At 40.7% G+C, this 258,723-nt stretch overlaps 2 protein-coding genes and 1 long non-coding RNA gene across 3 annotated transcripts; 2 read left to right on the forward strand and 1 right to left on the reverse strand.

The window, feature by feature from the left end:
* Nucleotides 1–24,496: 24,496 nt before the first annotated feature.
* IRX6 (iroquois homeobox 6) lies at nucleotides 24,497–187,664 on the forward strand. The gene is made up of 7 exons (XM_057430643.1): nucleotides 24,497–24,636; nucleotides 25,645–25,890; nucleotides 26,087–26,196; nucleotides 26,456–26,760; nucleotides 26,882–27,726; nucleotides 27,887–28,159; nucleotides 187,654–187,664. The coding sequence occupies exons 1-5, from the start codon at nucleotides 24,592–24,594 to the stop codon at nucleotides 27,481–27,483; spliced, it is 1,308 nt and encodes a 435-aa protein (XP_057286626.1). The 5' UTR covers nucleotides 24,497–24,591; the 3' UTR covers nucleotides 27,484–27,726; nucleotides 27,887–28,159; nucleotides 187,654–187,664.
* On the reverse strand, nucleotides 83,399–172,690 carry LOC130610619 (uncharacterized). Its single transcript, XR_008975082.1, has 3 exons — nucleotides 172,551–172,690; nucleotides 88,496–88,580; nucleotides 83,399–83,465 (listed from the first exon to the last, which is right to left on the reverse strand). It is a non-coding gene; the product is annotated as an uncharacterized LOC130610619 (long non-coding RNA).
* A 9,357-nt stretch (nucleotides 187,665–197,021) lies between the features above and the next one.
* Nucleotides 197,022–234,133, forward strand: MMP2 (matrix metallopeptidase 2). Its single transcript, XM_057430639.1, has 13 exons — nucleotides 197,022–197,366; nucleotides 201,909–202,135; nucleotides 203,662–203,810; nucleotides 205,837–205,965; nucleotides 207,652–207,825; nucleotides 214,149–214,322; nucleotides 216,428–216,601; nucleotides 217,735–217,890; nucleotides 219,651–219,798; nucleotides 225,232–225,368; nucleotides 227,144–227,303; nucleotides 231,406–231,515; nucleotides 233,323–234,133. The coding sequence occupies exons 1-13, from the start codon at nucleotides 197,223–197,225 to the stop codon at nucleotides 233,424–233,426; spliced, it is 1,986 nt and encodes a 661-aa protein (XP_057286622.1). The 5' UTR covers nucleotides 197,022–197,222; the 3' UTR covers nucleotides 233,427–234,133.
* Nucleotides 234,134–258,723: the final 24,590 nt, after the last annotated feature.

The raw sequence follows: 258,723 nt of genomic DNA on the forward strand, positions 1-258,723 counted from the left end.
CCTTCAACAAATGCACAAGATGTTCACTTTGATAATAAATTCCAAACAAATTAATGGATTCCAATATGCATCGTCAAATTTATATTTCCTCCTCCACAGAGTCCTACCCCTGTAAGTAATCCTTAAAATTCGCCATGAAGCTTTCAAAACAATTTATGCAAACAAACATCAAGCAGAGCTATTTGTATTGGCAGCACATTTCACTTAACAACCTACAACAAGGAACAGATGGTCTGAGCTCTGGAAACAGCTACAAAGAAAACAGTAGGAGCAAGTCCATCAGAAGCACTTTTTTCCTCCAATTTTGTGAAGATTACAGACTTGTTCTTGTTTATTTCTTTGATTAGGCTGTTATTTCATGTACTCATGAATCCTTCCCCTGCATTTCATGGAACAAATCCACCAGAAGCACATTCCCCAACTGTGTATAGTTTATAGAAGCACTGCTTTATGAACTGAGCTATCTGTTCCTCACTGATCCAGCACTCTCTAAAGTGGCAGGGAAGGAAACGAAACAACATGCAGATGTTGTACAAGGGATTGACAAATTTAAAGCAAACCTCTTAACAACTCATAGTTCTCTTTATCCCTTTGCTCATCCCTCAGTCTCAAGTATGAAAACAAGCAAAAGCAGATGATTCACACAGTCACATCCATTACACATCACTTAGTGCTGTTACTGGTGGTGTAAGATGTGACAGTCTCCCTCTTCCCCTTTTCTAAGGGGACCTTCATCTTGTGAAGATGGATTACAAGAAGCTCAGCCCTAGCAGGATGCTATGGCACTAGCAAAGGAAAAACAGGATGGCAATAGCCACAGCACAACCAGCAGGGTCAGCACTAGCTGGAAAGAAGCCTGATCACATGGGAGCCTGGTTCACACCCACAGCAGCACCAGAGGACTCCAAGGAAAGAGAAGGTCACAACTACGTGGTACAGTGCAGAAAACAATCTAACAAGAAAATATAGGTAATAGATAGTATTCTGAAATGATTCAGAGAAGAATAACATGGAAATGAAGAGAAAAATACTCCAGTGACATTCTTCTAATGGAAATAATTTTTCCCTTTACAAAACAAGTAATAGCAAAAGCTTTAATAAAAATTAAAGCAATACTCATCTGTAAAGACCCTTTAAAGACAAGTCTATCCCTGATCACCAGTAATCACACATTTCTTGTTACTACCACCACCATTCAATTCACTATCAGTTCCACTAGAATCTGTGCTTTCTTCACAAAGATTCATATGAATTCATCTACATAAAGACCGTCACTCTACCCTGGATTTAATTTGAATAACATTACGGGACAGCTAACACACTGCATGGCTATCAGCCCACCAGCCACACACCCCTCTATTATCAGAATTCAAGCATATTAGCCACCTAGAATTACACAGGGATGAATACGGACCATGATGTTAAAAAAAAACCACAAAAAGATAATAAAGAAGGAATTCTGACCAGAGAGACAATCCTGACATCTTGAAATAACAAAAATCTTTCTGAAGGGCATTAACCTGGGTGGAGACAGAGGTCAGTTTGGAATGGTTTGGCTTTGAGAACCGAAACCATGTTAAATTTTGGCGGAGCAGCATCAAGGACAAAGCAGACCAAACTGACAGCTTAATAGAACCTTTGAGCACCACAGACGAATAAACTTTGATCCACACAACACTATGTAATTTCTGTTTTCATAGTCTTGTTAGTGGAACAGTTTCCTATCAGGATGACTACAAAGCTGTTTTCACTGGCTGTCTTGGCTACCCATGATTGCCAGTCCTTACATACCATACACATCTGCTGCTGGACCACTTACCAGCAAGATCACTAAAATACTACTGAGAAACAAAACCAAACATATCAGAATCACTTTCTGGTTTATGTAGCATCACAGATCCAAGGGGCTTTTTAGGGGGGGTGAAATACAACTAACTGCAGCAGTAATAGCCCAGGCAGCCAACATCTATACTTCCAATGCAGCTTTTGCCATTACTCATCTGGCTGCAGGAAGAGGAAAGCAAGCTCAAGCAGATGATAAAAGCTAAACTAACAGTGCTGCTGAGTGAAAGGGGTCTCAGGGAAAACAGCTGCAGAAGGGTATCTGGACAAGCACTGTCATGTCTTGTAGGCATTGCTCCTGGGTTTTATTTGTAAATAAAGATAATGTGAAAGTTGATTTTTCGGGACTTGAACTACTTGACTGCAGTTTAAACCAATTTGAGCGTAGGTACAACTCTGAGCTCACGATCTGACCCTGTAACATGATGCCCAAACTGAGCAAACAGTTTGAAGTTCACTTCAGATTTCTTCAGTCGGAGGATTACGATGAAGCATTTCCTGAGATATCATGCTTTAAAAAGCTAATGGCATGTGACAACCAAGTGCTTTTACATTTTACATTCTGAAGTTGCAAACACTTGGCCTCTCCCCCAAGCAGAGAAATCCCTAGCAGCCCAAAGAGCTTGACATTTGGGGCCCCTTCGGACTCTTTTACTTCAGTTAGCACTGGATGCAACCATGAGACTGCTCATTGCAAGTAGAAGAAGAACTGCTCAAAAGTACCTTCAGAGCAGGGTATCCAGGGCTGCAGAGGGACCGTGGCTCTGGAGAAGGCAGAGAGCAGTGACTGCCAGCAGTACCATCACATATGGAGCCTGCAACACCCCAGCCTCCCAAAACAAGCTGGTTTATGCCTTTTCCCAGTAACTTCTTTCATAAGGTGCATGTGGAGACATCAGGCAAGGAAGAGTTTCCCCCAGGTGTGTCTTAAGGCTTCTGGAGATGACCAAATGAAATTGCAACATCAGGCAAAAAGCTGCTGGTTCATACCGTGCCTGCCCAGGTTCCCCTGCACCACCACTGGCTGGAGCTCCATTGGGCCACTGAGTTCTACAGAAGACAAGCCTTTCCAAATCAGAGTCCTTTCTAGGCTGCAAGCTCAGGGGCATTAAGTGTATGTATGTATTATGCATACATACGAAACTAAAAATCAAACTTCACTGACAACCAGTAAAGTTTTTAGTTCTGTTCAATCTCTATTTTACTTGGCAAACTTGCCTTTGTACTTCTTTTTAAACCAACAGTATAATTTCTGAGCTACTCTAAGCCAAAGAACCACCCTTAATTGTTACATGATACTAAGCCTCCTGCTTAGTATCAACAACACATAGGAAGCACCAGGACCCAGCTCCTGAGCACCAGCACTAACCAATGCCCTGGCACTGCTTCTCGGTTTCGCTCTGAATACCAGTCAAAACTATTCTCAGTCATGCATAAAAAAAGTCAGGATGCTTGCCATTAAGCTTCAACTTTCCTTCTACTGGAGAAATGCAGTTTCAGCTGAATTTGGTGGAATGACAGGAGTTGATTATGTTAACCACTGACTGTGTTTCCTGGAGGGCATCTGAGACTATGCTCTGACACAAATTATTTAATCTTGATACAGATTTGAACCATTTAAGTTCCACATCTCTGGGAAACTAAAAAGGTAATACAAACATCAGAGCAGCTTTTAAAACGTGAAAGGTGGCAAGTGGCAGGGCACAAACACAGCTGCCCCCAGGCATGCAGGGCAGCATGAAACAAGGCCTTGCTGCTCTGGCTCCAAGTGGGAAACTTTGCAAAAGCAGATTGTGGATGGAGAGGGCAGGGGGTTGATGTCTGCTGGGCACAAGTTGGCCGTTCTGCAGAACATTGCAGTGACAGTCAGCCCTTTAGCTCTGGGACCTGAGTGAATTTTCTGGCCTAAAGAGAGATGAGGGGTGAGTGAGGTCCCAAGATATTTCCCAATGAAAGCATCTTTAAAAAGTATCCCTGTTACTTTTGTTTGGGATGTTGTCATACCAAAAGAAGTCAGCTCCAGTGTATCAATAATAATGAACTTACTAGCCTGGAAAAGGTAAAATATTGATCAACTTGTTCACACCTTTCAACAGCTTGCTTGGAATCAGGAGACGAAAACACTTCAACCTTTGCATGAAGGGGATTTTTAAATAGCACATAAAGCGTGCAAGAATATCCCAAAACCACACAGTGCAGCAGTGTGCAAAATTATGTACAGTACCTTGTAAGATCCTTGGTGAGATACTAGAAGCTGTATAGCTGTTAGCAGAGAACCCCATACAGGTAATTTAACCAGGGAAGAAGCAACATTCATGCAGGGCAAATGGCCCTACTTTGGCTGTAATCACATGTATGTCTTCCCAGAGATTTCAGATACTGTTCACACATTGTGCTACGTACCTGAAAAACTGAATCACTTAATTTATCTCAGGACTCAGCTCAGCACAGGACAGTTTAGCTAAGATATTTTACTACAAACCACATGAGAGAAGTCTAGTTGAAGCCTAATAGTGAGGATAGCATAAGCTTACGAGCACCACAATAAAAAAGGACTTTCAACGGGATGGTATGCTACATCCCTAACAATCTTTAGATGCATTTTCTCCTCCACTCTGGGATGGAGAAGTAACATTCACAACCTCTGGCTGCAGTCCATGAACAGTGCAAAGGTTCACCAGCAGCACCATCCCATTTTCCACCTCTCCTTCCCAGCAGGACAGCAAAGCACCCAAAACTGAGAACCTATGTACACCCGCTTCCGCTCTTGTGTGATTACAGCCTGCTTTTAATTTTACCTAGGGCAACACAGCATAAACCCTAAATACACTGAATCAATTTCAGTAAGGGACAGTAATGTTCAGTCTTTCCTCCACAGCCTATAATCTCAGCTGAGCGGTTCTGAAGCAACCATGTCCTGGTGAAGCAGCAAAGCCCTCTCCCATACACTCCTGACCTACAGATATGCTTAATATGTTAATTTTTGTTTTGGTTTCAGAACAAAACCTGCCTTTTAAAGAAAATTTTAACAGATTCTAAACCAGAAACACTGCACTCCCCTGAGGCATTGAAAAATGCAAACTGAAGACTTCCCATGTGTTGGGGTTATTACTTATTTCCTTCTAAAAACAGAAGAAGTGTTGCAACAGTTGTAATGCTCCAGCTCACTAGGCCAAGAATATGTTTTCTTTCTGCACACTCATTAACCATAGTGTGGAACTCAATAACTGTTCTAATTTCCTACCTTAAATGTTTTTCTTCCCCCCAGTTTTCATTTTATGCCTTACATTTACATAGGACTACACTCCACCACTTACCTTGAGAGTCTAGTAGCTGTCAAACACAATAAAAGGAAAGGAAAAGTGTCCGGAATCACAGAAGCTTTAGTGTTGAAAATTGTAATTTGAATTCTAGAAATGAATTTAAGCACTCAAAGCTTTCTTTGTCAGCCACAGATGAGAAACCGATAGGCTTTGAACGCAAGCAAATGTTTTTTTTTTCCAATCTCTCAAGTAAATATTTATGTTAGATATAATAAGAGATGTTATTTCACACCACAGATTAAATACCAGCTAGTTATTAAATCTGGTGCAATGCTATGAAACTCTCAGGTACTGTTGCCCACAATAGGTGCACTGTAATTAAGCTGGCTGAGCTCCAGGCAGGTTCCTGAGGCTCACCTTGACACCCAGAGCATTGGGCAAGCTGCTGCCATGGCCTCAGGAGTCATCACAGAATGATTTGGGTTGGAAGGGACCTTAAAGATAACGTGGTTCCAACTCCTTTCCATGGTAGGAACACCTTTCACTAGTCCTTGGTACCAAGCCTGGATCATGGACAGATTTGCCTTGCGGTACAAGAGAAAATCGCCTAACCATACCACACTTCTGCTGATTTTGTAAAATGCTTTGGTCTTCACATGCAAAACGCTAGTTCTTCTCTAGCTTGCAATGACACAGAGTCTGTGGAGTGATGAGAGGGCCCAGCCCAGGTAAGAGAGGGGAGAGGGCCCTCCATACTCCGGGCGGCCCAGCAGCCTCCACAGCTAGATGTTAGATTACCCCCTCTGTGGAGAGACACTGTCTGTGTGCGAACACACAGAGCCCAAACCCATTCTTTAAAGTCTTAAAGGTGCAAAACATGTATCACATAGAATTTAATTTCTAAGAATAAATATATCAATATTTCCATGGCCAACACATAATAGAGACAAACTTCATAGTGCAAAATCACCCCGAGTTCAGCCCTATCAAGGCATGCCAGTAGTGCAGACATGGCAGCATAAGGTTCCAAGTGCAGGGGTGTGCTCAGCAGGGCCTCCATCAGTGGAGGCAGCCCCTCTCCCACACCACCAGGCAAGGCCAGCTCTGCCCAGCATGGCACAGGTGCAGCACCCATTCCACCTGCATTCTGACACCCTACCAAGGTGACAGAGCACAGGCAGGTGTAAATGCTGCTTGGTTTTTCTTTAAACATCTTATTTGGCTAATTGCACAATCACAAGAAGGCTTCAAAGTGTGCCAGAGAGCAGGACAATGACACCTCATGGGTGAAAAGGCCATGCGTTCCTCCTTTTCCTCTAATAACCACTGATGATAGACCATTATCCTACCATGTTGCCCTGCCTTGTTGTGTCTCAATGCATATATTTAACAGGATGACTTATGAGTTTAGCACAGTGGATGTCTAATAAGGCAAGATCACTTCAAAGTCCTGCTTTATATCATTACGGCAATATTTTTGCCCACTGCCTTGGCAGAGCATGAAGGCTGTGAGTCAGCAGGGCTCGCCAGTGAGATTCCCTCACTCCATCTGGAGCTGCTTCACTGTGTATAGCTAGTTATGGCATGTATAAAGGCTGCTTAGATAGGGCACTCCTAAGCAACTCCAAAATATCAGAAAGGAAAGGGAAATGTTTCACCGCATAGCTGAAGGGGGAGAAGGAAGGGATGAAGCTAACACACTCGGGTATCATGCATAACCCTAGCATGATTCCAGTACCCATGGTGAATGGAACTGGGGTACATTTTCTAACTGGTGTGGTGGGACCCAGATGGCCAGCATGCCCTGAGACACAGACATCAACAGGGATCAGTCAGCACATAGGAACACCTTGGCCCAGGCCTGTAGTTTGGTGCCCATGAGCAACTCCACCAAACTCAAAGGTAACATCATGTGCTCAAAATTCGGCCAGCAGCTTTCAAGCACACAATTTAAAAAGACAGGATGACTACACACAGCAAGCAACACTGTGACATATAGTCACCCAGACAAGTTAGTTAGCTAAGAGAAGCTCACACAGTCTCCTCTCATTCCTGAAGCATCATCAAGCTGGGAGAACTTTTATGACGCAACTCCAAAAGCATATAGATTACAGAAGCACCAAGATTAAAAATAAGGCATGTTCTCACTACTGTGAGCCATCATATTTCCCTCTGTTCATCAGGATAATAAAACAGAGAGTAAAGCTCTGCAAACACAAAATTAAGCTAGAACTCTAGCAAAAAGGGGCTGGGAATGTCGCTGCATTTCACCATCTACCAGGGAAGAATACAAGCATACATTTTTGGAAGAAACGACACATCCACAGTATGCTAAATAAAATAAGTATTAATTAAATCATTTTTAGCAATCAAAATCTAATTCTGTCACTTTCTGGTATATTAACTAAAGACATATTTGCAATACTATTATAACAAGTTACAGTTCAAGCAATAGAGCTGCTTGCAATAATTCAGAAACATGTACACTTTCATATGAATATATCATGCCTAACTAATGAGATTGCTCATTTCATAACTTCAGTTCCATTTTTATTATTTCATAAAACGGGAAGTCCTTATCCATTTTATGAAAAACACCTTTGTGAAATTCATTAAATAAGCATAAAAAATTCATTAAATAAGTGAATTGCATTCATGGCTGCTTTGATGCAAATGCCCTTTAAGCAATGTAAAACTCCATATTGATTTAACCTTTCATGTTCTGATATTTCCATGTGGAGATATGTATATATAAAAATCTTTATTCAAGGAATAAAATTAAGTACTGATCCCTTGATCTCCAGCCAGGATGAGGTAGATTGGTCAATTTAAGTAGTCACTGATGATCAGTAAGCGGCTGAGTTTGTATTAAAACAGAGCACTGGTATTGCTGCACATCTTTGCTGGCAAATGCCCACATAATATCTTGGGCCAAATCAATATGATGTCTGAAGTTTCCTCTGTAGTAGGAAAGTCAACCAAATACTGCCCAAGTCCTGCAGGACCATTTATAACAACGAAATCTAGTGCAAGGAAAAGGTAAAATAACTGCTCCTGAGTACCTGGTGAGGTTCAGCTGCTTGTTACTATTGCCCTTCCTCCCACTAAAAGCTGCTGCAAACTGCAGCCAACAAGCTAGGCTGTCTGAACCTACCACCATATGCCACCTGCGCCAGGGAGCTGCCAAATTGAAGGATCAACTGTTTCCTTGGGGTTACTCTGCATCTACATCTGGAGCACTCTTCAGTGGCTCCAATATTCACTTGTCTCACATCCTACCTTTAGGGTCATCCTACCATGACCCTCTTCCAGCACTTATGGCAGCATGAAGAGTTAAAGATATCCCTAATCCCTAGTCCAGTAGAGTCACTCTCTTCTCTGTGTTCCCAATGCATTGTACTACAGAGGAGAAAATGTGGAAAAGATGCACCTGCAACAAATAAATGTGCCTGCTACCCAAGATGTACATATGATTAGACCTGGAATTGTCATGGAATAAAGTACTTGTACTCCCCCAGTCATCCAAAACCACCTGTTGATGAGAAGTAATCATTTCCTCAAAGGCTTATAATAGTCTACCTGCAGGAAGCTAAGAAAAAGACATCCAGTGTATTCCAAAACAACCATGCCCCCAGCTGGGGTTCATGCTGGATGTCAGTGATGTCAGGCACCAGCCACTCATCCCACCACAAACACCATTCTTGTGAGTATCAGTTTGGAGTGCACTGTACAAACCTGCCACTGAGCTTTAGTCCACTCCCAGGAGGTCAGTGGCTGCAAAGGGATTCCAAGACCCTCGTTGTTGAACCAGGCCCAAGGTGGGATGATGCAAGCTGAGCAGACCTACTCACTGCTGTACCATTTGTTTCTGCTGCGCTTCATATCCAGTAGTTCTAAGAAAGTGTAATCAAACAGTGCATACATGAAGGAGAGAGTGACACACCCACCTGAAAGCTTCCCAAGGTCCATGTTTCAATGATGTCATTCCTGGACCGCCTCCCCTACAGCCCTTCCATGCCTCATTTCCCTTCCCAGGTGCTTCTCCTGGACACCTCCTTCTCCCTCAGCTCATGTGGCTCCAGCAAACAGAGCCAGAAACAACTCTATTTCCATTTCTAACCATTTAAATTATAAACAATTATTTTTACGTACCAAAGCAGGTCTTTAATCCTCATATTTCCCTCAAAAATACACCCAGACATCTTTATGTTCAGTAAGTCCAGCCAAATAAAACAAGTAAGTTTCTAGGCCAAGCTTCCAGGAATTAAAAATAAGCCCAAAAGTATTAAAATAAATTTAAAACAGGAAAAAAAAAAAAGCCAACGTATTTACAGGATCATTTTCAAAACTCTCCCCAATTTTACTCAATGTCCCAGAAGATACTGATTCAAAAGGAAAGGTATCATGGCTTTTTTCCCTCCTCCAGAGAAACAGAGAAGGAATCACAGTGAAAATAAGCTTTACGATAAAGGAGTTTCAGTCTTCATCACAGATCTGCATAAGACAGAATAGCAGAAGGCTGCTCCCAGTTCTGTCATCACAACAGTAAACAAGAAGGATGAAAACATCATCACTTCCCACCTTCATGCCTCCTACCTCCCTACATTCACTGCTCCTCAGCTGGCTGAAAACTGTACCCCCACCGGGAAGGGCATCTGTGATTGATCTAGCTCTAAATACTACTTGAAGCCATTATTTAACTTAATAATCATTATTAGGTTTTAGTTGGGACCTCCCTTGATTTCACTGGCCAACAATAAGGCCTTCAGGTACCCTGCAGATCCTCAAGCATCAGCAGTGTTAGGAGAGCACACTTCCACCTAAGGCAAGATTTAAACCTGGCTTTGTAATAATTAAAAAAAAAAAGAGAGGATTAAAAACCTTGGGAGCTTTTTCATGATTACTAATTTAGCAGACAAACCATGTTTTATTGATAGTTCCAATAGTAAATTTGCCTTCCATACACACTGCTGCTGATGCCTAAAATAAGATGTGCAAGAAGAGATAATCTTGTGCCTAAGGCTTTTTTAGGATAATACACAAGGCAAGCTTGCAACAACTCAACCAAGAGATATTCAATAGAGCAGTGCTCAGCGAGGGCTGCTCCTGGCTTTTCTGCATCAGGAAAGGAGCTCAGCATTTCCATGGGCCTGCTGCTATCTGCCTTTCCACAAGGCAGCCAGAAACTCACACAAGTGCCAGTCCTGTAGGTTTATTCAGAAATTAGATCTTCATTTAAGAAAATCCTTGGTGTGACAGCACTGTAGCTTTTAAAATTTGACTGTCTAAAAGCTGTTGGAAGTGGAGGTACAGATTCCAGAGAACCTACAACACAAACACAACTCATTCATCTGGAGCAGTATTACTTGGCAGGGATATAACATTACTTTGGTATAATTTGAGGGGTGGGAAATATTATCCTTAAGTTTTGCATGCAAATGAGTAGGTCTGGAGTGCCTAAAGGTCTGGGATGATTCCAGATAAAAACCTGACCTGGCATCTTGCAAGAGCCCTGATTTGTGCCATCACCATGCTGTAACATCACACCTCAAACAGGGCCATTGCCACAGATGCCAGGAACTCTTCCCTCACCATGTACACAACTGCACTCACTTTCACCCTCCTTCTTTCTTTGCCCAAGTGCACACTCCCAGCGCAGCTGTTGGGGGGCAGTTATTGCAATGGCAAATAGCCAGGGTGCTGCTAACCTGCAAACACAGCTTCCTGCAGCCTTTTCTTTGCATCTAAATTGGTTTCACTTGAGAGAAAAAAAAAAACCAACACGTTTGTTTTAGCAAGGCTAACTAGTCAGTGATGTGTTTGGCTGGAAACCTGTTATGTTTTGCTACTTTATCATGTTGCTATTTCCATGTTCAAAGGCTAGTTAAATTATTTACGCTACACTTCATATATTGTGTACAACACCTGCTTTGACACAAACAGCAGCAACTTCAGAATAACAGTGCTGTGCTTTGCAGGAAACAGCCCACTCAAAGCCTCAGCTCTCATCCCTCCCAAAAATATCAAGAGCCATGCAGACATCAATCTGCTTTAGAGTTTCAGATAGCAATATTGACTCAGTTCTGGAGGATATGGGGTTGGATTAGATGACCTTTGACGGTCCCTTCCAACCCAAACTATTCTATAATTCTATATTACAAAAGAGCGTATAAAAGGAATAAGCTGAGCGAGAGCCTAGCTAATCTGAAATTCACTCTGAATGATAAATTACTTTCAGCCAATAACACCCAACACTATTTCAAAATGTATATTGAAGAACATGTACATCAAGAGACTCTGTGAATATTTTATTTAGACTGTGTAGTATAAATCACATTGTAGTTGCCCTGCCTTTTACAGTACAGTTTGATTTTGTCCCTGTCTTTTTATTAATTTAATCAGAACTCAGTTGAATTACCATTTCTTCCCTCATCAGCAAACAAATTGGGCATAAAAGTTAAGAAACCCCAAAAATTTTAGGAGTACTTCAGTGGCCATAAAAACAAACCTCCTCAGGTAGCTCACTAGTCTCAAACCCCATTCTAGTGACCATCACTCACCTAGGGAGTGCCCAAACCTCCAGTCTTGATGTTTTACAATAAGAAGAAACGTAAAGAAAATGTGATTTCTTTATGAAAGGCAGCACCAGGGCAGGATAGCTTTCCTACAGCAACACTGCTGCAAAAGCTAACAGCTGTTTTCCCCAAGATCCACTATGGACATTTCAGCACAGAGCAAGCCCTCTTACTGCTGCTTTTCCCTTGCCAAAGAGCACCAAGCACCCCTGAAAACTGGAGGATGTTTTTTCAGTGCTACCTCATTTTCCACTGCACTCCAGCTGGCTTTGGCATTCCCCCTCTAAAATCAAGGCCTCATACAGCAGCACAGGGAAGAAACTCAGCACAAACTCCTAGATGCTTCCAAGTGATGATAATCTACAGTGGACTGCACGATGCCTCCCTGGGATGGAGGGGAAAACAGCATGGTGCTGTACAGACACACGCTGCAACAGGGCTGCTGCCAAAGGAGTTTCCAACTTCATTTCCCTCTCTGTACATTGCAAACAATAACTTGTATATAAAGCAGAATGGGGGTCAAAGGCTCAGGAAGGAGATTATAAACAAAATCTTTTGGTATAAAATAATACTGCACTTTCTATACAGAGCAGTAAACCCAGGAGCTGATAATGTGCCTTCCTGAATATTATTATAAAATTCAGTTAAGAGGCAGTTTACTGAAACAGGTCAGAGCCTGAGTGTCCCCTCCAGTTCAAGCCTTGATATTGTACAGGTCTTGTGAACTGAGTCGTAGATATCAAGAAACGTTACAAGTCAAATCGATATTTTATAGCCTTTGCACAGACCGTAGTGTGAAACTCTATCAATCAGCACAGTGCTCTGAACAGAAGGATTTGCAGGAGCTAAAATAATTTACACTAATAAGGCAGTGACCCATGCAGTCCTTAGTGATCATTTATCTTTGGCAATGCATTTTACCGCTGTTGAGCTGCTTGGAGTTGTGGTTTTTTCCCCAGCAGAAAACTCCTACATCAGATTAAGGACATAAGCAGTAACCTAACCACAAGGCTCAGTTTTGTTCTGTGTAAATTCATTCCAATTATATAAACTGCTAAATTAAGAAATGAGGTATTTAAAACAAAAGGGTTATAACAGAGCCACAAATACACAAACAAACATCACAGAAGTTCTTAATTCCGTTTCTTGCCTTGTTTGCTTATTGAAGTGCCATATGTTGCTGCAAGTGCTATGAAAATATCATAAGACTGTAATTATAAGGTTTGTTGAATTATAAAGAAGCCACTTATTTACATTTAAATATGAACAGTGGTAATTGAAATGTCATATGCTTCTCTGTTCTTGACTCCAGAAAAATATTTATCTACCAGCAGCTCGATGTGATTTCAGCAATGGCCTGGATTCATGAAAGGAACTGTTACTCACATCACTCTCTGCTTTTATTTCTTTCTCCCTTCTGATTTATGAACTCAAACAGGGGCTTCTGAAGTGCTCAGGCACTGACGTAGTGATGAAGACACTGCAAACAGGGTTGTTACTAAGTCGGTGGTCAATAATTCTTTGACCTGTCAATATGGGAAGACCTGCAATAGCTTTAGGAAATCAATTTTAAATTGACCTCATTGAACTGATGCAAAACCCAACTCCAGATGCATTTAAACTGATTAGCTCTTGTTACAGTCTGAGAACAAGCAAACCCAAGCCAGGCTGATGTTGAGTACACAGAGAAAGGGTTTACAAGAGTTTAAAATTAAAATTGCATTAGTTGAACCAGGGTCCCTTTAAGGGGAAAAGACCTCTAGAAACAGCCCCAGTGAAGGCACTGCAGTCACAGTCAAGACTGTGCTGTGCCAAACTTGCTTGCAAATGAGACTTGAAGCTTTACCCTCCTTACAACACTACCAATGTCAGTAGAAAGCCTCCAAGAGGTTCAATTCCACCAAGTAAACTGAAAAGAACATCAAAAGCCCAAAACAGAGGAAAGCAACTCACTGTAAGCAGCACACAGCTCAGACCAGGTAGGCAGCAATAAGAGCTGGCCCCGGGAAGGCAGAAGCCAGCCTCCCTGTGTGCTCACCTCAGATATTTACCATCAGCTACCTGAGTAAAGGTTCTCTAGAAAAAAAACCCTAAACTAGCAAAACTTGAGCCTGTCTTGTCCAAAGAAGTTTTCTCACTGCAGGAGCTGGATACCCTTTGCTGCACTGTGGCATGCACCAAACCCAGTGTCTGTGGCTGTCATGACAGGCAGAAACCTGCAAGACTAAGGGGGGCATGAAATTAAAAAGAGCTCCCAGATCTTACTTTCTGGGTCTAAAAAAAATATTTTACATAATCTTAAGGTTATGTACCACACAAAGGTTGCTGTCAAGTATTTTTCTTTTTGTAAAATATTAATAATCATCATGTAAGGACTGAAGTTTGGGCCTTTCTTTGGTTGGTCTTTCTCCAAGAGAGCTATTCCACTACACTATACGAAAACCCAGGGGCATTTACCAGCTCTGTTTAATAGCTACACAGTCCACCACTAAGTTAATGGTAAAGCTTTCAATTAACATGAACAGTTTTTTGGCTAATGCTAAACCCACAAATCTCAGTCACCTTCTCTGCTTCCCTCTACCTTTCCCAAAACACTCCTTGTTTTCTGGTTTAATAATTAAATGTAGGATTATTTTTTTTTTTTAAGACTTGAAAAGAAACTAGGCTGGCTGGAGCCTGGTGAGAACTCCAGGTAACACTGGCTGCAAAACACTCAGGAGAGGAGAAAGAAAAATGTTTGGGGCAATGACAACTTGTATTGAGCACTAACTGAACTCCTCAAAGGCAGCACATCGGACACCAGCAGAGATGCGTCTGTGCTGGGCTGTGGGAGAGCACACACGCATCACAGCAGCAGCAGCAGCCGGTACCCAAGAGCGAGAGCAGCATCCCCAAAGCACCGGGTCAGTAAACAGCATAATGAAATGTGACAGTAACTTCATTTGTAAAATACACGCTAAAGCATTCAGGGCAAAAGTGTTAATAGCAAGGGCAGCATTTGCATAATTACACTGACTTTAAGGCTCTGGTTCTAAATTGACCTAACACTGTCTCTCACTGATGCAGACAGCAGTCGGCTCTGCTGCACTGGGACTCGGCTACTCACCACACCGGAGCACACAGCCTTCCACACAGCACAGATTTCCACTGCCAGGGCTTCAGAACACACTAGGGTAACACTGTGCATTAATGACCAAATCTGGCTTAGGAGGAATACTGGGGTTTATGTTTTCTGCCTTTGATCTCAAAGATCCACCAGATAGCCCTCACTGTTACCCCTCATTCTCTAAACTCCAGTAACACAGTGCTTCATCACTATACCTCACTGAGTAGACTGGAAGAACAAATAAAGGGCAAATTAACAGCACAAAAAGGAGTACAAGAGCAGACTAAACTGATGTTATCTTAAAAAAAAAAAAATCCCATTAACCCCATCCTTTCACACAGTAAGGACATTCTTCCCACACCAGTTTGAACCACTCCCAGTGGAGTTCACTGGCTATGTCTACAGACAGTATGTTTTTTACTAGCTTTGGATACTGCTTCTGCAGATATGTCTATTAATACTAAAGAGACTGATAGCATACAGTTTGTATGTGACATTTAGTAATTCATAAGAGAATTAATTTAATATTTATTAAATAAAACAATATTCTCATCATGGTACATGGTCAACTTTACTTGGTGCTGCCCAGGACATATTTGGCACACACCGTCAAACCAAATGCACAGAGGTGACAAATGAAGGCCACTGCGGCCATGGTGCTACCCTGCCCTGCGCCCCCAGACTAGTGAGTGACCTTGTTCCAGAGAGACACACACACACACCAGGCTAAAACTGATGGAAGGAGGTCAAGAAAATATTTAGGCTCAACATAACAGTATGGGTAAAACAATCAATGGGGCATCATTTTTGTGAGTGATTTTGCACAGCAAAACTACACAGAACATGACAAGGAGCACAAGCGAGATGGGCAAGGACCTTGCAGAAGGCTATTCCAGTGCTATGACTGCCCACTGCACATCTACTCAGTTTTTTTTCTAGCTCTGCATAATCGAAGAAGCACTGGGAGGTGATGCATGAGTAACAAACCGAGTAGAGGAATCAGCCTCTGCCCATCATTTAGGGTTTGGCCTTGTGGGAACCTGTGCTGTTATGTGCAGTTGAAACCTGGGAGAAGCAGCACCCCCCAGCATTGCCCCACCACAAGGCAGACCAACTGAAACAGTATCTGGTATAACTGACTCTTACACTCTCACCAATAGCCAGTGAAATATATACACGTATCCTCCACCACTACCACCAGTACAGATCTCTGGTGCTAAACCCATCCACCCAAAAAACTGCACGTATTTTACAGAGATGAGAAGACAAAAAGAAATACACAAAATATCCAGGCTAGTTCTAACACTTCCCTAGTAAGTATTAAAACATCAGACAACATCTTCATATTAAACTCTTCCCTGAAAATAATAAACGTTGGAGATCCTCGTTCCATCTTTGTTACATTTTAGTATTCTTTGCTTCATTGCCCATTTACAAATCATGAAGAATTCATAGATGAATAATGGACTGAGAATAATATCTGTGTGTATATATATAAAAACATAAAACCCAGAACAAGCTAAGGAGAGGATAAACTCTTCCTAAGCACAGTGAATTAATGACTAAAGTAATAAAATCAGAATTAAAAGAAATCAAACTGATACTGTTAAGTCTCTAAAATCCTTTCCAGGATCTCTGATGAGCAGTCATTACTCTGTTCCACAATAAAGCATGTCATTTAATTGCCCACAGAGCCTCCCCATGATATAGAAATGAATTACTTTCTGGAGGTTTCCCCACTGTCCCTAGGGAATTTACAACACATTAAATTTAGCTCCTGTACCTCCTCTAAGGCGATATGCCACTCCAGTTACAAGCCACTGTGTGCCTTGACCAAGAGGGAGGTAACTCCAATCTCTGCTACTGAGCTATTCTGCAGACTTGGGAAACCATCTCCCACCTTTGCAGTCCCTTTGCCTGCTCCTTTCCCTCACTACCCAGGAAGACCCCTGGCAAGCACTGCCTCTCCCAGGGCACCCCCAGACCCTGCATGAGTGCAGCTGGAAGACACCAGCACGTGTTTTACCCACCTTGCACAGTCCTTGTCCCACAGCCACATGGCTCATGGGAGGGAGACGGGCTGGCTCCTAGACCCACCTGTGGCTGTAATCACCCTTCTCACAGCTTCATTCTAAAATCCACATTGTTTATAAAATGTGATGAATCCTCCAAAGCACACATCTGAGGTTTTTACTCAGCCTCACTTGGGAGACCAGTTACTGACCCTCTTCCTTAGGGCCTCTCTTTTTCTTCTCCATCTGAAAGGTGGAGACCAAATCCCACTTCCAAAAGTAAAACAGGCCCCAGCATACAAATTCAATGTGTTTCCAGCAAATCTCATGCCCCTAAATCACCCACGGAATGAAGCCACCTCCATGACAGGCTTGCTGAAATATGTTATCCACAGGTGTTTGGGTTTTATTTAAAGTTCATTGCTGATTATTATTTCCTAGTAGAAATAATGGTGCCTACTCATTTTGAAAGTGAATCAGTGAAAACATATACCCTTTTATGAGTTAAACTGTTTGGAATAACTTTTAAACAATTACCCAACTCATCTGAAGTTTCTTTCGTGGGATTGAAGGGTTTTCCTGTATGAAATTATCTGGATTTCTCATGGATTGTGCATTTCTCAAAAACTCACTGTTTTCAGATTAAAGACAGGATAGAAAGGACACAATACAAAAAGAAAAAAAAGTAAAGAAAAATATTTTAAATATTAATGACTAAGGGGGAAATGGAAACACATTAAAGGCAAATGTGAGAGCTTTTAAATATGTTATTAAAATTGATTTATAAATGAGACTCTTCTTTAACCAAGTGCTTTAGCCTTCACTACTTATTTCCTTCTGCTGTCTCTCCAAGCATTGGTGTCACCACCCAAAACCTACGGTATTAAGAAAAAACATCCAGAAAATAACTAGGCTGACAATGGCTATGGGCTGTTCAAACAGGAAAACATCATTATATTAAGACTCTCAGTGAATGAGATGAGTGGTTGGCTATTTTCAATGGCTGCAAAACCCCAGGCACTTGCAGGGCATGTGTCCCAGGTCAGGCTGGAGGCTGATGGGGTTCATGGGCTGGGACACAGCCAGGGGCTATTCTGCTCACCCCACTGCGGCACAAAGCTGCAGTCAAGTCCACAAATGCAGGCACTTTTTATTTACAGGGGCAGAAAAAGACATTTGCATTTCTATCCTCCTCCTCCCTCTCCCTCCGCATGGAACTCACACTCACCAGCAGTTGGGCTCTGAGCACTGATCCACACACAAGGGAAACCAAAGCAGCACACCCACGGAGAGTGTCTGCAGGCTGATGGTGAAGGACTGGGGAAGCCCATTCTGTGCAGCCTGGATGTGAACACGTATGCAGTGTACAGTGTGCCACAATTCCCCTCTCTCCTTCTGCACCACATCTCAAGTTCAAACAAATTACCCCAGGAGCCTGCATTTTTGGGATGTATCTTTTAGATGTGCAACAGAGGGTATATGACAAAACCAGCCACAAGCAGCATGTGAGGCTGTAGGACTCCGAGGCCACATTTTATTAAAGGACAGAGTAGCAGATGTGTATTGCACAAACAGCCCAATTAACATACTCAAAATTGTGGACATTATCTTTGAAAGAAACAAATTTTGTGCATGAAACTGTGTAAATGGACAGAAAGTGCTAGTATATGTTTAATAAATTACCATTTATTTAATCTTAGTTTAGATATACAAAACGTTTTCTTTTAAAGCTGCTACCCATCATAAGCCACAACGTTATAGGTGAAAAAACCAAAGAGAAATATAAAAAGTCACTAAGAACTACAGATCTTGTATATTGGATTTTGTGGCAAGAATGGTCCACAAAACTCATTCTGAATGTCCTCATAAGATCCCTTTTATAGCAGGTTATGAATCATCACATGGTGTTTTTAAATGGATGATCAATACTGTATTTTCCCATAAAATGTCTGGTTTGAAATCTGATTTTAAGTGCATTAGAGTTCTTGTGCACTGAATGAGTGAGTGTCATAATAAATTGTCATCAAATATGAAAGAAATACAGCTCAGATTAATTGCCATATTTATTTATGAGTCTATAAAATACATTGTGAAAGCCCTGGCACATTTTTGGGATACCAGCTTGAACTTTCAAGAAAGTTAAAAGCATTAAACGAGACTGAAAGTAGATTTATTATTAGAATGTTTTTAATTGCAGTTTCAATCAGTTTCAACAGGTATTAGAATGGCTGTGTCCTTAATGGCCATGTCTCGTGTTTTTTCTTTAAAAATTATACACTTTCCATATTTTTATTGATTTTATAAGATTTATTATAGATTAGTGCTGCTTGTGTGTGAAAGCACAAGTGGTCTCAGCTTCCCCATACTGGCTACAGATGGCCCATTGCTGCAGCAGCTCCTCTGCAGTGCCCCTCTAGCATTGGCACTGCCTGAAGCACCAAGGCAAGACCAGAGAAAAACCCTAGTTACCTGAAGGACACCAGCAGAAGGGTCCTCACCGAGCTTGCCAGCAGGTCCTGTTCTGCTCTCATTTCTACAGATGCAAAAGGGAGTTAATTCAGTCAGGATTTGGAGGGGGAGTCAAGCTAAGCCCCTTTACTCAGACATTAACAAAGAGGCTCAAAGGACAACTGATTTGGTAGGCCTTGGAACTTAAGTATTTTCTGGGTTTGCAGTAAGGTATATGTTCTCTGTGCTTCTAATGTACAACAAACACAACTAGATTTTTGTAAATTACAAATGAAAGTAAATAAGGAAGCAGTTCTGATACCATTTAAATAAAACACATAAATTGTGATCATTCTTGGAAAATAAGGCACTATTGCCTTATTTGAAAGCACCAGGATATTTAAAAAATAGAACCTCGAAATTACGGCAACAGACTAGTTAATGGAATATAACTGTCACTCACTGCCACAGAACAGAAATGACAAACTATACCTAAGGTGATATTAAATTAAAACCCTTCAGCTTGGCAGCCAAATAATTCCTGCACACCAACTGCACATCTGCTGACATAAAGGTCATGGAAGCACAGCACTACTTAGTGGTTAACGGAACATGGTGAGCCCAGTATCCTCCTCAAGCTGTGGCAAACAGCAAGGCCTTGTTAAAAAAAAAAAAAAAGAAAAAAAAACACAGAAAAAACATTAAAAATTATTTCTATTGTTTTTACTAGAAACTGAATGCAGGGAGGAGTTAGCCTGGGACAGAACTGCGCTGCTGCCTCGGCTCCTCCCACTGTAAGTTCCCCATATCTCAGCAAAGCACAAACAACTCCTCAGGGGAGAAGCTCTCTCCCATTTTGTGTAAACCTATCTTCATCAGATGAACTCACACTTCACAGAATAATCTACAGAGAAACCTACAAAAGCTGGAACAGAAGTACTGGATTACCCTGACACTGAACACTCTTACAAAAGAAGTATCTCCTCATTAGCTAAGTACAGTTTCAGAAGCCAGGTTCAGTGATGGCCCCAGATCCAAGGGAAAACCCCAGCCAGGACCATGGGGAAGGTCCACATGCAGCTTCCACCCACTTGGCCACCTCCAGGCACAGAAGGGTCCAGACTGAAGCCCCAGGTCCAGCCGTACTCCAACTCCAGGAACACTCAAACCATTTTACAGCCATCTCCCAAAACTTAATCACAGCCAACACAGTGTTGATCTAAGATTCAGCAAATCCATAGGTCATTGTAACAGTGATGATGGGTACCAAACAGAGCTGCCAGTCCTCTGCTTGAGAAGCATGAAGGTTAGGCTACCACAGACTGTCAGGAAGAAGCAGCTCACTGTCAGGTGAAGGAGTCCATGCAGAAGTGGGGCTTAGGGATCCCCACAAATGGTATTATTACCCTCATGCATCTCTTGCTTAATTTTCTGACACAATTTTAAATGGCTCTTGTTTAACCATCCATTTAAACAAGAAGGTCTAGAGAAGCAATGGAAAAGGCCCACCCATGTATTTAACTTTGTACATACCAAAACCACAGCAAAAGTGTACTAACTCCTACATACATAACTCTCCAGAAATCCACTGACCTCTCTTTTGGAGGTCCTTCTCAGAAGACAAGTGTCCAAAGGCAATCACAGTTACTCCTGATGTATTCCAAAAGTGATCTAAAAATCAAATCTGTGTTCAGTTTAGCCTTCAGCTGAAAAGATATCACGTTATCTCAGCAATTATACCTCACCCCTAAATCAGGGTATGTCCCATGCTGCATTGGGCCAATTCTCCTGTCTGCCTCAAAGACAGTTCTATTTTCTGCTTGTATGTTAAGCAATTAAAATGCTTTATCTTCAAGAAGATATTAATCTTAATATTGTCCTAATTTGTTTCGTCTTTTTCTGCCTCTCATGCAAAAATAAGTCTTGACAATAGTCACTGATAAGGACAGTAACCAGCAAGCTCCATAATAAGCCATCATATACACTATTTTAGTTTGTCAAAACAATTAGTGTTCATTTCGGCTTTATTCAGTTAAATCTGTAGTGACTGATTAGTTTAAATTATGTATTAGGCTGCCCAGCTGTACTTGTTTATTCATGCATGGACTTGAAGAATTTTCATTTTCTCAGTACAAAAAGAAACAACCAAAATGTCCCCCGTACTCTAAAATATAAAGACACTTTCTTCTCAGCCCCATTTCTGCTCCATAGTTTTGAAGCCACTTTCTTCTTACGCTGCTTACTTCAATTAACCTATTACTGCATCCACAGTTATCGGCAGCCGCATTTGCCGCAGCAGGAAGCACGTACTATTACTTTTACCCCTTGCAATTAACTCCTGAGCAAAGCAGTATCGGAGCTAAACCAAATGATGTTGATTTTAAAAGGATCAAAAATTGCATTATAGGCTGCATTTAAACTCCTGCCTTGCTTGAAGAGGAACTGCTCGCAGGAGTGATTACAGTTAAGCCTCACACTCCTCTCTTTCAAGAACAAAAGTTTATGAATCAACAGAGCTGAGCTGGTTTCCCGTTTTTGCTCATGTTTATAAGCAGAATGCCCGGGAGAAGGCAATGCATGCCGGGGGGGGGGGGGGGGGGAATGATACACTTGTATGCAGGGAGAGAGATGACACAGATTTAGACAAAGCAAAGCAAAACCTGCGGTGGCCATGTACACCATCAGTTATGTTTCTCCACTACGCGGTGGATGAGCAGAATGGAAATCCGGCTGTCAAAGCTGTTTCCCGGTGATGAAAAAAAGAATGTGAATTGCACACTCCTTCCCCAGAGCTGCCTCCATCAGGCCAGGTTCAAGAACCTGGTAATGGAAGGTTTTGCCAATATTTACAAATCACAGAAAGATATTCTGGCCGCTCTGACATGGTGAGTGCAGTCATTCAGTGACAGACCGACAGGGTGAATGGTGGCAGGGCTCACAATAACATTAACAGCCAGAGTCTGAATCCTCCAGAAGAGCTGGGGAACAAGGCAGAACTTGTATTCAATTAGCTGGAATGTCAGTTAATATCTCAAGTTGTGGGAGCAACTAAAAGGGTTACCCACGTGGCTCTTGGGCATGTACAGCACGAAGTATGCTACAGAAACATCTTTGTAGGGCAGAGAGGTGTGAGTGGAGAGAGCTGGCTGGCAAAAGGCAATCTCTCAGACCCAGGCTCAAGTACAATGCACCTGACAGGTGCTTTCAAATTGGTTGCACTCAACAAAGATTGCACTGATCTGCATTAGGTCTGTTACAGAAGTGCTTTTGCAGTTTTGGTGGCTGCTGTGCTGGGCACATGGGTAAGGAGGGGGAGGGCCCCACATGCAACCTGCCCACACACATAGGGTGACAGCAACTGCTCCCATGGGCTCTGAGCACAGCAGGACAGGCACCCAGCTACTCTTGTTGCTCCCTTAATTCAGCAGATAACGTAATAAGTGTTCTGGTGAAAAGACTTGAATTTTGCTGAATTAAGTGCTTTAGAGCAAGTGGTTTTATTACTTTATAATTAGCATAATTTCCCTCATAGGGATTCTTTCAATTAAATAATTAGCAGTAATGTTACCCAAAGGTGTTTAATAAATTTCTTACGGTACTGCCCCCGTTAACGAAAGCTGAAAAGGCTCGGTTTCACGCCGCCCTAACGCTCCCTGCTCTCGGCAACCCACGGGATGAGGCTGTCGCCCTTTACGCCGGGCCAGGCCGCGCGCCCCGGCGGGGCGGGCACAGCGCGGCCACCTCGCTGCCACCTCGCTGCCCTGCTCACCCCGACGGCGCAGCTGAGGAGCAGCGGCGGGGGAGAAGCCCCGACAGTGCCCTGCTCCGCCAGGGGCCGCGCACCCCCGGGCCACCCCTCGCCAGCACCCGCGGAGGGAGCACCTCGGACCGGCACCGGCCGCCCCGCTGCCCCACGCACCGCTCGCGGCTCGCCAGCGCCACCCGTCGGGGAACGGGGCGGCGGCGGAGCGGGGCCGCTGCGGCGGGGAGGGGCACCGGCACTGCCGCGGGGCTGCCCGCAGTAGGGCTGGCCCCGGCGTGCCCGGGCAAAGAGCCGCCGGAACGGGGAAAGTTGTTGTTTTTTTATCTTTTCTTTTTTAATTGGCGCTGGCGAGACATAACGCGCGGCCGGGCCCGGGAGCCCCAGAGCCGGGGAGGAGGGGGGGAAAGGAAATCCCCATTTACCTCCCGGGGATCTCGCCTCAAAGGCAAATTTGCACTTTGTAAGTCGCTGGTTAAACAAGGGCGTTTCCATTTGTTAATTGATGTAATTACGCCGTAGCAATAATGGGCAGGCCGGGATGCAAGCAGGCATCCTTTCACCCATCACCTCAGCACCGACTCGCCGCGGCCCCTCCCGCCCCATCTTCCGGTGGACCGGTTCGGATCTAGGCGAGGAATGGACTCCTCGTTCCTCACTCGTTAGGGACGGAGGCTGCGGGCTGTCCCCGGCACGCTCCCGGCCACAGCCGCTGTCCGTGCAGCCAGCGCAAGCTGTGCGGGCCGAGGTCCGACCCCGCTCCCGCGGCCATGGGTGGTCGGGAAGAGCTGCAGGGAGGGGAGCACGGCCAGCCGGATCCACCGTAAAAGCAGAGCCCGGCCCAGCAGGTGTGAGCCGGAGCAGCGCCTGCCCGAGCGCTGAGCCCGGGGAGTGCCCCGCACGGCCGCGGCCTCCGCTACTCCTGCCTGCAGCAGAAGAGGCCACGGCGGGAGGACGAGGGGACGCGATCTCCCCCCTTCAGTATCATTTATTTCCTCTCAAACAAATGTGGATTGTGTTTAAAACAGAGAAGAGGCCCCCCCAGCCCCTGCCTGCGCCGTGCCCCGGAGCGCAGCGCCCCAACACCACGGAACAAGTGTTGCGGATGCTGCCCGCTTCTGCCCGGCGCTGCCTGCTCTGCCGGCACGGCCGTGACGTCACCCCGCTCCTCGCCCACCGAGGAACGCTAAAGACCTATAGAGCAGAAAATAATACAACAAGCAAGCTCCGTATCTTGCAAGTCCTACGTGATTCCCCCCCCCCCCCCCCCTTGGAAAAAGCCCCTTTGCGCTTAAACTCTCTATACATGTGGAGTGGCTTTTCAAAGTCCCTCTATACAAACGTATTTATTACGAGTGATGGGGAGCGGGGGGTAGCCTATTTTTTTAACCCAGGCACCCCCCTCCCTCGCAGATGTCTGGCAGCTCTTCTTAAGTGCAATCATCTGTAATTGAGGGGAGAAAAAAAAAAAAAAAAAGCCATACGTGGAAATGTGTGTGTGAGAAGGTGCATCCTGAAGCGGGGTTTAGTTACAATCGATCTTGGGGGGAAAATATTGCCTATGGTCCAAAAATAAGGAGCGACTATGTCCTTCTCCCAGTTCGGATACCCCTACAGCACCACTTCACAGGTAAGGCGAGTGAGCAGCACTCACTTTTGTTTAGATTCCGCTGCTGCTGTCCAGATGTCTTGTTCCTCCTCCCTTTTATCCTTCCCTTTCCCTTACTTAGAGTCTTTTTTTTAAAGGGCACATCTGGAGCCTTTTTAAAAAAAATGTGCGTGTGTGTTTATGTCTCGTTTGTGTTGTGTTAGGCTTAAAACAACTCGCCGTGTGCACAGCAAAGGGGTTTAGGAAACCTGTGTTTCCCCCTCCCCCTCCCTCCACCGTTCACTTTTAAGTGCAACAAACAAATAACATCAGTCCCAGCTGCTAGGGGCCGCGGAGGGTGCGCGGGCAGCAGGACCGCCGCTTCGCGGGGTCTGCCCGCCGGATCCGCTCTGTGCCGTCCCCTCTACCCTTCCTTCCCGACCGGTCCTTTCCCCGAGTTTTGTTGGGAGTTTTTTTTCTCCCCCGTACGATTTCCGAAGGATACCCCCTGCACATCCCCACCCAGGCCCCCTGCGTTAACCAAGTCGTCGCTATAGGTACCTCGAGTCACCATTTATTTGGGTAGAATTATTTATACACCGCAATCACTGCAAGATATGCCTACCGCGCTTGGGAAGTTAGCTGTCCCCTTGAACTTACTGAAATCAAATGTCTTCGATTGCGTTACCTGGCATTTACTGCTTTGTCTATTAAGTTAACTGTAATTGCAACGTCTTGGCTTTAAATCAACGGGAATGGACCGAGCGGGAAGTGCAAGAAGGAGCAGCACGAATCTTTTGCCATTCTCGAGAGCAGTTATTTCCTTCAAGTTTTGTCTGCTTTATTAATCGTGTCCCCTTCCAAGTGCTCCCGCTTCCCATTCCGTTTATTTCCCAGTTTCTATAATTAGTTGCCTCAGCTCTGATTTCCTACCCCCTATGTCACCCCCTCCGCACACACACACACACGCACACGCTCCTCGAGTCCCCGCTATGGGGCTGCCTCGACAGTCACTCGGCATCGTCCCACTCTCTGCTCTGCTTCCCGCAGTTCTTCGTGTCCGGCAACCCCACCATGACCTGCTGCGAAGCTGCGCCCCGCTCCGCGCCGGATGCCTCCCCGGCGCCGGCCTCCGCCTCCCTCTGCTGCGCCTCGTACGAGAGCCGGCTGATGCCGCCGGGCCGCGCCGAGCTCAGTGCGGCGCTGGGCATGTACGGTGCCCCTATCGCCGCCGGCCAGGGCTACGGCAGCTACCTGCCCTACGGCACCGAGCCCGCCGCGCTCTACTCCGCGCTGGTGAGTGCCCGCCCGCCGTAGATGGGGATGGGGATGAGAGCAAGAAGCGGCAAACTTCGCCGTCAGCAGTCGATGGAGGGCCGGGGGCGGCCGAAGGGCACGGGTTAAAGGGACTTGGCTGCCGCGGTGACTCGGGGAGACAGGGGGCCGGGGCTCCCCTCCTGCTCGACGCCGAACGCTGCCGCTTCCCTTGCAGAACCCCCAGTATGAAATCAAGGACGGCGCTGGCACGTTGCACTCGGGAATCGCGCAGTCCGCTGCCTACTACTCCTATGATCATTCCTTCGGGCAGTACCACTACGACAGGTAAAGCCCCTTTGATCAGCGCCCGACAGCGTTAGCATCCCCCTGCGAGGCACAGACCGACATCAAGCGGTACCGGAGGGGGAGGAGGGAACTCCGACCTGACAAACTCGAGGCGCTCCGGGAGCACCAGTCGATTAAAATCACACCTCGGAGCTGTGGCGGGAGGGCAGGGCCACACCGGCCTGCGGAGCGTACGGGCCGGGTCCAGGGGCTCATGGGGCGCTCTGCCGGCTTCCCCTTCCTAACCCTCTCCCTGCAGGTATGGGACAGTGGATTTCAGTGGCTCGGCCAGACGCAAAAACGCAACGCGGGAGACGACGAGCACCCTCAAGACCTGGCTGTACGAGCACCGGAAAAATCCCTACCCCACCAAAGGAGAGAAGATCATGCTGGCCATTATCACCAAAATGACCCTGACCCAAGTGTCCACTTGGTTTGCTAACGCCAGAAGGAGGCTCAAGAAAGAAAACAAAATGACCTGGTCTCCCAAGAACAAAGCGGGGGAAGAAAAGAAAGAACCAACCCCCCGGGAAGAGGAGTACAGCGCGGAGGACGAAGGCAGAGGTAGGGGGGAGAGGCCGGACGGGCGCCTCGAGGTACCTCGAAGTGGCGGCCCATCTCGAGGCCCCCCAGCTTCCCGCACTAACGCGATAGCGCGCCTCCTCCCCACTATGTGTCCGAGCAGAGCAGAACAACTGCAAAGAGGACAAGGAGCTGCAGTTCAGCGACCTGGAGGAGGCGGAGGAGGAGGAAGAGGAGGAGGCGGGGAAGCCGGAGAAGGGCCGGGCTAGCTCCCTGCAGGAAGCCCCCAGCATCGCTGCGGCTCTTCCCGAGGCTCTGCGGAGCGACTGCAGCCTGCCCGGCTCCTTCCGCGCCTTTCCCTGCGCAAAGGCCCCCTCCGCAGACTTCGCACCCCCCGCCCTGTCCAGTCCGCCACTGCCCTACGTGTCCGCGGAGAAGTCGCGCATCTGGTCGCTGGCGCGCACCGCCGGGGCCAGCGCTGCGCGCAGGGGCAGCCCCGAGGGCGGCGGCGCGGCGGGCGAGCAGCCCCTGCCCGCCAAGGCTTTCCGGAGCTCAGCTTTCAACCTGCAGCCGCTCCCGCAGAGCTGCGCGTCCCATCGCGGCCTGGGGGAGTCATGCCAGTACGCGGCGGCGGGCGAAGGTACCCGCGGCGGCGGGGACGGGCGGGACCGTGGGCCGGGCCGGGACACAGGGCGCGGCGTGAGCCCGCCTTCGGCTGACAATCTCCCTATAACCGCCTCGGGCCCGGAGTGGCCGCGGCGTTAAGCCGGGCCCAGGTGTCAGGCGGGCGCAGATCCGTGTTCCCCCGGCGGTGCAGACGCCAAGGCCTCGCCGCTGCAGGCGAGTAGGCAGGGGAGGGCGGCTGGGCCGGGCCAGGCACACCGCGAGCCGCTTGTGTCTGTGCAGGCTTCGGGCGGGGCGCCAAGGGCAGCCCGGGAGGCTCCGAGCTGGGCGTGCCGTGCCTGGACAGGCTCCGGACGGCGTTCCGGCCAGTGCTGCGGTGGTGAGGTAGGTGACGGGCCGGCTGCTGGGCTGACCCCGCACCAAGCGCCAGCTCGTCCGCAAAGCACTGGGGGCACCGTTCTGCCCTACTCCCGGAGCCCTTGATTCCGGGGAGGGCCGGCCGGACCGCCGGGGAAACGTTCATAACCGCTTCTCTCTCCCGCAGGGCCGCCTGCCCTTTCCTGAGCGGTGGTGACGGGGTTCTGGCTACAGCGAGACTCTCGGCTTGACACAACGAAAGCAAGCTCTCCCTGGCCCGGCGGCGACCTCTCCGGCCACAGGCCCGTTCCTCTGCCATCGCCGGGACAAGGACCCGCTGCTCACCAGGGGGCGAGGGGCGGCGGGCGGAGCGGTTCCCCGCGGGACCGGCCCCCCGCCGCCCGTTGGTTCAACACCCCCCAGAAACACCTCTGCCACAACAACAGCAACAAAAATCTTTGTTCCCCATGTCGTCGTTTGTTTCTCCTCCCTATTTCCCCGCTCAGGGTGCAGTTGTCGGCGGCCACTCCGCGCCATCCCGTGGAGGGAGGAGCGGCGCAGGTCACGCCGAGCGGTTTCTTTTCCCGTGGCTGTAATAGTGCTGGAAGTATTTTCAGAGTCCTCAATAAACACGGGTGAACTGACCGCCGTGAAGTCTCCTTGTGAACCCGGGAGCGCTTTAGCTAGGAGGGGCCCCGGGCACCGGAGCAGGACGTTGTTAGTGGGTCAGCGCTGTCGGTCAGTCAAAAGAGCAGTGATGCGCTTTACAGGACAGACGGGAAAGGAAAACGGTATCTCTGCATTATTTCTGTTTAATTAAAAGTGTCATCAAACACTTTGTGTTCAGACTAATAAACCAAGCAGGGATGAGGAAAGTGTTTCTTTGTACCTGTCTCTAGAAGCAGTGGCAATAATTAATCTGTGGTAATTGAGGTCATCTATATATCAACCCGATACCTGCTATTTCCGAGTTCACCAGGGTCAACATTTACATTAAGTCACTTGTGGTCAATAGAGTCCAATGAATTCTGCCTTAATAAATCAGGGAAATCAATCTTGAATATTGAGAAGACTTCTGTATGTTTACCAAAGGCTACCAAGACAAGTGGGGCTGGGCGTCCTCTCGGTTTGCGACCGGAGAAGCAGCAGGTCAACGTTGGGAGAGGTGGCAGAGGCCGCCCGGGGCTGTGGAGATGAACGGAGCAGCCACGGGCTAGGCGGATCTAAGGCGGCGAACTACGGGGTTTTGCAGGAGCCAGGGCAGGAAAAGGTCCCGCCGGGAGCAGGACAGGGGTAGGGAGCAGCACAGGTCCGGCCGGGATCAGGGCCGGGAGCGCCGCCATAGCCGCCGGCCTCGGGGCTTTCCCTCGGCCAAAACACACCTGGGCAACCGGCGGTTTAGGAGCCGCAGTGTTGCAGTGACCCGCAGCTTAGAGTAAGGAAAATTAGGCTAAGAAAACTATTTCAAGTCGGATTTGAAGGATTAAGACTTGTAATAAAGAGCATTAGGCCCTTTCGAAGGGTTCCTGCAAGGAGACCTCTTCGCCCCTCCTATACCACCGGAGGGGACGGGTATCATATGCCCTGGGAAGAACGCGCCGGTTTCCCATGCGTGTCCGCAGCGACAGGGCCGTGACCCGCTCCCCGCCGTGTCCCGGCTGCCTCTGCCCAGGCCGCGGGGGACCGAGCCGGGTCCCGCTGCCCCGCCGGCCAGGGACTTTGGAAGAGGCTCCCCCGAGAGGCAGCGCGGCAGCGGACCCTGCGCTGCTCACGGGACATGAAACCGTTCCGGCCCGGGGGCAGAAACTCCCCGAGCTGCCGGCCCTGCCCCGGCCCTGCCCGGCCGCTGCGACCCCAGGAGTGGTTAAGTAGCCGGGTGCGGGCTTTGGGGTCTTCTGAAGGCAGGCACGGAGGTAACCTCCGGGATTCTTAAGACTTCTTTTAGTCCCCTTTTATTAAAGGTCAAGCGAGAGAGATGGGAGATTATCCCGCCTGCCCAGGACTACCCTGCAATCTGTCACGCCAGCAAGATATGTATCGCAAATCTCTCCAAATATAATCTCCAGGAATCATATTCCGAATACTGTTTTGATTAAAACACAGAAGATTGATGGAGAAGTAATACCGGGAGCGGACCCTGTGAGCGCCCAGACACTAAACTAACGGGTTCGCCTGTGTCTGTGCAGGACAAATTCAGCGTCTCTAACGCCACGGTAAACATACTTTAACCATCTTCTGCCCGGGCTCTGCTGCGAGCTGGGCTTTCCAATGCCGATGAGCTCTGTGGGTTGAGCTCGGGCTGTCCGCCGGGCGCTGAGCCACCGTCTGGCGGAGAACTCGCGCCGGCTCTCGGGATGGCGCGGGGAAATATGCCCGGAGGGGGTGGGGAAGCGCCGGCGGCCAGAGCGAGCTCCCCGCAGACCTCGCCCTCAGCCCGCCCTTGGCGAGGCGCAAGGTGGCAGATCCTGGAGCTAGGAAACGGCCGGAGAGCAGCATTCACCTCACCGCCCCATTCCGTAATCAAGGGCTGGGGCTACCCCTTTCCAGCTTCCCCGCATCGCCCCCAATTAGCCCCGCAGCGGCGGGGTCCGGGGCGGCGATGGTGAGAAGTTTCTAAGCAGGAGCTGCCGTGCCCGTGGCCCGCTCCGGAGTGGCGGGGCCGCGCACACACACCCCACTGCGCCCGCTCAAAAGCAGCGCGGCCGCGGGGCCGCCGCCGCGCTCCCTAATGAACTTTTTTCAGAGGCAATTACGGACTCGGCGAGGGCAAGAGGCCGCGATGAAAAGGCGGCTTTGTGCGGCCGAGACGGCGCGGCTCCCAGGGCACCCGGCCCTTCCTGCGGCCCCGCGGTGACCCCCCGCGCGGCCCTGCTCCCCGCGGGGGCAGCGGCCCCAGCGCCCGGCCCCCGGTCAGCGTAGAGACGGGCTGGTGGTGGCAACGAGCGTCGTGGAGCCCGGTTTATCAGCCGGATTCACGAAGCGGCCCCGGCACCGGAAGGCAGAGGTAACAGGGATTTCCCCCCTCCCCCACCCTGCCGGAGGGGTTTCTGCCCCGCTTCCGTCCCCGGATGAGCTCCTGTGGCTGGGTCCTGCTTTACCGTTGATGCACTCAGTAAACGGACCACCGAGCTGGCTAAACCTGATTAAATACACGCCGGAGACACGTGAAATGGTGGGCTTCGGGTGCCTTCAGTAGCAGCTGGGCGGAGAGGAGGAGTGGAAGCGCTGGGCAATAACCATCTTTCAATTCCTGCTACACCATCTCGCCACCGGTTCTGTCCTCCTCCACCCCTGGTCCTCGGTCACCCGCTCCACCCTCCTCCACCCTCGGTCAGCACTTCTCTCCTTCCCAGTCCCCCGAGCGGCACAAAACACGCTGGTTTTCCCCTGGGGAGCGTGGGAACCGTTCGGACTCATGATGAGGTCTGGACAAGGAACCAACTAGATCGGTGCTTCCCACCCTTGTGGAGCACAACCCTCCTTTCAGGAGCACAGCAGAGCAGACACCTCACGTTATTCCCGCAGCAGCAGCACATGAGAAGAGTGGCCTGACTCTGAAAATGTCTAGGGCCCCATGTCCCTAGCTGGCTGCTCCTCTAGTGTCTTGCAAGCAAATGTTCTGGCCCCTACACACAGGTTTCCCATCCCACATTAAAGGGATGGTTTTTACCGGCTTTGCAGCAGTAACCCGCTTGGAGATCCTTCTTCAAAGGTGGCTACAGCAGAAACTTTAGCATTATGGGTCTATCGAGGTTATGGAGAAATGGATTGGAGCAAGTAATTCAAAATCATCTCAAAAACTGCCCAAGCAGCTGTCTGGCCAGGTGTCATTTCAGGATCAAAGCATCTGTTAGGGGAGAATAATTTTTGCCATTGTATTGCTTTTTTTTTTTTTTTTTTTACCTACTGTTCATCTGAAAATAAATTACAGGCTAGAGCAGGTGGATACCATTCTGGAATGATTTAATGATTTATTTAATCTGGATTCTGTTTCAATCTACTTAGCAGGATGAATACTTTTTTTTTAGCCTGAATCCAAAAGCTGTGCTTTTCATCTCAAGAAGAGAAAATACTCTAATACACTGCTCTGCTGCTGTCAAGGTGTTCTCACTGCTGTTAGTAACCCAGTGGTACTGCTTGCCCAGCTGAAGAGCCTGAGGAGGAAACCTCAAGAAAACAGAGCAGGGGATTTCCATTTTCTCTTCTTCCTTGCTGTCTTCCTAGTGCTTTAGATGTTCTCTGCTCTTCCTGGGACAGTGCCTGGGTAGTACAGTAACTGACTAGCATTCAGTCCCTACCCTTTAAATCTCGGTATGTGCAGGTTTAAGAACTCAGACCACTGCTCTCTGGCTTTCCCTCTTGTTAGGACAGCCTTATGTACCCCTGACTGGGAGAGCAAGCAGGGCCGTGGAACCTGAGCAGAGTCACAGACTTTGGCTGCAGACACCTCTGGATCTACTGACAAGAAATGAGGCCAGGAGCAATTCCAGGGACATTCACCAAGGCCAGCACCCCATTCCTCAGCGTGCACACCCTAACAGAAGACTGTCCTTCTTGAGCAGAGCAGACACAGTTTTGCTAAAGAGGAGTTATCAAAATCATTGGCCACTTACTCAGATGTGACTTTCTGAGGTTTGGTTTCAGCTGGAATGAGAGATTTTATGGGAGAGATACTCTCAGGACCTGTAACATGCTGCAGTTCATGAGACAACTCCCCACACAGCTGGGTTTGGTGTGCTGGTTACACTGGGTGGTACCACAGACACAGACAGAATGCTTTTAGACACGGAGGAAGGTTACAGCATATCAGAGGGGCTGTGGTTGCCACTGCCAGGATGTTTCCAACTCACATGCCTGTGTTTTTTAGCTTAATGGACTAAATTAAGGTAAACAGGCCTTAAACTTGCTTTACATCCATCAGACTCAGTATGTGAACAGCAGAACCAGACTTTTGAGGGGTTTGTTTTTTAACTCGTCACAGCTCTAAGCGTGAGTTTGTTACTGAACAAGACTTGAGTTTATGCCAAAGCACCACCTCATTCATGGAGAGGTACATGTGGAAGAATTCCTGCGTTACCAGACAAGGCATCCAGGTTGGTGAACCTGACATCCAGACTGCCTGGGTTGGCAAAGGAGGGACTCAGTGCCATCAGGCTGCTCAGGTTTCCTCTACACAGACCACATGAGGTAATGGGTTAGGTGCACAAGGACAATGGCCAGTCAGCAACCTGATTCATGCTTCCAAGTTAAATCTTGTTTGACCATGTGCTTCATAGCTCTGTATCACCAGCAGATTTATTCCGGGAAAGTCTGAAAACCTGCTCAACATGCTCAGCTGGTAAAAGAACAAGTGCTCCATGTACTGCAGGAGGATAACTCACTGCTAGCAGGGCTTAGACCTTCGTGATGACACCCTCTTGCAGTGTGCATCGTAGCAGACCTTTCCTGGAGCTCAGTACTGCGTGTAAAGCATGTGTCCCTGAGGCTGTGGCTGTGGAGCAGCTCCCCAGAAGGAAAAGTGGGTCATTTGTTCTACCCTCAGGACCACAGGACAAACAAAGCTCTTTTGAGAAGTATCACTGGCAGCAAAGCTGTGATTATATTAAGAATGGACACTTCTCCTGCAGCACTGTATCAGCAGCAACCCACCCTGCTAGCTCACGATCCAAAAGCCAGCAGCAGCTAAGGCGGGACAGCTGATATTCTCTTCAGTAATAAGTATCCAAGAGAAACAGAAGCAGAAATATCAGCTCCTGTGAGATGTGGTATCAGCCCTGGCCAGGTCCCACAGCCTGACCACTACATAACCACCACCACCACACTGCTTTGTATTTATGAGCTCTCTCCTTTCCGTGTAGAGGAAAAAAATTCTGAAATTGCCCAAAGCCACTGGGGAGTGAGGAGATGAATGAAGGAGTCTTTGTGAACCACTGAAGCAGGAAGAAAAGACATGAACAGCCCATACTGCTAAAAAACTCAGTGTTGAAATTCTCCTGGAGCAGCAACAGTTCTACTCTACAGCCATCCCAATGGCATTTATTTGCCTGTTCCCTCCCAAAGAAAGGCCATAAGCACAACAGAGTAACCCTGCTGTCAGAGGGGACAGTGGTACCACCGACTTTCAGCTCCTTTACACTGTCATTACTACTTTTACTTCAGCAACTTCAGTATCAGCAAAGTGTTTCTGTGATGTTACCATTTAAAAGAAGGAAACGGATGCAGCACCCACATCAGCAGGTTCCTATTAAGCAGGTGTTTCTGCACCAAACCCTGACACACCATAACCTAAGTGACCACAGGATGAGAAGCAGTGGCACACTGCAGCACACACATTGTCAGAAGAACGTAAACCAACAGTGTGAAAATCTCTCCACTAACTGGGCTATAAAAACAACCACCAGCACAACTGAAAGCAGAAGCTGTCTCATCTTCAGGATCAGTTCCTTTTGCTCCTTTCACTGCTTCCTCTTCCTCTGAGGCCACACCAGTGACCCCTCGTGCTTACTCCAGGACAGGAGCCTCAGTGAAGGGGGGCTGTTCGTTGCAGACAGAACTGCCTCCTCCTCAATCTTCCTGAGCTCTTTCTTCTAAGGGCTACGCAATCAGGGGCATCCCACAGACCTCTCTGCAAAGGTCTGTTGGCTCAAGAGCTCAGCAGCATTTACCACCAGTGCTGAGCATCAAGTATGATTTTTAAATCTCTAGTTGATATTGCACAGAGATACAGAAAGCTAAAGACTTTTACACAAACAGCGCAATTAGGGAAAGGTAGAAAACAATAGTAGGTAAAAGTTAACACCCTTCAGGACAACATAATGTCTATAGATAGAAATAATTTCTTAACAGGCATGTTAAATTACTGATTTTTCTACCAGATACTCCTGTATTAAATATTTCCACGAACCTCCAGCACTTAGAGTAATGTAGATAAGGGAGTAATAGCAACTTTAGCAGATTGAAAGGTACCTTCTACAGGCAGGACTTCCAATTTCCAGTTTCTCACTGCCTGTCAGAGCAGAGCTGATACACCTTCTGCTTCCATTTCATTGTACCCTTACTGACTGCAGCTCAGTGAGACGCTATATTCAGGGGCACATCTGCCCATCGAGGACTACAATTTACCTGTAGAAAAATCAATTGCCAGTAAAACCCTTCAAGTATCCTTCAGATTTCAGAAATGGAACATACATTACTCTTCTCCCTGAACTTTCCCATAAAATATTGGCTTACTCAGTATTCTGTGGGAGGAAATTAATAAAATTTGTCCTAGTTCCTCTCTATTACAGCAATAATATAACCTCATTTTCTCTTCATGCACATTTAAAACTCAGGCTACAAATATAATACATGGTACTCCATAAATGAAGCAGATGTAATTACAGTGTGAGCATCTCAGGGACAATTGTTCTTAAAGCACAGCTCCAAAAGAGAATAACGAAGATGATCTCTAGGTTGCTATCCTGAGGCTAGCTGGGGTCTCCACACCTCCAGCTCCTCTAAGCATGGCATTAAGATTGGTCTAACTCACAAAGGCTCATAAACATAATTTTATAAAGGCTGAGGACAACCAGGACTCAGCAGTGACCCACTGATCCCCACTTCTTGGTAGCTACATGCTCTCTTCCACCAGAGATGCCCAAGTCTCAAGCTGAAGGCTCTCTGGAGCGTGATGCCGTACTTGCTGCTTACTGCCCCCTTCATAGCTGCCAGGTCAGGCTGACATAGCCAGTATATCAAACCTCTAAGAGTGATTACAAAATTAGCCTTATTCAAATTCAATTCAAAATTGAATTATTAGTTATGCAATTCAGTGCACTATAGTTTTTTTGCACTGCAGTTTCCTAAGCTTCACTGACATGCAGTACTCATGCCTCCTGGAAAAACTAGTGGATTTGTCCTTGACTACTGTATGGATGTCACCAGAGCAGCAGTGCACATACCTAAATTTCAGGTCTGTGTTTTTGCTTATGGAAGTCCAAACAGCCTGGTTGTGAGTGCAGCAGTCTGTGAAGGGATCCTGAACGTAGTGTGTCGCATGGTGAGTTCCCACAGCCTCTCCCCAGGGAACAGCGTACACTATTTGGTTTCAGAACGCATTGAGTTTTGTTCTGCAGCATAAAACATTTGGCCTGATTTCTTATGGAAACAAAGCTCCTATAATCACTGTGGGGGAACACAAAACATCTGCCTACCATTGCATAGTTTCTTCGATTGACTGGCGTATCTCAGCCAGTCCCCAGCATGAGAAGGTGTGTGCTCTGACCTCCATATCAAATAAATGGAGGAAAAAGTTTCTCCCATCAACCAGAAGAGTTTTAGAGCTGTCCTCCTTGAACAGCCTGGAGCAGCCATGCTCATGAGTCAAGCAACACGCTGAAATGCCACAAGTCTAGAAGATTAATCCGGCCTCAGGGTTAAACTCATCCCCTGTGGTCACTTGAGCTGTTTAGGAGCAGCATGTTGGTTTCTTTTTACTCCTGCATGCAATTTCTATGACTGATCACACAAGTCACAGCAGTGATGGGCACTGGTGAAAACACAACCCAAAAGATATTTTTATACAAACCTGTGATGTGCAGTACAGGAGGTATATATACTTTAAAGGACTAAGATGATTTTTCAACAAGAATTAATTGAGATAGAAAGTAGGGGAAAGACAAAGGGGAGCAAGAAATGAAGCCCCCCCCCCCCCCCCCCCCCCCAACCCAGAAGGTATAATGAAATCTCCACGAGAGCTCACTCATTTTCTTTCAGCCTTTCAGCCAGGTACACTGACATGTCTATAAAGCTCTGCTAGTGATGGTTATTAGTCCAAAGCCTGGATCACAACTTTAGCTTATATAAAGTGGAGTGAAAATCTAGATATTTTCCTTCATAAGATGTCAAGAGAAGCTAGCATGACCTGACGAATTCCCTGCTGCAGCTCACAGCAGGTTAAATTGCATGCTGGCAGCTCTAAGCCCAGTTGCACTGTCTAAAGAAAGCAGCACTACACAGAGGTCCCGCTTGGTACACTGCAAAGGATATGAGTTGTTTGCTCTGAGGTATGGTTTCAAGAGAGTTGTTTGGGTTTAGGAGCAATATACAGGTTTATTATATTGATAAATTACTCAATTTTTCCTGCTTGAGTTGTTGGAGACTGAGTGACCTGACAGTAAAACTGACTCAATATTGCCACTTGACTCTTACTGATGTCTTTTCCCATTCACCTTCTATTTGCATAAATGAGAAACAGAACCCCCTATTCCTTAAGAGAATCACATGGGATTCCCTGGGGAAGGTTGATAGATGTTTCAAAAACACATCTCCCTAGGCTCAATTCAGGGACAAATTCTATCACAGACCCCTGCTCAGTGACGCTGTAGAGATGCCATTCTGGCAGGGTTGGCTCAGGCACAGGTTTGACACTTTTAACACATCGAGTTTATGGGGAGGAACAAGTGAGAGAACATTACATTTTAATTTTGGTAATTAACCTTTCAAAAACCATGAGACCTATAAATACCTAGTTATAAACCCAAATATATAACTATAAACCTAAATCTATACCTGCGCCTAAAAAGGGCATTTTTATAAATTCAAAGAACTATGAAGCTTTATTATGATGGAAGGGACAAGAACAATTATTTCTAAAAGGAAAACCAGAAAGACTGCAAGCACATATCACAGGGTTGCAGCTTGGGGGTTTGTATCACTGTTGTAATATTCCACGGCTGCGTTTCACTTTCCATATTTAAAATAAAATAATAGTTAAAGGCAAAAAAATCCTACCAACCAACCAACCAACCAACCAACCAAAACTGAGGACCATTTTTTTGTTGCTAAGTTTCACAAGGAAAAACCCCAGTGAATATATTAACATGAGCTTCACATAAGTGAGACTTTCACCAGGAGGTGAGTTTGCCAGGGTGAACCCAAAAACTTCAGAGACTCTTTCTTAGAAATCGGATCACCACCATAAAATTCTGGTAGTTGACCCTGATTTTTCCAAAATTTAAGACCTTCCAAATTGAGATACATGGTACTCACTCCCATCTTCTAGAAAAATCTTGTGCAATAAAATGGAGGATGAAGATAAGCGATTAATTCCTAGTAATCTTCAAGATTCATATTTTCCTGTTCTGTGCACTCTACAGTACTGTTATATATATACACTTCTGTTTAATTTTATCAGACAGTTCCAAAGTCATAAAAGAAATTATAAGTGCCTTTATAATTCATAGGATTTCTCCCCCATAAGATGTTTCTCTTCTTTTTGTTTATGTTATAGGAGGAAACATCAATAGTACAAAGAAATGGTGCCACACAAAAGAGCTTACCCCAAAAGAGCTGCCTCAGAACAACAAAAGAAATGACCAGAGGAGAAAGCTTGGCAAGGGGATCCCCAGTGGAAAGAAGTGAATGGAGTTTTACACACACATGGAGTCTTACATTTTTTGATAACCAGAAATCTGATCTTTTACTGCTTCTTTAAATTCAAGTTTTCTCATCTAGGAATCCTCTCTCCAGTTTATACCAGCATTTGGAGCAAACATATTGTTTTCCTTTGCTGGTCATAGGCATGGGATGCAGGGAAGGTAGGCTCTGCCAGCCCTGCAGTCCTTATGTTCAGAAGGTCACCTGGTTTAAAAAACAAACCAGGATTTTAAAAACAAACCCCAAAGCTGTGCATGTCTTCCCATGACATTAGCTTTGTCCTGATCCATTTCGCTGTGTGTGTACGTCACATACTTGTGGAACAGATGAGTTACAAGCATTGTGACCTATAAAACCAGCAGAAGACAGGAGGGAAATAACTTGCGTTTACTTTCAGATTTATAAAAAATTAGTGTTTCTGGATAAACCAGGAATGGAAGAGACTGGCCCAGTACAGAAGTTTTGGCTGTTTCTAACTCCTTGGAAAGTCTGCAATGAGATGAAAAAGATTCAGAAGACAAGACACAAACCATGTCAGGCACTGATACACTAAGGGGAATGAAACAAGTGGACCCTTTGATCGCCTTCACTTTTTTTGTCCTAAGAAATAAACCCAAGACCCCACAAACTATTGTTTGATGTGTAACATATTTCCTCCTCGACACAGGTGGTCTGACAAACACCTGAACAGTCACAAACTGCATATCCGTAGTGGACAGACCCCCTGGGCTCAGAGTTATCTCCAGGAATTCCTACCTGTGAGATAGTCTGTCCCACTGTACTGAGACCCAGGAGCTGTCTCCTCCACAGAAGCAGATTGTCCTGGCAGTCCAGCAGCTCTCAGTCTTTCCAGCCTTAAATCCCTCCTAATAAATCTCCAAGTGAGAAAAAGCAGCCACCTTACAGCAAAGCACCATGACAAGGATACCAACAGAATTCCAGGCTCCTATTTTGGAAGAAGTCTTGAAAGATTAAAGAGCACAAGCACCAACCCTCTCCATACAGCCTAAGCAAAAAAGAGATGGAGAATATGGCTCACTTCAGCCTTTACTCCAGCAAGGAGATAGGATTTTCTGTAGTTTGGCTTGGTAACACCAAAGAGATGTCGCAGCTGCAGAAGGGTTCAGCATTAACTATATAAGACCACCCATGATATGGCCAGCTTCATCCTGTAGCCATCCTTTTGCTGTTTACTAAGTGGACTGGGTTAAAGCCAACACAGATGTGCTGCACACCACTGAGTACTGCACGGACAGCTCCTTGAGGGGCTGGATCAGTTCAGCTGAACTGAAAAGGAGAATAGAAGTGACACAGTGCATCACAGCCGGGTACCAGAGCAAATCTTGACAGGCCAGAGGAAAAGCAGGAAAATGTGAACAATAAGGAACACATTTGAACAGAGGCGTAATTAAGCACTAGATCAGATGATCAGAGGAGATGGTAAATTCTCCATTTCTGGACACCTGCAAATCAAGACCAGGTGTCTTTATAGAGGACATATTCCAGCAGTTCCATCCAGCTGCCAGAACATCATCTGGCCCATGATGTATACCAGGAGCAGAAGCAGAGAATCTGCCTGTCCTTCCTTGCCTTGAAATACTCATAAAGGAGCATTATCAGCCCTCTTTGGGAAATCAACTTTCCTTAATCCCAGGGTATATACTTTTTAGAACTTTGGGGGGATTTAGGGTTATTTTTTACCTGTCATTCAGGGACCTGCATGCATATTATAAAAAAGCAGCACTCCACACTCGTATGAGTTAAGTAAGGATTACTCTAGAAGGCAAGTATTGCCAAGTAGTTTCCATTTCAACCTGTGTGTGCGGTTTGATGGACATTTTTGCGAGTATTGTAGCAAAAGCAAATAAATGGGAGGACTATCTGTGGAAACAATGGTGATAAAGCACATAATGAAAAACCTGAAGGAAAGCAGGTTTTGACAGTGTACTTTTGCCTATTGGCTCCGGAGTCATATTTAGCCATGCAGGGAAAGAAAAACACAAAGACCTAACTGGATTGTTTACTGCTCAGACATCAGCCTATTAAAATCCCCCTTGTTACTACAGCAATAGTACATATTTAGAGGGATTGTGGCTGATTTTGATCAGCCATACCAAGCCATGCCTCAACCCATTTCATACTGATTAGAGTCTGGTCGTATTTTAAGTGTCTACGAAACTATGCAAATGGAATCTGTACCAGAAAATCAGATTGCCAGATAATTGACCATTAATCTTTGATAAAAGTTTAAAAAAAATTAAAGCAATCAGAAATCAGCTTAGCATACAGTCTCTTGGGCCTTATTTTGGTCTAGTACGTCTGTACACTAAGCTGATTTCTGATTGCTTTAAGTTGTAAAAATTGCTTTTTAACCCACGGATATCAATGAGATTGCACCTGGTGTAAGTCGGGGCTGAATTTGATCTGCTGTGTGCTTTAATCACAGTATATTTTTGTTAAAACCCAGTATTTGTGTGGATCTGTGGATACTGATTTGTTCAAGCACACTGTAATCTCCCCTTAAGCCCGTCAGAATACAGCAGGTTAATAATGCTGTAAGTAGAATCCAATTTATTCATAAAACACCGGAACGCTTTAACCAAACTGTTCTTTTGTGGCGGGCCCCCTCCTGCCTGGTTGCAGCAGACAAAGGCTCCTGCTGCAGCCGGTAGGAAAGGGGCAGAATAACAATAGCAAGACGTCTGCCATGCTGTCCATCCGTCTGTCTGTCTATTGGGCAGGCAGTTACCTCTCCATCTACTGTTTCACAGAACCAAAGGCACCATTGTGCCCTGCCCTGCAGTTCATGGTACTTGCCTTGGGATCTAACTACGGCTCCATGTCCATAACTGTTATTTTGATAAGTGCTCCAACGTTCTGGTGGCAGCAGGAAAGCATAATCCTATGACAACGTTCCAGCCCATTAACATTATCTTTTAGTTAGCATATACAGCACTTGCTGGGTGTTTACTTGAATTCAGTGAGTAAAACTTCCTCTCCTCTGTGACCAAGTAAATACAAATCCCCCATGCTTTAGGGGGAGTTAGATTTGTTTTGCATGGACTTAAGAAAAGCAAAGCATTTTCTATTTAAAGCCTCCCTGTGCAAACTGCTACAGCCCATGAACTTTGGGAAACTCTCCACCTGCTTGTGATCCCTCCTCTACCAGCTACAGGAGCCCTTGCCAGGAATCAACAGCCATATCGTATTTGGTGTCACCTCAGTACAGGGCAGAGATGATCTTACAGCCAAGGACGCTATAGTCCAAGTAAGAAAAGGAAGACAGAATGGCGGAGACAGGCATCCACCTTAACAAGGAAAGAATGAAACCATACTGACCTAAATGACGGAACTACCAAAACCACCACAAAGCGTTTCCGGTCGAGGGGGACACCCAGGTTACCTCTAATTAAATTATCAAGAGGGGGTGGTTTATTATGGAACTTTGATTTTTCATTAAGCTGGATTTTAAGGCATTAACCAAACGTGTACAGTCCTGTGCTGCTCATTCATATGCAGGGGCAGAGAGCTGCTCACAGGCTCATCCCAATCTTGTGCACCCATCCTCCTTCCTTTTCTCGTGAGGTGGCTGAAAATGGCCACACAACAGAGAGTGTTGTTCACTTCTTCAGGCTATTTACTATTGCCAAGCCACAAGATAATTCTAGAGCTCCCCCCTGCAATCCTGCCCAAGGCTGGCAGTACCGCAGCCACCTGTGCCCGCACCCTCAAAGAGCAGGTACCAAATCTGCAGAGTTACCCTTGCAAACGCAGGAGCACACTGCTACCTATAGCCTTTCCATTGTCCCTGGGGATGGGAAAACCAACCAACCTGCAATGAAGGCTTCAGATTCATCCAAAATCAAAAGCTTTAGATAAAATGACTGGTTAAGATAATTAATAAATTGAACAGACTACTGTGAAGGAGGTCCATCATTCAGTGTGCTCTAGGATTCCTAGAAAATAAGCCACCCAGCATGCAGTGAAAATATATATCCAAAATCTATATCCTGCATTACAGAGGTGGCCAATCCAGATGCTCGTAACATTTTCTCCGAGGATAATGCAGTTACTTTGCTGATGTGATGAAATTTCTGCAAAACCCAGAAATCCAATCACCTTCAACCCTAGGGATGTTGCAGCAATTAATTTTGCCACAAGTTGATAGAGATCCAAATGTTATAATACTGTTGCTACGGCTATACCCAACCACACCGTCACCCATTCAGCATGGGTAAACACAGTACCCAGTGAGCAACAGAAACTCCATGAAGTGGTACTTGGGATGAACAATCCAGAATTTCTCTTGGGTTAAGACACTTGTGTAAATCATTTTTGCTAGTGTAGACCAGCAACAGCTTTGAGAAAGATATGTTTTTGTGTGTGCTTGAAAGTAAAAAGAGAACAGAGGCCCCAGTTACTTGTTATCACAACGCAGCTCAGTGATTCCTTGGGGTACCAGCCTCCCCAGTAAACACCACAGTGATGTGGGAGGAGCTGCTGGGAATGGTGTCTGGAGAGATACAGCCCATGGTGGGCTCCAGTGCTGGGCCTGAAGGAAAGTCCAAGTGCAGAACTATAGCACTGGCATTGTCCAGCGATGGACAGAAGGAGCCCTGATCATACCAGTGCTGCATATTGCAACAGTGACCGGTATGGTGCCATGCGACTCTATCAGTGAGTGCCACAGAATGGCACCAGTATCAAGAATGAGCTGAAAATATCAAAAGGTTCATTAGAGAGTATGTCTGGTTTCCAGAAATGCTACAAAATACAGACTTTGGAGGATAAGTGTGCAGCTCCAAAGTAGAAGAGTCCTTATCACCTAGGAGTTATCAGATTTCTGTCTATGTTTAAATCGATTTTTAAAAGAATTGTACCATTACAGGCATTTTCCAGAAGCATATTCCTGTGTGCACAACAAAGACTAACAGGGAAAACACTGTCAATACTCCTGTGACCTCAATGCCTCAGTGTGGCCACTGATTTCAAACCACTCTTTCCATTCCCATCAATATGACAATCATATCCCAATTCTGCTGAACTTCTCTTTTCACCGTCATAAAACTGTCTGCAATTTTATAATACTTGGTCTACGCACACCAATAGGAGGTGAATGTCCTGTTGATGATTTTGCAGTGCTTACATGGCTGAATAAACTATAAACTAGTGTAAATGAGATGATTCAGCGAGAAACAAGGCAATTCAAAACTGAGGAGAATGGACAATGTCCATCTAGTTCAGCACAGCTCACCTCAGTATAACATCACTTTCTGTAATGGCAACAACCTTGTTGCGCTTTACCTTCCTAGACTAGGGGTGGTACATTTGGGCAGGAGTAACCCATGGCATCTTTTTTATTTTTGCAGCAAAGCTTCTTTGTTTCATAAAAATTCAAAGGGACGAATCGTCTCCACCCTCTGGCATATGGCAAAGATCAAATGGGTAGTTTCTGCTGGCCACCTGAAAATTGGTTGTAGGAATTCACGAGCCTCCATGCACAGGGCATAGAAGTCCATCTCCAAGTGCTCAGACACAGCAAAAGTAACCCTCTCTATGTGGATGGAAATGTTACCACACCCACAGAGTCAAGGCTGTTTGTCCTCGAGTATTGATGAGCAATTCACAATTCTGCCCTTCCAGTATAAGGGCAAAAAACTTAAAAAATTACTCCCAACTGATGAAGGACTATAGAATCACTGCCGTGAAGCTTAAGAGGCTTCAGGATTGTCGGGGAAGCATTCCTGGATTAGCACTGCGATTTGACCCGAATGGTTCAAACTTTCAAAATTTTCACAAGGAAGTGAAAATTCCTACTTGGTTGATTGATGAAGATGAATATGCTGGCTCACCCCTTGCCTTTGCCAGTAACCCAGAGGTACATGGTGATACCGGGAAATAAAGGGTTAACATTGTGCCTGCTTGCTTAAGCAGTCGCTGTGCTTGGTGAAGCAGAACCGTAGGAGTCAAAGTTGCTAGAACGGTGAAGCAGAATTGTAGGAGTTACAGCTGCTAGGCAGAATTGTAGTAGATCAGATTCATAACTTAACATTTAAGACATTCTTGTTTAAATAGTATCTTTAGAAAGAAAAGGAACAAAAGATAGAGTAACAAAATTTGCAAACTTGACAAGTTTCTACTTTAAGATACATAAAACCGGCTTGTACCGAACCTGAAGTTTGGATAGGAGCCGAAGCCCTATTGAGTCTGCGTGAAAGCAAGAGGTTTCTCGCGGTGATGAAGAGGAACTACAGGCCTTCATCCTCACGACCCCCTAACGATCACCACCAGGAGGCACTGCGCAGGTGCAACCAATGGGACAAATGCCAGAAAACTAATTATAATACTAGACAGGAATAGGTTTTGCATATGTATTAGGCGTGAAGCAATCTCATGTTTAGGTAATCATTCTATGTAATATAAAAGAACTGAGTGCCAAAGGGGGGCGTGCATGCTTTTGGAGGAGCAATCCCCATGCGCCTCAGTACTGAATAAAGCATACCTACCTTACAACTCTAACGAGTTGTGGAATCTATCCACATATCAATGGGACTGGAACTTCTCCCCACCTGCTACTGCAAGACCATGGAAGTAGAACAACTATTGGCAGAAAGCTTTGTTAGAGAAGGGGGAAAACATGAGACTATAAAGTGAAATTTTACAATCACAGGAAAAGGTTGTCTGGATTTACATAGACCTCCTTGGCACTGAATACGTTGACAATTGACCATAACTGTTTGGAGAGAAACAAGCTGCTTGGATGCTGGCAGCAAAAATGCTGTTTTATCCAGCTCCTACTGTGCCAGGCTCCTCCACCCTCTCTCAGAGCAGCATTTAGACAAATGCCAACATTTTAAAATTAAGTGGGCCCATCATTATTAATTCATTTGGTATTCATTGTAACAACATTAATCATGGTAAACTGCAGCAGCTTTATTACACATGTAATGTGTACTTTCCTAGAATTCCCCTGTAAAATCTCTCACATTGCTAACAATGTAAAGACAATGACACATTACAACCAAGCAAAACAATAATAAACACGCAACTTAATAAATCATTATTCTGCCCACAAGTATGTTAAAAAATACATTTGCTTCAAAACTAGAGGGAAAACCAACATGCAATAAGTGACATCAGTGAGTTTGAGGCTTTTGGTTGCAACAAAGAAACAAAACAGCATGCTAATATGACATTTACAAATAATACCTAACCGCAGCCTAATTAACTTATTGTGTGCTTACTAAACTAGCATACATATTATATTAGAAGAGAAACACTTATTTGTTCTGTTGCTAAGAAACTTCAGACATTTGCATATTTAACAAATTGTTAGAGTGTTTTTAACCAGAACCCATCACTATTTATAAAAGACAAATTTAAAACATGAGATCAAAGACACAACATTAATTTTTCTTTTGTCAACTGTCTTTGTTCAGTGGCTCAAAGAAGCAGTTTTATAGCGGCTGATACATAATGAAACATCTGGTATTATTCTCAATTACAGCGGAACACACTAATAGTCAAGGGCTTTTCTTTAACTCTCATACACCAGTCAATGTACTGTAGGGACTGCTCCAGCAGCACATGAAGAACATGCCTTTGAAATCACTGCAGGGGTTTTCTGAGTCAGGAGTTCAGGATCCATCTCTAGAACAGGAATACCACTAACTTCTTTTCTTTTAAAGGCTCCAGGTGTCAGCCAACTTTAACTGATCACGTAAGTTGTGCAAGAGCATAAAATGAAAGCCCAGGGAGCGAAGCAGTGAATAAACCTGAGGGTTCTCCACTAACTAGGAGGTAACAGTGACAGCCAGTGATATGCCGCTGTTGCTTACTGCACCCGTGGATCCTATCTGCTGCAGGGCAATTCATGGCTCCTTAGACATGAATCCAGAGCAGCACTAGGTCACTATTTTACACACAGTGAGCAAGGTTGTTTGCCAGCTCACTGGGGATCAGCATAAAGATTAGCACACTTGAATCCCCTTCTCCTACCCAGTCTACAACAGACACTCACTAACACAGCAGGAGGCATGGGCCAGCACACCGTGTGTGTGATCCCTCAGGCACATCAAATCACTGAGTGCCAGACCCAGAAATGGTTTTGGGGTGCCTCTACCCTGCTCTGCCACTTCCAGCACAGACATATTCTAGGAAGAGCAAGACAAAGAAGGAAAGCAAAGAGACCCTGGAAGGAGATCTGAAAACTCAAGGAGCTGTAGAAAACCCAAGGTAATCTTACATTTGCTATCTCTGAGCTAAAATGGAAATTAATGTTTTATGTAGTTGAAGCTCTCTTCAGAAAACTACTAGAGGGACTGTCATCCTAGAGCTGCTTTTTCCATGTACCAAATGCAGAGGGTACTCAGTTTCTCCTTCCTCCCATAACCAGCCTGTTCTGCCTGTCTTGCTAAAATTTGGGGACCAAGATGTTCCCATGTCCTGCTACATTCTTCAGAACAAGCTAATGAAGCTTGTTCTGAATGCTTCCTTCTCAGTCAGCTAAATACTTAGATTTATCATTTGAAACAAAAAACTCCCAAAGAAAATGTGACAATCAAAATTACTATTCATGAGAGTAAACATAAAAAAATAATAATTCTGCTGAACTGTAGTCACCAACAGAGGTTTTGGGAGGATTTTAAAAAGTTCTGAGAGAAAATCTCCTTTCTGTCAGAGAAAACAGTTGAACAGCTTCAGTACTGATCACATACCAACTTTACTAACTAGAAGTAGCAGGTGAGCAGAGCATGGGCAGAATTTTGAGCTGTGCAAAGCTAAAGATGAGTCTTGTTGAGAAGAGCCACAGCACCAACACCAGGTTTGGATATGACCAACTGCAGCTCTTCCCTGTGCCCAGAGAGCTTTCACCTGCATTTTTGGCAAGACTCAGCTGGTCCCACAGCCATCTCCCTTGGGAGGAGCAGCTGACACCAACAGCTCCCCACCCCAGCTCTGCACTGCATCACACCAACTCCCTTGCAACAGGAAGCACATTTTCCAGTGGCCTCCTCCACAGGTATATGTTACTTCACACCAAGGAGTAGAGTTGAAAGAACATGTTCAAGAAGTATGTGCACATTTTTAAAGCTTTTGTGGTTTCAAGACATACACACACAGCCTAAGGCCTGTAGTGACATCCGACATCCGCCTGCTGAAATTTCAGGCAGAGGCTACTTGACATGACTTCACCTCTGACTCTGCTGGCTGGTTAAAAGCTCAGTTCTTCCATGAGAACATTCTCTGTGCCTCCAGCCCATCACCTATCTGTTAGTTAAGACAAGGTGAACTTAGGCCCAAAAAGCTTATGAGGCTAGAAGGTATCTTCATGGCACACTGACATCAAGCTGTAGTCCAGCTGGGCACACTCATGCTGGCTTTAATCTGCCCAAACAGCAGCCCATAGCTCCAGGTTTTCACTGCTAATAACTAATCTCCCCTTCATCTGTGTCACCACACTTCTGTGGCAGCAGTAGGTACCTTTCATCCATGCAGCCACCCCATGTTACAAGTACACCTAGATGTGTTGCACAGACATATGCTGAAGACTGCAATCGCCAGCAAGGCAGGAGAGTGCTGCCCACAGTCTTCTAATGACAAGTAAACAGCTGATGTTCAGCTGCACTATAGACTGAATATTGGGCATGAAATGGAAAGTGCCTTAATAGAAAGCAATGCCAACAGTCTCTGTGCTTAGAACACACGAACAGATACAAAGCTTTCACTAACAGCACCAACCACTGCAGTTTCTGTTTGGGGCAGAGGACTCCTGCTGTAGCCAAAACTATCTCTTATATTCTACTGGGATGCAAAAGGGGACTGATGGAGGAATGATCATCTAGGGGAAGTTCTTCTGAAAGTGGTAATAATAACAATAATAATCACAATAACAACAACAATAATAATGTTGGTATGTAAAGACACTCCCAAAAGACAGTCCGTAAACTGTCAAAGCTCTTTTGGTGAAAAGCACTAAGGATCTGCAGTCAGTTGCTACAGGATGGGCTGAGGCAAAATCTGGTTGAAATCCAAAAGGAAAGCATTTGCTGCTTCTCCCAGCTCTGCCTGGTCTCAGGTGTGGAGCTGCTTACTTCTGCAGGTCTCAATTGCTGTCTCTGGCAGTGCAGCCCAAGAGGCGCACAGGGAGTTTCAGGCAACAGCCAAATACCAGGCATGCACTGGACACGCAGCCAAATTCTACCAGCCATCCTTAATGGGAAAGCTACCTCCTTCAAAATTACTTAATCCAAATTTTATTTTACAAACATGAAATACCTCTCTGCTAGAGCACTGCAGCATTTCTAAGCCAGCTGCTTTCTTCTTCGCTTTCTTCAGAAGAATGAAGCGAGTCAAAGGTACACTTTGGGCTTGATGGATGGGCTGTCACTGGTAGTAGCATCACTGTCAGCATCACAGTAACCAGGATGGAACAGACCACTACGAGAAGCTCCAAGTGTTAATTTTGCATTTTCAGTACACAGTATTCAGCACTCAAACACGTCTTGAAAAAATAAAATAAACCAGGTCTATTTCAAGCACGTGGACACAGGAATAATCATCTCCCGGTCATTTGGTAGGGAAAGTAGGTTTCATTTTCCAAAGTGCTTGAATTCCTACCAACTCCTGAGCACTGTGATTTCAGGTAGAATTCTCCACCCACCAGTACCTTACATGAGGGGATAAATTTCTCCTTTTAAAACCTTGCTGGATCCTTATTAGTGCAAGAAAAACAAGTAACTACTGACTTGGAAGCACCTATGGCTCTACCTGTCAATATCCTCTTTATCAGACCTTGAATACAGAATATACATTTCACAGAGCTCAAAAATATACATTTCATAAAATGACCGTAATGTCACGTTTCTGATAGGCCACCATGGGTTGTGTTACCTGTTTTGTTAGGATTCCAAACTCCAGAGATTTTTATTTTTTTTTTTAAAACCTTTTTCTAAAACTCCCATCTGGACACAGAAATAAAGAAATAAAATAAATAAATAAATAAATAAATAAATAAAAGAGCTTTATAATATTTTTGGTTTTAACCCCCCTTAAAGAAGTGGTGATCCACCTTCATCTGCATAATGGATTTGCAGCTCTTTATGACAAACATGGTGTTGGGAGATACCAGCTGTTTAGTTTAAATAAGTTTTAAATAGAATGAGTGACTTACAGTTACAATACTGTGTGGTTTAGTTCACTGCTTGCTTAGCTTTACTTGCTTAGTAGCTACATTTGCTGAAGCCTTAGGCTGCAAAATGTGGACTTTTACTAGCTATACTTTGAGCAGCAATAGAAATAATTTTCATAGTAATTCCTATGTACTTGGTGCAGTGCTGTGTTTCATCTTTAGTCTGAGAAGAATGCTGATAACTGAATGCTAAATGCTAGTGTTTTAGGTGTTGCTAAGTAGTGTTTATCCTAGGTCTGGGACTTTTTTAGCTTCCTACGGTCTGCCTGCAAGCAGGTGCACAAGATGTGCAAACCAGAAGATAAGGAGGCCACAACCCTCAGCAGAAGCTGCAGCTCAACAAGATACGAGTAATGGCTTGCCTGTGTGGAGACGGAGAAAGAATCCAGTAATGTGTTAGAAGACCCTAGACCAAAACCACCATTGGACTAAAAAAACATGTGAAGAGCATAAATTGGAAGGGTATGGCTGCCCAGTGATTTCTTTGTTTGGGGCCTTCTCCAGAAGCATCCAGCTCAAGTTTCCCCTTCTGCTATACCAGCCAATTATTAGATTATTTCTCCTGGAACTGGACACCTGAGACTGCTATGGGAAACCTGGGATCATCCTGAAGGAGAAGGGAGCACTACTGGGAGTGAGCATGTGTGTGTGACCGAGGAGTTGGAAGGGCACTCACAGGTGTACTGGAGCTACCCACTGCAAAGAAACTAAGTCCAGCAATTACAGTCTTGATGGTGTCTGTACAACTCCTTGGGTCATGTGCGACTGCTTGGGCAGCAGCTTCCCCATATCACATGGTAAAACTTCATGTAACCTATGTGATTGCATGGCCTGGCTGGGGACAGACACAAAAGCCAGAGGTCTTGTCTGATACTGAAATTCCCCCTCCTGAACCGGTCAAGCCAGATCTCTCTTGCAAGCTCCTGATTATTATAGACTAATTGTTGTTATTAGTCTACAGGCTTCTAATTATTGTTAGACTTTCTTTTGGCGGTTGGGTAGGATGCTGCTACAGCAGTGGAAGAAGCTCTGACGTGTTGTCCTTGTGACAGCGGTGCAGTATACTGCTTCTCAAAAAAAGGGGGGGATGACAAGCTGCATTTAGCCAACTTTCAAAGAAAGCAAAAAAAAACAAACGTCTGTAAGATCAGTATCAAATACTTGGATCCTGACATCCTAGGGTAAGACAAGTGGAGAAAATCTCACAGAGTAAACAAGTAACTCAGGCAAATTCAGATGAGGATATTGAGATGACTTCTGTCAATTTAGTACTTGAGCAAGGAGCGGGCTGCAGCTGCGAAAGGTTTATGTGCAGGTCAGACAGGGGCTGTTGTCAGACTCTTCTGAGGGGCCTGTTCCTTCACTGACCTTTGCTTGAAGCATTGCAGAGAAGTCTTGCCATCACAAAAATTCATCAGTGCACCCACTGATGGGTAAAGAAGGGAAAGTTCACAAGAAAGCAACATGGGAAACTCTGCCACAGGATCCAGTTTGGATGGGTGGGACTGAGGCTCCACCAAAGTGCAAGTGACTGTGGGCACAAGGGTAGCATTATACACTCTCAACATGTACTCACCTCAGTAAAGCCCATCTCACCACCAGCTGGATACAACTCAAATGCACATCCTAAATCTGTGTGGGTGGTTTAATTTATCCTCTCTGAGCTCATGCATAATGCGTTTTTAATGGGGGCAGCACTGCAGGGCAGAGCAAAGTGGTGCTGCTGGGTTTTTCCTAGAACTCTCCCTCTTTCCTAGAACTCAGCCAGCTCCAGGGTAATGGCACTAAAGGCTGCACACAGTATTACCAGAAAAATCACAAAATGCTGTTTGAGCTTTCACATTTTGATGCCACACAAAACTGGGTCACTGAAGTCTTGCTTGCATGAGTCCATGCTCACAGTGGCAGAGACAGAGGTTTAAGGAGATGTGAACTCTTTTATATTGTGCACTTTATGTGCGTACTGGAGTAAATAAAAAATCCCTTGGGAGAGTGTGAAGAGAAGGAAAGGCAAAAAACATTTAACATCAAATCTGCTTGGTCATTGCAGGAAAATCGTTGGGCAGTTTTACAGAGGTTCCCTTTTCCCAGATTGCCAGCTCTGCCTGTGCACCTCCCCTAGATGACAACAACAACATTGCTGCTCCATCAGCATCGTGGTCTCAGCCAGTTCTCACTCATGCGCAATAGCCTGTCATTTAGACTGTAGGTATTTCACAGGGCCTTGTTTCCCTGAAATACAGATGAATCTTTTCCACACATGACCAGTTCCACAGATGAGTGTCAGGTTTCCTGGCAGAACATTTTGGCTTAAACCCCTTTATAACAGGTTTCCTGTGACTCTCCATCAACCCAAACATATACGAGGATCTGGCTAACATTAAAAATGGAGATGATATAACTTGCAGTCCATATGTGAGGCACACTGAGTGTTGCTGCTCATCAGCCACTATCAGATGCATACATTACAAGGTATTTTAATTGTGACTGGGAAAACTCCGTTACGGAGTGCATGAAGAGTTCAAGGGTTTTGTTTGCTTGTTTTCAATGAGGAATGGCTTCTAAACATGATTTACTCAAACTTCCTTTCTGTAACTGTTCCAATCAGGACATTTTTGATCACTTGGCTCTTAGTAAGCAATGGACAACTGGACATCAACAAGACAGAGACAAGCCAGTTAAATCTTCTTGACTGCTTGCAACCAAATGATCCCACTGATCATTTCTCTCTAATCTCCCTATACATTACTCCTCCATATTTTTATTTATACAGTTTATTATGTCATTCAGGTCTCCTGAAGCTTTGCAGTAAAACCGGAGTAAATATAACTATATATTAAATCAATGTATTCAGAGATTATTTGATCATTTCCTTTGGCAATATCACACGTGTTGAACCTAGGAGCTACAAGGAAGAGGATGGCACTTCTTGGTTGGAAATGAAGAGCCATGTTGACATCTAAAAAAATTCATAATGAAACCTTCATTATAGAGACATATATCTCACCATCCATCATCTCCAAACACACAGGCTTGGAAATGAAAACCTGCCTGTGTTTAATTTGATGGACTGAGCATACAGCATTCCCATCCTGCTGGGGGGAGAGGAGCGGCATGTTGTTTATCCACACACCTGAAAACAGACAGGTACATTTTGGACCGTCATCTCACCTCGAAATCCTGGAACCACTTATGTGAAACCAACCCGGAGCCACAAGTCCTTGTTTCCTGTCGCATCGAGGGCTCCATTGTTTGCTTCTGTCAGCGTGGTGGGGAGCTTCAGGCTGTGCTCCCCTCCCAAGCTGTGCAGCATCTGCTACAGGGGTGTTTCCTCTTTATTTATTATTTTCCCCGATTTTCTTTCTAATCTCTGTTTCTTTGTGGTTTCCTGGAGTCGTCTTGACAAAGCCACAGATTCTGTTCCTGTCCTTTATAGCACTGGAGGGCACTGCAGAACACATGAAATTTGTTTCTAATTTTGCCAAAAAGCATTCTTGGGTTACAAATACATGCCAGCAAAATCAGTAGGGCCTATCCTGCTAATGCTGCAAGACAAACAAAGCCAAAAGGAAAAAAAAAAAGACTAAAATACTGCACAAATATTTTTGCACTTCTTTTAGCTTGTGAAATCTTTCCTTTTCCCCCTCCTTTTCCGACATTTTACCCAAGTTAAGCTTTCTGGTATTACATATCTATTTATATTTAGGAAAAAAAAAACAATTACAATACAACTAAATGAGAAGGAACAATTAAGTTTTTGCTCTTCTGCAAGTCCCATATATAAGGAGAGGGGTAGAAATACCTTCAGCCAGAAGCATGTGGAGGATGACTTCCTCCCCAGTATGTCACTGAAACACTGAGTGCTCCAAGCAACTGACCAAAATCCTGATGCTCCAAAGTCAGTTTAAGTTCAAAGAGGGGTCTCAGCTGCATTGCTGCCATTTACATATGCAGTGTGTTTTACAGCAGCTATTTCTTCTCCTCATCACAATTTCCTAAATAATGTTTGCTAAATTATCGAAACTTTGTAACCATGGTAGAGCAAGTCATGGTAGTCTCTCAGGCAGGAAAAGCTGCATCCCAGGGGGTGCAAAGCTGCTGGAGCAGCAAAGCCCTTCAGTGGGGCCAGAAGGAGATGGGCAGCACCACAACTACTGCCCCCCTGATTTCTGCCCCAGGTTTGGAATTCAGGTTGTGCTTCACTGTGGTCTGTATCTGCTGCATCCAAGTGTCACCTACTCATAAGCAGAAACTCCCAGCCTGGCTCAGACTTCACAACTGTAAATGTCAACAGACCAAGGAACACAACTCCAGGTTTATTTTCATTAGTAAGAACACAGTGTCATGGTATTTCAATGCTCTGCAAGTGTTAATTAAAGATCTTCCTATAAGGAGCTTGAACGAACATTTCAGAGCTGGATCCAGCTCTGCAGCTCAGGTTTATCAGATTAAATGTAATAGCACAGATATTCCAGGACCTCCCACAAACCATGGAAGGGACTCTTGTGTTTTCACACTTGCAGAATTTTGGACTAGGTCAAAGTACGCAGCTCCTAATGGAGAACACTAGCTCTGGCCTGGCCTGGTGGTGGTACTGGCCACCAAATGCGCAGCATTGCAGTTAGGGAGCTGGGGCTGAACTAGAGGCGCGTCTCCTCTGGTAACTGGAGCAGCGAGATGGTTCCAGACAAGAGCCATAGCAGTTGTCTCCATCTCATCCACATCCCAAAGTTAAGACTCAATTTCTTACACTAAAACACGTTGGGGAAAATTCAGCCTGAACTACACAAAATTCATCAACTTGTGCAGGATTCCCATTCAAAACTTCACGCATTCGCACAAAATTTCCCTGGACACCAGTGTTCGTGATTCTCCATCTCCATTTAGGAGCAGATCTGAAGAGCGTGCTGCTTTTCAGATTATATTACAGAAATTTTATAGGGCTGAACTGCAAAACCATTTTTTTTCAGCTGTGTTTGGTCATTCATGTTCCAGCTTCCCCAGTGATCACTCTTGGTGAGAAACTTGCACTCTGCAGACTTGCTAGAGACTAATCTGACTGCTCCACACATGCACGGCAGATCTTGTGCTGTACAAATGTCTTTTCCAATATGGATTATGGGCTAATAAGCTGTATGGTTCTGCAAATCTTCCTGGCCTTTACTTTTTAGCTGTTATACGAGAATCATATTTCCTAAAAGGAGAAACATATGGATTGTATCTATCCAGCACTAGATGATCACAGTCTGCTGTAGAAATGCATTTGGAGAAAAATATAGCCATCTATAGGAGAACTGTGAGAAGAATTGATTTTTTTTTTTTTTTTGAGGTGTTTCTCCTGCTTGGAGTGGAAAATACTGAAAGTCAAAAATTAAAAAGGGTTTGTGTTGGAACAGCTGATGCTACACATTCACTCTTTGTGGCTTTATATCCTTTTAAATTTTTTTTCATTGAACTTGTATGATTTAGAAGTGAGAATGTTATTTCTAAATTCCTGTCTTGAAAACACTTCAGGCTTTTAGGAAAAGGAACTTTTTGCTTGAAACAGTTCAATACCTTTCACCCAAAGCATTTCTCTCTTCCCCTTCCCCTTCCCCTTCAGTCACTACTGCATTTTCAGTTATTTTACACATTGTTTACTGTAAATAATAGAGAAAAAAATCCCCAAGCAACCCACAGACAAGTCTAGTTCTAGTCTCCAAATGACAGATTTAAAAAAGATGTAAATAGAAAGACTTTATCTTACTTTTTTATCAGTAACTACCCATTATATGCAAAGCTTTGCTGGTTCAAACTTTTTATCCTAACTTTGACATAAATATATGCCTCTTCTGCTAACTACTCATCTCAGTTCTCTTATCTGTAACAGAGGGATAATAATACTGCCTATACTTGCCTCAGTGGAGGGAATTAGTTGGTATTTGCATGGATCCTGCCCATATAAAACAGAATGATTATTCCCTTAATGTTGGTATGTCTTCCACTAGCCTTGGGAAGTATCATATGCCTTCTGGCCTCAGAATTAACAAATAGCTTCAGTATGTAAAATGTTTCATTTTGCTATGTCAGAAAGACAATCTACAGTCAACTGGGAAGTTTGCAGAATGGCCAGTGCAGCAGCACGTAAAATCCTAAGGATGCGGTCACAAGATTATAAATCCAGACACACAAGTTGCTTCATGTTTGAAGTGATCAGTGCCAGACCACAAAACAGTAATTTTGCTGTGTTTCAGTGATACCACCATGTCCAGTCATGTTTGTTCAGAAAGAAAAAGTAATAAATAAAAACAGTAAAAAAAAAAATCCAGTATTTCCCTCCATACTTGCCTAATTGTCCTACTTACTGCATCTCTTCTCTAACAATTTGCTTACAAATGATATCTAATTGTTTTAAATAACATGCAGGTTATCACAATCTGTGTTTTAATATCTGCAAACGGAGTTTCAGCCTGAATTCTGGACACCAAGGTTTTTATCAGTTTATAGCAGGAATGAAATGAAAAATATATATTTTTCATTGATAAACATGATTTGTAAGATGAGTCAAATTAACAATCAATTACACGCTAATGGGCTCTAATCAATACATTAATTTACCTAAAAGGGGGGGAAGATGAGGAAAGATGGAAGAGTAATTTAAAATACTGTTCTGCTGGTACAAAAAAAAAAAAAAGGCGTATAAAATAAGACTGCACAGCACAGCCCTTTGTGGAAGAATGCAATATCCTCTCTCTTATTCTCTCCCCTTGTTTCTCTGTATGATGTGGCGTGTGTTTATTAAAGAATAAAAGAGCAATTATTACATTTCCAGCCGATTGCAGGGCCTCAGCCAGTGCGGTGGTACAGCAGTGTGAGCCTGCTCTCTAGTGTTCCTGGAGGTGTGCGGCATCCGGCACCCGCTTCCAGCTGCACCCGCTTAAAACACAGCCCAAACCCTGAAGAATTCCCTTGCTATCTTCTGGGTGGTAAGGAAATCTCAATTATGCACACAAGGGATGTGGTTAGGGGAAAAAAGCAGAAAGAATGTTTAAATTGTATACGTAAACTGTTTTGTTTTACAAGCTGGAGTAAATCAGCACATTTGTAGGCCATATTTATCTGATCCACTCAATAATAATCTCTCTCAATGAGCACTACTGATGTGGCGTTTATGCCACTGCAAAATATACCCAATCCCTTTAATTCAAATAAAGTCTTAGTGAAAAAATAAGAATTTTTGATTCTGGGATGTCACTCGTGCAGCAGGGCACAAATCTTTGCCACGTTGCTGGCAGGGACTGGGGTGAGAGAATATGCTGGGAATGGAGGTAAATGCAGAATCCCCCCTGCTCTCTCTTCCTTTTGAATTCAGTCCTCACTAGCAGCCCCATAACATTAGTATAGGTGCCGTGGTCTAAAAATAAACCACCCAGCTCTGCTCACAAAGGGATCAAGAAAGGAATCCAGTCCTTTCAGCACTAGTTTCCTAACAGGAGGTGCAATCCTGCAGGCTGATGCAAACGGGGTTTCGAAAAGACCCTGCTGAGAATTTGGGTATAAAGTGGGAGCACAAGCAGATAAGCAGCTCCATCACCTGGTTTTGCTTTGGATGACACAGCTCAAGCCTTGTATGTTCAGATCTTAGCAGCTGTAACACTGGGCCTTTGTGCTCTTAAGCCTTGTTGCACATAAAGAGAGTGAAAACGGAGATGGTGCCAATTCATGCCAAGTAATTCCAAGAAAATTCAAACAGAAGCAATGGAACTGTTAACAGCAGTGCACAAAGCTGCTCTCTCCTAGCAAAAACTCAGAAAAGGCAGCAAGTGCATGTTGCACACTATGATCTGGTTGAAAGAGCATTTTTGAGGTACAGCTAATCTGAGCTCAGTTATGCATGTGTAGATCAGGAGAAATGCAAGTGGAGGCACTCCAGTTTGCTGCCCCTGAAACCTGATGTCCAGGACTGCAGCACAATCCCAGTAACACAGCATGTTCTCTACAACCCTGCAGACCAGGAAATGAGACTGGATCTGAAGAGCCCTCATGGTCTCTGAAAATTATTTTACTGACTCAGTCTGAAATGTCTTCTTTGCAATATAGTAAATAGCAGCTTTAAAAAAATAAATAAATAAATAAAAGAAGTAATGTCAAGTCTCTAGAAAAAATATTCTAGCACCTTAGGCAAAGAGGTGGCTGTGGGTTTTAGTGAAGGCCAGCAAATCCCACTGAGCAAACTGGCAGAGGAGCCAGCTGCATGAGTGTTGTGCTCTGCTGCATTAGTGACTTCCCAGAAGCAAAAATTCTTATTTTTTCACTAAGACTTTATTTGAATTAAAGGGGTTGGGTATGTTTTTCAGTGGCATAAATGCCACCAACTAGGACTCTCTGATGGGAAACTCCTCTCAGCAGCAGCAGTCCAAGAGCCACAGGCACCTATGGCAGGTTATTGACACCAATGAGAACTATAGTTCCTGTATGGAAGATGGCACACCAAAACAGAAATGTCGGTGTAGTACATCCATAACCAGTGGTGCTTCTGTGAATAACATTTCTCAGCCCCTTCCCAAACACAGAGATTCTTGTCAGTTGGAAACCCAAAACAGAGATGCCCGAACACCAGTCTCCTCCTGGAGAGCTAAACTACCACATATGTACATGGTAGCTGGTATTGCAGATGAAAGAGCTACAACTGCATGGGTTTCATTAGATGTAATCAAATATTCAGTTAATATCCAATGTATACCTGCAATCAGCTCAGTCTTAGGAAGCTTTCCTTGATATGTGCACAGCTGCTGGAAATGGATGACTTCTTTCATTAATATTTGCTTCAGAAAATGTCTAATTCACTTTGGCTGTGTTTATGTGCCTTGTACAGCTACAGCAATAAATCAGTGGGCTGGGAAGACCATTTCACAGAAAAGGCACATCTTAGGTGGGTATTGAACAGCACTCATTTAGAATGAACTCTGAACTTGGGAAATGAAAATTTGAAGATTAGATGAAAAATCTACTAATCTAGATGATGAGAACAATATGATGTTGGAGCTACAGATATTGAAGATACTAGTTTTGATTAAACGCAGCCATGAACTATTCTCAGCAAAATATTCACAGCCGGTTTGCTAAGAACAGCCTACAATAATTTTGCTCTGTAGTAACAACTGTCCCGATACACAAACATGCCATTTTTACTAATGACTTCAACTGGTTGTTGACAACAACAATTCACAAATTAAATGTAGCAACTGGTGGTTTAATTTAAATTAACTTCTCTTGTTTGTTAGTTTAAATTATTACAAAGGGTACTGAAACCCACACAGCCTTACAACCGGGCAGGCAAACCAGTCTCTGCTGTCATTGTGTTTACAGGAGATGAACCCCAGCTGTGCTGGGTAATACCCTGCCTACTCCAGCTCTGCTCACTGGGCACATTTTACATAAGAGGTTTTCATAACTAAAAATATGAGGGTTTTATAAGCAGGGAGCAGGAGCCTCCTGTTTTGTATGCTTTACTGCTAGACCTCCAGGGCATTATTTTGATTTCTTTGACACTGTATAAACTTGATTGATGTCAGTGAACTCTGAATGTGTAGGTATAAGTATTTTCAAAATAATCTCTCTGTATGGAAAGTGAGACTACTTTGGATCAAGTGGAACACTATAGCATAAATGTGTCTGTTAAAAACCATCTCCAATTAGCAGGAGAAAACATTTATAATCTGCTGTTTGAAAACAATTTTCCAGTGTAGGTGTAAAGAGAATTAACTTTTTCTTCAATGCTATTTTATTTACCAACATACATGTACAGTTTTATTACTTTCATTCAGCTTTTATGAGTTTACATGAAAGCTCAGCCCTAGCCAGTAGTTCAAACTCCAGCAGCAGCCATGGTTTTCAGAAAGCCTCCCGCACAGTGCCTGACACTCCAGGTTTCATTTCAGGTAGGGAGGGCCAAAAGCAACCTTGTGTAGATACACTACTTCTATGGCAGTACTGGGAAGGTAAATCACCAAATGCAGCCGCTCCCTGCACACCTTAGCTAGGTACCTCGGATATGGTGGTTATTTTCCCCAATCAGTTAGTACTAACACCACTTATTAACATTTCTTTTTACCATTAAATCTTGCTAGCATCTGCCCTCTGGCTTGTATACATCTGACCATGCCTGTGCCCTGCAAGTGCTATCTCAAGCCCTCTACACCTTTTAAATCTCAGGAGTATCTTTGCCTGATCTTTATGATGAGGATATCTCTAGTTTTATTTTATTAAGCAGAGCAGAGCTAAGCTTGGGGCCAGCAGCAAAGGAGGGCTCCAGACCTCAGAGTAACAGATGCCATGTACAGGCTTCAGCTAAGGCAAAGCAGCTGCATTATTCTGTAGCTCCCTCTACTTGCTGCATCCCATCATGGCAGTGTGACAATTTGCCTCTGTAACCTCCCAATCACTCTTTCACAGGTCAGATCAGAAGATCAATCTAAACAAGAAAAAAAGAGACATGTAGTCTTGTAAGAAAAGCCAGGAAGTTCAAAGTTATAGCTGACAGTCTGGATTCAACTCTGACTGATCTGGGAAACAAAACAAAAGTAGAGTGGTGACGTGAATGAAGGATGAAGTGTCAGACTGTAAAACACTTGGTTTTTATCAATGTAAGTCAAGCCTTTACAACAATTAAATTCAAATTTCTCATATTACATAGAAAAAACAAATAAAGGGAAAACGATTTCATAAATATTTACACATGAGACAGCCCCACAGCTCTCAAATGAATACATTGGTTAGTATTTAGCCATTAAAAAAAATCAGAGCAGTGCATTATGTACAAGAAACATTTCTCCCAGTACATGATGATACCCAAACAGTATTGCTTACAGCGACAGACTAGTGCTTCCCTTCCAGGCCTGCAGGATTTGCCTGCATGGACAGCATACAGTGCACGTCCCAAGTATAAACGGACTAGAAAACAGCTAGTCAAGAAGCAAAGACCAAAAACTACATTGCACAACACAGCAGAGAAGAGCTAGAGCTTCAAATACCAAAATCAGCATCAGGGACAGTCTTAGTGGGTGCATACTGCTTTCCTTGATCCCTGCCACCAAAGCCAATGAACCCACCAGCAGGAAACACTTTACTTACTGTTGCTCTGAGAAAGGGGTAGGGAATCAGAAGCTTAGGATTGAACTACTGCACTAGGATGAGTGAATTACTGCACTGAATCAGGTCCCTTATTAACTGCCAGCACCAATGCAGCAGCTCTGCGCATGCAGCTGTTGAGCACAACCGCAGCACGCTGCTGTACCACCAGAGGTGAGGGAACTCACTGGACTTACTAGTTCCACCTCACCGTGTTCCAACACCACATCACCAAACTTTCTAAAAATGCAGCTACAGATACCTACAGCTGAATTTGTTACTTAGTTTTCCAGAGGTACCTTCTGGGCATTTCACAAATACTCATTACTTATCAAATAAACTGCTGTACTATATTGATGGGAAGAGATAAAAATCATACATGTTTTTATTGCAGCTGCCTCCATTTCACATGGTTAAAGCTATCTCCTGAAAGAGTCCATTGAGTTCCACAACTCAATGAATATTTATTTTGTTTTAAAGAAAAAGAAAAACGAGAGAGACTTGTTTTGCAATATTAAGCAACAAATGTCTTATATTTCAAATGAACTGCTAAGACTTAATCCTGCAATTTTTTTCTAATCCGAGCAGCCCTAAGGACTACCATGAGATCAAGGACTTCTGACAGGAGTGTGTTTGCAGGGTCAGGGCTTTCATCTGTGTAGAATGCATGCAGCCAGACACCAGGTGAGCTCATTTTCTGAATTTCCAATCTGCTTGAGTATTAGTTGGTTTAAATTCAGATAAAAATGAGATGATAATAACAACAACAATAACTTCACTGAATTTCCCTTCCATTTAGGCAATGAAATAGCAATGGACGAGATGAAAAACACGTTCAATGACAATGAGATGAATGATATACCAGGACCCAGAAATGGGTGTACTGCTTTTGAGAGTAAAGCAAATACAAATTGACTCTGTTACACATTTTCCTGTTGAACAGAACATATGTATCCATGTCCAGTCACACACACAAATGTGAAATACCACTGACCTACGCAGGAACTAACTGCCAGTAGGCTCCTTTTCTGCCATCATACCAATAATTCTTCTTCTCCTGCTGTTAGTGCAGCCTTTTCAGAAAAGGAGCAATTCAGTAGCGAAGGACAGAGCTGCTCTGCCCTACACTTGGGTTTTCATTGCAGTCAGTGGATTTTGGAGTCCTGAAACCCCAAATTCAGCTGCTGTCTTGAACTGCACTTCACAGGGTGCCACTCAGCGGTAGCAGGAAGTAACAGGCATTGGCTTTTCTCCTTAGCCACCTCTTAAGAAGCCAGCACTTAATTGCGAGCTGAAGGAGAACTGGGTGTTTCCTGGGTAGGCTAGGCTCATCTTGGCATGAGTAAAATGAAGACCCAGTGTAGCTGGAAAACATTTTTCCATTTGATTTTGCAGATGGGGGGGGGGGAATGCTCCTTTGGAACATCAAAGCCTTTCATGAATATATGTTATTTTGGTAAAGATCCTTCTGTAGTCTAAAAAGTTTAAGTCAATTTTGGGGATGCTTCATTTTATATTTACTTTTCTTCACAAGTGTTTTCTATAAAATAAGAATCCAAATCTTGACATGGAAATAAAACATAAGTTTTAATGATATGTATTCATAGGTCAAAAATAATTTCCCCCCATAATTCACTACACTTTTTTTAAACCCAAGGGATTTTCACTGTGAACCAGAAGTTCACAGAATTCTTTACCCTGCTGCTGAGCAGTGCAAAACCCAGTTTGCAGCTGGCAGCAGCAATGAGTTGCAATTCAACCTGTGTTGCCCTTTTTCAACATGGAGTGTGACACCTGTGTCTGCTTTTATTTAGTATTTGTGCTATCTCCATATCCACTTGAGGTGGTTCTCTTATTGTGGTTGCGTAAGGAACTCGTGTTGCAAGGGAAAACCTGTCTACTGAACAATGCCTTTGTCCTCACCCTGCTCCCACTAGCATGGCCTGAAATGCAGGTCCAGAGACCCAGCCTGATTTAGGCTGAGCCCTTTAAGGTTTGTTCCTCGCTGCAGTATTTGAGTGACTTCACTAGCCCAGTTAAAATGAGTGAGAAGCAGGGAGCGGAATCACTGCAGGGAGCAAGGGTGGCTGAGCTGCAGGGAAAGCCGGGCCCGGTGTGGGACTGCTTCTGGGGGATTTTCAAATTTTGTAGAAACAGACAATATCAGTCCCTTATTTATGTGATTTAAAATGACCACAATCAATACCAGGATGAAAAAAAAAAAAAAAAAGCCTTTTAAGTTTACCAAGAAGAGTTTTTTTTCCCCATCAGTTGCATTTCTTACAGCTTCCCAAAGGAAACAATCTTTCATAGGCAGAACTAGAACAGCCAGTCATGATCACTCATACCTAATGATGGATATTTATTGCTGTCACCAGAGACTTAAGGTCTAAAAATCCAATCATATAAAAATAAAAAAAAGTATGTAATGACTTCACTGATCTGTTGCTGCTAAATCTGAAGTACTTGGAGAATTTGGATTAATTCACACATTGAAATTGATAAAATATGTTGGACTGACCTCAGTGGCTGCAGGAATATTTGGCATACTGGTTGTATATACAAGCATGCACTTAATCATAACTTTTCTAACTCACTGTCAGTTTGCTTCAGCTTGTTTCTGCAAAACTGATGGTTCATAACTGGGTTAAATGGGAAGATCATTAGGCCAAACATCATGTATTTGAAAATCCTGCCCATGTACCACAAATACAGCCAGAGTTTTGGGGGCCTGAGTTATTCTGGGCTGGGAACTTGTGGGATTTTTTTTGAACATACACAATGGAAACTTTTTACTAGAAGTTACCTGGGCCCTACCTGCTTTAGGAGGGCACAAGCAGTAGCCCAACTCTGAGCAAAGGAAGCCCTTCCCAGGCCCATCAGCTGTGGCATTATCCCCACTTGAACTGCAGACACTGGATTCATCCCATCAAAGTGCATTAAAAATATTCATAGCAGTGATAGTAACTTTATGAAGATGTTCTTTTCTAAGTGGCAGATACAACTCTCTTAGCTGACAGCACCTTTCAGCTCTTGTTCTCACATTTTAGATATCGTGTGAAAATTTTATACTCATTATTCGTCTCTCTAAAGATGAATACTCAAGTATTTATCTTGAGCATTCAGAACAGTTTGGGCTAGTGAGTAACAAAAAGTGCATCTAGAAATACACATCTAAAAAATGAAATAACAGGAAAAGAAGTGGAAAGCAGGTATATAAACAACAAGGAACAAAATAAAACTAGATTACAGATAAGAGACAGTTCTGCTGCACATTATTTCTTCTTAATAGTAGTGACAACTCTCCTGAGACTCTTATTTCATTTGCTTTTGTCTCTGTTTTCTTTTACTTCATTAGCAATATTTTATTGATACTTTATTTGCCCAGTGGACAGCCAATGGGAAGCCTATATCCATTTTAAAAGCTTTAACTCCATTATACATATAGACATGCACCTAAAGACTAAGGTTTTTTATCCTTTGAATTTCAGGATGCACTAAAAGACTTTCTATACTCTTTCCCTTGGCTAGGGTTATCCACTAATTTGGAGGATTTTGATTCATGGAAGTCAAAGTGCTTTGGATCAGAGCAATCATTTACTTGACAACACAGTGACTTTGGGGGACTTGCTCTCAGTTTTCCATCAGTCCAGGGATGTCAGGCCCAGAAATACAGACACGGCTCTCAACTCCCTGACATCTCTTCAGGAACAGAGTGATGTGTAACTCTTTTCATCCTTTTACCATAGATGCCTTTTCCTTTTCTGTCTAGGAAAAAGAGTTTCCTGTTATTTTTAGCTCAACTCACAGCTTCAGTTTTTTTAAAAAGCCCAGAGTCTACACTGTTTCTTAGCAGTCCCCAAACTTAATTTCCTGGGCTGCAAAAGCAAGCTGAAAAAGGTGAAAACACTACTGACTTTTGATCTGGTTTAGTTAAGAGCATGCCAGACTTCCTGGATCCAGTCCATAGTCCTTTTTAAAGTACCTTAAGGTAAAGGATGCAAGTCACAGCTAAGTGAGAACATGCTTTGCTCACCTCTTCTCCCCCCCTCAAACCATTTCTGACCCCGCTTTGGGGGACAATATTGAAAACAGTGAAAATATAACCCTGCTAAAAACATGAATCAAAAAGTCACTGCTTGTGGACATGTTTTTAAAATTGCTTAGTTGCATGGAAGTCCCTTTAGTGCTTGAAGGACTTTAATAAAATTGATTTTCTGAGTATAGCCTTTTAGCAGCTACTGTATAAGCTTGAAATATGAACCCTTCATTGTTGAAAGTGTTTCATTTTTGCCCTGTAACTAATGATCAAGGGAAAGAATGTGTTCAGAATTCTCCATGGTTGCCATTTTCATAATTAAATCGTGCTAATAATAAAGCTTTGCAGACTTTAAACAAACTGGCACTGGAGTGGAATGTGGTTTGTAGCGTTTCATTTAGAGACCTCTGCAATTAGCCCTTAATGAATAAGCATACCACAGTGATAAGTAAGACATCTCTGTGAACCGGTTATTTACCAAAGCACAAAACCGTAGCACTTTCATTCAATGACTGAAAATTATTCTCCAGATTTCTTCTGAAGGCTCTTGAGTAATTTGGGAAGTTAAAGCCCATTAATTGTCTTTAATGCCTGATGCCTAATGCCAGCAATACTGCAGCAGTCTCTCCATTGTTTATCCTAAGTACAACTGCTCAAAAACAAACAGCTGAGTCAGTAAGACACATGTAGCTGAATAGGAGCTGCATACATTGCTGCTAGTGTGTATCTGGTGCTGGTAAGCTACACGGAACTTTAAAATACCAGAATCACTTTCATTGCAGAAACATAGCTGTAGGTTATACTCCCCCCCCCCCCCCCATATGCTTACTTAAACTAAGGCTCACATTAACAGACTTTTTTCTTATGTTTGTTCATTAATAAAATCTCCTTTTTTAAAACAAGCCAAGCTGTACACAGCTCACAACATTTTATAGCCCTGTAAAGCTGGGGACAATGCTGATGTACATCAGTGAGGAATAAGCCTTTTGTGACTGAATACACACAATTAGGAGATCTGGGTTAGTTCATAACTGTTTCTTACAGATGTAACATCCTGCCTATAGGAAGGGAATAATTTTCTGGCAAATAATTTATTTTCTGGCAAAACTCATTTCAGAATTTAATGAACCAGGCGTAGTGGACTCCAAACCCCATGCTTTGGCTCATAGAGCACAGCAGGGTACAGGACCCTGGGATTTTTTTCCATGGACTTCAGTGGGTATTGCATCCGGCCTTAGAAAGAGAAACATGGTGACTGCTGATAAAAGGGAGTTTTGAGAAGAACAGACAGACAACCTGACTGACTGTCAGCAGACTGTTCTCTCAGAGTTACCAGAAGGCAGTAGGAAGATAATGCACTATCTCCCGAAGTAACTGTGATTCAGCCCAGGTTATCAAACCTAAATTTTTCTAAGTTGCATTTTTCTGACAGGATCACAGCCACTACTGATCATCTAAGTGTGTTTCCTGTCTCTCAAAATACTTGGGTAGGCAACTTTATACTATCACATTTCAATTCTACTTGAGAACTGTTTTTTCCTCATTTGAAACAGTTATCTTTCTTTTCTTTTGTCAAAAGACAAGAGTAGCAGAAAACAAAAAAGTTGGTGTACATAAAAATATTAGAGCTTGTGATATGTTTTAGGCTCCCTCCCATAACAATCTGACACAAATCTTTTCCAAAAAGAAATACAAGATAAAGGCATGGGGGAATACAAAATATGGAAAAGATTTTGACATGCAATCTCCAGAACCACAAATAACAGGCAACAGTTTTATGCAGTTCACAGTAATTCTTGTGGCAATGCTTTGTACAGAAACACTGCAAATGCTAACTGCACCAGCACAGAGGGCTACCACAGCCCAAGACTTCCCCATAGCAGTGGTCAGCCCAAGCTGGTCAGCCTGCACAGGTAGCTACAGCTTATACTGACAAATACAGGTAGGGAATTACCTGTCCATATACTTTCTACTTGAAGAATGTGACACTACAAGATCTCTAGATTCACTGTAGCTTTTACAAAATGCCTTAAGGACCTGCTTTCAAAATCTGATCAGGCTTTATTATCCATGCAAGCAAAGGATGCTAGGATACATACACAATGGGAAAAACTGGGGAAAAAATGGTACTAAGGGACACAGTGCAACTCATGGTGCAGAGACACCTAAGTATAAATGAGCTTAGGTCCAGCAGGGCTTAATTAGCTCCAACTCACCACCAGCTGCAGGACAGAAATGGTCACGTCATCAGTGTCCAGCTCAGTTGGACACAATCTGGCTCTTCAGAAAGCCAGCTCAAATACCTCTGTGTCTGTAGTGCTGTTAATCTGAAACTCAGACAGTTAACTCAGGGATTACTAAATTAGGGCTGTACTTGGACTTTTTGATTCAACATTTCCTCTTACAGTTGCTGAACTTCATTCTTCAGATAGGCAGAAATTGTCTACTTTAAGCTTAAAACTACACCTGGCCATTTTATATCCATTTATTATCCTGCTGGAATTGCCCCATAAATAGTCTTCTACCTTTTCTCTGGTGTTTATGTTGCCAATATGTTTGAATACAGAAAAATGAAACCACATTTGTTAAATACAGACTCATGCTCTGAAGAACACATTCATGTTATCCACTGCATTAAAAAATAACAGTCTTTCCTATTAAAAGCCTGTCTATTGTTATTACTAAAAATGGTGTCTCACTCCCAATGTTGGGGCAACAAGCTCTCCAGGCTTCTTTTGGGAAGGTATGAAAACTCTCAGCTTAAAAGTACTCAGTGTTAGATTCTTACCTTGAAACACATAGAAGTGACATGCTACAGGCCACAAACCAACCAATGGGTCAGTTTTGAAAAGCTGACAACTTTGCAATGGATAAACTCACTTCATGCCAAGGTGTGTCCTACCCAGTGGTGACAGGGGCAGTGTCCTGGCTCTCTAAACATCTTTTTGAAGCATGAGGAGTTGGTGCATGGCTGTGATGACACATGATATCATACTAGGTAAGAAGCATGTTGTCAAAATGACACCAGAAGTCCCTTGTGAGCAGCCTTCTCTAAAAAGGCCAGGCAGCAGATGGATCAGAAGAGCTCTTTCATGGTCATCTTAATCCTACCATCTTGCTGATTCAACAGATTTTGGGTGTCACTAGGTCTGGGACGGACTGTCTTGGGAATGGTGCTTTTAACCACAATGCAGCTATTTCCAAGACTATTACCAGAAAATTGATTCAGTCATTACGCCTCCCCGTGCTGTCTTTTTAAAACTTTTTGTAAGAAAGGAATAGATTTTGGGAGGCAATGAAAACTTGGTAAGTAACATTCCCACTACAAAACTACTACAGCATAGACAGAAACTTTTACACACACCTCTTCCAGACTTGCCCAAATCCAGCCCCTATAGCCAGATGGTGACTTGTACAGCCTGCATGGGACTGCCTGCTGAGGCTGTACTGGTGTGAACTCAGAAGTGTTGCCTGGGTAAATCAGATATGCCTAAACTGGAACTCCAAAATGAGTGAAGTGTTCACGTTTTATTTATACCAAGGTTGCACCTTGGTACCAGGATAGCTGTTCTACTTATATTCATTTGTAGAGAAGCCCCATGAATGCCTAAAAAGGACTCCTGCAATCAGTTCTGTGACATCCTGTAAAGCAGCAAGAGGCAGAGCAAGAGAAGTACCTCCTTCTTCATCCGCAACATTCAAACTCTTTCCTATTTAAACTTTCTACATCATACAAAATATGTAGTGCCCAGAAATGGGACATGCAGAAGTGCTTTTCTTAAACAGAAACCTCATACAGTTATTCATAAAGCAAACCAATTGAGGCAGGCAAAGAGAATACACCTTAGATGGGTCCAGGTGAAAAAAGAAGTAATACACTGTGTTCATCAAAGTGATATCAAAATTAAATTTAATACAAAGTACCTGAGACAAAACCCCAAAACTATTAATCTCAAAGCTACTAACTATTCATTAGCCAAGTCAATTTTGTGTCCCATTATGATTTACAATGTGTAAATTCCCATTGAAATTGATTTAGTAAACCAGCTCTTTGATGGGCCTGAAATTAAAAGGGTAGAAGAAAAGATACAAGTCATTGAAGAACATAATTTGATGCTTGTACAGGGTGTGAAATTTACTGAGAGCAGACTGGAGCTTTAATTAAAGACAACAGCCAAATTCACACCTGGGATAACGATTGAGGGATTTTGCTGAGGTCAGAAGAACTGCTGCCACTTGCGGCAGGCCTGAACGCAGCTCCTGATAGTAGCCAGTTTTTAAAAGGGGCTAGGGAAAACAGCCTTTAAAGAGAAAGGGAGGGCAGGGGGAGGAGAGGGAGTAAAAGGAGAGAAGTATGTATTTTCCAGTCTGGAAGTTACCCTTACTAGGTTCGACCTTGCCCTGCATTGAGCAAGGAACAATTTCTTCCTGCTCACAGCAGCTGAGGGGGACAAAATATCATCTGAGGACACCCCTGCTTGGACTCCCAAATGAGGAGTGATGAGAAGAGCTGAAGATTCATGGGAGAACTGCCAGGAAAGGTCTCTGTCTTTTGCCTTGGGAGCAGAGAAATAAGACCGCAAGGTAAACCAAAGCCTTCTGAATGAGGCCTTTCCATTCACTTAACAAGGATGTTCAGGCTGTTTGAAACAACTGTTAACATCTGTTTTTTTCTTGTGAAATGAAGCATTTGAACACATAAAGTTTCACAATTACTTTGTGATTAATATTTCTTACAATATTCACACTTGGAAATCTGATAGGTTTCTCAATTTTACATCATTTGGATTTTGTTCCATGAAAGGCTTCACTTTTGTGAGTGAAAACAGCTGAAGAAAGCATGATGTTCTTCACTTTTTTGTAGAAGAGTATGCATTAGGACATGAAGGCATTTTACAGTATTTTCCAAGGAATCTCAGGATCATGGACAACATTCTAATTAGCAATTTTAGAATAAGAAGACCATGATTAAAAATTTTATTTGTTGTTTCCTTGCTAAGAAATAAAGGCTTAAGCCACATGCACTAATTTCAACGAGTAACTGCTTAAACTAGTCATTGTAGATATAGATGATGAAGTCTGAATATTTTTGTTATCTACAGATAGACTGTAAATAAGCCAAAATTATCTCTTAACTTGTTTATGATTTATAATTATTGAAATCACATACCAGCAGGAATCACTAATTATTAATCAGTGGTTGGTTGGCTTATGAATTCTCTGCATAGACATTGCTGTTCCCCAAAGTAATATGAACCTAAATATCCTCAGTGAATAAGTTTTGACCAGATGATTACTGGCAGCATCAAAAATGAGAATCTATGGATGACAAAGTCTTTAGTATAGTAGGGCAAAATAATTCTGTTTAAACCTAAAAGAAAAATTTAACACTTGCTATTTCTTGTGGCTCTTCAATATGAAGCTAGGGGTTATTAGGCTCACTTTTTGGTACTTCAATTGATTTAACACTGAGCTTTCTCTTGCTATAAGGTTGATTACATTGATCTGGGTCTGTCTTGCTCAGTAGACTGGAATGCTGTAGTACACATCTGTGGTATAATTCACTCAAGAAGAAGGTTCTTTTTTTTTTTGAATAATCATAAACAGAAGACTACACTACTTAGCCTTGAAATTTCAGGAATAGTCCATGTTTGAGATATTATCTGCAGCCATGTCACAGAGATTGCTGTGAAGAGGTTGAAGGGTACAAAGCAATGAGAGAAAAACATAATAGAAAGAATCTTTATCTACCATAAAAGCCATGTGAAGTTTAGATTCTTGGTGTCCAACATTCAGATATACTGGGATCACCCAGAAATACATTTTAAGCCCACCACTTCTTAACATTTACTACTCGGGAATGGTATGAGCTAATTTGGGTTTTTTTGCCCACATTATTTGAGCACTGATGACAGTTTGCAACAGGCATTAATCAGGCGTGCAACAAATAGCAATCTGCCACTCTACAAATATGCTCTTTAACTGCTCTGTAGGGCTTTAAAATACACAGCAAAGTCTAGACAAACAGGAGCTTCAAAGTTGGGAGTATCTGGAGCACAACTCACTAGCCACCAGTCTTTGTTGCCTAAATCTGTTGACATGGACGTGTTTCTACCTTTATCTGTCAGTGAGGACTTTCATCTCCACAGTGAAAGAAGGTATCCTTATCTGAAAAGTATCATCAAAGTTAGGAAGAGGCTGAAAGGCAGTCAGATCCAGTACTAAGCAATATCTTTCTGAGCTCCGTCAACAACACCCACATAAAGGCTGCTGTGCAGAAGCAAATAAGAAAAGTTGAATTCTTTGCCTAGTGTAATTCACTTCATTTATTGACTTTTTTCCCTTTCGTTTGTCAGTGGTTCTGAGATGCCTGGCATTCAGGATGATTTGTAATGTAAATTATATAATTGTACTTTCACATATTTTAACATCAAATGGAATGATTGACTACAGAATTTGAGCTGTCTACAGGTGGGGGTCAATTATCATCTGAATAATCACACTGTCACACAAGAATAGCATGGCCATGGAGTGTGACATATTTTTATCTCTATGCATTTCAATGAAGTCAGGCTGGTACATAAAAGGTTATCACCTAGGAAACATATTTTCCTAAGCACAAGTTAAACATGCAAGCAAGATCAGCATAGATATTCAATTTAGCCAGTCAACCCTAACCTATTAATATTTTAACAAAATCCAGTGAGGATAATTTTTTTTCTTTGATCCCATTTCATCTGAGCAGCCTGGAAAGGGAAGAAAAATTAAAAACAAAATAGTCAAGCATACAGAATGAGGTTATGTATTAAGTGGGCTATTTAATGTTTTTGGCATATTATAGCCCTAGGGAAAGTGTGAATGGATTTAACAATCAAGACCTGTGTTCCCTGGGCCCACAAAGTTCGAGAAACATAAAATAATCTATACTTCCGAGCTGACAAATCTTACCTGACACTCTGCTTCATCTCAGTGGGACTCTCTAGCTCAGCATTAATCATATGTTACAGGGAGTAAAAAGAAAAGTAAATCACACTAAGCTGGAAAGTGAGATGGAAGGTCTTCGGGCAAAGCTTTTAATCAATAATATGTGGGATAATAACCAGGAGCTATTGTTTGAATCTTCAGATATGAAAAGATAGCAATGCAAAACACAAAGCAACTACAAACTGCTGCCACTTCAGAGGAGTCTGATGAAAACACAACCAGCTAAGTGTGCCCTAAACCCCACCTTTCCCCCTGCGCCGTCCCAGTCCATTAGCAAAATTCTGCATTCATGGTTCACCAGTATTTTGATCTAACTCCAAAACTAACTGAAAGTGTCTATCTGATCCTAGAGATAGATTCAGAGAACACAGTGGTATCATGTGCATTAATTTTGGGGCGTCTAATCTGAGATCCTTTGCTACCCATTGAGATTCACAAAATGTTCCAAAAAAGGTCTTATTTCTCATGTCAGACAATTCCCCTCTTTCCCTACTAGCTTATCTTCATACAGTTACTACTAAGACATACAGTTACTACTAAGAACAGGTATCATTTTCCCATGAATACTACCTCATTTTGAAGGTACTACACCTACCGTCATGTCTGTAGCTTCTCCCTGCTCCTCCCCATATATTAATAAAAGGAAAAAAATACTGGTTTAGTTACTTGTCTACTAAACACTGAATAAGTCTCTATGTATTTCTCATATATTTAATTTAATTTTTGTTTTAAATTAGAATATGTGATCAGCTGGTAGAAGGCAGTATAACTAAACCAGTCTCCACAGGCTAAAACCTCAGCTATGAAATACATGTCTGTGATTGATCTGACCTCCAGCTATTCATACAGCTCAGTTCATGACCTCTAACTTTCCTCACCCCTTCAATAATGTATGTAATAATATTTGGTTTGCTCAGTTATGAAACAGGAGGTGGAGACGCTAGTCCTATCTCAGACTTTTGTAATTATTATTATTATTTCAGGGGGTGGAGAGAAAGAGCTACAGCTCAGAATGAAACCTAACCCAAATCCAGTTCAGGCTGTCCATTAATGCAAAACAGTTTCAAAACTGCGAATGGAGCTCCAGTAATTCCTCACTGTTGCTCAGCAGGAGCACAGCTTGCTTGACCATGGGTAAAAATAAAAAAGAAGTCTCACAACCATGAAAAACAATCAGGGACCTTCCTCACAAGCAACCCTATCAGTGAGGGAATATTTTTTTTACCGCTGAGTATGCGGCCATGTCCTCTTCCTTTTACTTTGTCTTTTTTTCAGAACACAAATACGTTTTTTCTCAGTTTACTCTTTTGCATATGAGTAAAATGTAAGACACTTCAAAATGGTGCTGCTCTGCAACAATGAAAAGGAGATTTTTGTGCTTTAGACACAGCACTATTTGTAAAGTTTATTTTTTAACAAGCTCTTTTGTTGGTCAGAAAAGTCTTTCACTGTTATAATTTAAACTCATTTTAAAGTTTTCTGCATTCTGAGAATTTCTCACTCAAAGTAAATAAAATAACTGGAATTAAAAAAAAAGAAAAAGGTTAAATTAACTTTTTTTGAAGGGTTAAGATGGAGTACTGGAAAAAACCTGTTTCCACTTTTAAGAAGATTTGGTTGTCTCATCAGCAACACCTTCTCTCTCTGCTTCAGAGCTCCTATCAATTTCCTCTCATTAAACCCAGCAAAAACAGAGACAAGCACAGTAAATACACGTTCTTAAAATGAAACCACTTTAGTGGCTTAATTTACCCACAACTTTTTAGGAGTAGTTAAAAATAATTTCTAACAATTTGTTTCTCTAATGGCAGTGGACTTTTTTTCTACTCAGCCTAAATGTCTAAGAAAAATTAACCCACCTTCACTACAGCATTGTCTAACAGCTGTTCTGGACTGTTGTATCATACCAGCACCTGCTGACTCACTGCAAATACTCCTCCAGAGTGCTTGTCACTCCCAGTGTGCATCTTCTTGACAAACTGTGCTGGTGACAGGCAAATATTCTCTGCACTACCCTGGGGCCAGTGCAGACCCTGCTCACCAGGCAGGACCACACCTAGCTTCTCAGCATCAGCAAAGGTGAAGGCACTCTTTCTCCATCCTCCGGGTATTCCCAGTGCGCTGTCAAGTTCTGCTTTTTGGCCAGGTAGGTGGACCATTGCTATACATTCACCAGTGCAGACACACACTTGTCTGTATCTTAATTTTCTAACTAATGCTAAACCAGAAAGAGTAGCAATACTCTGCCCTTGGCTGGTGACAGGCTTTCTCCATGTGGCCTCACCACCACATGGCACAGACCTCAGTGTGCTTTCAGTTCCCGCAACTTTAGACAAATATCCTATTCCCTTGAATGCACCTGACACACCTCTTCTCAACACCCAAGTTCGGGAAGGATTTTATTGTTCTTCTGTCAAATAAGGATAACAATCGCCTTCAAGTATTTTTTATGGGAAGCAAAGAGAATTTGTATGCACCCTAAAATTACCACGTGAAACCTGAATTTTTTTAAATTTTGGTAAATTATAATGAGGCACAAAGATGTCAAAGAAGTTCATCAAAGATGTTCAGAAAGCCTCTGTTTTTCAACAAGACTTACACAGTATCACCCATAGCGACTGCTTATGTGTCTGCTCTCACCTCAAATGGTGACCCACGTTTTTCATTTCCTGGGGCTTTAACTGCAGAACAAATGACAGGTGGGAGGTGATGCCGTAATTTCTGCAGTAATTTATTAATACCTGCGGACATTGACCTGCCCATGCTGCTTTATGCTTTGGGATGTTGCGGGGTGACAGCAGAGCAGGTGCCCTGCAGCACATAGCCTTTTCAGACATCTGCCCAGGCACACACTGGCACATATGCCTCACCAGGCTGCCCTCTATGAGCATCTCAGAGGCATCCCTGTTGCTAATAGTTTTTTTAAAGACTATGCAAAAAGGATACAGTTTTGAAAACAAACAGCAAGCTCTGGGCCACTTCTCCCTCTGTTGTATTTGTACATGTTCTACAGTGGTTCCTACTATAGAGTCAGCATTTATTAACAGCTACTTACAGAAGTCTTTAAAAAAAAGGAGCCATCATTCTCTGATGCTACATTATAGCAAGAGCTGGCATTTTCATGATGACTAGTACATATTCAAAGCCACCATTTCTTAATTTGCTAATAGATACTGCTCTCCTGCAGGCTTGGTTTCATTTATAAGAACTCCAGTCTGCAATGAACCAGGAAAAAAAGCACATATGGGCTGTGGATGCAGTCAGAAAACTCATCAAGGTTTTCTGCCGGGTTTTATTCTACATAAAAGAATATCTAAATCCACTAATGTCTCTGAAAACAGAATGAACTGCTTACAATGAATAGATATGAAAAAAAAATTCAGTTTCTTTATAATACAATAGGCTTTGTATATCCTTTGAAGAAAGTGATAGTGCTGCCTGAATTTAGGATCAGTGAAATGCTGAAACGGTTAAATTTAATGGTGTTTCCTGTTCTAATCTCTACAGAACCGGACTCAGCAAAGACTAATGACCAACCCTTTGAACCTCCAAGTCTCCTAAGGTTTAATTTGTTATTTCTGAGAAGAAAAAAAAGCATGAATAAATAATGAGAAAAAGGGACACAGCGACCAGAGACAATTCACTACTGTCATTTACATATACGGCAGGTTTTCCAATGCCTAGAATTACTCATTACCACAGTACTACAGAAAAAATTAACCCAACTCTAGACGACAGCTAAAATCAAGGGCTACTCTATTCCAAAGTTATCTTTAAAGGCTCACAATATTCTCTGATGCTGTTTAAACTCTGCAACATTTGTAACATGGAGAGTTAACACAAACTGAAGAAACCAACGCAAGTACTTAAGCCTGTAGTGTGTTGAGTCAATATTCACTTGGTTAAAGGGAAGGAAAAAAAACCAGCTGAACAAAGTAACCTGTTACATTTTTTTCTGCAAATATATATTTGCAGGAAATAAAAGTTTTACAAGAACATACCAGTTCTGACCATCCTTTCTGCAGGAGTTTTGTTAGTGAATACCTACTGAATTTCTTTTTTCAAACCTAGAAAGCACAGGGCTGTCATAGCAGTTAGAACAATTGGTCAAAGCATGATAAATCTGCATTTAAGTCCTTGATTCAGATCAGGGACTTCAACCTGGATTTTTGCCATCTTGCACAACTGCACCAGCAATTAGGTTTTTGCTTATTCTGGGCTGGATCTACACATCTTTTGGTTTTATTATATTTTTATTATATAACTTTGTTTCATCTTTAATAGAAATTTTTGCTAGTGCAAAATTTTTTGAAGATGGAAAAAGCATTTTGCAGGAAGAAGGAGCAGCACGTAAATGCAGTGATATAGCTTATTTTGCTTTTATTTAAATGCTTTGTGAGGCAGTGAAAAAAACAGAAAATTAAAATAGTATTGTCGGAAAAAGGCTTTGCTCACAAAGCAAATTTTCTTCCTGAAGAGCAGTTTACTGCAATATAGTAAGCTCACTAACTGGATTTATGACGGGCAAGCAGTGATGGTAAAAAGGAATGATGTGAACAGAGAAAAATAAATGCATATGAAATCTTACAGACATATTTCCAGTGTTTTCCTGAAGAGATACCAGGTACCCAGTGTTTTCAGATTTCTGTGGCTTCTTGGTTTACTCTGCAAAAAAAAGAGCAGTAATGTGGTTACATGTGAAGTAAATAAGAATCGCCTACAATCAGCAGAAAGGCTTAGCTAAATTAATATGGAGATCACCATATTAAGCTCTAGAATACGTAGCTGATGGAGACAAGAAATGCGCTGTGCTAACGTGTAATACTGACTTTTCTGGAGTTTAAGCATATGCTGAACTGCTTTGCTGAACCAGGTGAAATGAAGGATGTAACAAAACCCTAATTGAAATACTTGCATCATTTTAACAAGGCTCTCTTTAGACAGTATTCTGTAAATCTGGTATTTATTTGACTTGCATACCAAGTCATCTGTGCATTTTACCCTCCTTTATACACTCTGGCAGAACTGCATCACCTTGTACAATTCAGTTTTTCATTTTGAGGGTTGCTATATTTTCACTGCTCAACATAACGGCTGAAAGAGCAGTACTGTCAGGGTAGTTCTGTGTTATCTGGAGCTGCAGTGTAACCCATCTAATCTTGGCAAGCATAAATGTTTTAAAACATGGCTGAAATTCTGCAAAGAGTGCTGCTCAGAGTGTGACTGCAATAGCCACCTCGAAATTCTGCACTTATTTCTCACTTTCATTTGATGTCATAAAAGAGCTCCACATCAATCATTAACAAGCTATTAACGCATGCAGCTGATAAAAGTGTTCAAACTCTGGTCAATAACAATAATGGAAATTCCTGTTTTACAGCTGGTTTAATCTAAGCCTATGGAGCCCACGCCAGCTATTTTCTTGGCTAAAAAGTGCTTCTCGGTTCTTTTGCTTTTCTCTCAGCCTGTGTAACACACTCAGAGGCTGAATTTCCTCATCTCTGCCCTGCAAAACTAGCCATTTCCCTCTGCTGCCTTCACCGTCATTCTTAAAAGCAGCTTTCAAGAGCCAGGAAACGATTTCATTCAAATGCCATATGATTTTAATATGTCATTATATTGTAGCAAAGGTGCTAACAAAGGAACAAGAAATCGCAGCTCAATTTGCAATTTGTAAACACAGTCAAATAGTGCTTATTAAGAATAATCAATGAATAGGCTGGAATTTAGATAACATCCTTCCAGTTCTCTAAATTGTACCAAAACTCAGCCACACTTCCAGAATGAATAAAGCCAGAAATCAGCTTTAGCTATGTGAGCAAATATATATTTAGCACTTTGTAAGTCACTGGGTTTGATCACTCATTTTGTTAAATAAAATCTCTAATGCCATGAAACCTGAACAGCTGCTCAATTAGCTCATTACTCTGTGCTTTACAAATGTCACTCTGGCTTTTATGTGTGTGTGCTACTGATGATTTTGTCATTGCCCCCTGCTGCTAGGAACACTTGTCAATAATTGTATTTCCTTGGCGATAGTTTCTTGCCCCTGTGCAAAGGAATTTAAGTATAGAATATATTAAATATAGAATACAGAAAATGACATCACAAAGCCATAGGTTCACAAAAAAACACAAAAACACCTCGCCTTCATGTGCTCAAGTGTGATACACTTCCAAGCTCCCATTTCACATGTAAAACAGAGTATGATTTATAATTTATACTTAGTTGGTGCAATCCTTCTTGAAGAAAAAAAAAGTTCTTTGATGAAACACTGGCTTTACGTTATTATAAAACTATTGAGAAAATCACAGAACATTTGGAAATTTACCTCTACCATAGCATCTTTGAAGTTTGGATGTTTATATTTTATGTGCTTTTCAAATAAACTGTACTGCTGAACACAAACACAAAAAAGCCTAAGTGTGAGTCAATGCTGAAATGTAATTACAGCATTAGCAGCAGTAAACTGCTGCAGGTATTTACAGACCTCCAGGTAACAGTTAAGGCACAATTCTAACACTATTTCAAATATTTTGTGTAGTGTGGAATTTATATATTTTCCTTGATTTATTTAGAATCTATAACACATGGAAAAAAAAATAAATCAAAGAACGAAGGCAGAAGCAGTGCAGCTCCTGGATTCTGCAGAGCCACCATTCTTGCTCATAGCTGGGGTGCTTTCTATTAAAAAAAAATTACAGGCTTTTGAGAGCATACCTGGGAGCTGATTCTGCACCTCTCATACCTGCTAATCACCTCAGTGATAAGCAGTGATTATGTGTAATAGGGTGAAATTCACTTTTGAATAAAATCACCTTTAAAAGATTCAGTCTGGGGGGTCACAGGCTGAGACTGCCCAGACATGAATTATGTGAAAAGCCATCTCAGATCTACAGGATTATTTATTAACATAAAAGACATACAATCAAGGAGCAAATGGGGATGTAGGGTGTTGAAATGTGCAAGGATCAGCCTCTTGATCATAGAGGAAAGCCACATGATCATTTACTTAAATTCAGTAATTTTCAAAGCACCTGTCCTGTGATGTCTCAGTTACAATCCTGGCTGCTGTGCTCCAACAGGCTGAGAAGTCAGAGCGGTTTGTCTTTGCTCTGACAGGTTCATGAACATATTACAGCTGAGAGGAATACTGCACTCCTTCTTTATTTTCAGTCCATTTATAAAAGAAATGCATTGCTCTAGGGTGATACATTTCATGTCATTGGCTCATTTCTATGCTGTGCTGAGTTGTAAAGAGAACTTTAAGAAAAGGCCAGACTGGGGCAATTCTCAAGTATCTTTAATTTTGCTTGTGACAGAACTGGTCAGAAGAGCCATTTGAAAAAATGTTAAAATATTGGGGGGTGCTTGGTCCGATGGAAAGTGTTATTTTCACACAAATGGCACTTTTGAAAAACATGAATTAAATTTCCTTTAGTGAATCGGCATGTTGAGATCTCACATTTTAATATACTCACAGAATGAAGAGATATGCACTTGCTTCCTTTTGTAACTGCCCACAATAAATTACATATTCGCAGTGGAGAAAACAAATACAAAATGGAAAAAGGTCAAAAGCAAAATTCCAAAGCTTTTTAAATGTGACTTTACAGCAGTATTGTTTGGTTTTTATTTTACAAACAAATAAAAAACTTCAGGCTGTGGGAGTGTGTGAATTCACGAAGTGAATCTTACGCAACTTAACTCGACTGGGCAGAGGTGCACACCCTTTCTTGTTTATGAAAAGACACAATTCAGCCCGAAGCTGGGGGAGGACATCCCAAGGTTTGGTTCTGTCCCTCCCAGCCCAGCTGCAGGCTGTGCTGCCAGAGCATTTAGGTTAGGGGTGCTACGAGGCTCTGGGCTGTGTGCTATCAGCACAGTTGGGCTTAAAATGATTACATTCCCTGATTGTAGTTTGTTCGTATTTTACAAAAACATCTCATTATTGATACAAGGAGTTGGGTAGTAGCATACGAATTTCTGCTGCATCTGGATAGACTTTGATTTTACCATATGGATCTCAACCCTCCTGTATGAGGTGAGATTTCTGAAGTGTCCTAAAGGATGCAGGCACCCAAATACAGTAGCGTCTGTGTGCCAGGTCATGACAAATGATCCAATTAGGGTGTCCTAGGAATTTTTTTACCCTTCCTTTAGGAGCTACCACCTGCTCAGCCAGGGGACTGCTTTTCAGGTTCTCCTAGTCCATTGCTACATGAAGTAAAACAGATTCACAACTGCTTTCTTTGTGCTTTGAAATCTCATCCACAGAACAAACTACTACAGTCCCTGCGAAATCAGTGAAACTCCTCTGAGTTGTAATAACCTAGCAGTATTAAGTGTTATAAGGCCAGCCAGCCTGGTGAATGAGAGGGTGAATAACTCTCATAGCCAAGGATTTTATAAGAAACCTTTGCATTTCAGCTTTTGCTTTGTGAGTCAGCATGCTCACTTACATAAAGGTTGAAGACCACAGCCAGAGCCTTGCTCTCCAGATGGGAAGTCTTTGTGGCAAGGTAAAGAAGCCATCCATTGCCTGGTGAAATTGTGATGTTCAGAAATAAGCAAAAGCAATGCCAAATTTGTTAATTTGATGGGAGCATTACAAGAGGAAAGCGACTGCATATGAAAATGCTGCAGCTTCTCCTTCTTTTTTAAGCTTTTATATATTAAACCCATCATTCATGCACATGCCACTGCTCCACCAAATGTTTTGGCTGTACAGAGCCACAGCTTCTGGAGCACACTGGTGATGGCTGTGGCCACAGCCCCAGTACCTGGGCAGGTCACCACCTCCTGTGGAGTGGACATCTGCAGGGTGATGACAGTACTGGAGGCTGATGGCTTTATAGGAGATCAAAGGAATTCGTGAGAGGTCATGAGAGGATGACATGAGGGTCAGACATCCATACTGCCTGAGAGCCTTTCAGGCAGATGATCTACTTACACTGTCATTTTTGGTCTATGTCAAGCAAGCATTTTTTCTTTATAAAGTAGCTCCAGCTCAAAACATGCCCTCACATTACACTAGCAGTTTTTAGCCGAGTGCTTGGTGGCTGGGTTTGGATGTAAACGGGAACTGCAAGGACTACAAAAGTGCTCCCATTGGTGGGCAAAGGCTTCAGAAGCCTTGCAAGGGAGTGTTTGTGTTTACAGGTGATTATTCCTCTATAAAGCAAGAATTTATTGATTGATTTAAAGGAGCTAAGTGATAACAGTCCTTTGTCGGAAATTACACATTTCAGTAGAAACTGCAAGGACTTTCCCAGACTCCCTAAACATTTCAAACTGTAATTTTAGTGATGATTTTTCAAGCCATTTTTTGCTTACCCGTCTATAAAATGTCTGTCTTGGTTGAGTATGACACCTCCACCACAGAATGTTGCCAATTCACCACCTTCTAACTCAGGTAAACCTCAGCAAAGTCAAGCTAATGGAAACCTGTCATACAACCTGACAGCTTACTGAATGCAAAGTCTGGTCCTGTCCAGCCTCTGCTACTTCACTTCCAGAGACAGGAGTTCACTAATTCTTTTTGAATTAACCTTTTGAATCTACCTGCAATCCTGCTTAAGTCCTAGGGAAAATCCTAAAAACTTAGTAGGTTTTTGAAAAGCCGACCTAATCCAGCATGAATTTTAAAGTACTAAGATGACATTAATAACTAAGACAACTTTTGAAGAGCACCTAGTCATTATTTAAATATTGTTTGTATTTATATTTCATAGAGAATATAGCCTTCAACATTACAAAGTTGCAAGGTGAGAGCCAGGAGTGGGCTTTAAAAATCACTGTCCTCTTCAAAGCTTTCATGTTCTCAGCTTCCTGAGAGCTTGTCATTGCTATTCAGAGATGTGCAAAACTTTCATATGGAAACTCTAAACCAGGAAAAGCTCATTTAGTTCAATTTAGATGCAATTTTAATTGATCCTGGTCTGATTCATGCTTTCAAGTAGAAGTCATAAAGAACTCATTGGTTCCAACACAATTTCTTTTTGAAAATTACCATCTCCATCTTTCATCTGTCTTCCTGCTCTGCTCAGCTAGTTTCTGTGGTCTTCTGAGACCTCAAAAGAGAACCAAAGTCATGGGGAAATAAAAGCAGCAGTTACTGTAGCTGAGGTTACCAGCCCTGCTCTGAGACCCTGCCATGAATTTTAAAAAAAGCTAGGTAGCCCACTGTGCACCAGGAAGAGAGAGCTTAGAGTTATGTACCTGAACACTTTGAACTTGAAAGAGGTTTTATTCAGGTGAAGAAGAGAGCTGCAGTTCTGCCATTTACTTCATTTCAAAATATATCCACTATCCAGGGCAAAACTGTAATTTTTCTTATACTGCCAAAAGCAGAGTGACATCTGAAAAATATTACTAGCCAAAGGTCAGATTCTTTAAATATTTTGTGAGAGCTAATACTATTATGGTTACTTATGTGAATATTCTTGTCACAAGGGTAACAAGTTTAACTTATCCAGATGCATTTCAGGGGAACTCTCCGCTAACAGTCACACCAGACAAAAGCTAAAGCACAGACCCTGCTCTCTCACATCTCCAGCTTCCATTGATTTTAAATGGGTGCACATGTCACTGGAGACAGGATTTGCCCCTAGCTGAGGACAACTATAATCCATACACTAAGATGGTTAAATCATTTAGATCTTGAGTTTAAGCAGACTCTTCTATCCACACAGACCCATGCTGCTTTATCAGCTTATTGCTGCTCATTTCGGGACTGTAATTTCAAAGAACATGAGTTCTCCTTTGTACCCATTCCAACGTCTCTCATTTTTTACATTACCTTCTTTGCTTTCATTTTATCCTCCACCTACACTCTATCTGGCAAGTTCTGCAATACAAACAGCCAGCTAAAGCTGATTTCATGTGCTTGGATGAAGAAAGTAAATAATACACCACCACCCCCCACCCAAAAAAAGAAAAAAAATCTGAGAAACATAGGGCATGCATAACCAAAGACAACTGATCTAAGTCACTCCTGATGCTAATCTTACTGCAAATAATATGTGGGGTACATGAGAAAATGTCAGATCCATGCTACCTCACAATTGCTGGCTTTCACTCCAAGTTGAAACTAATCCAAGGAAAAAAAAAACACAAAGGAAAGGCTGAAAGTTCGATCGTTATTTAGAAAGTTTAAAAGAAATAAAAAATGTAGCTCCCTTGAAACAATGTTAGATGAGTAATCTCACAAACTCCCCAAATAATATCAGTGTCTACAGCTGTTAAAGTTTATAGGTGCACAAAGAATGCAATTAAAACATGTTATATTGAAATCAAATAATTCCTTCCAATTAAAATGTAGAGAGATACTTTATACAACATGGAATGTTCCATATAATTATTCTTCAAAACTAGAATTTTGTGATTAATAAAATAAACCTAGACCTTGACTGAAAAAGAAACATTTCTGAAATGCATCAGACTTCATCCAAATATCTTGTCGGAGCAAAGGATCAGTGTTTTTAACACAATCCCATTCCACTGAAGTTAAAGTAAGGTGAGCGTCTCCCTTAAAAAAATCAGAGCACATAAAACACTTTTGGTTTTAGCATCAAAGATGTGTTTACTGCAAACACAGAAATGTAAGGGAAATGAAATGGTGAAAAAGGTTGCCACAGTTTCAAGGATATATTTTTAGAACTTTTACACTGGAGACCTATGAACCATAAAGTGTAGTTTTCATACACAGCACACACCAGTGTTTCATCTCCTCTGCCAACTGGATGTTGCTGCATGTTTCCAATCCCTAGTAAGTTTTATAAAGGCAAAACGAACTTCACATGACTCCTCTCCTCTGCTTTCCTTCCCCTGTTGGGTCACATCCTGCCAAATCCCCTGAGCCCACCAACAGCTACCCACCGTGGGGAGCACGGCGCTGCGTGCTCCTGCCCCAGCGTCCTGCCTGCAGGAGCTCTCAGCGCCTGGTGCCACTCGCAGAGCAGTCAGCACAGCCTGCTAACATGCACAGGATGAGGCCCTTAATCACTAACAGTTCCTCTGGAAACTCTACCAGAGATAAAAAGTACAAAGACACTGTTGGTTCCAGTCCCCTTATTGAATTTTCATTGCTTCTTTTATTGTAGCCATGAATTCAGTCCATAATGTCACGTGCTCTTTGTTCTCCAGGCTGACATACATTTTAATACCCAGCGCAATATCTACGCAAAGACTAAGTGTGTTCATGTGTAGGAGAGTTAACACTTCACTACAAACATGGTTATAGTTACAGATTAAAAGCAACACTTTCAATGATTCTACAGCTTAATATTTCCAACTCCCATCTCCTTCTGAAGGTCCTCCTCCCCTCCTTTGCCCCCGCTACAAAAATCTCGACGCAAGAAATGCTGAGCATACAAATTATGTCACTGACATCTGGAAAGAGACATGACTACCCAAGTAAAAAATAAACCCAACGGAGGTCATGGCTTTAACAGACTGTCGCTCTATATTTAAACTGATTGATTCATACAAAGACATAATTATAAAGAACATTGGAATCAGCAGCTCCCAGCTCTCAGGATTGCAGGCACAATCATGTTTACAGGAAATATATTTTAAAGGCTATGCCTGGCATAAGCTAATTGATACACTCGATACTATGCTACACAATAATTTAAAGTTAAATTGTGAATAATGCCTACTTATTTTCCTACTTTCTTTCAACTCTACATGATCATGTGTCATTTTTCAGGATATTCTTTGCATAAAATCTATTGGTTATGCAAATAAAAGGCTTTGTAGAATAATGTACAGTAACTAATTTGTATAATCAGTTTCCCTCAATTCAGTGTGATAATGATATGTAAAGCACATCACTACAGACTGTCTGTGAAATGAATTCTGTCTTAATATGCTAGTCAACTAGCCACTCGACCTTTACACAGGCTCACTGTAAGAGGAGCAGAAAAACCCACACACATTCTTTCAATTTCTAAAGGGAAATTCGACTCTAGCCATAGAACAAAGAAAGAAGAAATAGAAGTAAAAGAAAATCAAAGAAAAAGTGATTTGGATTCAAGGGGATCAGATGTTTCATTTATTGCAGGTTGGAGACCTTCAATCAGTCAAATGAAAGACACATTTGTATTAAAATACCTACAAGGCAGAGAGAAAGCCTTGATCAGGTGTATTAGATTTAAGTTACAGCTCTCTTGCTGAGAGATGTGAACCCACCTTCCAGTCTATCTGTTCTCAATATTGAAGGTTTTCTGTGTTACAAACATTAGGTGAAAGGTAGCTTGCTTGCCTTCCCACGTATCTGCTGGATATTAATGATATATTTGAAGCATACACTACAAGGAGACATGAACTTAGTGTGCACCACAGTCACCCATAGCAAGGGATGCTGAAACAATGTCAGGGATGTGACATGAGCAGCAGTCGGGAGGCTGCCAGCAGAGAGGCTGCAGCTCCATTGGTCACTAAAAGCATGGTGTTTCCAAAGGTAAAATTCCTCTTTGCCATAGTGGCAAATGTGCAATTTTTATTGTAATAGGGCTGTGAGCCCTCCTACACAGGTGAGAAAAGAAGCACTATAGCAAGAGCCCCTGCCCTGGTTCCCACTGTGTTCAGTCTGACTTCTCATTACAAGTTGTGCAGGTGGTAACAAGTCAAGTGCTGACCTCATGCCTCATTTTTCACACCATCTGTTCCTCACAAAAACTCCTTGAACCCACTGTGAGCCCTTGAACCCTACACAGAGAAGAGCACCAAGCTTGATGGCAGAGGTCAGGTCTTCTACATCTGCAGTCCTAGGGTGACAGTTTTGGTTACGTTGCCTGGAGGAGGCTCCTGAAGTGCTTTATTAACTGATTACCATTGCTTGTAAATTACTGGACCAACATTATTCCAAAACATTTTGTCTTATTAATGGATTCTGCTGAGAGTTACATTCACAGCAAATTTTCTGTAGAAACAGAGGCTCTGTTATTGGTGGTTACATCCCTGATCTTGACTTGGGAAACCCAAGTCCAGTCCTTGCTCTGACTTACGCAGAGCAAGGATTTGAGCCTGGATCCCCCCTAGCAGTGCCAATAATGCTTGTCACTGCAATCCTGCTTCTTCTGTCAGCGCAGCATCTTCTCTCTTTCACTTTGCCCCAGTCTAAGGGATGTACAATGACCCCATACACTGGAAAAACTGTCCCTGAGCCTGCCATGAGGTCACACAGACCCTGCATGCCAGCACACTAACAACCAGGAGTTACTGCTAGAGTGGATTTGCACATAAGCTTCAGACTCAAGTACTGGTCATCTCAACTGAAAGACAAGTTCTTTCTGCATTATACAAAACATCTCAGTAATTTAATAATGAGATTAATCCCACAGATGCCTGAAGTAGGTCCTCTGGCAAAAGATACACACTACACAAGCAAGTTAAACATGTAAGTTTTAGAGAAGCTATTTCACTGGGAAGACAACTTCTGCATGCTGTTTCTCAGGCTTACCCCAATATACAATTATTGCATTCCAGAAAGTAAAATACCAAAAATATAGTCTTAACTCAGGCCATAATTTTAAATATTAGCTCCTGATATCTAAGTGCATTTCTAAACAAGCCACTATAACTCTGATCTCTGCTTTCACATATGCATTCTGCAAATACTGCATAGTGGTATGAAAATTTTAAAGCCATTCTGCTCGTAAAATAAAATATCTGCCTTGTAAAGTTTAGCTGATCTTTTCATTTATATACCCGTAAATTCTCCATCAATCCAGAAGATGTGTTATTTTTCTTTTATTTCCTTATTTTTAATATTTTCTTTTGGAAAAAAGAAGTATCCCCCCAATAACGTTTAAATAATGCAGCATATCAGAGATATGTAGTCTGGTTTTGAGCTGGTCAAAGGGTGAACAGGCAAAAATAGAGTACTTGAATACAGCTTATTTTCCTTTTATTACAGCTATCTTTTTCTGGATTAAACTGAGGGCCTGTAACAGTACAACTTCCATGGCCGAATGGGGAAATCTGTGCAAGAATTTGTATCCTCCTTACATACGATAACACATCATACAATTTTCACAAGTGGATTACAAAGCAGCACCCCATACATAGCAGTACAGCTGATAGACTAAGATAAAATCTGCATCTCAGAGATGGTATTTCATGTACAGTTGAAATCTGCTCAGAAGGAAAGGAGCTATAACACAAGGCTCCCTTTTTAACAAAGTGAACAAAAGGACCCAATACTGTGAAATGAATTCCTTCATTCTATTTATAGTAAAATCTCTTTCAGTGCATGGACATTTAGTGGTTTACTTGACATGTCTTTTTTTCAATGCAAAAAGTAGCAAAACGCGCATTTCTCCCTCTGAAGAACTGATTATTTGAGGTTAGGGAAGGCAGCCATGGAAGAACGTACAAATTCTCCAGCAGGAGAACAGGGAGTGCACAAGGGTGCAGCAATAGACTTGAGTTCTGTTGTGTCTGAACTGAAACACAAGATGGTAGCCAGGTCCTGCCTTGCCTTTGGGAAGACAGTGTAGCCCATTGATGCCAATGGTGCCTGGCTAAACCCTGATATTGTCCTTACTACACAAGCACATTTGAAATCCTTTGCATCACACCCACTGTCAGATCATTTACAGCTCTTGCCATTTGCCTTCTGAACAATTCTGACCAAAGCAACAACAAAAGCAGCAAGACTGGAGCTTCATAAAACACCCCACAGTAGTCTTAATACTTCTTGAGCAGACACATCATCTTCACTTAATTTTCTGACTGTCTTAATTAACACATTTCAAAAATATCTGAATACCTTACAAGGCTGTTGTCCAGAAAACATGAGACTATCTGCCTGCCAAACACACAGTAAGACAGCCATCTGGGGCTAGCCAAGACCACCATACCCTAAGAAATTCTGACAGTCACCCTGGTTCCTTACTCAGTGGGTGACTCCATGTCTCAAACCTTACCCTTAAACCACACTTCAGCAAACATGCACAACTACTCTGATATAGCACTCATTCCATGTGGAGGGCGTCACGTAATATTTAAAGCACTTTAGGTTCATTACAGCAAGAAAAACCTGCCTTCAGGTGAAATCACCTAAAGTTTGGCAAGTCATTAGTTAATTCAACGTGTAAAAGATCTGTGGTTGTGTCTAAAATAAAGATCAACAGCAACCATCATCAGAAAATCCCCAAATGTAAGGAGGGCTGAGGTTCATTGCCATTGCCTCCTCCATCCCTGGATAAGCAAAGCCTGCTTGTCTCCCAGCTTCAGAAGCAGCAGACTGTTTGAAAGGGAAGACTGTGCATTTGGCAACTTTGCTTGATTCTCATCTCAAGGGGAAAATTTGTTTCCACCCCGTGTGGACATTGATCACTAGAAGGAAGCTCTCATAAACAAAATGCTGGAGGCCATGTAATCTTCAGCCTTCCCTTTCCCCCCAGCTCCCAGCAAGCCAAATGTAATGTATGAAACAGCAGGGATGTAACTGGCAAAATGTCCTTGAGTGCAAAGGAGATGTGTGAAAACATACCATCTACACCAACATGAACCAGCAACTCTTGCTAATCTGCCCACATTGTTTCAGGGATGCACTTAAACATTAAGCATGAAATAATAACTTTCTAATCACAGCCTGCCAAAACAGGGCAGAATCACAGCTCAAACAAAGAGAATCTACCATCTAATCTAAGATGAACCCAATTTCTTTTCTTATAGAATATTAGAGACTTTTAGGGGACTGCAACCTGCCCTGACATATGCCTTCAATTTCTGGTAAATAATCACAGTCATCTTTGCTTTGATATAAAATATGTGATAAGTAAGAATTATTTCCCAATTCCAGTTTGTTAAAGTGGAAGTCAGACTTTCATCCATGCCAAATTGTTGCATCAGAAGATCATGTCAGAAATATCTGGAACTTCTTATAATCTAAAAGCTTTAGCTAGACCACGTTATCATCTCACTTGTGGCCATTTCAAAAACAAAATAAAATGAAAATTAAATAATGGTATCAGAACTATGACATAAGGGGGTTTAGGCCAAAGCAAATTAATTTATATCTTAAAAACAAATAAAGGCCTTACTATTGCAGAAGAATGTTGCCTCCACGCTGCAGAGCTATCAGACACTGTCACGTCACTGCGACTTCCACTTAGAATGTCACGTCCCCTGTAGGTAAGAGATACATTGCATAATGTTACAGATGGCACAGCTCATAACAGTCAGGATTACGTTTATTAAAATCAGATGAAATACTTATTACTAGATTCAATGATTTTCCAGGCAAGGTGACCTGAGCTGCTTCTGTGCAGTACCACAGTAAGATTTTCCTGCTGTAGAAAATAGCTACGGGTAGAGCATAACAATTACTGTTCATCAGTACCAATTACAACAGACACCTACTCTAAAACTACATTCATAAAAATTGGAGTTTACAAATAACTGGATCCTCAGCATCATTATTTTACTCACTTTCACCGTAATTATTCATGCAGCTGCATCTGTGTTTATGTGAGGGCTGGGGCCATGGCTGCTAACTTCACAAATCATTATTCACTTGGGAACCACTGTATGTGAGTATCAGGGGTGCCTTCTGCTTTTATATTATCTCCAGTTAAAATGGTTGTGGACAACAAGGAGAAACAAAAAAAGGCCCCTAGCAACAACATCTTCTTCCATTAGCCTGGACCTTCACCCTCAGAAAGAAAAAGCAAACTAAATTTTTCAGGAGTAAACCATAACCCAAAATGTGTTTATGCAATAACTGAATTGTTATACACAAAATAAAGTCATTTTATGAAAACAATCATCTCAGCTTCCTACTTGGTGAAAAGGACTGCATGTGGTAGCCAGCCTGAACACAGGGGTTATCACCGTACCAGTGTATATACATGTACACGTACAGGTCTATCTTCCTCTAGCTACCCACACTACATATAAAATCTCTCACATGGATAATGCCTAATTCTTCAGAGCAATGGATTAACCACAGTTGAGCAGTGGTTTTGAGCATACACTGGTACAGCTGAGGGCACAGCGGCAGTGCAGATATACATAGCTGTGGAAGCCGCCAGCAGGACCAAGGCCACAGCTACACGAAGCCCACACAGCACCTGTGTTTTCCTCCTCAGATACTGACAGGAATGCTCACACAGCCCAGGTCACTACTGAGGAGGAAACACATCTCAAAGGCACTGGCTTTGCCCAGGCCCTCCCTCTACCTTAGGCATGGAGCTGCAGTTGGGCCTGAGGCAGTGCAGGCTGCACCCCAGCTTCCCCTGCACCCAGCCACCCTGCCTGGGTGTTTTATAGTTATTTCCCTCTCTCCTCCTCCAAGCTGGCAGTTGTAAATCTACCTTTCTGAAAATTCAATAAAAAAAATTAATTGGGGGGAGGGGGGAAGTCATTTCAACCGTAACAATAAAAGACCAATTGACTTCTCAATTTTCGAGTGGGCAGGGGAAGAAGTCAGGCACAGCACAGGGACAAACTCAATTCTCCAGAGCTCTCCCCTTCAGGATTGCCAGACCTACAGTCTCAACGGTGCTGTGTCCCCCTACCGCTTGCTCAATTCCGGATAGGTATTATTTTCTCAGCTCCCAGGGAAGCAAGAATTCATTCTACATTATTGATGACTCAGTGCTCAGCCGCTGCGAGGGCCTTTGGTTCAGTGCTTTCCGCAGGCTGTCACTCATCTGCTCCAAGAGCTCCCATTATGCCAGGGCAGGCGGCTTGCTTCCCCACCTCCTTCCCAAATATCTTCCTTTCATAAACAATCAGAAGAAAGGAACCGAAACAAAAACTGGGGGACATGGTGCAGTGACAAGCCTTACCCACACTGAGGCACCAGCCGTGTGAACTTGTGCGTTAAAGGCGGCAGAGGGACATGAATCGCTGGGAGGGAGGGAGGGAGCCTCGGAAGGGCTCAGTTTGGCTACCACAGGGCAGCTGGTCTGTATTTTGATTGATCCCTCTCTTGCTTGTAAGCCTCAGATCATGACACAAACAGTTTGAGACAGACTGAGTTTTCTGAATTCTTCCAAAAGAACATGCCTGGTGCCAGAAACAGCATACCTTGACTGAGCACCAGTCAGAGTAGGAGTTGGAAGACGCACACTCCTCACAGGGCAGGATCCATCTCTTCCTCTTTCTGTTCTTTGCCTCTTGCCTTTCCTTTTTCTTGTTTTTGTGGTGTTTGGGTTTTTTCTTTTTTATTTCTTTGTGGGTTTTTGTTTGTTTTTTTTTCTTCCTTCTCCAACCTAAACTATTACTTCATTTTCTTTTGGAAATCTCTGCACTAAACAAGTATAGATCCACATGCAACTACAGATATAGAGGCTGCACAGTAGTAATTAAGCCTCAGTGTGTTTCAAGTAGGAACACCAGATGCCAGAGATACTCTTAGTTAATGAACAAGCACCACAGACCTGGTAATTACCAACTAGAATGTGCATCTGTAGCCTCTGAGGATGCAAAATACATGCACAATTTTTGCAGAAATCAGTTCTGTCCATCAAAATATAGTTGAGGTGCAAGATAGTTCAAGTCCAAATCCTAATATTTCACAGATGGCCCTTAACCCACAAATTTCTCCACACTGACTAGCATATGCCTACTTGCCCTACCAGTTCTTCAATCCAGGGATGTAACTGTTTCCAAAGAAGGATGACAATTTGCTTGGTTCTAAGAAAACCAAAACTAACAGTTAGCAATCTTGATGAACAGGTTCACAACTAGAAAGCAACTGTAATAATACAGTTGGTCTATTCTAAATTAAATGAGAGAAACCTCAAGTTCATTTTTACGATACAGGTTTATCATGAGGAGTAGTTTCTTCTACGTGTTTTTATGTAGTCCTAGAATATTTTGGGAGGAAAACCTTTCAAGAAACCATAGATGCATATTCAGGCAAAGTGTCAGACCTTACGTTTCCAAATACAAAAGGAAGTCACGAATTTGTATTCAGGTCCATACTTTTCTCCTTCCTACATCTAGAGGGTTTGAATCAGTGGCTCTCCTCTGCTTGTAATAGTGCAAATTTTAAGAACTCTATAATTAAATCTTTATTTCTGTGAGTATATTTCTATTAGCTAAAACTCTTTCTGTATTATTTCTAATCATGAATGTAGAGTGGGAACAGCAGTAGAAGCTCTCCTAGTTGCCCAATTTGTGGAAGTTTTATAGAACTGATTTCTAAATATTTGGCAATGACTATTTACTAAAGCCTTAGATATTTTTGCTTTTAACCTTTGAACCCATCTGTCCAAACCTCTTACATTACCAGTATTAACCATGCCCTCAAACTTGTATAAAATGGGGAGAGGCATGGGTTATTTGAACTGTTCAATGAAAGACAACAATTTAAAGAAAATTTACAGTGAAATCCTATCTTACCCCAACAATTTCAGTGATTGTGAAAAAACACCTAAAAAAAAAGTTCAGCAATTTCACACAGTGGAAAACAGCCCAGGGCATAAGAAAACTAGAACCAAACAGTTTGCCGTCAGTGCTGTAGACTGTGTTCAGTAAAAACAAAAGATCAAACAAGTTCTGTAATCATTATATAAAGCACATTTGCTATGGCATGTGAAGAAAACATACTTCCTTCCTAATACTAATTAACATTTGAGAGTTGTGGGCTGAAATGCAGGATAAAAATAGCTGTTTAATCACTCAGCAAGATGTAAATGTTATATATAAAGTATACCTAACAGGTTGGAATATTTATCCCAGAAGTAAAGAAAGCTTTCACTACTCATGAATTATAAAAGCTTCTTTTCCTGCCTCCCTGCAACAATACATGGAGACTTTGCAAGTATGTAAGACTTAGTATGCATGCAAACATAGATTGTTTGCAATTTCCCTTATTTGTAAGTATTAAAATGTTTTTGTAGAAGCCAAAGTTGTGAGGAGCGAAGGAAAGTGTGAGCAGAAAACATAATACCAAATGGTTTTACGAACAGCACAAAGACAATCAGTTATTGTATGTATTTGAGGGTTGCAGAAAATGAAGAAAAAAAAACCCAAAACTAATACTAACATCAGCTTAACCTGAACAGTCCTTAAATACCCCTTCAAAATGTGCTACTAACATACACAAATCAAACAGCTCTGCTGTTTGATTCCCAGATCTACCTAGGTACATTCCCACATCTACCTTTGCTTTTCTGAAATTATTTCTTCTTTCCAGGAGAGTGGAGTGCTCCACTCTTCCACAAATCAATTCAGACATGTTTTGTCCTTTTTGTCATCCCTAGCTATTACTTCCCCTTTCCATATCCTGTGGTTTCCCAATCCTATGGTTTCCCCACTGCCAGCAGCACCACTGTTAAATGATTCCTCATGGGCAGGAGCCACCACTAAACAGAAGACAACCGTCATGGTACCAACCAGACAACCAGAGCCTCCAAAATATTCGCAAGCATAAACTATACTAAAAAGTTCAGGGTGCCAAATGTTACTGAAATAAGATTTCAATAGTTTCCTGGTAATAACATTTCAGAAGTTTCCTAGTAACTTTCCCTAGCAAGAACTGCAGGTAGGATAACAACTGCAGAAAAGGCTTTGAAATATGCAGTGCTTAACACTGCACACTGAAAAGCTAACACTTTCCTGACTATTTAGAGACATGCCATATTTCCATCCTCCAAGATTTTTAACCACCTGTCGAGCTCCTTGTCTAATACAGACATCAATGAAATATATTCTTGAGTAACAACAGTGATCTGTAGGACTCAGCTGAAATTCATGAGCAGAGCATATGAACGCATCTCCATGGTCACTGCCCCTCTTATCACAACTTTGGCTGCTTTGGGCTGGATTCAGGAGCAATTATTTACCCAGCAGAAAACTCGTCACAACATGATGATGAGTTTTGACTCAACACTGGTTATACCTAGCCCATATAAACAAAGCCATTAGGAAGGCAAGACTGTCCATTGGGTGCTAGGCTAATGAAAAAGAAAATGGTGGGAGTTTTCCATCATCAGCTTGGGGAAATAAAACACCTCTCTGTGCAACCTCTATAATCCCAGGCTGAAATCAGAACCCAGATTCAAGCTACCTGCCAATCCAATCTCCTGCTGTAAGAGGGATGAGAGTACAATTTCAGCCTGTGAAGATTAAATAAAACAGATCCTTAGAAGACCAAGAGTACAGCGCAGGACAGCATGTTCTTACATCCTCTTCCATGACTCTGTCAGCAGATGAATTAGATGAAGGCAGCAGAGGAGCAGGAGCTCTGATGGCAAATCTTCAGGAGCAGAGGCTTAACCTTACAGAAAGGGAAACTGTTCAACAGCACTGTTTTAAGATTACTCTAAACTGACAAGATAATTAAAAAAATCTGGCCATGGAAACCAAGTCACAAGGCTCGTAAGCCAGGGTAAAAAAAAAAAAAAAAAAACTTCAAGAAACAAACAAACCAGAAGAAAAAGAAAAAAGAAAATCACTGAAATTTAAAAAGCAATTAGTCATAATGAGTCCAAAACCTTCCCTATGACAGACTCATTCCACTGAAAATGGAACTGTTTATGGCAACACAAACACCACCTCTGCTCCATCTTAAAAACATGATTCATACCACTAAGTGGCTTTGTTTCCCTCTTGTAGCATGTGATGTTTGGTCTTCTTAAAAGGGTCACATTGAATTAACGTGTTCACCTTGAAACCACACAGTGGAACAAAAAGCTGTGTGCCAAACAGCACTCCAGAGAAGGCCAGAATCCAAGAATGCAGTTCTCCCGTGCTCAGTAAGTAGAACAAGTGTCATGACAACCTTTAAATGCTCAGGTCCAAAACCATCTCCTTCCAGGTCCCTTTCAGCCTGCAGCAGAGCATCCAAAACATGCAGCCTGCATTCTGAGCACTAGGCAGGACAGCCCACAGGGGAGTGCTGGGGGAGCTGTATATCTAACCACAGACAGACTGCAAGGATCAGCTATCAGAGACTTGGTTATATGGCTGTCACAGCTCATTGGGTTTCTTTGTCTTTAACAACTGAAAGCATTTAAAAGACAGCCCTGTGTTCCTGTGTCTAAAAAGCATTCAGTAAAGCTCATATATTTGGCTTCTAAGGTGGATGGAGCCCAAAAAAAAACCCTCAAAAACCTGACTTAAAATAGCCCTAACAGTACTTTTCTTGAAAGGAGCTGAGAACAGGTTGTGGAGAGAGTGACAGCGCTGCTAACATCTTAGAAGGATTTACTTTACACATGTGACCTATTTGGTTCATTGTCTCAGTCATGTAGTGCATGGGGAGCTGGAAGCGTAACAACAAATAAAAGATACGGCTTACACTGCTAAAAGATGTCAGCCATTTCAGCCTCTCTTGTACAGCCATGAATAACTCATTTCAACTGCAGAGGGAAGCTTTTTCCAGCAAAAGGAACCTGATCCAGAAAGTTCTTCTGAAGAGGAATTTTTTCCAAACTATAATGCAGAGCATCGCTTATGAAGAGTCCCTCAATAAATGCTTTGCAGACCAAAACACTTGGATCGAGATTACTCTGGTGAGCCTCAACACTGATTTCCTAGACTGAAGACAGGCAGGTGCTCTGCAGCATCCCAGCACAGAGGCAGCCTGACTCAATACGGAAGCAGCTTGACTCAAAGGGGCCTGTCCATCTATCTATTCTGTGATGGAAATGGAGACACAGGATGAGTCTTTCTGGGCTTCCCCTGTGTATGTGTGCTTGCATAGAAAGTGTAGGTGCGTCTATGTGCATCTTCCGCTCCCAAGGTTCATCATATCAATGATAAAGGCATGGAGACTATGAAAGTCTCATCATGGTCCATGTTTAAGAGAATGAATGGTGCAGTAAGACTTTCATCAACAGAGTCTGCTTCTAATGTCACCTTGCCACGTGCTTTAGTGCTGCACATCCTGTGCTCTGCTTGGACCAAGAGAGGTACTACTGCAGCACTTCCCCGCAGGATGCATCAGGCTCCCTGCAGCTATAGCCCTGTTCTCCCCAGTGAGCTTTTCCAGAGCCCTCTGCTCACATCACACCAAAGCCTCTACACAATGTGAATCACAAACGAGTTGTCACTTGGGAAACAGTGAGGGAAGGTCTTGGGTCCTTACTTTAACAGAAAAATTAGGGTAGTGCTATTCTTTGCTTTATCACAGTAGCTAAGTGCTGCGCAGTGCAAGGAGCAGCACAAACTGGTAGAGCAGAGCCCTTGCCCTTAGGAGTTTATAATCCAACAAGAAAACCAAGGGACAGGGGTGTGGCCTGGGGTAACCAGGGCAAGAACAAAGTTACTCAAGAGAAAAAGAGAGTAATTTTCAATGTAGAAACATGGGAAGGTTTAAGGGAAGAGAAGACATATTTGTAGGCTTTTGAGGAAAATCCTCCTTAGTCCAGCTAGTCCTCATCCACAACTGTTTTTCCGTTCCTGTTCTTCCACATTATTTTGCCCTTAATCTCACTGTGCATTCTTCCTCCCAGCTCAAAGAGCAAAGCCACAAGGGAGCCAGATGTGCTCAACGTATGGATATAAAGAGGCAATCTGCATAACAACCAGAACCACGTGAAATAATCTCATTTTTACCATCTTGCTTCTATTTTTTTTTTTTTTTTTGTAGTGAAAAAAAATAGAAAAATAGATCTAGTTCATGTTTTTTTCTTTTCAAAGCAGTTTCATTTTCTTTAATTCCTTCCTTCACCTTTCAGGTTTTGGATATAATGTATGACTACATAAATACTTCCCATTCACATATATGCATGCATTACTGCTTTGCAGCTATATGGCAAAGGTCCTTTCTCTACAACTGATATCATTAGAAGTGAAAGACAAGTTCCCACCATGGTCAAGCAAATAACCTAATGTTCATATTGTAATTATACTACACAAATAGGGTCCCATTAGTCCCTCTATGGGCCCAGTGTAAGCCTAAAGAACTCAATAGCAGCAGCAATTCACTTTTAGGAATTTTTAGGAGAGAGAATTGTGGAAGAATGAAAAAGAAAATTATGGGTCTGTTAACTGTAAAAAAAAAAAAATAAATTATTATTCTCTTTTGATCTGTGGCAGTACAAACCCATAGGAGATCCTGAATACAGAGATAAAAGACTCTTGGTTTAGGATATTTGGATACACAAATATGAATGACATCTTAACCTAGACCTCACATTCCTCTTAAGAACTGGTATTTTCATCCCTTTTATTATTAACTTGGTTCACCAGCTTCCTACACTCAAAGACACAGAACTGCGAACAAAGGAAATCTCCTCAGAAAAGTTTTGCCCAAAGGATGTTATCTTTGAAGCTGCATTGACGGTGAAGAGAGGAAAGTGGCTCAAGAAGCAGAACAAAAAGTTTTAAGAAGTGCAGGTGCTCTGAGTGGTCTCTGGAAGACATTGTCTCTTTGCCAGGTGTGGAGACTGGACTTTGCAAGTACTTTCAAACCACCACTGTGGACTGTTAAGCCCTGAGCATCTATAAAAACCTGGTCTCAGCTGTGGGTGTTGAGGACCTACAAATGCAGCCAAATAAAATCTGGTCTGTTGGATTAGACCCAAAGCCAATTGAATCAAATTTTGGACCGAGCTTTAAGAATTTTTATTGTAAGACATAAGAAACTGGACCTTCCCCTCATGCTGTCCACTGTACAAATGCACTCTGAGAGACAGCCAGCCCTGCAAAGAGCCAGCAGGCTGGGGAAGGATGGAGAGCAAGTTATGGTCACAGCATATTGGTTGCAGGGCCATGGCAATATTTATTTAAAAAGCAGTTACACACAATAATTTACTGCCTCTGATCATTTTACTGTTACCAATGTGCTGCTTCTAACACCAGCCTACTTACTCTGCTCATTGTTCAGAACAGACCACCACTGAAGTTGTCATTCTAAAATATTTTCCACTGTGATTGAACAGCGGCTGCAGTCAAGTAGTTCTATCTCCTATCAAAGTTTGTAAATCATAGTATTTTAAAAAGATGCAAGAAGCAAATAATCTGGTATATAATAACTATTTGATTTTTTACACGTGTAGAGAAAATGAGAACATTAGATCTCTAGCCTTTAATTAAAAAATTGTTGGGAGGAGGGAGTAATATCTTAATAAGTAACATCTGACCAAAAAAAATTTAGTAAATCATACCCTAAGTGTGGCCAAAAAACTGTAAGATTTGCTGCAAGCAAATCATTATTGTTATCTAAGTCTGAATAGCTTCCATCTGATTTCTGTATGAAAATACGCTCCATGGAAGCACAGCCTTGAACTTCAAAGTACGTGCAGGATGCTACTAATTTCTGTATCTGACAGTGTGATGCAATGTTTGGATTTGCATCTCTGCACTTCAAAGTGTGGCACTCTCTAGATAAGGTCTCCATTTATTTTGACATGGATTTGCAGAGGTGAACAAGAAAGCAGCACCCAAACCAGACTGTAATTCCCCCCTAAACCAGAAACCAAAAAATACCAAAAGCCCTGCTCTGTTTGCTTCCCTCTGAATTCATTAATGCCCTGGAGAACAGGGATTACAGAAGAAGAGTACAAGTCATGGTTGCAGTACTGCAAGTAATCTCCAGTGTCCAAAATGCAGTGTCAACATATGGTACTCAAATGCAGATTTAGAACATCTTTGAAGTAATATTGAATCTGACTAATGGGTAAAATGTAGACCCAGCTCCTTTTTTTTTCTTTTTGTTTAATTTCATACTGAGGCTGTCAAAATTACAAGTAGGGCAGCTATATGTTAGTACATCTTTATTCTGTGAATTATACAGAATTTTATCTAAAATCACTACCAGGATGAATTCTGATGGTCCTCTACGTTTTGCCACCCTAGCAATGCCAGGATCATACAATATGATAATGTAAAGGCTTTTGCCCTCATGACTTTATGACAACACTTAAAAATTCGTATTATATATGTGCGCAATTTCTATCAGGTTATAGACCTCTAGAAAACTCTGAATGTTGGGATATGATTACAACTGCAATACGAATTTTATTCATTCCATCAACATACATTAAAAAACTCCTAGAACTATTCTCGCTTCCCTTGTATAGAACACCAAAGTATTTCTCAATACCAACATCTGCTGATCAGAAGCATATATACAACTGTTATAATTATTTATTTACAATTAATTAAGCACTGATCATATTCAGCAAAAACATTTGGGAGAAGAAAAAAAAAATGTATCTTAAAAACCTGACAGAATAGAGGTGTTGAAGGGGCAAAAGTGTAAAAATTTTCAAGATGAAAGCCCAGGAGGAAGTTAGTGGCATTTTGAATGTTGGTTCAAATAGCTGCACCTAAACATATGTTATGTAAGATCCCATGGTCACGGAGGTTTCTAATTGAGGAGTAATTACCAAGTGTCCCATACTCTATGCATACCATCCCTATAATTAAGTTTGCATAATATGCCACTACATTAAAAGGATTGCCTTTGTATTTAATAATCTTTTATTTATTTATTTTTATTTCTTTTACGGAGAAAAGAGGGGAAAAAAACTATCAAAGCTAACAGGACTCAGAAGATTTGTGTAATAAATATCATATGCAGATTTTTATTTCCTAATTCTGCTGGAGACCAGTGTAGTTTTTTGAAGTTTGATTAAGGCAGTTCAGCCTCTCAAAAGTTTCTGTTTCAACGTTAAAAATAAGTTGTGTGGTGTTTTTCTATTATTTTTTTATAAAGGAATAGTAAGTTTCATTTGCTCAATTAAAAGAGCAAAAATTAAATACTGTTCAAAGACAGAGTTCAAAACCAGTATGCTGCTTCTTACTCATTATGATTAGTTATCATTTGCCCAGTGCAATATTTACACATATTGCAAATCCCCCAGTATTTTCTTGGGTGAAAAATGTCAAGAGGGAGTTTTCACTACATCCTTCAGGATTTGGGCCATACTGATTTAGAAACCTATATAATTCCAAACATTTTCTCCATTATACAGAATACTTGCACATTTAAACAACTCTGTATTTAGAACGAATCTCAGAGCTTAAATGCAAGTCGCATCTGGATTGTAAATTGTGCTTTGTATTATACAATCTGCAGTCGCTGGAAATGTTTGTATCCTTTACTGAGAAAGAATGATTCATTTCATAGAAATTTTCATCTGCTATTAATCTTGCAGGATATAGTTAGTGTTCTGATATTTTCAGATATTGTTTTATGGAGGGATTTAAAGTAGCTCTCCCTTGGCAGCCTGCAAGATTACTCAGTGATTATAAGCAACTCAATACTGTATGACAGCATTTCCATGCAAGGGACTTACAATCATGTTTCATTAATTCGGCTTGAATGAAGCCTCATTTCAGGCCTTGAGGAGCTTAAGATTTATGTGAAATTAATAACATAACAGATGTCTTCACAATTTGGTTCCTCTGAAAAAAAACTGATTACTTTGAAAACTTCAATGCTTTAAAATGCAGACTGAGGGAGTTTTTACTCTAGGGTAAAGAGTTATTCGTTTATATCAACTGAATCTCAGAACTAAGTGGAATTTAAATGTCAGATTTATATTAAACAGTCATATTCCCCATTATTACATGTAATAAACAAAAGCCTATTACTTTCATTAATAAGCAGTGTTGGACATTTAAACTAAAGCTTAGAGAGATAGAGTCAGCACCTTTGCTAAGAAGTAGGCATAAGTGAGACACAAGGGAGGTAAAAGAAAAATATCCAGGAAGTCCTGTTTTTTCTATCTTTGTTTCTGATAATTTAATCATCTTTTCCTCATAGGAAAACAAAATGCATCTGTGCTCACACAAAACTCCCCACTTTATAAGAGCTGAAGCTGTCTCTTGTGGATGCACATGCCTAAGGCCAAACACCTCTTTCTTTCACAGGACACTTTAAACGCTGGCTTCTTTTCCTTTTTTTTTTTTTTTTTAACAATTCAATTCTTTTATCTAGGCTGCAGTCACACGAGGTGCCTTGCAAGCTGAATTTTAACGCATGCATGAGCAAGGGGTTTATCTTTTAGGAAACTGTCTATACAATTACTTCTCCAAGTCTCCCTCCCAAAAAAATAATTGAAATAAAAATTATCTCTTAGCTTTGCTTTTTGATCCGATATGCTGAAGGGCACGGGGAACAATACATTTTTGATTCACACACTCAAGTACAGCTGATAGGATAGTCACTGAGATGGTTCGATATGCAAATGTGTTCCATTAAGGGTTGAAAAATTGACCCAATGCAGGATATTACAGCTAAGACACTATCAGCAAAATCGTAACAATTAGCTGTTTGATTGCCATAGACACGGTTCATGCACCAGCCTCACATTTATAATGAGGTATCCCCCGATCCCTTTTTTGCCTCACCCCACCCTCAGCACCATGTCCACATTGATACCATGCTTTGCCAAGAGGTAAGGGCTCTGAGATAAAGGCAAAATATCAAAAGCATTAGTATAAATTACATTTGTACATTATTAGCTATTTAATTACATGAGATATCAGAGTGGAGCTTGCTGATTTCATGCTTATGTTAAAAGTTACCATGGCAGTATTCCTCCCCTGTGAGACGGCATCAGGAATTATTGTTAGCACATGCTAAAACAGACAAAGCAATGTATTCTCACCACATTCTCTCCCTGACTCTAAGTTTAATACCAAGGAATTCCTTAGGCATCCAAAAGAAAAGCACGTCTGGCATGGGGCTATGAACCAGGAGATCTGAATTTGCAGATAAAGTCAGCATACTAGGCCTAAGGCGGGTGGTGTTGTGCTGACTGCGGAGGAGACTTGTTCTGCTCTCCATGAGGGACACCCGGTTTCCATGCACAAGAGCCCCCCTCCTCGCCTACACCCCCGGAGGGATGGCATTAGCTGTGCCTCCAAAAACAGCTGCTTATCAGCTCCTCTGGAGGGAGGGAGAAGCAGTGGGTGGCAGGGGGTTGCAAGGAGGGTGGGATGCAGGAAGGGAGAGGGTGGAAAATGAAAAAGGAAGAGGACCAAGAAAAAGGAGACATTAATGGGGTTGAAGGAAAAGGGGGGGAACTGCGCTCTACCCACACATGCACTCAGACAAAGGCCCACTCAAGCAACACACTTATTCATGTGCTGCTGATTTCTCCATATACACAAACATGCAAGATAATGCCTAAATGTACACATCAGTGCACCAGAGAGAGAGGAAATCAAGACTCCTGAGAGACGTCTTATGGTGTCTTGCCTCTTTTTAAGGGAGGGAAATCAGCATTTTGCACTAAACGTCTAAAATCTCCTCTCTGATGAAACACAACAAATGCTGCAGTTACATACTAAGTTTTTCCACTGAATTCCCCAGCTGGCATTGTCCCCAGTGCCTGTGTGTCACAGCTATGCAAAGCCACCTTCAAAGGCACTGGGATCCCCCTAATCGGGCAACAGGGAATGATATCAGCATGACTGGATCGGAAAGGCTTGGATTTAATGTAAGGCTTTTACTTCTCTTTGGTCTCCTGCATGAGGTCTCTACAGACACTGGTTAACAAGGACAGGTACTGACAGATGTTGTCATGCACCATGGCAGAAATATTTTTGCTCAGGGAAGATAGATTTAAAGGAAATGAGCAATATGAATTGCATCAATTCATGAATCACAGATAGCTGAGATGGCAAAGGCTGTCTTTATCCCCATGCCAGTGAAATATTTTCACCCATGAGGTATGGGTCCTTTTCTGGCAGACTTAGAAAGCACACCAAAAATCTCATCCAGAGAGGAATTACCCACCACTGAGCTGTAGACAAACGGACCTGAGGGTTGAGTTCTCATTTTACCTCATCAGGTTGAAAAAGCAAAGAAACATGAAACCTATCATGTATTATGTTTAACATAGGAGTGATACGACCTCAGATACCAGCTACCAGCTCCTTTATCAGTGACAAGGAAGGATTGAAGGACTTGAAGCTGTTGCTGGGATGAGTCTGGCCTCAAAGAGATTTGGATGATCTTTACTTGAAAGTCTTTCCCTTACACTGTGGCTGTAGAAGGCAAAAGTACAGAACATTTTGCACACAATCCTGAAAAAGGATTGGAAACCTGAAAAGCTATGAGAAACCCTGAATGCAGCACTTTCCTATTTTTATCCCACTCTAGTGCGTTAATAGAAAGTATGAAAAAAATCCATGCACTTCACACTAAAGTGGCCTAATTTGGAGATACTTTTTAGACAGTTTCCCATCTCTGAGCACATCTATCGATAGCCCCAGTGAGTGAGACTGTCTACTCCATTCTCCTTTTCTTCATCTACAGCTTTGTCTGGGGGCACTGGTACCAAACATACAGATTCCTCATAATTTCTCTGAACAGTTTCACATCTTATACCAATCTTCTCTAAACTGAAACATCATTTATCACTATAGAATAATAAAACCAGCATTTTAGTGAAGCTGGCTGTCAAGGAAAAGTAGAGCAATAGAATACCCGGGAATTAAGAGTAATTCAGGAGCAAGTCAAAGTTTTCTGGAAGTGGCAAAAGCATTTAACATGGGGACTGTGAAAACAACCTGTAAATCCCTTGGCTGCCCATTTCCTGCAATACAATCTCCATGCTACTGTGAGCGTGACCCATGACCTGTTGTTCTCACACCAGGAAAGTTCATAGGTCACCAATATTTCTGCTCCATGTGATGCTAGGCCAGCAAAACTTGAAATTTCGAATAACTGAATGGACAGATAATCTCAGACTTCATGTGTAATTGCAACAGTTCATTTTTGCTGGAATTCTGTTTAATTGTTGACATATTTACTTCACCTTTTTTGCCTAAATGAAAATTTAAGCATTAAAATCTTGTTAGTACAAAAGAAATGGAATACTGAAGGCCTTTTTGTCTCCAAAACGCTCATCATCATTAACACCTTCCGCACAAACTTTCTGCATTGCTTAATCAGCATTTTCGACCACCTGGAACATTACTTTTATGTTGCACTCATCTGCTCTCACCTGGTTGGAAATGGCCACTGAGATATGGGGGACAACTGCTTGTACTGACATTCTCACAAGAACAAGCCAAGTTTGGAACTCTCTGGTTTTGACTTGGCCTACTATATACAAACTCCCATGAGAGAAAAATCCAAAACCAGTACTAATAAAAGTGGGTATCAACATTTTGCCTGACTTTGTACCATGCCTGTGGTTCTCACCCAAGCTGCTTCACATGGCAGCAGTGGCCAAGTCAACTGCCGTGACACCAGTGCATCTTGCCCTAGTACTTTCCCCCTTCCAAGCACAGAGACTCCATTGGAGGCTGCGCATCCACCAGAGTTACACATTTGAGCTGCCTTACTTTAGTCCTGGAGTGGTATTCACACTTTCTCATGTTGCTCATGAGCTGGTTTACAACTTGATGTTACTCAAAGTCTTCAAAACTCAGAGTCAGCAAGCATCATTAAACAACATGGGTCAGCTCTCTGACACATGGTCTTGTTCCTGGGTCCATAAATGGGATAAATAATCTCCTCTCTCTTGGTTTGCTGGAGTCCCCAGATATTAATACTAGATGCCAACCTGTCTATTTAAAAAGAAGAATATTCACAGCTCCATCAGTGGTGCAGTTAAATGGATAAGAACTCACTCAGTATTATCAGGGGAACAACATGCTTTCTGCTCCAACAACTTTTATTAAATAAAAGAAAATCCAGCAAACAAGCACCCCAGCCAAGTGATTTCTTCATATAATGCCTGTTATACTCAGTTTAAGGGGAGAAGTAAATGAAGACTGTAATAGGAAAAACAAAACCAGGCAGATCTAACTGTACAATAAATACAGAACGTGTCCTATTTAATCTGCTTACAGTAAGATCCACTGAGCAAAATTATAATTTGATATGGCTCAGCTTAGCCAATAGAAATTCATAAAATGTCTTAACATCATAATACATTGTACAAAAGAATCACTAAGTACCATAAAACATATGGGAATATGGGTCTGTATTCATCCATTACTCTTTGCCAGTGTAGCATATTAAAATGGTTCCTATTTAAGTGCAGAGATCCCTGAAGTATACTACAGTCTTTAATTAAAATATCAATAAAATGCAAAAGTGCATTGGGGACCTTATCTGATTTTTTTTTTTTCCTTTTTGGTTAACTCTTTCAGAGAGTTATTTCTTAATAGTTTCATTACACTACTGAGGTTTGGAACAATTAAAAATAAGCAGAAGTAAGCCACTTTAAATAATTAGCTGCAATCTGAGCATGATCTGTATCCTGTCTCTCTAGCACAATTCCCTGCAGAAGTCACTGGCAGGGTAAGTCAAGACTGGAAAAGTAGGTCCTTATTTGAGGCCAGGAAACAATGCTTTGGGTATCTCATTTCAGTATTTTATTTTCTTTCAGTAAATTTTGAAAAAAAACAAAAAGGGAGCAAGATCTTTTCTGACTCCTTCTGTGACCAGAGACCTTAGCCAGGTAAGCAGCAGTCTGGTTTTCAGTAAAGTGGGCAGCTTTTACTGGACAGGGGAGGCACTGACCTGGGAGGCAGGTTGTCTCTCTGAAGTTCTTGCTCTGCCTTTCCATGTGACATCAAACCCACCATAAATGGAAACAACATCTGTAGATGGCCAGGAGATTATTCTCTATTTGTATTTTCTTTTCTTTCAATGAATTTTTAAAATCGCCTTTGAAAAATTCCTTTTTAAGAAACAAAACAAGATACAGCATGATGGCAGGGGTGGTTGGAACTAGATGATCTTAACGTCCTTTCCAACCCTAGCTATTCTATGAGTCTATGATGTTCTTCCAAAATGAAACAGAATTCAGTTATGAGGAGAACAGAAGATCCTGTCCTTCCTTTTTTGTAATACTGGAAGGACGACAACAGACTAAGTAAATAAGCTTTTCTCTTTCCTCCTCTTCCATTCTCCCAACCTCTTGTACCACAAGAAATATTTTCAAAGATAAATTCTTTTTCTCCACTTCCCTAAAACACTACAGTATTTATCCAAAATCTGCATTTCCTTGAAGAATTAAAGTATACTTTTGGAATGAAATTTGCCTATTGCTAGCAAGATCAAAATCTTGCCAAAAACCATGACACTGGGAACAGGCCAGAATGTCCGCAGCACTGCCCAAGGCACTTCTGGGTGTCCTGGGGTGCTGCTTGGGTGCAGGAGGGCTTTCCTAAGAAGAGTGAGGCTGGGCCAAGGCCGGTTCTGGTTTGGGATCGCATCAGAAGCACTCTGAAGTCAGTGGCAATGTATAATCCAGCCTGAAAAAATAAACTCTTCTCCCATATCGTGGTACTTCCAGGCAGTATATTGACATGTCTGGACTGGCAATTACCTTCCATGTACCAGGATTATATAAAAAACAAACCATAGGGCTACTTTTCAGATCTGTGCTTAGTGGCTAGGTACTTAACATGCCTATCTTTTTAGTAGGCTGGAGAAGCAGAGAAAGGAAAAAACCAGAAGTAAAGAAGAGAAATTTACCAGATCAACATGCCTTCAGATCTGTTTCTCCTTCTACTTCATCCCTCTCTACATCCACTTTACATTAAGTGACAAGCAGTTGGCAGGTTTTGCAAATATATTGACAATAGCTGACATATGATACAGCTGTGAAGATTTGTCTTACTAGGGTTTCAGCTGGTTTCTACTAGCTAACAGCCAACAGCCAGATTTTGGAGGTTATGACCTCTAGTTGTTTGAAAGAAGCTAGAGGGAAGAGGCAGGCAACACATTCTGCGCACAAGTCTGCTCTTCCTAGAATATTTTTAGGACTTGCTCACATAAAACAGATTCTGTTTAATGATTCTTACAACTAAAGAAAAAGAAAAAGAAAGTGATTGGAGAGGACAAAAGGACATATCTTGTGAATGGAACTGGGGAACTCAAACAGTTATGGAGCCCTATCTTGTACAGTGCTGAGCAAGCGCTTCCTGCAGGGTGCCAAATGTTCTTACCTCCTACTGGGTTTATGGAAGGTGAAGGTATTTAGGTCAGTATATTGAATTCCCTTTGGTGGAGATAGTCCACATTATGTTTCTCAATTCCTCCAACTCTTTGATTTTTCCTTTTATTATTTTTTTTTTTTTTTAAGCTGAAATAATTAGGGATTTGGACAGCTAACAGCAGAGATGCTCAACCCTCCTGTCAACCTCATACGCACTACAGGGATTTCTTACAGACATACTATTTTCTGTAATCCTAAAGATCTTATTTAGCGTTACTGTTTGCATCACCTCTACGTGATGTCACTGCAACAGTTTGGGAGGGGAAGGAAGAAGTGCACTTCTAGGATAGACCAGTGGCATCAGTCAAACTCTGACCCAGTTTGAGCTTAAATGAATGATATCAAATTGTGATTGTTAAACAGACTTACAAACTCCCACATTTGTGGATACTACACATGGGTACTACATCATGACTTGACTAAGTTACTTCTGTCAATTATAAAAGTGATGGAAAACATGAAAAATCCATTAAGTGCCCAACAAATAATTTAACCTTAAAACACTTAATTAAAACACTAGATTAGGCTCAACAGAGCTCACTAACCCACTTGGCTCTTCTAGTGAAATGGGCAGACTACCAGAAAAGCCACTCCACTGGCTACTCTGAATATAAGGACAGAAGAAATACTTCTAACAGCCTTAGGTCTGTTCACTGATGAATTAGGCTCAGGTAAATGGAAAGTGTATCTTATTATGTCACTGTTGTATGATGGGTTTTAGTTATTTTCTGTGATCTGTTCCCATGCAGCAACACCCACACATTGTCCAGCTGAGCAGAGGTGATAATTTGGCAGGAAGGCAAAGGAAACACATCTCACCTGTAGGCACCAAGTGGATTGGAGGCACTGCTTCATAGCATGGGAGCTACTGTTGCTACCTCAGCAATGAAGCCCTGAGTGCTGGGAGGTGTATTTGGTTTGGGCATGAGGAAATGGGAGAAGAGTCTAAATATCTGAATTAAGTGCCCGATGTTGGGAAATCACTCTTGGGTACCAGCTTCTGGAGATGGGAATTTTGAAATCCTTATTGGTGGCTGCTTTGGAAGAGGGTGTTGGCAGCTTGCAGAGTTGGCCAACATATGGCGCGTCTCAAATAACACCACCCCACTGAGTCAACAGGAAGAATGGCCCTGGGACCTCTCTGGTTTTTAGAGGACAAGGGGAGAATTAAAACTTGACAAATGTGAAAAGGAGAAATAGCGATGTTTTACTGTAAACCAGCCAGCTCCTTGATCCTTGTTAATGCCAAGAATTTTATTATTACTAGAGGACATACCACAACAATTACAAATTTTCAATTGAATTAGACTTAAGGAGGCTGGTCTACAATAACATATTTATATGACTGGTTTCTAATGTTGTAGTTAATTATAAAAATAACCTGCCTGCAGCTAACACATACACATCTATATTTAAATAAGTCTTTTTTTGCTTATTAAGAAGTCGGTTAGCAAAAAAAATTGCTGTTACTTAATGCTTATTAATAAACCATTAAACTAAAAACTGTGTGCAAATCTGTTCTTGCATCTTTACGCTAAACACAATGCAGTAAAAAACACTGCAGCTGGTATGTACAAAACATTATTCAGGAATGGCTCATGTGCACCCTATTCACATCCAAATTAATATTCACCTGTAGACAAGTGAGTTACAGATCTGTGCTGAAGTGTCTTAATCACAAATATTTTCTCATCAAATCACAAAATAAATGGGGATGGTCCAGACATAGAAGAACCTGCCACTATTTGATGCTAATCCTGTCTTGAAAGAGCTTCATAACAAATACCCTACAGTATTTCTTTGCTGTATGAAACAGTGCCAATATTCAGATCTTCCCAAAGTTACCATACTGCTGAGAAGACTGTAGGCAAATGATATCAATTAGCCTCCATTTTCCCTGTCCTCCCACACTGACTTGAAGTGCAAAGTCTGAAATTTTAAGGTCCTCAACTCCTCCCCCTTCTTGTGCCCTTTAATAAAGGAGAGGCACAGGTGTATTTTCTTCACCCATCAATAATGGTCCATCCTTCTACACAGCGCAGCCAGTGTTTCTTTCCAGCAGGCCACATATATTTCAGAGCACACTTCCATTTCCTACTCTCCAGGAGAGACCTCCCACACCTAACACCATTGCTGCAGTAAGAGGTGCTCCCTGGCCTACATTTCTTACATTGGAGTCATGCCTGAGCTATGGAAAATCGAAACAACATCTAGGACACTAGAAAACTATTTTCTTCTCTTACAGTGTTCCTGCTCAAGTGCAGCAACAACTTCTGTCATTGTACCACAACAGCAGTTTAGAGATGCTGTACTGATAAATGTGGGGAAGGGATATCTGCACATACATACACTTGCCAAGACACACAGTACAGCTGTGGAAAAGTCTCATCCACTAACTGGAAAGTATGTGACATGTTTTCTGGCCATATCAGACTTTCAGCAGGCTTTGATTTGAAATGCAACATCTGCAAGTCAAACACTACCATTTGTTAAGAAAACAGATATGTTTGTTTCCCAGCAAAAATAAGGAAAACACTGTCAAGTTCAGAGGCAGAAGAAAATTCAGAGCATTTTGCTAAAGTGGAATTTTAACATTTTAGACTGCATCAAAAGGTATGAATTGCCTTGATGTGCCCTTGATTTTTCTCCAGTACTCAAATAAATAATCGACAGTTTCCCCAACAGAGTATGTGATGCTCAGGAAAAATATATGTGAATTCCAGATTAAAAACACAAATATTTCTTTATCTGTCAGACCTGTTTCAGGAAGATAAGTACATTCTCTCTTTCAGAATCTTCATGATGCCCCAAGGATGATTCATATCGTGGTTTGTGATGCATGAAGGTTGGAGCCTCAAAGTCCTACTGAAGTCAGTGGACTCAACTGTGGCATGAACTGTATCAACGTTAAGTAGTCATGAGAGAAACTGTGACACATTTTTGTGACTGAAAATAATTCATGTGTTATGTGCTGTGATCTATTGTAGAGCTGTGAAAGTGTTGGTTTCCATCAGAACACTTAGCAAAAGAGTTTTCAAGGGGGTTTTTGATTGTTTTGACAATCTCAGCCTCAGGCTTTCAAAGACAAGAGTTGCTGCATAACTGAATGGCAAAGTATCTTAATAAATCCAAACCAGTAATAAAAGATGAAGTGGACAGAGAGGAAATAGGAAGCAGTGTACCAGTAGTAGAAACACAGACAAATACCCGATCTCAGGAACAGAATCTTGCAAGGTGCTGAAGACACTGGGAATGTTACCGAGGTTGGTAGCCAGCCTGAGAAACCATAGAGTGCTCGTCTGCTTTCAGAATGGAATCAAATGGCTGGCAAATGTTCAGAGTGGTGAAGATGAGAATTGTATTTCTTTTCATATGCTTTACCTGCAGCCCTTTGGCATTAAAAAAGATGATCTTCTGGGGTTTTAAGGTTTCTTTTAACAGAAAAGAGAACAAGCAAACCAAAGCTAAGAAAATCCCTGAACAACAGAAGCAAGTCCCTCTTAGTGGTGTTTATACTGTTAATGCAAACGATATACTGTAGAAGTCTTTGGTTCTCCCCAGCCTGCATGAGCTTCTGCTTCACACAGAACAGCCGCAGCCTGTGGCCAGCAGGGCCAGTCATATATGTTCACTCCCAAAGATCCAAAGTCTTTCCTTTACTCCAGCAAGTTTTCCAGCCGTGTGAACATGCACATGGAACATTTTCCAGTATATATGCAAAACTGCTGACAATGCTGTTAAATAATTTTTGTCTTAGTATGCTGTACACATTAGCAGGGAAGCTGTCCAGTTCTGTAAGTGTAATTTGAAATAAGTTTTTGGATTTAAATTTTATTGTGTTACCATACATCTTTAAGCAGATTGGCAAACTTGAAAATATTTACATGTGTTTGAGACATCACAAAATATATTTGGTGTGGTGGGTGGGGAAGGCACATCTGCAGTCCATTTTCTGAAGTATGAATGTTTACATCTTTGGTGTTGTTGAGCTTCAAGAGATACAGACATCTCCTCCATCCTCAGGCATTGCTAATGAACTTCAACTGCCTGCTGTGGCATGTGGAATGAGCATGAGTTATTCTTCTGTACTTTCTGAAAAATGCAGTTCTTCACCGATTTCTTTTTTTTCAACACAGATTAAACAGCATAAAAGTTACCAAGGTAATATTTCTAACATATCTCTTATGTAAGAAAAAGATCTTTTCAAGAAGCAAAGTAGGCTTTCAGAATTTGGAATGGGAAAAAATCTCCAGAAACCCAACACACAGGTCATAGAACAAATGTAGCACTATTCTGCGATACATTTTTTGAGAAGAAATTACTCCTCTTTGGATCACATTCTAAAGTATACGGCACTATCACAGACAAGACAGAAATGCAGGTTTGATGCCATCTTTATAGTTTTCATACAGTACTTAACAATTCAAAGCTCACTGTATATTTGTAAAGCAAGAACCAAGTGCTGGTTCACCTATCAACCCTCCCTTTTCGCAGAGACTGAAGTAAGCAAGCACAATACACAGGTAAAATATATAGTTGTATCCTTCACACCTTCATGCATTATTTTTTTGTAATTTTCTAAACACCTTAGTCTGCAGTCATCGCTTGCATATTTGTTATTTCTCAATGTCATCCTAAGAATAATTACTCAGGGAGTTTATGACCCTACTCAGAAGACTGCAAGTCACAGGCCCTGACTGCACATGGGACATTTAGTGATGAACACACACTGGGATCTTTGTGATATGATTGTCAAATATACCTGACACAGTATAGGAATAAAGTCTCATCTTATTTAAAGCTCTCGTCCAAGGACCATATTTCTTTGCCATATATCTTTAGCTATGAAAATTTAGGACAATCTGATCGCATTCATAGTATTTCATGTTCAAATATGAAACAGAGGACACGGATCATTACTTATTCATCACCCTGCATTTTCCTGAATCTTAAAAACAGAGTCAACAAAATACAAGAAATCCCAGTACTCACTGAACACCAATCTGCCAGACACGCACTTGCTCCACCTGCGCCATGTGCAAAGTGGAAAGGAACCAGTTTCTGCTTGCTCCCCCCACACCTGAAGACTGGGTGGGATGATGTGAATGGTCCAAACAGCAGCATCTTAGTACATCTTAGTAACTGTTTTTCAGCTAATTCTAAAAATGGCATTTTAACAACTATTTTAGTAATGGCAACAGTATCTTTTAATGGTATTATTGCGGCCTCCTAATTAAGGGGACAGATTAGTGACAGATAAATATCCATTCTTCTAGGAAGTTAATTAAGAATTTTCATCAGCTTGGATATGAATATGGATATGGCTCCAGCTAGAAGTTCTCCCAAGCAGTGCAGCTGCAGCTGGGCCAGCTCCTGCAGGGAGCACCCAGACCCACCCCTGATATGTTTGCTGTCATATCCAGCAGGAATGGCAGCCCTCTCCACTCACAGTGAAGGTTTATTAATGCGTGTCATTAGAATATAAAGACTGTAGAGTGAACACACCAGCAAGCTGTCCCTAAATGACCTTGACTTTCAGCCACATAGTTTTGCTTGCTGGCCAGCATCCATTCATTTGGGATGCTCCATTGATCATTACATATTGCTCTGAATTATTTATTTACTGTACTTCACTACTGTCTACTCTCTCTCAGCCTCTGAGGAAAAAGTAGCATGTGAGAAGGGCTGGATGGTTCAGTACACCAGGCTGGATGATAGGAGACCATGGTTATGAATTCAGTGTAATGGCTAATTTGCCATGTCACTTCCCTTCCCTGGGCCTTGGTCTCTCCACTTTTGCCTCATTTAGCTGTGGAGATTATAAACTTTTTAAGGTAAGGACTGTCCTTCAACAGCTGCATATTTCTACTCCTGTATCAAAACCTGCTGATATTTGCTGTAGGTAAGGAAATTATTCAGCATTATAGGCCATATTTAAGAATGCTGTCATATAATGGGTCACATGAGCACCGGATTCTAACTCTCCTGACACCCACCACTGTCAATCCTGTTTCAGCCTTCTCAGGCTTTTAAGTACAACAACCCCATAAAGCATACAGCCCTAAGAAGGTAGCCAGCTCCTGCCTCTTTTCAAATACAGCTACCTTTGTACCAAAGCATACCTACACTTTCCCATTTCTTTGCAAGAAAAAGGCTCTTGGACTAGTTACAGACATATTTTTTTTAATTATTGTTTCTCTTAGATTTCCAGTTTCCAGGTTGATTTGGCACTACTCAACCCTCTCTTGCCCTGTTACTCCTTCCTTCACTACCTTTAGTTAGGGAGACTGAATCAGGATGTGATTTTACATGGAAGTGAAATGTTACTATTTGGGGAAATAGAAAGTAAAACAGGAGTGGGGCTGCTAAATGGCTTAAAGTCCTTCAAAAAGGAGGGTAGTTAAATACAAATGCTGCCTTCCTCCAGCCCAGCAGTGTTTTTTCTCATGTGAATGACCTGTTTTTCAGTGCACATTTCATCTCTAGGTCTTCAGTTTCCTATTGACTTTGGACCATCCCATAAGCTTTCCCAAGGGTAAGATAATCTGTATATTGAAGTTTAGCTGCACAGCTTCATATGTTCTGATGTAATTTCATATCTGTATATGCTGAAAAAAAACGTTGGCCAGATCATTCTCATTAAAATTAGTTGTATAACTTACAGTTTGCTTCTGTCCCCAAGCACAGAAGTGCAGTACAGGCCCTGGATGCATCCTGGGAGCTTATCCCACCTTGTCATCCTCAGGGAAGAGGTTAGCATATGATAGCCATTTGAAGACTCACAATGGTGGCATTCTGAAACAAGTGAGAATGGAAGGACTTGCAGGTCTCAGGAAACAGTAGCAATGCTCAGTTCCTGTGCTCTTCATGAGGATATGGGCTCCTCTTGCTCATAAGCAAACACATACCACCTGCACATGCACCATCACCTGTACTGTGCCCCATGGGCAGTAATGCAGCCTGCTGAGGCCAAAAAAGCAGACATCACTACTGTAAGCCCTCAGCAAAAGGAATTCAGAGGTCCCTGCAGCAACAACAACAAACAAAACAGGAATAAGAGGTTAGGCTCCAAGAGATTATTTCCAAACCCATCTGTGATTCCAAGCCCATCTGATGGGCTGAATCGCCCCAACTAGACAAAAGAGATTGTTATCTTCTCTGCATTTCTCACATAAGAGCTTGGCAGAAGAAGTTATTTTCATTATACAGCGCCCACAAATCTAAAGGGTTATATGTACTGGTCACCTCCAGTTGCGCCGGTGGAACAGAGGCAGAAGGAGGAGGACACACTGTAAGGAACAGCCATTCAAGGAGCATCCTTGCATTCCCCACAGCACAGTAGCAGGGATCTGACCCACTGACTTTAAAACTGAAATGTTAAAGTCTGAGCTTCTGCTTTAGTGAAATAAGCAGTGTGATAATGGCGGCACGAAATACATCAGGTTCTTGGGTATCTTATTAATAAGAAGCATTAAGCTAAGTGATACACTTGAGCTTTTATTGAACCAACACCCACAAATAAATATACTTGTTCCCAAGAATTCATTCTTCAGTTGAATGAGTCTATAATTCAATCCATTGTTACATTCTAACCAGAGCCAATATTTAACATCTTTTCTAATCGAGCTATAATTTAATATTTTTTAATTTCTTTTAAATTAGTTGAAATCCTTTCATTTTTTTATTTTATGAAGGAAAGTTCTCCTTTTTGCCTGTGATTGAGTTTGAAGTGGCTTTGTTAGAGCCCTCTTAAGATATACAGTACACATTTTTGTTCTTCTTATCTAAGTTCCCAGGACTTGATCAATAGTAGAGCATATTTTTCTATCTAAGAAGTACCAAATTTATTCAACAAATTATACATTAATTTTACCATTAGAACATAATATGAGCAGATAATCCACAAAAATGCTTCAGATTTTTTGAAAGTGAATTTAATTATAACTAGTAATGTGCATTTGAGAATTATAATTATGAAAAGTCATGTTCTATAAATCTAAAATGACAGATTATATTTCAAAGCCTTATTGCAGAGGTATTAGAGTACCGATTTATTAGTTGTAAATGTCTGATTATTGCAGCTTTGCTAAAAACATGATCACAGCACATTCTAGCTGGATTTAACATGTTTAATCCTTCCAACAAGAATCATATTTTGAACATAAAGCAGCACTGTGTTGTTTATGATAGAGATTTAGACAAGCAAACTTTGCCTTATGATCCCTGAACAGTAATAATTTAACAACACTTTCCAAACTTGTGTTTTTTCAGCTACAGATTACAGCTGATTACAAAATCTACATTTGTGTATAAGGGCCACAATTACGGCTTCGCATTAGGAATGGTATTTCACATTATTTGCAGTTTCTCTGCTACTGAGCAACACCCTGTCCTGAGGGACACAAAGCCTGAATCACCTCTGCTAAAGATTTACCTGGCCACAAGGGAAAAGCAATCAGGAATGTTGGGCATCCCTCTTCTACCCCACATACAGGCATTGCAACTTCCCAGCAAATCCAAAAGGGACAAGCAAACTTAATGTGCTGTCATTGTCTGAAAATAAAGCCCCGTGTTAAACTAACCAGACAGGATTGGGTATGGCATAGGATGGGTTTTCCTCAAATCCACAGTTTCCAAGGAGGTTCCCTCAAGGAAAAGATGTGCTACATTTTATACTGAAAATTGACATTTCTGCATCTGTCAAGTAGTTAATGCTTTAAATGAGGATATTTACTGATCTAGAATGATTCGCTACTAAACAATTTTATATATATTCTTAAAAAAGTTTTCCTACTGAATTTTTATATGCACTGTTGTAAAATGCTATTTCTTTTCATCATACAGCTGAGCAGGGAGAATCAGGCATTCTCCAAATGCCCATTATCTGGATTTTTATTAGGAATTAGAATTCCTCTCAAGAGAAATCTGTTTTGATTTCTTTGAACAAAGAAAGAACCCCTCTGGTGGTTATTTCCTGCCCGGTAAGGCTATGTCAGTTCAGGTATGACCTCACTTGTTTGCAGGTAGCTCTGCCCCTCAGATGATCCAGTAGAAGTTCCTTAGGTGGCTGCGCTGGGCAAGGGTTCATGTCCTCCAGAGTAGAAACTGGTAACTGAATGGCACAAGTCTCCCTGCAAGGGTCTCAGAGACTCACATCACCCACACACACATCCCTGTGGCCTTGGGAGGGGCAAAGTAGGAGGAAGGGCCCCACAGACATGAATATACATCTTTTTTCCCTTCTTAGGCACTTCCAAAACCCCATTCAAACCCAAAGGCAATGTAAGTGCTGCATGAGCCTACAAATATTCAAAATTCTGCTCCTTTCTGGAAAAAAACCACACTTCTGCTTTGATGATAACCAGACTCCTAGAAGCTTTAAATATGACTTGCTGGTATATAAATCTAACCAGAGTAGTAAAAAAGAAACAGATTTTACTCAGTAAGAGCTGAAAGATCCCATTATAGCCTTGCCATTCAGTTGTCTATCAACCTCAAGTACATGGTACACATTCATTTGCTGTTACACAGTTTCTAAAAATAGGTGAATAAATAAAATAATCTGATGACAGCCTGAACTTCAGAAAAAAAGAAAAAACAACAACAACCAACAACAAAAAAAAAAAAAACAAAAACAAAAACCCAAACAAAACCCAACCCACCTTATGGCAAGTATAATCTGGTAGCATTTGGGATTATTAATTCTGTTAATTTCTCACAGGTGCTGCAAACTGAACTGCCAGTGGAGTAAACTGATAGCAGGCTACAAGCAATTCCACATGTTTTTTCAAAACAATATTACAATATTTCATCAGTCACCTGTTTCCAGTGAAAAATCAGAAGCAACAGACCACTTGTTCAAGACCAAAGCATGTGAATATTCCTAGAAGTCATTTCTACAGTGTCTTTCCCAGCTTGCATTACTTCTCTCCAGTGCAGGGCCCATTTGTTACAGTACTACAGAGTTACTTCAGGTAGGTTGCAATGGACTTTTCCATGAAGTACAAGCCTTCTTGACAATCAGTAATTCTTTATAGATCATTGTAGCTAATGGAAATGAAGAAAATCCCCCTTAAAAAAAAAAAAAATCTATCCATCTAATCCAATCTAATTGCTTGAAAGAATCCAGCACAGAGTCACAAAGATGATTAAGGGAATGGAACGTCTCTCTTATGAGGAGAGGCTGAGAGAGCTGGGACTCTTTAGCTTGGAGAAGAGGAGACTGAGGGGTGACCTCATCAATGTTTACAAATATGTAAAGGGTGAGTGTCAGGATGATGGAGCTAGGTTTTTTTCAGTGATGTCCAGTGATAGGACAAGGGGCAATGGGTGTAAACTAGAGCATAGGAGGTTCCATGTGAACATCAGGAAAAATTTCTTTACTGTGAGAGTGACAGAGCACTGGAACAGGTTGCCCAGAGGGGCTGTGGAGTCTCCTACATTGGAGATATTCAAGGCCTGCCTGGACAAGTTCCTGTGTGATGTACTCTAGGTTACCCTGCTCTTGCAGGAGGGTTGGACTAGATGATCTTTTGAGGTCCCTTCCAACCCTTAGGATTCTGTGATTCTGTGATCTATCTCTACAAAGAATAAGGCTTGGCAACTTGAATTCTCCAACACCTACACTCATCATGCATACAGGGTATGTAATTTTTGTTGTAATCAGGCCTGGTCTGTCCCTGAGAGGGTCAATAAATGTTTTTTTCAACAGACCTATTTGTCACCCATAATGACTGCATGTGAAGACTTATTTTTTTTCCCCCTTCCCTTATGATAAAGGTCTTATGACATCCTTGAGCAAAGAGAAAGGATATACACACACATCTCAGCCAGCATAACACAACAAAGCCTACCTGAGAAACAGGGTAAGTATGCTGTCCCATACTTAGGTCTGTGAGGTTGCGATTACATTCCTAATTTAAAGCTGGCTCAGATGTATCTACATGAACTACAATCCTGTATGACTCCACAGCCATACCCAAGAAAATCACACTGAATATTTTCTTTGGGAGCTGCCAGTCCAATTCCTGCTAAGATAAGAGGTCTGCTAGCAAAAAAAAGGGAGTTTAGGAAGTCTTATAGACCTGCTTGCTGGCACGTTTAAGGCCAGTGTTCACCTGCCTTTATTCAGAATCTGATCTTTCCTCATGCTGAGTTTTTAAATAAATGGTACATTGTGAAGTTAGTAAAAATGTATTACATTTATTTTAACAAGGACTGTCTATGAACTATGTATTATATTCAGCATCTCTTAGAGCAAAAAATAGGATAGAAAAGCTGTAACAGCTTTTCTCAGTCCATGCAATTGGGTTACTCTGCTCTTCAGAGAGTCCAAATGTATACATGGTAGAACAAATTGCGCCCTGGGGTTGTTTTATTTGCTTGAAGGGACAAACTTGGCCAGGAATATCTTAGGACAGACTCCAAGTACTCTAATTCTGCTTGCATTATGCTCCATTTGCTTATTTCTGTGTTTTCAGTATTCATTTCATCCTTCTCCAGCTTCTTTTTCCAACTCAGCAGTTCTTACACTGAGCTGCCCAGCATTTTGCTGTGGTACAAATATCCAACTCCCAATATCTTTACACAAATCAGACACTGAAAGAAGCTGTGGTGCTACAGCTTCATCCCTTCGCCAGGGTAAGTCAAACAAATAAAGCTTGTCTTGTGTGGGAAGAGATAGAGGCTAAGGGGGAAAGGATCTTAGGGGTGCATTTTTGTGCCAAACAAGCACCAACCTGGAATGAATTCTAGATTGCTTTGTTGCTTTTCTTATTCTACCCTTACCAGACATATGCATCCCCCCATCACCAAGCTGCGGAAGTATTTGATAGCAGCACCATTAAAACTATACTGCCTTCAGCTTGTGAGCAAACTAGGTTGGAATGTATTTGCTGTAGCATGGTTTACTCCAGGTAAGACAGAGAATGTTAATGTGGCACAGCTTTGCACCCTGTGCAAGAAATCACAGTTCAACTAAATTAGTGGCGCTTAGATTTCTGAGAGTTTTTTTAATGGATCTGAAAAAAAGACTACACTTCAAATACACTTGAAGATACATTTCAGTCTTACCCTAGCTGGTGTGAGGAAAACACATCTTGATCTGTGATCTAACATGAAGTTACATAGTTATTATAGACTTGGTTTTCAAGCATTTAGGGGAAAAGGTCCATGTCCCCTATGCTTATTGCAACTACAGGAAGTATCTGGGGATCAGCAAAGACTGGAGGAACTGATATCAAGAGGAAAAAACAGTCTTTTCTAGGAATTACTTACTAATAAATAAAGATGCTACATTACTGGCAAGCTAGCATACATGCCAGGGAATGCCTCCGTTCCCACCCCAGCACTTTTGAGAAAAACTAGGCTAGTCAGTATGACTGAATCCAAGGAATGCCTTTGTACCCATTGAGCATCCTAGTTCAAGAGTGGGTTTGATTACTTGATACATAATAAATTATCCAAAAGCAACCTTTGAAGACATACAACACCTAACACTTTAAAATTAAGACTAAATTCAATTTAGAAAAATTGTAATATAGTTTCCCTGAAATTAATCTTAAATGAAGTTTCTTGCTTGGCCTCTTGCTCGCTGCAGATAATCAATCTCGACGTGGCTGTGTGAGAAACAGGCGCTACTGAAAGGGAAGTGAAATTAAAGAGAAGATCTGGGCCAGCACCATGAAAAAAGCTGTCTAATTATCAGCATTTTATTAGAAACAACTAACTAATGTTCCGTTTGTTGCCATCCCTGAAGCAAAGTGACAGTTAGGAAAACAAAACAAATCTTGACAAGGTCTTCATTTTCTAATAAATGGGAGATGAGGGGAATCGTTTATTGGTGTTTTACCCCTGGTCAGAGGCTTGGGACAACTCACCCAGTGTGAGGCAATGTGACTGGCTGGTTGCCAACATTAACTGTACTTATTACATTCATCCCATGCAGAACACATCCATCTCCTGCTCTGCCTTGACATCCCATTTATTCCAAGATTCATTTGTCATGTCCCCAATCACCAAAATGAATAGAAACTTTCCAGCATGATGGATTGTGGTTCTAATTAAGACTAAAGAAAAGATCCACACTCAAGTAGAGTCCTTTTTCTTTTTCTTCTTGTCCTAATAAAATAGTATTCCTAGCCAACTTTGTGACTAATGTCCTTTCATGGTGGTTGTCCACTGTAGGTCACTCAGTTAAAAAGAAACAGTAGTCCTTCCAGAATGAATTTTTCCTCCCCTAACAACAACACAAATTGTTACAGAAGGAAGTCCAGACACTCTGAACACAATGCACACACATGCAGCAGATGTCTAGAATACCAAAATTCGGACAGTATTTGTCCCTTGTTTGTCCCAGAATTTCCTATAACAAAATGCAGATGAATACCCAGAATGAGGTTTAAAGCTACGATTTGCCTGGCAACTACTGAAACTGCTGATAAAGAAGTATTATTTTTGTTAATTGAGTTAAATTTGACTTCAGCATTTTAAAATAATGGCACTAAACAAAGTGTTGTTATGTCAGACTCTAAACTAAGCTTAACACGTATTTCGTGTTGCCTCTCATTATCAGCATGTCAGAAATACACATATGCCTTGATATAACACAAACTTTTCATACATGCCCTCTAAAGTCTTTCTTGTATTTACCATGTATTAGTACTTTCAATAATTGTGTCTTTAATATGATAAAAGTGCAATTCGTTTTCATAGCAGCCTTAACATATTTTCTGCTCATTTGTGTGTCTCTGCTGCAGAAGAACACCAGACCACAACAATACAAAGGAATCAGGTTATCACCATAGCTAGTGGTAAGTAAATAAAAAATGGTAATGCCACAAGCAAAGGACCTTAACCAATAAAGAGACTTGCATGCACTGAAAAATTACCTATTTTAATTTACATTTTAAAGTCAGAAGAAAGTAAACTACAGTTACAAAACCATTTGGCAATTTTCAGACACATGAATAATAATCCAAATCATTAAAATAGCCTGATGACTATTGAAAAACACCAAGAAGGGTGTAGGTTCACTTCCTACAAGACAGACTGTAAGTATTAAGTACCAACAATCTGCTACAAAATTTCTTGTATTTTGGAAGATTAGCATTCTGTCCAGTTTTGTATCTGCACTACCTCTACATAGCAGAACATAACACTTCCATCAAAAACAATGCAAACATTTCACAGAGTCTGTTTTAACAAGTACTATTTAAAGGACAACTATTTTTGGATGGGGATATCAATTTCCTAACTCCCAAAGTAAAACATCTTGGATTATACTGAAATTTAATTTGGAATTCTCCGTGAAGTTTAAATAAACTAGATGTTGAAAGAAATGTCAATGCAGAAAAGTATCTTAATTTGAAGAAAGTAGAGACCAAATTTCTTTTGGCAGAACTCATCATGGAAGTATTATGAGCTGTAATAAGTCCAATTTCTCATGGTCCTGTCCAGAACTGCTGTGCCTGTGCAAACATACCTAGCCAAATTACAAAGCATAGAGCACAACTGCTGCACCATCACTGCAGGAAGACCTATGCAACTGCTATTCGTAAAAGTGGTCTTCATTTGATTTTGGAGATCAAAGCTCTTGTCCCCTGCATTTATTGCAAATAAAATACAGATTTCCAGTTTTTCTCTTGAATATTAACTTTTATAAGCAAGTAAGACTAACTTGATGTGTTGGGCATACTGTAATTTTTTTTTTAAACATAAAACCCCTATAAGTAGGAATACAGAGATATTTCCCTTTCCTAGTGCTAGAAGATACACACACATGCCAGGTATGCGTACAAGCAACAACAGCTGCAGAGTTTGCTATTGAAAACATTCATCTGGTGGGAAAGAAAACAGGTGATTACACTATTGCTTATTTTATAGCAAATCTATGAACTCGATTAGGCATTTGTAAAAACAGAATGTCTATTCTAAGTGTACAGGCTAATAGAAAACAGGTTGTTAGGCTTTGCTAAAAGCCCACTAATTCACGTGATGCTTTCAATGGGATTTGGATCATTTTTCAGTACCAGCCTCTGCTGGTACTGAACTGTATCCCACTGAAGCATCTCTCCCAATCAGGATTTTATCCTTTTTATTTCTTATGAATTATTCTATGCAACTTCATGAACTTGTGATGGATTTACAACAATAATCCAGTATACAGCTGGCTGCTGTATCATTCTATATGACACTGAAACATCCCCAGAGACAACAAAGAAGTATAACCTTAAACACTTTTCAGATGCAAAACAGAGAGCCATAGAATTGTTTAGGTTGGAAAAGATCCTTAAGATCATCAAGTCCAACCATTAACCCAGCACTGCCAAGTCCACCACTAGACCACATCCCGAAACGCCACATTGAAGAATTTTATCCAGATGAATTGAGAAAATATCTTCAAAGGCCATTGATCTGATTCGTCCCATTGTCAGTTTCTCAGTGTATCCAGAGAGACATGTCATATACGCATCTCACCAAGGTAAGTAAGCTCGTGTGCAGCATGCCTGCCCCCTGCCCCAGGTTTAGGTGGTTCTGGAGATAACAGAAACATGTCTCTCAGTTGCTAAAGGCACTGGGGCTTTGATGGCTCCTGCACTGGCTTTTGCAAGTTTCCAAAGATGTACCCTTCAGTATACTCCGAGAATTACACTCCTGCATAATTTAAATGAGCACTATAAATTGTCATTTAAATTGCATGAGAATCTGAGGTAAGATTGGCAGAAGATCCAGAAAGAGGCCTTGAGTGTCAGATTAACACAGCAGGCAAGAGACAAAACAAGGCCCTTTCTTTTCTTTTTGACTAAAAATCTCTCAAAGAGAAACTCAAAGCTTCTCTATGTCCTGACCTTTTGTTTCAATAAAGAACAAGCAATCTGAAATCTTCTGCTATAACTGATCAGTTTAAAATTAACAAATCATAGATTAATATAATATACTCAGGCCAGAAAAGCAAGATCTCGCAGAGCACTCTTTGAAGCAGATCCCTCGCTTTCACAAAGACGCATAACTTAATCTCTGTCATTGGCCTGTCTCTGTCAAAGAGAACAATGGATAGTCTTATTTCCAATTGATGACTATATAGAAATTAATATTAGTAAAAGGTGTCCATTTAGTGTCTCACCTTCTGTGCTTAAAGTGACATCCATGATGGATGCATCCCAAGACAATGGATTTATCTTTAAAATGGAGTAATTACACAGTGGATGCATGGGTGACATAATGACATTGTGGTTTTATATTAATAAAAGAAAGAAATATTCCTCTGAAGAAGGAAAAAATATGACTAACACGATCATTTATGAGATTTTTTGGCAGCTACTTTGTAGCTGCAATAAGTACTTTTGAATTGTTCAGTTATAAATTAGAGTCCTACACAGTTTAAGTAATTCAGGCTTAGTGTTCACATGACAAACCCCGGTTTATAAAATTAAAGGTACTCGTGGACTCCTCAATCTTCCACATTTATACAGAGGTCTTTAAAATAGATGGGCCCAAGTTACAGAAATAAGAGGTAAAGTAGACAGGATTGAAGGGCAGGAATACATCCAGCTGTACCACTGCCCCATTTCAGGGCCACTATTTTCCCTGTTCAGCAAGTGAAATTCTGGGTGCTCTCTCTGCTGTTTTCTGCAATCCAGCCCCACCTCAGAGAAGCGTTTGCAAACTGGTCCGTGCAGGAATGATGAGGAAGCTGATTTGGAACATATATTCTACACAAAAAGCCCCCCAGGTTCCCAGTTCAATGTCCCACCAGTAGTAATCAGCATCTCTTCATAGCATTATTCATTACTATATTGTGCTAATGCTTAGAAGAATTACACCCTTTCAGTGAGGTGTGGTTTGTGATTTGATTTTTCCCCCTCTCATCAAAAGATACAGGACATAATACGCTTTAGTAATGGGTGAAATTGTATCTGATAGCTTATCAGATGTATCTGACACAGCTGTTTTCTGAATATTCAGAACAGAATTCAAAATACAGTATCTCATACAGAAAATCTGAAATTACCTTGTTTTAAAGCATTGACACAGTAAGCTAAATCTGGAACTAAAACCAGTATTTCTTTATGTTGGTCCCATAAATTGTATGATTTGAGCTAAACAAGAGTTGCTAATTTCTCCAACTTTATCCTCAAGAATAACGAAGAAACTGAAACTAACCCCCTAATTTTTTGTACAGTCCTCAGTAATCTCTGAGACTTCAAGAAGTTTAAAATGCAATCTTTGACAGACTTTCTTACCACTGGAATCCCTTAGATTTGGGGTTTGACAAGGAAGTTTTATTTTACATACTTTTTATATAAAAACATTCTCAGTTTTAGTATTTTAAAACCTTAAGTAAACAAAAGAAAACAAAAATGAGTACTCCTGTTAGGACTGATTATAATTTTGTTCAAATTTAATGTTAATTAATAAACTAATAAATGTTCACAATATATTAGGCAAGAACCCAAATGATGCTCTGTAACTTTGCAAGTTTTTTTTTACTGTGAGAACAGTAAACTTTAGATGCCAAAAGCATGCAATTCTGACAGATAAGGAACAAAATAAGGTTTCTTTTTAATAATATGTCAGAGTTGGGTTAGTTCTCATTTATACACTGAATTATGAGAGTTCAAGAATAGATAGTAGTGCACAAAAAAAATTAATCTAAGTCTTCATTGTAAGGTACAACAGAAAGAAAATACCATGTCTCTCATCTCATGAAAGCCCTGCATTTTGTGCATGCCAGTCAAACTGATTGATGCTCCTTAATAAATCACTGTTCAGTTCACCTACGCAGTCAAGTCTTTACAACAAACTTCTGAAACTCTTTTCTCTGGAGAGCTCCCATTCCCAGCTCCTAAATTCTATTAAAAAGGAAGCTAAAAGCATTAAATGCTTTCCAACGTCTACATTTCTATTAACCCACAGCTAGAGCCACCATAGGAATTTTATGAGTTATGCAGTAAGATAGGTGTGGACCATGAAAAACTACATTACGATGTAGTCCACAGGTCAAAGGCACATGAAGTTTAAATTTCAGAAAAGAATAAATACTGGCTTTGAGTTTAAAGTAAAAATTCAATACCATTTCTCTTTTTAATTTGAATTAATTTGCTGATCCATGCTTCATATACTTTCCTTTCAAGGCTGACTGTTAATTTAGAAAAGGACACATCTTCAACTGCTCAAAGAGTAAATGTTTCCAGAACCAGTTAGACATTCAGCCACCTCTTCCCAGGTTGTCAGGCTGGAAGCTAATAAGTAAACCCATTAGCTTACTTGAGCTTTCTGACTTAGTAGGCTAAGGGATTTTCTTGCAGGTTTTTCCTGAAATACAGTTCAGGAAATAAAACATGTAACAAGACCAAAAGGAGTGATTTGATGTTTCTCCAAACAAATTTTCACTTCGTGTTAACAAATTTAAGTAAACTTTGAGATATTATCTAGAGTCATCTCTCCTACTTTCAATTCATTAATTACCCTATTCATGTCAGTCATTTAAATGCTGAGACGTGGTTCAGGTCTTTAAAGGAGACACTCAATGATAGTAACTAGGAATCAATCTGCAAAGACAATTCTGTTAAGATTATTAACATTCCAAACTACAAAGTACATCCAATAAAATGGTTTGTACAGCTGTAAGCAATATCTAAAAAGACATACCAAAGGTATACAAGAGGCATTGAAAGAATATATGAACAGCTTATACATTCTGGTTAAAATTATGGTGCTATTACGGAAGTGGTGCACCATGGCCTAATGATGCAGGGAAAACTGTGCCATTAAGCGAGAAGGAAGGAACAAAGCTTTGCAGTAAGCAGAAATCAACTTATCTGAAAGATCAGCCAAGGTTGAACTAGTACAACTGTAGGAAAACAGAGATATGAAATCCAGGACTGTATCTTTCTTTCCTAGTCCCCAGGTCTCTCCTACTCCAGAAACAGGAGAATTCTGCTCCCAAACCATGATCATATGTATTTTCAGAAGTAGCTTCCTTCTCAAAGAGATCACAGGACCTGGAGAAGTACTAGCAACTCCACACAACTGTTTCTGATATACGAAGTTTTATAAGCCCAGTGTCAAAGGCGAGATTTTCACATTTAGAAAGTGGAACCAGGGTTAAGGCTGGGATTTTGAGACCTAAGGTACTTAGGCTTTGAAGATCTATTGAACCAAATTAATTCTATTTATTTTTATTTCATGATAATACTAAAAGGAATCCCCCTCAAAACATCCATTCTTTTGAGATTTTTATTTGAAGCCTGTTTTGTCCCCTATAAGCACACTGACTACAAGGCACCATTTCAGTATTAGTTTTTCAGATATTCCTTACTTTTTCACCACATGTTTATCCAATGACTTGACTCTGCAATCTCTAACCATGACTTCATGTTTACTGGAATTGTTAGCTTCTTCTTCTCTCTTACAGTCACCTACCAAAAAATATGAAAATATCTAGAAGAAAACCGATTAATTTTTATTATTATTTAAATGTAATTCTCTGGATTTTAATTAATTAGTCTGCTTATTTACAGGACTTGTGTAAATGTCATGTTCCTGCAGATGTTCTGGTACAGCTGGTAGGATGTGAAGTGCCTAGGGACCTTTCTTTTGTGTACAGTCTAAACCAGCACTGGTTTATTTGCAAGCTAAATCCATCAGAAAAGACTGATCTCTAGCTTATCTTTTTTACTGAATTTTATTCTTAGCTTTTTTCCAGTGTAAACAGAAAAATAGTACTGAAATACATATAAAGACTGAGATTAAGATGAGAGTATTTACTCTCTTCTGCGTTATGAAGCCCCGCATGGGGCAGGGGCGCACTTGACACTGAAGAAGGCAAGACCCTTACTTCTGCTTTCATGCTTCAAGGGCACAGCAGTCTCTGTACATTTACAGACTATTTTGAGGGACCTTACAAGCGCTAGTCAAACACAGAATAACCACGTCACCAAAATACAATAAGCAAGGGTCTTGCTTCTTCAACTTGGCAAACTCCTTGTATGGGGCTAATGCAGTTCTTTTAACTTTCAGAAGGTTCCTACACTGTATCTGTCACTGTATTTGGAGCTTAGGTCTGGCATGCAAATGCTTCCTGTGGCCATCTCCAGATCTAAGCGTCTTTGGCAACTGTACCTGGACATGTAACTACTTAAGTCATACAACTGGTTCAGATAACTATGGGCTGCGCCTACCTTGGCTTTATATCATAGTCAGTTCCTTACAATAGTGCAGAGCAGTAAACCAAAATGGTAATGATTTACACTCACTTTACCTTACTGTAACCTACAAAATGAGGTTTAATGCTGTAAAAATCCAGGGTCTGGCTCTTTTTGTAAATTCTATGTCAGCCTGTAAGATAGGCACTGGGAAAAATCCAGTCACTGATGAAGTTCTGAAGTCTCATTTTACTCACTCCCTTCAAAAGTTTTAATAAACTTGTAGTTTTCACAAACATTTGCCCCACTGAGACTTTTCCTCTTTCAAAGCCACCAGAGTGCTCCCAGGCTGACTCTTAACCTGGTATTTCGTATAAACATACAAAGTGCAAGCTGTGACACAGCACCAAAAGTCACTTAGAGGTCTTGTGCCATGTTGAACTAATGATGCAAATAATTGGCAAGAAAGTAACACAATAGTATTGTATATTTCAGAGATGCCTTCTGCAGAACATTGAGAAAGTCCACACAAACCAAAAAATGAGAAGTCTATAAAGAATTTTTTTTTGTTTTATTTTCAGCCTTTCATAAGGATTGCTTTTTCAGTGTTACAAACACTGCAAACGTGGATAGCTTCTGATCTAAGCAGCATAGTCTTATTGTCATTAGCAGACTGCTATTCCCCTCTACCACCGACAATACTTCTAATGTTCCAGGCACACTGGATATGGTTGAACAGAATTCCCACTGACCTCAGCTTAACAAAGGTACAGGTAGAAAGAAAAAACATTGTCCTTTCTTATTTCCAAATATATTACCTCTCCCCCAACCCCATTATTAGAAAAATCAAGTCTGGTATCCTTGCTGTATCAAATAGCTCTCTGCTGTTAGCTTTGGTAACTTCCAAACTACATCTTTTCACAGTCATGCATGCCACATTCTTTTTTTTTTGTCAAAATATTGTGTTTTTTCTACTTTCTTTGTTTAATTATGATTTAAAAACTCCGTTTCTTCCAAGTAAGCATCACACATAAAGCTATGGTTTAACCAGGCATCCTGGCTGCTTAGTGTGTAAAATGCAGCCAGCTGTAAACGTGCTGTATAGTCACTCTCACAGGAGTTGCATGGCCTTTGTGTCAGGTTTTGAGGTTAACATCTTCCTAAAGAGATGAGCTCTGCATCTGGGGCTTGGACAGCTCAGGTCTGGGTTGTTTTGATGCCTGGCCCAAGACACCTATTCATTTTAAGGACACATTCCCCAAGTTGGAGGCAGTCTCCAGAAGGTTGGTTGCCACTTGCAATTAAGTACGTCACCAGAGAAGAGCTGAGTATTCAGGTAGTAGTCACAAAAATAGGATTTTTCTAGGCAAATGCAAACAGATTAGTTTAATGGTCTCCAACCCTCTGATTTATGGACATCAATATGTTTTTCAATGGAGATCCAGATCCCAGAAAAACTATGCTCTGAATTTGTTATTTTAGTTATTTTTTGTGAGCACCCTCATGGTGACCCAGACTGAAAACTGCCAATTAGGTGTTTTATATATGTAATAGAAATATATACATATATATGTGTGTGTGTATATAATCTCATGAGCAAATATTTTCAGAGACTAGAAACTTCAAATGCAAACAAACCATCAATCCTGTCTCAAAATCAGAAACAAGGGTAATTAATGTGACCTAAACATCAGCACTTCAGATTTTAATCCTGAAGAGGAAAACATCCCCATTTTTCAAAAAAAAAAAAAAAAAAAAAAAAAAATTTTTACCATCTCCTACAGTTTTCAGTAAAAAAAGACTTATTCAAAAGTTAAAATACCAGTTCGGTGGGAACACAGAACTCTTAAAACAGATTTAAACTTTTCAACACAGATATTCATGAAACTCCAAATGCTCTACCAGCTTTGCAGTTGTACAGCCTGAAACCAGAAAGTGAACATTGCATGATGGAAGGAAAAGTAAGGTATTTTATATGGGACGTATGTTAAGATGTTGGTTTTCTGGCAGTCTTTTCTCCTACGATCATGTTTGCTTTTATACCAAGTGCCAGGCAAACCAGCCTTACTGAATATTGCTCAAAGCCCCTCTGCAGCCTACCACTACATCTGCCATCCAGAACAGTCAGCACCTCGGCAACCATCCATCCGAGTCATAAAAATTCTCATACTTCACATTTTCAATCCCACCAGAACGTACAAGTTACATACAGATGGTTAGAGGAACCCGACAAATGAGACACCCAGGTCAATAAACCAGAAAGCAAACAAACCCCCAGAGAGGAATGTTTCTTTTCACCACTTTCATAGCAATTTCCCTGTCCTCGAATCTTTGTGTTATAATAGATGCGATTATAGACACAATGGGAAGCCATACATCCATAAGAGAAGTAATTGCTGGAGAAAGACAAGACTGGGTTGGCTATTAGACATGGAGAAAGTGGACAGTCTTTTTAATGCCCGTTTATCTCCACATGTTTCCTATCATTGTGCTGACTTACAAGAGTACTGATAGGCAGCTAAAGAGCATGCTGAACTCAGGGTGAACTCAGTGCTGATCACAGCAGTGATGACCTGTAACTGCCCTTCCCGGTTGTCTTCAATATTTAGACCCAGAGCAGTGTTCAGATACAAAGCATGAAAAGGTTTTACTCACCACTGAAATAAATATAAATGTGTTTTGTGGACAGATCAATGACATTATCTGTATACTAATTTCTCTAACAAAAAATGGTATCAGGGCCATCCAACAGGAATGATTGTACTTACATTACAACTGCATTCCAACCAAATATTTGATAGCTGAGCAATTTTTCAGCATCACATGAGTAAGAGGAGTGGAAGCTGAAAGGAGAATGATCACTTATCCCAAGATTACCTTCCTGCTCCAAATAGGCTGAAAGGCTGCACAGTTTTTTTTTTGGATACTTGTTCAAACTACATCTCACTTGTTGCAGTTTTACTAATAATAAAGCAGCATCTGAGCAGCTTTTAGAGCTTACAGCTTCCTGGCAATGTTAATTATGAAAGATGTAATCATTTAAGTGGACCTTATAGAACTTATTTATGTCCACTTTGCTACTAGCTAGAAAGGGTTTTGGTTTACTTGATGCAGATCATACAATATAGTGTTTGCATTGCTCAAAAAGGTCACATCAACTGGTACTTTCATGAAATCAGTGAAAATCCTCCCAACAAAAAAGCAAAAACAACTTATTGCTGAAGTTAAGATTTGCAACTCACCATTCAACTTTACTTTTTCTACTTAACTGTCTTAACATGTGAAACAGAGATAAGGCAGTAAGGCAGGGAAATAAAAAGCCAGGATCATGTGTGGAAATGCAACAGGTACAATTAGACCGAAGAAAAGATTCAGATTTGTAGCAATTGTGGAAAACACAGTTTCACTTTACTGGTCCCCTTCAACCATACTGCCTGTAGGGAAAACACATTTCAGACAAGATACAGACCCAAGCAGTCAGGGTTTATTGGTAGTTCAGATACAAAGGAAAGCTACATGCAAATATTCAGTCTAAAGCTTCAAGGGGGAAATGAGATTTCTTTTTCTGATGATCCTATAAAACCCCAAAAGTTTACTCCTTTGAGAAGCATCCTTATGTTTTACTTGTTAATTAAAATACTAAAGGCTTCATATAACTATCAGCTGTAAGTAAACTGGTGCAGTTAACATTTCAAATACATGTTTGAGACATGACCTGAATGTTATCACAGTCAACTCTTTTATGTTTTGATTTTCATTTAGCTTTGATATAGAATAGAAGACATGAGCATATAAATGCAGAAGTACACTATTAAAGTTATAAAATCCTATGTTCATTTTTGGCTGGGTAACATGTGCAAAGCTACAAAAATTGAATTAAGACAAATTTGAAATGCTCTTTGTTTTTCTGTTTTAATTTCCATTTTTCATGTTGTTTTCCAGAGGCTGGTTTTAGCCTATTACACACAATACCTGTCTGTTTCTTTCCCTGTCAATCATTCGGCCATATATTTTACTGTTCATTGATGCTTGCAGATCTCAAGGTTTTGTATTCTGCAGCAAGCAAAATGAAATGTATTTGTTGATCTTAAAAAATAAGTCTTTCATAGGAATGTGCTCTAGTTAAATCAGAGAGACAAGCATTTAAATTTCTGCTAGCTTTGTGCAGCAGGGCACAGCATGGGAGTTTTTCAGACATTGATGGGAAGCTGGTTGCAAGGCCTGCAACCGTTACCTGCAACAGATCAACACTTTTAAATACATCACTTCTTTTTCAGTCATTAGTGTCTTCTTAAAACAACACTGTGCTTTGTTTTCTTGATCAAAGCCACAAACTTAGGAGTTTGAAAATAAATTTCACTTTGGTGTTTTCCTTTCAAAACACGTCATTCTCACAAGCAGGCTAATCTCTAGTGATGTGTTATGATGGATTGCACTTACCCATGCAAACTGTCCAGATAGACAGTTTGCCACTCATTAAGAGATTATTCTCCCTCCACACACTACTGCCATGTGTGCTCTCACATGGGTGAGAGCTTGATGGACCTAAGTGTTCACATATGAGTCTTGAGGAAACACTATTTTCCTGGATCAATCACAGGGCTGGGAGCCTCAGTTTGGCTGGGGCTTAGGAGACACTCACCATCTCACAGGCATTGCTCCTGGGAGAACTCAGGACACACTGGACTACTCTGGAACAGAAAATTGCTGCTCTGAAGGACCATCTTTGCAAGTCATTGCATCTCTATGACCTTCACATCCATTGCATCTCTGTGACCTTCACACCTCAGCAACTGCACTTGTAACACCTTTATACACAGATTATTTTTCACTAGTTTACTGAAGCACTTCTCCATATTTCTAGTACATGAACATCTTGCTTCTGGACTTCACTAGGAATTTTGTTTGAGTAAACGCATAGTGTTATCCTATGACTCCTTCAAGAGTGCAGGTACTTCTCTTCAAATATACTACAGCTCTAACTTAGTTAAAGTAGAAAGACAAGCTATCCATATATCTTCATAATTCAAAAAAATTATTAAATTCTTTACATTGTGTTTGTTTCCTCTCTTCTGTGGTATACAAAAGAAAGACTCCATCTAAATTAGGGCAGAGTTTGACATTCCAGGAAAAGGTAAAATCCTTTAGCTGGGAAGGAAAAAAGCTATCAGTGAAATTACTAAACATAGCTGATCTCCTGTTAAATCCCTATGCAGTCATATTAGAACAAATACCCAATTAATTATATTCTTGTGTGTTGTGATCCAGAATACTTTATTTATCGCCTTAAACTGCATCTACTGCTAGACATCTAATGAGCAGCTTTTTCCAGTAATGCAGATAATCTCTTTGCAGAGAATTAGTTCTTGGAAAGTAGAAATACACCTTTCCTCAAATTCCATTTTATACTTTCAGTTCCCAGGACAACATGGAGTGGATCATAAAAAAGGAAAGGAAGAGGGAAAGACAGATTAAGGATGTTACAGTAATATTCTTTTGTTCAACATCTGCATGCTAGAGAGATTACACAATCTTCAGAAGATCAGCAAAAGAAGATTTGAAGAGACTAGTGTTAAACCTTCTGAGCAACTGAAACACTCTGCCTTCTTCCTTAGTGCCCACCCCAACTTTTCAAGGTCCACAGATAAGAAATATTCCAAATCTCACCAAATTGTTAGCATATTCTTTTGAACTTTTAAAAACCACTGAATGCCATACACTGAGAACCTTGGAGTAAATGTAGCACTAGCAACACAGACTCTCAAAAAGATCCAGCATCTGACGGGAGAAGAAAAGGGCCCCTTTTCTCTCCCTGAAAAGACTGAGTAAAATTCTAGGAAGAATCTTAAAAATCCACAAAGCACAGCTAGCACCCCTTTTTGCATCATAAAACCAGGCTGTTTAACACAGAAACACAAGTTTCCACAACTCTAATCATCAGCACAATCCACCCAGAAAATGAAAAATAGCTGAGCTCATGAAAGCAATGCAGGAGCCCCAGGTCTTTTGTTTCTCTCACTATGTAGAGAACATGGAGACAACAAATGCTTTATAGCACTAAAATAGGAGAGGTCCAGAGGACATTGCACAAGCATGAGATAACACTGACCAATAGACATTTATCATGGCAAAACCAGTTTTCCATCATATTCATGATGAATCAGACCGCCCAGCTGCTGAAACACCAACACAGCTCCTATCTGCCCAACACTCGACACCTGAGGCAGGAGGCCTTAGCTCATGCACCAAGAATTAACATTGGACATATCTCCATCACATCAAATATTAACTTGCTTGTTGGTTTCCTAGTCTGTGTTTACAGCAACATAAGTGGACTGAACAGCATACAACAGCACATGCAGCTCACAACTGATAGTCCTCTAATGACTATAAATCCAGCACGAAAACATCAAAGGTGGCTGGGCTTGGGCCAAAGACACCCCAGTGCAGTTCGCTTGCCACCCTTGAGGCTCCTACAAACTCCTGCCAGACTGCATTGCTGGCTGCACTCTGCAACAGTCCACCCCTACTGAGATCAACCAACCCCAGTGAAACACCCAGGCTTTACTGCAGAAAGATATTTCTATGTATACTCCTTAAACACAGCATATATTTTTCAAATACCAGGCAACTGGTGAGATACAGAAATACAGCACAAGATTTGTCGCTGACTACATGGTTGCACAAGGACGCAATGCTGCTGGCAAGTGAAAGATCATCCACTGAACTTCAGCTCTTCAGTAAGGTGGAGACATAAAAATTACATTTCCAAATGTTCAAACAAAGCCAAGATGATGAAAAATCATTGTATGATCAGGGAAAATCTTCCTCTTCCTTTCCCAGGTTTTGAGACACCCTGACAAAACTACCTGTGGTAAAGTGGGACACAAGCTTACACAGCGCTCACCTGGATGCTGAGGTCATGAGGATCTCTGTGAAGAAAATGGGATTTTCTTTTAGGGACAAATGGAGTTTTCAGGGATGATCTGCCCTATCTCTGGAACACAGGCAATGTGGTAAGCCTGCCCTGGCCCTTGGGGGGGTCATTCTCCCTCCTTCACAGTCTAAGCAGGGATGATCCTAGCCACAGGGATGACCACTTTTTGCAGAAGTCTCAGTGGATTTGGCTGCAGAGGGATGAACCTCTGTTTACGTATCACTGCAGTAGATCAGGCCCTGCACATCAGTGTAGTGATCCCACTTCTGTAACGTAAACAAAGCCCTGAGCCTCTTAAAGAGCACACCAGGCATGCCTTGAAGAGACATGGATGATTTTACTACTTGCCTCAGAATCCACTGACTGTATTCTTAAAGCGTATTAATAAAGTATAAATCTACTGAGAACAAATTCCTCAAGATTTACCTTGCAAATGTCTCTTTGGCTGCATTTCTTGTGACTTGAATATGTGCCACCTAACATTCCACATCTGATCCAAACAAATAACGTGCTACTTTGAGCTGATACATAGTAACGTGGTGTGAAGCAATACGAGCCTACTTGCTGGGCATTGCCGAAACAGAACGTGGAGGAATACTGTGTTGATTTGCAAAGTGAATTGAAATGGCTCTGCTTTCTCTTTTGTGATATCTGCAAATCACTGAATAATGTGGTTCACTGACCAAGTGAATTATTTTCAAGGAGCTTGGCACATCTTTAATTACAAAATATGTAAAGACGAATTGGAAACACACTGTGCGTATTTCTTTATGGCTGCTGAACTTTTCTTATGGAAAAGCACCTGTTTTTATTAAACTGTCTCTAGAAGGCATAAAATGTACAAGGTATAGGTTGACAACATATTTCTCAATGCATATAACTTAGCAGCTGAGCAAGCTTATAAGGTACGGCTCAACCGTGTATACATATTGTACCTACGTATACAAAGCTACACATGCATAAAAATACATATATGCAAAAAATAGATTTCTTCCTATTACAAATGTCTTTAAATGTAGGCAGCATACCAACAGTATTATAATGTTTCTCTTGCAACTGAGGAAGACTCAAAAAAAAAAAATCCACATCAGGCCCTCTTTACTAAACATTTATGTGCCCTTTATGCTTCAAAAATAAGGAATTTGCATGACAACAATGATTATGTAAATGTCCCCGTGCTGAGAAACAAGTCCCAGAGGATTCCCCAGCTGAAAGCAATTCTCCTTTAAAGGTTTCATCATGGTCCAAATTAGTGGTTCTTAAAACTCCATTTTCAGTAATGCAGTAAATGCCCTGTTAGATGATTGACTTTTTCTTTGCTCTCAGGCCATGAGCCCATCTTTCTTCCCAAGAGCACCCCCAGTAAAGGGTCTCTATGGATTTTGAAGGGCTGTGGTGGATGACATGCATGCTTTAAACCTCCACTAAAATGTGTCAGTCCTGACTCAACTGACCAAAATTCATACCTGACCCTGCATGGAGCAGGACATGGGTCTAGATGACTTCTGAGGCCCCTTTTAACCTGAATTATTCCATGATCCTACAATCCTCAAAGAGCTGAGCACTTCAGGCTGTGGCAGCTACTGCAGAAACACTCACTTAGTAAGATTGTGGCCTCACCCTTGGCAGCTGGACTGTTTTGATCAAAAGTCAGGGCTGTGAGGTTCTATCTAAAGTGAAGATTCCAAACATCATGGCATCAGCGTAACTGAAGTGTGCCTTCAATTTGTAACAAATATTGTGAAGGAAGCATGATTTCTCAGCATCTGTACTGTTACAGGTGCTGCGCTTGGAAATGCCAGGAGCTTTCCATCAAGGCTTTCCCCTAACGGCTGGTTTATATGTAACTTTGGCAACATGCTTAAATGTGCATTCTAGGAAACTAGTTTTATAGGAAAAAACCTCATGTAACAGCTGGGGAGTCTTTTTTCCACACTCAAAGCACCTCCTGTGAAAACGCATCTCTGAAATTTCCCTTATTTCAACAGAAGGATCATGAAAAAAATTGAATGAATTATGAAACTATCAACTGTTACATGTCAATTTGACTGACCTATTACAAAATTCCTTCATTTGTTCAGGCAACTGGAACTTGGAAGAGAAGTACAGCACAAATCCACCTCAACCCACAAGCTGAATGAACACCCATCTCTCACTTTTATACACCTGCAACCTCTGTTGATGGGAATGTGCAATCTAAGTGATGTGTTTCACTTATTAAAAGGATTTCTCTGCCACTCCTCTCACTTTAAAATAGATACATAATTTATTTTTGTTTTAACTGAAAACCCAAACAAGGAAACCACTGCTCTCTACTACTGAAACATCAATCTCCCGTTTTAAAGTCTGAACTGAAAAACAAGCTCAGGCAGCTGTTCTGCTTCTACAGCTTCATTCTGTCCTCCCATGAATGCCCAGTGTCACATAGAACACACAAGACCCCAACCCCAACTAGGAATGTAAACAGACAACATGTTCTCATACAGGCTTTCACTGCCTGGGTAAAGTGCACCACACAGAACTGCCAGTACAGACCACATGTGATTGAACGTGAGGAAACAGCTCAGCACCTTGTGCACAGCCTTTCACTGCTCCAAACAAGTACACCTTCAGTGCATACTTAGCACCAAATCACGCCAAGACCATCTGCATCAAGAACAAAATAAGTACAGGGTGGATAAGAACAAGCAAGTTCACAGTTGCCATGACACACACTAGCTAGCTTTAATACCATTTGAGTCCAGCTACACATGCAGCCAAGCCCATGAACTCGGCAAAGTGTCATTCTAACAATTACATCATAGTGGTTATGGAATGCAATTAGGCTAATGCTAAGATGCCTGGAACTAGTATGTAATAATGTCATGCACAGTGAAGGCACCACACTTTCCAGGAAAAGCAGCCATCAGAGATGGACACCCTGCCTGGAGCACGACTCTTGCCCTGCTGAGAAAGTTTTGGGCTTGGCAGTAGAATTTGACCAGCATAGTGAGTGTGTTAAGCAATAAAACCTAGATGACAGGCTTTATCACTCAAGCGTATTATACTATCTCTAAATAGACACCCAGCATTAGGTGTTGCAGCCAAAGACCTCAGAAGTCAGCAGCAGGACAGCATAGTGACAATGTAATCCAACAGCATCTAGTTACAGAGCAGAGCAGACCTGCTTGGTATGAGCCCCATCCCAGGACACAACAAGAGCACACCATCTCCTTGTGTCCCTTGATTTCTCTTGAAAAGAAACCAAGGCACAGAAAGGTAGGAAATCACAATACGCTCCCAGAGGTGCTTTAGACTGGTTGGGCAGAAGCCCAAGATCACAGGGCTTAACCAAAAGCCTGCACTTCACTCCACACAGGCACAACCACATGGACCTGGTGCTATTTCAAGAAATCCTTTTATTCCACCAGCTGCTACTACTGAGGTCTGAAACTGAGACCCAGTATGTGATATCATGGATGAGTGCAAAGCTCACAAGCTCTCATGTCTTAACAGAGGAGAAGAAAGGCTCTGTTTAGTTGTGCCAGAGTAAATGAAGTGCAAAGGTAGCTAGGAGCCTCTTGAAGCTGTTTAGTGCTGGCAGTCAATTTGAATCAATCTGAAGAAAAGCTTAAGCTCTCCTAAGGGTGGTACTACGCCTTGATGACTTTATTTCTGTGATCCTCCGCTGCTCTGCACTGCAAGGATGTAGACTGCCTGCCTGGTTTCCCCAGGTTGTTTCTACGCACAGCAGCCAGAGGACCTTCCCCAAATGGATGTGGGGCTTTCCAGAGGCACTGTGCTTTTCCTATAGCCTCAGAGCAGTCTGCAAGGGACAGGAGCTGGGTGGAGAGGCTCACCTGGGCTATTCTATGGCAGGTTTTCTCACAGTCATCTGGAAATGTCACTCCAGCTGTGCTACTGCTGTGCTCAGATGGGACAGAGAAGGAAAAAAATCCAGCAGCAATGTGGGACAGGGACTGAGTGTTCAGAGGAACTTGTATTTCATCATATAAGAACAATGTTTTAAAACTGTTGCAACGTTTACCTGCCAGGAAAAGAAAAACACTGCTGGTCTACATTTTATGATTCAGATTTATAATAAATAACCAAGCCCCAGCAGAATACTGTAGCTCTTCATTTTAGAAATTAACCAATGCATACTTCTTTTTTAATTCATCTGCATAAAACCTCTGGGTTTCTGTCCAGCCAGCTACACACCAGATGCAGTGAGACAGCAGCATGACCACTAAGTATCTGCAAGCACTAAAATAAAAAAAAAAAAACAGGAATTTCTGTAGGAGACGACGCAAAAGCAATTTCATACGGGAGAACAATATAAACCTCTCTGTCTCTGCCTCTAGGGTAAGCGCCAGCAACAATAAACAAGCATCCTCTCCTCCTCACAAACAAACCATGAGCTGTTACTGTGCAAAATAAATTCTTCCGTCAATAAGGATCCATCAAATATGCTTCCTTCTTTCTTTCTTCCTGTAAAATTCATTTGTAAAATTAACACCACCACATACATAACCTCCTAGAGAAATAATTGATCCCACTGCCCTGGAGAGGAGCCACGTTATTGGATACTGGCAATGATTACAATTTCATGTATATTATTTCTGTTTGCAGAAGGCTGACGCCAACACACACATGCAGGCTTATGTGAGGACTTCTACCGAAAATAAAAGAATTAAAGAAAACAAACCAGAAAAGTTATCATACAATGTAAGACTTGCTGATTTCTTTGTCACCTCTTGTGTTAAAGAAAATAAACCATCTACTCAATCAACATGTGCTACCAATAAGTTGGGATAATTAATGGCAGACTGCTGAGGAGCCAAGAAGTATTTCTCATCAGCACAGGAAAGAAGCCCAAGTTGGCTTCAGTTTTAAAATTGCTCACAAGAAACTACCTAGCCAGACAGAGCTGCAAACCTTCTTGTCTTTCAGAAAGAGGAGGTGGTGCGGCAGGAGGAAGAAGGTAACACTAGTTTTAGTTCAAGTTATGGCAGGAGCCATTATAAGGTACAAACATTTGTGTGAAAGCAGCAGTTCTCTGAAATGTGTGACAGCCCCAGTTCTCTGAAATGGGTTTTCTTCCTAATGTTGGCTGGCATGAAACGCAAAGAAATAAAAAAATGCTAATCCAAAGGATTACTTAGGTTTAAAATATATACAGATAATGTTATAGTTAGCTTTTAATCAGTCTGCCAATCAGCACAAGTGCCCAATTGGCTTCAGTGTTGCTTAAAACCTGTACATTTGTAGGGGATTCATGGTGAACAATGGCATCTGGTACGATAAAAGGGAAGTTACACAGATCAGTTTTGTACAGGTGGGGTAATCCTATCCTTATTAGCTACACAAAGCTCTTGCCAAAAAAATAAAAGTAGCACAAGTCATTTAATTAAAATGGTTGTGTCCTATCATCCAGAATCTCAGGTTTATAAAGTAAAGATTAAAATCAAATTAATGGAGTCTTACGGCTGATTTGCCTTCTCACAGTTTGTCAGCACAGCTAATAGAGATCTTCTCTCCCTGCAAGAAAATTCACTTCTCCCACTTCCTACATATAAATCTTTGGTAGAGAAAACTGTGCCATCAGCGCTGCTTAAGTCTGTGGTGGGAGATTCACCACGGTACTAAGGTGTTGCAGGTATCTAAGAACTTGTCTGGGACAACTTCTCTTTCTTTCTTTGTTTACAGGGAGAGATGCAGGAATTACAGAAGAGAATACTCTTAACATAGGTCATTCAACATCAAATCACCAGGCATCAAAGATTCTTATTTCCTCTGGCTTTCAATTAAAAGAAAGCATTAACTCTCCAGATTTGCCTTTCTCTGCCTCCTAAAATAGTAGTACTAACAACACTGAAACTATCATCCTGGAGTGCAGGGAAGTAAAGTAATATTAAAACCAGCTTTCTCTCCACAAGGTAATGCATATGACTCTTTTCAGGGGAAGATTAACTTCTTCATGTTCAAAGAAAACTAGGGCAAGCAGAAATGCAAGCACGGAAATCTAAAAATATACTCTTAGTCCACAGAAAAGTAACTCTATATGAAATGCGTGGGATGAGAAGTAGAACATCTCCAAAAGAAACTTGCACACATTGGAGACATGGGAAGGAGTATTTCTTTAAAGTGTAAGTGTGGTCTGAAACCCATAACTACATTACATTAAAAAATAAAAACAGTTATGACTGAGTAAGGACCTTTGAAGGACCTTAGATAGCTTTCTACACCCTACACTCAATACTGTCAGCCAAGGAACACATCCAACATGGAGCTGAATCCTTGCAGACATTTTAAACCCCAGTAGGGGAGGGCTGGTGAACACATTTCTACAGATATTGAAAAAAAAAAAAAACAAAAACAAAAGGGAATATAAAATGACAGACTTTCTTAAAATTGAATTTTAAGGGGAGATGCAAAGACAAAGTTCTTGACATTCAAAGACATACCACTCTAGACAGCAGCTGGAAAAGCAACAGATAATGGATTTTGCAGCTGGGGAATCCAAACTATTCAAGAAGGAATGACGCTAGACTGAATGACTACTTAGAACTAATATCTCAACCCATTAAAAGCCTGCTTCACCCAACAGGTACTTTTCCTGTGGGTAGACAGAGTGGTGCAAGGCAGACTGTGCTTGAAATGACGGTTCTTGCCATAGACAGCATGGACATGTGATTAACTTGGAACTTTATGCAACTCAAGGCTGAGTTTTGTCACAAAAGAAACAATGTTCTGGCTTTAGTATTTACTGAATTTCTAGTGTAATAGGTTTCCCCTTGAAATAACTTTTCAGTATGTTTCTGGAGCTTGTGTAACCTTTCCTCCATAAACCCTGAGATAAAGTAACTATAATGATTTTCCAAATAAAAAAAAAGAAAGGCTATCAGGACAAATATCTCCATTTTTATTCCATTGAGATATTATTATACTGATGGCAATAATTCCACAGAGGAATTACTTAGAATACGCACTCATCTGTGACCTGACCCCGCTATAACTCAGATGATACCTTTCCTAAGTTAGAAGAATTTATTTTCATTTTCAACTGAGCTCATCTAATCAAAATGCTTCATTGTGACAAAGAGTTCATTGTTCCTGTGCAAATTGCAGCTACCACTAAAGCACTGCTATTAAGAACCAGATGCTGCTACAGCAAATTCAGGGTGAGCTCAACTTGGGAAGAGAATTCTCAGATGAACAAAATAAATAGTACACACACTTGTTATTAAAAAAAAAGGTATACATTTAACACCCCCTGTTGGTAATTGCCTGAATTAATTCAACAGTAATATAAGCCGCAGTCTTAGAATTTAAGAGTGGAACACCAACTACTCCTAAATGCTGCCTGTTGCAGACTGCTGTAACCCTGATGGTGAAGGAACCACCTAAGGCAAGGCTGATCAAGAGCAGTAACTTGTTTTATTAGTAGTAGTAACAGTTTTTGTGAACACAAGGTTTTCTCAGGGTCAAGACTTCAGAAGTTTTTATATGTCCAGAAACTTGTCTGTACCCTGCAACTACATCGGTTGATTTAACTAAAGACATCATCCTTTCTTATAAGCATTTCCTTATTTAGGATGTTATCATGCAAGTGCTCAGGGAATAATAAGGACTCAGTTCTCATCACTTACCTTGCTGTGTCACTTGAGCCAATCATTTAATACTAACTGGGCATCAATGGCCTATCAGTACAAGAAAAAGTATTTTCCTTTTGGAGATACTGTTTAAGTCAGCATCCAAATTAGTCTTAAGGTGAAAATCCATTAGAAATGGCAAGAATAACTCCAGCAACACCTGACATTAGAAAAAGAATAGCTGTTGAGAGAAGAGCAAGATTAAAGACTTCATTTCTTTTTCTGCTATTGACTGGTACTCAGGTATACTGATAGACAACATAGAGAAACCCAGACTGATAAGAACTGACCTATTGGTATCCAAGTGAACGCAGTGGTAGTTGACTCTGCAACACGGCATATATACAGCTGCTTACAGACAAGCACAGCAGAGGCATGCGGCAGACACATAGCAGCGCAAAACTAACAAAGCATGGTGTTTTTTTCTGCTGAAATGCTATATCTGAATCACATTTTCATACTACAGAAATGTTTGCAGCAATTAAGTTAAGATTTGAGCAAAACATTTTATTCAACAACATAACCATAGGTGTTTCTTGAAAACAAACAAAAAACATGCACATAACAGATTAAAATTTGACTTCTTTGGTTCCTTTTAGAAAACCAGGATCCTAATAACCATACAACTCAAAATAATACTTGATGATAGTACAAAGGAAAAGGAGAAGTGATATGTCCAAATCTGCAAAACAAGTTTACATCAGGGAATGAGCTCTGCATTCTCTATTTACTCAATTATTGTCATGCAATTGCTTGCTGGGTAGATTGGCACTGCCTTGTCCTTGTCCCAGAGGAGACAGGAATGTTACTTGAGTGAGATCATCCTGACAAGGTGACTCACTCCTCCTTCAGATCATACCAGTCCAAGTGGACTCCTTTAGACAGAGAGGATAAATTTTTAGCCCTTGGTATAGACCATGCCTTCCCAAAAAAGGTCCCATGCCAAGCAAAGTAAAAAAATATTTTTCAACTTTGCATTTTTTCACAGGTCATTTTATGACAAAAGAATAAGGAAAACACACTTCATGTGTATTAAAAAGTTAGTGAAAAACATTTACTCTCTCACACTGGCCTGTGGAATTGCTAGCACTGACCCCTGGCATTATGGACTTCTGATCAGCTCTCAGCAGGTTCCATATTGTGCTGTTAATGCTCAGCCCCTTGTCACTTGTAAGTTACAAAGGACTCTGAGACAAGCTAGATCAGAGCTCTGAGTAACAGTGATCATATCCACCAGGATTTATGTTCTTGTAACAGCTGCTTATTAAACAGAAACTCTGACGAACCTGCTGGAGTCTGAATCCCCCAGTACCTCCTCCTCAGTTCCTTCCAGATGGATCTTTCACTCTTCAGCCACCTGCTGCTTTGCAGCTCCACCACCCTGCCAGGACCAGCAAGTGGTCTAAGCTTTTGGGTGGTAATCCCAGGAGGACAGAATATTCTGCAGTCCTGAATCAAGCTCATTTTCTACCTTGTGCTCCAGCAGATACACTTCTAAATGAATACTGCTGTGTTTGCTGATTGTTTTATGGTTTGTTTACTTCTTGAGTATGTAATATTGTTGGGGTAATGTTGGTTTTAATTAGTTGGAAGAACTATTGTTTCAGAAGGCTGCATGCATTTGCTAGCAAGGGGTCTTTATATATACAATTAATATTACTGGTTATGCCTCCACAGATGGGTACTGACAGCTGCCATCCAGCTCTGCCCATGCTCAGAGTGAGGCTGGACCCAAGCCAGTGCCAGTTCAGAAGCCATATTAGTTGCATTAGCACAACACTGGGCCCAAAACCCTCTTGGAAAAATCTAGTGTGAAAAGTGGGAGTGTTTCAGTTCTTCAAAGAAGTCCCATTTGTTGTAAGGTATTCAGCAAATGTGCCATAAATTGTCATTGTTTCCTCTGTACAGAAAGACAGCACACAGAAAATGACCATGAAATAAATAAAGAACCAAGTAAGTTACCAACAAAATTAACTCAATGCTATCTACAGATGAACTGGAGACAGGAAGGGTGCTCACACATACAAAAGAATGCTATATGTTAGCATATATACAGATTAGGTATAAGCACATACATGTTTCATCTGAACCCTGATTTCTTCAGCAGCTCTTTTTTACACCTCCCTGTGGAAAGGCGTTGGAGGGACAAGAAGAAGGGTACAGCTGAGCTCTGTGTGTGTCAGCAGAGGGCAGAGAGAGCTTCCAGAGGTTGTCACTGAGCAGGAGAGCCCTTGATGGTCCCCAGCAAGTCAGAGGGGTAAGACGGAACTGACAGGGGAGCATCAGCCCATCCCAAGAGCAACGCTACCTGCTCAGGACATCTGACAGAACCAGATCAGCCCCATTCAAGAAAACATGAGGCAATTAAAGTTTCCTTCCTTTCAGGTCCATGTTGCAGGTTTGCCTGTAGCTACTGCTTTGACCAAGTTCTTGGAGCAGTCAGTCTGAGTCTCAGCGCCTGGTGTAGTTTATAGTGAGAAACTAAGTGACTGGAGACTGACGCATATGTGTTTTTTTCAGATCTGAGAGTTGTAACCTCTACTTGTTTTGCTCTGGAGTATTTTATATCTACAGAAGTGCAGATTATTATGAATACATATAGATCAGGATAAACTATCCCATGCATGTGTCTACTCTGTTCTCTTTCAGTAAGGAAATAACCCACTGCTGGAGTCCAGACCTTCCTGGCAGCTTGGAAGCCATGATAATGCAAGTTCTGTCTAAAGGCAAACATCTGGTATCCTCATTATACAGAGCTTACTCTTTTCTACAAAGAGCAGGGAGGCAGAAATATGTCTCCACATGGGAAAGGAACTGAGTGCCAGCTCACTCTTCAGAGGTCACAGTATACTCCATGCCAGGACTGATTCTACCAAAACATGTGTTCACTCAGTAAAGGAGAGAGCAGAGGAATTAACAGAAGAGGCTCTTGATTTAGGGGGAATTAAAGAATGTGGGTGGAACCTCATCCTTGGAAGCCCTTACAATTACACAGAATAAAACACACATCAAGCGGGTTTATGTGCAGGCTCAAGGTTTCCCCCCATTTTGTCTTCTGTGCAAGTATAAATTACCTTGTATTTCTGACAAAGTTGTTATTATAAGCATCCGGTTCGTGGGATTTACATCACTTTTGCTGCCCAGGAAACAGTACATTATTGTAGGTGGTTGTCTGGAGCATGTTTTTCCCCTTTGTAAAATGTTCATATTGTTATTAAATTTGTGGTCTAATATGTCCCCAAAACAGAATGCTAAGTGGAGATAAGACAAAGGCAAGTTCCACAAACACATTCTTTAAGAAAAGCAGCACCCTACAAACCCACAACAAGCACTTGTTGGCACTTCCACTAATGTAAATAAAATCTATTGGGTTCTCGGAAAAACAATCACTTCAGTCTTGTTATCAGAGGACAGAATCTGGGTCAACAGATGCGTTTTGGATATGCACCAATTCTTAAATGATTTAGTATTCTGATCTGTGGATACAAAAAGCAATTTCCTACATCAGCAGTACCCTTAGAACAACGTGCAATTTCATCCTACCACCTACATTGTTGTAATCATTAAATGTTATAGAACATCTCTGATAAAAAAAAAAGATTCTGATATATGACTATAATGTAAATCAGTGCTTTGGATTATGGTGTGATACTAGTTCAGATATTTATATGTGTTTCAACTAAAAAACACCCAACTGGATTCCAACTATCACAAGATTAATCTCACTAATACTTTATATATACAGATGGTCAGACAAGAAAAATTAGACAAATATGAAAAATTAATATATTATTCTTGCATAATATAAAATATGATTTGTCTCCTAGAAGATTATAGCTGGAGTTTCTAGTACCAAGAATAACTAGACTAACCAATATGGACCCTCTGCTTTGTGTTTTTTTCATTCTGTCCCACTCAAAAGGTATTGTCAGACACAAATACAACACATAAATTTTCTTGTGCATAGATATAGCTTAGTAACTACTGGGAACTCAGAGTTATTTATAGCTGAGTCTTATTCTCATTCATCCAAGAAATTCCAAAGACAATGGGAGGACAGCTCCATGAACTACAAATTTCAGCACTGTAACCTATCTGAAAAGATAATCTGTGTCAAAGGTGCCCTGATCACTGAATTTAATTAACATTATAAATGCAATAATATGTGCAGTGCCAAACAGAGTCTCATTACTGAGCAAAGACACAGGGCCCGAGTTCAGGTTCTACATGTGTCACCTATTGTCACGATTTACAAACTAATTCATGTGTTTAAAAACCACAAAAAGGTCTGGGCAGAAACAGGTGCCCGAGACACACACTCTAAACTTCACCAAATTAAAGACCCCGATTCTCACAACCTGTGGCAAAATAGTTGATCTGCTAAAAAGAAGGAGCACAGCCAGAGCAAACATTCCTGGCAGTATGAGGATCAAAGAGGTCTCAGATAGCTAGAAAAAACAAAGGATGCTGACATCAAAATATTGGCAGCTTTCATTGCTGCTTTTCTTTCCAAATGGGCAAAGAAAAGGACTGGTTTTCCCATCCAAGCTCAACTCTCCAGTGAGCAGCATTCTGTAGCTGTAATTATAATCTTGTACTTGTGTGCACACTAACTAATTTCCCGGGGAAGTTACATTTCAGCTTGAACATGTTGGCATGTAGAGACCAACCTCAATAGCAAAAATAGCTGCTGAGTTCAGCAACCTGCAGCTTTTTATAGTTGACCTCACAGCTCTGCAAGATAGTGGCTCTGGGCCACTTCATTATTTCAAAGAAGACAATGTGGCTCTGGAAGTCTCCTGGGGACTAACAAGGCCCAAAAGATAAGTGGTTTCCTGGCTAAGTTCTTTTTGTTTGTTTTATACTGGTTGTTCTCATTTTAGAAGTATTCTGGTCTTCTTAATATTCAGCATTCTGGCTGTGATTGGCAGACCTAATCTTGCTTGCACAGTTTCATCTACTCCATGGACTTTTTCTTAGTTTATTCACTTTATTATGCAGCTGGTTGCATTTGAACTCTCTTCCATGTTGCACTCTGGCCACAGCAAGTAACCGTCAGTGCAATTAATCATACTTCAGTTTGACTGCAAGCCCCAAAATGGCCACAGTAACAAAATTACATGCACAGACTAAGAACAATGAATTAATGTTTAGCAGTTGTATGACAGCCTGATTCTGTCAGTCTACTTACTTATTGTGTGATTCTGGCTATCTGCATACCCAGCTGGCTGAAAATGTGTCATGGAAAAGGAACACGTAATACTTTGGTACAGTTCCTTCTCATTTGCACTCAAGTAGCAAGGAAATTGAACGTCTAACTTTCTACTAAAAGTCTGACTGTGGCAGGAGCTGGGGCTATTTGTTGTTGCCTGGTCTATTGCAGATGTGACTGAAAACCTGCTGTGCTCCTCTACCTTCCCACCATCAGCAGAAGCTCTGGAAAATAATAGATTTCAAACAGGAACAGGACCTGGGGTACCCACACTCCTATACTCAGTAATATACTCATTCCCACCCATTTTTTCTGCATCTTTAAAAAAACCTTGAAGACAAGATTAAAAAATGTTTTCTAGTCCTGCTGATGGCAAAACAACCCACATCCTCAGACACATAAAGAGAGGTATTAGTCACTCATATAACATTCACAGAATCACAGAATCATAGAAGAGTTAGGGTTGGAAAGGACCTTAAGATCATCTAGTTCCAACCCCTGCCATGGGCAGGGACACCTTATGCTAAATCATATCACCCAAGGCCTCGTGCAACGTGGCCTTGAACACTGCCAGGGATGGAGCATTCACAACCTCCCTGGGCAACCTATTCTAGTGCCTCACCACCCTAACAGGAAAGAATTTCCTTCTTATATCCAATCTAAACTTCCCCTGTTTAAGTTTTAACCCCTTACCCCTTGTCCTATCACTACAGTCTCTAGTGAAGAGTCCCTCTCATGCTACAGTATGCTCATGTTTACAGAAATTCTTGCTTAGTCTGGCCACCCCAGAAACTGAAATAGGAAAAGAGCAGCATCTTTGCTGTTTACAGAGTTATCACGAACCATTGCCAACACCAACCTCAGGCTTGCTGGCAGGAGATTAATTATGGACATAACCACATAAACCACACAGACAGCTAGCTTAGTTGGAAAACATATCCCCATGTTCTCGTAGCAGATTACCATTATGAGAGCCCCAGTTAGGAGAGATGTTTATCTAGTATGCTCTCTGCCTCCGGATGAGGGGCTTCCCACCCAGCAGGCATGCGGAAAGGCAGACATCCATTGTCCAAGCTCACAGTGTTTCATTTGTGTACCGCTGAATCCCAACTTAATTAACTAGCTCCAGAGACTAGGCACATTTCAATATACATGGGCAAGCGGTCGGACAGCCCCATTTACATGTGTGTCACAGCTTGCCGGGTATCACTCCAAAAAGCATCTGTCTCAACAGTCTCATCTGATTCTTACAAATAAGCTACACTTAGCATTTTTGAATTTAACAAAGATCACACAGCTGCCAACATACTATCAAAGCCTAAAGACCAAATAAAAGTTTGGCTTCCCTCCAACCATCCTTGCTGTGGTATTATTACTGACAATAGAGCCAGAGTAGCAAAAGCAACGAGATGGCAAATTTACACATGTGCCATGTTTTTATAAGTTGTCTACATTTGCTGCTACAGGACTGTAAGTAGAACATCGGTGAGCATCTTCTGGTTGCAAAAGCTGACCTATTTTATGGCTTTATGAAAGCTGTACAATGATACTAGTCTATATAAAAAACACACAGATGGGCAAAATGATCGAAGAAAAACAATTCGAAGGTGTTTTGTTTATTTTCCCACGTGGATAGTAGAAATAGATCAGAACTCTGTATTCTCAGGGCTGCATTTTGCACTTTTTTGAAGAAACAGTGTAATATCCATAAAAACTGAAGCCCAAACAGTTGATGGCATCTGCTCGTTCTACTTTAATACACAAATTCCCTAGTCCTTGTGACAGGAGCAGCATGCATATATCCAAGGGGAGCATTTCTGTTTGACCTGTAAAGCAGAGCTCTGCTGCATTTTTCAGCTTAGTTCATATGCCAACCACCTCTCCTCAAAAGCCAATTGCACCTGCAGATAAGAGGCCCTTCCTAGAGATGGTAATGTAACTTTTTGATCTGTATCAGATGACTAGGACAGTGAACAAAGACAACTTCTCCTTTCATACGTCTCCTATTTGGTGAATTTCCACTGTACAGTAGAAAATGAAGCCACAGGCTGGAGGCAGCTCATGACATTACGGGCTGCAGAGCCAAGGCTTTGGCCAAGCCTCGACAGCACTGGACCCATGAAATGGAGGAATATCAAGCATGTCACACCTTGCTTCTCTGCCCACATTACCTCGAACAGCTAAGCTATGGTCTCCTTCCCTTCACTTAAATTCAATCTATACATAGAGAGATGATGAAGACAAGGCAGTCAATACCTCAAGAAGCAGCAGTATGTCAGCATTCCCACTTGGAATCTCCTGTTGCCAATACAGAACAAAGCAGTGAACTGCATTTGCAACAATTAGTCTCTGGTGAGACAGGGCGAGTTACTTGGCATTGATTTGCTGCAGTCTCGCCAGTACCTGAATGGCACACCTCATCTTTCCTAGATCCCATCCCCTCAACCAAGCCAGGCCTGGCACCCAGCCCTTCTGCTCTCAAGATGGAGGGGGCTCCTGTTCGCCACTGTTCTGATTTCCAGTCCTCCTCACTGTCAAATCCCCCATCAATTTAATTGCAGCTTCCCCTAAGCTTGCACGTTGTAAAGTCACCCCCTCCCAAACAGGCAGAAAACACAGAAACAATGTTCTTTCTCACAAGGTTGCATTACTCCACACTTCAGGGTCATTTCACTGCATTTTGAGGGGAGCAGCTCTTGGAAAGAAGGGCAAATGGAGCAAAACAGGCTTGGTTGCTGCTGGAAACATTTGCTAAAGACATCCCATTGCCCCTGCAGATTTTCAAGCTTGGAATATTTTTTTTTTTTCTCCAAGGCATCTTTTAATATATTCTTTCTGCAAAGTTTGTGGTATCTGTGTAATTTTTCTATCAGGGATTAGAGAGGATTAAGTCCTTTCTAGCCAGTGTCTCCCAGGCAGTGTTGGCTTTACGTGCATGCTTTACGCACATTTCCAGTGCAAGTGCTCACACTCATCTCAATAAAGATGAACAGTGGCTCATTTTATACACTACAGAATAAAGTCAGGACCTGCCCAATCATATATGTAGCTCCTCTCTGGTTTGTTCTTCATGTCCTTTACCTTCTGTGTGTTTTTTACATAAAACCCCCTTCATTAAGCAATTGCCTTCATACTGTGCCAGCCACCTTAAATGCAAGGGTGATTTATAAGCAAGACTAAGCTCTAGTGGCATGATACAGTGAGGTGTCCCAGGTCCATCACACAGCTATGTGAGGAGGAAATTCCTTATTTTTTTCAGGTTTGTGGATCTAAAATGTCTACTTACTCCTATTTGATTCAGGCCATTGCCCCCTCACAAGTACATTTTTAAAGAATAATGCCAATCCAGCACCACTGTGTATTTCTTCCATTAAATCTGGGGAAATTTAACTTGATTCTGTTGGTAAGCCATACAGAAATAAAGAGGGAAGAATTATTTGCCTGGACAAACTCAGTTTCACTTGTACTCTGTGCCACGCTTGCAGATAAGCATGCAATTCCGCACAATACATTCATGCCAGCTTCATTCAGTCAAAATAACTAACACTATTAATGACAAGGCAGCCAAAATGCCTAATTCAAGCCCACCAGAGTTGCTGGAGATACCCCTTAGTCACTAGTTTACATGGAAGCCTTTAAAAAATGTCCTGCTATTCCTACATTACTCTGGTTAGCCATGATGTCTAGATTAAACCTAATGTATCCTTATCTGCAGACATACTCTGCTTCCCTGAGGATATTTCATATTCCACATTCACAGTAATTATACTCAGCAGGAGTTGTTACTTAAATGCAATTGGTCAAATCAAATCACATTTGTGTACTATTGCCTGTCCTGACTAGATAAGTGTCTATCAGTTCCTAGACAGCTCAAGTTTGTTTCACATAGAAACTCACAACGCAAACTGAACAATGCACTGGCTGAAAATGACCATAAATAATATTCAAATGGCCAACATTTATTCCTTAAAGCAACCAGGTATTCATAAAAAATCTGCATTCATCTACAGTGACTGGAAAAGACATGTTGCAAAATAGAAACTTAAGGAGAGTAACAGCACCAGCGGGAATTAACAATTGTGTATCTCTTCCAAGCTTCTTCGTAAGTTAACATAAATATTAATTCACGAACATGATGTTTTTAACAGTACAGGAAAAAAATACGAGTTTAGATAATACGTTAGGGAAAAAAAAGTTGCTGTGGTTATGTTGCCCAGACTTGAATTCCTTTATCATTTGAGATCCTTATTAAGTCACTTGCATGGTATAGATTACAGTTCAATCCTAAAATTCCTCTACATTTATGTTTCTTATGTTTTTTACTTTGATATCCTGCCTGTTTTAATGAAGAACAGGATGTGCAATAGCTTGTTACTTACGGCAGTACTTTGACAAGGAACCTGAATCTTAATAAAAAACAGGAAATAAAATCCTTCATATTAAATCAATTCTTTAAAAAATAAGCATGTGAATGTCATATTTAAGATTAAAGGTATTTCTCTTTCCAGGAAAGGATCATAATAAGGTGGGCATGTGGCTATTTCAGAAACTGCACACATTTGGTAAAGAGCTTATAGAAAACAGTGTCAAATCCCATATTGAACCCAGCTGCTGGTACTTACTTTTTGATGTAAGGCTTACTTCCTGCAGATATACATCAAATTAAATTCTTTACTAAGCTCACAATGGTGTTTTCCCTTTAAGCAGAAAGGCAATACTTACCTGAATGAAATATTATCTCTCTTTAATGGGTTTCTACAGTGAAGCCATATTTTGCGTTTAAAAAGGTGCAGTGACAGTAAGGAACGAAGAGAGAAACTTGCTGCCTATTAAACTAGTTTATTTTCTCAAAAACAGCTTTCATGAAGTCAGCTGGGGTTTGTTACACCTAGGATATACCTGGTGTCCTAAAAGCAATACTGTCATTTGGCCAATACCCCCTAGTTCATACCACTGGTGATTTTAAGAGTGTTCATCTGAGTGGAAATGTAGAGTGATGTAATGGCATCTTAAAAATAAGGGTAATAGATAATGGATAAGAATACTGAGGCAAAGCAAATGGACAGATTAATACATGTTACATAGTTTTTTAGGCTTGTTTTGAGGGCTTGAAACATTCAGTGCTTTTGATAGCAAGAAAAAAAAATCTCACTATATACAAACCATAAATATTTAGCTTCTGATTTTGACTCAGTAACATCTGGAAATGTCTGTCTGGAGTGATAACACAGCGTCTCTTATCAAGAAAACAAATGAGTGAGGAATGATGGAGCAGTCAACAAAGAGGTGCAATATGTTATATATTAAGCCCCCTTACATTCTGTCAGTCTCCTTTGCCTTTTGGATATATTTCTCAGTAGATACAGTGTTCGTAGATGTCAAAAAGTTATAAGATTATTCAAGTGCAAGTTAAAATACAGACAGCAACTCACCAGTCTTTCCATTAGTCAATCCACACTCTGTGTCCCTTAATTTAAAAGGAAGTCCATCTGAGGGTTCAGATGCTCATCTAAAATGGTCTAGTGGTGATGTGGGAGGAAGCATGTAAGCAGTATAACAAGGGGCAGGAAAAAGCTCAATCACTCTAAGCTAATTTTCCGAAATTCCCAGCGTAGCCTTAAAGTCTAAGGGTGCAGAAGACACTGGACAGAGGTCACTTTAGCTCCATTTTACAATTGTCTGAATGTTTTTCCAGATGAGTTAGTTCAAGAAGATCACTGCTGGGTACTGTGAGCCCTCAACACTCCTGTGCAACTGTAAACCACAGAAACAGTGAGAAAGGCCGTGCTGCTTCCGCTGAGAGTATCCCACATGCTGAAAGACTTTAAAAGTTTAAAAGGCATGTTCATTCTTAGATTTGATCACCTATAGAAAGCAAAATAAAAACTTTTGGTAGGGTGGTGAGGCACTGGAATAGGTTGCCTAGGGAGGTTGTGAATGCTCCATCCCTGGCAGTGTTCAAGACCAGATTGGACGAGGCCTTGGGTGATATGATTTAGTGTGAGGTGTCCCTGCCCACGGCAGGGGGGTTGGAACTAGATGATCTTAAGGTCCTTTCCAACCCTAACTATTCTATGATTCTATGCCTCCTGGTTTTCTGGGCATTTCTTTTCCTAACAGCCAGTTCTGGACTGAGCAGTGCCAAGTAGGCTCTGCTAAATTGAAACCTGGCTCAGAAAGTCTCACAAACACTGTTTCTGGGTTCCAAATTCATCTATTTGGAACCAAATTACCTCACTGTGAAAATGTTTATTTCTGATATTAAGTCTTCAGATGTTAACATTATATCAACCCTTAATAAAGCTATGTACCAAGGAACAGTCACACATAAATGATGTCAATCTGTCAATCCTGTCCTTTGGATAAGAGATAAATTGTCAAGTTCCTCCTGAAAATGTTGGGTCCAGGTCCAGTATGAGGTCAGCTGATCAGAGCATTTCACATTTGATGGATCCCATCAGAGCTTGCCTGTTTTCTTGCCTAAATCTAGCTCCCAGCTCTTAGCCTGGCATTGTTTGAACAAGCACTTTCACATGTGACCTTCCCAAAGCATTCAGGCCAAGCTTTAAATGAAGAGATCAGTAAAAGTTGCTCACCAGCTGTTTGTTCAGTTTCATCTAGCACTGACAAAAAGTCTGTAAGATCAGACCAAATGAGCATTCTGCAGAGCTCTTCTTCCTAACATCGCTGAAAAGCCAAACCAACCAAAACACAGTAATGATGGTAACTACTAGACTACTGACTCTGGTTTGCAGCAAAGAACTTTTGCCAGACAAACTGGATAGACAAAGCAGAAAACCTCATATAACTACAATATGTTACTAAGTATTTCCCTATTTCACACCCAAGGTGTTTTCACAGTATTTGAAACCCAGAGTTCAACCTAAACTGTCCATACCTCAGCAAACCAGACCGACCTTCCCAGCTGAGGATGGACTCAAAGCTACTCTAATTTGGAGACTGCTGCAGCTATGCTGACAGCTTCTGCTGGAGCACAACTCACAGGCCAGCCAGGTCTTTCCTCTTCACGTTAGTTAACTTTACCATTTCCAGAACTAACTTTACAGTAGCACTGGCTTCTAGGTGCCATGGAGACAAATGTCAGCTAGGCATAAGTCTGCATCTGGAGCCAGGCAGATTTGTAAAGGCCTGGGGGCTTTTGTGGCTGTGCATAACCCAGCATCTCTCCTTCCCTTCCCCACACAGACTGCTTTGATCAGCCTGTTGTATGTATATGCATTGCTATACAATACACAGCTAGGGAGGAAGCTGAGATCTGGCAAAACTGAACATTGGCTTCACTGCACAATTTGCTTGTGTTAGTTTGATTGATAGAACAGACTTCTCCTGGCCCTATGGGTGTTTGGCTGCTTCTCCTAGAGGATTTCTGATAAGACTTCTCCAGCTACTACTTATCTGCTAGAGACAGACATTTTCCATCCTCACAGCTACCTTCTCTTGTGTATTTACTTTCAGCAGACTGACTGTCATGGTTTTTGCAATGCCAAAAAATGCCTGAATATTTATTTATTTCTCTCTGTATGTACGTAGGGACTAATGCTGAAACAACAGCCAGTAACTTCTCAAGGTGCAGATGCACATCTGGTTCCAAATTTTCAGCCTACCTTGCAATGCTTTCTTCCAAGCAACACACAGTTGCCAGAGCTAATCTCATTTCATGACTTCCAGATAGGCTGCTTGCCGTGCACATGCCTGTGCAAAGGCAAAACTTATAGCTTCTTGTTCCTCTCAGGGGTGTAGGCAAAACCCAAGCCAGAGCCCCACAGGGCAGTATTAGGCAGAAGCATGATTAATGCAGTGGTGCAATTCATCCAAAAATTAGAACAGAAAAAAGCATATAGAAAAGGACGGGGTGAAATTGAGCACAAACAAAAGTAAGAGTCCCCTCTTAAACCAGAAGATTTACATTTTTTTTAAAGCTTGACTTGACCAAAGTGGTATCAAACAGCTCTGGCAAATCTTACTCCTGTTGCATTTTAGTATCGCTCTAATCTCAGCTGTGTGCTTGCAGCTTTTGTGGCTATGAATATTTTCTGAGCAAGAGAGGCTTTAAATGTATCATGAAGGTCCCTGGCACAACGGGACAGGAGACTACACAGAAACCCAGCGGCAAACACCCCAGCCAGCACAAGTCATAGCACAGCACCAGCACCTTATTGGGATTGAGGAGTCCCCACACAAGAGGTTACTCAGCAGGGACAGCGCAGTTACAAGCTGTTCAGATTGTTTCTCCAGCACTGCTGCTCAAGGGTAGACTAAAAAAATCCCTAATCAGAAATCCCTATGGTCTGCTCTCCAGGATGGATAATTCAATTAATTCCTTTAACTGATTTCAGACACAGTGAGAAGCAGGGAGAGCATTTTATGTAGAGACATTGTTTCCACAAGGCAGAAGATAAAAGAAGTCTTGTCTCCCACCAGCACAACCTGGGGTACAGCACTATGAGCCCCTCACCTCAGGGTGCAGAGCCATGAGCCCTGTGGCTCCTGGCCCATCTCCAGCAGAGCTGCATCCACCCACACTCCGGGATCTGCCTGTGGGGCACCATATGTGAAGCTGTTAAACTCTGGAGCAGAACTGTGTGTGAAATCTGCTGGTGCATCACAGGAGTTCACAGAAAGGTTTTCCTTTGGTTCCAATGCATTCAATATGTGCTTGACATCCTGACATTTCATGCTAAAACGAACCTAGACATCCAGAGTGCAGCCTTTGATAGGAGAGCTCAGCCCAGAGTCATGCAAAGGTAGGACAGTCATGTAACAAACAGATGTAAAATGTAAAATGTTTTCTCTTATACAGCAAAGTATGCAAAACAGGTATTGCTATTTTATTGCTCACCAGAGAGCACTCTGTACATGGTGCTCAGGCAAATCTGAAAACAACTTGACAAACTTCAGAAGACTTGTAGCCACAAGAAAAAGAAAGAGCCAAATACCCACCTTTTTTCTCAAACACCCTCATCAATACTACCAGCGAACTGCTAAAAAAAAAAAGATGTGGCCCTTCAGTAACATGACAAAAGGTTGCCTGCACCTTATGAATTTGAAACAAAAATCACTGCTATCAAGCAAAGCCAAGTTTCCTGAACAGAACACAACCAGGCCAACCTGGTTCCTACCTGACACCTCTTACAGCTGCTTCTGGGCACCTTCAGCTCCTCATCACAGTACCTCCACAGCCTGGGAAGCCCACTCCTTGGGCAGCAGCAACAGCTACTGAGTTTTGGCCACAGCTACCTCACTCCTTTTCTCTTTCCCACAAGCCCATATAAAAATAAAACAAAAAGACAAACATCCTTCCACATCCTTACTGATGATAGAAAAATGAAAAGGTGAATGTCTTCGTAAAATACAATGTGAACAATAAAACAAAATTTAGGGTTCAGATGAACTGAAAGTTATTTCTTTATATGTTTCAGTATTTTATTATTAATTTGGATTTCTGACCCAAAAGTTCTTACAGACCCAGAGGAGAGTCTTCTGACATCAGCTGTTCTGAAGCAAAGTTAAACTCATGAAAAGCTTTATTCTCCCACCTTTAGAAGCAGGAAATTAATTAAGCAACACCCTAAAGACTTATTTTTGGTCACATTCTCTTTTTGGGGAAAACATTCCATGAAATTATTTCAAGCCAATGCCGATTTGTACTTTTCTGCACAGTAACACAACTACTTACTTATGAATTCTAAAAACCTGCTGTTACATGGGAAAGAATGGCTAATAAAGAGAATTTTCATCGGTTTTACTAGCAAGCATCCCCTACTTAGCTGACCAGAAAATTAAATGGATTAATTCAAAAGAAATTCAAAAGAGAAAAGTACTCCTCCCTACTGTAATGCTTCAACACACACCTCACTGTGCTTTGCAAATGCAACAAAAGCAAATTCCAAGCCATGAATAATTTTTCTTCTCCCCCACCAAGAAACTGGTAAGGCCCATGACTCCTCGCATTCCAGGATGCTTTACTAACAAAAAAAGATTGCTAAGCCAGGCTTCCCTGCACCATAACTGATACCTTTTCTCAAAGCAAAAACTATCTTAGATTCTACTTCTTCCTCTTTCTGCAAGAGGCCAGGTATGCTAGGTGTACCTATTTCTGATTAACAGAGCTTTTTAGCTGAGGTAGGAACATGAAACAATCCAGACTGATTTTCTCCATGTTAACACCACCAGTTTGTGACTGTACAACTTGACACAGATTAATTTAATGCTAATTTGAGGAAATAGTCCATTTTGTCTGAAGAAACCTTTGAATACAATATATATTTCATTAAAAATCATCCTTCAAAGGGAAGCGCTGAAAAGGATAGTGGAGCATGCAGGAAGAAAGGACAGAAGAATTAGCACACTGAGTTAAATTTGGCCTCTGGTTTTCTCAAAGAGGAATAAATCCCTTTATATGATCCAGTTTCCACTGTAACCACAGAATTGTTACCCAAGCTGGCTCTAAGATACTCTGCGCTGTGGTGACAGAAATACTTTGCTATCAGAGTAACATGCAGAGTGCTCAGGCTTCTTGGAAACTAAATTTGAGATAGTAACTTACTCAGCAAGTCCCAAACCAATGACCTCTCTTGTTTATTTTTTTAACTAAAAGATAAACTGAATTTTTAATACTTCCATTTTCAGAAAATGGAAAAAAGATACAGAAATTACAGATAAGAGAATGCAGCACAATTACAGACAGTACAGTAACTGCTTCATTTGTAAAGCTTTTGAAGATCCCTAGATGAAAAGAACATACTATTTTATAACAAGTCATAGCAAGAAACAGTGGTCACCGACCCCCATTAATGTACCCAAAGCCTAAGCTTTTTAAATAAAGAGAAAAGTTTTGCTAGCCTGTTGTTCCTCCACAATCTCTGTTTTCACAGCTAATACCTTTTTCTTACAAAAACCATAGGTGATTACATTAACTTCATTTTTACCTGGCTACACTTCAACAACAGTCCTCCTTGTTATGTCCATTATTTATCATATTGCAAGAGGAAGCCCAGCTATCAAAACAGACAAGCAGGTATAATTAAAATAGTTTTCTGCTGCTATAGCTCATGTAGAATCCCACTCAAAGGGAAACCATTGAGCTCTCTGCAGCTCAGCGATGACAGTGCCTCATCATGCATCCTTCCTACATCCAGTATTTTGTGGAAAACACAGCATTTGAATTTCTACTTGTCTACCTTAATTTCTCCAGGTACCTGGTAAACAAAAGGCAGCATACGGGATGTGTACACTAGGGTAAGGAGACGGCTCGGTTTGATAAGAATTCTGCTACCCAGCTCGAGCATTTGGGTGCTCTTGGCCACTAGATGGTGCAATGAAACAAAAATAAGGACTTGGAATAACAGTATCCTGGAAAAACGTGTCCTAAGTATTCTTGGCTCTCATTTTAGCTAAACACCATAAACGCTGTATAACCATATGTTTTCTTAGTCTTAACACTAAGATATTTTAAAAAATTCATAGTTAAAGAATATTAAATTCTAATATTCCATTACTGTAAGCATTACAAAGGCATCTTTTGCTTGAGGATCCCACCATAGTAAATACTTTAGGCCTAAGCTTCAAAGGCATATGTCTAAATAGAAAACATACGAGTAGTTTTTAAGGTAAGCACTTCATTTTCACCACCTGCATTACATTCAGGAAGGACTTCCCCCGCAAAGCCTGGTAGTGTGCTGCTGGCTGCATGTGATGGAGGTGTAGGACATCTCTGTAACCATTAATGGCATGTCATTCACATGGCTCACTCAGAGCTTCTGCATCTGCCCCCTTTGGCATAAGCAAGCTGGGAAGCATCCACCTTTCAAATAATAAATGTGAATGTGTATTTGCTTTGTGAAGTATTTCAGTAAGCATTTTATTTTACCAACAGCTATTACAAGAAGAAAATAAGCCCTTTGGCTTCCCTTTAATGAAAAGTGAGAATGCATTTTATTTAGTGCTCTCTGATGCTGCTACATGCTTTCCCCATGTATGTGTGCATTGGCTGGAAGCACAATACTCACATGAGTAACCACCTTAAAGCTGCACCTCTGAGTGCAGCTCAAAGGCAGTGTAAGTCAGAAGGGGATAAACCTGGAGCTCAGTTCTGGCACCATCATTCACAGTGAACAACACATCTCTCCCCCCACTCCAGTCCATTCAATTCCTTGGTGTCACTCCTCAGGCAAAGTACACTCACTAACAGTTCTGAAACCATACTTCTCTTAAATCTACACTAGTAGTGAAGTCTTCTCTGTGACACCTCAGTGCTGGCTTCCAGCAGTGGCACTAGGGGAAAACGCGCTCTGGCTTTAGCACAATTCCCAGCAGCCCCACATGGCTTTGCAGGCACTTGGGAGCCACTCCATGCAAAGTATAGTGCCACACCACTTTACCTTCCCCAGTCTGATGTCAAATCTCACATGCAAATCAAAGTAGCATCTTTCAGAACTGTCGCAGATGAGGAAGTTGACAGCCACAGTTTTTACTTGCAAACACCTTCCTCAATAACAGTTTGAACATGTCCATGGTAAACTTTCACACCTCTAGCTTCTTAGAGCTTCCCTTCTGACTGGATCTACCCCTTTCTTTAGGGGTTTCTTTTCAGGTTATTTCCTTATAACCACAAACTTCACCAGAAGAATACCTAGCAAGTATTAGCCCATCTTTATATGCAAACCTCACTCCTGTTCTCTGTGCTGCCAGAGCAGTAATTAAGATACGAGGGCAATAATGACCTTAGTCATTCTCAAAAGGTGACCTATCTTTGTAGCTTGCTTTCCTTCTAGCTGGTTTTCTTTCAGATTCCTCACCCGCAATCCCATTTGCCACTAGAGGGCACTTCAAACCAAGCTGTCGTTTCACATCAGCACCAGTCATAAATGTGGAGGGTTATATGCGGCTTACAGAAAGTTTCTCTGGCTCCCAGCAAACGTGCTAAGCATACCTAACTTTTCTAATTTTAGACAAACATGAATCTTAAAGGAAAATTTTCCTACATTTGGAGAGCCAGGCTGGGTCCAGACTCCAGACCATGTCTTGCAAGCCTAAACTGAGGCTGTAGGAAGTATAAAGTATCTTGGTTTAACATAATTTGCATAGAACTAAGAACCAAACCTTTTTACTCACTATTGTGAAACAGATTCAATCCTACTACAATAAGCAGTGCTTTGTTTGCATTTAACTGCTGCATCAGAGAGATAAAAAAGCATGAATCAGGAATCAAACCAGCTTGGAAATAAATCTTACTGAAAGGAAAGCCTAGAACCCATCAGATACTACATGGAGTAAGACTAGTCTATTCATGTTTAGATAACTGATGCCCTAATTCATCACAGACAACTCACTAAGAGCTGCCTTACCTCTTAACATCTCTGGGTGAACCAGTTTTGTACTCAAGCTTTTAAAAAACTTGGCAAATATGACAACGGACAAGCACATGAAAAGTCCTGCCCAAGGTGTGTCACGGTCTAAAGTTAAGACTTGAGGAAAGCAAAGATTACTTTCAAAGTCTGGATGACATCCGACTTCTCACTGCTACATAAACAAGCAGTTTATTAATAAGACAGCAGGGTAGATAGATTACCTGCTAGCCCTACAGAAGTGGGGGTGACCAGCTCTCCATGGTTTAGCAACATGAACAGTAGTTACCTAGTAGACTTGGAGAGGTTAAGTAGGCTGGCTCTGACTTCCTGAGAGGAAGCAGAAAAAAAAATCCCAAAAACTACCACAGAAAAATACCTTATTTCTCCTGTTTCTAAGCAGCAGAAAGTCCCTTTAGAAGCTCAGACACACACTTTAGCAGAAAGGAGACCTTTAAAATACACTGAAGTGAAATGCTAGTCTGAGCACAGTTGTAAACTCGCAGCTGGCACCCCTGTTATCTGACTGGCTTCCTCTCTGTTTATTTTGTAGGGGACCCACCACATTGTTGAATACATTGCTCTATACATAGAACTAGGAAATGTTCAGTCATTGCTGCTTTTCAATATTGCAAGTTTTGGCATGACACCTTTATGAAAAAAGAAAGAAAGGGGAAGGAGAGTAGAAAAGGAAACCACTGAAATTGCAGTGATAACTTTTCTGCAGTGAATTATGAAGCCTCATCATCGACACATCTAAAGTGAGTTATTTTCATGGGGTAGAACATGTTTCTCAACAGCAATGAAGTGCCAGTGCTGATCAAAATATCAGTACATGACAAAGCTTGTATGAGATTTGGGAGTATGTTCTGTGTTTGCGTGCTTAATCCAGAGTCCTGTCCCCTAGAAGGGAAAACAACAAGCTGTTATATTTTAAAAATATGCAAAACACATATGATAGTTTTATCTGTAGAAATATTTTATACGTTCTGTATATCTGCCGTAAATACGCATTCATGTTTATTAAACTGATTTCATTTTAAAGGCTTAATCAACATAAAACACTTAAAATTCCTACCATTCCAGATTACAAAAATGTAAATAACTTCTTAAAATCCCATTTGTGTTTTGCCATATTATGCTTTGTAAATGTACTGTTCAGCTTCAGTGAAATCCAAAATTAGACTGGTCATTTTTACTCACTGGCCCCCAACACCAGTAGAACTGGACTAAGAAAATGAACACTCAACCCTGCAGAAAAATGATTAATTAAAAACTAAACTCCATGCAAACTTTTCATGGCTTAGTTTATTTGGCTTGTCATCTGAAGGAAATCTGCTCATTCAGTTGCCAACACATAACATATAAGCAATATTTGTTTTCTAAGATGATCCAGCTTCTACAGCAATGTGATTACATGAGGCTCAGGTGTATTTGGTTTCAAGGTCATTAAGATGTCAGTATCTGTAAAAACTTGAGAACATTGTGAATGATTAAAACCTGGAAGCAAGCGACGAGATAAAATTCCCTACTGCTTTCAAAATCCCACGACTTCCAAGGGCCAAGGCTCAATCTGAGAATGGTCTTGGTTGGCAATACTGATTCCACCATGATGTTTTCAGCTACTGAGCAATTAGTTCCAGATCCACCCACTGTGAATATATGGGTTATACTCGCACTCAGCAAAAGAGTGAGTTCCTAAAGGATGTCTAAATGACTGTTCCATGTCAGATTTAGAAGATCTATAATTCCTAATACTACTTGGATACATTCAGGAGTACATTTATGTTCAGATTAGTTTCTACAAAACCTGCTGCCACTTACATACATGTCACTAAACTCAAAATTAGTTTGATTCTACACTTTCTGACAGTGGCCCTTTAAGTGCTGCCTGATCAAAAGTCAGAAGTGGCGAGCAATCCCAGGCAGGGAGACAGCTATCTGCTTGTCTGGTAAGACACCATTAAAATAGGTAGCTGCATTTTGCAGCAGAAAATCTAATTCCAGTTCCAAATGAAATAATTTGAACCAAGAGCAAAAAACTCAAAACAGAGGGCTCATGGGAAGATATGAAATATTTCCAGTATAATACCAAATGAATAAAATGTCATTTTGTGTGAAAGTTTGACAATTTGCAACTTGAAGAATGTTGGAAAGTGACAACAACAAAATAAAACGCTCAGTTTAAATTTCAACTTTTTTGAAAAGGTCCTCATGGAAAATATATTAACCACCTTCCCTAAACTAAAATTTCAACCACAACTTGGCTTCAGAACCTAAATAAACTTGCTATCAGCTTTTCTTTTTGTTTCCCACTTGTCCAGAGCAGAGAGCTGAGAAGAGCACCAGGGATCCAGGGACCTGTCTGCCAGGTCCCACTGCACTGCAACCTCTGCCCATGGAAGGTTTTCTCTTCAACTGAGAAAACAGCCAGAAATGAAGTTTCATATTGTTTCCTCTTCCCCCTTCTCCCTCCACATAATTCTGGAAAAAGTATTTTAAAAAGCCTTCTACATAGAATCACGCATAAATTGTTGTTTCCTTGCATTTTTTGCACATCCCGTCACGAGAGCGAGATCCTGTGATGCCTGATGGCAGCCTGGTCCACTACTGCTGGTTAAAGAAGTGTTTTGCATTGACAGCCAGGGAATTCACATTTCTCCTCCATGCAGATAGCAGTCAGAGACTGAGTGTTATCCATTGAAAAGGTCAGTATAACATAACCCAGGTTTTATATTCCTACTACAGGTGCTAGGGCTGTGAGTGGAGGCAAGCACTCTCACATCATTGACGAACTTGAGGACTGGAAGTGAGCTAAGAGTGGCTGGAGTGGCTGCCTGCCAGTACTAATATGTGCACAAAGGGTGTTGCTTCAGCTTCATCACATGCAACTTTCACCAAAAATACTAAAACAACAGCATTGTGCAGTTGTTCAGAGGTTGGGCTAGCCTTGCAGAAATCTTTACAACAGTAAAAGGTGCTGAGGGCCAACATAAATATCACTGCACGCATTTAAAACTTCAGAACATATTGGTTTCTTGGCCACAGGCCACAAGCCAATTCTTAAGCATGGAAGAAATTGGAGTTCAAGGAAAGACCCAAGCCAAGTTGTGCTCAGGTCTGTCCAACTCTGTGAAATCAGAGTAAGTAAATAACAAGATTTGGGCCTAAACATTTTCATTGTCTTTATGAACACAGCATTTAAGGAGGTTTCTGGGGAGTGCCAGTTCCCCATCTTATCCTTTAAATTTCTGCACTGACATACCCATGGTATTCCCACTTCTACAACCCAAACCAGTGTGATGATAGTTAACCACAGCATGTTTTCAAACCAAGGCTGGGTGATTGCAAAATTATAGTGGATTTTTTTTTTTTTCTACAATACAGAAGTTGTATGTATTTCTCAAGAGCGAAGAAACTGCATGTAGACACTTATTAACACATGTGTTATCCACTATCCAAGCTGTAACTTTGCTCCCGAGAGTGAGAGGAAAGCAATACATTTGGGCAGTCCAATGCAACTCACTTTAACGGTTTTTTGCTTTGGGCTGTACCTAGACGCACAGGCTTGCCCAGATAAACACTTGGGTGAGTCTCATTCCCAGGAGATCTGCAGCACTGGATATATGTTTCCATGTAACAGCACATAATTTTGATGAAGCCTTATAAATTCTGAAATCAACCTAAATAAACCACTAAGATAATTCCCACTTCACAAATATTCTCTTCCTGCCAAGATCTGGTTCTGCCATATCCAAGTTTCTCCCTGGTTTTCCTAAATTCAGGAGAATATCACATCAGATACCACATAAACAAGTAATCAGGCAGACTTGGCTAGATGCTCATCAGAGACGTGCAGCTGTCACTAACCTGCCGCTCACTGAGCTACCCAGCAGTGTTAACAAGCATTCCTGCAATTCACCTGTAAGTATAATACCTTACTCTTTCAACTGTTAAAGTCCAATTTCTCTTCCTGCTTGTGGGTAATTTTGTAAGAAAAATATCAGGACTGTCTTCAGAAAAATCACCAGATTACTCTGAAATACCAAAGACATTGTTGCATTTCAAAGAAGAACCCCAAACACACCTTATGATACCTCTAAATCTGATATTCACCTGTCATTACAGAAAATATATCCCAATAGATGAACACTTGGTGAAAGATGAATCCTTTAAAGAGATACATTTGTGATCTCATTATGGTTATTTAAGCTGAACATGTAAATTACTAAATCTCTAACTTTCGGAAGGAAATCAAGAAAGAATAAAAATTGATTTTGTGATATAACTACTGGAAGTAATAAAGGCTTCATGTGACATTTGACCTCCTGATAAACTGTGCTTCTAAATGATTCCTAGTTTCAGATTCAGAGCGTGGTTCCCCTGGTAAGTAAGAGACTGCCGCTGTACCGTACCCATAGGCGAAATATTGCATTCACTGTAGACCAATTAGACATTTGGAAGGGGAGCTGGTAGACCAAAATGGATCCATCCCATACATGTTCTTCTGAGTCTGCATCCATCCAAAGGATTCAGTAATTCCTTTCGTGTGACCCAACTATGCAAACTGATAAATTCAGTTCATTCTATTCCTTGAAAATGTAACTTAATAAAATCCCTACAATTACTAGCTTTTTTACAACACTCCTATCTTAAACTTAGTGGTGGAATACAGAAAAATGCTTTATAGTCTCTTTCAAGACTGGCTCCATCTTCTACTACAGGCTCTGCATCATGCTTCTCAACAACATCAAGGGAGGGATCAAAATAGTAAGAAAGGAAAAAAAAGGAAAAAAAAAAAGCACTATCAAACCCCAGTCAAGAAGCCATGGGACAGGAGGAACTGGGAGGGCAAAAGAAACAGGTATAGGAGAATAGTCTAGGTTGGCTTTTCTCATTCAGACTATGGGATCAGTAGTTTGTATTCCCCAGGAAGCCTGAAGTACTCCTTTCAGGTGTAAAAATAGTACTTTCAAAAATGAATAGTACAGGAACAAGCTTCAGTCCTACAATTCAGTTGAGCAGGGCATGTTCTCTCAAGCAAGTTGGACCCCGAACTAGTTCTCCCATGCCCACAAATCCTTTTATAATCTTGCTGTAGAACAAACTACTACACACCTATATATGGTAACCTCCAGTGAGGACAGAAAATACCCCACAAGCCAGAATAAGCATCACTGAGGCCAAATTTCCTCTTTGTTCCCATATTATTTTGAATTCTATCTATTTCAGCATTTTCTGCACATGGACCCTAGGCCTCTTCTTTCTTTGTCTGCATTTAAGAGTCAAGTTACAGTGGATTTCAAGAGGCACTCTCAAAACGTAATGCTGTGTACCCCCCAACAGAAACAGCAGAAGCAATCCTAAAAACATCCCTTAAAGATTCCTGAATATTTTCTTCTTTTCTGAAGGTTATAAAATAAAAGTAGGGGCAGTAGAATCTTCACCCTCTTAAAACCAGGTTTGTCAGTTTGAGACTATTTATTTGAAGGTCTGTTAAATACTCTGAAACATGTTGTTAGTGAAAGGATGTGAAAAGAAAATGGGTTAAGAAAGATAAAAGTGAAACCTGTGCAGTTAACCTTTGATCAAATGCTGAAAAAGCTCAGTGTCTTTGTTGACTGAAGAATTACAGCAGTTGACATGTGCACACATCAAATTTTATTCCCTAAGTTGAATGACTTTAATATTGAGTTTTACAAATGTTGTGAAGACAAAGTAATGCCATGCTTTGATGTTTCTCTTTGTTATAATAAATTCTTTGAATTCATTTAGATGACCTTGATTTCTTTAATCTAAAAAAAGGGCAAAGTTCCACCCCACCCTTTTCTTTTAGCTCAGGCATACCACAATTCTACATGATGTCATTTCAGGTGAAAGTACTCAGAATGCAAAAAGACTCATTTACTAATTCAAGGATGTCCTGTCCAATCACTTCTTTATATTAGGATTCAATTAGGCAATGGGATTATATCACTTCTTTATATTAGGATTCAATTATTCCATGGGAAGACAAACTTAAGAAACGTTTTAAAGCAGAGTTGTCTCCCCTTTTCTTCATATGTGTTTCCCATATGGATGCACATTTTGAGAACTGGTGGGAAGACACCGCTTTTTCCCTTTATTTCCATTCAGGATAAAGCAGACTTGTCAAACTGTAATGAAGCCTTCAGCATGGTTCAGGTAATTAAGGATAAAGCATGAGTTTGATAAAAGGGAAGGAAAGCTCAATATTCACACTCTCCCCACATTTGGGACCAATGAACAGAGATGTTTGCCACGGTAAGAGGAACATAACAAGAGCTCCACCAGATCTGTTAAGGGTTACGAGTCCTGGCCATATGAAACCAACTCAACTCAAAGCAGCATCTCATGAAATCTGTGCCCAAAATGCATGTGCATTGTTATGCTTCTTGACTGTGTGTCACAGGGCTTTAAATGTCACTCTTTCTGTCCCCAGCTCACATATGGGTGCTCCAGAGCCACATGTCAGTCCAGACCCTCATGGCAAACTCACAGTGCCATTGACACTGGTGGTGTTTTGTTTTCAGTTTGTTTGGGTTTTTTTTTGTTTTTGTTTTTTTTTTGCTGGGGAGTCAGCTATCACACATGGAGAAATTTGAAAAATTAGACATTCACACTACAAATCCCGATTCAGGTATGAAGGGCAGTCTTGGAACAGGCTGCCCAGGGAAGTGGTGGAATTACCACCCCTGGAAGTGTTCAAAAACCGGGTAGAGGAGTCTCTTACTGACATGGTTCAGTGGTGGTAATGGTTGGACGTGATGATCTTAAAAGTCTTTTTCAACCTAGTTGATTCTATGATTCCACTGACACCTTTGAGACAAGCAAAAATTCAAGCACTCTCTTACACCACGCCATGATGTCTGACCACCTTCATACTTGAGATCAAAGTCTTCCTAAAACTCTTCTAATCAAGCTGTTTACAGGTATTGGTAAAGACTGAAGATAACAGTGGGAGGGTGAGAGCGGGTTCCTCACGAAAGGGTTTCCTGTCCCCTTTGGGGCTGGGACTGTGCCCATCCCACCAGGCTCCCAGCCATACACACCAGCGCTGTCACTGTCTCAGGGAGTCCAAATCTTACAGCCATGTGCTAAGTACAGAAATGATCAAACACCACTTAGAATCAACAGCCAAACCAGGATTTAGTTCAAGATCCATGAACACTTCTATCAGCTGTAGCCAGCTGGCCATCTGAGAACTAGGATTGCTACTCTTGCACAGCGTTAATCCAGCTCTGAAAGCAATCCTGCATCACAGTCAGTGAGAGTTGCAGCTAATTGGGGCTACTAAAGCACTTTTAAAACCAGCCTTTGTTTTCAGGCTCATTCTTTCAGAATGTTTGTGAAATACCTCCTTTGAGTTGACTGCAGATATCTGACCTTAAGAAGGGCACTTTAGAGCATTTACGATGTGTTAAATGACACTGTACAGATATGCCAAGCCATACATTTTCTGTGCCATGCTAGTGGGGAATTCCAAATCAAATGGCGAACCCCCAGCACTATTTCGTCCTCTCATTCAGCAGCTGCCCAGGAGAAACTGCTGCATTACAGCATATCAAACACGTTTATATTGCTTTTATTTTCCCCTTTTAAGAAAAAAAAACAAAAACCAAAACCAAAAAACACCCACAAAGGCTTTTTGTTTTTAAAGAAAACATGTACACAGAAAGGCACTTTGAAGTTCTCAGGAAAATACCCAAACAGAAAACAACTTTGGATCATAAATATTTACTAAAACATCTCTGTGGCTATATAATGTTGCTCTGCCCAGGATTTTAAAGTACTAGCTCCCGTGGTGAGCACCATATTCTGCAGTGCTTCATCATGCTCAACAGCACCCCTTTTTGAGCTGCCTAGTTTATATCATAAAGTACCTTAAGGTCAAAATGCCCTCATATCTGCTCCAATTAATTTTTTTTTTTTTTTTTTTTGAAACAGAGGCACAGAAGTCCTACCAACTGCTGTAAGTAGTAAGGTTATACGCAGGTATAGAGCCCTTTAAGTTTTGACTTCTATTACAATCCCTATGCCAAACATTTTCCTGTGTTGTAGTAAGATATTTAAGCTGGTCTGCCTTTAAAGTCAAGGATGCCTATGAAATAATCCTTAGATAAACTAAATCCATCTATCCCATGCTAATTTTACATCAGAAAAAGTCCCATCTGACTTGAATTGTCTGATGGGCTGAAATAACAAACTCCAGAAGCCCAAGGAGAGGTCTAAATCACAAGAGTTTCGATTTGACATTAAACAGAGCTAAGGTTTAGGGTCCTGAACTGTCGGGCACTGATCTAAATTTCAGAGAGAGCTGTAGTTGTGATGGCCAGCTCCTGAAAACACGCAGGTATTATAAGACATCTCAATTCCTCTATCCCCTCCACATGTAAACAGCCATAGAAAAGTGCCATTTAATTTCTTTCACACTTCTTTTTTGCTGCTGTTGATAATACAGACTTCTAACACTTTCCCAGCTTTGCAGAGGTACATTAAATGGCTTTGCAATTTTGGCAAGCATACAGCAATTTATTGAGCTAGACATTTGTCCCACGTTGCCTGAAAGCTGCTTCCCACTGGGACATTCCTTCTGAATGAAATGCTGTCTTATGCCTCCCACCCCAAAAAGCAGAGGAGAAATGCTGTCACCTCATCACTGCAGCTGGTGTAGGGCCAGAAACCACCTTGCAGGCTGTGCAATCAACTGCATTACCTAGGGCCTAGTAACATCTTCATGTTCTGAATTTGAAAAAGCTTAAACTTCTGGTGAACTGTTAGGGTCAAATTAATTTATTAGCTTCCCTTCCTCTGATTATATGTGTGGGCAGCTATAACCTGGAGTTTAGTTTCACTCGCAAATACCCAGACTTCCTTAATGGATATGGCTATTTGACAAATTAACCTTTCTTTCCCCACCCACCCCCCTTTTTCCTTTTTGAATGTACAACCCTTTTTTTTTTTTCCTTTAATTAGTAATCTACAAGACCTCTCACAGCACATTATAGGCACTTAAACCCCCCTAACATGCAGATCAGTAATAAAACTGCACTATAATACAGAACAGCACAGCAATTTATGTGCAGATCTAAATGGATTCACATGGAAAAGGCAAAAAATAGTTAAGCTACCATGCAGAAAATCAAAATTGCACTGGCTAGTATGTAAATTCTGAAAAAACAACAATTACTGGCCTAGCAACAGCAATAAAAGAAGATGCAAAAAATACCAAAGGTCATGTCGAGTGCTTTGATGGCATGAGTTAACTTTCCCAAACTGAATGGCACTCATCTATATCTCCAAAAAGCCAGAATTAGCTTTCTAAAATAAATCTAAACATAGAAAAGAAGAGTTGGGATTTTCTTTTTCTTGCTTTTTGTCAAATGAGTTGCAGCATTATTTCTCATGTGATTTCAGGGGACTTTTGATAAAAACCTTCAGAAAACTACTGTAGGGTCTACGGTACATTTATGTTTCTGAGCTTGACTACTGTGCTTGAGGAATTGCACAACAATTTATTTCTGGTAGGCAGAAGTACCAATATATGCTAGAGAACCTATGTAATTTGATAACTGGAATCAAATGTCCACACAATGAAACTGAACAGCAAGAAGAATAATCGCTAGTGGTCAGTGAGTTTCATATTACGATATCTGCAATCCCTCTGTGCTGCAACATAGCACATTAGTTCAGGTATAAGATATAGGTGACCCACATAAGCTCTCCATAGTTCCACTTCGGTCCTGAATAATCTTGCAGGGTAGGGAGGAAAGGGGGACACACATGCAAAAAATCTAACACAACAAAAACACCACCAAACACCCCAAATCACAGCTACAATATTAGATATTTATTTCCTTGAAAGACCCAAATAAAAGAATTTTCTTCCAACTCAGAACACTCTCTGCAGCTGTCAACTTTCAGAACTTGGAAAACTCCAATTCCCACATTCTCTCCCCCTCCGTCTAATAAGTTTCACAACTTCTGAATTCAGGTGAAGCCATTTTACACGGCAGTGTAAATGAATGTGCAGTGCATCACATTTTAGCTCTCTTATGCACACCACATACACTGTCAAACCTCACAGAAAATATTCCTGAATTTATTCACAGCTAAACTAAGCAATGCTCTACACCAGCACAGAAATCCATGCCCCAAGTTTAGCAGACATTAATACTTACAACAGTGTGAATTGCAAAGGTAATAGTAACAATGACATTCACAACTATTTCCAAGACAATACAGGAAGCACTTTCAAGACTTTCTGGTTTTCAAACTAAGCTGACATAAAATACCCATTTCAGCTCCACAGCTACAGATACACTGTAGTTACTGACTGTAAGCTGTAAACTGTGGCTGATTCATGTATAGCTGGCTTCACAAATGAGCATGACTTCCCTTATGTACATGCAGTGAAACTGAAAATACACTCAGGAATTCTCTGTTTTGTCCACCTAGCAATGCCCATTTCCTTCTGAGAATTTAGCCCCTTACAGTCATTAATACATATTAAATTTATGCTTCCCAAAATACTAATTTATGACAATGTTGTCTCAACAGAGCCCTGGGCTTAGAAAGCCAAACTGGCTCCTACAGGCCCAACAGACTGAAGGCAGAGGAGTCTACATTAAGCCTTGAAGAAATGAAAAAAGCAAATTAAAAAGGCCCCTCATCATATCTTTTAAGCTGCCCACATAAGCAGCCTAGTGCTGATACTCTCTGTAATTAGAAGTAACCCAAATAAACCTCTTAGAGAAAATGAGGAATAGTTGCTAATAAAAACACACTGGCTCAGAATCAGCTGCTTTGACTGAAGTCTGAACTTCTCCCTGCTGAGATTACATCAATCCCTACTACACGATACAATTTTCTAACAGGAATAAAATATTTGAGACATTGTGTTTCATTAGGAAACATTCCATCCCACATATTTGTTTTCTTTTCTTCTCAAACATTAAGTCTGCAGTACCTCTATGGTCTCCTTTCAGAGCTACAATATATAACAATAATCAGACCAGTCTCAATCATAAGTGCATTAAAGAAATGACACAACCATGCTTTATCCTTAAGCAGACTCACACACCTTAAAAGATTCAATTAATCTAATGAAAAAAACCCTGCACATTTTCAAGTTGCCACATCAGAAGCTTTGCGTTACTTTCTGAGGTTTGTTTAAACTTGCAAATGGTCTATTTATCACCCAGACATAGACTCATACAATAGTTAGGGTTGGAAAGGACCTTAAGATCATCTAGTTCCAGCCCCCCTGCCATGGGCAGGGACACCTCACACTAAACCATCTCACTCAAGGCTCTGTCCAACCTGGCCTTGAATACCACTGGGGACGGAGCATTCACAACTTCCCTGGGCAACCCATTCCAGTGCCTCACCGCCCTCACAGTAAAGAACTTCCTCCTTATATCTAACATAAGCTTCCCCTGTTTAAGTTTGAAGCTATTGCCCCTTGTGCTATCACTACAGTCCCTAATGAAGAGTCCCTCCCCAGCATCCCTATAGACCCCCTTCAGATACCGGAAGGCTGCTATGAGGTCTCCACGCAGCCTTCTCTTCTCCAGGCTGAACAGCCCCAACTTTCTCAGCCTATCTTCATACTGGAGGTGCTCCAATCACCTGATCATCCTCGTGGCCCTCCTCTGGATTTGCTCCCACAGCTCCATATCCTTCTTATTTTTAGGACACCAGAACTGCATATAGTACTCCAAATGAGGTCTCACAAGAGCAGAGTATGTCCATATTCATGACATAGCCTTACACACTTTTAATTGACTAAATGACAAACAGTGCAGTTTTGTCAATTCTAAGGCAAAGATAACTCACCTGTGATTCTCACACAGAAGACAAATCAAAGACCACATTAAGATCAGTATAATTTCCTTTAAAACAATAACAGTGGAGAGGATTTTCATATGCAATTACAATGGAGGAACACCTCCATTTTTCTGACCTAGCTGTTGCCGTTTTGACTGCTTCCTAATACATTCAAAATTACAAATAGCTGGCATATGTCTTCTGAAATAAAAAATATATTAAGGTAACCGGGAGACAACAACATGAGAATACCTTTGATGAAGGCATCACATGTAACCAATTGATTCTACTTTGCCTGTCTAGTTTCAGCATAAGCCATTCTTTTTGTTGCATGTCTCAAACTCCCTTTCAGCTGGTGGCACAGTCACAACCCACAGACAAGTTCTAATAATACATTTCCTTCTGGCTCCACAGTCTTTTGCTGTCCCAAGCACACTTGTAGTCGCACAGATAGGCCCGGAAATACAGTTACTCGCCTCTTCTCTTGTATTTCAGCTTTGTCCACATGCGGCTGCTAGGTAAAACAAGATACCTATAAACCTCACCCACAAAAAGCCCACCTCGTTTTGAGAGAGAAAATTGCTGTCAAGTTCCTTTACAGCCCAACATGGTTTATTATTCAGTAGCCTGAAATTGATAATCAACTGTTAATTATTTTTATAATGTTGAATATGAAGCTTATTATATGCCATTTAAAGAAAGATTTCTAGCACTTAATTTCTGTGCTTGCTACACAAGTCTGAAATTTTAACTAGTCCAGGGCTGCTGTCTTCAGTGAAGGTATGTGAGACAGTTTCACATATTGAAATGTTTTCATAATATTTTTCACTACATGATATTGACACTAATTATTCCCAAATATAAACAAGCCTTTCTTCAACTAGCTACTGAACAGAATCAGCTACATACTTAAAGCAGAAAATAGACAGTATTTCTGTTAAAAGTCTTTTCCTCTAATGGGAGAAAATAACAAGGAAAGTAAAACCACTCTAAAAAAATTCTACATTACCCATGCTATCTTTGAAACACACAGAAAAACTACTACTAAAAAGTATCCATTATTGAGTAAAACTTACTTTGTGGCAGATAGTGCCTTCAAAAGGGCTCAGATGCACCCCGGCATTCGTATAGACTAACTCCTCCTAAGTGAAAGCAACCTTTGGGGAGTGAAGGAAAAGAAACACTGGGTCCACTTGCAATGCAGATTATCAATGAGATTTTCAGCTGCTGCAAATCTGGGTAGTTCAAGTGATTTCAATTCCCTTTGACTTTAATGGAACTCATTCTGAGTTACATCAGCTGAGACATCCCTGTAGATGTATTCATGTAGATGTATTTATGGAGACCTAATGCAGCAAATCTCTTAGGTAAAGATGTGCCTGTCTAAGGACAGCATAGCTCGAAGTCAGAAGTCTATCAGTAACCATAGGGATGGCCAGGAACTAAAGTAATTTGAGCAGTTCAGGTTTTGGTCGTGTTTGGTTTACAAACATCTTGCTTGCCTAAAAATCAGTGTTTTGTTGCCTTGTAAGAGAACTGTTTTATTTCTCCAGAGACCTAGGTTGCAAAAGAAGGCACAGAAATTTTAAGTACGTCCTCATCCACACTGATTGCTAAGGATGTGCAGCAGACACCACCACCACAGGTCTCCTGGGGACATAAAGTCTTCGTATGCCTCTGTGAGGTTTGCTGATCCAGTTTCATGCATCTAACTCCTTGCTAGGAATGTAGCTACCCTAAGCTTCCCATCATAGAAGTGATTTCAAAAGTGTTTGGTTTGCTCCATCAAATGGCCTCGCTATACTTTACCCAAAAAATAACTTTACTGTTTTCTTACGCATCTTTAATGATCCTCAAAACACCTAGATGGTTCTAATATTTATATGAAACTCTACATATAAAACTAACAGAATAGATGTTTTGTTACATTTTACTAAACCAAAGGCATTCAAAGCTGAGGGATCAATCCTGCCGACAATTATCCTGATGTAAATGAAAGAGTGGAGGTATTTGCATGACATGACTAAAAGCCAGCCTTGATATGATCAGATGTAACGGAGAACAGAATTTGGCCTACGGCTACAAAATGTTCAAGCTTTAAAACCTAGCATTATCAAGCAGTCTGCACTGCACAGACAAATGCAGTAACATGTAGAGTTGGCAAACAATGTACTACTGGAGAGGGAAATATCCCAGAGCAGCCCGAAATAACAAATGGGCACTGTTCAAACTAAGAAGAACAAGCACTTAGCTAAGTTGGATGCAGAGAACCAGACTGATCTATTACATGGCAGCAGGTGACAGCAGTGACAGAGACATTCATGGAATCCGGAACATTACATGGAACAAGGGGACCACCATCCTCCCACTGCGAGAGTGCCTTAGGCTGTACACAGAAGCATCAGGCTTTAATCTCCTCCATATTGCTCAGAACTGAGACCATAATCAGTATTAGATAAAGAGGCATTTTCATATTTATTTATATTTTGGATGGCAGAGAAATACATGCCATCATCTGAAGCCTTAGAAATCAGATGTGCTGGGGATTTTGTGCATGTGTCAGCAAGCATTAAAGAAAAGCATCTCTCACTAATTTACTAAAAGCTATGCAAAGCAGTTATAAAAAAAAACTTTATAATCATGTTTGTAGTGACTGCTCCTTTTCCTTTTTGATGTTGCATCCCATATAGTAGCTGACAGCAGAATACCAAGTGGGATCATCATTCTCCTGTATACGTAGAGTTCATCCTTGCCTTTCTCTCTTAGCCATATACAAGCCACAAGGCAGGCCTTTGTTTCATTCACTTCTTACCATGATACATAACCCTTTCCGTTAATTCCACTGGGAAATACAGCAGAATACAAGAGTCAGAAAGAACCTGAAAATACCTTCACTCCTGCATGTCTGAGTGAGAAGCTGAGAAAGGATAAATACCAGGATTAGAATGAGGGATGAGAGGAATGTTTTGTTCATGGTTAGACAAGCACAAATGGAATGGCTAGAGATTATAACTGTTTGCATTTTTTAATAGGGTGCTGAAAGGCATTTTGCAGATAAATGCAGACATAAAGCACGTGCTTTGAGGAGCTTGAAATCCAAACATTAGATTCTGGCCAACTGCTCACAAAGATGTTGGACTGTCCTTCACATTTCAACAAAAAGATTCTTCTTAACAACTGTCTGTATGTCCAAAAACTAAGAGTTGATATCTACTATTGCCCCTCTGACCTGCACTAGTGAATGCAGCAAGGCTGGATACAAATGCTGTACAATGACCTACCACAGTGTGACTGAGGAAGCTCTACAGTCTGGAAATCCCACAGTGCCCTCTATAAGACTGACCCTGTTGGCCAGCCTGAAGGGGCCATAGTTAGTGCTGAATGCTCCTCTTGAACCAGTACAGTATAGAATACCTTTCCTTTCAGCCTGCTTTCAATTTACTGATTGGTACAACAGAAAATGATCTTGATCTAAAATGACTAATATTGTGGGTTTCTGCTATGTCTGAGAAACTAAATCTCTCCCCAGAATAGTGTCACTCCTAATTAAATTCTCTGGGACACACACAAAAATGTTCCCAAGTTCATGCCAAGAGGCATTTCATATTTCTCAACCCTTGTATTTACAACCCTTCTTAGACCTAAAGTTAAGTTTAGTAGATGCCTTTAAGACTTTAAGAAAGGCTGTAATTCAAACAAAAAAAGTCCCATCTAGCTCTGCTGTGGCTATCCCTGCTGATCAGGAGTTCATGTCTAGAGAAGACCACAAGAGATAATAAGCACATAGCATGATTTTTCCTTGGATAAACTTAACAGGCTTCTACGGATCAGTGGTTCAGGGCTGCCAGAACTGGAGGATGCCTTTAGACCACTTCGACAGCAGCTTATTTATCTGTAAACTCATGGAGCTTAATATGAACTTTGTAAGTTTAGCACTAGACTGAGGATCACACATGGTAATACTCACCATGACTGTATTAATTGACATTAACACTTTCTACCTCATCTGTGGGCTGTGAACACCAACTGCAGAGGCTGTATTTCACTGCTTAATGAAAGTGAATGAAATAGAGTTAGCCAGCTCACCTGGACACCCTCATTTTGAGGTAGCTCATAAACTTTCTTGCTCGTAAGAGCTCACAGACCTGTAGCAGAAGAGTTTTCATCACCACATGTGCTCTTAATGAGCAACTGAAGCACCTGAGAAAACAGTCTACTTGGCAGCTATAAACAGCTACCACTCTCCTATCTTCTTCTGTTGGTTCATTCATGTGGTATTTGGGACACTCACCATACACAGTCAAAGGATGCACAGTTACCAATGAAACATCTGTGTCACAAGAGAGCTTTCAAACTGAGGGGTAGCACTAGCTGCACCCCAAATGTGTTCCCTTCATTAAGTACAGCATATGTATGGGACTCCCATAAGTACTCCTGCTGTCAGTGTAAGTGGAGTAAAGGTCTTGTTTGTCTTGGACTAATTTTTAGAACAAGGAGAATAAATTGCAGTTTCCTTCTTTCACCCTATTTCATTGCCTCACAACCCTATACACACTTACCAAGTCCGATAACACTTTACATGGCTCCATTCTCCTGACATTTCAGCAGGGAATCTTTTCAGAAGAAAAGTTGAATACCTCCAGAGTAGAAGCAGCAATGTTTTTCAGTTACACATGATCCTAGGTGATGTGTACTGCACAAGTGCCTGAAAGTTACCCACAAATGGCTGTAGCAAACTTTGATAAATCTTACTATCACTTGTGATCCCTCCATTAGCACTTGCTGCCTGCAGAGGAACACAGTCTTGCATTTGTTGACACAGAGGACATAAAACAGATTTTAATGCCAAATCTTTCTAATGTCTCTTTTTCTGCCATTAGTCTAGATAATCTTTGAGTAAATACAAGTCTGGAAAATATGTATTAACTGTAACTCCAGCAAATTCTGTAAAAGCACAGAGAAATTAACTTTTACCTTTTTTACTTGCCAACTAACTTCACCCATTTGTTGGAAGTATTTAGATGAATTTAACATTCTTGAATTATTTGGGCTCCATATTCTCATAAATATTTATATGCAGTATGCATCCAAGACACTGTCTCCTCTAAAAATAGCATTCTGATTTGTGGTTTGCAAACATGAGATGAGAAGTCAGAGCATTACAAACTACATACAGCAAGTGTGTGTAATTATGCTCATTAAAATAAACTAAGTGGAAAAATTTTCATTACCTTGGATACAAAAGAAGCATACAGACACCCCTTGGATCCTGGTTGCAAGCAACTTTTACCAAGAGCACATAATCCTGTATTCCTAGCAATTTCCTCAGGCTCTCAGGGACTTGCTTCTAGCCCTGAAGCTAGAACCTGCCTGTGCAGAGCTGGGACAGATAACACGACCCCTTCCTAAGTAAATCCCTTTAAAATTACCCGGTGAGTTTCTGGAAGGCTAATGGCAGAGCCCTGGTCTGGACTTCCAAGAGTCAGAGCTGGAACTTGAAAAATGACATGGAAAAGCAATAAGCAGGACATTTAGAATCCTGGTGTTCCAAGATTTTGATATTTAATAAACAATTTGCTTGACAGCAAGCTGAGTAGTTAGTGTTGCTACTCAATGGATTCTGCCTACAAGTGGGATCTCCTGGAAGCAGAAGTATAAATGAAAACACCACTATCCCGTAATTGCCATCTGTCTGATATTCTGCAGCTGCCTTCATTAGAATGGATATTTTACTTTCATTCTATTACTGGTTTACTTTTATTCATTGTCTGGTTTAGTTTTAAAAGCATAAATCCTCAGTACACATTTTCTCTCCCACACATTTATACTTTCTTCTTTTCTGCTCCAAACACCTTCATGTTGTCTGTTGTCTCCCAAAGATCCCAGTATGGTTCTGCCCTACAGCATGAGGGGGCCATAATTCTTTTTACTTTTCCTCTGAATGAAAGCACAGCGGGAAGAACTCCTGTAGTACTGTTTATTCAGCTGTGAAACAGTCTTCAAAGGAAGTAGCAGAATTGCTAACACCTGAGTCCTTTTACCACAGTGACCCAAAGTACTGCCGAATGTATGTCCTCCATTAGCAGAGCAGAGCTGAGTCTGGCAAAACCCCCAACCCCATGCTCCATTTTGAAGAATGCAAAATAAAATACAAATCAACAAAATAGAAGTCAGGCATCAGTTCTTCTTACTAGGCAATAAATGCATTGTTAAGCAGCTGATTCTCATTCTTTCCCAGTCTGTGTGACATGGAAATATCTTTCCCCTTGATAGGTGACTTTGTGCACAGCCAGCAGGAAACTGACACTCTGGAGAACACAGACTTACTGAACACCTTAGAATAATGAAGTGACTAGAATTTAGGATTTTTCATTTAATCTTCCAACACACTTTCCCTTTAAGTATTTAGTTATAAACCTAACATTGTCAGTAAACTACTCTCTCTTCCGTTTGTCAGAATGTCAGACAACATTTTTAATATATTTACTCATTTCATTGGCACACATATGTATCCACAAGAAACATGACATTTACAGCAAAAGCAATCATAGGCTTAGTACACGTTAACTATAGCCCTTCTGCTGTATCATAATTCTTTGGCCTGAAGCAGAAGCAGCAATAAAAGATGGCAGATAGGAATCAAATTCAGATGGCCCCTTGCCTAACATTTCCTCATGGTCTCACTGATTCCCTGCACATGCATGACAGTATTTCAATGGCATGTGCAGTTACTGACTGGTCAAGCTGTAAAAGAAGGTCCTTGTGGATTGCTAGCACTGCAATGAAACACATTTTAATGACCTAAATATTAAATCTTTTTAATTAATTTCATGTCAGTGTAAGTGCAGGAACATTAGATTATGTTTAATTCTTTAAATTAGAACCTTCAATGTAACAATCACCCCACCCTGCACTTGCTGAACCAATTCAGGTTCCAAATGGTTAACCTCTTACAAGAAAGAAGGAAAATAAAAAAGGGGCATTTTTCCTTCTGGGCTTCCTCACTACAGCTGAAACTGAAAACAGAAGTGCCAGAATACCACAGTAAAGGCTACTCTTACCGTATTTTTGAACTGACTAGAAGAGACAGGAAGATCAAGAAACCCTGTGAGAGATAATAAGACAAGCACTTGAAAACTGAATTGTGACGTGGCCACCAGAAATACCACTCTCAGAAGCAAAAATAACTTGCAAGTGCATCCCCAGAGAATGGACTGCCAAGCCCTGGCTCAGCAGCTCTCCTCTTTTTCTTGAACTAGGTTATGCAAGAATCTTCTCTGAGTGGAGAAAGGAAGGGAGAAGCTGCAGCGGCTTTTGTCAAGCATCAAACTATCAGGATAATCTGGAAATTACCATATTAGATTAGGCTATGCCCCCTATCAAGCTCCTCTTAGCAGTCATCAGCACCAGATGCTCCAGGGGAGGTGAGACAGTTCTAGTCTATCATATTCCCCAGGAGACCATCCCTCTGTCTCCCAGAGCCAGCATCTGGATAAAGCACTGAAGCACCAATAGAGGACTGTCTCCCTCTGCACTTGACAGAGCTCAGACAAAATGCTCCTAACCGGTAGGTCTCTGGATCCTCTCAGAGTAATTCAGGGTTAGCTCTAGTCCAAAGAACATTTCATGGGTAAATGTTTTTAATAAAGCAATGGAAGCCACCCACATTCTGCTGGGACAGCGTGGGTTTGTGTTTCTGAGCTCTTGAACCATTCCAGAAAAAAAATGATGCACACCAGGATCCTTTTAAACGTCATATCAGGCAGTAAGTGATATTTTGCACAGTGAACTAATTAATTTTTTTAAAAGGAGTCATCCAACCAAATTTTTGCTGTGAACATGCACAACAGTAGCCTCAGCTCAAATGTTTATGCAAGATGAGTACACAACCCAGTTTCTTGCCTGTTACCTTCTGAGAGGCAGCCTCAGGCAGGCCTCTTCTCCTTGGGAATGTCACTGGGGAGCTGTACCACTTCAGACTTCTTCAAAATAGGAAAGCATTTCAAAACCAACCACACACTTTAATTACAGGCAATTAGAAATTCCTGAGTTTGTGTGTTTATAGCTGAAAAATGTTAATGTGTGCCAGTTGTGTCAGAAAGTTTGATTAAGCTCTTTAAACTGAACTTGAAAAACTCAAAACACTCCAAACACTCTGATTAGAGTATCTTGGGGGGGGTTTCCAAAGTGACATGTAGAAGTCAGGACTGCTTTAATAGTCTTCTCACTGTTCCCAGAGGACCACAACATGCCTTGCAAAGACACTCACCGAACAGAGTTGGCAGAAGAGATTTCTATCTGGCAGTTTTACAAAGACTAAGCAGCATCTTAATCACACCTAAGGTCACTATCTGAATGGTAAACTGGAGTTAACAGCTGAGGTTCAAATGAAGATACCTGGTGTGTAAAGGGGTATATGAGCAGCTATGAAATGAGACAAAGGTGAGGCTGAATGGATTAGCTGCTTTTTCAACATACAGCACAGCTGTGTCAGTAGTTTTCTTAGAAAATTGAAGACTGAAAGAAAGTGATGTTAGACCAAGTTCATAAGCAAAATACAAAGAGAACAAAAGGTACTTTTTCTGGCCTAGCAGAGGTGATATTTCCATAGATATGTAAGGCTGATGATGAATGCTTGCTACAGAGCTCTCCATGTGTCATAAAATATGAGCAATAAAATAAAGTCAAAGAATTGAAAAGACAAATGACAAGTCTCTGTGCATCATTAATGAATGATGAGGGTAGAAAGGCAGAAGATAACCCTCCATGCATATAATAATGATGTCTTTCACTGATGGTGCTTCTCTATGCCTGCACGTTTAATAAGATGTGTTTGAATTAAAAATTTAAAAATCAAGTCCATGTGCTCCATAAAATATGAGGGAAGAAACAACTCTAGCCTAAGTTAAGATCTTAGTACTGTACATCCCATTAAAGAGGATGTGTTGATTTATGCAAATACTCATAAATGAAGCATGGCAGTATTCTAATACTGAGAACAAAACAAGGCATACAGTCAGGAATATCAAGTCTCATCAAAGGAGGAATTTTGATACTTAGCAAAGAGTTGGTAGTCCACAGGAAACTACCTGTTATTGTACGAACTGACATTTTGTCAGCTGCTTTACCCTGAAGCTGCTACAGACACAAGGCTAACTAGTAGGTTACTCAACTTTTTCCTGAATGTCATACATTAGAGAGAAGACACTAAGAGTTCACATTCTGCTTGTAACACTGTTCATTGAAAGGGAACCAAACACACTGTTCAATGGACAAATCTGCATGGGACAGCCCTTTCTGTACTACAGCTACTTCCTAGTGCAGAAATGAAAGCACTAAGAGTGACCACTTTCTTTTTGCATATCAGTGATTTTATGCTGTGCTCTCTATTCCACTTATAGCCTAAATCTACTCATTCCAACATGCCTTTACTGGGAGTCAAAGCTGTATTTCAGACCTTTCCCAGGATTAATGATGTAACAGGATTAATAACTGTTGGATTTGATGATCTTAAAGGCCTTTTCTAACCTAAATGATCCATTACATTCCCACAGGCATCCTCAGACAAACAGACACAAAACATCTTTCCAGTTACAAATATTTTTGGGACTTCTGATAAGCAGGCCTTATAAAGGTGATGTCAAAGAACTGGAGGGGTGGCAGTGGGACCCCTCAGCCATGGTCCAAAGGCACAGAGACATCAGCCACATGAGATGTGCTGGGGCTCCCAGTGAGGGTCAGGACATGCAGCCTTGTGCTGTTGAACACAAGTGATCCAGGAGTCAGATAGGTCTGAAACTGCAAGTCACAGCTTCATGAAAGCGATAAAGACCTGCCTATTTACCTGCTTTTTGTCCACCCCAGTGAGGATATAAGAACATAATCAAGCCATAGAATGCATAAAATTGTGATCTTAGAGGGAGCCCAGCACCTCTGCACCTTCCAGTTTGAGAGGCACTACCAACCTCCTAAGGGATTACCAACACTCCCCACTTCACAAAGCAATACTGGAGCTGGTAGATCCCCAGTTTATGAAGGGAAAAGAAATTTCCTCTTACAAGTCAACCATCAACATGCGTACAACAGGTATTTTATCATCCTGTTGACTATTTAGTTCTTTCCCAAATATTAAGTAAAACCAAACAAAAGGCACTTGGTGTAAACCCACTTCAGCCATACTGGGTTGGTTTTGAAAAATCCAGCACCATAGTTTGGGGGGGGGGGTTCTTCCTTTGTTATTGTTATGGGTAAGTCAAAAAATGTGGGGTTTCACATTCTACTCTCTCTTGTTCATATCTACACATACATAGCTGGGCCCACTTCCCAACCTCCCTTTGTTGACATTCCTGTCATCCTCATGTCTCATTCAACTACTGGAAGTGCAGGAAAGAGCAGGCAGAGATCTCCAGCAATATATGCAACAGTTCCTGCACTCCAGAGATTATAGGCATGAATTAGGGTGCCAGCGTTACATTACGGGACAGATTTCACCAGGTTTGGCTTCTCTGCCACCATCACCTCAGCTGAACTTGCTGGCTAAATAGCCCTAACAATTGTTTTGCATTACCAGGCAGAAAAAAAACCAAAGCCCTAAACTTCCAGCTCTGGCTGTGTATACTCAAGTTGTGCTGAAGAGCAGAAACACAGCAGATATTTCCTGGCATGTCCAGAATCTGGGAATGGTTCAGCTCCCCTCCAAGTTAATTTGATTCCATGCTTTCAGGCTTAGGATATTTTGCAAAGCACGGAGCAGTGTCTGCTTCCCATGGGCTGGAGCCTCCAAGGAACATGTACGATTGAAGTAAAAAGGTAGTAGAAAAAAGGTAGTTTTAGAAATGTCACATCTGAATGAAACAGGGGGGTGCATGTTGCTTAGACATCTAATGTGGCTAAATCACGGGGTGGGAGCCCCTTGCCTTACTTGAACAACCATTTAGCAAGTGGCTTTATCTTAAATCACCAGCAACCCAGTGGTTAAACCACAACAGCTTGGATATCATTATTACAGCTGGTGCTAAACATTCTGACTGCATTTGCAGAAACTAATTACACAGAAAAACTAATTACTCTCTGAATTATTTAATACTATGACTTCAACAACAAAAAAAAAAACCACACAAAAAAACCCTGATTTTTTAACAGTACTAGTCAGATAAGACTCCTGTAGTAAAGTATCCAGAAGTAGAAACAGAATGGCCACAATGGTACTCAGAAATGTCACAGCAGTGAGTTTTATATAGAATAGCATGTGCAAGCTGTGCCTGTGGGGAATGTGATGGAGGGCAGGAGGACAAGCAGGTGTGTGTAACCAGATGATGGGGTGAGGCTGAAGTCCTGGAGGAGAAACACATCATAAAACAGGTAATGGAGCAAGAGCTCCATTTTTAAAAAGAGCTCCTTTTTAAAAAGACAGACCCATAATCCATCATGATTTCTCTCTCATACCTTGACATATTTTTTCTACAAATCCATTAACAACTCCCTCCTTGGGATCCTCCAACTTTGTCTGAATTTAAGAATTATGAAAATGTGCTGTAATGAACCATTAGCACCTCTCAATGTCTTCCAGGCTAAGCCTACTCAATTTACAAACCAAGTTATTTTCTCTTTTCCTTTTAAACTTTTTCCCATGCTGCCAGTTCTGCAAATGCAACCTGGAAGCAGCAGTCTGATCCTAAGGGCTCAATTATCATCGCCAATAATAAAAATAAGGTACCCGAAATTTACCAAAGAGTGATGCTGTTAATGCACCAGAGAGAGCAGAAACCAGCTCTCTTTCCCACAACGATACTGTCTCTTAACTGTAAGCAATAATGAAACTTCATTTCTGTTAAGTAAGCAGATACATCAGACATATGGGGAGCAGGCCCAGGGGCAAGTGCCATTGCTTTATAGTCATTTCACTCACTGTGATGGCATTTAAAAAGTTACTTGCAGCATGTAAACTAGAAGTAGGACATGCATGTGGGCATTGTGCAAGAGACAGCTGGACTAAGAAAAGCATCTGGCTTCTCTACAATAGTAATCTTAAACCTTAAAGCAGTTAAAGGTCTTTAAAGTAAGGGACCATCTCTATTCCCCAGTAAAGTGAATGGCCAATCTGCCAAGGTCTGCAAGAGGAGTTGTCCACCATCAAATCTTTCAGGAGTAAAACACCAGCTATTTGTTTTACTACACTTAAAACACTCTTTGTCAAAACACAAAGTTTTTTTTTGTTGTAAAAACCTCATAATGTTACGGTTCTTCCTTATGCAAATTTCCTTAGGATCTAGAAATTCCAGTTTGCTACATAATGAGAACAAAATCATTTTCTGCAGTAGATTCTATGCAACAAGGACTGTAAAAAAATCCATTCCCATGACTTACATGGGGAGAGAGTAGGGGTAGCACCTTTAGCCCACAGGGAATGTGAGAGAGAGAAGTATCGCTGAATTGTACAAGAAAAGGTTCTGCCCGTGCTTCAGTGCAGTACGTTACACGACTACGTTGCTGCATAGCTCTCAGAATGAGAAGCAAGTAACAAGACTTCACAACTAGTATCGTATGTCAGTAAGGGGAGAATGATTTTTCCACATGGCCTTCTCTCTTCCCACTTTTATTATAGCAGTGTACTGACACTGGAGGAATTGACTTGGCCAGCCCAAACTTACTGTTTGGTGGAAATGAAAAGCAGAACGAATGCAATAAAATTTAAATCCAACACTTGGTGTCATGGGAGAGAAAAAGGCTAACTTCTTACAAAAGGAACTTGGAGAATGGCAAGAGCTGTACTGAAATCATATTTTTAAATTATTTTTATCCAGCTGAATGACAGAGCTTGTCACTTCTATGCAGTATAAATGACTGACTAGTTGGGATGAGCAATAATACCATGGCAGATTGAGTCAAGCCAAGATTTGATTCTTAGCTCTGCTACCAATTCATGCAGATAAATCATTCAAAGTCTTTGTGCTTTGACTTTCCCATCTGAGAAAGGAGATATTCAGCTTAGTTCACACAGGTGTTGAAGTGTTGATCATTTTTATGCACACAGCAGTGCGAACTCATTGGGTGAATGGTACCTTGAAAGTATTAAATATTCTTCTTGCTATTTTGCTTGCTTTCCTCTTCAGACTGTTCATGAGTAGTGCTATTCTTTTGACTGAATTTTATCCCATTGGAACTTGACAGTATAAAATTTACAGTCTTTGCAATGATAAATGCATTTAATTTTCCTCAAGCAAATACATTCCAATCCAGCATTTAAGACTAATCTCTTTTGTTTCACATGACTATTGAGTAAAACCAAGTGCTCAAGTGCTTTGTCAAATTGAGGCCACAAGAGCTTTTGCAAGAATTAGCAGCAATCAGCAGTTGAGCCCTGTGATTTAAAAAAAGTTCTCTTCCAGATCTTGAGGAAGCTAGCAATAATTTGCCTGCCATCCCATCAAAGTGGAGGTGATGTAGTATCTGTACACACAGGCTAAAAACAAACAAGCAAACAAAAAATATACAAATTTCCCAACACAGTCGTAACTCTTCCTCTGGAACTGCAAAATCCCCTGTAACATCTTGTTCCAGCTTTGGAGGATTATTGGGAAGTCTAGGAAGTTTAAGAGAAGAGGCAGATTCTCCCCTTCAGCAGTCTTATGAGAGCTTTATTTTACAATTTTATCAAGTGTGGTGCATTTCCTAAAGCTCTGATACACCAACAATGGCTGTGACTGTTTCTGCTCTCTTCCTGTTTGACACATATCAGTGAGTTATATTTCTTACACAATCCAAAAATTGATCCAGGATATAAGGAGGTTTGTGCAACCTATAAGGTATAAATTCTTGAATCCCTTTAGAGAATCATAGAATAGTTAGGGTTGGAAAGGACCTTAAGATCACCTAGTTCCACCCCCCCTGCCATGGGCAGGGACACCTCACACTAAACCATCTCACCCAAGGCTCTGTCCAACCTGGCCCTGAACACCGCCAGGGATGGAGCATTCACAACTTCCCCAGGCAACCCATTCCAGTGCCTCACCACCCTTACAGTACAGAACTTCTGCCTTATATCTAACCTAGACTTCCCCTGTTTAAGTTTTAACCCGTTACCCCTTGTTCTGTCACTACAGTCCCTAATGAAGAGTCCCTCCCCAGCATCCATATAGCCCCCCTTCGTGCCATGAAATGAGCTATATCCATGGATATTCCATTTCATATTTCAGATCTGTATATTCACATAATAACGAATGACTGCTATGAATCAATGCTCATGCTATCTGCAATAGCCACAAAGTAGTACAAACAGTGCTCACTTAGGCTGGTTTTCCTAAGATGTTGTTTAGGTCAGAGACTCACTGTGACAAGGGCTGCAGTTTGTGATCTGCAGTATTATGGATTATCAGGATTTCATCTGACTTCAATATAAACAGGTTTCCTTAATCGAAATGAAATCCAGAAGGCAGATGATGATCTTTCTCCTTTCCCTTTTTCCCCCTTTTGGCATCAAAACTTTGAAATCTTGAGATATGATGAGCCAAACAATCATAGCCCCAGCTCTGTACCTGATACTGGGGAGTCCTAAAGAGCTTCTTGGATTGGTCTCATCAGCTTTATTGAAAAGCCAGACCTGATGAGCCATATGAAAATGGAAGTTTCTGTGCATATGAGATAATGTGCCTGAGAAAAAGCCCAGCATATAGTAAATCTGAATTAATGAGCAACATGCATGCAAATATTTCTTGAAATGGTGAATTCTGGGAGGAAAATCCAGGGCTTTTCTGTCTGGAGCAGAAAACTGGAAAAGGTAATGTGTAAAAGCCTTCAGTGGGCATGCAATGCAAAACCTAATAAAGTATTTGAGTAGCTGGGACACCTGAAGAGCCCTAGTTCCCTCTAAACAAAATGTAAATTCTGTCATCAGGAAAGGTACTGGATCAGGTTTTGTAAAATATGGTTAATATTAACTTAAATACAATTGGCAACAGCAAATGATGAGTGTCAGTATGCTAAGAAAGGGCTGGTGGAAAGGGCCGACTGAGTCTTGGACCAGGAGTGTGAAGAAGCTTCTTGTCTTAATTTATGAGATCTCTGTAGACCAGTAAATCCTTATTTCCTTCTCTAAAGAAACCTAATGTCCTACTCTCCCTTGGGAATAGAGAAATATGGTTTTTTTAAGGTTACAGATTTCTGATCTGCAAATTACCTGAGAGAGATTTGTAGTCTGCAGGTATGAGTACCACAGGAGTGGACAAAAGCTCAGGAAAGCAGCATACAAAATTCAACCAGTGTAAAAATCATGTCTCACCTCAGGTGAGATGTGGACTGCCATTCCCAAAGCTGCTCAGGGGATCAAACAGAAAATTATCATCAACTATGACTATTGGGTTGCAGAGGCTTTCAATATGAAGAGTTGGATGCAAGAAGACTTGCTGCATTTTATAGTATATCCCCTCCTGGAATAGGAAGATGACTCCATCACAGATGGTAATGCCCCCCAAAAAAAAATGAAATAAGGGAAAGTTAGTAATACTGTATGCAGGCACTGCTGCACCATGGAAGATGGCAAGTTTTCAGTAATGCTTTTTAATCCATCACTGTACAGAAAATTTCCCACTGCTTATTTTACTGTCATCAGAAAATATGTATTGATTTGCTTATGATCATAATTCCTGATTCAGATCTTTGTCATTTGGGGGGGGGGGGGGCATTCGGGGGAAGGAAATCCAGAAATAAATCCAAAGTAAATCTCCATTTACATTTCAGAGCAAAACCTTAAGTACTTTATTCTTTGATAGAGAAAAATATATGTGATCTGGATTTTGTGCACAGCAGTAGTAATATTATTTCATACAATCTTAAAATCAGTAATAAAAAACAGTGTAAAACTTCTGCAAATGGCCTTAGAAAATACAGTATTTTCCTGTATTCTATTTAATGAAGGAAAATGTAGACAAGCTCTATGGCCCACCAAGTTGCCTCTGGAAGTAGTTTAGCCATTTATTTGCCTTGTATCAATAATGGTCAAGTATGGAAGAAATTAAAGGCATAGAAAGAGTAATAAAAATGCTGAAAGACAAAAGTTGAAATTTAATCCCTTTCTAGAAACATTAAAATGCTGCCTTTATTCAGTCATTCACATTATGCACTAAGCAGATGCTGAAGGACAGGCAGGTGGTACCTCTGGTTCAGGTTTTCACTTGGATGGAGGTCTCCCTTTGAACTCAATACCTCCCTCCTAACCACTGAGGGCAAGTGGACTTCCCTCACTTCTCCCTTTTGGAATTCCCAAGGTGCCCTTAGATTTTTCTCCTTTTTGGCATCTTTGAGGTTGTATTTCTGTTCTTGAGATTATCTTGATGGACCAGTTACCTAGTAGGTCTTACTAGAGGAAAAGCAGCTGACCTTGACACCTAATTACACAAGAGATGCAGTCACTAAATAAAAGCCGTGAGCCAGATTTCCTTATCAGCGTGCTCAAACAGCTCCTGCCACACGTCTGAACATTCCTGGTGTAGGCACTGAATACACTTCTGCACATCTGAGCTTGAAAATAATCAAAAGCTTTTATAGTACGATGCCACAAAATACTGCTCAACCAGAGGAGACTCTGCCATTAGATGACATTCACTTTGTTTGAATGCTCTGAAAATGACCCAAGCCCAGCCACAGCTGCCCTGACAACAGCTGGGTGTACAGTAACTGTTAAAACTCATATACAAATATACCTGCCACCCAAACAGCTTTAAATAACCAAATATCAGTAACAGGTTACTGTAGCAAACTGCTGATTAAAAAAAAATCTCCAGATAAAACTCACCCATGACCGTGCCCAGAAATTCAATGTTAACACTTCACAAATTGTAGTTTTAGCAGTTGTTTAAAGTACTATGTAAAAAGTTAGTTACATAAACCCAAGAAATTTTTTTGCTACATTACAAAGAGCAACAACTCAAGAAATAAAGTAATGCCTCCTTTCCAGAGAAGTTATTTTCCAGAGAAAAAAAACAAAGAAATTATTGCACCTGTAAAAGTAAAGACGGTAACTAAAGATGGTTGAATGATGTTCAAGATTTATCAAACACATTTTTCAGCAAATCGTACTTTCCTACAGTTACACCATACCTGTAGCTACTAAATAAGACATTTCTGAATTTTTGCCAGCTTGCTGTAACTAATTCACTCAAACCCATTTTTTTTCCATTATTCACCTCCCTCTCAAGGAATTTTTTTTTGAAAGATCTTGATGTGACTTATTGACCAATTTCACTTAGCTCTATTAAATTGCAAATTTTGTTTAATTTATTAGCTTTGTATACCTAGCAGGTACTTATTCTTGTTGGCTGGGTTTGTTTCTGATGGAAAGATCACAGATTGGCCTCCATACATAGGATAGGGAAACTTAGCAACCCCAGACAATCAACTAATCCCACAGAAAGGAAAATCTATCCCTCAGGAGACCAGAACAGATAATAAAACTTAAGATACAACCCACAGCTGTAAAATCAGAGCCACAAACATCCTCTGAATCTTTACCTGAGAAGGCAATGTAAACAGCAAGACTATGAAGAAGAACCATTCAAAGAACTTCATGGAAGTCACTGCAGTAACAGGATAGCCGTGTAAGTCCCCTAGATAAAAAACATGTGATGAGAAATTCAGGTGAATCAAGACCAAATAAACTGAAACAAATTCAACTCTCATAAGCAAACCGTGGTCCCTGGCACAACACATTTAATCTACAGTCCAGTTACCATTATGTAGGCCAGAAACCGATGTAATTGATGAGTGCACCAGGCTGAAATCTTAAAAAGTACATGAAATTCCTCTGTGTTGTCTGACTGAAAGCACTGGCTCAGTTTCCCCTTACACAAGGTAAGAATCCTCCTACTGCCTTGCAAAGAGTCCTAGAGTCAGTACCTGATCCATACACAACATTTTAATACACCTTGTCTACAAAGAATAAATGAGTATATAAGCATCATATACAAATGTGTGTCCTTTTTTTCCTCCCAATAACGACATTTAAAATACATAAGGATGTTAGAAAGAAAAAGAGGGTAGGAAGGGGAATCAAATGACTGCAGGCCCCTTGCCCTTACCTTTTGCCAGAGTCTGTAACAACAGGGACCTCTGTTTCAAGAAACGCCCATTCTGTTCTCTGAATCTGCTGTGCTGAAGCAAAATTTGCATTCAGCGCATGGTACCAGTGGTCAGAGGGAATCACTGTCTCCCTCAAAGATTGTGCATTTTAAATCCTTTGCTAGTTCAACTGCCATATATTTAATTTTAATTAAAGTTCTGTCATGAATTATAAAAGACCAGATCTTCAAAGTCATTAATTAAGGCCCCTCAGTGTCTGAATACTAAGACTGCAATGACAAGTGAGGTGTACAGCGCCTATCAACCGGCAGCTGCACAGAAGCAGCAGCAAAGCAAGCAGAACTATTATTCTGACAAGTTCAGGATTGCACTTTACCTATTATTGCAGCAGAGATCTTCCATGAATGCAAGCAGGACAATGGTAGGGAGTAGTCAGCTTTGGTGTGGTGCCTTGGTAACTAACTTCTTCCCAGAACCTGAGAAATGGGTCACTTGGTGAGGCACTCCTTAAGGTCTGCCTCTGAAATTTGAAAGCAGAAACTCCATAGCTCTGTACTGTGGGGCTTAGGTGCTGACCATGCAATCATATCAACTTCGCTCTTGCTCTTACTGTGTAGTAGTGGTTACTCTACTAGCTAAGAGCTAGATCCCATTATCCTTATATCTTTCACTGCAAGGTGCCTCCTTAAGACCAGAATGCTCACCGACAAAATATAACACAAGCCAACACCACCACGGATGGCAGGACCTGTCGCCGGTGCTAATGATCATGCTGAGCTTACCAAGCAAATACAGCAGCATCCACACGTCATTCTTCTGCCGAGCCACCAGTGCCGCGGAGTTTCTTTTAAAGGCAAATTAGTTCTGCACATTATATCCACAAGATCCCATTCCTTTCTAAATAGAGAAGCCATTGCCCCGATGTCCCTCCCTTTCCCTACAAGTAGCCCCACGTTTTTTTTCTTTCTTTTTTCTTTTTTTTTTTCTTTAGGCACTTCACAAAGAGAAATGCAAAGAAACACAAAATAGCTAGGTGGTTTTCAGACACCGCAACCAACTGAGCAAATTCTAATGGTGACAACCTCATTTGTAAATAAATCACTGTGGAACTGGATGCTGGAGAATAAGGGACAGAATCAACAACAGAAAAGTGAGAAAAAGGAGAAATATACAATCAGATACTAATAGTCATGATGTTTTTATTTGAATTAATACAAACTGATGCAATTTATGTTTTAAGCAGAGTGCTTAGGGTTACTTTGGACACAACTCAGTTTTCCTGTGCCCTTCACAGATGCGCTGGCATCAGAGAATGCTGGTATCACAAAACTAAAATACCCTTACTCAAAATCAGCTTGACTCCTCCAAAATAAAGGCTTCTTCTTACTTTTGCAGTCGAAAGCTTGACCCTAACACCTTTTTGTCACCTCACTGCTGAGGAGCAGCTTGAACTTTGCTTTTTCTCTCTAACCCACAGGCGGTCTGGGCAGCCAGCTCTGCTGGCACAAGGCCCATGAGAAGTCAGAACCATCTCCTCGCTCAAGCTTTTCTTTCCTCAGCATCTTATCTTCACCATAGACAAACCTGATTTTCTTTACATTCAGTCCTATAAGCCAGAAAGGAGTTTCTTGGACTCATTCTAAATAACATTATCAATGCCCACTTTCACTATATTCCACATTAGTCCAATTTGTGATCTCTATTATTAATTGTTCTTGTAGAGAAACTATTTCTCTGAGTCTTTTCATAGTTTCATCATAAGGAATTGCCTTACAGTGTGCTCCATTTATGGCAATTTAGGAATATTTCCCCATTCACATCCCTCACATTATTAAACTATGTCATTTTTAGTGAAAGCACTATACTTTCCATTTTACTGGCATGATTTTCACTGAAGTCACGTTTCAATTAGTGACCTTAACAGTTAACAGGTCAGGCATATGCCACTTACTACAAATGGGCGTATCTAAAATATGTATCTTTTTAATTGTATCTACTCTCTGTATGAAATTCAGGGGTGGCAAGCAGGCAATGACCAACAGCACACAGAAGTGTTTGAAATTAATTTCTAGCTGAACTGACAAAGGCTTCATGATTTTTGAACTATCTAGTAGAAAGCTTAACAGCAATAAGTACTTGGAGCACTCCAAATTCAGGATATAAGAACTCATCAGATGTCACTTTATCCTACTAGATACTTGAAATCAAAATAGTTAAAGCAGGTAATATCATTGGGAAAACATGTAGGAACAAGAGATAAATTTATTGAAGAAGTCTGCATTTTAAACTTTCTCTAGACCATCTATCAGCATTAAGAAGGCACAAAGTAGTTTGCCCTGGAGACACATGTAAACTTGGCAGTGTGTTTTGACCAGAGTAGTTCAGCATATTTCTGCTGAACTAATTCACCCAACAGAAGCTTTGCAATGGAGTTAACAGCTGAGGACACAGGCAGGAATTTCTGGCTCAGGCAGAAGCATAATGATCAGATGCAATGGAAAATGCTTTGTTGAGAGCAACAGATTTACTTAAAATTCATTTCTAATTCAGTTGCAAGCTAACAAATGAAATCCATGTGTCAACAGAACTTCACATCCTTAGGACCTAACTTCCCAAAACAGAAGAGATGATTGAAAAAAAGCAAAAATATAATTACTACCTTAAATGCTGAAAAATCACATCCGGTACCAACTGTTGACTCTTTGTACGTTATCCTGCTCTCACCCCTCTGTGCACACACACCCACTGATTTGCAACAGTTTAAAGACTCCCTCATGTGGTGGTTAGATATGGTGAATTAGATCACTGGAGTTAGCCACACACAGAGCAGGCAGAGAGCATTTCCAGATAACAAATGATGTGGATGTTTAAGCCTCATGTTCTGGCAGGAACAAGCCTTCAATGTACATATCTTTGATGAGCTCACTTGCCTGCAGTATAAATGAGTTCTCGCTGAAGTTATTAATCCTTTTAAAGTCAAATGGGGACTGCGTGACCCATCATTGCTTTCTGGATACAACTTTACTAAAACAGATAAACAGCTAATATTGCGTCTTCTTATGTTCCTACAGAGACACGTGTCTCCAGCAGTCAGCTGCAGCAGACACCCACTATTTCTGTTATAGGCATTGAATGACAAGAACTCAGAGCTTATACAGACATGGGTGTCTTGTAAGTGTCAAACACCAGACAGAATGCAGTCCCTTAGTATATTAATACTATTACTTGTATAGATGGTCCATATGCTTCAGAGGTACCACTAAGAGCGAGCAGTGAGTAGGCAAATGAGTCATATACACCTGAGGGGTTCAGTGGGGCTTCAGCCTGGCTTCACACTGGTAGCCCTGCTGCCCTCTACCACAGTGCCCTACAAGTCAGACATGTGGCAGAATGCATCAAAATTCCTCCTCTAGCTTAGTCCAGTCACATGCTTTCTTTTATAAGCTGTTTGGTTTCCTGGTACTTAGAAACTTCTCCTCCTCATACAAGAAGAAAGGTGGCATTGAAATGATGATCCAGGAGAAATGACAAAACAGGATCTGTCTGAAGGAGAATGAGTTTCCAGGTGATGCCCAGTCAAGCTTCTCCATCATCTGAGCTTCAGGTTTTCCAGTTGCTTAAAAGTTCTGCATGAAACACTCTGAGAATACCACATTATCTCTGACAATTTTAATTGGTTATTTGTTTTTCACAAACCCTGCTAAAATCAACACAGGTCCATCTACCTTAATAAAGCTTTTGTTTTGCTTCCTAAACCAGAAGCCGTAAACTGACAGCACAGAACCTAAAAGCAACAAGTACAAGAAGAGGTTACATACATATTCCACAATAGTTTACTTGGGGACACATATCCCACTGCACTCAGTTACAGTCAGCTGACTCAGTAATCAGAGGACCAGCTGCTTTCTTGAGGTCTTAATTGTCCTGATGATTATTTATTTCTTCAGCCTTGCAACAGGTTTCAATTTAAAACATGAAAACCCACTACAATAAATCCATCATTCTCCCATGGCCCAACATGTTCCTCTGGAACCACTAGGAAGTCATCATCTTTTGATAAAACTCTGAAATTAGTGATAGTAGGAATTGCTACAGTGCATTTCTGGAGGATTGACTACTCTGACAGCAAGTGACCCAGGGCACCATCTGAAGTCTAATCCTGAACTGCTGAGTGCTCCTGAATAATTTCAAAAATAATTTTCTGAAATAGAAAAAGCCTTTGATAAAAACAGCACGTTAATACACATGAATGTGTCTCTTATCACAGTCAGATCTACTGAGATATGTAGCTTACAGCTCAAAAGACATCATGATTTCTTTTTTACTGTTATTACTGAAGTATGTCCCTAAATGAGGCATATGCCATCTCAGACTGTGTGGTTTCTGCCGTACAATTCCTACTAATGTATGAAAGTAGGCATTTAAAAAGCAAATCTGGCATCTTACTCAAAGGAGATGGTTTAAAGTTTTCCCTACGGAGCGGTTCTAACCTGAAATACACACAGTAACTAGAGAGGATTTTTTTATGACTCAGGAGAGATAAATGAATGTATATATCAAATAAATGTTTTCTCTAAAATAAAAGTTCTACACAACATTGAGTTGAATATTTTCCACAAATGCAAGAAGACTGACTATCATTGCAGTTGTAACTGTGCTAATTTCCTGTAGCTAATCCAGAGGTAACATCTATGTACAGGGACAAAATATTTTATAGAGTGACTATTAAGGTAAGAGAAAGGAGATTTAGGTTACAGCTTCATCTCTTCCATACAGTTCCCTTCCCAGGGAGGGCTTCATTTTCTCTTTGTTTTGTATTGCGTCTTTCCTTAATTTTTAACTTGAATTAATTTATTTAGAAGTCACTAATTAATTTAGAGATTGCCTCTCCAAAGTATGGAATGTCAAGGAATGCTTATGCACTAAAAGTTAATAGCAGTTAAACCATCAATGTCAAAACTCATCAGTTCAAACTTCAGAGTCTCCCTTATTTTAGCTTATCTAGTCTGAGAACAGAAAACAGTAATAAGATAGTATAATTAGTTGTAATATGATAGGACTTCCACTCTCACAAAGTGTCACCAGTGTTTATTTTGCTTGGTTTGTCTGAAAGAGGGCACCTCAGCCAGGATCTGATAAACTGCTGCTGATCTCCCATGCTAATGCAAGAGAACATCTTCCACTGAATGGTCAGAAACTCAACAGACTGGTTCAGCCAGAACCCATAAATCCAATATTCCATTATGTATTACGTTTTCTAATTGAACATAATTTGTTTAACTGCTCACTAACTGAAGTTTACCAGCAAAACTGCAATCAAAGGTAAGAAACAATGGCCTACTGCAGGTCTGTATGATTTCTGTTGTTTTGATGTTTTCTTTGAGGAAATGTATTTAGGTGACCTCAATCTACTCACTGCCAGCAAAGATAAGAAATAAACTATAGGAGACTTTCAAACTGCACAGACATCAGAATCCAAAATTTCCCTCATCCATTTCAATATTCATTTGGACACAATGAAAACTGAGCATTCATTAGATTTCAGTGAGCCTTATGAGTGCAACAGGAATGTGCCAGGACACATTCGGCTTTAAATGGTTTCACTGCAGTACCCTGCTAAATGAAAGCTACTAAGCCATCATAAATTACATTTAAATTCTTATGAAAATAACATGATTTTTATGCTTTAAGATTTACAGCAGCTCTTGACCTAATGCAGAGCAGAGAGATAACTGCACAATATTGTGACAAAACACATAGTATTTTCACTTGCTTAATAAAGGAGAAGCTAAGAGTAACTTGGCACATCTACTGAAGGCTTTCTTAGACTTTCTTCTCTTACAGTTTCACACAGCCGGACACAAATATAAGCTGCCATCACAAACAAAGCAGGAGAGTCACTTCCCACAATCAAGTGCAGGGCTGTGAAAAATATGGATCACATTTTCAGAACTGCTCTTTATCAAGGCAACTCTTAGGAATAACTGGAGTTTTGCTGATGGGGAAAAGCTAAAAAAGATGTCATTTCAAAGCCAAACCAATAGGGGAAAGTTCTTCGCTGTAACTTAAGTGCCATTGGAATCAAGAAAGGATAAGACGGCATGAATACAAATCTTATAAAGAAAGCTCCATTCATGTACAAAGTCCCTGAAACTCTCTTTCTCTGTTAAGCATTTAGTGCTGCTTACCATGGCTGATTCACGCAGTGGCCATGCATACAGCTGCCATGCTGGGTTGCCAGTGAAACTGTATGGGCAGCAAAACCTCCTGCTTAATGCTTCCTTCCTAAACCACTCAGCACACCCTTTGAAATCCTTCCCTTTGTATGAGACTAGTCAGTTCATGGGTGGTGGGGTGCACTTAGTGAAATAGCTTCATATTAGCATAAATCAAAAAACTGTCAATATTCACTATTTACAGTTAAATGTCAAAATAATACGAATACCAAACACCAGCAAAGAATTTCCTATTCATTACCACAAGAGGCATATCTGAAAAACTTTCATTTAATAGTCAGTGAAAGACTGTGACAACCTTTACACTGACACACAGCTCAGAGAAACAGGGATGGCTGGACTCACGCTTATTATAAACTGTAGACACTTGGCTGGCCAGAACACAGTTTGCATTCATGCAGAATTGCCAGCCTCCTGTCTTAAAAAGTCATGAGCCAAGTGCCTAGATTAGGGATTTCCAGCTACAAAAATATTCCACTTGCAAAAACATCTCAAAGCTGGCAATACTATAAATGACACAATAAAAGATTGTCCATGACAATGGCTGTGTTTACATCAAAATTTCAGACTAATGCAGCTGCATCAGCAGACCAAATCCCAGCATGAGGAAACCCTGATTTTTGTACAATTCCCATGACGTCAATCACTGAGGATAATTTCTGTTGCTGAATCTGCCCGATTATCTCTCACCCAAGGTGATACATGGTGGCTGATGGTGGCAAAGCCTCAAGCTGGTTCTGAACCCAAACAAGCCACAAGAATCTTATTCAGAGCTCTGCACAGAGCAGGGAGGGAGGACGCTGGCACCAAGCACTGGTGAGCACTGTGTACACAGACTTAAGTTTGCGCAGCCTTAGCAGAAGCGGGACAAGAAGCTTCCCTGGGCTGCACAGGCTCTGCCTCAGAATCGCTTATCAAAATGTCTACTGTAAGGAACTGTGAAGGAGTGCAACCACATGTGCTTAAAGCAGATTATTATGTCTGTCGCACAAAACCAATACTTAGACAGGAAAATAATGTTTATGAATTTATTTTTAATTTAAAATATATGTTGGAAACTTCACCTTCAAGATCATAGTTTGCCTTTTCCTGCTCCCTGGCTTAACTAAACACTTTCACATATGCAAATGAGGAGAAAAGGTGGCCTCTTTCAGCAGTAATAAGTATCTGCCTGTTGCTACCTTAAAATCACAGCAATCACATCTGGTGACTGCCCTTTTCTCATGTTTCCACTAGTTTTCAGACTTCCTCTTGTGGTAGCTTGAGACTGTGCATCTGGAAGTTTTAAACATACAAGGGAATCGCTAGAGCAAGCAAAAGAGAAAACTGCAGAGAGTTAAGATGTGCGGATAAGCAACTGGTGTACTGTGCAGCTAAAGGAAGGGACAGGCGGTAGGGGAAAAGCTTTCTTCCAAAGAGAAGAGCACAAGTTTAGGCAGAATGAAGACTCACAGTGTTTGCGGCTTCCTTTTTGAAGTACTGTTAATCCAAGTGTATCTTTTTAACAAAACTTTAGCTGCACCATCACCAATTATTAAGTTTCCTGGAGACAGCACTCCCAAAACAGACAAAGAACTAGCAGTGGTAAGTGTTGGTTTCATCTTTGCTTCAGATTTCTGTTGTTTCATAAGCAGATGTTTCTTTCTTGTTTCAGCTGAGAAGGAATGACTTTAGCACTCTCTCCCCAGAGTCTCTGGAAGTGCTAGCTAGCTAGCAAAGGTATCAGCTTTCAGAAGTTAAAAACTAGTGCCAAGTAATGTTTCCTCTCTTAAATTTCTTAAAGTCGGCAAAGAAAGTGTCTTTTTTCTTCTTGTTCCTGACTGAATATAAAAATGATTTCATTAAATCACCGCGATTATAATCAGAAGATCGAAACAGCAAAAGGGAAGAAGGAGAATTAAAAGCCATATAATATTTTACTTATTTAACACATGTATTGCAGCTCTTGGCAGTTTGTTTTCCAGATTGTTTACCATGCGCTGAACAAACATAGCTTTAAGGGACAATTGCACTTGAAGGCTTGGCTGGAGGCTCAGGAGCCACAGGAGCCATTGTGACTAGTTCTGACTTTGACAAAAGAAAAAGAAAAAAATCACATCAGAGGCTTAAAGAAATATTTTTTTCCAAATTCAATCTGGGAAAAAAAAAAAGAGTTTGGATTTCTATGACATTAGCAAATCATAGCTATAACTCTACAACATTTTATTCTAACCTTAGTTAGCCCTGTGGACCTTCAGAAAAATGACGTTGTGGAGAAGTCCATTTAAAGGGAGATTGAGATGGATTATCCTTATTTTAGCATGTAAATTATAGACATTTCTCTTCTTCAGCAGTAAGCCTGTTTTAAGGAAGATTGAGCTAAACTATTCTTATTTCAGGACAAAGAGGTTTGAAAACTGATCATTTTTCTTTGGAAATTGGTGTGCATCTTGGGAAAGCTTGCCAGGTTAAAGAAGGTCTGGGGTAGGGTAGAAAGAGAATATCCAGATGGGAGCTGTGGGGGAAAGGTTGGAAAAACACAGAGAAACTGAACCCAAAAGGGCACTCCTCTGCCTTTAACAAATTCACCCAAGTTTTTGCCTTGGGAGCACAGCAGCCAGGGGGTGGGAGGCCAATGCATGTGGGACAGGAAAACGGGGTCCCATATGTTGAAAAGTAGTTTAACCACTCTTAAATAATCTGTTTTCTTAGATGTGGGAAGGCTTTTATTCAGTAACAGCAATCCACATCTCCCCTCATCTCCGCTTCTTTTGAACAACCTATATATTATGTGTACTCAAAAGAAAACTACAAGCTGGTTTAAAACTGCAGCTCTTCTTTGTCTTCCTTGTAGTATTCTAGGGTAATGCTGATTGGCTGCCTTTCCCTCACACTCTCCATCAGAACAGCCCCAACACTCAGCATCAGAACACAAATTGCTGTGTTGCAGCTGGACCCTGTTTCATTAATGGGCTGGATCAGAATTCCAGCTCACCACAGCTCCCTGCTGACTCTGGGGAAACTGAATTGGCAGCCTAGGCCCAGATGTGGTTTACACAGACACTACATTTTCTTCAGGATTCTCTTCTCATAGAACAGCTGGTTATGTTCATTTCTCATTTTCAGTAAAAACTCCATTTTAGGAAAAATTGAGAGGCGGTAGCTTTTATTTAGAATCCTACCAAGTAAGATTCTTTACCATGCCTTATTTTATATTTTTGGTTGTGTATCTTACTCCCAAACCTAAAATGGCAACAGCAGCATCATGCTTCTTCACTAAACTTCAGTTCTGATGTACAGCCTGTATTATATCGTGGTAGCTCACTGGGAGATGCACATAGAAGCTTTATCTATCAAAATACATTACAATAAAAATTGGGATAAGAACAGATCATCCAGACTGGCTTGTTTGATTATATTCTTAATGCATTTCATATTATTTCCACCAGGCCATAGTAACACAGTAGACAGAAGCTTATTGGTAGGGAAGGTGAAACCATTCTGTGTCTGTTACTTGCCAGTGCCAGTCCACTGCAGAAATGCCACATTAGAAGTTATAAAAATCATAAAAAAACTAGGCGTAGTTTGTGCTTAGTCAGTAGGTGGATGGAAGACCCTCTGAAGTAAATAGTGTAACATCTTGATTAAATCCTTCTGAGTAAGCTCTGAAGCATTTCCTATGCAAGGCAGATGAGGTATGCCAGGACTTAATGAAAAGGGTGGTGAAATCCAGGCTTGACCAACTGCAGTCATCAAACGTCCTGTGCTATATTTTGCTTATGTAGCAGTCTCATCCCCCGTCTCCTTGGTGACCTTCAGTCAATTAATTAGATACATAAAGTAAGGTTTTCATCAGAAATACTTCCTTGCACAAGAACTTTGTGCAGTCATTTTGTCAAGCTTCTTGTGACCCTCAGAAATAATTCTCCCTGATATTTCTGATATGTTTTGGGCAAATATACCTTTACCTTATTTAGGATGCTTTCTTACCTTGAATTTGTAGTTAATATTTTGGATACAATACCCAAAGGATGCTTTTGCATCTGCTACAGATAGGTTTACTGAAGAGATCAGTAACTTGCAACCTTCCTGTCTAACAGCACCATTAGCCCTGTGCCATGCTAAGCGTTGGTTTGTAAGCACCTGCCATTTCATAGAATCATTTGGCATGGCTGTAGCTTTTTTCAGATCCAGTCATAAAAATACTGCAAACCCACTGGAGTATGGAGCTCCTGAAATCTGTGAGCAAGAGAAGCATAAGATCCACTTAACTGGATAAACCCTACAACTCCAGATAGTTTAGTCAAGCTGTTTAGAACCTGTGAATAAAAATAATCAGGTAATGATATGTTATTATCACTATAGAAGTACCAAAATTAACATCATCATCATCATAATCATAATAATCATAATCCATTTATCTACTCAGTAAGGCGATAAATTCAATATTCTAAATCTGCATGTAGCCTAAGCTTTGTGACTGAGCCTACCTGTGCTACACTCCAAGCTACAGCTTGAGCTACAGTTTTTCTCAGATTCAATCTGACTCCAAAAACTGAATCTCTTGCTAGCCAGCAGCCTGTTGTGTGGCTGTGCTCGCTAGTCTCCAGTTAGGAACAGAGTTGATAAACAGTTTTATGCAGTTGCTGAAGATATGCCAGAGAGGGACTCTTCACCAGGGACTGTAGCGACAGCACAAGGGGTGATAGGTTTAAACTTAAGCAGGGGAAGTTCAGGTTAGACAGAAGGAAGAAGTTCTTTACTGTGAGGGCGGTGAGGCACTGGAACAGGCTGCGCAAAGAAGTGGCAAATGCTCCATCCCTGGCAGTGTTCAAGGCCAGGTTGGACGGAAGCTTTGGTGACATGGTCTAGGGTGAAGTGCCACTACCCATGGCAGGAGGGTTGGAACTTGATGATCTTAAGGTCCTTTCCAACCCTAACTGTTCTATGATTCTGTGATTCACCACATGCTAGAGACTGCAAGCATTTTCTCTGGGCTGGTCCCTACCCCAAGATTTCACAGTTATTCTTCCCATCAACACTGAACTTGAGGTAAAAAGTACAAATTACTAAATTGCTTGTGTGATCTCACATGTGCATTGCACAAAAGTTGGGGATCATGTATGGTTAACCAGGACCAGAGCTGCTTATCTACAATTCAATTTAACATAAATACACAACTTATCAACACGCATCTAAAGGAATGGCTGCTTACCTGGAAGAATCACCAGGGAACAGACTAACCCATTGCTCCTCCAGGATTAGAGGCAGCAGTCGACAGACAGACAGACTTTCCTTTTTTTCACAGCCCTACACCTGCTGATTAGGTCACACTGATCAAAGTGGAAAGTGAAGGAGACCTGAGTGGGTATCATTTTAGATAAGACATTAAGGTAATGGGATTTGTGCTGCCGGTTTGATAATTATGACCTCTGTTTTCTGAGGAGAGATAATTTTGTAATCACCACAATGGCTGTATCACAAAGATCAGCTTGGCCACAATCTGCTGGGGTATTCAATGGAGTTTTAAGTATGCAGGTGTTGATTGGCAGCAATGTCCAGGCAACTGAATTGTTACCAACAACCTTCTTCCTCAGGTCTTTGCAATGTTTGACTGAAAAGCAAACACACAGATGATTCAAATACCTGTGTGCAGTTTGACTAAACAATGGTGGATTTTTTTCTTTGCGATTTGTGGTCTCACTTGTGTGGTTGCTTTGATACCTTGACAAGTTTCTCAGTATTCCAGAGCCTTTCAAGAATATATACAAAAATACAAAAAAATACACAAAATCTAAAACTGTAAGCAGATTTATACATCATAAAGAAACACAGAAAGATAAACCCATTTTTACTTTGTAGTTCTACATTAAAGCTCTATGCTCTACTTACTAATAAAGCAATTCATTAAGTAAAGCTGATAGCTAATAGGAGAAATGACTGCTTAATTAGCAATGATGTGTGATCAAGGTTGGTTTGTGTCAATTAAAGGGATTCTGCTGGTCCCTCAGTTACTAACAACAGTAATTTTGAAAAGAAAAATTGCAAGTTACAGATGGAAAGCTAACATGGAATTACAGTGTTTATTTGCAATGATTATTTCTTTTATGATTTTTAAAGTCTTTGTTCTGTACTTTTTTTCCCAAGCAATACCTGAATAAATACTATGGGTGCCCAAAAGACAATTGCAACTTGTTTGTCCTTAAAGACACTTTGAAGAAAATGCAGAAATTTTTTGGCCTGCCTGAAACAGGAGATTTGGATCAAAATACTATTGAGACAATGAAGAAACCTCGCTGTGGTAACCCTGATGTAGCCAATTACAACTTCTTTCCAAGAAAGCCAAAATGGGAGAAGAATCAGATAACATACAGGTACTGACTGATGGTGTCAGGTTTTCCTCACCTGTAACTATGGCACTTGCAAGAAGCCATCAAACCAGACACTTGGAAGTGGAGTAGCTGCTCAGAGGGCTAGACAGGATTACTTGAGTTAGGATATCTCTGTGTTCGGATAACTACCAGATGCTTTAGCAAGCACCTCTGAAACTTCACATTGTAAAATTTCAGCAATAATCATCTAAAGATCAACTTCATTGTTCTAGTTGGGACTAAAGAGATTTTGGTTTTATTCTTTGTTTTGCTGCAAGCATCCAAAAAGAACTGCAGTAGCAGTATCTCACCTTCCCACAACCTCAGCAGGAACCACTTATGAACTGCAGAGGCCATGCAGGAGGACTAACTCCTCTGTATTCAGCAGTCATAAAAATGAAGGCCATCAAATAAATTTTAAAATTAAATAATCATATTTTGCATAAATACAGACATGATTTAAAGCAAACCTATTGCAATAGGGTTTGGCACATTTTAATTTCTTACTCTTACTCTGAAGAGTTAGGGACCAATATAGCTCTCACTTAAGTCCATAATAAAAATTGTTACCCTCTCGTTATCCTAGGTAGTCCAGGAACAAGCATTCTGCACCAATGAGAGCAAACCAGCAGATTTGTCTGCTTGACCTGCTGCTTGATCTGCTTGACCTGCTGCTCCCTCACAAGTTAGGGCTTAAAGCATCCATCATGCTGTGACTAGCCTAATAAATACTAAAAAACTGTGGCAGGTCTCACAGCCCGTTTGCTGATGTGCATCCTCTGGTTCTTCCTCATGTTCCTTAGGCACACAGTAGTTTCCCTCACTATGCACAGCCCCAGCAGCCAATTGGAAACTTCTTTTATGTGGAGGTTATAATATAAGGTACTAAGAAGTCCAATTAAAAACTATGAAGAAGGCAATGCACTTAAGAGTTTGCCCTTTCCCATGTTGGGCCTATGGCTCTATCTTACATGCTTTACCTACTATTTCTCCACATATACTCTTGCTAATGTAAGCAGCACACTGGGAAAGGATTAGCATTCAGCTGGGATGAAACAGTTAACAGCTTTCATCCCAGATGAAACAGGGATATACAGTTAACTATAAAGGTGAGGGAGAAGGGCTGGCTAGTAATAAAGAGCAAAACAATCCACATTTGAAACTTTCACAACATTATTTAATTCTTTTTCTGGCAAGTAAATCTTACATATCAAGATGTCCTTGTATGTTCATGTCCAAGGTGACAGTATGACTTGCCAGCACCTCAGCACTGATGCAAAGCCTTGGATATTTTGTGCAGGGCCCACTGCCATGCAGGCCTTACAGTCCCTGGCTGAATAATTTTCATCCTACCGCATCAGTTCCAAAGGAAAATAAATATTAAGCACCACATCTAAACACACATCTCCCGTGCAGCAGTATTACCTCTTCGTAGTTTCACTACTGAGCTTACTCAGCATTTTTATCAGTAATCAACAAATACTGAGAGGGGTTTTATGTGTTATTTAACTCTTCCTTTTACCTCTAAGGATTATAGGCTATACGCCAGATTTGGATCCTGAGACAGTAGATGATGCCTTTGCTCGAGCCTTTCAAGTCTGGAGTGATGTCACACCCCTGAGATTTAACCGAATAAATGATGGAGAAGCAGACATAATGATTAATTTTGGCCGATGGGGTATATTTTTCTGTTTTTACATATGTTTTTGGTTTTGTTCCTTTGATTAATCCTAAGTACTGGAATGATCTACTCTCAGTAAGTAGTACCTGTGAGACTTTCTGGCAAGCCTTGTCCTACTTTGCACTTGGCTTATTCAGGCTGTCTAATTTCACTAAGATTTTTTTTCTTTCTTATACAAGAGAGAGAGAGGGAGAGAGAGACGTATTTATACAATATGCTTATACTATATTTATCTTTCCAAAAAAGAATAGCTAAGGGCAACATTTTATTTTTAAATTTACAAATCAGAAATAGAACTGGGAAATACTGCTACAAATCTTCAGATGATGTGAGCTGGCTTCCTGCCATGGAAAAGAATGGAATGCCATTGTACTGCTTATAGCTACACACTCAGTTTTCCAGTGATAATGGTGGAGGTCCTAACATACTGGAGCTTAAAACTGGATTTGTGCCTTCAGATTTTGACTCTTTAGCTAGCCTCAGTTCTTTAGCACAACAGGCTTTCAATGTCTTCTTTGGTCCTGAGGAACTTAAAAAATATGGATCATAAGCTGAATCATGGTTTGAGTCCAAGTGATGGTAGGTGACTTGATTCATTTTGTTGTGCATGACTTCTCAATTAATTTTGTTTTCCCCTGAAAGAAGGTTTATAGCTTTTCAAGGCAAACGTGGGGCATTTTAACTTCTTATGCATAGTCATGGAATTTTTAATACCAATGAAGATACTTGTGCAGCCAGTCACGTGGGGGTGGACTTTGGAAGTGAACACTTCAAAGAATAAGTAAGCTCTTTGTAAAGGCTTCTATTTCCAGCTGGTTTTCTGTGCTTTAGCTACCTATGAGTTGACCTCAAAAGCTTCAGAGATTCTGTACAGAACTCAAAACTTCAGATCCTCATCCAGGCTGGCCTGGTTCGCAAAACAGAAGTCTTACAGGAGCAGAAGTGTTTCTGCTGGGTTTAGTTCCAGTCATCTCAGAAGACCTTCTTCCACATTCATTCATTCTTATCACTTTACTGCATGTCAGATTCACAGGAAGTGGGATGTCCACAGGGTTTTTCCATTTTTAAGCTTTCTCTTAAGCAAGGATCTTCTTGGACATAAATGGGAGTACAGCATTTAATACATGTCAGAATGTTGTCCTTCACAACTGACACACTAGACTGCTGATACTAGTCAACTGAACCAGTATTAAGAGAGTATCACCAGGATGAAATCAGTGTAACAGAGCAAAGAATCAGGCCTGTGTATTTAAGGCTTCTGTTAAATGGCAAGACATCAGACCAAAAGGCCTGAAATGATGCAACTGGAAATGCTGGCAGCCAGCTCTGATGCACAGGTCAGTGTGGTGGGAAAGCCATGAATACCAGAGTTATGCCCTTGCCAGCTTGCCTTACCCACACGCGGTGTAATTTCAAGAAAAGCCTACAGTGTAATAACAGGGGCACTACTTAACCTGCTGCTGCCCTGAGAGCTGCCAGAGTCTTGGAGTGGCTGATGTGGAGGAGGAATAGGCTCATTCACAGGACTCAAAGCTAGCTTTCCAGACCTCCACTGCTGAAACACTCAGGTGATTTGCTTTCCTGCACAAAAACCACAGCAGTCTGAGGTGCAGCAGAAAAAGAGTAGCCTGCAAAAAGAAATCTGCCTTTACTTTCCAAATATCTCTATTAGAGACCAATACAAATTATCTGAAATGTTTATTTTACAGCTGCCTACCAGTCTCATTAAGAAACAGCAGTGTGTATGCAACCATACATCTAATGGACAATATTCCACTATTCTTCACTCTCTTTGATTCCTTTCCATAATACTTGTAAGATACAAAATAACATGCTGCAGTACTGACACTTAATGTTCTTTGTAAGAACTTGCTTCTTCCCTTCTGGTTCAGTCTTGCCAGCACAACCCACACCAACAAACTTACTAGACTATTCTGCTGCTGTCTTGGGTGGGATGATGATTATCATTCATATATAGACTCTGACAAAGCTGAGGTCATTTTTTGCCTGCTTCCTCCTGCAGAACATGGTGATGGCTATCCATTTGATGGCAAAGATGGTCTCCTGGCTCATGCCTTTGCACCAGGGCCAGGAATCGGAGGAGACTCCCATTTTGATGATGATGAACTGTGGACTCTTGGAGAGGGGCAAGGTAGCAGACTTTCTAATATTTCCAGACATATGGCTTGCTGGCTGCTGTTTCAATGCTATTTTAGGCACCACACTAAATGCTTTCATTGGCATGTCAATAAATGCTAGGTACATGAAAATTAATTTATACAGTTTAAGTTGTTCTCTACAAGATATTTATATACTTCCTATATAAACGTTACCTAGGATTTCCCTTTCTGTTCCTCTTCTGTTGCCCCCTGAAAAACTGAATTAATAATGACCCTGATGTGGCATAACCTTCATGAATTGTAGGAAAAGTACAAAGCCTCAACTGCAATTTTGGATTCTTCAGTTCTCAGGACTCCAACTACAACATCTTTAAGTTCATGTGTAAGAGGCAGACTGGCCAGGGTTCTTCTGCTGACATACCCTTTTTAAGACAACTCAAGCTGTGGCTCCAATTTTTCAAAACTGAACTATCCACCTGAATAACTTTTTATACACTCAAAACCAAACAAAATGTAAGTCCCTCATGGTGATGATTGAAACAAAACTGACATCAAACAGTGGATTACGAACATCTCCAAGAATCTTAATAGGCAGTTTGCCATATCCTTTAGAAGAAAAAAACTGAGGGACAAATAATATCACCTGAACTAGACAAAAAAGACTAAGTAATAGTAGTTTGGAGCCTCTTTTTTTCTGCTTATACTTTGCCACAATCATATTGTTTTGATTAGAATTCTTCTGTAAAATAATTTGGAAAACTCAGAATCACAGAATGGTTTGGGTTGGAAGGGACCTAAAATATCATCTAGTTCCAACCCCCTGCCATAGGCAGGGCCACTTTCCATTAGATGAATGCAAAGCTCATGTTTGCCTTTCATTTCAAATTCTGGTTTCCTCAGCTGTCCTTGCACTGAAAAAAATAACTGAACTTTATTACCAAAACAGTTAATGTCCTTCTGTTTGGCTTTCTTTTAACTTTAGCAGAAGCACTGACCAGTAGCTGCACTATCTGGACTGTATCGCTGGCTCAGACTAGCAACAAACAGGAGAAAGCTGTTTTCCGTGTTAGTGGAAATACTGCACAAGCATCCAGTTAGTTACTGCCATTAAAAGAAATGCTATGATTACATGAATTATCTGTACATCAACAGACATTACAACACCAGTACTGTAGCCTCAATACCACATGTGACAAACTGAAATACACCCCTGGCTTGGGTGTGCCTGCAGTACCACCCTATCCCCCAGTGCACATCTCATTAAAGGCAAATTGGAAATAACAAAGTGGTTTAAGAAGCAAAAGGCATGTTCAGCTCATGCTCAGCTGCTGCCTGGAACCTTTCAAACTATACTCAACATTTTAGACCATATTACCAAAGAAACTAAATTACTAAACGTGTTAACAGCATGTTTATAAGTTTGCCTTGGCATAGTATCAACAACATATGTTTGTTGCCTTTTTTTTTTTTTTGATTGCTTTTAAGGATTGTTCATTGTAACACTTTCCCATGAGTAATATACATTTAATTCTTTCAAAACCACCAGTTATCATTTCAGTTATGATCATCTTGCCAATAGAGAGATCAGAACCACACTGAATTTCAAATTCAGACGGCATTTCTATACAAGTGCCCTCCAGGAAAAGAAGGTTTACAGAAATTATATCTTTTATACCAGTTGGTGGCTGATTTCACTTCTGCGTTTGTTCTCTTCACAGTGGTTAGAGTGAAGTATGGAAATGCAGATGGTGAATACTGCAAATTTCCCTTCTGGTTCAATGGCAAGGAATACAACAGCTGCACAGATGCAGGACGTAATGATGGATTCCTCTGGTGTTCCACAACCAAAGACTTTGACACAGATGGCAAATACGGCTTTTGTCCCCATGAGTGTAAGTAGATCACTGTTTTGACTCATTTCGTGGTAGGCTGTTTACGGCAGACTGTTCCTACCTATTTGCCCATCCACTTCTCTACTTTTTCTACTGCCTGCCTGGTAGATTTAGATTTACTGTTCTTTAATATCTCCTCAGTATCTAAGCAGGCAAAGCTCCCTAAACACTCCCTTGGGGTAACGTATTGTCAAGGTTTAAGCCCAGCCAGTAACCCAGAAACACGCAGCCACTTGCTCACTCCCCCCCTTCTTCCTCTCCCTTCCCCACTCCCAGAGGGATGGTGAGGAGAATCAAAAGAATGTAACTCCCACGGGTTGAGATAAGAACAGTCCAGTAACTAAGGTATAACACAAACCACTGCTGCTACCACCAATAATAATAATGATAAGGGAAATAACAAGGGAAGAGAATACAACCACTCACCACCCGCCAACCAATACCCAGCCCGACTGCAGCAGCAATCTATCTCTTCCAGGTAACTGCCCCCAGTTTATATACTGGGCATGATGTACTATGGTATGCAATACCCCTTTAGTTAGTTTGGGTCAGGTGTCCTGTCTCTGCTTCCTCTTGGCTTCCCATGCCCCTCCTCCCTGGCAGAGCATGAGACTCAGAAAGTCCTTGGTCGGAGTAAATATTACTTTAGCAACAACTAAAAATATCGGTGTTACCAGCATTGTTCTCAGCACTGCACCAGCTACTAAGAAGAAAAATGACTGCTACTGCTGAACCCAGGACACTGATGATGACCCAGCCCAAGGCTTTCTCTAAAAACGAGGACATACTGAAGATAGATCTGAAGCAATGTTGGCCCCATATATGCATCAAAGATATTACATGTTGAGTTTCGCAAACCAGGAAGGCAACTACCTTTTAGAGTAAGGACAGAGCTAAATTCAGAGATGGAGCACACTAAATGACAGAAATCTCTCCCTAAACACATTCCTCAAACAACTAAAGTTGTGTCTCAATCAAGAAAAGTGAGTGACAAAAATGAGCAGTTAAGGATAAAACCCATTAAGCTAAACCTCTACAACTTTGCACACCAATTTTACCAACCTGTGGTCCAGGTCCTCCGAGTCTAGCAACCCTTCTACTGCAATGTAACGCTATTGTTGTCACAAATCACCCTTTAAATGACCTCATACTGCTTTTCAAAATAATAATGGCTGCATTTGAAGTGAGTATCTATGCTGGAGCAAAGTTATTTATATGTTGGTGCATTGTAAATTGCTAGCCAGGAGAGAAATGACTCTTTTTTAGAAATTAGGTTTTTATTTTTAACCACATCTTACAATTCTTCCTCATGAAGCAGTGCCAACACCTCACTTTAGGTACCAGAATGACACTGCATTTCAGAAATGGTATCTGTACAAAACTGTTAGAGGGTCTAGGAAAGCTGAGATCCTACTTAATCTCTAACTTTTTGGAATGTGAACATAATCTTCTGTTTCACAAGCAATTTATTTCATATTTGGAAACGCTCATGTTCTGATTAGACAATGTGTATGTTTCTATGTAGCCACAACTCTTAAAAAATATACACAACATGTTTATTGTCTTTCAAATGAAATTATGACACTATATTTCCTTTTAAACATCAGGAAACTTATTTATACACTTGAAAACCTTGATGAGTATACTAGATATAAAATTTCAGACAATTTATTATTATATCAGTGTTAATTTGATCTCCTGTTTATCACACAGCAGGAAATCTTTAAAGAAGCAATTAAGTATAACTGGCTATACCCTACTGTGCTAATTTATCAGCAGGAAGTAAAGTTGAAAAGGCAAAGGGCTTTCAGCCACTTGTTCCATCTCCTGTTTGCCAGTTGCAGTGCTGGCACCTGTATTCACAGACATTCCCAGTGTTGAAATTTCCCACATCCTCTCTTTTCCCTTCGTACATAACTGATTGCTATAAGCTTTTGGCAGCAGGGAGTGTGTCATCACTCTTGTTACCTTACCTCCTGAGCAATGGATCCACAGGGTTACTAAAACTCCTGCCTGTTAACTGCCATGTCATAACAAATGATAAAAGAGTTAAGAAAAAGAATGAAACAGAAAACAGCAGAGCTTTTGTCAGACTCATGATAATCCTGCTTGGAACAATAGTACTAAACTTACTTAAATATCACGGCTACATGCAGTCAGTACAAGGTAAGAGAATGCAGATTGCTGAAAGAAAATTAGTGAAGCCTGAGATGCACAGCTAACAAAACGAGACATGTTCAGGGGTCTGCCAAAACAAGAATACACAAGTGCAGCCCCACAGCCCCAGATTCAGTCTCGTGAGAACTGCAAAAACACATGTATGTCTGTTAATATGTATTGTCAGTTAAGTACATAATTTTTTAACAGATCACAAATACATGCACATAGGAAAAGTTCAGACACCCTGTCTTCATATCTTCTCTGGTATCCTATTGTAGACAAACACTAAATGGATTCCTGCTTAACACCTTTTCTGGATCTCTCAAGTTCATTTGCAAGACTGTATGGTTTCCAATATATGATTATAATATTTTTGCATCAGGGCACTTGTGGTTTGCAAAGATAATCTGCTGTGGAACATATTAGTCTTCTAGCCCTGATGTAATAAAAAATATTCTTTAATTTCCAAAACCCTAATTGCCCATTATCAGTCACATCTAGAGCTGGGACCTACCATGGTGACAGCTATTTATACGACTATGAGGGATGAAGGAGCAGGAACATGAACTTCTAACAGACGTGAGCTAACAAAAACCCAGGAGTTACAGTTAGTCACATGGCTTTCAGAACTCGCTTCTTTAGCCTGACATTTACTACAGGGGATCGTATGTGTGCCCATCACATATTTTTTTCTAAGCCTCTGCCATCTCCTTTATTCTGCACCTTTCCCCAGATCTCCTGTCCTCATCTCCCTCAGGTTAATCCTTCCAGCTGGAAAAGAGCAAAACTGGATTTATTTCTTTAAAATAGTCCAAATGCTCAGATATAGTCAGAACAAAGGTCAGATTACAGCTAGTGGACAAACTGAGATCCACATTCCCTAACAGATACCTTTGTGAAATCCCAAAGTCATACAAGACTGAAAATGTGAGCAGTGAAGCATTCTCAGGGAGAACTGGTTCTGTAAGTTGATGTTCCTGAAATGCTTCCTTCAGGGTCTCTGAAACCAAACAGAAGGGTTTCAGCCTTTTGTTTCTGATGCAATTGTTTTGCAAGGCCCTTGACATAGTTACGCACACATGTTTCTTATTAAATGCAGAGTGGTGCTATTCAGTCATTATTCCAAGACACCATTTGCTAAAACCCAGCTAATCAATTCAGACAGGAGAGGATTTACATCACAGAGGCTGTACTGGGGGCAGCATTCTGAGTTGTGTTTGCTTCTCTCACGTTTAATTCACTGAAGTTAGTTTCAATTCTTTTCATTATAGAGCGATGCTGCAAGTTTGGAAATATTTTTAAAGCTCTAATACTGCACCAGGCTTTTCTAAAGTCAATCCCAGGTCTGTACCCTCGTTTTGTAGGTTTCAAATATCATCTGGCAAAGCAAAAGAATGGGAATCAAAAAGTTATCTACCTACTACACAAATTTACAAAGGTGTGCTGAAACTCTACTTTGCCATATAGGATCAAGGGATCTCGAATCTCTTTCTTTTTTACCAGACTCCACTGACACTACAGGGAGTTTAGGCTCCTAACTTTTGCCCTCTGATGTCTAATGTTACTGAGATCTGTACTTTGCCTGTACCTCCCTCACACTGGTCTCAGCTGTTGTAGGCTGCTGCTCTAATGTTCTCCAAGGCAGAGCCCTCCTGAAACTGCAGCTACCTCCACCCTGGGTCTGTGCTGCAGGGCTTTCAGCAGCCTTCCAGCCATGGGTTTCCTTACATCACAACTGGCTGATCTTCCGGGAAGAGCTAATCATGCTGAGTGGCTCACAGGTTAGTAATGTCCAGCCTGAATCTGCTCTCACATCAGGATATCTGATGATCGTATTTTTAAATTGCTGAGCTTACCATGATGCAGGCCCTTTAAGATCCCTTGCAAGTAAATAAAGCTTTTGGTTTGTTTTGGGGGAAACTGAACTAGTTTGTCTTTAACTTTCATTTACATTAAAGCAAAGAAGTTTCTAGTTAAGCCAGAGGGAAGGATCTGAAAAGTTAATAAACCGTTGTCACCATCACATGATGTTATTTCAAGCAAAATGAAAAAGTGCATTTGACAATGACTCAGAAAGACTTCACGCAAAGCAGTAAGAGATTGACTTTCTATTAGGTTTTTGCAACTTAGCCACATTTAAAACAATTTAAAAAAAAAAAGAAAAGAAAAAAAAACAAACTAATAGTTTGCCAGATCTAGAACTGGAAGCTGCTCATGTGGTAAATGAGTCATCTAAGCAACTCAGTTTAATTTTGCCTTCCAAATCTATCATTTCTTTATAAAAAATAAAGTCTCTCTCCAATCATGATAGCTCCAGCCCCAGTTAATGCATGTTTCCTAATTTACCACAGCATGTGAGACAAAACCAAACAGTTGCAACTTGCTCTTCTGGGGAGGCACAGTGTGTGTTACTTTTGCCTAGAGATAGGACCTCTGTGTGACTGCTTCCATGTCCAGGATGCAGAAGGATAGAGATGAGACGTTGGCTAGATCAGAAGTTCAGTAAACTTGTGTGTGTGAGCCAGATTGCAAAGTTTTAAGTCTTCTCCTTGGTGGATTGGAACTTAGTCCAGTAACTTAACGGCTCATGACCCTGATACTGTGGCCAATTACTGATTTAAGTGGAAAAGGCAAAATGAATCATCTGTGTCACAATAACTCCCATCATTAGAACCCTTCCCAGTCATCCTTCAGCCGGAAAAGGCCTTGGCTTTTTATTTATTACTACTCTAAAAAGTCAAGCATACTCACAATATCTCTTCCCATGGGTATGTTAGACCAAGCAAAGACAAAACCCTTCAAGTCCTACATAAAGACGCTGAGGCTATCGTGGCCTTTTGGTCAGCAAAAATGACAATAGCAAACTTCAAAATAACCTGCCAAGCCTTCCCACATACACGTTTGGGTTTTAGCTTTAAACTGAGGAAGAAGAGGGAGAAAGGTGTCCCCCATGTCACCTTAAAAAAGGCCAAATCGTGTGTACTTTGCACTGGGAATTCAAACAGACATGTTTCATTCTGAGGTGCTATTCTTAAATACAAGGAGATTTAGTGGATGGCTGCGTGAAAGATTTGTCTCTGCTTCAGTGCAAGGCCTGGACCAGTTTGTTGCCCTCATAATTTCCTCGCACCAGCACATGGCACTCCCAGACACTATTCTACCATGAAGGATTCCCACAGCAGCCAAGAGAAGACACATGCAGATTAACAAGATGTCAGATCCTCCAAATCATCTGCATTTTCATATAATTCAATTTGGACATATTTTTTTTAACTATCAGCATGAGATATTTTTTCTGTCTTCCTCTAGATACTCCAGAAAGTTTACTAAAATCCTAAAACAGGTCCCAGAACTCTTAATTCAGTTCAATCTGTACTTCTTCATTCACAAGAGAGATTTCTGGTTTTCAGGGTTGAGCCATGGGGCCTTGTTTGTGTATGCTGGACAATAAACAACCCCTGGAAGATACACTACCTCCAGGAACATTTAATGAAGCAAAAGACAGGAGAGGCCTCCAGTGCCTAGCTTTGCTGGAGGAAACATATTTGTCATCTCTTGCTTATCTGTTGAAGTGCCTGAGTCCAGCCGTGAAGATTCTCAGAAATGAGAAGCAACACCTACAGGAAAAGCCTACAGGTTATTATCTGACTCTAACTCTACTGTATGTCAGCATCTTAAAGAAACTGAAAACATACACAGATGGCTGTCAGGAAAAATCAGTCTGGCCTGTCCATGGCTTTGTGCAGTTTGCCATTTTACCTAACACTTTTGATGCAAGGTAAATCAGCAGAGCACTAAGAAACATGAGTGACTTTCCCAGAATCCTCTAAATGTCTCAAGAAGAGATATTAATTTCATTTCTGAGCAGGCTATAAAGGATATACACAATTCAAACCACATTCAAAGAGCTTGGTAGAATTTTCTTCATTCCCAATTCATTTATAAAGATCAACCACTCATTCTTTTCTATACAATTGTGAGATTGGAACATCCCTTGTCTATCTTGCCAAAGCATTTCACTGTTGGTGTAAAATAGAGGTTCTAAATGTGAACTGCTCCACACACAATAGCTGTCTAATCTCTGTCAAAACTATTGTCACATAGTGACCCTTGTTTATACTGAGCATTGCCTGTGACATTTCTTTCTCTCATTCTCCCTACAGCACTTTTCACAATGGGTGGCAATGGTGAGGGGCAGCCATGCAAATTCCCTTTTAAATTTCAAGGACAGTCATATGACCAGTGCACAACCGAAGGCAGGACAGACGGATACCGATGGTGTGGAACCACTGAAGACTACGACAGAGATAAGAAATATGGATTCTGTCCAGAGACTGGTATGAGGAACATTACTTGCATAACAATCTAATTTTTCATTGTTTTAACTAACAAAAGTCTCCTTTTTTACATCTCCATCAGAGCACACAGAAGTTGATGAAGTAGGTACCATTTCAGCGTAGGTGGCCAAGGAAGTAACAAGAACAGGTCTATGTGAAGGATATGCTATGCCATAGCACACCAAGTTTATGAAAGACACACATATGTGATTGAACCACAGGACTAAATGTCTACCACTGCAGGATAACTACATGTAGATTACAATTTGCTAATGGCCCTGAAAGAGAAGTCTCATGTGACAGAAGAAAGCATGAACAATATTTTAGCTTAATACTTACCATTTATACTTAAAAAAATATATCCTGTTTAGTATGTTAAGCTTGTGTCATCAGATATTTTCAGCAATTCAGAAGAACTAAGGGAAATGGTTTAGCCAGGAAAAATAGATTTCTGCTTTCTTCACAATTTTTTATACTTTTTAACTTGAGTTTTAATATATAGGAAGAGAAACATGTAAAGGATAGTTCAACAAACATAAGAACCAATATATCTAGAGTTGATATATCCGAAGTCCTAAGTAACACAGTCTCTGTCACTGGAAACAAGAAATACTTCATGCTTTTTTCAGCATAATAAATTATTGCTTGAGGAAGCTGTGATTTCTTTTTAATCTGTTTTATTAATTAATAATATTGAATGAGAAATAAATATTTATAAATAATAAGGGACACAATCGGCTTTGCCTCCTGTACCGTCCCAGAAGATAAACCATAGTTTAAAGGAACTGTAATTGCCAGACAGCAGTGTAAATTTATTTAAATTAGTTTTATATTCTTTCCATATTCTGTTTATGATACCTACTTTAAACTGTAATTTTAAATATATTTATACCCTCTTTCTTCCAGAAAATACTTGCATATTCATATACAAATGTTATTTCTAATATACTACCACCATACACTACATAGACAAGAACATAGTTAGACGAAATAATTACAAGTTTTTGCAAAAAATAGTGGTAAAAAAAAAAAGTAACCCACATTTTATATCATTTTCTGCAGAAGATGTTTAAATCATACTTTTTTCACTCCTGTTGTGGTTTACGCCCAGCCAGTAACTCAGAACCATGCAGCCGCTTGCTCACTCCCCCCCAACTTACTCCTCCCCCCAGCTCCCAGAGAAATGGTGAGGAGAATTGAAAGAATGTAAGTCCCATGGGTTGAGATAAGAACAGTCCAGCAGCTACGGTATAACACAAACCACTGCTGCTACAACCAATAATAATAATGATAAGGGAAATAACAAAGGAAGAGAATACAATTGGTCACCACATGCCGATCAACACCCAGCCAGAACCCAGCAGCAATCTGGCTTTCCAGATAACTCCCCCAGTTTATATACTAGGCATGACGTGCTGCGGTGTGGTCAACTTCCCTTCTGCTAGTTTGGGTCAGGTGTCCTGTCTCTGCTTCCTCCTGGCTTCTCCTCCTCCCTGGCAGAGCATGAGACTCAGAAAGTCCTTGGGTGGAGTAAACATTACTGAGCACCAACTAAAAACATCGGTGTTATCAGTGCTGTTCTCAGGCTGAAAGTCAAAATACCACACTGCACCAGCTACTAAGAAGGAGAAAAATGACTGCTACTGCTGAGCACAGGACAACTCCAAATCCTGTATTTCAGTGGGGCACCTACTAACCAGGTGGATACTCAATAGCCCTTTATACCTTTCTGACACTAAACACTGACACTCTACACCTTCAGCCTATTCAATATGCATTTTAAGCAATCAGCAGGAGGGACTATCAAAACATACTTGCTCCATAATCATCTTCCACAGAACATTATTAACTGTTGTTTTCTCAGAGCTGTGAACACATTCTTACTCTCACCAAAACTATTGGCAAGTTAATTGCAGTGGTGATGCCTAGTCTTTTTCCTTTTTCTCTGTGCCAGGCAATCTTGTTTTCAAATATTACTTTCAATCTGACTCCTCATGTTCTTAAAAGGATTACAAATTCTTCTGCTTGCTTTCTGATTTTAGCATGTGTTTTAGGAGAAGGTGCATCAGCTTAATCTCACTGCATTTTCCTGTCATTTTCCATAGCCATGTCAACAGTTGGTGGAAATTCAGAGGGAGCCCCTTGTGTATTCCCCTTCATCTTCCTTGGGAATAAATACGAGTCCTGTACAAGTGCAGGTCGCAATGATGGCAAGCTGTGGTGCGCTTCTACTAGTAGCTATGATGATGACCGCAAGTGGGGCTTTTGTCCTGATCAAGGTAATAGATTGTCACAGCAATACACTGGTACCAGTATACTGACCTCACTGACGACATCACACTCAGGATGATTTCATCCTCATAACTTAGTACTTGTGTATTGTTACAATTTACAATCTCCCCAGCCTGATATCTGAGCAAAATCTCTGTATCTGAATCGGAAACTCTTTCAAGAGTCAATCCCAGAGATCATCTGCCTGAAACATTCACATTTTTCTGTAATTTATAACCATGAAGTGTCTTTTGAAATCACAAAAACAAAAAAAAAAATTAAAAATAAAGAAATAAATGGTTTTCTCATCACCAGTTTTTCTTTCCAAGGCTAAAAGCCACAAATACATTACATATATAATAATTATACTCTGATATTGGTCAAATTAGGAACAAATGCTAAATGTAAAAAACATTTGTGACTGATACTGCTGAAGATGAAAAACATGTTTAAAAGTGAGAGAGACGTATGATTTTTATATGGTGAATATTTAAAAATATTTGGTTAATATTTCTCATTTTTAACATGGATAAAATTAAATGTACCAAAAGGCTTTTTACACATGGACAAACAAATGCAAGGTTTGGGTTTTTCCTTTAAGAGGGAAATAACTGCCAAATTTCAAAGACTGTTTGGGCATAATTGATAAAATGTCATCCTATGATAAAAGACTTTTTTTAATCTGGCAATATTTGGTATAACACTGGTGATCCAGGCTCTGTTCATGGACAGACAGGTATACAGACCTGTTTATCACTTTCATGCCACTTCATGATGAAAAGTAGGATTTGAGGTCTAGAGTGCAAATTTACTTCTCTGTGCTTAAAAAAAACTGTCTGATTTTATCTGCTACACTTCCTTTTTTTTTTACAGAAGTATGAAGACTGCAGTCAAAGTCACTTTCATTTGAGACAAGAGCAAATATCAGCCTCTAAAACCTCAGAATCTCTCTATTGAAATGTCATTTCTGGCAATATATATGTAACACTCACTATTGGCATCTGTAAATAATGATGATATTTACTGTTGGGAGATTTTTTATGGGTAGCAAGGAAAATAAAATTGTTAGACTATGAATAACCTGTGTGGTACACTTCTATTTAGATGCAAGCACCTAATACTATCTTGCTGTGTTATTTAGGATACAGTCTCTTCTTGGTTGCTGCCCATGAATTTGGCCATGCCATGGGATTAGAGCACTCTGAGGATCCAGGAGCTCTGATGGCCCCTATCTACACCTACACCAAGAACTTTCGACTTTCTCAGGATGACATTAAAGGGATACAGGAGCTATATGGTAAAGTCCTCCCCTGGCAGCAGAAAAGCATGCAGCACAGGTGGAAATATGAGACTCAGAACTTGCAGTAAATGGCATAGTGCACAATACCAGCAACGCCAGAAACACCCTCTATGCCCTTCTCCCTGCTTTATGTTATTAAGAGGCTCCTACTTAAAAAATCACATTTTGAAGATGAGGGGTCACTAAATTTACTAAACTAACAGAAGCCCCAAAACTCCCCCTGGCCAGACCTTTAGATGAAAATTTCTAATGCCTTTAGTGGGACAATGAAATGCCATGCTTTTCTCTAGCTTGGAATACCTCATGTGGGTGGGTTTGGGTGTTACTGTCTACAACACTCTGAGCTTCCCAGATTGCAACTCCCTGTAAAGGGAGGGGAAGGATCTTATTTCCTGTCCCAGCTTGGAAACAGTTCACATTGTCTGCTCACAATCCAAACTGTACTATCACAATAACATTTGCAGAGTGTACAGGAGCTGATTTCTGGACATAAACGTATTTTGCAAGCTCCTGGAGCAAAAGTGGATTTAAGCATTTTTGTGTTGGTACATCTTTAAAATTTATTATTTTCTCCACAGATATACTTAGTAAAATTCACAAGTATTATTATGATTAAATTCCTTCCACGTATGTTTTCTACCTTGTAGAGACACAAAACTGCTACAGTCAATTAAGCAGAGAAAATCTATAACATTTATTTTTCTGTGCTTTTCACTTTTCTGCTGAGATATCTTCCTAATTGTAAGTCATTATATTCTACAGTATTCAAAACCTTAGAAATTATAATAGGAATATACCAAAATGATTACCACATGAGACACCTTTTTATTAAAAATCTGATTTGAATCTTCAATTTTCCCCTTGTTCTTAGCTGCTTTAATTAAGACTGGGAATTGAGACATGGGCAAGGCTCCATGAATTTTCTAAGCTTACACAACATATCTTTGATAGAGCTCAGAATTTAACTCGGTTGTCTCAAGGCACACTTCAGAATTTGAGACAAAACTATTTTCTTGCCTCTTTATAACTGATAGAACCCTTTACAAACTGCTTTGTATATAAAACAAGTATTAAAAAAAACCTTTGTTTTCTTCCATTAGTATCTCCGTCAGCTACACTCTACTTTGTTTCATACAGTAAATTAGCCTGCTATTTAAGAAAAAAGGCAAATGCTTCATAAGGCAATACAGCCACAGCCAAATAACAAACCAAACCAAACTAAACCAAACCAAATGACAAAGTGCATATTCTTAAGAGCACATTTGGATTGCTGATGAGGGCAAAAAGATCATATAAATGGCTCAAAATGCATCTTCGCAACTTGGAAAATATTGGCACTTCTCTGTAGAACAGAAATTCACTTTGATGTCCCTCTCAGCGGAGTTGCAGATAATTCTGAGGACTTTGAAATGCATTTCTCATCTTTTTAGAAATCAGTGAAATAAACCTGTAATGTTAACATTTTTACCCAGTAGAGTCACCTCTGAGTCTCTTTCAAGTTAAACAGACAGCTCAGCATGGACAGACATTCACAGGCAATGTGAATAAGGCCACAGAGTAGATTAATGCAGGACTTAAAGCTATGGCCTTCTCAGCTACTCGACCACCCTTCCTCTGAAAAGGTTGTAAGTTTTTGCTCCTTCAAGCACTGCCTCCAAATTATTACACTTCTAGGAATGATGGCAGCTCATGTGCTATGTGGAACCTGTGGCACACTGTATTTCAGTGTAACAGAACTTCTCTGTTCACCATTACAGAAGTGTCGACTGATGTAGAACCTGGGCCAGGACCAGGACCCGGCCCACGTCCAACCCTCGGACCTGTCACTCCAGAGCTCTGCAAGCATGACATTGTATTTGATGGAGTCGCACAAATTAGAGGAGAAACATTTTTCTTCAAAGATAGGTAAGTGAGATAAACTGCTTATCAGTGGGGCTTCACACATGGAGGAATCTGTCAGACTTATTCATCAAAACCTAGACATTTATGACCAGGTACAATCTCTTTTGTGTGTTTCTTTTGTGTGTTCAGAGACAGCAAAGTGTCCTGTCAACTCCTAAGGGAAAGGGATGGTGAACTCTTATTTCATGGTTAAATAATATGGCCGTCTGTGCCACAAGGGTACACAGCTGGTTCATGGTCAACTTGGTTTCCACCAGTTCCCCTAGTTTCTTTTTCACAAAGCTGCTTTCCAGCCTGTTGGCCCCAGGCTGTACTGGTGTTTGGGACTGTTCCTCCCCAGGTCTTTGCATTGCCACTTGTTGGACTGTGTAAGGCTCCTGACATCCCATTTCTCCAGGGATCAAGGTCTGTCTGGATGGCAGCACAAACCCTTGTATCAGCCACTCCTACTACTGGGTCAACAGCAAACTTGCTGAAGGTGCACTCTGCCCCACCATATAGATAGATCATTACTGAAGACGTTAAACAGTCTTCTATCCAGTACTGATGCCTGGGATAGTTACACCACTGCTTACTGGCCTCCAGCTAGACTTCATACCTCTGACTGTGCTCTCTAAACCTAGACAGTCAACCAGTTTTCAGTGCACCTCACTGTCTGCTTACCTCACCCGTACTTCAATAGCATCTCTAAGTGAATCTCATTGGAAAGGAGATCAAAAACCTTTCCGAGCTGCTCTCCCCTTATCTACCAAGCCAGTCATTTCACCATAGAACGTCATCAGGTTGGTCAAGCATGACTTCCCATTTGAGAATCCATGCTGACTGCTCCCAACCACATTCATGTCCAAAAGATTGTCTGTAATCAGATGTACGTGAGTTGATTATGCCTAAATTCACCTTTTCTTAGAGCTACCCTCAAACTTCTTAGAGAATGTGGAATTTTCAACTTCAGTGATGATTTTAGACAGTTTTGTGGTATTTTGTGATTTCTGGTTTCTGCACTACACTGGGATTACACATGCCAAGATGTTACAACGACCAGGCTGGTGGTAGTTCTAGCTAAAATCAGGACAAGGAAATGCCACAAACCTCAAATAAAAGCCTGTTCTCGTGATATTTTCTACCCAGCTTCACATTTTGGAGAGCAAAAATTAACCCTGATGTTGCCCCTGCTGGCTTCTGTGGAGTCCCACAAGGGTTGCTTAAAAGGATGAAGTAGCTGGGAGACAGATCCAAACCTCTAAATGTTTATGCAACCCAGATATGACCCGCCAGATCCTTAGAGATTTACATATCTGTAATGTTAATAACAAAATTAGCAATGGAAGAGATGCATTAGCCAGTCTACTGCCTGCCAAATAAAGATTCATTCCCTATAAAGTATTTCCGGATGCTTTCTGTAGCAAAACCTACAAGGATTGTAATTCAGCAATGGAAATCCCATTACTTTCAGTGGAGTAGAGCTCTGGGACCACTCTCATTCCTGATTTCACTTCAGATAGTCTGCACTCTGGGGAAAGCTTCAAACCTGATTGTAGGAAAACTCCCTTTCTTAACTTCTAGGAGCAAAAAAAAAGCAGTTCATCCAAATCTAGTAGCAATAATCTCAAAAGTGTCTTCCACTGTGGAGACACTGTTCTAGCAAATCTCCAGTGCTAGTATAATTTTCATTATAATAGACTGGTCCCCATGTTCATAAAGATACAAACATGGAATGAGAAAAGTCTTGTGCCTGAATGGTTTAATCCAGGTTAAGTAACAGAATTATGTGACTCATGGTACTGTAAGGATTCTGGTGATTGGGATAGTCTCCACATGTGCAAGGCCTCCTAGGCAGAAGACACAAAAGGCAGTTTTGATGCAAGAGCAGAGATATTCCTGATAAAATGAGGTAGCTGCACAGCTGCAGCTCCTGCTGCCTTTGCCAGGGTCTGTATTACCCAGCTGCTCAGCAATAAAGAGCATCTCCTAAGAAGTACAGAACTTGGCAGCACCATGGTGAGACACACTAAATCCTCTTTTTCTTCTGCCTTAAATCAATGCCCAATTTGAAATCATTTTTCCTCAGTTACCCTGAACATTTTCCCAAAGCCACTAAAGATCTGAGCCCATGCATGCACTCTGTGTGCGTAAATCAAACACTGTCTCCTATCATATAGAAACACATACAAACATGTGAAGCTGATGGAAATATTACAGCCAACCTGTTCATTGCTTCTTCCCAGATGTCAGGTGAAATTTAAAAGGGAGCAGGAACCAATACACAAAGTCCTCCTCACGAAACACCAGTTATTTGTATCTCCTGGTGCTGTGAAAGTCCAGCCATCTTTTCCAGATTTATGTTTTCAGCTAGAAGCTATGAATAATTATTACTATGCTGCATGGTTTAACTCTACTTACCAGCTTTTCGTAACAAAAAGTCATGGCCTTTGGGTAATTTTACAGGCCATGGTACACTGCAATTTCTTCAGTCCATTTCCTTCTAATTCCCATCTATGTGATACCCAATCAGACATGTGTGCTTTGGGTTTGAAGTTTGACTTAACCTTTATCACAGGCTTCGTGCTTTAGCGATGCAGAAATGGGATTTAAAACTTCCAGTTGTAAGAACATAATTCCATTACAGCTGCAAGGGGCACAAAAGGTTCACTCAACCTGTCTGTGATACCTTTTGTACTATTCCTCTTCGCCCCTGTCAATGGCAGGATAAAATTCCTCACAATCTAGTAATCCCTAGTGGCAAGAAACAGCTCTTTCTTGGCCACAAAATGGTCCCACAGTACCAAAAGACCAGCACTACAGAATGCCAGCACTGGACTCCTCCACCAACAAGCTGCACAGAGCTGGCCTCACCACTTTGGTCTAACAAGTTTGCCAAAACTGGTACCCACTTTTGCTAACATAGTCATCAGAAAGCTGAAGTATCAACCTCAGCTCATTGCGTAAAAACAAAAGGTAAAACATATCCTCACAGCAGTAGAAATGATTCCAAGTTTCATAGTATCCATAGTGTCAAAGTGATTCAGTATTCTATATAATCCCAACAGAAGTATTTCACATTCGGATACAGCTGGTCAAAAAACTATGCAAATACCAAAACAGTCTGTTCCAATCCATTCATGGTTTATCTAACACGCAGCAAAAGCAGACAATTGTTGAATTGTTTTGCTCTGGAATGGCTTTGCCTGTCAGTCTTGCAGCTTTTCAAACATCAGGCATGCAGCATTATGACTCACTTTTGGAATTCTGAAAACAAATGTGTATCATGTGTTGTATGACTTTTATGATTCATGCAAACGACCGCAGCATCTACCATATTACACACGCAAAAGGAACAATTAACAAAAAAGAAGTTAGATAAGATTAAAAAAAATAATAATAATTTTCTTTCCTCTTCAACACAAGGAAATAAATGGGAATTACTGGAGCTGCTGTTGGCCATTTACAGAGCTTTTCCACTGGGCACAGAATCCTCCAAGCAACCAGAGTGCCCAACTATAGCATTTACACAGATAGCTTTGTTCTGAAAGTGAACAAAAGTCAAACTTCTGAAGCTTACCAAGATATTAAAAAAGACTCACTGATTCAGTCCCTTTAGAGATCTGCTAATAATAATTATACTAATAATGGCAAATCTTGATTATGTTAAAATATAAAATACTTACTATAAAAAGGTATTAAATCTGTCTATAAAGATAATATTAAAATTTAACCTGAATGACTTAAAACATTTCAACAAGCTCAAAGTGAAATGAGAAAGCCAAATAATTTATTTCACCATTCCTCAATAAGATGAGTAGCAATAAAAATACCTCCTGCCCAGTTCAAAAGCAAAAGAAAATTCAGCTTTGACCAAGCTTCCTTTTCCACAAGAAAACCTCACCATTTTAATAAGTCCCTTGAAATGTGTGCTTTAACAAAAGCCTGATGTTTAAGTATCCATTGGCTCTGGAGAGTTTGGAATTCGTGTGGATAGTAATTATTAGTGCTGACTCAGCCATAAATCAAGTCCAAATCTGACTGAAATTCTGTAACTTGGACTTTCAAAGGAGATACTTTCATAAATGCAGTGTTAGAAAGATTTACAGGGGTTTCCATTTCATACCATACAGGATCTGCTTTTCTGTCTAAAGAAAGATGCATGAAAAAAAAATGTTATTACCTTTTACAGTGTCTAAATACTGTCAAGAGCAAGAGTAATTAAATGCCTTATTCCTTGCCTCTTTTTTAAAATTAAAATTATGATGAGTTAGATATTTTTGTATGTTAAAAATAGATCTATGTATGCAAAATGAGAGTAAGTTAACATATTACTATCTTAATTATTAGTATCATAAGTCATAATAAATACATATTTTTAATTAAGAGACAAAAATGTGTTTCAAGATGTTTTATTTGCTCTATCTAGCTCTGTTTGCAATCAAACTTCACTGATAAAAATGCAGCAATTTAATAAATGAATTTAGAATCTCTCCTTCAAGTTTTAGGCAAAACCAAGATTTGGTTTCAGATGCTGTGTTTCTCAAGGTATAATTATTCTAGGTGGGAATGGGTAATGGCTATTTATATTTTGCAAAAAGTAAGATGCCAGTAACACCTTGAGCTTCTGTAACACAGTAATGGTAAAAGCAGTTTGACCTGAAAATGTAATAGCTATAGCAAGAGCTGCTGATTTTTCATTTTATCACCATGGCAAAAATTTCATACTGCTGAGGAAAAAAGTTGTTCCTTCTGCAGAGGAGGAAATAGCAGAACCATTTTTAACCAAAAGCCCTCAGCACAAAGCTCTGCCATTTAAAGATAATTACAGCTTTTTAAAGCTTAAATCAAATGATGATTCTACTTACACATAAAATAGCTAATAAATTACCCTATGCTTTTCTCTAATGAAAATTTTTAGTGCTAGCAGTTTCCTTTACAGCCAAGCTCACTTCCAAGCAATTTGATATACTGTCATTAAATTTGAACTTTTAGTCACTACAATAGTAATTGCAAGAGCAATTAATGGAATAGAAATCTCTGCTTTTCTCACTTATCCATCTGCTCCGTACACAACAGCATGAGAGCTCTAACAGTTTAAATGCCTTGTAAAGGAGTTTAGTTTTACTAAACTCAAAGCACAGAATAAACTCTGCCCTGTTGCAAAAAGCAACAGGAGCTCCAAAGCAACCAGTGCAATCAGTGCAAGCAATATCACCCGCAGTCCAGCATGCAGCTTATTGTGCAGCTGTTTTAACAACAGGCTTCCAAATGAATGATTTGCTTTTCAGTCACTGTAGGAAAACAGTTACAAATGTGTGTTGCTGCTAATGTGTGTGTGTGCATGTGTGTGTGTGTATATGCACACTTATGCAGCCTTTGCCAGAAATGATGAAAACCAGACGTGTTGGTGAATTAGTTCGTTGTAAATCTCATACAATGTTCTGTTCTGCTCAGATTCATGTGGAGGACTGTAAACCCCCGAGGAAAACCCACAGGTCCTCTTCTTGTTGCTACATTCTGGCCTGATCTGCCAGAGAAAATCGATGCTGTCTACGAGGCCCCTCAGGATGAAAAGGCTGTATTTTTTTCAGGTACTGGTTTTAAGTTTTAAAATGTAAGCATGCGTTTGCATAAATGTTGCATTCAAGCTCAGTTTCCTCCCAGCTGTAACTGGGCCAGGAAATGGCCTGCCCAAGAGCAAGTATAGTCAGCGGGTATGGGTGACAGATGTCAAACATCCCATGCAGAGGATATTAGGACAAGGGCTGCATCTGAAAGATCGAAGAGTGTTCAGCCTCCATTACAACAAAGGGAACCTATAAGCATCAAAAAGATACATTCAAAAAATAAGCAAGACTAAACAAGAGTAATTGTTTAAACCAAAAAGCAACCACAGCAGAGTTCTGTTTCATTACTCACTGCTCTGTTTTCCTTCTGGTTCCTCTAAGTTCGAGCTATTGTCTCTGTACATGCTGCTTGAGAAGATTAGATCTCCCTCTTCCCCCCATGCCTTTCCTTCTATCCTTCTCTTTTGCCAAAGACTAACTTCCACTCTGGCTTCCAAGTGTCTTCCTTGGTGTCTCATCATGCAGAGGATACATGCAGTCAAGCCAGCTGCCTCCATGGGAGAGGAGGATAACAGGAAGCATTGCTCTGTCTATCCTAAGCCACACATGGTTCCCCTGTACTGGCCAAATTAGCAGAGCTAGGAAACTGTTTTCAACTTGAAGAACTGAGCCAGCAAAAACTGGGCTCTAGTATCTACTAAAAACATGACTAAACACCTCCAATCATGTAAAAACCATATGGCTGATGCTGCTGTACATTTTCTGTACAGGACGGAAAAAAGTAATGATAATCTATTCCACATGTCTCAAAGGCCATTTGCTTTGGTTACATGGGGGGAGAGGAAGCTTAAAGTTTTATTTCAGGCGAGCCATACATAACACTTGAAATATTGCATATGTTATATATAATCCTGCTGCATCTAAACCTCTCTTCCTCTCTTTATAATTTCCAGGAAAATGTAACTAACCTGTTTTTAAAAAATAAGAACTATCAAAGACTGGTTTGAAAGTTACATGTAGCCCAACTAACTTAAAACACTGACTACTGAGACCCACCCTTTGTTCCTGAATGGTGAGGTAGTAACTTCTCAGGAACTCAAATCCTACATGTTACACTTTTCTCATATTAACAGTTTACTTACTTTCCCACTAGCACAGAATCAAAGAAATGTTCTTTCATTAATGAATCTTTCCGTGGTTTTCAGTGAATCTAGTACAGGTATTTATTAAGTAAACTGTAATTCCATGTAAAGAACAGAATACTAGTACCTCTTCCATTAATACATATTTGGGCAGACATGAGAAAATGTTGTATGACAAGAGATAATGGAAATAGGAATTCTGGGCAAAAACTACAGGTTAATTGCTCAATAAAAACAATCAATGAAACAAATGGAGGATGAATATGAACATCTGCATTCGACCTTCAGGTGCCCATGCCTCGTTTCAGACCATCTTCATTATACAAAAAATACTAATATTAACATAACCCTGTATTAACATAACCCCAGCCATATTAAGACAGTGTCTGCCTCAAATATAAGGAAGCTAAGAAGGGAGAAAGCAAGAGCACACTGAGGTGATGTCTTTTTCTGAGAGGCAAGCAACACTTCAGAGGCAAAAGCAGAAACTGTAGTCTCAGTACATCTGTAATCTAGTGCTTCATAGGTGGTAAAATACTAGAAAGGCTGCTAGTACAGTTAGTGAAATGAAAAGTTGCATAGCAAAGCGTAAAAAAAGAAATGCTCCTCTGTATCCAACTACTTAACAGTGTTTGGTTTGTTTTCTCTCCTACTTAGGAAATGAGTACTGGGTTTATTCAGCCAGTAACTTGGATAGGGGTTATCCAAAGAAACTCACCAACCTGGGACTACCCCCGGATGTGCAACGTGTTGATGCAGCTTTCAACTGGGGCAGAAACAAGAGGACATACATTTTTGCTGGAGACAGATACTGGAAGTAAGACCCATTGAAGTGGTGATGGTGGTGGTACACTGTCAGCCAAGCCTCATCTAGGGCTAAGTGCACACTGAGGTTCAGTAAACAGGAACCAAACACAGGGAGGGCATCCTTGAAGAATACAAAATGAGGACTGCCAGGACAGAACTGAGCAGTGGCAAGTGAGGATGCTTAACCACAGAGCATGGCTAGGAAAGAACATTAATACAGCAGCAGAGAACAAGCATGTGTTTGAGAAAACAGCTTGCAATGGAATAGGATATCTGGGAGTCCCTGTCAGGCTGCTCCCCACTAACAACCTACGCCTCAAGCCGTATGCACCAACAAACTGCCCCTCATGAGTGCCAGGCTCTTAAGAGGGGCAAGCTTACCTACTGTCAGATTACAGCTGCTGGGAGAAAAGCCTGACAGGAATCCATTAAAATTGGGCTGACCCCACATCACTTCAAGCCAAAGACTGACCAAATTACCTTAGAAATTCTTTCAGTAAGCCATCAGCTTTGGAGGCACTGGATGTAAAAGAAACAGCAGTGTGACTAGCAGAGCATGCTGGGGATGACTGAAAAGCCTCCAGCACCTGATATACCAGTCATTAACACATCTGCTGTACTAATAGAGTTGGCACTGAGGAGATCTCAACAAACCACAAGAAGTGAATGTTAGTACTCTGGGAAAATCACAGAATAGTTTGGGTTGGAAGAGACCTTAAAGACCATCTTGTTCCAACCCCCTCTGCTACAGGCCTCCCACTAGACCAGGTTGTTTCAAACCTCATCCAACCTGGCCTTGAACACTGCCAGGGATGGGGCATCTACAACTTCTCCAGGAAACCTGTTCCAGTGTCTCACCATCTTCATAGTGGAGTGAAGGAGGAGAATCACCTCCCTTGACTTGCTGGTCATGCTCCTTTTGATGCAGCCCAGGACATGGTTGGCTTTCTGGGCTGCAAGCGTAGACTGCCGGGTCACATTGAGCTTCTAGTCAACCAACAGCCCCAAGTCTTTCTCCTCAAAGCTGCTCCCAATCCATCCTTAGCTCAATCTAATCTTAGCTTTTATTCATTTTGAGAGTCTCTACAATCTTTTTTGTGTTTACAGTACATGCTCAGGGACGTTTTTGTTGACAAAAACACCACAAATGTGGTATTCCACAAATGCATGTAACTGTACTTGCATTAAGGTTTCTGTTTGAAAGACTGTATGACAAATAAAATATGACACAACATAAGGAATCAAACTCAGGTGACCTGCTACCATGCTCTATCCAGAAAAGATCTTGGGCTTTTAGATTAGGAAGGGATGTCCTTAAAATGTGTAAGGCCATTACTGTGGAAGAAATAAATATCCTACCCTACACCTGATGAAAAGTCTACTAATTGTATTTAATAGAATTTCATTATTATAGCATCAGAAACACCCACCAGAAATCTAAAAAATTCGCCAAGCTATAAAGATTCCTCCTGAGAGATGCTCTATAAAATATCAAAGGCAGTCTCAGTTATACTGAGTCCATTTTATGTGAACATTAATTTCACATTATGATCAAACTGGATAAGTGTCTTTATTGTATCCTAATGGCTGTGGATTCCTGTAAGTAAATACCCTTTCACAATTGCCACTTGCTCCTAACTTCCAATTACTTTGATGACAGTACACTTCTCCATTATTTAAAGAGAAAAAAACCCAAAGGCTAAACTTTAAAAACTAGGGTATTATTCATTTTTTAATGTCATAATGTAGAGATCATTTTACACATTTGCAAGTAGTTCTAACACAGCCATTTGTAATACTCCATATTCCTATCAAAACCTACAGACTGTGAGTCAGCAAAGCTGCAGGTCTCCTCTGTACCAACTACTGTTTTGATTAACTGTACTCCAGGGCCTCTAACTAATTCATCAGTCTAATCACAGACAGTAATTCTATCAAAGTACCTTGTCAACTGCAGTCACTGCAGAAAGCATAATTTATTTTTAAGGAACCAAAATAAGCTTAAATGATTCCTATCTGCGTAAAGAAAAAATCAGTTGACAAATACTTCAGAAAAAAATGCATCTCTGTTTAACACAGATGCTGTTACCCTAAAGTATGTTTTGTTTTATACAAGGACTCTGCCACATGGGAGCAAAACAGTTCTATACAATAGTCCTTCCTGTGCCATTATCACACTTGCTTTAAATGGATTTTTTTGGAAGCTTTCTTCTCTCTCTTCTTCCAGCTGCAAGCTATTTTAGTGTCATTATAACTAGACTGTTAAGCAAAGTTTTGTGAGAGAGAGGAAGAGAAGCTGGCTCAGATTCCACAGCTGAAGTTTTAAAGCCACCCAACAAGGTACAGGTATGGTGTCCTCAGCATAAAAAGGACATGGAACTGTTAGAACAAGTCCAGAGGAGGGCTATGAGGATGATCAGGGGACTGGAGCACCTCCCCTATGAAGACAGGCTGAGAAAGTTGGGGCTCTTCAGCTTGGAGAAGGGAAGGCTGCATGGAGGCTTCATAGCAGCCTTCCAGTATCTGAAGGGAGGCTGTAGGGATGCTGGGGAGGGACTCTTCATTAGGGACTGTAGTGACAGGACAAGGGGTAACGGGTTAAAACTTAAACAGGGGACGTTTAGATTGGATATAAGGAGGAAATTCTTTCCTGTTAGGGTGGTGAGGCACTGGAATGGGTTGCCCAGGGAGATTGTGAATGCTCCATCCCTGGCAGTGGTCAAGGCCAGGTTGGACAGAGCCTAGGGTGAGATGGTTTAGTGTCACGTGTCCCTGCCCATGCAGGGGGGGTGGAACTAGATGATCTTAAGGCCCTTTCCAACTATTCTATGATTCTATGATTCTAAGGTATTAGATTTTCTTTAAATATCCTAGGAAAAATAGCAAGTAATTTAAATTAATCATTTGAATTTATTTTGGCCAACTTACTGTTCATTAGTATTGAGGTAACTTTGGATAGAATCCAGGTCTATACAGTAATGAGGGAAGGGTAACCCGAGATACATACAGATATGGATAAATAGAAATAAAGAACATAAACCCTCCCTCCAGTACTAGTGAAAGATGACCTCTTTGAAGCCCATTGCTCCTGAAGAGGTACTGCGAGGGTGACTGAGGCCTCACATTCATTGGAAGCCTGTTTCAAACTATATCGCATGTCACTGCTCCACAGGACATCTCTGCTTCTGTTCAGCACTGACTCCCATCTATGGATCAAATAAATGGGGAAAACAGGCCACAGTTTTCCACCTTCTTTCCTTTCAAGCACCTTGCATGTCTGGGACATTTATTTCCTATATATGGAAAGGGAGATCCCAGATTACTTGGATGTGGGAGTGCAAAACTGGCTTTGCAGAAATCTATGTTTGCATTGTACAGTGGAAATCACACTGGAGTAAATGAGCAAATGAAACAACTCATGATCTGCAGGTGTGGACACCAGTAGATTCACTCACTCCTGAATGGCACTGCAGACTAGATCCAACTTCCATGTTACGTGTATTTATATCAGCTGAGTTTTCCTCTTGAAAGCATAGATTGTGAAAGCCATTGTGGTTTTGGTTCCTCCTCAAACAGAAAAACATCTATTTTTAACTTGGCATTTATCTGTTCATCATCGGAGACAGAGACTGTGTGAAAATCATACAGGTTTTTAATGAAATGTTAGGGAAAGCAATTAGTAATTTAATAGCATTCCATCAATTACATGGACTACAAGAATATTTCAAACACAATTTTGAAAAGATAACCATTTCACATTAAAATCTGCTATCTTCAGACGCTGGCAGCTGCCAGAAAAAAGTTACCTTTCCTAGAATTATATCTGGAATTTTAAAGCTACATTTCTGAAAAGGGTTTTGCTTAGAAAATGTGTTTTCTATTCAGCAAGAATTGCATTTCCAAAAGGAAAAACTTAAAATCTGAGGGTGTTTTAAAGGTGTTAGGAATAATTATAATGCAATTATAATGAAATAGAAAATGTTACAATCTTAGTTATTATATTTCTGTTCGATTGTTATATATAGTCACATTTGCTGAGGACTCCCTGAAAAATTATGTTAAAATTTAACATTAATTACAGACTCATAATGCAGTGATATGATTTTCTTAAGGTACAATGAAGAAAAGAAGAAAATGGAGCTTGCATCCCCTAAATTCATTGCAGACTCTTGGAATGGCATTCCAGATAACCTCGATGCTGTCCTGGGTCTTGGTGACAGTGGTAAGCTGTAATTCTGATTCAAGTCACTAACAAGCTGTTATTCATCTGCTGTGAAACTTATTGGAGAATTTAACTTCTTACTGAGCAGAAGCCAAATGGAGCCAAATTCCCATTCAGCTTTTCAAACTATTGGTTCAAATAAACTTTTATTGTCTCTATTTTCTATTAAACACCAGTTGATAAATACCCTACTAATCACAGTTTAGACTTTTTAAAGGGAAACATTATGGGATGTCTTTGGTTCAGCTAGAATAGAGTTTTGTGGTTTTTTCGTAGTAGAAGCTGCTACAGTGCTGTGCTTTGGATTGAGTATGAGAATAATGCTGATAAGACACTGATGTTCTAGATGTTGCTCAGTAGTGTCTACCCTAATCAAGGACCTCTTAGTCTGTCACGTTCTGCCAGTGAGGAAGGGCATGAGAAGCTATGACAAAGCAGAGACATGATGCCTGGCAAAACCAGCCAAAGCAGTATTCCACACCACAGCACATCATGCCTAGTATAGAAAGTGGGGGGCATTGGCTGGAAGGGATCAATCACTGCTCCAGGACTGGCTGGGCATCAATCAGTGAGTGGTGAGCAGTTGTACTGTGCATCACTTGGGTTTCATGGGGTTTATTCATCTCCCCTTTTACCTATTGTTATTATTATACTTTATGTCAATTGTCAAACTGTTCTTCTCTCAACCCATGGGGGTTTTTACCCTTTTCCAATTCTCCTCCCCACCTCATTAGGGAGGGTGCGTGTGTAAGTACCAGTAACCAAGCAGCTGCAAGGTACTTAGCTTCTGGCTGGGGTTAAACCACAACAAGAGAATATGACCTTTTTTGAACGTTTTTATCAAGCAAATATGATAATTTCCTTTTCATTTAAGGGAAGGCCATTTAATTTCAATCTGCTACTATTCTTTATAATTTACTTACTTAGTCTTAAAAAAAAAAAAAATAAAGGTATGTCTTATGTGTTTTGAAGCATCTTACTGTTTTCCACTGCTATGCTGTGCAGGTCTAGAAATCTGCTGCATAAATGTAGACTGGAGATGCAGAAAAGTGAAACCTGATGCAGTCACTTTTTTGTCAACATGTTCCCAAGGCTCAGACCTGGATTCATGCTGACTTTCCAATCTGGGCATGGGGAAAACTAGCTCTGTGGAGAACTCTCTAATGTAGTTTGAAACAGAGAGTAAAGTGACTCCTGCCGCCCAGGATGTCCTAACACCAGAAGGCATGATCAGACCAGTCCGTACAGCTTGGAAATTTCCTGACTTCCTGACAGCTCCATAGTTTCCTCAGTACCAGCGTGCACTCATAGCACTATTTCAGGATCTTCCTGCTCTAGGACAACCAGAACTCAAGTATGATAATCTCCTTGATTATCATAAATGGGTTGTATTTTGTTCCTTTTTTTTTTTTAACCTTCTATCAGCTGCAGCTGAGAGCCTGGCCCATGGTTTTAAGTGGCCTTCTATGTTGCACAGATATGCATAAATGTCTGGAAGCACCACTGATATCACAAGTCTCAACTCAATTACATTTTCAACATTTATTTTGCCAGCAAACACTTCTTCCCAGAAAATTCTGGCTCACAAAATGGTGACCTGGCTTCAGGCTCCAATTGAACAAGACCTGTCTTCTCTGGAGTGGGAACTTTCATTTGTTTTTAAAATAAATCTTTTTTATTGTGTACCAATATTTTGGAAAATAAGTTTTCCAGTACATTGAGCTTCATGAAGTCAAATAGACAAAAGGTTTTGATCAAGAATTATGTGCTCTATAATCTGAGTATCCTTTTTCATTTACCTTCACAGGATACACCTACTTTTTCAAAGATCAGTACTATCTACAAATGGAAGACAAGAGTTTGAAGATTGTTAAAATTGGCAAGATAAATTCTGACTGGTTGGGTTGCTGAACTGTATGAGCTATTAATAACCATTTTATTTACTTTTTTTGTTATATGCCTTATCTGTAATTAGAAATAGATCTGAATGCTAAATACTGGACCAGTCTGGTACTGGCACCTAAACGTTAAGTACCAGTACTGTACACATCAGATAATTTAAGTGTTTGCCTCCTCAGTATACAAAAGATGTTTACGTATATATTCTGGTACAATTTTTCATTCATAGTAATGCTAGTAACAGAATATCCATCATTCTTTATTTCCTGGGTGCTTAAACAAAGCATTGAAGCCATTGGAGACTGGATCACGCCCCTGCATTACACATATCCCAATATAGGCTCAAATGAGATGTACCAGCAGTGCACTTTGATTTTTTTTTTAATACAACTCTTTTATAAATAGATGGTTTGTCTTGATGTTTTTCACCCTCTTGCGAGTCTGATCATTACTTCCATTTTACTTACATAATAATACAGAAAGACTGTCAAAGGCACAGGTTGCCTTAGGATTTGATTTGTGTTGATGATGCATGATGGAATCATGGCAAGAAACTGTAAAGTATTGTTTTAAAGTACTTTTTATTTTAATATCTTAGTTGAATTTAGCAATTTGCTTCATGCACTTTGTTACTACTATATAACTTGTTTATATGGATGGAATGACTCAGATTTTTTAAGTCAATGCGTTATACATAGAAGTCATGTATTATTGTTTAACTTGTTTTATTTTTCTGTTTATAATATTGGGGTTTGTTTGGTTAGGTTTTTTGCTTATGCATTGGGCAACAGAAAATATTCTTTTCACAATGTAATGCAATGTTTCTCATTAAAATATAAACCAGAAAAGAATGTCCATATGAAGTGCCAATGACACAAATAAAATCAAATTACACTGTCAACACTTCTAATGGCCAGGCTTTCTTGTATCACTTCAAATTAGAAATTCAGTAGCATGTAACAGTGAAAGACCTGTCAAAGGAAAGACAATATTACTCCAGTATATAACTGCTTACTGGATTTATTTTACTCTATCTTCTCTGTTCTTTCTAAGATGTAACTGTAGCAATTTACATTAAACAGATGATATGGTCCCATGCTCCACGAAGCCCGCTGCCTTCTCACACCAGTTTACACACCTGTTTCTTATCCATGCTCTTTTTCCTTACCAGCAGCTACTTCACCACAACCCAGTCAGGAAGCATCAACATAGACATGGTATATGTATCCTACATGGATTGTAAGCTTGAGAAAAACAGATGTAAAACCTCACCCCTGCCCAAGAGATCAGACACCATTTGGCCAAGGATCTTATCCAGCTCCATGCACATGAAATGCTTTGTGAGACACTGCACTACATCACGCAAATGGTCAAACCAGATCCTCCTTAACACACCTCTTACAATGAGTCCATGACTCACAGAACTGGCTAGTAACCCACTAATACCTGAGTCAGTGATCAGTTGGTTTCTTCTCATGTCCTCTTCATGCTGACATGAAGTGCCTTCTTGTTCTAAGCAGTGGTTTTTACTATGGTATCTGAAATGATACCACTTCTAAAGTGGCTGCGTGGCCAAAACATTTTTCCATTGCACATTATCCAGACACAGCGCCCACTTTGGGAAGCTACTGATTACTACACACAATTCTCACCTAGATGAACAGTCCTATTTTCACCTATGCCAAAAGAAAAGGTGGCTCACCTCCTTCTCAGCATGCTCATTCTCTACAGAAACCATTAACCACCTTCCCACTTAGTCCTGCACCAGCGTCAACAAAACAAGGCACAAAACAAAGTAGCTGTAACTGTAAAATGCTGTAAAATCACTGCTGCAATTTCTACATAAAACTGGCAACCTTCTCAGGATTCCAGGATCTAGTGAGCCACTGTAAGGACGTATGATCTGTTCTGACCATAAACATCTTCCTATGCTAGTGTTGAAAATACTCTCTAGCTTTAATGACTGTCAGGAGTTCCTTTTGAGTTTTGCAGTAATTTCTCCCTAGAGAATTTAAGCTCTGTTTTAAGCATCCTCAATAACCATTCCCTGAAGATTTTTTATGTTCTTGAGTCAATGCTGCCCCAAACCATGCAGTCTAGCATCTGTATTTAATATGGAAGAGGTTTCAAAAACAGATATACTGGAGGAACATTTGCAATAGGCCTTTTCAGCTCTGAACTCCCTAAATCACATTTCTACTAATGACTGAACTAGTCTCTTTTTTTCTACAATTTATGTATTTGTTTTGCAACACTGGCAAATCTACCATCTTACTTTCTGCCATAGTAAAACCATAATCCCACAAAACCTGCACATCTGGTGGGTTTAAGGAGTTCTGTTCAGGTTCTTGTTTTGTTCTTGCCCATGTAAATCCAAATGACTACATCACTGGCAGAAAAACAGAAATAAATTTTCTATCCTTAAACCAACTCACTCTTTTATGGGTTCAGTTTCAGACTGGCAACCTTAAACTTATCATAGGCCATTTGTAAACATCTGTTTATGCTCATGAACTGTAACATTTGCAGGTTATTACCTACATATATCTGACAAGCTGGAGAATACTGACCCTTCTCAGTAGCCTTTCACATTTGACCTGTGAAATGCCAGAAGTCACAAATGTGGTCTGAAAAGATCTTTGGTTCTAATTCCACTTGCTGATAGCCTCTCTTAAAACCTCACTGTTGGAACCCAGAAACAACCCTCTCCATCTCCAGGATATCAGCTAATCATGGTAACTGAGAAGAAGTTTTAAAGTTACTTCAATGCATCTTCTGCAGTTAGGGATGCCTTTCTTTTTCCTATGGGCAAAACTGAAGAAATGGTACGCTTTCTCAATGATTTCATACCTCTTCTTTCCTGTTTGCAGAGTTAACCGTAAGATGGAAGGTCTTTCCCTGAGCAGCATTGCAGCTCTGCCTGTACCTGGCCACGTCCCATGCTAATTGGTCCCACTGACTTGCTTCCCTGTTTGACTTTGAACCTTCCTCAACACTGTGAACTTGTCTGGTGACCCCTGGACTCTCGGCTGAAGCAGATTACTCTCCCCACATCTGCTCTTTTCACCTCTCTTGGGCACAGTGAAACTGCACCTGGTCAGCAAGGCCGCTGCCCTTGCCTTTCCTGCTTGTAACATGTTTCTCCTAAGAGATTTTCACAAGTAAATCAAGACTTATCATCTTTACAGAGGAAGAAACAAAGGCCAAAAGCATAAGTCTTCATTTCAAAGCCATATAAAACCCATCATAAATCTCTGTCAAGTCTTTACCTAAGTTGTTCTACAGTCTTATTAAATTGAAGTCAGATTCACTTGGGACTTTTGGGGTTCATGATAGAGTTGCACAAGGGCTTGTTGCAACATGGACAGAGCTCATACACTTGCTCCTTGAGCAGAAGGCTATTTTCTACCAGTTCAGAGCAGGACTGCCTGTACGCACTCAGCAGAGCAGCTCCAACCCAACAGAGTAAAGGGCAGGGGTTTAGTACCTCTATGCCACAATACATAGAAGGCAGCCAAGGCTATAATGAAATGCCATGGTTTAAATACTTAATAGACACAGCAGTCTGAACTGTGAATCATGCTTAACAGTTTGTGTCTCACTAACAGTTTGTGTTTGTTAAAAACACATTTTCTTCCTGCTATTCTGTCATGATTTTACAAAGCAGCAGCTACCCATAAATTTAAACAATTGACTGTAACTGTGCTGCTCTTTAAATCAGGAGGAAGTAGGTCCTTTGGGCCTATTTGGGACAAGTTATTTCTATTTACAAACTCAGACATGCACATTTTTACCAGCAAAGGCTGCTTTTGGAAAAGATAAAGCCAACAAATGAGGAGGAATTGGGCTCTATGGGAGCACTGCAAATGCACAGATTTACATCTGCAAGCGGAAAGAGACTTGTTCCAGACCACTTATGTAAAATCCTCATAAGTACTAAGGTATTTCAATGTAAGGAACTGTAGCAAGGACAAAACCACAAAACCAGAACAAACCCTCCAAAACAACAGAACCCACATTTCCGAGACTGTCAGGCAGAAATGGAAGCGCCTCAAAAGCTCCCATCAAGGTTTCTGCATACCAAGCCTGTCAGTCACATGCTATTATTTGAAATACATCTCCTTCTGGCATTTCCTCTTAAAACAGAGTGAGAGCAAAACGGCATCTTCAGGTACATTGTCCAGTTGCAAGATTTAAACTTGCACACAAACAGCCATGATTTCACACACAACTAGCCAGGAAGCTGAGTGCATGGCCTCTCCCACCCTGACTACAAAGCAAGTCTTTACCCACAGAAATAAAAGGGCTCAGATTTTCCAGGTATGTGATACTCCATGCAAACAAGACAATTCAACAACATTCATCTGTTCCTCTATTTTTAAAATGTTTTTAAATAAGATCTCCAATTAGTCTTCTCTTAATTGAGACAAATATTAAGAAACCTGTTACTATCTTAGAACTCTTTAATTTAACAGAGAAAGCCACAGCACAAATCACTGCCTAGAAAATAACAGGAGCTGAAAAAAAAAAAAAAATCACACTTCATTAGTGGTAAAAACAATAAACCTGTGTACCACGCTACCAAAATAAATAAGAGGCAGGTTTCTTTTCTTTTGGTGGTTTTGTTCGTTTTAGGGTTTCTTATGTCTTCAGATCAAGACCCCATTCCTATTTGGAGAATATATGTAGTCATACGTACTATTTGTGGTGTTAATACAGCACATTTGAGAAAAATAATCTGGCCTGGAGCAAGTGGGAATTAGATTAAGTGAACCAATGGCCTCTTCCAGCCTTGAACTGCTTTAGGATATGAAATTAATTTATATAATTTTAAGAAGTATGTACAATAGCTTTTTAACATTCTGTATTAAATATATGACTGCATGTGTACATGCATACACACACACAAAGAAATAATTCCTGGTTTTATTACAGTATCTTATTTAATATTAAAGATTTAATATGACTGTTAGAGTATTCCAGTTTGAAGTGACCTACAACAATCATCTAGTCCAACTGCCTGAATACTAATCAACCTTACCTTGCTTAGCACATCACACCACTTTTCCCTTCTCCATAAAATACACCACATTTTGATCAAAGGACAATACAGTATTCAATCTGCACAGGTGTACTTCCTTGGTAGCACCAGTGGAGATAACAGTATAAGTAGTTTATTAGTTTTATTGCTTCAACAATAAGCAACTTCTCCACACTATGGGTGACCATTCAACAAGCCACAGGAGCTTCTACCCACAACACCAGGCTGGTTAGCCTAACCAGCACTGGAGGGCTGTATCCACACTGCCCACAGATAACATCTGGATCACTTCCACTTCCTCTTGCAAATCCCCAAAATCCCAGTATGCTTCTAAAGTTCAGCTTCAGCCAGCTTTATCATGTGCATGCTCAGACTCTACTATACAAGCAACAAGCCACTCGGAAAAATGGAGATAAGAATGAAAGGCCTTGCATCGGTACAGGTCTGCATTGCCCTTGCTAACCCTGCTGCAAACTCTGCGCAGTGAGCCAGAGGATGACCAAACAGAAAACAGTTGAGCTTTCAGCTGTTACTGCCCAGTGCTTTCCTCTGGGACTTCTCAGAACTACTCCCGAATGACTAACTCACTTTGCTGTTAAGAATTTTCTAGCATTGCCAAAATAAACTCAAAATTGTTAGAGTATAATTGTTTTAATTTAGATTAGTCTGGAGGCTGGCAGTTTGTCCCTAGACAAACCCATTTGGAGGTGGTCTCCCTCTTTTAGGAACTGGCAATATTAAATACCCAAGTGGGCTTGTTTTTTGTGTCTTTAAAACCACTGCTTTAACCTTGGACTCGTCATAGATTTAGTTTGTCTTTCCTCTGCCTATTACAGCAGCACTAATACTGCTGCCAAAAAGGCTGAAGCTAGAAAGCAGCTTCACATTCTGCAGCTAGGAGCCAGGCAATGATGAAGACCCAGCACCTCTACTGCACAAAGTTTCTAATCATCACTAGCTAAGGAATTAGGAAATTCAGCCACAGGTCTCTCATCCAGCATCATATCATACAGTTAGTTAAACCATGGAGACGTCATTTCTTCTGTGGTTGCACTTTATAATAGAGAGTTCTGGCTACTGCCTCTCTCCATTGCTCTCCTTTTCCAGTCCTTTGATTTGAATTACATGGAATCCCACCGCAGCGTAGCTCACTGCCATGGGATGGCAAGCTGACTATCCTATTAGGCAAACCAAGCTGAAGCAATTCACTGAGGGGCAAGTCTTGCATGCAAAAGGAAGATGATCAGTCTGCTTTCTCTATGTGGTCAATGCTCTAACTGAACCCAGCTGAACCTAGTCTTCTAAAAGAAGAGAATGATTTCTCATTACTTGAAGTCTTGCAAGGCTCATTTCATTCTTGCATTTTCATGCTTCTCTTTTCCATTAAGAAACATGTACTTTCCAAGGCCACTGAAAATTCTCTTGTTCAACAGCTCAAAAGAATAAAGTAAGAGGACCTACCCTTAAAAACCATTTTCTGTTGTTTCCTGCATGGTCAAGGAGGCTTCTATTTATGCCCTTTTTCCTCATTTGTAGGACTCTCTTCTTTGTGAATAATGCTATTCATCCATTCTTACATTTAGATGCCTTCCTACATAGTACTGTGTAGCACTGTCTCAGTCCTCAATTCTCACTGATTATGTGTGCACAATTATGGCTTGATTCTATGCTCCAATAGGTTAATTCCAGTTCCTCTCACTTTCATGTAGTATTTTTGAATCTAAGAACAATTTTGAGCTAAAAGGGAGTAAGTGTCCAACCCAAAGAGGTAGGGTACCTGCCTAACTGATCTTCAACTTTTAGGTTTTGTTTGGCTTTTCCTTTTGCCTCAAGTCCACTGAGGAAATGGATAATATATCAAAGCACTCAGGACCTGTATAGATTTTATTTTGGTTTCACTCCACTTTTATCACCTCTTTACTCTTTTGTTCTTTCAGCTTTGTTTCTTACATAAACAACTAGACACTAGGACCAAAAAAAGAAATTGGCAGGGAGGAGTTAGCCAATACCTGTAAATGATCAGTTCAAACCTACCCTAGGAAACAAGACCTTCAAGTATTTTTGTCTATATACACTCTGTTTTGCATGCAAATTCTGTACTATGAACAGAAATACTGGGAAATAACAGCAGAAGCTGCAAGCAGGTTCCGTGCTAATTTTTTTTTTTTTTCAGTGAAACCATGAGCTTAAATAGAGCTTTTCTATTTAAATCTCAGCACCCCCTTAGCTGCTTATACATCTGCTACACGGACTCTTTATTTCTACTTTTGATTTCAAGTTCAGAATAAAGGAGTTTCATCTGTATGCATTCAAGCTAGAAAGGCACATAAGAATTTTAATGCCAACTATTTTATGATATATTTATCCTAATAAATAGGCGTTGATATTTATGCATATTTATATTTACATAAAATATTGTATACCTGCATTAAGCAGAAATTCACAGTTGAGGGTGGACATTTGGTATGCAATGCATGGCAAACAGGCAGCAACACAGGTCTGTATGTCAAAGGTCCTAAGTGTGGCAGAAACTGAAGAAATGAGCTAGAATAGGGTAAAATATTTATTCAATCTTAATCTCATGGAAAATCCAGCACAGGCAAAGGAAATCAATAGCACATCACAATTTAGGTCATATTTTCTAAAATATTTAGGAGTCAAAAAATTACAGATGTGCCTAAACTAAACTGAGGTAATTGCCTCCTGCTCAACCTCATACAGCGTTTTTAAGGTGGCCCAGCAAGTGTCCATCCACATAATTTTGCCTTGGTTTTGGCACGTTTTAGACATAATCACACAAACTGAGGTTGCAGTAATCTAAACACTTCAAAACTAGGTTATTTTATGTCTTTTTAGAAACTAATTTATCCTTCAGGGTAAACTGAGGCTTATCACAATAGGCTCATGCTCTCAGCAAATACTCTTCACCTTGTCTACTACACAGCCCATCTTGCCATGTTGCAAACATGCTTTGAAAGATAAATAAGCATTAAATAAAAAGATAAACTCTAAAAATTTACAAAGTTCTCATGTGAAAACGGCAAACAAATGAAGTTGTTAAAGAAGCAACAATTCTGGATCTTCAAATTTCCTATTCAGAATCTCAGTCTGTATTTCTTCTTCAGACAGGAATCCCCAGTGACCTTTATGGGTAAAAATGTAGCAAAGAGCCAATTCACTGTTCCCAGTATTTCAGATCAATGTGTGCACACTTCCAAACAAAGGTAACATTAGGCACAAGCAGATTTTGGCAGGGAATGAACAAAAAAGCAATATTTTAACAGATCTCACCTGGAGTATTGTGTACAGTTCTGGTGTCCTCAGCATAAAAAGGACATGGAACTGTTGGATCAAGTCCAGAGGAGGGCCACGAGGATGATCAGGGGACTGGAGCACCTCCCCTATGAAGACAGGCTGAGAAAGTTGGGGCTGTTCAGCCTGGAGAAGAGAAGGCTGTGTGGGGACCTCATAGCAGCCTTCCAGTATCTGAAGGGGGCCTATAGGGATGCTGGGGAGGGACTCTTCATTAGGGACTGCAGTGACAGGACAAGTGGTAACGGGTTGAAACTTAAACAGGGGAAGTTTAGATTGGATATAAGGAGGAATTTCTTTCCTGTTAGGGTGGTGAGGCACTGGAATGGGTTGCCCAGGGAGGTTGTGAATGCTCCATCCCTGGAAGTGTTCAAGGCCAAGTTGGATGAAGCCTTGGGTGATATGGTTTAGTGTGAGGTGTCCCTGCCCATGGCAGGGCACTTGGAACTAGATGATCTTAAGGTCCTTTCCAACCCTAACTATTCTATGATTTCACACTAATAAGCTGCTGACCTTGTCTCTCTCCTGTCAGGGACATTGTAACTGTGCACTCGTACACCACTCCAATTTGAAAGCCACTTGCAGATGCATTCTGATCAGGTTACCTTCAGTACAATAAACATAATTGATTTTTCCACTGTGTTAGCAATTCTTCACATTAAATTACTGAAAGCCACACTCACCAATATATCCAGAAAGCTATTAAATATGGATTGCTTATAATGCTATGAGATCTTTTGTCTCCCATGAAACAGATACTTGGATTTTAACACAGTGGATTTTAACCTGTTGTATTCTTTCATCATGCTGGAGGTAATAATCCAATGCAAAAGCACTTCATCAGTTTTCATAAGGTGTTATGACAGGAAACACAACTAGTCAGCAGGAGAAAACTGCTGCAGAGTTGCTGCAGTCAATTCTTTTCCACACAGAGTGGAAAGCTTGCCTGGCCAATCTGACATCCCTTTGTGGTCTTCGTATGCCATTATTTTTTCACTGCTAGCTCCTTAGCTGGCAGCCTTCAGTAAAGGCCGTAATAAAAGAAGCTTGGGTGACCTTTTTTTTCCCAGTTGTGCAGTACTAACCTCCACAACACAGAAGAAACTTGCTTGTTTTTTCCCCTCACTGAGATTAAGCTTTTCACCAAGCCAGACCCCTGCATTTGGGACTGCATGTTTGAAGTTCAGTTTTCTGGACAGAAAAAGGAAAAAAAAAAAACAAACACAACACTGGGTGCAAAGGTGCCCCAGAAACTTGGCAAGGAAGCCTCCATAAGCTGGTGATGTCAACAGCCTGAGCATTGTGGATTCCCCAGGCTGCACATAAGCAAGGACTCCAGATTTGTAGCTCTGCTACTTTCAGAGAAGAAAGAAACACACCATTTTTTGAGAAAAGGACTCCATACACTTGTACTTAACTCCCCCCAAAGAAAATGCTCTGCTCCAACACCCTTCAAAGCGACACAGATGTCTGCAAGCAGACCCAGAGTTATGTTATACCTAGTACCTGAGACTGCCTTGGTCCAGCCACAGCCTCCACCAGCACTACATTGACTAGAGGGATCCCCATAATGTGATCCCAAGAAAGAAACACTGCGTAGCTAATTCTGCTGCTTGACCACCATCAGAAAAGCACCTTGAATGCCAGCTGAGCATCACTGGTGACTGGTACTATGCCAATCACTTTCTCAAAGGATAGCTTTTCTCCTGTGACCCTTTTGGAAAGCTTAAAAATATGAACATTCCAGCATCCTTTGCACAAATGTGATAAAATAAACTGGAGACACAAATGTAATAAAATACACTGGCGACAAAAATGTGACAAAATACACTAGAGACACAGCGCTCCAGACAGCACTGAATAAATACTATTTGCACCCATTAAATGAGTTCAGAGAACTTATTTGCACGAATTGACAGAACGCATGACTCCAGCATTTAAGCCTGGATTCAATTAGGGGGGGAAATCCCATAACTCGATTCAGGAATGTGAAATGTTCCTGAAAGCAGAGGAAAGAATACTCCTAAACTGAAAGCTGTGTGGATTCTGAAGCCTCACAGGGCCTCTGTGCCTGAAAAATGAAAATATTTCTTTTTAAATAATATTAGTCCTTGAAAAGTTCTACTCCATAAATTCCAACCATGCAAAACTGGATGTGGTCTCTGAAAATTAAAACTACCGTAATAAATATTGCTAAATATTATGTTTCTAGAGCATACTGGCAACTTATAGTGTTCCTGAGAAAACTCTTGTCTATTCAAAGGTTGTTACACACAGACAGCAAAGTCTCAGATCCATGGGGAATTTTCCTTGTATGAAGTTGAAGTGCTCTAGAGCCAAGGAAACATTCTTTCTCACCCTTTTAAACTTTACAGGTAAACACCAAGCTGAATTCTCCTTCCTCATCTCTTTGGAATATCTCATTCCTTCTCATTAGGATTTTAATCACTGCTGGCAAAAGCTATGCTATATGGAACCCAAAGGTCTTAAGAACACACATATTACATCCATTTAGGTGCTCATTTTTGAAATTAACTTCAGTTTTTCTTCATGTGCTGAACTGGCCCTAGTTTATATAAAAAATTAAAGATAACAATTCACACTTTGTAAGTGCACCATGAATCCTAACTAAATTGTTTGTTATAGCACTGCAAAGATCTCTCAAAGATATAAAATAATCCAGACTCCCAGCTCCATATCACCTCCTCAGCATGATACAGCCCCACAGAAGAATCACCTTCCCACATTTCCTAATTAAAATTTTATGAGAAAAGAGGCTCTCTTGGGCTTCTCAGTCTTTGTAGGAATACATTCGAGTTTTTAAACAGTGAAAAATGACACAAAATGGACCAATGGAAATGCACTGCTGTTTGCAGGTGTGTCTGGAATGCCATACTTAGCAAAGTATTCAGAGTTTCTATTCCATTTTCTCATTGATGAGATATGAGTAAAATGAACAGCAGCAGGTAAAGAAGCTCCTAGAAACAAAGATGCTGTTTTAATACCTATATTTTCATAGAAGATGTAGCTCCCTTGCTTGCCAATCCTAAAATTCTTAAGAATTACATTTATATAACAGAATATGACCTGAATAACTGTGACATGAGCTGAGCTGCTGTAGACATCACATGGCACACTGTGAAAATGCCAAATGAGCCTCTGCAGAAAATATGGTGGAATTAACATAACCAATGAGACTTACAGAGTCCTAAGTTTGGAAATTAGCTGGCACCCTCATTAGACTCCGACATACAATCCTAAGGCAGACAGCTTTCTCAGAAGGGCATTTATGAAACGTGGATGGAAACCAGAAGTGTTCCCAAAGTTCAAGGAGAGAAAAGCCTCTTCAGCGCCAAGATGAGGCTTTAAAACAATTGATGGGTTTAGAGCAAACCGAGGGAGAGTTATTGCAGTTGACACAGCACTGCTTCTAGTTTGACTTCACTTCCAGAGTCAGCAAACAGGCTGTCATAAAAAAACATTTGAAAAGAAAGAGTTATTCTGAAATACTTGACTTCATGTAAGGTTTTCAGATAAACTAGACTATCAAGTCCAGTAACCAGACAAACAATGCCACTTGCAGGCTAAAATGAATCACTGCAGCAAGCCACCTTATGGAGCTCCTTCAGCAAGACCTAATGAGAAGTTCCTTCATCAAGCCCAAACCCATTACTCCCCCTCAGAAAAATCATGGTCCCAGAACAAGCCTGTGTGCCGAAGGCACAGAAAATATCTGTATCCCTCTGAATCCTCAACGCAGAGCAAGAGTCTGCCACGCAGGAGACTTGCAGCATTTTCTTCTCTTTGTGTCAGCCTATTCAAAGTGATAAAGCATATTTAAACATCAAAAGGAAACCATATTTTGCAGGGAATAAGTGTGAAAATGCATTTTCAAAGTAATTTCTTTAAAGAGAGGGAGAAGTGTTGTACCACCTTCCCCAACTCTCATATACACCCTGATATATATATATATATATATATACACTCTGCAGCCATTAGAAGATTTTACTTTGAGTTTGTCTGTGCCTGCCTCCTCCCCGCACCCCTCAGGCTCATCCAAAGCCACATAGCCTGCAGCCAGGAGAGGGTGGGAGTGATTGAGATTGGTTAAAGGTATTTACCAAGGCATTTACTCATTGTAGGAGGTTAGTCTCCCACAGCAATTCTTGCCAGTCTGACGAGCAAAGATAGTCTTTAAAGCAGCACAGTGTGCTGCCAGTAAAGCAAGCTCTGCTCTGGCCCACATCTCAGCAGGATCTCAGCCACGCACTAGGAGTATTCCAACCCATTATCTGTATTTTTTTCCAGAAATGCACACTGTTAAATTCTTTGTTCTTTAAATTGATACCTTACTGAAATTCAACACAGGAAACTGTTACTGAACTCTAGAATTCCCTTCACAAAGTCATTTTTAAGAGATTTTAGCATTTGACTAGCATGCCGACTTCGCAGCCTGGAGAACAGAAAATTGGGCAGGCCCAGCCTCTATGAATAAAAGGTATGGCACAACTACAGCATCACAGCAAAAATATAGTCTGAAATACCTTTTTGTACTTGAGAATAAAGTAGAAACCGTAAGAAATCCTGGAATGATGACTGCTGCACACCGACACCCCTAATATGTCTTTGGAGAATGCCTGAGGAAGAATGGCTGTGTAACCCAGTCTCAGACTAACAATGAAACTGCAGAGCTACGTGCCAATAACTTCACAGGATTCACCAAAATATGTAGAGGCCATAAGTGAGGATGATCATAGAAAAATCGAGTAAACCAATATAAGTAGCCATGCTGTTCATTCCCATACAGATTATGGCTTAGTTTCACCCTTGGGATGCCACCACAGGTTCATCTCCCCCATGTCATTCCACCTGGTGCATCACTCAGCACTCACTGTCAGATCCTGAGGGGCAGCAACATAAAGCTACTCTCCAAGTACAAAAATTAATCTTGACCAACCAGCTTTCACAGATGCTACCTCACTTAGGCAGATACCAAAGCTTCACACATCATGGAAATATTAACAACATATTGACAGCATAAAATAAATATTCAGACAGCTCAAAATGGAGATGAACTACCTTGTCAGTAGAGAGGCATAGTAGAGGACTTCCTGCTGCTATTATTTCCAAGGGGCAGGGAGGGGGAATCACCAGAAGAGGAATAATTATAGACAAATTATTACTATAGACTGAACTACTGAATTCCATTCCAGCACTTGGGCATGTTTCACACAATTATGGAGAGTTATCAGGATATAAAATCAATTCAAGAAATAGACCATGGTCCTGGCAGGCTCTTCACTGCAGCAGATGTTTGTCAATAAACAGAAATTTAACTGTGCCTCGATGGCATTTCATTATCTGGAGCTGAAGAATACCACTAAATACTTCACATCTATATAGATTCTGTTCTCCCTTACTGTCTAATATCCATCACAATCTAATCTATACTTGCAAGACCTATCCATTTCCCTGATGAGATGGGTACATACTATTAGCATGAACAGGTTTTATCTGTATCACACTCCTCAAGGCTATTCACAAACACACTTTTAGTTTATCAAAATGCAAAGGTCTCTTGTTTATTACTGCAAAAAACATTTACCTAGAATTAAACACAACAGCACTGCATTATGGATAAAGGAGGAATGTTCTTTTCTTCCTTCCTATTTGCATGGCACTTTAAAATAACTCAGTCTTCATGCTGACTTCGGGGAAGGAAGAGTTAAAGCAAAGGCCCCCCCCTCCCTCCACAACTGCTGCAGAATAGCAGATACCAATTTCAACATAAATGTGGTACATAAAATTCCGATTGTGCATATGCTCAGCATTGCTTTTGTAGCTCTTACTTTTGAAGGAACACTGCGATAATTTAGCCTGATCTCCTTAAATGTCCCCTCAAATTTCAGCCACTGATTATTACATCTATCATAGCCCCTTTTAGATGGGCAACAAACCTTGATTTAAGGCTATAACCAACAGAAAATTTACCATATCCAATGACTGTCTTTTTAAGTAGTTTTGTTTCCACAGTGCCATGAATGGCAGCTTATTTTTCATCCAACATTAAGGATATGAGGAAACCACAGGACATGACTGGGTTCCAAATCATGCTGTTTATGAACTGTGTGCAAACACACAAACCCTGGTAGCTGAGGGTCTGTCCAAAGCCCTGTATCAGACCTCCAGAGCCTTGAGAATTATGCTGTTTATACATACATGTCCACCAGAATTTCATATCCAATACAGAATATGCTTTCACCAAATTTGTCCATAACAGTCTTTTGTCTTCAAGATTATGGATGTGTTTCTTAAGATCTGCTTCACATTAATTTGTTGATGGAAACTTTGTTTTACAATGCTCACTAACACAGGCTAGCACTGGTGCCTTAAGCAGAAGCTAGAACTACTTGGTCTTCCTTGAATCTAAGCATCCAAGAAGATTAACTACACATTTTTACAGGTTAAATTAGAATAAGGTAAATATGGGAACTATTTTTTTTTTAAGTGTTTCCACCATATTACTGTGTCCATCTTCTCAGGCAAAGACTCAAATACTCATATGAGGTCTGGACTTGCCAGCCTCCAGCAAACTCAGAGTAAAGGAAATGATTCCTCATTACAGGAAGAAGTCATACGAGCCTCTTGCTTTCATCAACTGACAGTATGGCATGCAATCAACAAGTAGTGGAATAAAATAACTTTAAAGATGCACTGTCAATTATTCCATATTAATACATGTTCATTGTATCATCTACATCATTTTCCAAGAGCAAAACCTACTTCTAACCTTCCAAGGCTTCTGACACAAAGCAATACAATGCATGAAAAATAAGACAGCTTACAAAAAAATTGATTTACACTTCTTCTCCTTATAATTATTTGGGAAGCATATTTTTTTTTCAAAGTCTTTACACAAGATTTACTGGAAAAAACAACAACAGAAAGCTGTTTTCATTGAGTGCACTATAGCCAAGCAACAGAGACAAAAAAGCAATTTCCTGAAGAGCTGAGCAAAATACAAATACAGCCTACTGGCATGGGTTTCATCAGTCTAAATATTTTCAATCAAAGCCATTCTGTATGCAATTAAAAATGAGAATAAAACTAAATATTTTAACATCAGGCAACCACCATTCAAAAAAAAAAAAAAAAAATTTAAAAAAATAGAAAAGTCACATGTGTTTGAAAGTCAGCTGGATGGCAACAGGAAACCACAGGGGAAAACTCATTGGAATTCAGACAATAGCATCATGTTTCTCAGCTCACATACTTTTGTAATAAAACCTATTAGTCTTGCATCTCTATACTAAGGAGTAGTTCAAAAGCGTTAAGGAACAACAACACCACTTTCTATATTAAGGTGCATTATAAACACGAGCTAATTCATCTATGTGGCACCTCTGGGGACTGAGTAGTCTGGGCTGCTACAGGAAGAAGCACCAGGTCCAAAACACTACCTTCTCTGAGGAACGTCAGAACAATCACAGGCATCTGCTAATCCATCCACATCAGACTCATACGATGAGCAACAAGCAGGGCAGAGTGAAAGAAAGCATGGCCATACTCCTCATAATTATGGTGCTTCTTAATTTTGGTGCAATTATGGGCAACTAGTGGTAGACTACAAGTGCTAGCCCAAAAGCCATCAGCCTCCCAGTTCAGCAGCACTAAAGAATCTTCCTGATACCATGACTGCCTTTGCAGAGTGTGTGGGAACAAGAAAATACAGTCTCTCTTTCAGAAAGAGAAGATCAAGTACTCAGCATTCAGCATTACTGATAGAAATTGCACAATTATTTATTGAACTTCCCTCTAGAAAACATGACGGGAACTACCACACATGCAGCATTATGTTCTACCTTATTACAGGAGACACAATTGGATAAGACAATCAACCCAGCATGCAACACTGTGGCCCAACATAGCAATTAGCTTTTCCTTATTTCAGTAAAACTTCAACCCAGCTGTACTAAGGATCTGCTCAGTGGCATGTGATTAGACCACTGTGTCACAGGACACTGGTAATTCCTTGCGTGGTTTTTAATCTTTGGTGAAGTATAACAAGCTGAAATGTTGTTACACAACTGCACATGCTAAAATAAACAGCCTTTTATCTCAAAGTTCCTTAAATATGTTTATTCTCCCCTCAGAAGCACTTAAACTTGGCACAAACTTTATGATTAGCTATGCTGACAGAGCATCTTCAGTTTAAGCTATCCAATCATATTGACATACAATTCAACTTACTCATGTGAAGACAGAATGTTCGAGATAGAGAACAGAAGACAAAATCTCAAGAAAAAAAAACTAAAAAATTTTCTAATGTTTCTATTCTTCCTTCATTAAACTACTTTCTTTCTATAACACTATCTCCAAGGAAGATGTGCCTTATGTCCCTGTAAAAGCAAGCAACTTTGCTTTCATGGATAAGTGTCATGACTTTCAGTTTTAGCCACAGTGAATCAAATCTCCTTAACCAGCTTGAGAACCTATCCAACCTTACTGAATAAAATACCAGCAGACTTAAGAACACTGCAACTATTGCCTTCTTCTAGTCCATGCAAAACTAAGCAATCACCACAGCACTCAATACAGGTAGCATCATTATCATTATCATCATCATCCCCTACAATGCTCCTTTTTGGAAAGAAGAAGGGGAAAAAAAGAAAGCTCTGCATGACAGGTTAACAGCTGTGCCACCTGAAAAACTACACAAAAGCTCTCAGATGTTACATGCACAAGAGTAGAACAAAAGCATAAAGTAGAATATAAAACTGAAGTGGAGACTCTGCCTCTCATTTTGAAAATATTATATCAAGTAATATTTCTGTGAAGGACAGAGTCACAAACTGGGCCTGTTATACTCTACCCTTTCTACTTGCTTCCTTGCTTGGTTCCTAAATTGGCACTTAAGACTTGCAAACAAAGCACGTTGAACTGACCACCAGGGAAAAGCAGTTATATTTGTAAATATCTGTAAAAACAATCTCAGATACATTTTCAAACTTTCAAGGCTCAGCCTGATTTCTTGGGAAATTAAAACAGATGACCTGGAGAGTTAGTAGAGTTACTGAAGCCTTCAGACAAGGACAGGGTAATGCCAGCCTTGCATTTAGGAAAGGAAGCCCTTTGATAGCAGAGACGGCTAGCTCTGAAATGCAACTGGCAGTAAAGCATTAACACCTCCAGCATCCAACTTTGACGCATTAATAGTTACACTAACCCTTTCCAAACTCTAAGCTGTGTTCTAAGTGATACTTCAGGGTAAAGTGGATAAAAACGCTACCAAGCAAGAGGTGAACAGAAAGCATTCTTATGGAAAAACATTCTTTCTACTAAGGAGTGATAAGCACTTAGAAATAAATCTTGTGCCACACCATACCTGTAAAGACTGAAGCTATAAAATCTGGAGCAAGAAATAAAACAAGGAAGAGACAAAATGTGCATATTACCACCATTTGGAAGGTTTGGGCTGTTTCCTTCCTCTCACTTTCAAAACTTTAACACGCTAAAGACATTATGAAAATCAGTTCTCTGAGGCATTCTTGCTCTATGGCCACAAAAGGCAGTTCAGCAAGCACAGAGTGAGGTTTCAGAGATTTGATTCCAAACCTCATGGCCTAAACTGTGTTTTAGCTTGTTTGTAGGATTTACCACTGGGGTGAGAATGCTGTTTTTAAAGAAAAGGCAAACACTGCTATTTACATAGAAAACACATTTCCCTGCCTACTGAAACACAAGCTCTTAAGAAGAGTGTTTACTGAAATTTAAGGATAATAAAGCAATGGTTCAGTAGATTTCAGATATTCATGGCAGCATATTTTCCTTGAGAGGTTCTTTGTTTTGCTTTATCATTCTTGAAATTTCATATAGCATGTTATGAGCTTTTGCAGAAGTACAGCACTTTTACCAGAGCAGCAAATTGCAAGGCTGGGAGAAGTTGATGCTAAACATTATTAAAAGATCTTCCTTTCCAAAATAAGAAATGAATGCAAAGGCATAATACCATCTGGAAGCACAAATCCTTTAGAAAATACATCAGAAATAAATGAGGGGTATTCTGATTTTTAATAAGAAAGTCACCTGTGCACCTGTCTGTTAGCTCTACTTACTGTAGAGGTCTTCAGTGGTCAGATGAAACACTGCACAGTGATTTAACAAGATAGTACATATAGTTAGAAAACTTCCCGGATTCCTGTCATTTATATGTTGAAAGACTGACATGGCTAGAGCATAGGTTTCCAAGACCAATTCCAAGGAGTTCTAAGTCCCCACACCAAAATCAAAATCAGATTTTATTTAAAATACAGACCTTAATATTCACTTTTGTGGCAACACCAAGATTAACATTACTTTCAAATACTGATAATGGCAAATTCTGGAAATGATTTGTTTCTCTGCCTCACCAGTCCATTTGGTGACTGCTTTGATATATGAATTCTTAGCAGATCTATACACTTAGAAATTCTTCAGAGCAAAAGCCATGCTTCTTGTTTGACTTCATAACTGTCAGAGGCATCTCCCAAATATCAATACATTTTAAACTAGATTTACGTTCGGGTAAATCTCCACAAATCTCCACAAGGTCTTTTATTGTTTGTTTTTGTGGAGTTCTTTCATTCTATCGTTCTTTCTATTTCTCCGATTTTTACTGCCACTCTTCCATTTCCACAACAGTGATACCCTGTATTTATTTCTGACTTCTTTCATGGCTCATACAATCCACTGTTATGTCACACATCCTTTCAAATTACCTTCCTTTGTTATATTAACATATTCTACCTTACATTCACTTTCTGCCAAAATCCCTAGGCTGGTCAAATATTCTTCACTCCGCATGTTTTGTTTGTAGACAGCAATGAAGCTAGCAGTTTCACAGAATCACATAATTCTTTGGGTTGGGAGCTTAAAGCTCACCTAATTCCAACCTCTGCCACAGGCAGGAACATATTCCATTAGACCAGGTTCCTCAAAGCCTCGTCCAACCTGGCCTTAAACACTTCCATCAGGTTAATAAATCCTTAAGTAATTAGCTGACATAAAAAGTCTATATTGAACCACTGGACTATTAGAGTGAGGACTGGCACCATATAATCTAGCCTTCCAAAAATCCCAGATCCTTAGTTTTGGAAACTTTTATATGTACCTAATGCTTCCTGATAAAGCAGCCTGATCCTCTTCCTGCTGAAATCAGTGACAGAATTGCCACTGACCTCAATAAGAACAAGGTTCCAACACCACTAACCCAAGGCTTTATTATTTCCAATTGTTTTGGGTGCAAATCACAGGTATTAAGAAATGTGTTTCTACCTCAAAATTAAATCCTTTGGGTGTGCAGTAGAAGATAAAACCACTTTGCACAGAGACAGCACTTTCTGTTTCAATGCATTTTACAATTGATTATGCTTTCCAATCCTTTCAGTAAGATAACCACATCATACTACAGACTGGAAAACCAGCACAAAGTCGTTTGCCCAGTGAAGCATGGCTGAAATTTCAAAGCTCTGCCCCTGCGGGTCCATGTGCCTCTGCTGCTGGGAAGAAGTAAGCTCGCAAGTCTCTGTAACTAATCACCATTTCTCTTCATGAGAACTGAGCTACAGCTCCATAATCCTTTGTTAACATGCGCATCTGTGATCTGATTCCACAGAAGAAAAAAGAGGTTATGTTTTACTGTTCAAGGTTCAATCCGTCTGTTGAGCCTGCCTCACGTATCAGTGTCCAAAAGCTTCTGCAACCCAGCGGAGTAAAGCTTTGGCAGTGTTTCTAATCCTAAAGAACATTTGCAGACTCAAACCTTCTTTGAAATAAAGCATTCCAGCGCTTGGGCAAAGCACCTGTAATCAGCATCTGAAATTTCCCTGTTACATAAATGCATTTCCTCAGAGCTTCCCCTGCCTTTTGGCTTGCCACCAACTTTGGCTACAGTCAGCAGAAAAAGCAGAGTATTTATTCTTTACTCACAACTAGCAGCAGGTCCCTGAAAACCACCAGCTTATATCAAGCCATTTCCTTAGCCTTCATTCCTTTTTGTAAGACTGTCGTTGGTTCCATGTTCCTGCCTCTTTCCTCTAAAAGAGGAAAAAAAAGTACTACTTCTAACCTGAAATCCAATGCTCATAATACACCTCTGCTATATGCTTCATAGCAAAAGTCTAGTCTGGACCCTATATCATATCAACCTTATCTGTGAGTACCTATGTAGAAGAGATACTGCTGCAGTGTTCATGGGCCCTGACTGTCAATCAGTCTTTAAATTACATAGCATTCCCACCATCAGCAACAAATCTGCAGCACCTGACAAGAAAGACAGTGTGGTTCAGGGCAGGTTACATTAGCATTAACTGCACTCACATATCTGGATGTTGCTGTTCTCCTTACAATCTTGCAGACACACCTGCCTTCTTAATGGCATTAGGATGGTTTCAGTGTTTAGCACTTAAAAAGGAATGCAGAAACTTGTTTGAGCAAAGCAGCTGTTAACACTACAGAATGGACAATCCGTGGCCATGTCCAGACTTACATCAGCACACAACATAAAATGAACTCCATGATCTGATACAACCCCTGCTGCGCCCTAGGAGTCCCACCGTTTTTGTTCAGTCAGTGATACCACTTTATCTTCAGCTTTCTACTGCTAAAGCAAGTACTTGATGATTTTCTTCTTCTATCCATTGTGAGAAATCCATAGACTTCAACAAAATAATCTAAAATTGAAGGACATCTTTCTACAGGCACTAGATAAGAGGCTTATTGGATGCCTTCCTCCCCCCTCTTCATTATACCTACCAATGTCTGTCCTTCCTCAGATACATTAAGCTGGGTCACAGTTAGTGCGTTCATTGGAAATGCATCATTTGCTCTCGTTTTTCTGTTCTCAACTCATTATTATTATTACAAATATATAAAAAGAATTAGCCTGTCTGCATATTTGCTCTCTTACTATTGTGGTGTTCTTAAAACTTTAAATAATACCACAAAAAATATGACTCAAGTATCTTTCTGACATATGGATGGAGTTTTGGAGGGCACATAGTTGTGGTTAGGAGGGTTTGTTTTCCTTAGCTGGAAACACATAAGTTATACATTACCATATCATGTTTACAATTGAATTTGCCCTATTAAGACTTTCATACCCTGGGACGCATAGCAGAACCAGGGCTACATCTGCCAAACAAGTTAGGAACTCATTCATGAACAGAACTCTGCTGCTGTCTGTAGGAAAGCTGATGGTAAAACCAACAGACACAATCACATGGGGTTGTTGTATAATTTTGGTCTTCACTAAAACAGACAAAATGTCTGACTATACCAAGGAAATCTCTGTGCAGGAGCTTGTGTTTAAAGTGGAGCTCCCAATGGAGGAACTGACAGTGGCAAGACCCACAGCTTTCAGTTTATCAAAACCAGCAAAGTAGCCATAGTCACCAGGTGACTAGCAAAGGAATGAGGCAGAATCAAATTGCACTTAAACAGAGTAAGCCAGAAAAAGCTTTTCTCCTCCAAAATAAAGTATCTATCTCTTCCAAGCTCTGCCTGTTGCCCAGTCATGCTCCTGCTTGCTTTACAGTTGCCAGTAATGCAAGAGAATTGCTGCTGTGCTCAAGGACAACTCTACCCCAGCAGACATCAGTGGTGAGGAGAGGGTGGAGGTGAATTGTGAAGGTTGTTACAAGCAAGATACTATCAAAATAAGTCAGCTAAGTGTAGCCATGCTTTCCAACAGCTCCCTCCTACCACAGGCCTCAGGTAATTACAGACTGGGCAAGGGGCCAGCAAGACTGAATTTCTGCAACCAAAGACCACTTAAGTTGTTGAAAGACAATATAAACGTGGTGGTGTTTCAGCTGACTGAGACAGCCCGAGAACTCAAATTCAGATTGTAGAAAAAACCTCAAGAGTCATGGACGTGTCTTATTATTTAAGGGATATATTGGAAGTCACATCATTTGAGGCTCTTAAACTCAGTTGAATACTGTATTGACACCTTGACTAAATGCCTCGGAGCACTGCTAAAAGACTTTGAGCATTTATTTATTTTTCATACTAAGACATATAGAGAAAACATCCTTCGGAGGCCATACTATATTATCAAGAAGGCCATACTATATTATCAAGAATTTGTTCTAATACTAACAGCTTAAAAATTGCATGGGCTGGGTTATGTAACTTTAGATCTGGAAGGAATTGAAGGAATCCAGCTCCTTCAAACACAGCAGCAGGAAGGAACTCAAGTAACATCAACAGAGACACAATAATTTAGTATACTGAATCAGATTCCCTTATTCCTTATGCCATGTAAAATTCTGAAATTACTCATACTATACAAATGCAAACCAGAAACTATTTAAGAGAGACCATGGCTGAGAAAGTGAATAAATCTAAATATTAAAAATATTTAGTGTACTAACAAATTATAAAATTGTCTGACCAAATAGAGAAATCACAGTGTTGATGGCAGCTTCCCATACTGATATTATCACCACAAAAAGGCTTGAAGTTTACTTATATTTAGAGGAAACAGCATTGCATTTAAAGGGGAGGATCAAGAGAAGAGATACTTTAATTGAAGAAGAGGATTAAAGTTAAGGAATGGAAAATTCTGATTACCAAAGAAAGAGTTTCACTATGAGGAAGAAATAAACATACACAACAACCTTTAGGCTATGGGAAATTCTCCCAAACAGTATGCTGAAAATCACATTATTTGAGGCACTTTACATTCATCTGAATTTTATACTTATAAGTGTTTCATGAAGAAAACCCTGGCACTTGCACTGTGGAAGAATATTCTAAATAACTTTTCCACATCTAGTTTCTACTGACAATAGGCTCTACAGTGGCATGAAATGAACAGCACCGAGCATAAACTTCCCACAAAACAAGAGAAAAGGAGTCACAATATTTTATACAGATCAGTGTGTATAAGTATATCAGTTATCTGACAGAAAGCTGCTTTTTATATTATTTTGCAGTAATGCACTCATCACTTAATACAGAGGCTGGATAAAGATGACTGGGGATTTATCGCCCTCTTGTGAATAGGAAGAAAGTTGCAGTCCTTCAGAAAACGCAGTTGTTGCTGCCACTGAGGAACCCTGTCGTAAAAGCATTTACTATACAATTAATAAACATAAATTTGGATTACTAAAGGTAGAACCACTGGTTAGTGTAATAATCTGTAAGAATTTTATCATAAAAGGATCAATATCAAAATTAAAAATAACTCAAATTCAAACCAGACCAAAGAAGGTATTTTTTTTCCATTTAAGCAGGAAGATAGCAATCAAAGTCCCACAAAATCACTGCCTACAGTGCTGATGGCACAGACTTGCTCCAAGGGTGCTAACCCTCCCTCATTGCAGTCCCAAAATATCCTTCCATTTCAAAGGGAGCAGGAGAATGAAAACACTTATTTAAGTCATGCAGAAGAGGTGGGCTTTCAGCTGCAATGAATAATCACAGGCCTAAGTCCAGCTTTGTATGCAGGCCCTGGTGAAGCTCCCAGAGTGTGCCTTGGTCCAGAACTCCACAGCAGCCCCAGCAGAAAACCAGGTAACACTGAGCAGCCATCAGACCCTCTACTGGGCTCTGCCATTAGCACCGTGATTTCTCTGTGTAAAAAAAAAAAAAAGGATCTTCCCCTTTGTGGTACTTCTTTTTTCCCTGCTGTTCTGCATCTACTCAAGGTATTGCTGCTCTTTTTCTTCTCCCTCTTCCTCTATTTGCCTTTTCTATTGAAATCATGGTAAAAGCCATAAAATGATCAGACAAAGCAGTCTCACAAAACTCCAAAGATGAGAGAAAGCAAGGATCAGCACCAGCTGTTGGACACTTGGGTTTCCATTTCACACTTTGCCCTATGTCTCTGGCAAGCTACATCATCCCACCCATCTGCTTTGCCCATCTTCATACACTCTTTAGTAACACTTTAGGGGGAGGAGGGGAGGCTGGACTAAATGATCTTAAAAGAACCCCTACAACCTGTTCACTCCAACATGTTTCTCTACATCCCTTTATCAGACAAGTGGCCATGACCCACTACCAGTTTCCTCTTAGGCTCAGCCTATCACATAACTGTAGGCTTTCCCAGATAGGAATAGGCCCTTCCTGAGTGCATCCACATCCACTGTGTTAACACAACTGAATTCTGTTCTATCACCACTTAATAACATGGCTTTCTTCAGCAAAGAAACCTTACCAAAACTCTCCCCTGAGATTATTATCAAGCATGATATCAAGAAGTCAAGTGCCAGCTGATCATGAATTACAGAGACCCTCATTATGAGCAGCAAGTCTTTCAATAACCTGAGAGCTTCTGTCTTGGTTATGTTGCCTTCCCTAATTTCTAATAAACAAAGCACAAATCCTATCCAAATGAAGGCATCACAAGTCCTACTAGCACAGCATAATAACCATTTCCAAGGAAAGCTATGTATTAATACCACTTACCAGAATAAATATTTAAAATAATACTGCAGTAAAGAATACAAATTCACCTTTCTTTCCAGTTCTTAGCAGTGACTCTTAATGAACATAGCTTTATAGCTACTATATTTACATGCAATTAGTTCCATACATTTCCAGCTTAATAAGAAATAATACATATTCATTTCTGCTCATTAACAGTCAGTATATAACTCTTAGCTAATGAACATTCAATTAGGTTCCTGGAATACATTGTGGGATAAATTCTTTTTTTGTTGTTCATATCAGTTCATTTCAATTCAGTTGCTTCTAATTAAAATTCTTTTGCCTCATGTAGACAAAACTGGGTTTTTTGGAGTCCCTTGGAGACTTCCTTAAGAGTTCTGTTTTATCTTTATGTACAGTCAGCTCCCTAATTAATGCTTTAAATAGAGTAAACTTTACTGAGGCTCCTGGGTTCAGTTCAAAGGGAAAAAAAAACACAGTTAATTTTATATCTTTTTCTCACACAAATCACTGGAGTCT

Source organism: Pezoporus wallicus, unplaced genomic scaffold (assembly GCF_028554395.1).
Source record: "Pezoporus wallicus isolate ANWC-B61680 ecotype Strahan unplaced genomic scaffold, APGP_CSIRO_Pwel_v1 contig_8518, whole genome shotgun sequence".
Lineage (NCBI taxonomy): Eukaryota > Metazoa > Chordata > Aves > Psittaciformes > Psittacidae > Pezoporus > Pezoporus wallicus.

Coding starts and splice junctions, on each gene's coding strand:
- IRX6 (XM_057430643.1), top strand. CDS start 24,592: ATGTCCTTCTCCCAGTTCGGATACCCCTACAGCACCACTTCACAG. Junction 24,637..25,644: donor CCTACAGCACCACTTCACAG/GTAAGGCGAGTG, acceptor TGCTTCCCGCAG/TTCTTCGTGTCCGGCAACCC. Junction 26,761..26,881: donor CGCGGAGGACGAAGGCAGAG/GTAGGGGGGAGA, acceptor GTGTCCGAGCAG/AGCAGAACAACTGCAAAGAG.
- MMP2 (XM_057430639.1), top strand. CDS start 197,223: ATGAAGACTCACAGTGTTTGCGGCTTCCTTTTTGAAGTACTGTTAATC. Junction 205,966..207,651: donor GACTCTTGGAGAGGGGCAAG/GTAGCAGACTTT, acceptor TTCTCTTCACAG/TGGTTAGAGTGAAGTATGGA. Junction 219,799..225,231: donor ACATTTTTCTTCAAAGATAG/GTAAGTGAGATA, acceptor TGTTCTGCTCAG/ATTCATGTGGAGGACTGTAA.